The sequence below is a fragment of the Amphiura filiformis genome, chromosome 3, assembly GCF_039555335.1.
Source record: "Amphiura filiformis chromosome 3, Afil_fr2py, whole genome shotgun sequence".
NCBI classification, from domain to species: domain Eukaryota; kingdom Metazoa; phylum Echinodermata; class Ophiuroidea; order Amphilepidida; family Amphiuridae; genus Amphiura; species Amphiura filiformis.
The window spans coordinates 36,628,621-36,830,771 of NC_092630.1; the positions used below are offsets into that span (position 1 = coordinate 36,628,621).

The 202,151-nt window shown below is 37.1% G+C and overlaps 4 protein-coding genes across 4 annotated transcripts; 2 read left to right on the forward strand and 2 right to left on the reverse strand.

The window, feature by feature from the left end:
* Nucleotides 1–59,286: 59,286 nt before the first annotated feature.
* On the forward strand, nucleotides 59,287–59,739 carry LOC140147230 (uncharacterized). The gene has a single exon (XM_072169010.1). It carries the CDS (start codon nucleotides 59,287–59,289, stop codon nucleotides 59,737–59,739), a length of 453 nt encoding a protein of 150 aa, XP_072025111.1.
* A 2,384-nt stretch (nucleotides 59,740–62,123) lies between these two features.
* Nucleotides 62,124–94,875, reverse strand: LOC140147231 (uncharacterized). Its single transcript, XM_072169011.1, has 6 exons — nucleotides 87,738–94,875; nucleotides 85,824–87,522; nucleotides 80,740–81,022; nucleotides 77,648–77,759; nucleotides 66,740–66,948; nucleotides 62,124–66,181 (listed from the first exon to the last, which is right to left on the reverse strand). The coding sequence occupies exons 1-6, from the start codon at nucleotides 94,124–94,126 to the stop codon at nucleotides 65,991–65,993; spliced, it is 8,883 nt and encodes a 2,960-aa protein (XP_072025112.1). The 5' UTR covers nucleotides 94,127–94,875; the 3' UTR covers nucleotides 62,124–65,990.
* Nucleotides 94,876–99,539: 4,664 nt separating this feature from the next.
* On the reverse strand, nucleotides 99,540–170,826 carry LOC140147232 (uncharacterized). Its single transcript, XM_072169012.1, has 26 exons — nucleotides 170,036–170,826; nucleotides 162,018–162,166; nucleotides 155,836–155,931; nucleotides 147,416–147,488; nucleotides 147,145–147,236; nucleotides 145,661–145,795; nucleotides 144,992–145,104; nucleotides 144,569–144,765; nucleotides 143,945–144,071; nucleotides 143,437–143,546; nucleotides 142,791–142,924; nucleotides 140,747–140,897; nucleotides 138,897–139,631; nucleotides 137,821–137,997; nucleotides 133,421–133,671; nucleotides 132,464–132,886; nucleotides 130,971–131,946; nucleotides 130,449–130,604; nucleotides 127,741–127,945; nucleotides 127,306–127,423; nucleotides 126,371–126,560; nucleotides 110,826–118,906; nucleotides 110,325–110,395; nucleotides 101,559–101,592; nucleotides 100,640–100,891; nucleotides 99,540–99,660 (listed from the first exon to the last, which is right to left on the reverse strand). Exons 1-25 carry the CDS (start codon nucleotides 170,691–170,693, stop codon nucleotides 100,667–100,669), a joined length of 13,677 nt encoding a protein of 4,558 aa, XP_072025113.1. The 5' UTR covers nucleotides 170,694–170,826; the 3' UTR covers nucleotides 99,540–99,660; nucleotides 100,640–100,666.
* Nucleotides 170,827–171,245: 419 nt separating this feature from the next.
* LOC140148445 (ankyrin repeat and SOCS box protein 13-like) lies at nucleotides 171,246–188,840 on the forward strand. The gene is made up of 7 exons (XM_072170392.1): nucleotides 171,246–171,286; nucleotides 181,061–181,144; nucleotides 182,403–182,590; nucleotides 183,604–183,754; nucleotides 185,061–185,195; nucleotides 186,427–186,618; nucleotides 187,613–188,840. The coding sequence occupies exons 2-7, from the start codon at nucleotides 181,114–181,116 to the stop codon at nucleotides 187,741–187,743; spliced, it is 828 nt and encodes a 275-aa protein (XP_072026493.1). The 5' UTR covers nucleotides 171,246–171,286; nucleotides 181,061–181,113; the 3' UTR covers nucleotides 187,744–188,840.
* The last annotated feature ends 13,311 nt before the right edge of the window (nucleotides 188,841–202,151 follow it).

Genomic DNA, 202,151 nt, shown 5'->3' on the forward strand with positions numbered 1-202,151 from the left:
TCGCGAGTTTATGCATGATTATGTGTATTACACTGCTCCATAGACAATGCGTTGTAATTGTAATTTCGTTACGGTGCACCAGAACGAAATTCAAATTTCACGATATCTTTGCTAAACGAATTAATCTGCAAGAAATATTTTGTACATAAACATTATGTAGCCAGAGGTTTCCAGTGATATAAAAATCTCAACTTTGTTTGAGAAAAGTGGGGGGATGAGGCTGTGGATCACGAAATGCCCTTTTAATAAAAAGAATAGTTTGCCATAACAACAACAACAACAACAAACCCGCATTTTTATAGCGCCTTACGCATACACCTCAAGGCGCTGAACAAAAGTAAGACAAAACCAATACATTACTAAAAACCCCTTAATACCTTAATCGTACAGATTACACAAAAATATATATGAAAATACATACTGGCATTAATTAAAAGTACACAAGATAATATGTTAAAAACCTGCAGCGGAATATATACAAAGCAGGCTCCAATGCACAAAGTCAATGTTCAAATGATGCAGATTGCACAAAAGATAAATTAAAATAAATCATTGTCGAACAGAAATGTCTTCAGAGCCGATTTGAACTGAGATATCAAGTCTATTGCACGGATGTGAGTGGGCAGCTGATTCCATAATTTTGGTGCTGAAACCGAAAAGGCACGATTGCCATATGTATATGTGCGTACGGAAGCAAGTGGAGGTGGTTTTAGTAGACGTTGACTTGAAGAACGTAGTGAGCGCGTCGGTGTGTAGATGGTAACCAGATCAGTAAGATAAAGAGGTGCAAGTCCGTGGATGATCTTGAATGTCAGAAGAAGAGTTTTAAACATGATCCGTTTGCGTACCGGCAACCAATGGAGTTGGCGAAGAATGGGACTCATGTGGACGCGACCCCTAACACAGGTGACTAGCCGAGCTGCGGCGTTTTGGATTCTCTGTAACCTATCAAGTTCGAATTGAGGAAGTCCGTATAACAAGCTGTAGACTGTCCCACAGTCTCGGTTCGGTCCGGCCTGGATAATGGAACGATACATGATTACATAATAGCCTACCAAAATATGACATAGTCCTTCACCCCCCCGATTCTAAATACACAGCCCAAAACAAATTCCTCTTTCTACACAAATTGATGCCACTACACTGATCACACCTCCTATATTGAACGCTAAAATCCAGTGACCGCTCCCTCCTATATTGAACGCTAAAATCCAGTGACCGCTCCCCACGCCGAGACTGTTCCATAGTGTTAGAGATTTCACTTGCAAATAATCGTTCAACTAAGCACGTGATTCTGGTGTCAATTATGATAGCCCCGCCCCAGTTTCAATTCAAATATGGTAGCACAAAGCTATGCCGCGTGATGTGACGCGCTGCCCTGGAGATCGAGCTTGGGACACTTGTAAACAACTGAACGGTATTGAGCTCATCTGGCACGCGCGGTCTGGGTACATGGTATGCGCAAGCACAGTGGCGCAAGGCAACAATAAGTTCACTTTATAAATAAATCCTATTCATGATGATTTTATTTAGCAAGTTGAAAATAAGATTTTAAGGTTGTATTTAAAAGACTGCAAAGAAACTGTGAACATGGTGAAGGTCTTGTTTGCACGCTTGCTCTTCTCATAGTTCTACAGTTTCTCATAGGGCTAGGGCTATTATGAACTTGATTAATATCTGTCATGAAAAGGCCGTGAGCTAGTGTTAAAAAATCCGAGAAAAATTAACTCTAAGTTTCATGAACATTATACATAAATACACTAAGTATGGTAACACATAAAGTTTTGATCTATTGTGACGATCAGCATTTCTATTTTACTTCAGCCAATTTAACCAATTTCAGGATGCTCACAGTACTAAAACGATTTAATGCAGTCGTATATAGAACACAGATCTGTGTCTAGAACAACCTCCTTACTTCAGGGACTGTGCAATAATTATGAGCCTTTGCACAGCCCCTCACAGTCACAACGGTATACGGTATAAATCAGGTAAAATGGCGTCTTCTCGGGATGGTGTAATCCCTAAAACCACTCCAATCAAACCCGTTCTTCCCTCTCGGTGGTGTATGATTTGTGGGCAATCGTTGCTTACCATAAGAAATTACACCAACCTCCTGTCTATTAGAACAGTCGGAAAGGAGAAGAGAGAAACTTTGAACCAATTACTTCAAAGTATCATTTCTGATTATACATCCGCCTCTACGGAAGCGTCGGGATACATTTGTTATAAATGTACGAACCGCGCCAACGAAATAAAACGCAAAAGAGAAAGTGGACGCAACGATGAAGCAGAATTTCTCAGAAATAACTTTGTTTCTCAATTTTACGGTGTCATTGAATGCCACGGAAAAGTTCAGCACCATCATCACAAGACAACAGCGGCAGCGACATCAAGCCAGTGGTGTCCACTGGTCGACACAAGAGGATGGCAAAGTCTCCTAGAGATCCAGTAAGTTGCTTCTTTGTTTAATGATAAATGATGACGAGCGGGTCAAGGCTTATGCCTAGTATTACCACATGATTACCATGATTACAGCCAGGGATTATAGCCTGAGTAAAATATAATTAGGCCTACTCGTCTTATAAATAAATATATCGACAGTTTAGAACCAGAAAGCCTTAAAGCCTTAATGTACGATTTCCTTCAAATTTTAAATTTGTCATTTACTCAAAAACTCAAACACAACAAATTTGGCTGATTCCATTTAGGTGCAAGTTGTGACATATGTAAACATTACAAATATGCCAAAAAATCAGGTTTGAAAAAAATTAACCAAATTCATATTATAAGATCGTACATTATGACTTTAAATCAGAAAGGAATCCTTTTTGAGTTAAGGCTTTCTGGCTCTCAACCTTCGATGTTCTACGAGCATGACGTTCGATGATTATCACAAGACCGTGCATATAGGAATTTAACTGTCCACGCCGGTTGCGAATATTTCACTCTGAGCTTCATGCATAGAATTGATTTTTTGACACCATTTTGAACACTGAATTATGAAATTAAACAAGTTCAATATTGTTATCATCAAAAAAAGTAATCGAAAAGGAAGAAGAAAGGCAAAATGAACTATAAATAAACAAACAAAAGGTCTTTTGCTTAGGGTTACAATTATTATAGTACGTCTGACAATTTGAACTAAAATTGAGTCAAACTTAAATTCCATCTCTGATGTTTATTACAATATGGTTAGAGTTGCCATAATATTGTACAATTTGATATTTATATAATATATATTATTGTAAAAGTATATTGTGTAATTGTTTAGTCACTAAATGCATTAACACCGGTTACCCATTTACTATAATACTAGTTTAGGCCTCCGTATATAAATATGACGCGGACACAATATTCAAATGCATAGTAAAGACGAGTGTCAAATATATGACATGCCTTCGATCAATAATTAAAATAAAGATTACACTACGGCAAATTTTACTGCATTTATATAGCGATTCATAAATTTGCATTTAAATAATGACAGAGAATACATTTTGATTGCCTTCATCTATTGAATCTCACAAGTTAATTTAATCTCAATATGATCAATCACTATTTTCCATCACAGAAACCAAAGAGATCAATCAGATTTGAAAGTCACGTACAAGAAACAGTTCAAGAGCCAGATATGAGAATGATCGAGGTTAGTATAACATGTATAATGTATATTGCCATTAGTTATGATTACTTTGTTCAAATTGAACAAAAGTAGGCATAACCTATTTTTGTTGCGTTTAACTTTTTTATGAGCTAACGTTATTAAGGGCTGGGGTATGAACGTTTGGACAGTATTTATTTTGGGACATTAGAGCACATCAGACATATCGAATTCCATTCTGAATACGAAGAATGTCATTCTGATATCAAATAATTTTGATTTTTTGAAATTCGCAATTTAATACACATTTTATGGCAAATCATTAAAAATTGATATTTTTGATATTTAACAGTACTTGAAGTGAAATTTATAAATCTGATGATTTATACTTAAAGTGTATGTAGGTGGGATGAAAAGCCGACGATCAATTGAAAATTTTGACCTTTCGTATTGAAGATATGGATTTTTTTCCCAAAACACCAAAAAAATTAGTTTTTTGGGAAAAAAATCCATATCTTCAATATGAAAGGTCAAAATTTTCAATTGACCGTCGGCTTTTCCTCCCCCTGCTACATACACTTTAAGAATATATCATTAGATTTACATAATTTACTTCGAGGACTGTTAGGCCTATATATCAAAAATTTGAAAAATATCAAATTTTTATAATTTGTCATAAAATTTGTATTATATTGTGATTTTTAAAAATGAAAATTATTTGATATCAGAAAGACATGCTTCGTATTCAGAATGCAATTCGATAGGTCTGAGGTGCTCTCATGTCCCACAAAAAATACTGTCGAAACGCAATAAACGCTCATTTTGGATCCCTTAAGGTGGCAGTAAAATTATACCCATTATGTCCAAAATTAATAGCAATGCTCGTCAAAAAACAAAACAAAAGCGAGGAAAGGAGACGGAAAAGGAAAACGGGGAAAGAGAGGAGAATATTGAAGACCAAGTAGAAGAAATAATAATGCAATATGATACACCCGTTGGAGGTTAGGGATTTTGACAAGAGAAATAGTTCGGCCATATCAGTTTCTAAGCTTTCAAACAGCATTTCGTTCAGTTCCCAAGCCCCCAATTTCTACCAAAATGATTAATTTGAATGCACCCTCTTTGGGTGCGATAACATTCTGCACTCTCTCTCTCTCACTCTCTTTGTTATTTTACATCAGTCACAGAGTAGGCCTACAAGTAAAACAGAGATGGAATTAAATGCTTCCATGAATGATCTCTGTATCGACCAGAGTGATGATGACTTAAACCCAGTAGGTGACGAAGATGACAATTTAAGTTTTCCTGGCGAAATCTTTTATGCAGATCACCATGATCAGGTAGGCCTATACTAGTATATCGTTATTATTATCATGTAAAGACGAACTCTACACTCGATATGGTTTTGTTATGGTGCCTATTTATGCCTAATTGCATGTACAGGGTGTATCAAAATGATTGGTACCCATCAATATCCAGTGAACAGACTGTCACATCAAAATACATCATAACAGCCACCTTATTTGTAGATTCATGCCATAAAAGATAAATTAATAATAACTTGCAGTCATTTCAAGAGGATCTATTTTAGAATGTGGAAGAAGCATGCGTTTTATTAGACAAGAAAACCGATGGGTACCAATCATTTTGATACAACCTGTACATGTAGACCATGTTAGATAACATCATAGCTATTTAACAAGTGTATCATGGGGTAGGTATAGCACCAAACGTTATGTTCAATATTAATAGTAGGTTTGCACGAATACTTTGGTATTCACAAAGCCTGTGTACTTTGTTAAACCTGTGTTAAACCTGATTTTTTGGCATATTTGTAATGTAATACACATGTGCCAACTTACACCTAAATGAAATAAGACAAATGTGTTGTGTTTGTAGGTCAACACCGTGTTATTTAAATGGACTGAAAGCCGTCCCAGTAATTATAACTAATATTATTTCAGCATTTTGGGTAAAGAATAACACAATTAAAATTTGGCGGAAATCGTACATTATGATTATGTTCTCTGCAATTCAAGTTTTCATATCATCGATTAAAATACTGAGAAATTTGGTTTCATTCACTATCGACAAGTAGGCCTATCGTCTAAAATGATATTCAGATCTTTGTAGTTCGAAGGTTTCCCATGATCATCAAATTGGTTTATTTACTGTAATTGTAGTCTAAAATGTATACCTCCTATTTATTATATTTATACTTTTATACAACAGGATGCAGGTTATGAAGACGCTGCCGCAGTCTTCAGCGAACAGGTTGAACACGGCACAAAAGTAGGAAAGGACAGGGAAAAGGCTCGTGTACAGGTAAGTTCGTAATCAGATGACATAAATGATGCATTTTAAACCATTGCTAATGAGTAGCAACCGTTGAAAATGAATATATCAAATTTCAAAGGCTATTACACAATTTTTTCGTTGCAAATGCTGAACCACCATAAATCCCTATTTGAACAACGTATAGGTACAATATATTTACGGAATATTAATTGACCAATTTCGTATTTTCTATGTAACCTGCTTTTCTATGAAACGTTAACACTACGGACTTCATTTATAGTTTCAATAGACATAAATTATCTGACTTAATTTTTCCTTGCCGCCAATGAAAGTCATTGATCATCTGAACATAGGCCTATAATATTAATATTGTGCTATCGTGAAAGGTAATGCTGCATACGCAGATATGTCATTAAGTCTCACATAGGGGAATAGGCATGGGAACAGGCTTCGTCATCATGGTCATACTCTTGATAAACGAGATTCAGTCAAAAATTACAGTATAAAATAATAGAGGTTATCCGTGTTCTATAAGCTGCATATCCTACCAGCGACTCCTATACCTTGTTTAGGACTTTCAAAAGAAGTACCTGCATGTGCAACCATGACTATTTCAAAATAGCCCGCCAAAGTCATGCATGTAACTCCGAGGTCGTGCATTGAATTAGTTTGAATGAGGAATACTACGGGAACCAGTGCCTTTTGTTAGAAGTCACGCATGAGTAAAGTGGATAGCCTCTATAATAAAATAATGCATGCATAAAATTCTCCCCATCAACGTATAGAACATGGCTCGATCTTAACTTCCTTTGTATAGATTTGATCAAAAAGTTACACGCCCGACAGAAATTTTACAAGCCAGATTTTTCCGGAAATAATGTTACAACAAATGCAACAAAGTAGACAATAGATGATAGTAGGAATCGGATAGCAAGGTTTGCACAGTATTTTTGTGGGACCTGAGAGCACATCAGACATCGAATTACATTCTGAATACGAAGTATATCCTTCTGATAACAAATAATTTTGATTTTTTTTTAAATTTCGCGATAAGAAACTTCATGACGAATTATTAAAATTTTATAGTTTTTAAAATATTTTTTATATTTAACAGTCCTCGAAGTAATCTTTATAAATCTAATGATAATTATGCACTTAGAGTGTATTTAGTTGGGATGGAAAGCCGATAAATTGGAATAATTGACCTTTCATATTGAAGATATACATTTTTCCCACCCCAAAAAGCCCCACTTTTTTGTGTTTGGGGAAAACATCTATATCTTCAATACGATAGGTCAACATTTTCATAATTATGATGGACGGCTTTTCATCCCAGCTACGCACACTTTAAGTACATTTGATATCAGAAGGACATTCCTCGTATTCAAAATACAATATCTGATGTGCTCTCGTGCCCCACAAAAAATACGTGAATACGTCGCTATGCGAGCACTTAAGTGTCTTTGTTAACCAATAGATGTGCGCTCTGCTCGTGACTTGTTCTTTATTAACAGTGGCGTAGATTTCCTAATGACATTAGGGGTGGGGTGGGGTTGAAAAAACATCTTAATTAAGTGTAGTGAATCCAGCACCTTTTCACAACAGAATAAGTTTATTGTACAGATGCGCGAAAAGCGCGCAAACATTTTTGTCATATATATTGAAGGTAATTTGCAGAATCGATGCTGAACTGCTCAATTCGGCGCCCTTCTAAGGGTGGCGCCCAGTGCCCCGCCCCCTCCGTCGCTACCTCCCGTCGCTATGCCACAGCTATTATAGGCCTACATGCAGGCTGACATGCACATAACCTGTTTCAGATGCCGATTAACATACTTAATACTGGAGATATTTGCAGTTTAGGCGACGAAAAAAAGAAACCCTGTTCTACGGGCGGGCGGATCTTAGGGTCGGTCGGTCGACCCTTTTTTTTTCTTTTTCTTTTTAAATGACACAAAAATATCACCCAAATCTCTAAATAATTTGCAATATGAGAAAATAAAAATAAAAATTGTTCCTGGAATTTCCGAAATTTGGGTCGGCATTCATTTGTACAGGAAAATTTGTTTCCCAATTTGATCAAAATCTGGGTCGGTCGGGCCCGTAGAACAGGGTTTTCTTTTTCGTCGCCTTAACGAAATAATCATATATCTGTATCTGTGCTCGTTATACTCCATAGATCACCATCTACTATCCATCAAAGGTGAAATCTAAATGGATCGAAAAACCATGGGACAGCATTCTCAGATCGGTTTATGAGGCAGATTTCACTGCGGCAATAAAGAAAGTTCTGAAGATTCATGAAGGACAAGTCCAATCTAACCTTCAAGTCATATCAAAGATTGAAAAGGAATGTGAGCAGCTTTGTAGTTTTAATAGATATAAATACAATCAGACACTTTCAGAAGAAGCAGATACGGCACCTACTCAGGATGCTAGTCTAAGTGACGGCGATGAACACGGAGATGAACAGAGTTTTTCTGCATTTCGAGACAGTTCCCAAGCTGCACTGGATGCATGGTCGTACGACAACCAGCACAAGGAATTGGAAGAAAAAGCACCTGTGCTTCTTACAATGCTCCACGCAGCTGCTACCAACAAGACAAACGTTTTGCGAAATAAATTAAAGACGGAAGAATCACTTATTCCAGGAATTATTACATCAGCATCGGTACTTCTGTTCAGTCGGTCGCGGGAAATGAATGCACATCAAGTAATGACAGGTATGCCCTTTTTTTTAAATATACGAATGCGAATAAATTATACGTACGCCTATTTATAATAAGGCAAGAAATTGTGTGTAAGATTCAGTAGCAACTTGGCTGTATGGCAGTTTCCTTAAGGAATCAGGCTGAAGCCCAAGGAGGCTGCTTAGAAATAGGGAGGACACACGTGGCTCAGTGCTTACGGCCTTGGAATCATAATCTGAGAGCTTGCTCGACGTGCGTGGGCTCGAGTCCCTGTCCCACCACCGTGTTGCGCCCTTGGGCAAGGCACTTTGCCTTGCTTGTCTCACCCCACCCATGCGCGCAATGGGAAGCAGTTGTTGTACTGATGAACCCTGCACCATTTGTAGGCAGCAAACATGGTTCCGACATATTCTAATGTAAAGCGCTTTGAGGCTGTTTACGGCATAAAAGCGCTATATAATTATCTGTACATATATTTTTATTTATTTATCCGCCGTCGAATTGGAATGTCGTCACTGAGGACAAACTAGAACACTTGTATGCCTATGTATAGGAAAAGAAAGGAAGGAAGGCTATATGGAGTTCAACCGGTTCTACATAAGATGTCGTGATTTTAAATCTAAATAGGACTATAAAATTAATGTTAAATATACAATAAATGGAAATTTCTTTGAATTGAGTTTCACAGGACTTCAACTTAAGAGGGGTGGAGCTGACAAGAACACTTTTAGACGTCTCCATTCGCGAGGAATATGCTGTTCATACACCCATCTACTGGAGGTCCAAGTTATGTATGGAAAGAACCATGACAAAACTGTCAAAGATTGGGCTGCACAAATCCATTTGGAAGATGTCAAAGAACGTGAATTAAAGGCAGAGATTAAGGAAATGGAAGGTATCTCGTAGAATCTTCATTGTATTTAAATATTTAGGCAAACTTTATGCTTATATAAGGCATGAACAAGCACATATTTAATATCGGGTTATAGGCTAAAATTAGGCTACTTGTGCATTTCAGAATCGTATAAAACAATGACTTACGAAAAACGGGAACATTGAAATACGATGAATGAGAATTAGGTATTTAGTAGGAGATAATAATTACACATCCTCACCACACCGCTCACCTTCACCCCTCTCACACCCTTGTCAGTACCCGGAAACAAGCATGAACTTCATAGGTATCCTATTCTTTTTGTTGTTTCTTTCTTCATATCATATACTTCAGAGACAGAATTTCATTCACCTGAGCATCTCGAAAGCCTTAAGGAAGATTTGAAACAACATAACGCTACAAGACACAGTGGGTTTTGCATCACCGGGGACAACATAGACCTTACAATAACACCGAGACAAGTCACTCGACAAAATCAGAAAAAGAGCTTGCATTACTTTAATCACATGGCGGTTAAGAATCGGGTGTCTTCAATGCATCTACCAGCTGATGCACCACTTGGAGAGGCGAGCTCATTCCCCGTGACGGAAATTCTACCCAACCATGATGATAATATGCAGCTGAGAACAGAGATGAGCATATTAGCTGGTCGAGTCATAGCAGAACATTTGCCACGGCTTAGTTGGATCAAAGATCATCTACCATCACTTGATCACCAGTACATGAAGGAAATGAAGAAGAAGTCGGACATCGTAAGTATTTTGTTAGAGATGAAATAAAAACTCGAGCGGTGGTTGACCGCCGTTCCGTCCGGTTTCCATTGTTTAGGAAAAGGAAATCGAAGGAACCGGCGGTCAACCGTCGGTTGATTTTGATTTCATCCCTAGTACTTTTTAAACATGTTAAGTGAGGAACTTTACCATATTCAAATATTTTATATTATTAACCATTGTTGCAGTGGCACGGTAGCCGGGGGGGGGGGCAATTAATTGCTCCGCACTCAAATTGTCAATGATGAAAATGGGGACGGCAAAGAGTAAAGTGACAAAAATTACAAAAATAGGACAAAAATTAACAAATGGCGACGAAAATTTGACTTTGTCCACTCACACTAAAAAGTTGGCTACGCTGCTTGCTGAGCATGTTGCAAGAATTTCCCAGGCAGATAATGCAATTTTTGTTAATGATAGTTTATGCTTTACGTTACCTTGTTTTTTAATGAAGTTATTTAATTGTGTAAACTCCACTTATACGGCTGCATATAATTTATGAATAACTTGTGGACTAAGGGCAGTCTTATGATAATGACATCAGTGACATGGGGCACAGGTAAACAAAAGTATATATTCCAGTGAAGATATAGATACGGGGAAAAGGAGTTTTCACTATGCCAGTAATCTTATTAAATATATTATGAAGTAATAGATGTAACTTAATTTCCAACATTTCCAAATTTGGACTAGCTGCATAGGCCGTAGTTCCCAGTGGGATGAATACCCCAATATTGTGAAAGGGGGGTGGGGTGGTCCATAAAACCAAAGGGTGCTGGAAGACATTTTTCAACCCCATCCTCCATGTCAAAAGAGAAATCTACGCCACAGGCTGGCTAGGTAGATCAGATTATGATGTGACATGACCAGTTAAAAGAATCGTTTATATTTTTGTGATTGTGTAGGTGCACCTAGGTATTCTTATGAAAAATGAGAACAGTTCCGACGGGATTAGGGATATCATGGAACATTTACATGAAGAGTATGTTCCTGGCCATGGTACTTTACACCCAGTGCCTACCGTAAGCAGTGGAGATTTACTAACTATTGAGCGGGAAAGTAACATGCAAGCAGAACGACGAGATGAGGATGACAAATCCCCAAGCGCCCGCTTTGATGGGTTGATCCCAACCATTGATGACTTTCATTTTTTAGCCAATGGATATCAAGTAAGTTTCAATTCGAAATTTTTTATATTGATTGTATATCTTGACAACTCGAAATATGTCATTGAATATTTCCACTTTGTAGACATATACGCGGATGTAAAATATCAAACACAAGCTGCATGATCTTCTCTATCCCATGCCAGCTTGTGATCCTTCGCCAATCGTCACTAAACAACCCGTCTGGACTGAGTCGAGCTCTAAGTTGCATCTTTTTTGATATGATTGCGATAGACAACCCAATTATCAACCGGGTTTAGCCTAATTAGTACATCAAAAAGGTACCCAAAGTAATGTGCCACGGTTTGGAGCTAGTGTACATTTTCAGTGATTTTGGTATATCGGAAGGGTGGGTTTACAGTGTGAGACCGATGCCCCAATTGGGCATATTTAGCAAAAGCGACCTTAAAAGCGCCCAACTAGGGCAAATTTGGGTGCTTTTCAGGTGTGTTTTGTGTGTGTGACAAAATGGTATAGGACTATAAGTGATGGGTGGCTAAAACATGTAAAACAGCAAAAAGTAGGTATAGGGAAGTTCATCGAACGCCATGTGTTGTCTCGAAAAGACACAAACTGATTAATTTAAACAAATTAAAAGGTGATGCCCGCAATTAATGTGTAGTGATAAAAGAGACAAATCATAGTGTATAGGCTTCTGTCATTATAACGTTTTATTATCTATCATCCTTCTCACTTTCCAGGCATTTTACAAAATGATGTAGGATTCGGGCTCCGCAGGAGCCATTGGAACATTGTACTCTGCACGAACAATCCTGGAAGCTGACAACGTGACAAAGAACCCCATGAATGACATAAGCGCTGCTCGAGAATTCTTGGATAAATATACTGACGCTTTGATTCTAGCAGCAGCAATGACTTACTTTGGGTTAGACACGGTAGAATCGGCTCCGACAAAGAACATACCACAAGAAGATGGTGACAACAGGGTAATGGATGTGTTGGGAGGGTTTGTCGACGCCTATGCCATAGCATCTGAAGAGGACTTTGAGAAGGCCAGAAAGGAACAATTAAAATGTCCATATTGCGGGAAGAATTATGTCATAAAGGGCACCGGGCTTAAAAGTCTTCGAGACCACGTGGACGCCAAACACTCTAAAGTTGCAGTTGATGACGCGGTACAAGGCAGAGGAAACACGCAATATATCAACGAGGAAGATAGTGTCTTCAAATATGCATGTTCGACTTTGGGACAGTGCCTGCTCGCTAGAAACTTCGAGGATGCGAGGAAATTCGGCGATGGGGGCCGTATTGTGAGATTGTACAAGTTTTTTATGCTTGAATTTAAGGCCGCCGACAAGTACAAATACGCGCTTCACACTCTGAGACAGTTGGCTCAGGTCAAATGTCTTCTGCCTCCTAGATTAGCACACGACATAACCTGGAACCGGTTCACAAATACCAAGGGTTATCAGGATTCAAATGTCGAAAGAGACAGGACACAAGAACATGCCAATCTGGAGGATAAGGCGCAACTTAAGGGATTTCGTGGCACTATATCTGAGGCAGCAATCAATCGGGTGAGCCGATCCTCACAGGCAATTAAGAAAACGCTGAAACGATTTGACAAGCAATCAAATGTAAAGAAGAAGTCGGGTCAGCACAAACGCGTGGATCGGTCGCAAGACATATTAGCGCTTACAGAACAAATGCATCTCGATAAATGCTTCGAGATAATTCCTGGAAGGCATCATCACAGATTTCCTGATTATCCCCGCACCACCCTTGCGTCTTTGGACCCTGACGACACCAATAAATGGATCAGAAGCACCATTAAAAAAATTGGAAACATGAAGGTCTACAAGCAGTTCAACAAAACATAAATAATACTAAGTTCAAACTTCAGGTACATGCACATGGAAGCGTGGATATCAAAAACTCGCTATAGCAGGATACTAAAAACGTGACGCGTGGCTGTAATTTGGATGAGTGTTTGGTGAAGAAGGGAATGATACAAGGCAACGAAAAAGCCCTGTTCAACAGGCGGACGGACCTTTCAAGTATGGTGTTTTTTGCACAAGACCCAAATCTAAATATTTTGCAAATTGCAAGAAAAAAATTGTTCCTAATATTTTCAATATTTGGATCGGCATTTTGTACAGAAAAAAAAATTGTTTCAAAATTCATTGGGTCTGCCGGACCCGTAGAACAGTTTTTTTTTCGTCGCCTAATTGCGGTTTACTACAAGAACGGATACAAGTTTGAAAGCAAAAACACATGTCATTATTCATTGAACACAGCAATCATGATAATACACGTAATAGAATTGGTCAGCATGTCCATCATTTTATTTGATAAGTCAAAATGCTCACGCAGCTCGCAGTCCCAACAAGAGATTTCTTTAACATGTTTAAGGTTATACGATGTATTGTTGGTCGAAGCAGCAGAAACAAAAGTACGGTAGTTCACAGCATCTTGCGAATGGTAGTGAGCTTTAGCAAAATTGCATTGCTCAATTCATAGCGAGCGTGTAGAAGAATTCAAATATCACATATACTTTTGTAGGTCCTGTGGTTCTTGAGTTATGTTGTAAAGAGGGCTGAAACAACAACACTAAAACGTACAAAACTCATTAACAACAATAAATTACGCACGTTTTCAAAGTATATGATTTGTAGAATGAACTTAAATTGCAAAACACCAAAGTGTTATTTTTTCAATAATATATTTATTCAGATAATGAAAATCGGTATTTTTGGCTGCTTCGACCAACAATACCTCATATACCCTAAGTTTTCCAAGAAGGCACACTTGCTTTATATGTGGAATTACTCAACTGCTTGTCTTAGCCATGCAATTGAAAGTTATTTTGATCAGTTATCACGGATATGAATACTTATCATGCTTATTGCATAATTGAAAAACTAAAACCAAACCATAACCTATTTCGGAAACCAAAATTTACTGTTTATAATCAGCTATTGTTGTAGATTTTACCATGTTCGCGTGGACGTGATCTGAATTCTAGATGATACAACAAATTTTGAGTACTTTGATTGTTTATATTCTCCTATGCAAATTTGGGAAACTCTGGCTATATATGTACAAAAATATAGGCAAAATTGTCTCCTCATTACAAAAAGAAATGATTATTTTAACCTAACTAACATGTAAATAGTCAGTAGTTCTTGGAATAATTTTACAAGAGCGAAATGAAAATCATTGATTCTACTGTAGAAACCAATGGGTACCCTGGGTACAAAATAACAGATGTGGAAATAGGAGTATACAGTAGATACTGGTTATAGTCCTACTAATTCATGGCATATTGGATAGGGAAAGTTAGCCCATATATTTGCAAGACTATCCTTGCCTTGAAGGTGAAAGAAACCTACTCATGTTACCCTCTGGCCATGGTCTGGCCTGCTGTCAGATCTTTCCCATCAAAGATGACATTCCAATATTCCCCTTTAAGGAAACCGGTACCGGTATATTTAGTGGGCATGCCGTGGTAATCAGCCTATAACTTAAAGCCATATAGTGTACGATCTTAATATGAAGTGTTTTCTTTTTTCAAACCTGACTTTTATGCATTTTACGCATGTCCAAACTGACACCAAAATGGAATAAACCAAATTTGTTGTGTTTGTCAGGTGAATAGAACATTGACATACGATATTACCCCCCCCCAAACTCAAATAGCCAGTGAGCCTCGGGGTTTCTTTCACTTTACCTTGTTATTTCGGCTTATTACTACTTATATTATTTAAATTAAATATGAGTAAAAATAATAACAAACATAAAATTCCGCACATTATGGCTTTACAAAGGGTAAACTCCAGATGAAATTTACTACCAACTTAGAGATGTGTTGGATTTAAGAGTTTGCAACATGGAGGAGATAAATTTGATTATTTAATTATACTATAACTGGGCACCATATACACTCCGAGAAATTCAGTGTCAAAGTTTACACAGGGTTTAAACTAAAAATATCCGATTTGATTAAAACCTATTCCAAAATATTCCTCAGGGCACAAGGATTCAGAAAATACATAGTTTGACATACATACGACTAATCAGTCTGGAGTTATTGGCGAAAATAGGGGTCAAACACAAAAATTAATATTGTCCAATTTTGATGAAAATGATCCACAGAATTAGAGAAGGAGAAGCGAGAATCTAATTCTGTGAAATGATCTAAACATATTCGTCTTGTTATAATAATTAAGAAATAAATAGTTTGCACTACCTGCGATGTTCCCGGGACACTGTTTCGTTACCATACTAACACGCCAGAAGGAGTTACTGACCGCTCGAGACCAATTGATTTCGCCGCATTTTCCAGCGCGAGGTAACGACCCGGCCACCCGGGGTAACGATTGTCGCACATAGTGAAAACTATTATTATTTTTCTGAATTTTTATAGCATGGAGACCAATATTTTACACCATTGTTAAACCCAGTGAAACGAATGTTGCTCGTCTCTGTTTGATATACGGACATCTCTCACATGTCCGTATATAACTATATACTGGATCTGGATCTGGACGTTATCCTCTGAATAACCGGGTACCAGCATCACATCAGAGTTATACGAAGTGAGCAGCAATTTTTGTGCAGGACACTTTGTTAATGTAAACACATATTACACTTGCTGTTACGGGTTCGACGTTTTCACGTATTTTTTGTGTGAACCTGAGAGCCCATCAGATTGCATTTTGAATATGAGGAATGTCCTTCTGATATCAAATAATTTCGCGATACAATACAAATTTTATGGCAAATGATTAAAAATTGATATTTTTGAAATTTAACAGCCCGCGAAGTAAATTGTATAAATCTAATAATATTTACTTAAAATGTATGTAGCTGGGACGAAAAGCCGGCCATCAAAAATGTTGACCTGTCGTATTGAAAAAATCTATATCTTCAATATGAAAGGTCACAATTTTCAATTGATGGTCGGCTTTTCTTCCCAGCTACATATAATCTTTAAGTACACATATCATTAGATTTATAAAGTTTCCTTCGAGGACTGTTAAATATCCAAAAAAATTAAAAATATCAAGGTTTAAAAATTGCCATAAAATTTGTATTATATCGCGAATTTAAAAAAAAGGAAAGGACAAAAAAAAAATCACAATTATTTGATATCAGGACATTCCTTGTATATTCAGAATGCAATTCGATATGTCTGATGTGCTCTCAGGTCCAGAAAATACTCTGCAAACGTTGATATCCGACACCTTAGCGTTCATTTACTGGTTAGATAATCATGATAACGGTACAGATATGTAAATGACCAAGGTGTGCTTGATAAAACCATACTGAGATTTTACCTACTATAATAAACCATTAACAAATAACGTGAAAACAATTTGTGTTGCCTTTTATCTGTTTCAACATCGTCACATACATACTTTTCATATTTGTTGCTTGATGTAAACTGAAATATTAGTCAGTTAGTTGCAGGCGTATAATCACTTAAAGTGGAAGCCCCACTTTTGGTTCAAGTTCCTTAGGGAATTAGTCAAGGTTGAAATGTATCCATGTAAAATCTGTTCTGTCTGTCATCAAAGTAACAGGTGTAAGTCAGTTCTTCTGTGGAGAACTGGCCAAGCGGGGCTTCCTGTTTAAGCATATATGAGGTGTATAGAATAAGAATATAACAGGTTCCTATCACCCTTTGGACTTCCGATATATCAATGGTCAAAGTGAATACACGGGATAAAGTTCAAAATTGTTACACAAAATTGCAATACCTAAGACATTGTAAGATGTTGTAGTGTCATTGACTTATGGTCACTTGATTCCTCAAGATGAACTTGCAGAACTTATGGAACCTTCGTCTGAAGAATCATGGATGTACATCTTGTCAAAATTGTCGTCAAACTCTTCATCCGAATCCCAGAATTCATCCCGAGTTACAGTTACATCTGCGATATTTGTACTCAAAGATGGTTGTATAGGACAATGTCCCAATTCCTGTTGTAATATGTCCCATACGTCCTTGGCATATTTATCTGATGCAAATCCATACCTGGCTTTAAACTCTTCGTAATTATACACTCTTTCGCATTCATTGGTTACATAGTGGACTGTATTTATGGTGAATCCTGTGGCCAAGTCTCTACCACAATAGACATGGGGCTGGGATTGCATTGACCATGTCGACACGTTTGTATCTGACGTTTTCAATGTTGATTCTAGCAACGAGTCGCGATAAGACACAAGTTTTTGACGCAGGCGCTCCCGGTCGTTCTCCAAAACCTTGCGATGTGGAAGGAATCTGCTGATGTAACATTGACATTGTCTGATTTTGTCACTTCCTTCTCATAAAATGTCTCGTAGCATTCTCCACATGTACACTTTGAAGTGCAAACATCACAGCATTGATGCAACTTGCCATCACTAACCCGCTTCTTTCTATTAAATGCTTCAAGGATCATCGATCGCCTACATAACCTTTGCTCATTACGCAAATAAGTCTTCATAATATCCTGGCAAGGTTGCTTGCGCATTTCTTGGCTCCCTACATAATTGACCAATATTGATATGCTGAGTGAACCGTCCCGCCCGGCTCTTCCGCTTGTTTGAAGATATTCTTCCATTTTAGATGGGGCGCCATAGTGAACTATTGTATTGACACCCTTAACATCAACCCCAAGTCCAAATGCAATAGTTGCGATTAGCACACGAATTGAACCATCTCGTGTGCTCATATCTGCAGTGACTTTATTTTTAACGGCTGCTGATGTATTTTTATGATACATCGCAAAATGCGATGAATCATCTAATTCTTCATCAAAAAAACCATATAAAATATGGCATTGTTTTCGGGAACGGACATAAATTATTACGCGCTCTGTTTGGTTTTCTTTTACTTTAAGTTCTTCGACAAGAAACTTAAATGTTTCCGTGTACGGTTTCTTTGTCGGTATCACCACATACTTAATGTTATCTTTTTCCGGAGATTCTTCGATACAGACTACATCCCTTAATCCCAGGCTCCTGTGGATTTTCCGACGTGCATCCTCAGTTATCGTCGCTGTCAAACCAACCATTGGTAGTTTTGATGGTACCATTGCCCGAAGCTCTCCCAATCGACAATACTGCTCTCGAAAAGCTTCTTGACCATCCTTACCTTCGCCCCTGAAAGAAAACAAGAAAGTGTTTTATAAAAGTATTGGGGATATAGGCTTGCAACCCGATATAGCCTCTATCACACAGACGTTATGCAAAATTAAGAGTAGAGTAGAGCTCTACATGCAAGTGAACGATTTTCAGATTGATCTCTTTTATGAAAAAGATTTAAGCTAAAAACCGTAGGCTTTAATATATGTCCATAAACTATTGCAGTTTAAGATATACAGCCAGGTAGATTATGAAAATGAAGAACCATTTGTCATATTTGAATACACAAAAGCGCAATAAAAGTTATTTTTCAGAGCTTGATGCGGTCTTCAACATATTTAAGACAACAAATATGACATAATAAATAGCATATGATGTCTTACTAGATCATGCCAGAGTGGTCTTCGCAAAACTCCTTTCTTTAGGCGGAGGAACCAAATATTTTACATTATTCAGTTGTATGAGGGAACAATGATAAGAAAATTACAAAAATCCATGTGGGCCTCATTTTAGTCTTGTGTTACCGCAACACTTGCCATCGCGAAGCGCCTACAAGTTTTCAATTGTAGCGTCACTATATTACCCTAAAATAAAAGTGATTTTGTGATTACCGGGCCAATTGTACACTGTGTGATGAATTTTTTAAAGGGGGGATTTGGTGGTGTTGAAAACACTCTAATTTCACACTATTCAATTTTCTAAAGTAAAATCCCTGCTCATTTATTTTTCCTTAAAAATTCGTTTTGATGAGATATATTGCTCATTTTGATTAGGTTTCAAACCGACAATCTTCCAATCTTGGAATCGACAATAAGTTTCCGCTTATTTTAAAGCCATAATATGTGATTTGTTTCGCAACAACGCTCCCAATATTTCTCGGATTTCTTCTTTTTGCATGATTATAATGCCCAGTGGTGTAAAATTTAAGTGGTTTTTTTTTATATAGATCCGGAGATCTCCCGTTTTATTCAGAGTTCATTGATAGAGTGTTTGGTGATATGTCTCGTGAATGTCAGCTCATGTGTAATTGAATCAGCGACTTATAAATTGTGTGCATATCGCTATTCGTTGTACGTCTTATAGGCCAATGTACGTCCCCGGATGTTCCGCGCCAAAATACACGTAATGTGATCGGCGAGCTATACACAGATTGTGAAATAGCAATTTTCTTTATTTACCTCATTTGTTTGGCTCAAAATTAAAAGGGGATAATGTCATGAATGTGAGTAGTGGAAACTAACATTTAATTAGGAATCTATTCTTATGCAAGCCCGGGTGCAAGCCATGTATTGTCTTTAACAAGTACGATAAGCAGGGCTCGAATTAGGAATTTTGAGGGTACCCATTTCAAGGCCATCAAAAACCCTTTGCAAAGGCACCATCTGACGATAACTATTTAAATTGAAAAGATCTCCAACTCATTATTTGACAAGATTATCCATTTCAATTTTAAAAGGTTCTGTTATATATCCCCCTCAGAGGAGACAAACTATTCAAAATTAATTATTTGGTCATTTTGATCAGAACCAGTTCATTTTCAAAAATGACAAGGCAATCTTATCAAATTGATGAGTTTCTTGTAATTTTGACGAGAAAATCGATTCATTTTGAAGAGAAATATGTTAATTTTGAAGACAAATATGTTATTAGGCCTATGTCCCCCTCCGAGTAGTTATATTTATCAAATTTGAACATGTTGAATAGATTCTTTTCGTATTTGTCTTTGTCTTTAGAGTATAATAGCAACCAAAATCATTGGGGGGGGGGGTTAACTCCCTACCCCGCCAACCCTTCCCCACCCCCGTGGGCACTCCCATATATTGACATACGTCATGTGCCCATGAAATGACCCCGTTATTTTTGGCAAATCCTACACCCAATGACCCCGTGTTTTTTTCAGTAGCCTACACTGAATGACCCCCTTTTTTGATCAATTTGTCCTCAAAATTGAAATTTCGGCGCGCTTCGCGCGCATTTTGAAAAAAAAAAAAAGTTTTGTCTATTTTGTACTGTAAAATTGGGTAAAAGCTATTTTTGATTGTTAATGATGTACCCAAATAGACCCCTAGTTTCGTACGCTGGTGGGCACAGGTACGTCATTTTCATATTCGTGTGCCCCCCCGGTCCCACCCAAAGATCACACTGGTTCATGCAATATCCTTCACTAATACAGCAGAAGGATGTGACGTGTTTTAGGTTTTATTTCGTAAATGACTACTACTTTTCCCTAAAAACTAAGAAATTTTGCATTCATATAATTTATATACCTAATACACTTACGAGAGACGCATGACAAATTCTTCGAAAGAAACTCATGGTCAAATGTAGACTTTCCATGTACTGGATGTCCACACAAAAATTAAATTATATAATATAGAAAATCATTATCATTATTAATATTATTACATCACAAAATATTTATATTCTAGTAATCTTTTTTACTTAGCTCATAGTGGTATACATTTGTCATATATATAGGCTAGGTGTGGCAGTTGAATTACAGATCTGATAAGTAGCAAAACTTGAACTTACCAATCTGTTATGCAGTGACATTCATCAATGAAGATACCACGAAGTCGTTGTCTGTACGTCGGAGTACGTAACATTGCTCTATTTTCATTTGTTGCAATAGACTCTGGACTGCAGAAGACTATGGAGAATTCTCCCTTTTCGATTCTACACCTCATCCCTTCACTCTTATCAGATAAGAATGTTGCTGCAACACCAAGTTCGTTCAGTTTCTTAACTTGGTCTTCAACTAAGGCAACTAATGGCGCGACAACCAAAACGATGCTTTCATGAGAAATATTGTCACCGGGATCATCCTGTTCATCCTGGCTTACATAATTCAAATAATCCCAACAATACGGAGCAGCTTGGAAGACGAATGACTTTCCCATTCCAGTTGGGAGGACTACAAAAACATCATGTCCTCGTAGAAACGATATCAGAGCCTTCTCTTGTTCAGGTCTTACAGTCTTAACTCCTAACTTCTTTGCTGCGTAGGTAATGCTATCCTTCAGTTTCTTCTCTGAAAACGGAGGCATTGCCGCAGCCATGGTGGTGATCGAATTATGGAAACTACGCAGATTTTAACTGCACTTATAATTGGTCATAAAACGTGGCCGTTTATTCTAGATATTAAGAAGATACGGGATCGCGGAAGTTCCAAATAAATTTTGCATTCAATTCCCAATGTTTACCGACTGCGAGACATAACCCAAAGCCGACACGGGAATCCCCAAATACTGGCAATCATTATTTGCATGCATGGGAATTCCCCAAATTTGTTAGTCGAATTTCACTACATTATGATTCGAAGTCACAAATGCCGGGCAGCGGGCACTAATGTTTTTGTATTTTTTTCTATCATGTCTATTTTTAATTCTTTTGCCGTCCCTTCTTCTGCCACCCCTGCTTTATTTTATCACGATACTTCTGTAGTTACTATAGAATAAAAACATAATTGATTTTATTTTACAATTTTTATTCATAGATAGAATTTTAGGAAACTCCACAAAATGAAGAATCTTGACTCCTTTTTTGTGTGCAAATTTCCTTCTTCTACGTCCCCATGAAAAGCCAAAAGTATAGCAAGCTTCACTTTGTTATAAATGAAGTAAAAGAATATTCTGATTTATGGGCATAATTTGCTTGAAATTTTATTCAAAAATGATTTTTAGATTTATAGTACGGTACCCTTTTGGGGGTGGGGGTGGGGATGGGGGTATAATTTTCCTTCACCGGAGACACACTATAACTTCATCGTCCAAAATGAATTAAAAACAAACAAATCAATTTTCATGATATTTTGGACATACTTTCTTTCAATGTTTTTTGATATTGTTTGTCAAATGTTCCAATCCCACTTCCTTCAAATCCTTCGGGAACTGATCCCAAAATTCTCAGCAGTAAAAACAGACCTACAACCCAGCCTACAATAAAATATCTTGCATTTCAATTACCCGGAAAAAATACTCAATTCTTAAAAGTTTCAAATCACTAATAAATGGTAAAGACACTGTATCACTGTCAAACCCAGTCGATCAACATTACGCGTTATGTAAATAAACCACTCGACTTGATTTAGTCCTATTGTCCATATGCGTACATGTGCGCGTGCGGTTTGCAAATGTTTGCTCATTATTTATCAAGGGAAGCTTCTTCAAATATCGCCGCGCCGCCAAGCTGCATTGATTGGTCGGTAATTTTAGTCGCTTACACCACTGCTTACACAAACGGTGAGGCAGTGAGAACACAGACGTGGTATATAGAAAGATTGCGTGACTCCAAATCCGTAAAAGTGAACTTCCAGCGTTTTGTGGGAGCTGGAAGTCAAATTGCCTACAGACTGGGAGGGTCCGTGTATCGGGTTGATTTTTAATGCTATGTAATCTACATTACCAGTCGTTCTCCACGGACCCGAGGGCGTGTATCGGGTTGATTTTTAATGCTATGTAATCTACATTACCAGTCGTTCTCCACGGACCCGAGGGAGGGTCTAAACAAGCTGTTGCAGCTATCTAAACGCGAAGTTACAAATGAGTGAACAAGCGTTTCAACAGACGCCTGATCGAGGTATTTTCTTAACTTGCCGATATTGTAGAGAGCAAAGGAGGCACTACGGCAGATGCTGCTTACATGCTGGGACAGAGTCATGTGATCATCAATGATGACGCCCAGATTCCGTGCAGTAGAAGAAGCAGGTACATTTGCATCACCCACACACACTGTGACGCTGTCGGTATCATGAATAAACCGAGAAGTGAGGTGTAAGATCTCGGTTTTGTTGTCATTAAGCATGAGCTTGTTGGTGATCATCCAACTTTTGATGTCACTAATACAACGTTCGATGCGGGCGATGCTGGTGCTTGACTCATCAGATCTGAAGGTAAGGTACACTTGCGTATCATCAGCGTACATCATGCTCTGAAGATCATGTGCTTCAATAATATCATCAATGGGGACGAATAGAACGAGAAACTCATCGGTCCTATTACTGAGCCTTGTGGTGCTCCATGAATAACTGTCCGTGGGATCGAACGCACTCCATTTACAACAATGCACTGTTTGCGTCCGGTGAAGTACGATGTTAACCAACGGAAAGCAGTTCCGTTTATACCAAATCGTTCTTTGAAGCGAGATAGAAGAACTGCATGGTCCAGCGTGTCAAATGCCGCCGATAGATCTGACAGTGCAACGACGACATGTTTATGTGAGTCCACGGCCCGCAGAATGTCGTTGGTAACACGCACAAGAGCAGTTTCAACACTATGATGTTTGCGGTAGGCCGACTGATGCTTAGCATGAAGTCCATTTTCAGCAACATAGTGTTGAAGTTGTTGGACAGCAACCCGTTCAAGAGTCTTGAATAAGAACGGTAAGTTGGAAATTGGACGATAGTTATTGAGTTCGTCTCTATCGAGGTTGGGCTTCTTCAGCAGAGGTCTAACGAGAGCTTCTTTCAGCACAGATGGAATATCACCATTACAGAGAGATGCGTTGATGATCTTCGTGATGATAGGCACAATGACATCTAAAAGTTCCGGTGAAGCAAGCACGCGAGTTGGCATAGGATCAAGAGCACAAGACGATTTCGAAGAATCCATAATGATCTTACGCACTGTCTCATTGGAGATTGGTTCAAATTCTTGAAAGCTAGCAGTACAAGAGTCTTGTAGGTCGATGGACATAGGAGGTGGTTCAGCATCATCAAGTTTTTGGCGGATCTTGTCTATCTTTGTGTCAAAGAAGTCATGGAACTGGTGGCTCAGTGACTCCAGAGAGTCATGAGATGGGAGAGCATCAGAAGTCTTAATCGTAGAAAGTTTATCTACGATGCGAAAGAGTTGCTTTTGATTAGCAGCAGCAAATTGTTCTTGATAATGCTCAGTCTTAGCTTTATCGAGAGACATTTGATATTCTGTGCATGTTGCTCGAAAAGCATCCTTGTCCACCTGCAAACCAGATTTCATCCACTTTCTTTCTGCTTGGCGCTTTTCCTCTTTTATCACGCACTCTATCAGTGTACCATGGCGCATGAGGGCGCAGAGATATCGTGCGCTCAACCTCGGGGGCGTGCTTGTCCAAAAGTTCGCGAAGGGTTTTATTATAGTTTTCGACAAGAGAAGTGACGTCACTACAATCATTCTCAGTCATATTCGAAAGATCTGAGGAAAGAATGTCTGTGCGAAGATCTTGATAATTGATGTGACGGAGCGGTCTATATGTCACAGACTGCTTGCTTAACTTTGGTCGTGATATGTCAAGTTCACATCTAACAGCTGAGTGATCTGATTTAGTCCCGTGGTTCACATAGGGATTAACAACAAGAGCTTCGGCGTCACGCGAAATTATCAGATCAAGCGTGTGACCCTTCTTGTGCGTGCTTCCCGAAATATGTTGTTTGAGGCCAGCAGATGTGAGGATGTTGAGGAAACGAGATGCGTCACGGTCGTTATAGTCGTCGACATGGAAATTAAAATCTCCTGCTATTACTAGGCGACCAGGATACACAGCTATTGTTTCAAGCAGCGAGGAAAATTCATCTAAAAACTGATTTGTAGTGAGACGATTCTCCTTTGATGGCGGTGGGCGATAAATGGAGATCAGTCTGAATTGCGAATGATCTGTTGATGTGATGAGCAAATCGACACATTCAAATGATTTGAAAGCGGGAACATCATTAGCTTTGATATCAAATTCTCTGCGGTAGATAACGCAAATGCCGCCACCTTTTCTTCCAATCCTTGGTGCAGAAAAAATATCATAGCCAGGAAGAGTAGCTTTGAAATCAGCAATAGAATGATTGTCTCTATTATCACCCGTTTGCCAACTTTCAACGACGCTTAAAACATCAAGTTTCAGCGATTTTATTAGATCGCATAGATGAGTGGTTTTATTCTTGATTGATCGTGAGTTCCAAGAAGCAAACTTTGTCCTCAGTTTATTCGATCTATTCGAGCATGATATCTTATGGAGATTGTGATGATTAACTGTTCTTAGCAACGATCGGTTGTTGGTGACGCTTTCCGTTGTTACCCGATTGGAAGTCACAACATTAATAGGTCTTTGTTTATGACGTCCACCCCTACCCAGGGGCGGATTTAGGGGGCGCAGCCGGCGCGCGCCCCCTCTATTTTTTGACTAGCGAAGGGCGCCGGTAACTTAAAAATACAAAAATTGTAAGAAATTTAAAAAAAAGGAACAAATTCGGCCATGAACAGCAAACAATGGGCCAAAACCGTTGAGTTTTCGAGGGGGTAACCCCCTTTAACACATTTTTTTCGTCGTCGACCAAAAGGCGCCCCCTTTATCAAAAATTCCTGGATCCGACCCTGCTACCCCTACAATTTTCAAGTCTTTAAGAGAGTTCCATAGTGTTTTGCTGAGTGTTTTGCTGAGTGGCTTGTTTATCACACCTTTCCATATCTCAGGTGGTTGGTTATCTTGGTAAACATGGGAAAAAAAGATCAAATTCCATTGCGCCGTGTTGACCTTGACCTATTTTGTGATGTTACCTATGTAACAAAACATCCAAAACAATGCAACTGTTATTATTTTTGCCAAAGGAACTATTTGAGACCGGTTGGATTAAAATTGGAGCATATTTCAATAATTATAAACGCTCGTGGGCTCCAACCATTGACCTTTTTGCCTATAACTCTATGTCGGAGTCTGGTCAAACTACTTTTTCTGAATCTTTATGAGGAGAGCAATTGGTATGGTTGTTAACCAGATTTGAACAATTTTGAAATTTCACCCCTGCGGCCATTTTGATTTTATGCAAATTAGGCACTGTTCCAATGGGCCTACTTGGATTTTGGAGGACTTTTGATGTGTTATTAATATGTTTTTTCTGAAATGAATGGTGATTAAATGGATTCTGGTGCAATTAGTGGTGGGTTAAGCAATAATCTATGAGAACCGTGAAAAATGTAATTCTAAAATTAAAACCATAGGCCTACCATTAGGCCTATGCAGCTCCGAAATTGGGAAACTGGGCCATCGTAATATGACTTAAAAAATAGGTCACTTTATTTGTCATGAATTAAGAGATAAATAGTAGTTTATACATGTAATATGTCACTGTATTAAGTTGGTATTCCTTATTCTGCTATGATAGAATGTCAAATTACAGTTTCTACACATTTATAGTGTGCACCATAGAGTTATAGACAGTCTATAATGGTGTCACTAAAAAGGGGGGCACGATAAGGGTTAGGAAAAGGTGATCTATTTTTTAACATTATTCTAACTAGCGGGATACCCGCGCTTTGCGCGGGTCCCCGCTAGATGAGTAAATGGGAGCGTTCACTATAACAGGAAAAATTACTGAACAGGTAGAATCATTGAAAAGGTACATTTTTATTTATCTAAATCTGTCTCTTCTAACATTTTCTTTTTTAGTTTTTCTGCTTAGCTTGTGATTTTCGGTTTCCATGTTATTTATTTATTTAACCCAGTTCCCATTATTTTCTAAATCTGTTCTTTCTTATATTTCCCTTTTAGCATCTTTTTTTTATTTGCTGCTTGTGATTTCCCGTTTCCATGTTTTTTTTATTAAATTCTGTTCTCATTATTTTAGCTTCTTTTTTTCTTACATTTCCTGAATAGTTTCTTTCCTTCTTTGTTTCGTTCCCGTTTCATTTAGTTACTTTAACCCGTTGGTCTAATTACTCGTACCTTTTTGTCCTCATTTTAATTTAATTTTTCTTTATAGTACCGCTTCATCCCGTGACCCGTCCATGTACCTTTTTGTCCTTTATTATTTTTCCTTCTTTCCCTATTATCATGTCCACTAGACCCTCCCTCGGGTCCGTGGAGAACGACTGGTAATGTAGATTACATAGCATTAAAAATCAACCCGATACACGCCCTCGGGTCCGTGGAGAACGACTGGTAATGTAGATTACATAGCATTAAAAATCAACCCGATACACGGACCCTCCCAGTCTGTAGGCAATTTGACTTCCAGCTCCCACAAAACGCTGGAAGTTCACTTTTACGGATTTGGAGTCACGCAATCTTTCTATATACCACGTCTGTGTTCTCACTGCCTCACCGTTTGTGTAAGCAGTGGTGTAAGCGACTAAAATTACCGACCAATCAATGCAGCTTGGCGGCGCGGCGATATTTGAAGAAGCTTCCCTTGATAAATAATGAGCAAACATTTGCAAACCGCACGCGCACATGTACGCATATGGACAATAGGACTAAATCAAGTCGAGTGGTTTATTTACATAACGCGTAATGTTGATCGACTGGGTTTGACAGTGATACAGTGTCTTTACCATTTATTAGTGATTTGAAACTTTTAAGAATTGAGTATTTTTTTCCGAGTAATTGAAATGCAAGATATTTTATTTTAGGCTGGGTTGTAGGTCTGTTTTTTACTGCTGAGAATTTTGGGATCAGTTCCCGAAGGATTTGAAGGAAGTGGGATTGGAACATTTGACAAACAATATCAAAAACATTGAAAGAAAGTATGTCCAAAATATCATGAAAATTGATTTGTTTGTTTTAATTCATTTTGGACGATGAAGTTATAGTGTGTCTCCGGTGAAGGAAAATTATACCCCCATCCCCACCCCCACCCCAAAAAGGGTACCGTACTATAAATCTAAAAATCATTTTTGAATAAAATTTCAAGCAAATTATGCCCATAAATCAGAATATTCTTTTACTTCATTTATAACAAAGTGAAGCTTGCTATACTTTTGGCTTTTCATGGGGACGTAGAAGAAGGAAATTTGCACACAAAAAAGGAGTCAAGATTCTTCATTTTGTGGAGTTTCCTAAAATTCTATCTATGAATAAAAATTGTAAAATAAAAATCAATTATGTTTTTATTCTATAGTAACTACAGAAGTATCGTGATAAAATAAAGCAGGGGTGGCAGAAGAAGGGACGGCAAAAGAATTAAAAATAGACATGATAGAAAAAAATACAAAAACATTTGTGCCCTGCTGCCCGGCATTTGTGACTTCGAATCATAATGTAGTGAAATTCGACTAACAAATTTGGGGAATTCCCATGCATGCAAATAATGATTGCCAGTATTTGGGGATTCCCGTGTCGGCTTTGGGTTATGTCTCGCAGTCGGTAAACATTGGGAATTGAATGCAAAATTTATTTGGAACTTCCGCGATCCCGTATCTTCTTAATATCTAGAATAAACGGCCACGTTTTATGACCAATTATAAGTGCAGTTAAAATCTGCGTAGTTTCCATAATTCGATCACCACCATGGCTGCGGCAATGCCTCCGTTTTCAGAGAAGAAACTGAAGGATAGCATTACCTACGCAGCAAAGAAGTTAGGAGTTAAGACTGTAAGACCTGAACAAGAGAAGGCTCTGATATCGTTTCTACGAGGACATGATGTTTTAGTAGTCCTCCCAACTGGAATGGGAAAGTCATTCGTCTTCCAAGCTGCTCCGTATTGTTGGGATTATTTGAATTATGTAAGCCAGGATGAACAGGATGATCCCGGTGACAATATTTCTCATGAAAGCATCGTTTTGGTTGTCGCGCCATTAGTTGCCTTAGTTGAAGACCAAGTTAAGAAACTGAACGAACTTGGTGTTGCAGCAACATTCTTATCTGATAAGAGTGAAGGGATGAGGTGTAGAATCGAAAATGGAGAATTCTCCATAGTCTTCTGCAGTCCAGAGTCTATTGCAACAAATGAAAATAGAGCAATGTTACGTACTCCGACGTACAGACAACGACTTCGTGGTATCTTCATTGATGAATGTCACTGCATAACAGATTGGTAAGTTCAAGTTTTGCTACTTATCAGATCTGTAATTCAACTGCCACACCTAGCCTATATATATGACAAATGTATACCACTATGAGCTAAGTAAAAAAGATTACTAGAATATAAATATTTTGTGATGTAATAATATTAATAATGATAATGATTTTCTATATTATATAATTTAATTTTTGTGTGGACATCCAGTACATGGAAAGTCTACATTTGACCATGAGTTTCTTTCGAAGAATTTGTCATGCGTCTCTCGTAAGTGTATTAGGTATATAAATTATATGAATGCAAAATTTCTTAGTTTTTAGGGAAAAGTAGTAGTCATTTACGAAATAAAACCTAAAACACGTCACATCCTTCTGCTGTATTAGTGAAGGATATTGCATGAACCAGTGTGATCTTTGGGGTGGGACCGGGGGGCACACGAATATGAAAATGACGTACCTGTGCCCACCAGCGTACGAAACTAGGGGTCTATTTGGGTACATCATTAACAATCAAAAATAGCTTTTTACCCAATTTTACAGTACAAAATAGACAAAACTCTTTTTTTTTTCAAAATGCGCGCGAAGCGCGCTGAAATTCAATTTTGAGGAATAATTGTTTAAAAAGGGGTCATTCAGTGTAGGCTACTGAAAAAAACACGGGGTCATTGGGTGTAGGATTTGCCAAAAATAACGGGTCATTTCATGGGCACATGACGTATGTCAATATATGGGAGTGCCCACGGGGTGGGGAAGGGTTGGCGGGGTAGGGAGTTAACCCCCCAATGATTTTGGTTGCTATTATACTCTAAAGACAAAGACAAATACGAAAAGAATCTATTCAACATGTTCAAATTTGATAAATATAACTACTCGGAGGGGACATAGGCCTAATAACATATTTGTCTTCAAAATTAACATATTTCTCTTCAAAATGAATCGATTTTCTCGTCAAAATTACAAGAAACTCATCAATTTGATAAGATTGCCTTGTCATTTTGAAAATGAACTGGTTCTGATCAAAATGACCAAATAATTAATTTTGAATAGTTTGTCTCCTCTGAGGGGATATATAACAGAACCTTTTAAAATTGAAATGGATAATCTTGTCAAATAATGAGTTGGAGATCTTTTCAATTTAAATAGTTATCGTCAGATGGTGCCTTTGCAAAGGGTTTTTGATGGCCTTGAAATGGGTACCCTCAAAATTCCTAATTCGAGCCCTGCTTATCGTACTTGTTAAAGACAATACATGGCTTGCACCCGGGCTTGCATAAGAATAGATTCCTAATTAAATGTTAGTTTCCACTACTCACATTCATGACATTATCCCCTTTTAATTTTGAGCCAAACAAATGAGGTAAATAAAGAAAATTGCTATTTCACAATCTGTGTATAGCTCGCCGATCACATTACGTGTATTTTGGCGCGGAACATCCGGGGACGTACATTGGCCTATAAGACGTACAACGAATAGCGATATGCACACAATTTATAAGTCGCTGATTCAATTACACATGAGCTGACATTCACGAGACATATCACCAAACACTCTATCAATGAACTCTGAATAAAACGGGAGATCTACGAAAAAAAAAAAAAAAAACCACTTAAATTTTACACCACTGGGCATTATAATCATGCAAAAAGAAGAAATCCGAGAAATATTGGGAGCGTTGTTGCGGAACAAATCACATATTATGGCTTTAAAATAAGCGGAAACTTATTGTCGATTCCAAGATTGGAAGATTGTCGGTTTGAAACCTAATCAAAATGAGCAATATATCTCATCAAAACGAATTTTTAAGGAAAAATAAATGAGCAGGGATTTTACTTTAGAAAATTGAATAGTGTGAAATTAGAGTGTTTTCAACACCACCAAATCCCCCCCTTTAAAAATTCATCACACAGTGTACAATTGGCCCGGTAATCACAAAATCACTTTTATTTTAGGGTAATATAGTGACGCTACAATTGAAAACTTGTAGGCGCTTCGCGATGGCAAGTGTTGCGGTAACACAAGACTAAAATGAGGCCCACATGGATTTTTGTAATTTTCTTATCATTGTTCCCTCATACAACTGAATAATGTAAAATATTTGGTTCCTCCGCCTAAAGAAAGGAGTTTTGCGAAGACCACTCTGGCATGATCTAGTAAGACATCATATGCTATTTATTATGTCATATTTGTTGTCTTAAATATGTTGAAGACCGCATCAAGCTCTGAAAAAATAACTTTTATTGCGCTTTTTGTGTATTCAAATATGACAAATGGTTCTTCATTTTCATAATCTACCTGGCTGTATATCTTAAACTGCAATAGTTTATGGACATATATTAAAGCCTACGGTTTTTAGCTTAAATCTTTTTCATACAATTTAAAAAAAGAGATCAATCTGAAAATCGTTCACTTGCATGTAGAGCTCTACTCTACTCTTAATTTTGCATAACGTCTGTGTGATAGAGGCTATATCGGGTTGCAAGCCTATATCCCCAATACTTTTATAAAACACTTTCTTGTTTTCTTTCAGGGGCGAAGGTAAGGATGGTCAAGAAGCTTTTCGAGAGCAGTATTGTCGATTGGGAGAGCTTCGGGCAATGGTACCATCAAAACTACCAATGGTTGGTTTGACAGCGACGATAACTGAGGATGCACGTCGGAAAATCCACAGGAGCCTGGGATTAAGGGATGTAGTCTGTATCGAAGAATCTCCGGAAAAAGATAACATTAAGTATGTGGTGATACCGACAAAGAAACCGTACACGGAAACATTTAAGTTTCTTGTCGAAGAACTTAAAGTAAAAGAAAACCAAACAGAGCGCGTAATAATTTATGTCCGTTCCCGAAAACAATGCCATATTTTATATGGTTTTTTTTTGAAGAATTAGATGATTCATCGCATTTTGCGATGTATCATAAAAATACATCAGCAGCCGTTAAAAATAAAGTCACTGCAGATATGAGCACACGAGATGGTTCAATTCGTGTGCTAATCGCAACTATTGCATTTGGACTTGGGGTTGATGTTAAGGGTGTCAATACAATAGTTCACTATGGCGCCCCATCTAAAATGGAAGAATATCTTCAAACAAGCGGAAGAGCCGGGCGGACGGTTCACTCAGCATATCAATATTGGTCAATTATGTAGGGAGCCAAGAAATGCGCAAGCAACCTTGCCAGGATATTATGAAGACTTATTTGCGTAATGAGCAAAGGTTATGTAGGCGATCGATGATCCTTGAAGCATTTAATAGAAAGAAGCGGGTTAGTGATGGCAAGTTGCATCAATGCTGTGATGTTTGCACTTCAAAGTGTACATGTGGAGAATGCTACGAGACATTTTATGAGAAGGAAGTGACAAAATCAGACAATGTCAATGTTACATCAGCAGATTCCTTCCACATCGCAAGGTTTTGGAGAACGACCGGGAGCGCCTGCGTCAAAAACTTGTGTCTTATCGCGACTCGTTGCTAGAATCAACATTGAAAACGTCAGATACAAACGTGTCGACATGGTCAATGCAATCCCAGCCCCATGTCTATTGTGGTAGAGACTTGGCCACAGGATTCACCATAAATACAGTCCACTATGTAACCAATGAATGCGAAAGAGTGTATAATTACGAAGAGTTTAAAGCCAGGTATGGATTTGCATCAGATAAATATGCCAAGGACGTATGGGACATATTACAACAGGAATTGGGACATTGTCCTATACAACCATCTTTGAGTACAAATATCGCAGATGTAACTGTAACTCGGGATGAATTCTGGGATTCGGATGAAGAGTTTGACGACAATTTTGACAAGATGTACATCCATGATTCTTCAGACGAAGGTTCCATAAGTTCTGCAAGTTCATCTTGAGGAATCAAGTGACCATAAGTCAATGACACTACAACATCTTACAATGTCTTAGGTATTGCAATTTTGTGTAACAATTTTGAACTTTATCCCGTGTATTCACTTTGACCATTGATATATCGGAAGTCCAAAGGGTGATAGGAACCTGTTATATTCTTATTCTATACACCTCATATATGCTTAAACAGGAAGCCCCGCTTGGCCAGTTCGCCACAGAAGAACTGACTTACACCTGTTACTTTGATGACAGACAGAACAGATTTTACATGGATACATTTCAACCTTGACTAATTCCCTAAGGAACTTGAACCAAAAGTGGGGCTTCCACTTTAAGTGATTATACGCCTGCAACTAACTGACTAATATTTCAGTTTACATCAAGCAACAAATATGAAAAGTATGTATGTGACGATGTTGAAACAGATAAAAGGCAACACAAATTGTTTTCACGTTATTTGTTAATGGTTTATTATAGTAGGTAAAATCTCAGTATGGTTTTATCAAGCACACCTTGGTCATTTACATATCTGTACCGTTATCATGATTATCTAACCAGTAAATGAACGCTAAGGTGTCGGATATCAACGTTTGCAGAGTATTTTCTGGACCTGAGAGCACATCAGACATATCGAATTGCATTCTGAATATACAAGGAATGTCCTGATATCAAATAATTGTGATTTTTTTTTTTGTCCTTTCCTTTTTTTTAAATTCGCGATATAATACAAATTTTATGGCAATTTTTTAAACCTTGATATTTTTAATTTTTTTGGATATTTAACAGTCCTCGAAGGAAACTTTATAAATCTAATGATATGTGTACTTAAAGATTATATGTAGCTGGGAAGAAAAGCCGACCATCAATTGAAAATTGTGACCTTTCATATTGAAGATATAGATTTTTCAATACGACAGGTCAACATTTTTGATAGCCGGCTTTTCGTCCCAACTACATACATTTTAAGTAAATATTATTAGATTTATACAATTTACTTCGCGGGCTGTTAAATTTCAAAAATATCAATTTTTAATCATTTGCCATAAAATTTGTATTGTATCGCGAAATTATTTGATATCAGAAGGACATTCCTCATATTCAAAATGCAATCTGATGGGCTCTCAGGTTCACACAAAAATACGTGAAAACGTCGAACCCGTAACAGCAAGTGTAATATGTGTTTACATTAACAAAGTGTCCTGCACAAAAATTGCTGCTCACTTCGTATAACTCTGATGTGATGCAGGTACCCGGTTATTCAGAGGATAACGTCCAGATCCAGATCCAGTATATAGTTATATACGGACATGTGAGAGATGTCCGTATATCAAACAGAGACGAGCAACATTCGTTTCACTGGGTTTAACAATGGTGTAAAATATTGGTCTCCATGCTATAAAAATTCAGAAAAATAATAATAGTTTTCACTATGTGCGACAATCGTTGCCCCCGGGTGGCCGGGTCGTTACCTCGCGCTGGAAAATGCGTCGAAATCAATTGGACTCGAGCGGTCAGTAACTCCTTCTGGCGTGTTAGTATGGTAACGAAACAGTGTCCCGGAACATCGCAGGTAGTGCAAACTATTTATTTCTTAATTATTATAACAAGACGAATATGTTTAGATCATTTCACAGAATTAGATTCTCGCTTCTCCTTCTCTAATTCTGTGGATCATTTTCATCAAAATTGGACAATATTAATTTTTGTGTTTGACCCTATTTTCGCCAATAACTCCAGACTGATTAGTCGTATGTATGTCAAACTATGTATTTTCTGAATCCTTGTGCCCTGAGGAATATTTTGGAATAGGTTTTAATCAAATCGGATATTTTTAGTTTAAACCCTGTGTAAACTTTGACACTGAATTTCTCGGAGTGTATATGGTGCCCAGTTATAGTATAATTAAATAATCAAATTTATCTCCTCCATGTTGCAAACTCTTAAATCCAACACATCTCTAAGTTGGTAGTAAATTTCATCTGGAGTTTACCCTTTGTAAAGCCATAATGTGCGGAATTTTATGTTTGTTATTATTTTTACTCATATTTAATTTAAATAATATAAGTAGTAATAAGCCGAAATAACAAGGTAAAGTGAAAGAAACCCCGAGGCTCACTGGCTATTTGAGTTTGGGGGGGGTAATATCGTATGTCAATGTTCTATTCACCTGACAAACACAACAAATTTGGTTTATTCCATTTTGGTGTCAGTTTGGACATGCGTAAAATGCATAAAAGTCAGGTTTGAAAAAAAGAAAACACTTCATATTAAGATCGTACACTATATGGCTTTAAGTTATAGGCTGATTACCACGGCATGCCCACTAAATATACCGGTACCGGTTTCCTTAAAGGGGAATATTGGAATGTCATCTTTGATGGGAAAGATCTGACAGCAGGCCAGACCATGGCCAGAGGGTAACATGAGTAGGTTTCTTTCACCTTCAAGGCAAGGATAGTCTTGCAAATATATGGGCTAACTTTCCCTATCCAATATGCCATGAATTAGTAGGACTATAACCAGTATCTACTGTATACTCCTATTTCCACATCTGTTATTTTGTACCCAGGGTACCCATTGGTTTCTACAGTAGAATCAATGATTTTCATTTCGCTCTTGTAAAATTATTCCAAGAACTACTGACTATTTACATGTTAGTTAGGTTAAAATAATCATTTCTTTTTGTAATGAGGAGACAATTTTGCCTATATTTTTGTACATATATAGCCAGAGTTTCCCAAATTTGCATAGGAGAATATAAACAATCAAAGTACTCAAAATTTGTTGTATCATCTAGAATTCAGATCACGTCCACGCGAACATGGTAAAATCTACAACAATAGCTGATTATAAACAGTAAATTTTGGTTTCCGAAATAGGTTATGGTTTGGTTTTAGTTTTTCAATTATGCAATAAGCATGATAAGTATTCATATCCGTGATAACTGATCAAAATAACTTTCAATTGCATGGCTAAGACAAGCAGTTGAGTAATTCCACATATAAAGCAAGTGTGCCTTCTTGGAAAACTTAAGGGTATATGAGGTATTGTTGGTCGAAGCAGCCAAAAATACCGATTTTCATTATCTGAATAAATATATTATTGAAAAAATAACACTTTGGTGTTTTGCAATTTAAGTTCATTCTACAAATCATATACTTTGAAAACGTGCGTAATTTATTGTTGTTAATGAGTTTTGTACGTTTTAGTGTTGTTGTTTCAGCCCTCTTTACAACATAACTCAAGAACCACAGGACCTACAAAAGTATATGTGATATTTGAATTCTTCTACACGCTCGCTATGAATTGAGCAATGCAATTTTGCTAAAGCTCACTACCATTCGCAAGATGCTGTGAACTACCGTACTTTTGTTTCTGCTGCTTCGACCAACAATACATCGTATAACCTTAAACATGTTAAAGAAATCTCTTGTTGGGACTGCGAGCTGCGTGAGCATTTTGACTTATCAAATAAAATGATGGACATGCTGACCAATTCTATTACGTGTATTATCATGATTGCTGTGTTCAATGAATAATGACATGTGTTTTTGCTTTCAAACTTGTATCCGTTCTTGTAGTAAACCGCAATTAGGCGACGAAAAAAAACTGTTCTACGGGTCCGGCAGACCCAATGAATTTTGAAACAATTTTTTTTTTCTGTACAAAATGCCGATCCAAATATTGAAAATATTAGGAACAATTTTTTTCTTGCAATTTGCAAAATATTTAGATTTGGGTCTTGTGCAAAAAACACCATACTTGAAAGGTCCGTCCGCCTGTTGAACAGGGCTTTTTTTCGTTGCCTTGTATCATTCCCTTCTTCACCAAACACTCATCCAAATTACAGCCACGCGTCACGTTTTAGTATCCTGCTATAGCGAGTTTTTGATATCCACGCTTCCATGTGCATGTACCTGAAGTTTGAACTTAGTATTATTTATGTTTTGTTGAACTGCTTGTAGACCTTCATGTTTCCAATTTTTTTAATGGTGCTTCTGATCCATTTATTGGTGTCGTCAGGGTCCAAAGACGCAAGGGTGGTGCGGGGATAATCAGGAAATCTGTGATGATGCCTTCCAGGAATTATCTCGAAGCATTTATCGAGATGCATTTGTTCTGTAAGCGCTAATATGTCTTGCGACCGATCCACGCGTTTGTGCTGACCCGACTTCTTCTTTACATTTGATTGCTTGTCAAATCGTTTCAGCGTTTTCTTAATTGCCTGTGAGGATCGGCTCACCCGATTGATTGCTGCCTCAGATATAGTGCCACGAAATCCCTTAAGTTGCGCCTTATCCTCCAGATTGGCATGTTCTTGTGTCCTGTCTCTTTCGACATTTGAATCCTGATAACCCTTGGTATTTGTGAACCGGTTCCAGGTTATGTCGTGTGCTAATCTAGGAGGCAGAAGACATTTGACCTGAGCCAACTGTCTCAGAGTGTGAAGCGCGTATTTGTACTTGTCGGCGGCCTTAAATTCAAGCATAAAAACTTGTACAATCTCACAATACGGCCCCCATCGCCGAATTTCCTCGCATCCTCGAAGTTTCTAGCGAGCAGGCACTGTCCCAAAGTCGAACATGCATATTTGAAGACACTATCTTCCTCGTTGATATATTGCGTGTTTCCTCTGCCTTGTACCGCGTCATCAACTGCAACTTTAGAGTGTTTGGCGTCCACGTGGTCTCGAAGACTTTTAAGCCCGGTGCCCTTTATGACATAATTCTTCCCGCAATATGGACATTTTAATTGTTCCTTTCTGGCCTTCTCAAAGTCCTCTTCAGATGCTATGGCATAGGCGTCGACAAACCCTCCCAACACATCCATTACCCTGTTGTCACCATCTTCTTGTGGTATGTTCTTTGTCGGAGCCGATTCTACCGTGTCTAACCCAAAGTAAGTCATTGCTGCTGCTAGAATCAAAGCGTCAGTATATTTATCCAAGAATTCTTGAGCAGCGTTTATGTCATTCATGGGGTTCTTTGTCACGTTGTTAGCTTCCAGGATTGTTCTTGCAGAGTACAATGTTCCAATGTCTCCTGCGGAGCCCGAATCATACATCATTTTGTAAAATGCCTGGAAAGTGAGAAGGATGATAGATAATAAAAACGTTATAATGACAGAAGCCTATACACTATGATTTGTCTCTTTTTATCACTACACATTAATTGCGGGCATCACCTTTTAATTTGTTTAAATTAATCAGTTTGTGTCTTTTCGAGACAACACATGGCGTTCGATGAACTTCCCTATACCTACTTTTTTGCTGTTTTACATGTTTTAGCCACCCATCACTTATAGTCCTATACCATTTTGTCACACACAAAACACACCTGAAAAGCACCCAAATTTGCCCTAGTTGGGCGCTTTTAAGGTCGCTTTTACTAAATATGCCCAATTGGGGCATCGGTCTCCACACTGTAAACCCACCCTTCCGATATACCAAAATCACTGAAAATGTACACAAGCTCCAAACCGTGACACATTACGTTGGGTACATTTTTGATATACTAATTAGGCTAAACCCGGTTGATAATTGGGTTGTCTATCGCAATCATATCAAAAAAGATGCAACTTAGAGCTCGACTCAGTCCAGACGGGTTGTTTAGTGACGATTGGCGAAGGATCACAAGCTGGCATGGGATAGAGAAGATCATGCAGCTTGTGTTTGATATTTTACATCCGCGTATATGTCTACAAAGTGGAAATATTCAATGACATATTTCGAGTTGTCAAGATATACAATCAATATAAAAAAATTTCGAATTGAAACTTACTTGATATCCATTGGCTAAAAAATGAAAGTCATCAATGGTTGGGATCAACCCATCAAAGCGGGCGCTTGGGGATTTGTCATCCTCATCTCGTCGTTCTGCTTGCATGTTACTTTCCCGCTCAATAGTTAGTAAATCTCCACTGCTTACGGTAGGCACTGGGTGTAAAGTACCATGGCCAGGAACATACTCTTCATGTAAATGTTCCATGATATCCCTAATCCCGTCGGAACTGTTCTCATTTTTCATAAGAATACCTAGGTGCACCTACACAATCACAAAAATATAAACGATTCTTTTAACTGGTCATGTCACATCATAATCTGATCTACCTAGCCAGCCTGTGGCGTAGATTTCTCTTTTGACATGGAGGATGGGGTTGAAAAATGTCTTCCAGCACCCTTTGGTTTTATGGACCACCCCACCCCCCTTTCAAAATATTGGGGTATTCATCCCACTGGGAACTACGGCCTATGCAGCTAGTCCAAATTTGGAAATGTTGGAAATTAAGTTACATCTATTACTTCATAATATATTTAATAAGATTACTGGCATAGTGAAAACTCCTTTTCCCCGTATCTATATCTTCACTGGAATATATACTTTTGTTTACCTGTGCCCCATGTCACTGATGTCATTATCATAAGACTGCCCTTAGTCCACAAGTTATTCATAAATTATATGCAGCCGTATAAGTGGAGTTTACACAATTAAATAACTTCATTAAAAAACAAGGTAACGTAAAGCATAAACTATCATTAACAAAAATTGCATTATCTGCCTGGGAAATTCTTGCAACATGCTCAGCAAGCAGCGTAGCCAACTTTTTAGTGTGAGTGGACAAAGTCAAATTTTCGTCGCCATTTGTTAATTTTTGTCCTATTTTTTGTAATTTTTTGTCACTTTACTCTTTGCCGTCCCCATTTTCATCATTGACAATTTGAGTGCGGAGCAATTAATTGCCCCCCGGCTACCGTGCCACTGCAACAATGGTTAATAATATAAAATATTTGAATATGGTAAAGTTCCTCACTTAACATGTTTAACAAAGTACTAGGGATGAAATCAAAAATCAACCGACGGTTGACCGCCGGTTCCTTCGATTTCCTTTTTCCTAAACAATGGAAACCGGACGGAACGGCGGTCAACCACCGCTCGAGTTTTTATTTCATCCCTAACAAAATACTCTTACGATGTCCGACTTCTTCTTCATTTCCTTCATGTACTGGTGATCAAGTGATGGTAGATGATCTTTGATCCAACTAAGCCGTGGCAAATGTTCTGCTATGACTCGACCAGCTAATATGCTCATCTCTGTTCTCAGCTGCATATTATCATCATGGTTGGGTAGAATTTCCGTCACGGGGAATGAGCTCGCCTCTCCAAGTGGTGCATCAGCTGGTAGATGCATTGAAGACACCCGATTCTTAACCGCCATGTGATTAAAGTAATGCAAGCTCTTTTTCTGATTTTGTCGAGTGACTTGTCTCGGTGTTATTGTAAGGTCTATGTTGTCCCCGGTGATGCAAAACCCACTGTGTCTTGTAGCGTTATGTTGTTTCAAATCTTCCTTAAGGCTTTCGAGATGCTCAGGTGAATGAAATTCTGTCTCTGAAGTATATGATATGAAGAAAGAAACAACAAAAAAGAATAGGATACCTATGAAGTTCATGCTTGTTTCCCGGGTACTGACAAGGGTGTGAGAGGGGTGAAGGTGAGCGGTGTGGTGAGGATGTGTAATTATTATCTCCTACTAAATACCTAATTCTCATTCATCGTATTTCAATGTTCCCGTTTTTCGTAAGTCATTGTTTTATACGATTCTGAAATGCACAAGTAGCCTAATTTTAGCCTATAACCCGATATTAAATATGTGCTTGTTCATGCCTTATATAAGCATAAAGTTTGCCTAAATATTTAAATACAATGAAGATTCTACGAGATACCTTCCATTTCCTTAATCTCTGCCTTTAATTCACGTTCTTTGACATCTTCCAAATGGATTTGTGCAGCCCAATCTTTGACAGTTTTGTCATGGTTCTTTCCATACATAACTTGGACCTCCAGTAGATGGGTGTATGAACAGCATATTCCTCGCGAATGGAGACGTCTAAAAGTGTTCTTGTCAGCTCCACCCTCTTAAGTTGAAGTCCTGTGAAACTCAATTCAAAGAAATTTCCATTTATTGTATATTTAACATTAATTTTATAGTCCTATTTAGATTTAAAATCACGACATCTTATGTAGAACCGGTTGAACTCCATATAGCCTTCCTTCCTTTCTTTTCCTATACATAGGCATACAAGTGTTCTAGTTTGTCCTCAGTGACGACATTCCAATTCGACGGCGGATAAATAAATAAAAATATATGTACAGATAATTATATAGCGCTTTATGCCGTAAACAGCCTCAAAGCGCTTTACATTAGAATATGTCGGAACCATGTTTGCTGCCTACAAATGGTGCAGGGTTCATCAGTACAACAACTGCTTCCCATTGCGCGCATGGGTGGGGTGAGACAAGCAAGGCAAAGTGCCTTGCCCAAGGGCGCAACACGGTGGTGGGACAGGGACTCGAGCCCACGCACGTCGAGCAAGCTCTCAGATTATGATTCCAAGGCCGTAAGCACTGAGCCACGTGTGTCCTCCCTATTTCTAAGCAGCCTCCTTGGGCTTCAGCCTGATTCCTTAAGGAAACTGCCATACAGCCAAGTTGCTACTGAATCTTACACACAATTTCTTGCCTTATTATAAATAGGCGTACGTATAATTTATTCGCATTCGTATATTTAAAAAAAAAGGGCATACCTGTCATTACTTGATGTGCATTCATTTCCCGCGACCGACTGAACAGAAGTACCGATGCTGATGTAATAATTCCTGGAATAAGTGATTCTTCCGTCTTTAATTTATTTCGCAAAACGTTTGTCTTGTTGGTAGCAGCTGCGTGGAGCATTGTAAGAAGCACGGGTGCTTTTTCTTCCAATTCCTTGTGCTGGTTGTCGTACGACCATGCATCCAGTGCAGCTTGGGAACTGTCTCGAAATGCAGAAAAACTCTGTTCATCTCCGTGTTCATCGCCGTCACTTAGACTAGCATCCTGAGTAGGTGCCGTATCTGCTTCTTCTGAAAGTGTCTGATTGTATTTATATCTATTAAAACTACAAAGCTGCTCACATTCCTTTTCAATCTTTGATATGACTTGAAGGTTAGATTGGACTTGTCCTTCATGAATCTTCAGAACTTTCTTTATTGCCGCAGTGAAATCTGCCTCATAAACCGATCTGAGAATGCTGTCCCATGGTTTTTCGATCCATTTAGATTTCACCTTTGATGGATAGTAGATGGTGATCTATGGAGTATAACGAGCACAGATACAGATATATGATTATTTCGTTAAGGCGACGAAAAAGAAAACCCTGTTCTACGGGCCCGACCGACCCAGATTTTGATCAAATTGGGAAACAAATTTTTCCTGTACAAATGAATGCCGACCCAAATTTCGGAAATTCCAGGAACAATTTTTATTTTTATTTTCTCATATTGCAAATTATTTAGAGATTTGGGTGATATTTTTGTGTCATTTAAAAAAGAAAAAAGAAAAGAAAAAAAGGGTCGACCGACCGACCCTAAGATCCGCCCGCCCGTAGAACAGGGTTTCTTTTTTTCGTCGCCTAAACTGCAAATATCTCCAGTATTAAGTATGTTAATCGGCATCTGAAACAGGTTATGTGCATGTCAGCCTGCATGTAGGCCTATAATAGCTGTGGCATAGCGCCGGGAGGGAGCGACGGAGGGGGCGGGGCACTGGGCGCCACCCTTAGAAGGGCGCCGAATTGAGCAGTTCAGCATCGATTCTGCAAATTACCTTCAATATATATGACAAAAATGTTTGCGCGCTTTTCGCGCATCTGTACAATAAACTTATTCTGTTGTGAAAAGGTGCTGGATTCACTACACTTAATTAAGATGTTTTTTTCAACCCCACCCCACCCCCTAATGTCATTAGGAAATCTACGCCACTGTTAATAAAGAACAAGTCACGAGCAGAGCGCACATCTATTGGTTAACAAAGACACTTAAGTGCTCGCATAGCGACGTATTCACGTATTTTTTGTGGGGCACGAGAGCACATCAGATATTGTATTTTGAATACGAGGAATGTCCTTCTGATATCAAATGTACTTAAAGTGTGCGTAGCTGGGATGAAAAGCCGTCCATCATAATTATGAAAATGTTGACCTATCGTATTGAAGATATAGATGTTTTCCCCAAACACAAAAAAGTGGGGCTTTTTGGGGTGGGAAAAATGTATATCTTCAATATGAAAGGTCAATTATTCCAATTTATCGTCTTTCCATCCCAACTAAATACACTCTAAGTGCATAATTATCATTAGATTTATAAAGATTACTTCGAGGACTGTTAAATATAAAAAATTTTAAAAATATAAAATTTTAATAATTCGTCATGAAGTTTCTTATCGCGAAATTTAAAAAAAATCAAAATTATTTGTTATCAGAAGGATATACTTCGTATTCAGAATGTAATTCGATGTCTGATGTGCTCTCAGGTCCCACAAAAATACTGTGCAAACCTTGCTATCCGATTCCTACTATCATCTATTGTCTACTTTGTTGCATTTGTTGTAACATTATTTCCGGAAAAATCTGGCTTGTAAAATTTCTGTCGGGCGTGTAACTTTTTGATCAAATCTATACAAAGGAAGTTAAGATCGAGCCATGTTCTATACGTTGATGGGGAGAATTTTATGCATGCATTATTTTATTATAGAGGCTATCCACTTTACTCATGCGTGACTTCTAACAAAAGGCACTGGTTCCCGTAGTATTCCTCATTCAAACTAATTCAATGCACGACCTCGGAGTTACATGCATGACTTTGGCGGGCTATTTTGAAATAGTCATGGTTGCACATGCAGGTACTTCTTTTGAAAGTCCTAAACAAGGTATAGGAGTCGCTGGTAGGATATGCAGCTTATAGAACACGGATAACCTCTATTATTTTATACTGTAATTGTTGACTGAATCTCGTTTATCAAGAGTATGACCATGATGACGAAGCCTGTTCCCATGCCTATTCCCCTATGTGAGACTTAATGACATATCTGCGTATGCAGCATTACCTTTCACGATAGCACAATATTAATATTATAGGCCTATGTTCAGATGATCAATGACTTTCATTGGCGGCAAGGAAAAATTAAGTCAGATAATTTATGTCTATTGAAACTATAAATGAAGTCCGTAGTGTTAACGTTTCATAGAAAAGCAGGTTACATAGAAAATACGAAATTGGTCAATTAATATTCCGTAAATATATTGTACCTATACGTTGTTCAAATAGGGATTTATGGTGGTTCAGCATTTGCAACGAAAAAATTGTGTAATAGCCTTTGAAATTTGATATATTCATTTTCAACGGTTGCTACTCATTAGCAATGGTTTAAAATGCATCATTTATGTCATCTGATTACGAACTTACCTGTACACGAGCCTTTTCCCTGTCCTTTCCTACTTTTGTGCCGTGTTCAACCTGTTCGCTGAAGACTGCGGCAGCGTCTTCATAACCTGCATCCTGTTGTATAAAAGTATAAATATAATAAATAGGAGGTATACATTTTAGACTACAATTACAGTAAATAAACCAATTTGATGATCATGGGAAACCTTCGAACTACAAAGATCTGAATATCATTTTAGACGATAGGCCTACTTGTCGATAGTGAATGAAACCAAATTTCTCAGTATTTTAATCGATGATATGAAAACTTGAATTGCAGAGAACATAATCATAATGTACGATTTCCGCCAAATTTTAATTGTGTTATTTTTACCCAAAATGCTGAAATAATATTAGTTATAATTACTGGGACGGCTTTCAGTCCATTTAAATAACACGGTGTTGACCTACAAACACAACACATTTGTCTTATTTCATTTAGGTGTAAGTTGGCACATGTGTATTACATTACAAATATGCCAAAAAATCAGGTTTAACACAGGTTTAACAAAGTACACAGGCTTTGTGAATACCAAAGTATTCGTGCAAACCTACTATTAATATTGAACATAACGTTTGGTGCTATACCTACCCCATGATACACTTGTTAAATAGCTATGATGTTATCTAACATGGTCTACATGTACAGGTTGTATCAAAATGATTGGTACCCATCGGTTTTCTTGTCTAATAAAACGCATGCTTCTTCCACATTCTAAAATAGATCCTCTTGAAATGACTGCAAGTTATTATTAATTTATCTTTTATGGCATGAATCTACAAATAAGGTGGCTGTTATGATGTATTTTGATGTGACAGTCTGTTCACTGGATATTGATGGGTACCAATCATTTTGATACACCCTGTACATGCAATTAGGCATAAATAGGCACCATAACAAAACCATATCGAGTGTAGAGTTCGTCTTTACATGATAATAATAACGATATACTAGTATAGGCCTACCTGATCATGGTGATCTGCATAAAAGATTTCGCCAGGAAAACTTAAATTGTCATCTTCGTCACCTACTGGGTTTAAGTCATCATCACTCTGGTCGATACAGAGATCATTCATGGAAGCATTTAATTCCATCTCTGTTTTACTTGTAGGCCTACTCTGTGACTGATGTAAAATAACAAAGAGAGTGAGAGAGAGAGAGTGCAGAATGTTATCGCACCCAAAGAGGGTGCATTCAAATTAATCATTTTGGTAGAAATTGGGGGCTTGGGAACTGAACGAAATGCTGTTTGAAAGCTTAGAAACTGATATGGCCGAACTATTTCTCTTGTCAAAATCCCTAACCTCCAACGGGTGTATCATATTGCATTATTATTTCTTCTACTTGGTCTTCAATATTCTCCTCTCTTTCCCCGTTTTCCTTTTCCGTCTCCTTTCCTCGCTTTTGTTTTGTTTTTTGACGAGCATTGCTATTAATTTTGGACATAATGGGTATAATTTTACTGCCACCTTAAGGGATCCAAAATGAGCGTTTATTGCGTTTCGACAGTATTTTTTGTGGGACATGAGAGCACCTCAGACCTATCGAATTGCATTCTGAATACGAAGCATGTCTTTCTGATATCAAATAATTTTCATTTTTAAAAATCACAATATAATACAAATTTTATGACAAATTATAAAAATTTGATATTTTCAAATTTTTGATATATAACAGTCCTCGAAGTAAATTATGTAAATCTAATGATATATTCTTAAAGTGTATGTAGCAGGGAGGAAAAGCCGACGGTCAATTGAAAATTTTGACCTTTCATATTGAAGATATGGATTTTTTCCCAAAAAAACTAATTTTTTTTGGTGTTTTGGGAAAAAAATCCATATCTTCAATACGAAAGGTCAAAATTTTCAATTGATCGTCGGCTTTTCATCCCACCTACATACACTTTAAGTATAAATCATCAGATTTATAAATTTCACTTCAAGTACTGTTAAATATCAAAAATATCAATTTTTAATGATTTGCCATAAAATGTGTATTAAATTGCGAATTTCAAAAAATCAAAATTATTTGATATCAGAATGACATTCTTCGTATTCAGAATGGAATTCGATATGTCTGATGTGCTCTAATGTCCCAAAATAAATACTGTCCAAACGTTCATACCCCAGCCCTTAATAACGTTAGCTCATAAAAAAGTTAAACGCAACAAAAATAGGTTATGCCTACTTTTGTTCAATTTGAACAAAGTAATCATAACTAATGGCAATATACATTATACATGTTATACTAACCTCGATCATTCTCATATCTGGCTCTTGAACTGTTTCTTGTACGTGACTTTCAAATCTGATTGATCTCTTTGGTTTCTGTGATGGAAAATAGTGATTGATCATATTGAGATTAAATTAACTTGTGAGATTCAATAGATGAAGGCAATCAAAATGTATTCTCTGTCATTATTTAAATGCAAATTTATGAATCGCTATATAAATGCAGTAAAATTTGCCGTAGTGTAATCTTTATTTTAATTATTGATCGAAGGCATGTCATATATTTGACACTCGTCTTTACTATGCATTTGAATATTGTGTCCGCGTCATATTTATATACGGAGGCCTAAACTAGTATTATAGTAAATGGGTAACCGGTGTTAATGCATTTAGTGACTAAACAATTACACAATATACTTTTACAATAATATATATTATATAAATATCAAATTGTACAATATTATGGCAACTCTAACCATATTGTAATAAACATCAGAGATGGAATTTAAGTTTGACTCAATTTTAGTTCAAATTGTCAGACGTACTATAATAATTGTAACCCTAAGCAAAAGACCTTTTGTTTGTTTATTTATAGTTCATTTTGCCTTTCTTCTTCCTTTTCGATTACTTTTTTTGATGATAACAATATTGAACTTGTTTAATTTCATAATTCAGTGTTCAAAATGGTGTCAAAAAATCAATTCTATGCATGAAGCTCAGAGTGAAATATTCGCAACCGGCGTGGACAGTTAAATTCCTATATGCACGGTCTTGTGATAATCATCGAACGTCATGCTCGTAGAACATCGAAGGTTGAGAGCCAGAAAGCCTTAACTCAAAAAGGATTCCTTTCTGATTTAAAGTCATAATGTACGATCTTATAATATGAATTTGGTTAATTTTTTTCAAACCTGATTTTTTGGCATATTTGTAATGTTTACATATGTCACAACTTGCACCTAAATGGAATCAGCCAAATTTGTTGTGTTTGAGTTTTTGAGTAAATGACAAATTTAAAATTTGAAGGAAATCGTACATTAAGGCTTTAAGGCTTTCTGGTTCTAAACTGTCGATATATTTATTTATAAGACGAGTAGGCCTAATTATATTTTACTCAGGCTATAATCCCTGGCTGTAATCATGGTAATCATGTGGTAATACTAGGCATAAGCCTTGACCCGCTCGTCATCATTTATCATTAAACAAAGAAGCAACTTACTGGATCTCTAGGAGACTTTGCCATCCTCTTGTGTCGACCAGTGGACACCACTGGGCTTGATGTCGCTGCCGCTGTTGTCTTGTGATGATGGTGCTGAACTTTTCCGTGGCATTCAATGACACCGTAAAATTGAGAAACAAAGTTATTTCTGAGAAATTCTGCTTCATCGTTGCGTCCACTTTCTCTTTTGCGTTTTATTTCGTTGGCGCGGTTCGTACATTTATAACAAATGTATCCCGACGCTTCCGTAGAGGCGGATGTATAATCAGAAATGATACTTTGAAGTAATTGGTTCAAAGTTTCTCTCTTCTCCTTTCCGACTGTTCTAATAGACAGGAGGTTGGTGTAATTTCTTATGGTAAGCAACGATTGCCCACAAATCATACACCACCGAGAGGGAAGAACGGGTTTGATTGGAGTGGTTTTAGGGATTACACCATCCCGAGAAGACGCCATTTTACCTGATTTATACCGTATACCGTTGTGACTGTGAGGGGCTGTGCAAAGGCTCATAATTATTGCACAGTCCCTGAAGTAAGGAGGTTGTTCTAGACACAGATCTGTGTTCTATATACGACTGCATTAAATCGTTTTAGTACTGTGAGCATCCTGAAATTGGTTAAATTGGCTGAAGTAAAATAGAAATGCTGATCGTCACAATAGATCAAAACTTTATGTGTTACCATACTTAGTGTATTTATGTATAATGTTCATGAAACTTAGAGTTAATTTTTCTCGGATTTTTTAACACTAGCTCACGGCCTTTTCATGACAGATATTAATCAAGTTCATAATAGCCCTAGCCCTATGAGAAACTGTAGAACTATGAGAAGAGCAAGCGTGCAAACAAGACCTTCACCATGTTCACAGTTTCTTTGCAGTCTTTTTTAAATACAACCTTAAAATCTTATTTTCAACTTGCTAAATAAAATCATCATGAATAGGATTTATTTATAAAGTGAACTTATTGTTGCCTTGCGCCACTGTGCTTGCGCATACCATGTACCCAGACCGCGCGTGCCAGATGAGCTCAATACCGTTCAGTTGTTTACAAGTGTCCCAAGCTCGATCTCCAGGGCAGCGCGTCACATCACGCGGCATAGCTTTGTGCTACCATATTTGAATTGAAACTGGGGCGGGGCTATCATAATTGACACCAGAATCACGTGCTTAGTTGAACGATTATTTGCAAGTGAAATCTCTAACACTATGGAACAGTCTCGGCGTGGGGAGCGGTCACTGGATTTTAGCGTTCAATATAGGAGGGAGCGGTCACTGGATTTTAGCGTTCAATATAGGAGGTGTGATCAGTGTAGTGGCATCAATTTGTGTAGAAAGAGGAATTTGTTTTGGGCTGTGTATTTAGAATCGGGGGGTGAAGGACTATGTCATATTTTGGTAGGCTATTATGTAATCATGTATCGTTCCATTATCCAGGCCGGACCGAACCGAGACTGTGGGACAGTCTACATGTCCACTGGTCTCTGGCTCGCAAATCGTGTGGCTCTGCGCCGTTTACGCGCGCATTGGCGTAATGCGCATTACGCACGCGACGCCGACGCGCTGCCGGCCAGCTGCAGTGACGCGTAGGCTGGTGACCGATTTTCATAACAAAAACCCCGTTTTTACCCATATTTTCACTGTTTTTGCAGCCAATTCTTGACCGTTTTCAACCAAATAAAGTTTAAACACGTCCCCGTATATTCCTCGATATCCCGTATGAATTTGGCGACATTTGGATCGAAACTGACGGAGCCTTTATAGGCATACATAGATAGATACATAGATACATAGATACATACAACATTCCCCTATTTATAGTAAGATAAGAAAGTAGCTCACATTATTGCCATCACATCTTCAACTATACATGCACCAAGCATACAGCAGTACGAACTACAACACATCACTAAATTATCCCGGTAAATTATTGTTCCCGGTTTACTTACTTGCCATTGATGTAAACTATCATCAGGACAATATTATTGTGTATTTGCTCAGTGTCATCACAAGGTAAATCACAATTTAATAATAATACTGGTATATGTAGTCTGTCTGTGATTCTACCTGTCCGCCCTTATTCTCTTCAATGGCCCGCGGAAGCGGGGGGCAGAGGGGGGGGGGCATTTGCACCCACACACACTTTTTAGCAAAGAGAATAAGAAGAAGGGGGGAAAGAAGAGGAAACAAGAGAAGAGAAGAGAAGAGAAAGGGGAAAAAGGAGAAGAAGAGAAAGGAAAAGGGAGAAAAGGAGGAGAGAAAAAGTTAAATAATGCACGTAATTGAGTAGGCCCATGCCTAAAAACCCGCACAGTCGAGTCGATCGGAAGTAGGTCCTATAATATATAGGCCTGAGATGTTACTTGAAGGCGGGTCCTCGTTCGAAAGCCTATGAAAATTACTGTGGGCCCACCGATATACAGGGCCACGTCGTCACATTTTGTCACCAAACTCAGTATTAAACATGTTAAACCAACTTCAACATACATGCTTTAGTCTTGCAAAGTGTCAATGGACTTGTGTAACATTTAAACTTTTCGATTAGTTGGTTTTTAGCGGGTTCGCCGTCGGACAAGTTTACTGTCAAGCTATATAATAATCATTAAAAAATCATTAAACATTAAAAATAATAATGTTCCAAAAAACATTGCCTAACAGATGATGATTCAGTACGCAAAATGTTAGGATTCAGTACGCAAAATCCCGGGGCAAAACGGCTATAATTGGCCGCGCGCTTAGGAAAAAATAGACAATAATAGGCCGAATGCAAAGCTATAAAGAATTAAAAGAAATGTTCAAATGAAGAAGCTGACCAAAAATTTAAAATGGCACTTATTTAGCAGAGATTATCAAGAACATGCTGGAAAAAATTAAGAAACAAAACAAAAACTAAAACAAAACAACAACAACAACAACAACAAAAAGTGATTCAGTACGCAAGAAATTACATTTCTTCCGTAATTGCTATCTTCGGGAGATAGTTAAGGGGGTACTACACCCCTGCCCAATTTTGTGCATATTTTTGCATTTTTCTCAAAAATTATAGCGCATTGGTGAGAAGTAAGATATAAATAACATTGCACCCAACGTTTTAATAACATTTAAATGTCGGGTTATATAAAGGTCGTGAAAACATTTTAAAAACGTTATTGTAAATATTTTGGGCAAACATTTTTTGCAAAATATTTTTCAACCCCAAAATAACATTCTGTTTAGAATGATTTGTACCAAGTTTTCAAAAATGTTTTTGGAATGTTATTAAAACGTTTTTATACCCTTTATATAACCCGACATTTAAATGTTTTCTGTAAAACATTTGTGTTTGCTGTGCAGTAAATTACCAACAAATGTTATTTAAGGTTATGGAAACGTTTTATACCATTAAAGTACCCTTTATATAACCCGACATTTAAACGTTTTCTGACAACCTTTTATAACCTTTTGCGAATGATGTCGAAAACGTTTTGTGTTTGCTGGGTCGGCATTAAAAAAAAATTAGACACATTTTAAGCGGTAAATTGCGTATGATAAAGGCTTTGGAACTTTTTTTTTTTTTTTAATTGAATTTTGTTTTTAATTTTTTTAAAAGAAAAGTAAAAAGTCTAGGGTCGGGCCTATTTTAGGGCGGTCGGGTTACGCCAATCAAACAATTTTCTTTTTTAGGCCTAATAATGTTCCAAACAACATTGCCTGACACGCGTTCTAGATGATGATTCAGTACGCAAAATCTGAGGATTCAGTACGCAAAATCCCGGGGCAAAACGGCTATAATTGGCCGCGCACTTATAAAGAAAAATAGCCAATAGGTCGAATGCAAAGCTATAAAGAAATGTTAAAATGAAGAAGCTGACCAAAATTTAAAACGGCACTTATTTAGCAGAGATTATCAAGAACATGCTGGAAAAAATTAAGAAACAAAACAAAAACTAAAACAAAACAACAACAACAACAACAACAAAAAGTGATTCAGTACGCAAGAAATTACATTTCTTCCGTAATTGCTATCTTCGGGAGATAGTTAAGGGGTACTACACCCCTGCCCAATTTTAATGCATATTTTTGCATTTTTCTCAAAAATTATAGCGCATTGGTGAGAAGTAAGATATAAATAACATTGCACCCAGCAAACAGAGAAATGTTCTTAAAATGTTTTTTACAAAACGTTTTAATAACATTTAAATGTCGGGTTATATAAAGGTCGTGAAAACATTTTAAAAACGTTATTGTAAATATTTTGGGCAAACATTTTTTGCAAAATATTTTTTCAACTAAAATAACATTCTGTTTAGAATGATTTGTACCAAGTTTTCAAAAATGTTTTTGGAATGTTATTAAAACGTTTTTATACCCTTTATATAACCCGACATTTAAATGTTTTCTGTAAAACATTTGTGTTTGCTGTGCAGTAAATTACCAACAAATGTTATTTAAGGTTATGGAAACGTTTTATACCATTAAAGTACCCTTTATATAACCCGACATTTAAACGTTTTCTGACAACCTTTTATAACCTTTTGCGAATGATGTCGAAAACGTTTTGTGTTTGCTGGGTCGGCATTAAAAAAAAATTAGACACATTTTAAGCGGTAAATTGCGTATGATATAGGCCTTGGAACTTTTTTTTTTTTTTTTAATTGAATTTTGTTTTTAATTTTTTTAAAAGAAAAGTAAAAAGTCTAGGGTCGGGCCTATTTTAGGGCGGTCGGGTTACGCCAATCAAACAATTTTCTTTTTTAGGCCTAATAATGTTCCAAACAACATTGCCTGACACGCGTTCTAGATGATGATTCAGTACGCAAAATCTGAGGATTCAGTACGCAAAATCCCGGGCAAAACGGCTATAATTGGCCGCGCACTTATAAAGAAAAATAGCCAATAGGTCGAATGCAAAGCTATATAAGAAATGTTAAAATGAAGAAGCTGACCAAAATTTAAAACGGCACTTATTTAGCAGAGATTATCAAGAACATGCTGGAAAAAATTAAGAAACAAAACAAAAACTAAAACAAAACAACAACAACAACAACAACAAAAAAGTGATTCAGTACGCAAGAAATTACATTTCTTCCGTAATTGCTATCTTCGGGAGATAGTTAAGGGGGTACTACACCCCTGCCCAATTTTGTGCATATTTTTGCATTTTTCTCAAAAATTATAGCGCATTGGTGAGAAGTAAGATATAAATAACATTGCACCCAGCAAACAGAGAAATGTTCTTAAAATGTTTTTTACAAAACGTTTTAATAACATTTAAATGTCGGGTTATATAAAGGTCGTGAAAACATTTTAAAAACGTTATTGTAAATATTTTGGGCAAACATTTTTTTGCAAAATATTTTTCAACCCCAAAAATAACATTCTGTTTAGAATGATTTGTACCAAGTTTTCAAAAATGTTTTTGGAATGTTATTAAAACGTTTTTATACCCTTTATATAACCCGACATTTAAATGTTTTCTGTAAAACATTTGTGTTTGCTGTGCAGTAAATTACCAACAAATGTTATTTAAGGTTATGGAAACGTTTTATACCATTAATGTACCCTTTATATAACCCGACATTTAAACGTTTTCTGACAACCTTTTATAACCTTTTGCGAATGATGTCGAAAACGTTTTGTGTTTGCTGGGTCGGCATTAAAAAAAAAATTAGACACATTTTAAGCGGTAAATTGCGTATGATAAAGGCCTTGGAACTTTTTTTTTTTTTTTTTAATTGAATTTTGTTTTAATTTTTAAAAAGAAAAGTAAAAAGTCTAGGGTCGGGCCTATTTTAGGGCGGTCGGGTTACGCCAATCAAACAATTTTCTTTTTTAGGCCTAATAATGTTCCAAACAACATTGCCTGACACGCGTTCTAGATGATGATTCAGTACGCAAAATCTGAGGATTCAGTACGCAAAATCCCGGGCAAAACGGCTATAATTGGCCGCGCACTTATAAAGAAAAATAGCCAATAGGTCGAATGCAAAGCTATAAAGAAATGTTAAAATGAAGAAGCTGACCAAAATTTAAAACGGCACTTATATAGCAGAGATTATCAAGAACACGAAGGGAAAAAATAAGAAACAAAACAAAAAAGCAAAAGCAAAAACAAAACAAAAAACAAAACAAACAAAAAACAATGATGATTCAGTACGCAAGAAATTAACTTTTTGTCTTATACGAACCCGTCGTAATTGCTATTTTCGGTAGATGGTCAAAATAATAATCATTAAAAAAAATCATTAAACATAAAGAAAAAATAGAGGTATTAATTATTTTCTCTGTAGGCCCTACTAAATGCTATCTACAGAAGATAGCAAGCAAAGCAAAAACATTCAAAATAATAATATTCTAAAAAACATTGCCTAACACGTGTTCTAGATGACGAGTTATAGTACGCAAAATCTGAGGATTCTGTACGCAAAATTTTGGTTCATTCAAAACGGCTATAATTGGCCGCGAGCTTAGAAAAAAAAGCCAATATAGGCCAAATGCAAAGCTATAAGGAAACTGTTAAAATGAAGAAGTTGACCAAAATTTAAAACTGCACTTATATAGCAGAGATTATCAAAAACATGAACGGAACAAAAAACAATGATGATTCAGAACGCAAGAAATTACCTTTTGTCTTATACAAACCCGCCATAATTGCTATCTTCGGTAGATAGTCAAAATAATAATCATTAAAACATCATTAAACAAAAAAAAAATAGAGGTAATTATTTTCTTTGTAGGCCCTACTAAATGCTATCTACAGACGATAGCAAGCAAAACATTCAAAATAATAATGTTCTAAAAACATTGCCGAACACGCGTTCTACATGATGACAGGGAATAAACAGAAATGTTAAAATCATAGAAGCTGACCAAAATTTAAAACGGCGCTTAAATAGCAGAGATTATCAAGAACATCATTGAAGTGAAAAAATAATCATCATTAAAAAAATCATTAAACATAAAGAAAAAAAAAATAGAGGTATTAATTACTTTCTCTGTAGGCCCTAAATGCTATCTACAGGAGATAGCAAGCAACGCAAAAAAAACAAACATTCAAAATAACAATCACTGAATAGATTCATCAGGTTTGTAGATAATACAGATTAAAATAAATTTCGTTTGCACAAAACCAGAAATTTACTCACGATTGACGGTTTAGTCTATCATGGGCGACAGAGGATGATTTAAGCACTTCCCAGCAAGTCTTGCGGTTAGCACAGCTGTGTGAGTGAACATGACACCACTGCCCGCCCACTGCACACACACGTGCATGGTTAAATTTGAATTTGGACAGATATATTTACAATAAAAACTCCTTCTAAAACTTGGTCGATTTCACATTTTATGGTACTATACAGAAGGTGTGAATTATCCTTCATGCACACATCACTTTAGATCTGAAATCGACCAAGTAATAATGACACACGGGCAATTCTAAAACAACATCTTTTGCACAGAGTCCCGCACAGAGTTCAATGGGATTTGAGAAGTAAAGTGGCAGTTGAAACTCTAGTGATAACACTTTTACAGTGCATGATGGGGCTTCCTTAAATCATCCTGCATGGGCGATAGACATCTTCAGAATGATGATGGTATGGTAGATCCTCACCACTTCCGGTTTGCCGGATCCCGACCGTAGATGGTGTATCAGCCAGGAGGAGAGGATCATTCGCCACTTGCACGGTTCCGCCATTATGCACTATATGCGGGGAGAGCCTCGAACTGGCAGCATCCATGAAAGGAAGAATTACGTAACCTTACACAGAATGTTATATGACTGGTTCACTTCCCCTTCATGTATGCTGCCAGTTCGACGCCCCCCCCGCACATCGTGCAGAATGGCGGAACCGTGCAAGTGGCGAATAAACGTGACTTAAGAAGTGAAAATGGCGGAGGTCATGATTGAAGCTGATTGAGGAAGGAGAGATATTGAACTCACATGACGTTGTGTCATTGTTTACTAACACGCCTATTGAGAAATCTTTGGAAGTGATTATATCTCGGTTGGAAGCGGATAAAACCTTGAAAAAGAGAACCCTACTGTCACTTACGGATGTGTTGAACCTACTACGGTTTGTCCTCAATACAACGTATTTCATATCGTGGTAATATTTACAAACAACGGTTGGAGCGGCCATGGTGAGCCCGGTCTCACCTGTAGTAGCAAATCTGTAGGCCTACATGGAATTCCTTGAGCAACATGCGCTAGCTTCAGCCCCGTTAGATTGCAAGCCAAGACTATGGAAAAGATATGTCGATGATATTTTAGAGGTGGTTAGTAAGGAAGACCAGGTCGACAATCTTACGAACCATATCAACCAAAGCGATCCCACACAGGCAATATAAGGTTTACGTATGAAAAAGAGCAAGAGGGCACCATCCCGTTTCTGGACACGCTTATCATAGTAAGGAAAGCGGATGGCTCAGTTAAGCTACTCGTTTACAGAAAGGTCACACATACAGACCAATATCTTAATTTCCAGTCCCACCACCCGATACACCACAAATTAGGTGTAGTCCGCACTCTCCTTGACAGGATGAACAGTATTGTTACGGAAGAGGGAGACAAGAAACAGGAAGAGGAGAAGATCCAATAAGCGTTAAGCCGGTGTGGCTACCCCCGTTGGTCCTTTAAACAGGTTAAAGAAAAAATGGCAAACAAACAGGTTAAGCCGAAGACCAAGAAGGACAGTAATAACAAGTCAAAATGTCTCGTGGTAGTCCCGTACGTAGAGGGCCTGTCACAGAAAGCTAACAGGATTTTCCGCAAACACGGCATAGCCACGGCAATGAAACCCAACAATACTCTTCGCAAGATACTTGTGCACAAAAGACAAAATCGACCCCCGTAGCACTAGTGATTGTGTCTATGAAATTCCGTGCACCAACTGTAATCATTCATATATAGGTGAAACCGGTCGCAAATTCGAAACTCGGCTCAATGAACACCAGAAAGAAACAACTAGGGTGTCCAAGACAAAGCAAAACTTTACTCGTCAAACTCGTAAACAGTCGAGTAGTGAACAGTCAAAATCGGCCATAGCAGATCATGCCGTGCAACAAAACCACATCATTAACTGGGACAATGCGAAAATCCTTTGCAAAGAGTGTGAGTGTGACCCCAACTCAAGACGCATAAAGGAATCCATCTGGATCAGGAAAAGGGGAGCCAGCGTCATGAATAGAGACGAGGGCGCCCACTTCTTAAGTCACGTCTATGATCCTCTCCTGGCTGATACACCATCTACGGTCGGGATCCAGCAAACCGGAAGTGGCGAGGATCTACCATCATCATTCTGAAGATGTCTATCGCCCATGATAGACGAAACCGTCAATCGTGAGTAAATTGCTGGTTTTGTGCAAACGAAATTTATTTTAATCAAAATAACAATGTTGGTGGCGGTGACTTTTGTCACAGGGGTAGGTGATGCGTCTAGTGCACATAGTTGAAGTTGTAGATGTAGTTTGCTGCTGTTTCCCTATCCTTCATTCTTAGCTTTCTACCCTTCTAACATTCTCCTAGCTTCTCTTCTATCATTCTTCTCGCTTCTCTTTTTTTTCTTGCTTGAAACGCTTCTATACTGCGGACGAACCCAACTAGCCGCTGGCTAGCCGAAAGGCGAAAAGGGAAGCAAATTATGTTAGCCTTCTCCTGCCAGTACATAGCCTCTCCTTACTCAAGACTCCTCATGGCCTCCCAGCGGTCACTACCGGGCAACTGGCATCTTGCGATACCAGGCAGACATGAGGGGATCTGGGAGCAGCAAAGGGCCCCAAAGGTGTGGTACGCAGGCCCACCGGCGTGTGGACACGCCCTGGTTACACACCAACCTTTGCCCCAACTATGGGTCAAATAGTCTTTTTTAAGCCTCTTTTGAAGTCGACTATACCCGATGACCCCCTTTTTTTAAAAGCCATACCTGATGACCCCCCTTTTTTTTAGTTGCGGCTACCCCCTTTTTTCTAGAATAGCATCATCAAAATGCAACAAAAAATGCAAAAACTGTCAAATTTTGCTCAATTTTTTCAAAATTATGCCGAAATTTTCTACCCGATGACCCTTTTTTAAAAATCTTATACTCGATGACCCCCTTTTTCAAAATATTGTACCCAATGACCCCCTTTTTTATTTTGTTTGTACCCAATGACCCCCTTTTTTAAAATAACGCTTTGTACCCGATAGGCCCCTACTTCGCGACTCCGGTAGGCACATACCCGTCACTTCCAAAGTTGAGTGCCCCCTTGGGGGTAGTTCACTACCTCAGGCGGGCAGTCTCGAGTACCCGGTATTGTTTCGGCAGAAGGGCGCCATGGATTACATTCATATCGCGACCAGTGAACACAAACAGGGAGTCCTGGGACCTGTACTACTTGCCATATCTGTTTGGAGACGGGATGGTAAGAGTGAAGGGCGATGTGGATCAGATAGTTTCTCTTTTGCTTCGGCCACTGGACAGCTGTGAGAAGGTAAACTCCAATGTCAAACCATTCTGTAGGAGTTGCGACCATCAAATGACGACTTTTCCTCAAAGCCTTATGGAAGGGACAAGTCTGATAAGAGCGTTTGTAACAGGAAAACCCTAATGAACTGCAAGAAAATCATCAACATCTCCACAATGAATGTGAGAACCATCCGAGAGAACAGATGTAGAGAAGAGCTGAGAGGTATGAAAGATTCATAAAAGCCAACAGGGAAGCAGCAGAAAAGGTTATTCCAGTCAAAAAGAAGAATAGGAAGGTACGGCTTTCAAGCGATATCAGTGGTGAGAGCAAGAGATGACATCAGAGAAACCTATGATGCGTACCAGTTGGATGCAACTGAGAGAAACAGACACATGCAGATATGGAAGCCAAGGCGAACTTAGAGGACGCATATAATACTGCTACGGAAGAAGATCTAAGTAAAAGGCTAAGAGCGGTTGAGGAAGCGCATGACAAAGCATGGACAAAGCTGGAAGCTAATTAATGAAATAACTGGAAGGAAAGCATCAGTGAAAGGTCAGCTGAAGGGAGACACACAGAATGAAAGGATTAACAACTGGTTCACCCACTTCAAAGATCTCCTAGGTAGCCCTCCAGAAATAGTGGAGAAGATGAGGATATTGTACCGGTGGCCAAGGATCTAAACATCAATGTGGCACCATTTAGTCAGGAGGAATATGCAAAGGCAAAGACTGCACTGGTAGAAGGGAAGAGTGCGGAGAGGATGGTATACCACCAGAGGTACTGAAAAGATGCGATCTGGATGGCATATTTTTGGAGTTTTGCAATCATGCACTGATTAAAGGAAGCAAGCCTGACCAGTGGTCTATTCTCAACATCGTACCGGGCATCGTACCAATTCCTAAGTCAGGAGATCTTAGTCAAGCAGGGAACTATCGAGGGATTAGCTTAAGCTCAGTTGTTGCCAAGATATTCAACTAAATGATACTCAACAGGATCAGGCCTGAAGTAGATAAAGTTCTTAGGATCAACCAGAATGGTTTCAGAGTTGGCCGAACAACAGTAAGCCACATACTGGCCCTAAGGAGGATCATAGAAGGAGTGAAGGCTAAAAACCTGCCTGCAATAATAACCTTCATAGACTTCAGGAAAGCCTTTGATACCATTCATAGAGGAAAGATGCTGCAAATTCTCAAGGCCTATGGAATCCCTAATCAACTTGTGGAAGGCATAGCAAGGATGTATGAAAATACCAAGGCAAAAGTAGTTTCACCAGATGGAGAAACTGAACCGTTTGATATTCTTGCTGGTGTACTGCAAGGAGACACCCTTGCCCCATACCTCTTTGTGGTGGTATTGGACTATGCATTGAGGGAGGCAGTTGAAGGCAAAAGAAGAGCAGCTTGGATTCCAGCTGGAGAAGAGAAGAAGTAGACGGATCGGACCTGAAGTGCTAACAGATTTAGACTTTGCAGACGACATAGCCCTATTGTCTGAGGAAATCCACCAAGCACAAGAGCTACTGCAAAGGGTTGAATCATCTGTTGGAAAAGTAGGCCTCAAAATGAACGCTTCAAAAACTAAGTTCATGTCTTTCAACCACAATCAACAGATATCTATACAGACAAACAACGGCACCAAACTAGAAGAGGTGAGCGACTTCAAGTATCTGGGTGCATGGATGGCTAGTACGGAAAAAGATGTAAAAACACGCAAAGCAGCTGCATGGAGAGCATGTAACAGCCTCAACAAAATCTGTAGGTCAACTCTCCCAAAGAAATTCAAGAGCCGTATATTTGCTGCTACCGTCGAATCGTCTAACCTATGGATGTGAAGCGTGGACTATGTCTCTCAGACTTTGTAAAGAACTTGATGGTTGCTACACAAGAATGCTTGTCAGTATACATCAATTGGAAGCAGCACATCACGAACAAAGAGCTATATGGTGACCTACCGAAACTTTCACAGAAGATCAGAGAGAGGAGGACACGTTTCGCTGGGCACGCAAAAGCAAAAATGAACCTGTAGCTAAGCTGATCCATTGGACACCAAAACATGGAAACAGAAAACCTGGTAGACCCCCTCTAACATAGGTGGATGTACTGAAACAGGACACTGGACTGGATGTTATGGATTTGGGAACGGCCATGCAGGAGTGACAGAAGGGTTTGGCGTGCTGTTGTAGTTCGAGGACACCGCTCATCTTAAGCAAAGTAAGCAAAAAACATTGTCTATAAACACGCGTTCTAGATGATGATTCAGTACGGCAAATCGGAGGATTCAGTACGCAAAACATGCAAAATCCCGGGGCAAAACGGCTATAATTGGCCGCGCGCAGAAAAAAAAGCCAATAGGGCGAATGCAAAGCTATAAAGAAATGTTAAAATGAAGAAGCTAACCAATATTTAAAACTGCACTTATATATAGAAGAGATTTTCAAAAACATGAAGGGAAAAAATAAGAAACAAAACAAAAAAGCAAAACAAAAATAAAACAACAAAAATCAATGATAATTCAGTACGAAATTACCCTTTGTCTTAGCAATATCGAAGCAATATTTTTCGAACATTATTATTTTGTATGTTTTTTGCTCTGCTTGCTATCTTCTGTAGATATCATTTAGTAGGGCCTGCAAAGAAAATAATTAATACCTCTATTTTTTTTCTTTATGTGTAATGATATTTAATGATTATTATTTTTAGCAATTACTATACGACGGGTTTAAAATATAATTTCTTGCGTACTGAATCATCATTGTTTTTTGGTGTTTTGTTTTGTTTAGTTTTTGTTTTGCTTTTGTTTATTTTTTCCTTCATGTTCCTGATAATCTCTGCTATATAAGTGCCGTTTTAGATATTGGTCAGCTTCTTCATTTTAACATTTTTTTATAGCTTTGCATTCGGCCTATTGGCTTTTTTTTTTTTTTTGCGCGCGGCCAATTATAGCCGTTTTGCCCCGGGATTTTGCGTACTGGATCTAGAACGCGTGTTAGGCAATGTTTATTAGAACATTATTATTTTGAATGTTTTTTGCTTTGCTTGCTATCGTCTGTAGATAGTATTTAGCAGGACCTGCAAAGAAAACAATGATTTTTTAATGATTATTATTTTGACTATCTACCAAAGATAGCAATTACGGCGGGTTTGTTCAAGAGAAAAGGTAATATCTTGCGTACTGAATCATCGTTTTTTGTTTTTGTATTGTTTTGGTTTGCTTTTTTAAAATTAAGTTTTCACTGTATTTAACCTGGTTTCAGCATTTGCTCGAGCTTGGTCCCATCGGGACCCAAGCGCGTCTCCGCACTTACCAAACACACACAGGTTGGCTTCATTAGCAGTCATTAAGGGGACTTTGTCACTAATATAAAAATCCGTCTTTTTTCAGCGACGGGAAGAACAACCGATTTCAACCGAAAATCGTTATCATCTAATCTAATATAAAATATATATTTTGACCATGCATGGTCATGATGGTGAAAAGATGGAAGTGTTGATTAAACTCGGTTAATCAAAGTAAGAAATTACAAAACATATGCCAATTGGTCTTTCCTTCAATTATGCAACAAAAACACCTGGGCTCCTACTGCCCATAACCCAAGGATCTCCACTGAACATGCTGAAATTAGCTTTGGACATGTTATGTGTTTCGGTTGATTGTTCCAGCAAACAAAATTACCGTTCGGTCCCTTTTTCTTCAAACAAGAGCACCAATTAAATTGTGCATTATCCATCTAAATGCCCTTCATACCTTTTAAATTCTTACCTGTAATCGTCATATTGAAGTGCCCTGTTGATTTAGACAAATTCAGCACACAAGAATTGAAATTTAAAGGTAAAATACCTGCTTTATTCAAACCATCTTCACATGTGCAACAAAAACCCGTAGAAAAATAAATTTTAGTTCACTATGATAACACAGAACACAAACTAATACAATCTTAATACACATTATGTGCAAATGACACACAAAATCACTTCTTAAAATCTTAATATATGAAAGTACTTATTTCCTTTACAGATCATCTTTACATTGCATTTTGTGGAATGATTTCAAGCTGCTTCTTTCAGTAATCTCAAGGCAAGCTATGGTACATGTTCATGAAAGTAGTATGCTTATCGCCGACGACTACAGGATCTACAATTAATAAACCTTGAGCTTCCTAAGAATTTGAACAGTCGTCCATTTCTAATCTGAAAGCTACAGGTAAATGGTTTCATTATAATATAATTATTACGTTTCTACGTGACCCCCTATTTGCGACTTTTATTATTTATAAAGTACTACTGCTAGTACTTCAAGTGGATTTTAATGTAGTTTTGGATACTATATATAGCAAAGGGTAGGGCCTAATTTAACTCTGGAAATTAACCAATCACTAGTTAATTTCACTTATTGCGTGGCCTGACTTGTTTTCTCGATGCTGAACACCAGCATGTCTATCAAACTTTGGATGCAAAGTGCTCAATAAACGTGGAATTCAGTTCACGGAATGGAACAGAACAAAAGTGATAAAATAATACCCATGTGGTACAAAAAGAAATGTTAAAGAAATCAAATGTTTAAAGTGCATATGCCACTACAAAATCTGGCAAGTTTACATTGACCACAAGCTGTAAAAAACATCATATTCTTACTTTAATACTCATTGTGCCTCGTGTTCTTCACTTTATACAATAAAATTTATTCTTAATAAGTCCTGAACTTGGTCAGAATAATAAAGCCCTTGCAAATACCACTTGGTTTTCAGATGACTGTGTAGAATTAGAATGGGAAAAAGACAAGGCACTGATCGCAAATATTTACATACATACACGTATTATAATAAACATTTAAATCATGTCAGATGTCCCTTTCCAAATGGAACGGACCGTAATCTCCGTTCATTTGACTGCAAAATGTATCAAATAAATGAAAATAATAAATAAAATGACCAATAGTTCCACATTCATAAGCATTTCTGCAAACTACAAAGTAAACAAATTTGCAATCACCACAACGGAATAAAGTAGACAAGTTAAACTACGGAAAAAAAACTTGGATCTTACTACACTTGTAGAGCGACTAAACTAAATAGAAATGAGTACAAATTAGTAAATTCTACATATCAAACTGATTATTTCTATAGAGGAAAATAAGCTATTACAAATATATATAAAAAGTTATTAAAAAAGGTAGTACTTGCATCTCTTTCAAAGGTAATCCCGTTGAAAAATTACCTATAATATCGCACTAAAGCCGTTACATGTGCAATTTAATAGAATTAATTCCGAATGGAATCTTACTTTAAAATCTATAATATTTCAGCCAAGACTGGGTTGTGTGCAGGGGCAAGTCCGTACACTACATCAGTCCTTACACTATTATAGAAGACTTGCTTTGTTTAGATGATTTTCTCTTTTGTTCTATACCCACAACATTAAAGACATCGTTACTCTTTAAAACTTTGTATTCAGAGCTAACGTTGAATAGACAAAATTCTGACCGTTTACTTGCTACCAGAACGATGCTTTTACTCATGCCCACTCATACAAAAATGGTATACGCATCTCATATCAACATGGTTAAATATTCCAAATATAAAAAATGTGTGGCACCATAAAGGGAACAGACTGAAAGACAGAGGCGGCTCTATATGAAACGCAGCTAGTTTCGTCACAAGGTTGACCCATCTCCCTAGTAAAAGATGAGTAAAACGTGATCTATTGTAACCCTTCCTCCTTCACGAAAAATTAATTTCATTCATACAGCTTCATCTATCTATTAGTTTGTTCCCTAATAAGCCTTCACCTGATAACTTGTTTTATCAAAAATCAGAATAATAATAATAAAGTAGGCGCCTAGATAGTGTACTTGAATACTGAAGAATACACAAATAAATTGAAAATCATGATACACGATTTGTGAAAAATGAAGATCCGATTATTAACCTATTTGTTTAACAAAGGTTTACTGTACACTGTCGAGTATAGGCCTACACAAACTCTTGTAACATAAACCATAACCCGTTATCAGAGCTTTAACGTATTGCTTTTTATGACCTCAAACAAGTCTTTTATTAATGTACCCAATCCTTCTACTATATATAAAACCGGATCCAAAAACTAAATCTATGCTACGTGAACAAGAGTTGCTTGCAAATAGAAGCCTATAGGCATGCGTATATATAATAAAGCAGAAACAACACCCATTACATGTTTAACGTAATGCCGTGATACGTATGCATGTTTCTTTTTAGTGTCGACGCATACGCATAATTCTTACTTTCTAGTATATACTAATAGCTACTTTTTATGATACGTGTGCATGTTTCTTTGTCTTAATTCTCTAGTATATACTAGAGAATAAAATGTCGACGCATTTTATTCTCTAGTATATACTAGAGAATAAAATGCGTCGGCAAAGAAATATACACAGATGTCATGAAATGTAGTGCAGCACAGAACCCGATTCGTTTGCAACAGAAGCCTTGCTTATAGTTTTTGTATGTGCATCCATTTTATATAAACTCCTCAATAAGTTCTTTCAAACATCTATATCTAAGATTATTTGTGACATAAAATTGTATATTCAAGATTGACATGTTGCATATCAATGGACAGCTAATTTATTCCCTTTCACAATGACACCACATTTGAAACAATCACCTTTTTCACGGCTGAGTAAACGTTTTGTGAATGTAGTGGGGTCTCAAACAGAATGTGCCAAATTGACCATTATTCTGTCGTCCAGCAAGCTGACAAGATATCCTATTGATATGCAACATGATATGAACATGTCGCAAATAAACAGAGAAACAAGGTTCGTTCAATCCGAGATATAGATGCTTGAAAAAAAACCCCAAACTTCTTTTGAGGACTTTATTATGCAAACTTATTTTTCGTGCATAATGAACATTCCATGCGAGTTTAACAATTAGAAAAATAGAACACGCCCTAGTATTTTTAGAATATTTTACGCAAACGGAACAAGACAACACTATTTAGAATGGCACCATTCCCCATTATTCCGTATCTTGATTTACAACTTAAATCCTTAACGAATATTCACAACGAAAAACGTGCAATTTTACCCAACCAAATTTAAACATCCTATTCAACTAATCAAATTTCGTGCGAGTTACGTGAGTTGAAAGTGGGCAACTATGACGAAAACAAAATTTATGATGCAATTACTACTAACAGATGTGGTGAATGTTCTGAAGTTTTTTTGAATAAGGTTCTTAACAGAGCTCTTAAACGTGATCCCATTTTGACCAACCATCGAAAAACATTCCACCATATTTAATAAAATAGGCAACGGTTGTGTTAAGTTCCAACAAACATGAGAAAGGGCTAAGCTTCTAGTTATTGCATAATAAATATTGAGTTTCCTGTAATTTCAAGTCAAATTTTTGCGCTTGTCGTCAAGACATGTCATTTGACAATCGCCGTTTCTAGAGTGGGAAACTAGATTGCAGTGTTGGTATATATAAATATAAAAACTTGCCACTTTACCGATATGCAAAACAAGGCACTACATAATACTATAATAATAATCTTAACAAGGATTCAAACACTCATAGTACTGAAAATCAATCATTTCTAGCCAAATCAAGGTCATTAATCAAAGTCTTTATAAAAAATAATACTGAGTTGCAAAGAATCATGGAGGTGAAAGCATTTCCAGATGCAACAACCCTAAGCAAATCACTTTAACCTATACTGTCCATGTTGGGAAAGTGTTCTCATCGGTGAAGACCTGCCTGTCTGTTGTTCAGCACTTGTACCAGGTTTTGACGTACTACGACCACGATACTTGACAAGGAATGCTGGCAAACTACAAACCTCTACACCAATGTTGCTGAATCTTCTGGCGATGTCCGAATTGGGATCAATGGCTACAAATACGACAGTACAAATAAAGATGTTATATTATTGCTAGTATAATTATACTATTACTATATAGCAAATAAACGTGTGTATTTTATTCTTGATGTCATTGGTATAACTTGGGTGTAACTGCAGTACACGACCATGAAATAAATAGGCATACGTTTGCGAAGGCTGTGGCTTAACTACAGATACAACTAAGACCTATGAGAACGTTTACTGGTCAAATGAGCAGACCATCCTAAGTAAATATTTAGCACAGCATTTAGACCCACCCAGAATTGTCATCAATTACAACCAAATGGAAGGCACAAAGAACTAGAACAGAAGAGCATATAAATGGTGCTAATCGTGAAACAAATGAATAACCAAAATAATAATAGTTGGTAACGAAATATGAAAAAGAAATAACATTGATTTTACAAAATACTAAGGGTATAGACGAAAATAGAGAAAAAAAATCAGTAACGATTGCGCAAATTTTTTGATAGCCTAGAAGAATTGGTCATCGTAAGAAAGAAAGTTACAATAATGATCAACTCAAACATGTTACGCATAGTACTTACACGATAAGAATACACATCGTCTTTTCTCTAGCGCATGCATAGCTTGCAGTCCTATGGTGCAATTCAAATAATCTCCAGCTTGCGAAGCCTGGGTGTCACAGGCGTGGCTTTGCAACAGAGTTACCACGTTGTTCTTGCGTTGTAGATTTAGGGTTTGAAGACGGGCATACGCATTTTCATACTCTACCGATGTGGAAGGCTTGGTTTTCCTGTAAACGTGAAAAAGAAACTGATAGTTCACTGGTAATATCATTTGGGCCTATATCTTTATGTTGATGATGATGTATTTGATTTATGTAATTGTTATTTTTGATTCACAACTATCTTGTCATGCGTATTCATGCGCAGTTTTACCATCCGTTGATTACCGGTACCATAACCATGATAACGACCTGGCCTGTAAACCATGATCAAGGAACTTTGCCACATTCGTGCATAGTGTCTACAGTCTGCTTGGCACCTTCCTATTCATTCCTTTAACTTGTGATTTTTAAAAACGCTCTAATTATTTTGCCAATTTTCGTTAATGGATCCCTAGGGCGTTTTTCAATAGTCGCTCAAATTTCAGAGAACAATTGACGAGGCTCGCTCAAGAAAGGTCTACTTCCCAACTCACAACTATTGCTTTCGTAAATGGTAGCCCAACGATACTGTTCCTAGCCTTGGTTTCAATACGTTTCCAACATGAAACTTATATAGAGTGCATTTGAAACGGACCGAAATGTACGGTACACTCTATTTGGCGGGCTTTTGAAATGAAGACATGCTCTCATTTCATAGAATATCAGAAACAAAAGCTCTATTCATGATGTTAATTCACGGTTGTTTGATAGCATGTAAACTACATCATTTTTAAGAAAAGGTGAACACTGATGGCGCTATTTATCTTAAATCGTGCTTTTATCTTTACAACGAGTAGACACTGGTATAATGGCATTAAAATATCAGAAAGAGTGACAAATAACGAAATATACAATAAAGTTTTTTATCATGAAATATTAGGAATAACTTATATGGCTAAATTAAATTTAACATATATGTAAATAGCGCCCTCAATTTGCACATAAATATACAGTTTATATATTTACATTATAAAAATATACACAGTATAAAAAATACCACAAAAAAAAAAAGCAGAAAAAGATGAATCTACGTCAAGTCTAGAATGGAACATTATATATTTTGTTAGAAAATTTAATAAATTTATCACATGAATTGAGTAGGCCTAGTATTTTCAGGTAAAGATATCTTTGTACCGTACATTTCGGTCCGTTTCCAACGCAATCTGAAGTCTGCACAAAAAGTAACTCAGCTGTTATAAATACGCCTATAGATTCAGAACTAATAATTGTTTTCACAATAGTTCAACATAGCGAGAAGGATGATTTATTTACGCGAATTTTGATACCCCACTTGTCCAATTTTGTTCAATATTGACAATACAGCAGTGTTTTGAAAGAAAAATGCCCCAATTTAAAAGTTGCAGTTATTTGTATTGATTTCAAGTAAGCGCGAAGATAATGGCGGGTTTACGTGTTTACAGTGCTGGCATTATAACCATTGATCGCTGTAAACTGCAGCTTTTAAATTCGGGTATTTTTCTGTAAAAGCACTACTGTGTTGTTAATTTTGAACGACATTTGACGAATGGGGTATCAAAATGCGTGTAAATAAATCATCCTTCTCGCTATGTTAAAATATTGTGAAAACAATTATTAGTTCTGAATCTATAGGCGTATTTATAACAGCCGAGTTACTTTTTGTGCAGACTTTATATTAGTTTCGTGTTGGAACGTATTGAAGCCAAATCAGTGGCGTCGCCTTTGTTGAAAGTGGGGTTGGGGGGGGGTGGGGCAGGTTGTTCAGTTCCCCGAATGGAGTCTGATTAGGAGCAAATTTTGATGTTTTTCCCCCGAATTACCAACAAAAGTGGGGGGGGCATGGCCCCTGCCCCCCCCCCCCCTTTGCGCACGCCACTGAGCCAAATACTAGGAACAGTATCGTAGGGCTGCCATTTACAAAAGCAATAGTTGAGGGAGGAGGTAGACCATTTTTGAGTGACCCTCCTTTATCGTTTACTCTGAAATTTGGGCAAGTATTGTAAAAACACCCTAGGGATTCATTAACGATAATTGGCAAATTAGAGCGTTTTTAACAACCATAAGTGAAAGGAAGGAATAGGAATAGGAAGGTATTGAACTGGTGCCAAGCAGACTTAAAGTGGTTCCCGAAATGTCTTTGTTAATTAAATATAAATTGGAAGTTGTGTGATTTATTAAAGGATATTCATTGAGCTTAGGTTTTTTGGAAAAAATGTGTGATCACCGAGATTTTAAAGCAGCAATCAGAGAGAGAGAGAGAGAGAGTTAAATCAAAGACGAGACTCGGCTGGTCAGAATTATACCCCATATGGAAGGGAAACTGCATCCGCAAACAGCCGATTTTTATCCTTTCCTTCCAAATTTTACCTACAAGTATTATTTTTCTTTCGAGCAGTCTGCTATAGTGCTAAGCTACAGATAATTTCAGATGACCCATTTGAAATACTAATGTAACTGTCATTTGCGATATAGCGTTTGATTTCGGGCATTCCATCACGGGCCCTTGTCTTCGTCACCCGTTCGTCACGCTTACAAGGACAAAGGGTACATGCCACAAAATAGCTTTCCGTGCAAAATAGGGGTCACGTTTTAGGCTATAAGTCGAGTTACGTCTTACTTTGAAATATATATTTGATATCATCTGAATCAGAACAAAATTCTGCATAACATATCTGAAAATGACACCATATTTTAGGTCTACTTTTTGAGAAAAATACCGTGTTTACGTCCGACTGCTAACCGCGTTTTGACCTCGTGTGTTCATGCGCTCATCATCGTAAACATCACTCAATTTTCGCGTTTTCTGTTCAAATTAGTAGAGATCACATTCACAAGTTCTAGCAAAACACGATTTGCAACACTAAAATTGTTAATATTGTACCGATTTTGCACAATTTTTATGCAAAGTTGGGACTATAGTCGTGAAAAACTTTTACCGGAAACCGCTTCACAGGCGGATTTAGTGGTATGAACCCTAAAAGGTGCTGGCACATGCGGTGCAAAAGTATGTAAATATCCCGGGGTAAATATACATCATGGTGGGTGGGTCAAGGCCCAATATAGTTCGTCAAGGGATGTCATGGCGGGTCAAACGGTTTTATGGTGGGTAAATGGTGTCATGTTTGAGCCCAGGGTGGTGTCAAATGAAAACAAATAGGGCATACATGTACAATAAAAAATCTGGGGTCATACATCTAGTAGTTTTAAAGTTACCAAAAAAATTTTGGGTCCCCAATTCAGGGTTGCCCATTTCTCCTGTGCTTTATACGACAATTTTAAATAGATTTTCGTTTCTATAGCAAATTATTCATTTTTTCTGCTTTTTTGTGGCAATTTTTATTATATAAACTATATTTGTGCAAATTGAGGCCGCTATTTACATTAGCTATATAATATGACCTATTTCTTACATTTCATGATAAAAAGTTTTTTGAAACTTTTCTTGTCATTTGTTAGTATTTATTCTGATATTCTAATACCATTATACAAGTGTCTACCCCTGGTAAAGATGTAAACAAGATTTAAGATAAATAGCGCCATCATTGTTCAAGTTGGCTTAAAAATATGACAGTTTTACATTACAACCGGGCAGAAGGATGGGAACATGTTAAAATCTTGGACAGAGAAAGCAGGGAGGAGTTAAAGAACAATTTACGTGAAACGTGAGGAGCCTTCACTGAATAGGGGAGGTGGCCTACGTCATAACTTGGCCGGGGCCTACAGTTCAGCGATCAGGAAGATACCTCTCAGGTTGAACTCGAAGGTGACCTGTGATACAACAACATCCGCTTCACAGGTCAATGAACTTTTACCGCCAGAAGATCAGTCGGGCTGATGATGCGTTCAGGATCGAACGTGAAAATTTCCCACTCAAAGTTGACTAGATTATAGTTCAAAATATCTATATAATAAATACGCATCGTCTGTATATCTGTGTGTCTGTCCGCCTATTTTCTCGGAGACTAGGGGTCACACGTTCCTCAAACTTGGTGGGTGGGTGCAGCTCGACTCCACACAGAACAACTTTGTATTGGTTAATGGTTAGTGGGTCAAGGTCACCCGAGGTCATCCAGGGGTCAAATTAGTAAAAACTGTTTTTCTCAGAGACTGGGGGTCGCACGTTCCTCAAACTTGACGGGTGGTGCGTCTTGACCCGGGATAGAACAAGTTTGTATTGGTTAGTGGGTCAAGGTCACCAGAGGTCATCTAGGGGTCAAATGAGTAAAAACTGTCATACTGGCATGCAACTTGGTGGCTAGGTGCATCTTGACCTAAGACGGAACAAGTTTATTTTGGTTAGTGGGTCAAGGTCACCCAGGGGTCATCTGAGGTCAAATTAGTAAAAACTGTTTTCCGCCTATTTTCTCAGAGACTAGAGGTCGCACGTTCCTCAAACTTGGTGGGTGGGTGCATCTGGACCTCAGACAGAACAAGTTTGTTTCGGTAAGTGGGCCAAGATCACCCGAGGTCATCCAGGGGTCATATAAGGTCAAATTAGTAAAAACTGTCGTATGGGCATGAAACTTGGTGGGTACAGGCAACTTTTAGAGTCAAATTTTTGGACGGTCATTTTGGGGTCATCCAAGGTCAAATTACTAAAAACTGTTGTATGGGCATGAAATGTGGTAGGTACAGTCAACATTTAGAGCCAAATTTTGGAAGGTCATTTCGAGGTCACAAGGGGTCATCTGAGGTCAAATGAGTGAAAACTGTCCTATGGGCATAAAACTTGGTGGGTACAGTCACCATCATAAAGGTAATCACGACAGCCGAGAACCGCCAAATACGGGTAACCGCCTAGTCTATATAATAATATGCAACGTCTGTGTGTGTCTATCTGTCTGTCCGCCTATTTTCTCGTAGACTAGTCATACTGGCATGCAACTGTCATACTGGCATGCAACTTGGTGGCTAGGTGCATCTTGACCTAAGACTGAACAAGTTTATTTTGGTTAGTGGGTCAAGGTCACCCAAGGTCATCTAGGGGTCAAATTAGTAAAACTGTTTTTCTCAGAGACTGGGGGTCGCACGTTCCTCAAACTTGACGGGTGGGTGCGTCTTGACCTGCGACAGAACAAGTTTGTATTGGTTAGTGGGTCAAGGTCACCAGAGGTCAAATTAGTAAAAACTGTCATATGGGCATGCAACTTGGTGGGTATGTGCATCTTGACCTAAGACGGAACAAGTTAGTATTGGTTAGTGGGTCACCCAGGGGTCATATTAGTAAAAACTGTTTTCCGCCTATTTTCTCGGAGACTAGGGGTCGCACGTTCCTCAAACTTGGTGGGTGGGTGCATCTGGACCTCAGACAGAACAAGTTTGTTTCGGTTTAGTGGGCCAAGATCACCCAAGGTCATCTGAAGTCAAATTAGTAAAAACTGTCGTATGGGCATGAAACTTGGTGGGTACAGTCAACGTTTAGAGTCAAATTTTTGGACGGTCATTTTGGGGTCATCCAGTGGTCAAATTAGTAAAAATGTGTGGGCATGAAACTTGGTGGGTACAATCAACTTTTAGAGTCAAATGTTTGGATGGTCATTTTGGGGTCATATTACTAAAAACTGTTGTATGGTCATGAAACGTAGTGGGTACAGTCAACGTTTCGAGCCAAATTTTGGAAAGTCATTTCGAGGTCACAAGGGTCATCTGAGGTCAAATTGGTAAAAACTGTCCTATGGGCATAAAACTTGGTGAGTAGTCACCATCAGCCAGGTAATCGCGATAGCCGAAAAACCACCAAATACGGGTAACCGCCTAGTCCTACTATAATTAACCAGAATCTGTACGTCTGTCCGCCTCTTTTCTCGGAGACCGGAGGTCGCACGTTCCTCAAACTTGGTGGGTGGGTGCAGCTTGGCGCCAGGCAGAACCAGTTTGTATTGGTTAGTGGCTCAAGGTCACCGAAGGTCATCCAGGGGTCATCTGAACTCAAATTAGCAAAGACTGTCGAATGGGCATGAAACTTGGTGAATAGTCAACATTTAGAGCCAATTTTTCAGAAGGTCATGGGGTCATATTAGCAAACACTGTCGTATGGGCATGAAACTTGGTGGGTACAGTCAACATTTAGAGCCAAATTGTTGGAAGGTCATTTTGGGGTCATCTGGGATCACCCAGGGGTCATCTGTGGTCAAATTACTAAAAATTGTCGTATGGGCATGAAACTTGGTGGGTACAGTCAACATTTAGAGCCGAATTTTTGGAAGGTCATTTTGAGGTCACAAGGGGTCATCTGAGGTCAAATTAGTAAAAACTGTCCTATGGGCATAAAACTTGGTGAGTACAGTCACCATCAGCCAGATAATCACAACAGCCGAGAACCGCCAAATATGGGTAACCACCTAGTCTATATAATAATACACATTGTCTAAGTATGTGTCTGTCTGCCTATTTTCTCGGAGACTGGGGGTCGCACGTTCCTCAAACTTGGTGGGTGGGTGCATCTTGAGTCTTGACCCCATACAGAACAAGTTCGTATTGGTTAGTGGGTCAAGGTCACCCGAGGTCAAATTAGCAAAAACTGTCGTATGGGTATGAAACTTGGTGGGTACGGTCAACATTTGGAGACAAAATTTTTAAGGTCATTTTGGGGTCATCTGAGGTCAAATAACTTAAATGACCCGGTGTTATCACTTAACATTGACTATGTGTACGCATGATCGTTCCCAATTTCGAGAAAAAAGGGGTTATGTTTAAACTATGTTCGCATTTAAGAGTCAAACATTTTTGGAAGGTCATTTTGGGGTCATCTGAGGTCAAATTACTAAAAACTGTCATATGGGCATGAAACTTGGTGGGTACAGTCAACATTTAGAGCCAAATTTTTGGAAGGTCATTTCGGGGTCATCCAGGGGTCAGTTGAGGTCAAATTAGTAAAAACTGTCGTATGGGCATGAAACTTGGTGGATACAGTCAACATTTTGGGAAGGTAATTTCGGGGTCACCTGAGGTCAATTTAGTAAACAATGTCGAATGGGCATGAAACTTGGTAAAAATAAAAATTGTTGGATGGGCATGAAACTTGGTGTGTAGTCACCATCTGCCAGGTAATCGTGCCCAGCCGAGAACCGCTAAATACGGGTTACCATCTAGTATATAACAATACTGACAACTATATAAAGCCGAGATAAAAATGGGTCCAAGTTTGGTAGTGTTTATTATTGAGACTTCCTGTATAAATCACTCAGTGAACGATTTTGTAGAATTTCACTTGTGTGCCTGTTACCCTATCTTTTATAAGATAATATTTAAAAAAATTGTATGATGTATATTTTGTTTTGCATCAGGATTCATGGGAGACTAAATTACTGAATTGACTTTCTATGAATAAATCAAGTTTTACTACTACTTTAAGGGCTGGGGTGTGAACGTTTGGACAATATATTTTGTGGGACATGAGAGCACATCAGACATATGGAAATGCATTATGAATATGAAGAACGTCCTTCTGATATCAAGTAATTTTGATTTTTTGAAATTTGCGATATAATACACATTTGGCAAATGAATAAAAATATTTTTGATATTTAACAGTCCTCGAAGTAAACTTTATAAATCTATGATAATTATGTACTTTAAGTGTATGTAGCTGGGATGAAAACCTGACAATCAATTGAATATATGAATACAAAACCCACCTAAGTCCATACTTCGGCCAAATTGAGTTAAGCATGGGAAATTGTTGCTATACATAGGCCTGTCATATGTATGAAAGAACAACTCAAATTCATCCTGTGTCTATTGAGCATGTCAAAAATAGCTTGTATGAAAGAACCACCCAAGTCCATGATTTGAGTCTTGTAACACATTGATTGAAATCCAGTATGTCCAAAAGTCCACTTGTAACATATTCATGGCTAGAGAGTGACTTTTGAAAAAAATGGGTTTAAACAAGGAAAGTGTGTGGTTTATATTACATGGCAGAAAGCTTATCAACATTATACATACATGTGTGCTTTATTTTGTATTATCTTACTAGTGGTAATCTCATTCCAACATTGTTGTCTTTGTATATGTGACCGTTCACGGCGAATGAGCCGTAAATTCCTCCCCCGGTCAATTTTGTTTTATTTCATGTTTAACAAATATACATCATAAGCTTTAAAATGGTATATCATTTGACTTCAAACGATACCCAGAAGCAGGGTTATAGTTTGTTAAACTTTGCTCCTTCAACGACATTGAATACGACATTCGTACACATTTTACGCTGTAACTCAGAATACAATTTACGGAATTTACGGCTCATTCGTGCTGTACGGTCACATATGATTAAAAAAAACACCCAAGTCCAGCATTTAAAATGAACCCCACATTCATTCATTTCATTCGGCTGCGAAGCAGGCGACTACAAAGTTTCTCCATGTACTACGATCTGAAGCCAAAGTGGCAATGGCATCTGGCAGTAGAAAGTTGTCGAAATCCCCCAACAGTCCCTGAAAAGCTAATTGTCATACCTAATACAGTTTAACCCACTCATTTGCACTTACCATATTGACCAGGTAAATCTAACCGAAGGAATTAAACTGATACACTGGTTTTTTCTCAAAATCACTTCCCATGGACTTGGGTGGGTTTTAAATTCATGTATTCAATTGAAAATTGGGACCTTTGGTATTGAAGATATAGATTTTTTCGGGAAAAAATGTATATCTTCAATATGAAAGGTCAAAATTTCAATTGATCGTCAGCTTTTCATCCTAGCTACATACACTTTAAGTACATATCATTAGATTTATAAAGTTTACTTCAAGAACTGTTAAATATCAAAAATATAAATTTAAAAAAATTTGCCATAAAATGTGTATTAAATTGCAAAAAAAAAAAAAAATCAAAATTATTTGATATCAGGAACATGTTCCATAGTACCTTCTGGTAGCACTCTCAAAGTGGAGTTATTTATTGAACTTTTAACATACATTTGTACATTAAACATGTTCTCAGAAAAATGGTCACAACGCGAAACAATTGGTTTGTAAAATTCTGTTTGGCAGATGTTATAAATGATCGACAGTAGTGTCTGGAAAAGTGGTTACAATAATTATTATATTGGTGTATATAATCCTATTACATGTATTATGCAACTGTTCAATCATGTATTGCATGAACTTATATTAACACCTTTGACCTCAATGCAGTGATTATAATCTTTTGGCCTCTGCAATTTGTGCAGTTATTTTGCTGGAAAATAATATCAGTTATGTGATAATCAGTACTTGTGAATGTAACTTTTGACCTTCAAGTTTTAACTTGTAGAAGGAAATTTTGATCTGATGGTGTGTTTTTTGTATGCATGGCATGTAAGTTGTAATTATGATGTGGGTAACCTTTGACAATTTGTAATTCTGTAATGTTTGATTGTTTTACATCGTAGTGTCAGTTATTTAGTCCTTGTTATTGCTGTAGGTATGTGTCAGTCATTTACTGTAGTATTATTGATGTGTACATACAGTCATACATTATCTCTTGAATTGTCAATTTAGATATGGATATTTTTATGAACACCTTTGACCGTACGAGTATTAAAATTATTCTCAACACTGTGGTGTCTGCCATCAGCAAAGTTGCTTTCGAAGTTGGAGACCTTTATGAACTACCTAATAACTGAGACTTGCAAATGTAACCTTTGACCTAAATGTTTTGATGTGTAGAAGTAAAATGTTTTAAAGGTTTGATCCAATATATTGAATGTTCCGCATGTTCCAGTGCGAGCATGTTATGCGAGTTGTAATTAATATGACATAACCTTCTACCTCTGGGAAGTTTCTTTCTTTTTCACATCATGGTTTTGGATGTACTCTTAAAAGTAAACTCCTTAACATAAGTTTGGAAAGTTTTTTCAAGCATCTATATCTCAGATTATTTGTGACATGTTCATATCGTGTTGCATATTAATGAATAGCTACTTTATACCTCTTTACAATGACACATTTGAACAATCACCTTTTTCATGGCTGTGTACACGTCTTGTGAATGCAGTGCGGTATCAAAGAGAATGTACCTAATTGACCATTATTCTTTGCTCGAACAACACTAGTCACTAACCTCAGTAGCGGTTGGAAAAACCATACACAGCCACAAAACCAGGCACCTCCTCCTCATGCTGTTCACCAGCCTGGTCACACGTTGCTGTGGGATGGCATTCCATTTTTTCAACCAGAATTTGTCGCAGGTCATTTAATGTCGTTGCATTGGCTACTCTGGCACGCACAGCACGACCAAGCTAGTCCCACAAGTGTTCAATCAGGTTGAGGTCTCTGGGCTGATGGCTAATCCATTATCTCTACTCCCATATTCTACAGGTATTCGTTGACTACCCTGGCTCTGTGGGGGCTAGCGTTGTCATCTTGGAAGATTGCATTAGGTCTCAAATTGTGAAGATATGGGATTGCAGCCTGCAGCACAGAATAATGGTCAATTTGGCACATTCTGTTTGAGACCCCACTACATTCACAAGATGTGTACTCAGCCGTGAAAAAGGTGATTGTTTCAAATGGGGTGTCATTGTAAAGGGGAATAAAGTAGCTATTCATTGATATGCAACATGATATGAGCATGTCAAAAATATTTTGAGATATAGATGCTTGAAAAAAACTTTCAAAACTTTTGTTGAGGAGTTTATTATTGCAGTGTTAAGATTATATGTTTTGCTGCAGTCACCTGCATGTGTCGTTAATGTCATGTCATATTGATGCAAAAGTGATATGGTAATTTAGTGTGAAGTATGATAATCCTTTGACCATTGATATTTTAAGTCACTGTGTTTCTTGGCTTTCAGTTTGTTCCTACCATGTCATCACCTCATTACCTTAGATTATCCAATTGAACCACCATTTGCGAGTGCACCATTATCGTCCATTGGTCATCAGCATTGGTGCGCGACCAGCTCCCCAAGAGATTACACAAAGCCTCAAGCTCTCCTGTGAACAAACCATACATACCACTACATTAAAATCATTGGTGTATCAAGAAGTAACATTTTATACGTAGTGTGTCATGCAGTTTCTGCTACTAAAATGTCTGTGTGTGTGAAGCCAAGTAATGAAATCATTATGTGAAGGGTATATGACGATCAATCCGATTACACATTACCTTCTTACCACCTTTACACCTATAATCTGCAGTCATCCTGATAACCCAATCAATCAAGCATATGGGGGACCTGCTGAATGAAGCTAGCTCAGGTGATGATGTTGCAGGTATGCTTAGCTGCATAACACAGGGTCGGTACCAACAAGAAAAGCTTTAATAGAGCATTATAAGAGTTAAATTGCTTTGCTGAAAATAATGGATTTAAGATGGGAAAAAGCAATACAGAATAAATCAAAATAATACCGATCTGTTCTACTAATCTACAACTTAAAGCTACTTTAACCGACACGAATGTAGTATATATAGTTCATGAATGCGTATTATAAGACCCAAGTATTGCTCCAGGGGCAATTTATATTATATGAAGTGTAAGCATTGTGTGATGCGTTTGGTTGGTGTAATCATGAAATAAAACCTTACCTGAACTCGTGGACTATAAAACCATATCAATGTAATGAAAACCAACTTTCACTGGTTAAAAATGAAAAAATGAATAACTGCATTTCAAGTAACATCAAATTTATAAATTCGAATTTAAAAAATGTGCACAGGTGGCTAGACCAGGTGGTTCTGGACACCACCAGAAGACAACCAATTAGGTGATATACCATGTATGCATAAATATCAAAATTTTCTAAAAAATTGCATTTAAGTTACCAACTTATTAAAACACATCACAAGAGAAACTACATATTTATTTTGAAGCCATTCACTTTATATAGTCAAGTAAAAAAGGCTAAACATTGCAAATCATCGTAAAGTGTACGAGTACTGGGATTTTTGCCTCGCCAAAGTTAATCGTCTCGCAGGTGGTCTAAGACTATGTAATCACTTTTCCGTATGGATGCATGCATGTATTTGTGCACTTACCAGAGTGACGTTATGGGCATAAATTCAAGTACAAAATGATGTTATGAGCTTTTTTTAATGTGTGGGGTGTGTGTGTGTCGGGGGGGGGGGGTGTATGTGGTATATGACAAATTGGTTCAAGTTTTGATTTAATGCTCTCAGGTTCTGAAAACATAAATGATATATGGTCTCGCTATGAGTTTAAAAATATTAGACTCTACTACATCTCGTTCAATGTTTTAATACTCAAAGCCCGACCAATAAATTTGTGTATTGGGTTCAACCCTTCCTATTATATATCTAACTTGGACCATAGTTGGTCCATGGAAACTCTCATGTAATGGTGTTGTTCAATTCTGATAGTGTCTGAGGGGGAATGTCCCCCAGTCAATTCCCTAGGGGATATTCAGAGTGCACGGGTTGTCTCCAAAGTTAATCTTCACAGTTATGTATGTATTAGAATAATTAGACCATCAGACCTGACCAAAAAGTGAGATTAGACTTTTTGCCAACTGGCAACAACTCTGCTAAAGGTCATGGAATTGTGAACAGGGGTCAAACTTGTTGCCACTGTGTTAAAATTATACCTTTGTATTCCTCTAGTCTTCAGGAATCATAAAATGTATAGATTGACCTATCTATGATGCACCATTAGAGTAAAAGGTCAACTTTTTGGGCCTTTAGAGGTACATGTAAAACATTTGAAAATGCACAGATTTTAACAAGAGGTGTCAAACTGTTTATTTTGATATAACAATTCAAATATAGTTTTCACAACTATGTTTCATTTACAAAGGTAACAGCAAAATAGGTCAAAATCAATAGGTTGACCTATTTGCCGAGTTACCTAGGTAAAAAAACCATTCATGTGCTAACTATGCTTCATTTTAATCGTTATATCAAAACGGAACATTTTTACACCTCCTTTGTCAAAATCAGAGAATTTTCATGCTTTTCACCTCTATGGGGCCAGAAGTTTGACCTTTGTGGTATTAATTCTACCGTAGTGCATCCTAGAGAGGTCAAACTATACATTTTCTGATTTCTTATGACTAGGGAATATGTTGGTATATTAATTTTTAACACAATATGAGTTCGAAGTTTTACCACTGTACAATGTTTAATGACCTCAGGGTTGTTGTCAAGTTATGCAAAGTCTAAACCACGTTTTGGCCAGGGCTCGTGGTCTAAATCATAACCATGCAGACTAACTTAAGGGTCAATCCATGCCACCTGGATTTCCTTCTGGAAATGGACGAGCTGAAAAATAATTTGTTCAAAATGTTGAATAGAATATATTGGCATATTGCAGTGAGGTGGAAATTTTCTTTTTTTTTTTTTGGTGGGGGGTATTCTTTTTGGAGTTGTCCACCACACAGAGTTGTCTGAGGGGATGTACCCCCCTCAGAAATTAACAAATGTGACCGATTATCATACTCTTCCTCTCTCCCTTCTTTTCCTCCTCCTTCTCTCTTCTTCCTTTCTTTTTCTGGACCATGGGGCTTCAACCCTCAAAGCTCCTCCAGACATGCTGTGCAATATGCAACCTTTTCTTTTAAAAGGATCAATCATGACAACAAATGTGGTACCAAAATGTGCAGAATGTAATCAGGCTTCTTTACTTTTTGCTATTTCAGTTTGAACATTTTATGCCATCTATAAAGGTTAGTTACATTTTATGATGTGTTTAGCTAGTTTCTAGATGCTTGCAAATTGTAATAAAGAGCTAAATTTAGGAAATGTAGTGAAAAAAGGTTAAATTCGCATACTTGAAAGTTGCAAAGTCTGGTCTCCATTCAAAAGCCACTTAACCAGACTTCTTTTACAAGCAGAAATGGCAGCTTCTGTACCAGTATCAATACATTTTAAAATTCGAATTTATAAACTCCATGTTACTGACTGGTATGTTTTTACTTTATACCCCAAACCAGATATTATTGTTTGGACATTGCGGCCTACCTGGTTGACATGACAGGATTGTCTGCTCATCTGGAATCACTAGTCCACCGCCAAGAAACATTTCTTCGTACTTGCCAATCTTCAGTTCCGCTGAACCCTTGTAAGCAGCGAATTTAACACAGTTTAGTAGCTTCATCTGTAACAAATTTGGTATGTTGTGCAGGTCTGGAAGGTCGCCATGATGTACCAATACCCAGGCATCATCCCCACTGCTTTGTAAATTGTGAATAGTTGATTTGTGTTTGGGGTTGAACTCATGACCTCCTGTGCTCCTCAGAAACTCCTACGAAAAAAAGGGCACATGGTTTACTTGCTGTTACGACAATGCCAACCTTGGTACAATAATTGGGGGATATAAATAGTGAATGACCTAACTATACAAGTTTTGAATGCCTTATACACAGACAAATGTGTACTGATGCTTGTTTCAATAATGAGCAGAGCACCAAATTGGGAACTTATGTAAACAAAACATGTATGCTGATTATGAACTGGTAATTATTGCATTAGTACCCTTTCCCATTTTGACATATTTCCACAACATCGCTTCAATTTGCAACACGCCTCATTGATAATAACAAAATAGTATGATATAACAATATTTTTCTTTCCTTTACTAAATTATTCTGAAACATAATGGAAGTTTGACCTGTATGCTTACATGCATGCTTTTGAAATTGGCTTTAGATTAGACACCAAAAGTTTGTTAGTGTTGTGGTAACAAAAACAATTTTGTCATATCTGCTCATGTTGTGGTATTACAATGAATACTAAGAAATTAATTTGAAACACTAATAAGTCTATGTACAATACCAACATGTAACAAAAGTTTTATGGACCACCTGTTAAAGCTACAGCTGAACAAAATTATGAAGCTACAACGGATCTAGCACTCACAAAGTGAAAATAGGCCTTAAACCCGCCAGTCTTGATTGAGAGTCTATACTGCACTAGTCAGTGTCAGTAAAATATTGAAATAATGTTTTTTTTAAATAAAAAAAGGCAGTTTTGCTAGATGAAACAGTTCACTTGTAATCCTTTAGTTTGACCTAACTGGGAATAAAAGTTTAAATTCCATATTTTGATAAATCTTTACAAAAAATCTTGAAACTGTTATTTCGCATGTTTTCTTACAATAACACTGCAGGCAGTAAATTCACAAGTGCGAGTATTAAATACAAGATTTCAAGAATATGAGCAATTTTGTAAAAAACTTTGCACAAAGTGGAAATTATTCGCCTTTTGTACAAAAAACACCCTAAAACGCATGTTTTAACCTTTTTTTATACACACTTATGGGAACACGGAATTTAAACATTTATTTCCAGTTAGGATTGATCCGTTTCACCTGGCCAAACAGAATGATACTTTTATTATTCAATTATTATAGAATCAGAAGTAGATACAATACCCGCTACCATTCTATTACTGAGCATCTCTGAAAGAACTGTACTGTTGCAAAATTTAATATTTAATTGTGAAATACGAAACAGAATGGAATACTCTGTTATTGAGTAATAAACCGGCTATCACTTTTTTTGAAAACAAAAATGGACTCATTCTTGGATTATAACAATTTGAAAATTGCACCTTGTCAAAATAATATAAGTTAACATACACCATGTTTCATTATATTTTTTGATGAATCCAACCAAGTGTGTGAAAATATTGAGTCCAAAACATAATAATGATGAAATTGGATGCCACACCCAATATTTATTCTTCTCGCTATGAGTTTCATAATATTGGACTCGACTACATTACAACTCCCAATGGTATAGTTCTTTAAGAGACACCCTGTCCATCATGCAATATGTTACTTAGACATTTCTATGTAAAGACCGCACAAAAAGTAACACAGCCATTATAAATACGCTTTCAGCTTCAGAACTAATAATTGTTTCCACAATATTTCAGCATAGAAAGGATGATTTATTTGCGCGCATCTCGATACCCCATTTGTCCAGTGTCGTTTAATATTAACAACACGGTACTGCATTTAAAGAAAAATAACCAAATTTAAAAGTTGCAGTTTACAACGATCAATGGTTATTCCGCAAGCATTGTGGCACGTAAGAACCACCATTATCTTTGCGCTGACTTGAAATCAATACAAATAGCTTTAACTTTTAAATCTGAGTATTTTTCTTCAAAAACATATCGAAAGAAATTGGACGAATGGGGTATCAATATACACCTAAATAAATCATCCTTCTTTCTATGTTGAAATATTGTGAAAACAATTATTAGTTATAGTTAACAGGGCCAAATAAGCAGAGAATCTTCCCGAGCTAGGCCTACTGAATGGAATCATTCATAAATGTAACAAGTGCCACTAGAAAAAAGAGCTAATCAAAGTAATGTCTATGAATTATTTTAGAGGCATTGTTTCATCCATTATCAAGTATGAATTATGAGCTAACAATCTGATTTAATGGACTCACTTTTTTTTAGCGTAAATATTTCAGATCCTACCCTGGATGATTCATCAGGCCAACTGATTTTCTAGCAGCAATCTCAAAATCTATAGTTATTACTACTTGTATCAATTGTGTGTTTTTTTCGCTGGGTTCATCACATCATTACCTTGAGATTTAATTTTTTTTGCACAAAATACAGTAGCACGATAATCTTCAGTCGTATTATCAACCAAAGAATACTGTTACTTTACAAATACATCCTACATAACCATTCTTCACTCAAAGAGTACTATAGGGGTGACCATGGCACTCCACTGACCAGTGGAAGTTCTTGTTCTCCAAAAACAGCTCTACGAAATGTCTTGTAGAGTGATGCAAGCTTCTTTGTGGCTACCGTGCAAATAAAGATGTACTGATTTGGTATTGTAGGCCTAACTTGCCACCACCGACTATTATTCATATTGACACAACTTGGGGGTAACTATGCTAACTATGACAAGTTGACAACTATCATATGGTCCACAACTTATAACTTCCCCCCCCCTAATACTTTTTAAAAATATTTTACGAAATGTAAAAAGGTATTTATAGCCCTGTTTGTTTTACACATATGGACCAAATTATAGCGTCACACGTCATTGCGTTCAGTCACAATGTTTTTTTATGTAAAAAAAGAGACTGTTTTAAAGAGTGTTAAAAGTTGCATCTGAGCCCATAGGAATCAGCCCTCAAACAATACAGTAGGACAGGTCTATTCATGTGTTTGTTAAAGAAACCTGACTGCTATGGACTCGGGTGCAACTTTTAAAAACGGCCTCTTTTCTTACACAATTAGCCATTGTGACTGAACGCAATGACGTGTGACGATATAAATTGGTCCACATGTGTAAAACAAACAGGGCTATAAATACCTTTTTACATTTCGTAAAATATTTTTGGACTATTTTAAAAAATATTAGGGGGGAACTTATCCTATATTATGAACCATTCATTATTTTATAATTAGGGTATCCTGCAAGAAATAGTAGCTAGTGATTATTTTGACATGTCAACCTTACATAATGCAACAAAAAATTGTGCTTGCTGTTGTTTTTGTGCTTGCCAAATTTCAAAACTGGTTGAATTGATTAACCTTATTTAGTTTGCATTTTCAGGTCCTTTGTATGTAACTCCCCTTCCCAACAGGACTCAAAGGTGACTACGCCCCACCACTGGTGAGCATCAAATTATTGCAGAAATTTTTGGATTAATAATGCACCACTGCCTTCAGCTTTAGTGGGACTTGTTAAAACATATCCTAAAATTTGAAGAAAAAATAGAATACATGCAAATATGCAAGTGTCAGTGCTCAATTACCTCATGCTGTTCATGGAAAATACATTATAGCTGAAATAAGAGAGCTCTAGAAAGTGTATTAAGTTTGGAATCGCAGGTGGAAAGCAAACAATGAATGGGAAACTTACAGGTTGATGACATCCTATTCAGAGGGAGTGAAATGTTTTATAAAAACTACTATAAAATATCCGTCTCATGATTTCACATCACAAGTTATTCATTTCAAACCGTGATTTTGAAAACTAATTTACTGCTAAATATGGACCTACATTTTAAATACTTAGGATACCATTTCAGAAGCAGTTAGGAAACCACAATTCCTTGATGTTTTGGTTTACACCCTCATGACACAAGTACACTAACATGCTAATTACACTCAGTGTTGCCAAACATTTTCAGTGCCAAGTAGCCCAATTTTTAAGATTCCCAAAAAGCGCCCAATACCAAATAATGGGCGGTTTTACCCAAATTAAGAAAGTAAATAACACAATTGGGCGGTAAAGAACTTGAATTAAAAGCTTCCGGTGCTTAATGGAAAGTTACTGACCGATCAATAAATGGTCATAAACCCATTGTTATTGCAAATTTGAGCTTCAAAGACTTAAAATAATTAGAATTCAGCTAAATTGAAAAGAAAATAAGTCAAATGTTTTTTCTGAGTATAGCAGCAGGTGATCATAAGGTAGCCCAATTGTGCACCTAAGGCACAGCGTTGGCATCACTGATTACATTATGTTGTAGGCAACACTACCTCATCTTTATTTTGTCAACCAGATCAAAATGCTGTACTGTGCAGGTCAGCAACCAATCGTGTTGTGCCTTTGCCCGCATACCAGTCTTTTTAATTCGGTCCTCAATTATAGTTGGTCTTTGACTTTATACGGGTCAGAAATAGCCCATTTTTTCCTGATAATTTTTGTACCAAAATGGAGATGATGAAGTGATGATCTTTGAAGTTTGAATTGCTAATTTGAAAAGGATATCATGTTTCCAAGATATTATGAAAGAATAGCTTTTTATATCACAGGTTCATATTTATCAAAATCAATTCAATTTTGGATCGATATTCAGAAGAAGTTCCACTATGCCTAGCACCTGTTGTGGTTTTAAACACGGTTCTGAACCAAGACTTTAACAGCTGAAAAAAGGCTGAAATTTAATGCAAGTGACATTAAAAATGTTTTCTTGCTGTTGAAAATGGGATCATAGGATATTAACATTTTCTTCAAGAACTATAGTTTTTAACTGATAATTATTTACATGAAAATACAACACAACATGCTTAATCATGCATGACTAACTGATATGTCTGTACTTGAAAACAATTACCTTGACCGCCTCCTTATCATCATCATCTTTGGTGGTGGTACTTCTATGCACATAGAATAGATGTTGAGGCGATTGCTCCAATTTACTTGCACCTCCCAAAGCGGCTCTCTTTGCAGGTGGTGGTGGTGTTGAGCTGTGAATTGAAGGGAGGTGGGATGGGGCTATGGGATTTGGGTTCTGTGGGCTACTCTCTGAAAGTTTTACAACCTCAACAGTAGTTTTTCTTTTGGCAACTTGCCGATGATCAGCAGTTTCTTGGATAAGTGGTTCTTTGCTCTGGCTTGGATCCAAAGTTTTTCTTGAAGTGGAACTTTTCTCCATAGATGATGTAGTTCTTGCTTTGGCACTACTGCTTTTTGTTTGCACTGCTGTGGTGGTTTCTGGAGTTTTAGATTGTGAGCCTAATACATTTTGACTGTCACTATCCATGTCTTTAGCACTTTTTAAATCATGAGAAACACTTTTTGGTTCTTTTTTGTCCTTTTCCCGTTTAGTTACATCAGATTGTTTTGGTTTCCCTCCACTGTCAGACTGGCTCTCATGAGACTGAGTTCTTCTTTTCTTCCATCCCTGATGTCTTGGTAAACCACTCTGAGGATTTTGCTCCTTTTCACTTTCACTTTCATCAGTTCCAAAGGCTGCACTAACTGTGGGACTCTGGATTTTGGCAAGTTTGAGCTTTCTCTCTTGTCGGAATGCCATGGCTAGGACATTACCACGTCTGGCTAGTTTCAACTTGGATTTAATGGGCTTAGATGTTTGAGAGGATGTGGTGGGTGTTTGGGGAATTGCTGCTGGTGCGGATGAAGGTTTAGGTTTAGGAGATAGTTCTGGCAGTTGGGGTTTTGGTAAGCTTTCTTGATTAGAGTCTTGTTCATTATTCTTTTCACGCGGTACCAAAGATGTTGGTTGTTTTGACATAAACTCTGCTACTGCTTGCGATAGAGGTGACAACGGCCGTTTTACACCACCAGTTTGGGCATTTTTGTCTGTGGATGAATCTTTGGTAAGGCTTTGGGAATTATCACTGACACTACTACATGCCTGAGTTGAACTAATTGCAGCAACTTCACTATCAGGAACAGCACTGACACTAGGTTGGTCTTGTTTTCCAACGATCAACATACGGCTCAATGGTGCTGACATTATGGGTTGCATTTCAGATTGAGTTACTTCACTCGACACATTGCTCTGAGTGGGTGCTGGATGGTCAGTGACAGTGGTAGTTAGTGCTTCCGACTTATCAGTGTTACTTTGGTCCAATGGTGGAGTGCTTTGTGTTGCTTGTTCCGGTTCTGGTGGTTGAGTTGGTTGTACAGGTTCTTGGCAAGAATGAGCTGGTTGCACAGGTTCTTGGTAGGAAGGGTGGGTTGGTTGTACAGGTCCTTGGTAAGATGACTGAGGTGTTTGTACAGGTGCTTGGTAAGAATGAGCTGGTTGCACATGTTCTTGGTGAGCTGGTTGTACAAGTTCTTGGTAAGAATGAGCTGGTTGTACAGGTGCTTGGTAAGAATGAGCTGGTTGCACAGGTTCTTGATAAGAATGAGGTGGTTGCACAGGTCCTTGGTAGGAAGGATGGGTTGGTTGTACAGGTCCTTGGTAAGATGACTGAGATGTTTGTACAGTTCCTGAGTAAGGAGATTGAGTTGATTCAACGCTTTTCTGAATGCTGAAGTAGGATATGGTGGTTGTGCTGACCCTGATTGAGGAGGAGGAGGAGGTATAAGAGGATATATAGGTCGCATTGGCATTGGTGCTCTACCTGGTCCATTGTAAGGGGCTGGTCTATAGTTGAAATCTGAATAAGGTTGTCTTGATGCAGTTGATGCAGGAGGCCATTGGTTTGGAGGCCATTGGTTTGGATATTGTGCACTGTGGGATGCAGGTTGCCATGCAGATGCAGGAGAGGGATACATTCTTGGATTATTGGAGTTCCATTGGCCATGCTGAGGGGGACCATGCATTAGAGGATAAGGGCTCTCACGGCCATAGGACTGCTGCCATGCATTCATAGGATGGAATGGTATTTGTGCAGGGTGGTAAGGGTCAGACCATTGATATTGAGAACCACTTTGCATTTGATTGTACTGATCCGTGGTATAAACTTGTGCTTCATGCTGGTCGTGAGAATCACCTGCAGATACAGAACTAGAGGTCTCCATTTGCTCTTCAGAAGCAGCTGACACAACAGGGCGTTCTATTACTGGATCTTCCGACACTCCCGGTGGTGGAGGTTCATCTTGTTCTTCATCGGCAGCAGCCTCTATTTGTCCTGCTTGTGTGTCTATGATATCTCCTTGTTTGAGTGCTGCCAGTAGATGTGCAATAGATCTCTTTGCAATGACAGATTCCTTGCATTCGATCACTGGATTAGGTGATTCATCTTCTTTATCATCTGCAGGTTTATTGGTAACAGGAACATCAGGAGTATCTTTTAGGCTATGCTCAGCTTTTTGTTTTGACTGGGAGAGACGATCTTTTGTTTCTGATATCGTACCACTTATTGCAACATTTGATGTTGTGCCTGTAACAGTGTCATTATTGCCAAAGTCATCAGCAGTTGGGGCATCATCAAGGTCCCCAAATGCAGGAGCTTCATTTGAATCCTCATTGCTCTCCAATTCCAAATCCACTTTACATAAAAGGTTGCCTGCATCAGCAACACTGATTTCCTCTTTGGTGCTTGCAGTCTCTGCTTTATCTAGTGCTGTAGTCTTTACACCCTCCTCTGGGATTGATACCACATCAGGCTTACTGGAAATCACTTCAGGACCATATTCACCAATAACAATATCTTGACTTGTTGTTGAAATGCCACCTTCCTTTTGGATATTTGCAATCTGTGCTTCATTTGGCTCATCTGTGCTTTCATCTATCGGTTCTGAGACTGTTAAAAGCTTGCTCGGAACAGCAACTGGGCCGTATTCTCCAATTGCAATTTCTGCATCAGCAGTTCCAGTCATAACTTTCTCTTGGCTGCTTGTATTCTGTGCTTTAATCTGATCCCCTTGTGCTGGTATATTAATAGGCGTCTTCATGATGGGACCATATTCCCCGATTTCAATTTCTGCACCAGTTCTCACAGCCACCTGTTCCTCTTGGGTGCCTGCATTATCTTCATCTTTCAGCTCTAGTGTAGTTACAGGGCCATATTCACCAAGTACAACTTCAGTACCTGATTTGGGAGTAATGCTTTCTTGTTCTTGGGTGCTCATACTTGGCTCACCAGTTATTCCATCTGCTTTCAATTCTGATGTAATTTTTGACTTGTCAGATGTAATGACTGGACCATATTCACCAATAACAACATCATCATCTGTTTTTGGAGTACCACTTTCCTGTTCATGCGTGCTTGTTGTTTGTTCTTTTCTTGGCTCACCACTACTCTCTTCTGCCCTTGATTCCGGTGCAATTGTAAACTTACTAGACACAGGAACTGGACCATATTCACCAATCACAACTTCAGCACTTGTTCTTGGAATAACGTTTTCTTGCTCCAGAGTGCTTGTAGTTTGTGCTTGATCAAGCTCACTCATGTTCTCAACTGCTTTGGATTCTGATGCAATTGCAGACTTGCTAGGTTTAGCAGCAGGGCCATATTCACCAATCACAACATCAGCACCTGTTTTTGGAGGAACATCTTCCTGCTCTTGTGTACTAGTAGTTTGTACTTTACTTGGTGCATCACTACTCCCATCCACATTTGTTTCTGATGTAATTATAGATTTGCTAGGAATCACGACAGGTCCATATTCACCAATAACAACATCAGCACCTGTTTTTGGAGTAACAGTTGGTTTTTTACTTGGCTCACTACCAGTTCCTTCTGTCTTTGATTCTGATGCAATTTTAGACTCACCAGATACAGGGACTGTTTTGGGAGTTACACTTTCCTGCTCCTGCGTGCTTGCAGTTTGTGTTTTGGTTAACTCAATTGCAGATTTGCTAGGTTTAGCGACCGGGCCATATTCACCAATAACAACTTCAGCACCAGTTTGTGGGGAAACACTTTCCAGTTTTTGTGTGCTTGTACTTTTATTTGGCTCAACACCAACTCGAACTGCTTTTGATTTAGTTTCACTTCCTTTTCCCTGTACATGGGTGCTTGTTATTTGTTCTTTACTGGACTCCCCACTACTCTCTTCTACTTTTGATTCCGACACAATTTGGGCACCTGCTTTGATAGTTACACTTTCCTGTTCCTGTGTACTTGCAGTTTGTGGCTTGGTTAGCTCAATTGCAGACCTGCTTGGTATAGCGACAGGGCCATATTCACCAACAACTTCAGTACTGATTTTTGGAGTAACATTTACCTGATCTTGTGGGCTAGTAGTTTTACTATTACTTTGCTCCCCACTAGCTCCATCTGCTTTAGATTCTGATGCAATTGCAGATGCACCAATTTTGACTTCAGCAGTAGTTTCTGGAGTACCACTTCCCTGTTCATGTGTGCTTGTTGTTGGTTCTTTACTTGGCTCACCACTACTCATTTCTGCCTTTGATTCCGATGCAAGTGTAGACTCTCCAGAAACAGGAACCTGACTATCACCAATCACAACTTCAGCACCTGTTTTTGGAGTAACATTTTCCTGCTCCTGAGTGCTTGTAGTTTGTGTTTTAATCCTGTTCCCATCTGCTTTGGATTCTGATACAATTGCAGACTTACTAGGTATAGCGACTGGGCCATATTCACCAATCACAACATCAGCACCAGTCTTTGGAGTAACATCTTCCTGCTCTTGTGTACTAGTAGTTTCTTCTTTACTTGGTGCATCACTACTCCCATCCACATTTGATTCTGAAGTAATTACAGGTGTGCTAGGAATCACGACAGGTCCATATTCACCAATAATAACTTCCTCGCCTGTTTTTGGTTCTTTATTTGGCTCACCACTAGGTCCTTCTGCCTTTGATTCTGATGCAATTTTAGTCTCACCAGATACAGGAACTGCTTTGGGAGTTATGCTTTCCTGCTCTTGTGTGCTTGCTGTTTGTGTTTTGGGTAGCTCAATTGCAGACTCGCTAGGTCTAGCGACAGGGCCATATTTGCCAAAAACAACTTCAGCACCGGTTTTTGGAGTAAAACCTTCCAGTTCTGGTGTGCTTGTACTTGTATTTGGCTCACCACCACCAGTTCCAACTGCTTTTGATTTTGTTTCTGGAGTTATACTTCCCTGTTCCTGTGTACTCATTGTTTGTTCTGTACTGGGCTCCCCACGACTCTCTTCTACTTTTGATTCCGACACAATTTGGGCACCTGCTTTGATAGTTACACTTTCCTGTTCCTGTGTGCTTGCAGTTTGTGGCTTGGTTAGCTCAATTGTAGACCTGCTTGGTATAGAGACAGGACCATATTCACCAACAACTTCAGTATCAATTTTTTGAGTAACATTTTCCTCATCTTGTGTGTTTGTGGTTTGAGTTATACTTTGCCCTCCACTAGTTCCAGTAACTGGATCATGTTCACTAATTTTGATTTCAGCAGTAGTTTCTGGAGTTTTAGGAGTACCACTTTCCCCTTCATGTGTGCTTGTTCTTGGTTCTTTACTTGGCTCACCACTACTCTCTTCTGCCTTTGATTCTGATGCAAGTGTAGACTCTCCAGATACAGGAACCTGAATGCTTGTAGTTTGTGCTTTACTACTTTTCCCATCTGCTTTTGATTCTGATACAATTGCAGACTTGCTAGGTATTGCAACAGGGCCATATTCACCAACTACAACTTCAGCACCAGTTTTTGGAGTAACATTTTCCTGCTCCTGAGTGCTTGTAGTTTGTGCTTTACTACTGTTCACATCTGCTTTGGACTCCGATGCAATTGCAGATTTGCTAGGTATTACAACAGGGCCATATTCACCAATTACAACTTCAGCACCTGTTTTTGGAATAACATTTTCCTGTTCTTTACCTGCTGCAACACTACTCTCATCCACCTTTGATTCTGTTGTAATTATAGCCTGGCTAGGAATCACGACAGGGCCATATTCACCAATTACAACATCAGCACCTGTTTTTGGAGGAACATCTTCCTGCTCTTGTGTACTAGTAGTTTGTTCTTTACTTGGTGCATCACTACTCCCATCCACATTTGATTCTGATGTAATTATAGATTTGCTAGGAATCATGACAGGTCCATATTCACCAATAACAACATCAGCACCTGCTTTTGGAGTAACAGTTGGTTCTTTACTTAGCTCACCACTACTCTCTTCTGTCTTTGATTCTGAGGTATCTGTAGACTCACCAGGTACAGGAACTGGGCCATATTCACCAATCACAATTTGGACACTTGTTTTGGGAGTTACACTTTCCTGATTCTGAGTGCCTGTAGTTTGTGCTTTTGTTAGCTCAATTCCAGACTTGCTAGGTATAGCGACAGGGCCATATTCACCAATGACAATTTCACCACTGGTTTTTGGAGTAACAGCTTCCTGTTCATTTGTACTTGTGCTTTGAGTTTGCTGTTGCTTGCCACTAGCTCCATCTGCTTTAGATCCTGCTGCAATTGTAGACTCACCAACTACAGAAACTGGACCATATTCACCAATTTTGACTTCAGCAGTAGTTTCTGGAGTACCACTTCCCTGTTCATGTGTGCTTCTTGTTTGTTCTTTACATGGCTCACCACTAATTCTTTCTGCATTTGATTCCGATGCAATTGACTCATCAGATACAGGGGTTGGGCCATATTCACCAATCACAATTTGGGCACCTGTTTTTGGAGTTATGCTTTCCTGCTCCTGTGTGCCTGTAGTTTGCACTTTGGTTAGCTCAACTGCAGATTTGCTAGGTTTAGCAACAGGACCATATTCACCAATCATAACTTCAGTACCTGTTTTTGGAATATCATTTTCCTGCTCCTGAGTGCTTGTAGTTTGTGCTTTACTACTGTTCCCATCTGCTTTGGATTCTGATGCAATTGCAGACTTGCTAGGTATTGCAGCTGGGCCATATTCACCAATAACAACTTCAGCACCTGTTTTTGGAGTAACATCTTCCTGTTCTTGAGTGCTTTTAGTTTGTACTTTACTTGGCTCGCCACTACCATCTGGTTTCAATTCCGATGCAATTTTAGATTTGCCTGATACGCTCACTGGGCCATATTCACCAATCACAACATCAGGACCTGTTTCTGGAATAACATTTTCCTGCTCCTGAGTGCTTGTAGATTGTGCTTTACTAAGCCCACCGATGTTCTTATCTGCCTTGGATTCTGATGCAATTGCAGATTTGCTAGGAATAGCAACAGGGCCATATTCACCAATATCAACTTCAGCACCTGTTTTGGGAATAGAATTATCCTGCTCTGGAATGCTTGTTGTTTGTGCTTCATTTAGCTCACCAATGTTCCCATCTGTTTTTGATTTTGATGGCTTACTCTGTATAGCAACAGGGCCATATTCACCAACTACAGCTTCAGCACCAGTTGTAAGAGTAACTCTTTCCTGCTCTTGTGTGCTCGTACTTGGCTCAATAGTGATACCATCTGCTTTTAATTGTAATATAACTGTAGGCACGCTAGGAATAGCAACAGGTCCACATTCACCAATTACACCTTCATCACCAGTTTTATTAGCCTCTGATTTTGATTCTGACACAGTTGTCGACTTGCTAGGTACAATGGCAGGCCCGTATTCACCAATTAAAGAGTTTCCACTAGCTGTTTCAATGGCATCCTTCTCTTGGGTGCTTGGTTGTGCTTTATTTAGGACCATACTACCATCACCCTCATTTAGATTTGATGTCATTACAGGATCAGGAATGAAGACTGGGCCATATTCACCCACTGCTACTTGTTTTGGAGGTTCATTACTTGCACCTAGTTTACTGGATCCATCACTACCAGATTCTCCCTTCTCCACCACGCTTGGTGTTGCACTGCTGGTAACAATGCTTTCCTTTTCCACAGTGACATTACTGGCTACAGCACCTGTACTTGTTGCTGCAATGCCAATCATAGTACTAGTATGTTGACTAGTTGTTAAATCTTCCGTCTGTGGTAGATTGATACCACCAGTTTTTGGTTCAACGATTGCACTTACAGTTGATGTATTTACAGATGAAGTTGGAAGTTGAATCTTCTGACCTGTGGACTTCAACTGACTTTTAGTTAAACCAGCAAAGCCTGTCTGACCCACCTGCAGTGTCCTGAACAGGCGTCCTTGTGTTTTTTCTTTATCTTTTCGTTTACCAATCAAGACAGCAAATTTCCTTGGTTTCATCAATGGTACGCTGCTGCTTTCAGGTTGTTCTTGATTAGAATTTTCATCTTTTGAAGCAGCGTTTGCTGCAGGTAGTTGCATTGGTCTAAATCCTATCTTGAAAGGTGTTACTGTCTTGGAACCAAACACACCAGATGCTGTACCTGCTGTAGGTGATTTTAGAACTGTATCAGCAGATGTATTACTAGACTCCGACTTTTCTGAGGAACTTATGTTGGAAGTACTTGTTGTAGTTGATGCAACAGTATTTGTTACAGTACTTGTTGCAGAGCTGGAAGCAGTTGTAGTTATTTTGCTTGGTTGAGATTTAGAAGTTATGGGATCTTCCACTTCACTATCTTTACTTAATGGTCTACTTGTTTTATCAACCAGAATATCAGATCTACTTTCAGGTTCCTTGTCTTCGCCAGCGCTAGGTTGACTTATATCAGACTTTGTTGTATCTTTGCGGATTCATCACCACCCTTCCTATCTGATTGCGAAGTTTCTTCTAATTCACTTTGTTCACTAGTGGTCCTTAATCTGCTTCTAGAATTATCATTCATCTCTTCTGAGTGTCTTTTCTGGAACTGTTCTTCATCAATCCTTGATCTTGATACCCTTCTCGAGGAACTACTTCCATGACTACGGTATGAACGAGCATGACTTTCAGATGAACTTTCTTTGGCAGGCGATCTTGATTCTCGCCTACTCTCACGAAAGTGGAATGTCGCTTATCTTTGCTTGAGCTGTGCTTTCTCCTATGTGATCTATAATCTGACCTATCATCCGAATTACTACGAAGTTCTGTGCTCTTTATCTCGCCTACTTCTTTTAGGTCTTTTTTTCAGGCTGGTATTGTTTGGGTAGCTCCACTGGTTGATTTGATGACTCCTGAACATGCCGCTTTCCGTTGCACCAAGAGACTTTCAATCAGCTCACTTTTCTTATCAATGTCATCACACAGACTTATTATAAGACTGTCAAATTCTTGTGGATTTCTTAGATTTCTACTCTCCACACTCCCCGTTTTAATGACAGGATTAATACCAAACTTGGATAAAATTTGGAGATGCTGCCTTGGTGGCTCAGTTCTGCTGGTATCTACTCCAATTCCAGCCATTTGTACACCATCACTAATGGCTCTGGTCAGATTATTACAAATTTCAGAGACCGCATTCTGTAGAGATACATTGGGTGATTTAGTTGATGGTGAATCTTTTGGTTTACTGGTATCGCTTGAAAACAGCCTTGATTGATATTCTTTATTGAGGGTCAGGTGTTTGGACCTTGTTTCCAACGCTTCATACTGTGGCTCCTTAAAGGTTTTCAGTTCCGTATAAAATGGACCAAAAGTAGTCTCTTGTGATATGCCAAGTCTCGACTTTGACATTGGTGAAAGTTGGTTCAAGTGACTCCCTTTTGGTAGTAAGACTACTTTTCTTTCTGGGGTCTTTCTGTTTACTATATAACATTGTCTTAACTTTTCTGCTGTAATTGTCTTCACAGCCTCTTCCAACTCTTTTGTAAGTTCGTTTACAGCTGATCTAGGTATAACAGGTGGTGAACGTAATTTTTGGAGATGCTGGAAAGTAGACCCTGTGGAACGACTGTCAACTGAAGCTACAGAAGCTCTATCATGTTCAGTTTCAGGCAGATCTGTTTTCTCCTTGTACACAATTTCAACTCTTCTACTTGGTGGTGCTGCAGCTTTTTGTGCTTCTGTGCCAATTCTTAGAGGGGCTAAATGTCTTGCAGTGTCAGGCAAAGTAACAATGGTAACTTTTCTGCTGCCCTCTGGCAATTGTTCAGGTTGGGGGTGTGTTAATTTAGGTTGCTCTGAAGTAAACCTCAATGGAGCCAAATGCCTTTGAGGTTGATCTATAGGCGGCTGTATTGGCTGTGACAATTGAGCCAAATGCTTCAGTGGCTGATCTTCAGAAGGCTGTATTGGTGGTTTCACTTCAGAATCTGTAGCTTGGTGCACCAGACCAGACCTATCTCTCTCTTCTCTAGAGACTGTGTCTGCTATACCTTCTCTATTTGCATCATACGGCAATGTTAATCTTGGCTGCTCTGTGGTAAATCTTAAAGGCATGAAATGTGTAGTCTGACTTGTTGTGGGCACATGTGGTTGATTTGAGACAGGGACAGTGGTTTGAGGCAACTGTTGTATAGTATTACCCCTCTCAAGCATTTGTCCTGTGGCTCCTCCTACATTAGCATCTGAAGGTATTTGGCCTAACTGGGGATGTGCCAATCTTGGTTCTGTACTAATGATCCTCAGTGGTGCAAAGTGTCCCACAGATTGGTTGGATGGAGGTGTCTCCAAAGGAATGAAACTGGTTCCTTTATTTTGGTTTGAAGTTATTTGGATTGAGTGAGGATGTGTCAATCTTGGTTGTTCTGTACTGATGATCCTCAGTGGTACCAAATGTGCTGCAGGTTGGGTGGACGGTGGTGGCTCAGATTGAGTAAAACTGTCATCTTTGTTTTGGTTTGAAGTTGTAAAGTGAGGATGTGTTAATCTTGATTGGTCTATTTGATTGATCCTCAGTGGTGCCAAGTGTCCCAGAGGTTGGGTGGGTGGTGGTGGTGATGGTAGAGACTGAGCGACACTGGTATCTTTGTTTTGGTTTGAAGTTATGAAAGGAGGATGCGTCAATCTTGGTTGTTCTGTACTAATGATCCTCAGTGGTGCCAAGTGTCCCACAGGTTGGGTGGATGGTGGTGGTAGAGACTGAGCGACACTGGTATCTTTGTTTTGGTTTGAAGTTATGAAAGGAGGATGCGTCAATCTTGGTTGTTCTGCACTGATGATCCTCAGTGGTGCCAAGTGTCCCACAGGTTGGGTGGATGGTGGTGGTAGAGACTGAGCGACACTGGTATCTTTGTTTTGGTTTGAAGTTATGAAAGGAGGATGCGTCAATCTTTGCTGTTCTGTACTGATGATCCTCAGTGGTGCCAAGTGTCCCACAGGTTGAGTGGATGGTGGTGATACAGATGGAATGAAACTGCTACCTTTTTCAACTTCACTGGATATTGTTTGAGATGGTGGTGGATGAGGTTGTTCTGTGTGCACCTGGAGTGGAACCAACTGTTCAGTTGTTTGAGTGGATTGCTGAGGTTGGGATTGAATCAACTGGGTTGATGGTGCCGCTATTTGGTTTGAAATAGATCTCTCTGTAGTAGCAGCAGCTAAAGGCACAAAATGAGAGCTAGACTGTGTTGATGGATGTTGCTGACCAGTATCGGAAATAAATGGAATGAAGTGGGAACTGGGGATTTCCTGTGATTGAACACTTGCTTGTGGCATAGTTTGGACTAAATGCTCATGGCTCAGCTGAACAGATGGATCATTTGATGTTCCTTGACTTGATACTTGTTCTGTATTCGTTTCTTGCACTTGATTTACTGCCTGCTGGGAAGTCGGTACATCATCAACTTTCTTGGGTTCTTCTTCCTTTTCAAGTTTATTCTGGTCTTTCTGAGACCCACCACCTGCGATATAGTCTTTATTTGCAATGATTTTCCTGATTTCCTCCTCGTCTGCTTTGCTATGCTTCTTCATGGACTGCAAAAATGCTTCCATTTCTTGAAAATCAGACTCAATATTGGCACCTGAAGGTTTGTCCGTTTTAGTTGCTAACTGTGCTTCTATGCTTGTCGTCCTTTGTACCGGTGGAGGTAAAGGCATATTCAACCTCTGTTCAAATTCCAATTCATCAGTAGATGCAGGCCACTTTGCAGGTTCACTCTTTTCATCACTAAATGCGGGCAAGGAATCATCAGTATTATCACTTTCTGTCAATGAATTTTGTTTGGGCAACTTCTTATCTTTGTAATCGGATATTGATATTCTAATTTTCTTTTTAGGAGTTTCTTTCTCCACTGGTACTGGTTGCTGGGCAGTACCTCCTTCACCAGGTTGGGTTTCTGGTTGTGCTCTCTCATTTACAATGGTTCTACTTAATATACCTTTCATGCTGTCTGTCGTTAAAGGAACAATTGTCCATGGGGTTTCCTTAGGGCCGTTGTCTTCCTCCATTGAGGTGGGTGAAGATGAGGTGCTTGATTCCATTTGGCTAGCCAATCGAGGATCTCGAGATGCATCAATTGAAGACTCCAACAATCTGGAGTCTGAAAAAGAACAAAAATACACAAGGAGTTGTATTACTAAGTTGGTCTGTTAGTTTCATGCCTCACCTAACTTACATGTAATAAAGTCTTTCACACATGGTATGTGATCATGGAAAATGAGTCACTTGTATCATGCAAAGCAATTCACCCTAGATAGCCTTTAACCCTTACACCTGCACACCCCCAAAGGGTTCCTATATCCAAGTTGCATCAAAATCTGTCAGTGAAACCTTTCAAACATGACCTAGTACCAAAAATGTAGAAATTGTAAAAACATGCAAAATGTCGCTCATTAGCAAATTAGCGAAAATATTGGCGTATACAGTAGGCATAAAGAGATGAGTTCAAGCTTCATAGGTCATACATCAAACTTAACATATGGTTAATGTGACCAACATTAACATTGTGTTATTTCAATTTTATTTATAGGTCTCAGGAAATGGAGCCTATTTGAAGCCTGTTTGATCATATTTAAACACTCCACAAAAAGAAAGTCCACACTTCATTGAGAAGTCATAATTCTTAACTTCATTGATAAATAACATTCAAATTGTTATGGACATGAGAAGAATTTTGTTAGCTGCAGTTCAATGCCTCACTTGTGTAAAATTTATTCCTGATCACACCCATTTTAATGATTTGGTGAAAATTGGTGCGATTTGGAAAGTGACAAATTCAATCAGATCACATGGTGTAAAATTGCTTTGCCTGAAATGTGTTACTCACCTGAAGTCAGTGGCCATTTATCAGTAAAAACATCCATTGACTGTTCAATTTAGTGAGCATTGTGCATGCCTGATACCCATTAAAGTGTATCTTTCCATACTGTAATCGATATTGCAACCAAATTGCACATATTTTCACAAAATCAGGATATTGAATTCCTTTAGCACAAATGAGGTATCAAACTGCAGCTAACTAAATTTGGTTTGAAATAGATCTAACTAAATTCTCCTCATGTTCATATCAATTTTAATGTTCTTAATCAATCATGTTATGAATTATGACCACTCGAACAAGAGTGTATAGTGCAATATTTATATATGATTTGAAGATTATAAAAAGTTATTTTAAAATTTGTTTTTGACTGGCATATACTTTTCACTACACTACATGTTGAGATCAATTTTGAGATACAGCAAATATATAAGCATGTCAGTTCTTTTTCTCATTTAAGGTACACTCTACATCTGTTTATATTTAATTTTCACATGGGTTTTAGAAATGTACTTTTGTAGACTAGAAGTTCAAATTAATTAATTATGCAGATTAGCTCAAATTGAAAATGCATAAAATTGCACTCATTTTGCATACATAATTATCATGTCCATCAAATGATACACATCATCTTACCTTTACTTGACGAATCCTTGCTCTTTGTCTTCCTTGGTAGCAATGGCGGCCAAACACCTACATCTTGAACCACTTGTCCAATATCAATGGGGATATTTGTCTCTGCATAGGCTAATTGTGCTGCGGATTGGTCACTTGTACCCCTATTGAAAAAGCAATGTTAGTAACACAATTAATATCCTGGCATGATTCACTGTACTAGAACTAGAACTCAACTGAAGGCACTAATGCACTGAAGTGGTTTATAAAACAGCTGCTGTTTAAAATACACATTACATGAACATGCTGATACCATATGCTACTAAAACAGAAAATTGCAATTTCAGCATAGTTCAGACATGAGTGTCATATATGTTTCAGACATATAAGCACATACATGTAATACATCTTGTCCTATAAATGTATAGCATACTATTTTGGAAGTGTTAATGATATATTTCTTTTTGTGTGTATTTCTAGTACAGATTTTTGTGAAACATTAATTTTATGAGTTGATCTAATCAAAAATATTAGTCATATGGGCCAAAAATAGTTACACGCTTTACATATGTCCTTGAGAAAAAAAGCACACATAAAAACCGACCACACAAATGTTTCCCTCCATACAGTATAGGGCTATCCAATAGACATTAAGAACACCTGTTGTGTGCTCTGAAAATAGTAGCTATATGGGTGGATGTAGTTTGTTCAGCTAGTAGTTTTTTCAGCTCGTAATCTGCAGGAAATGTTGGGCTTTTATCGCTTCCCCGAAAATTAGACCCAAATTTATTAGTGATACAGTTGACCTGTCTGGTCCATAATAATAATACACACATATTTATTAAGCGCTTACAACAGGAATGTGTTTGTTAAAGTAAAGAGACAAAGTATAGGACTTTCATTAATGATTTGTGATGCTTCTGGCTAGATGTCAATCCATAATGTTACACGACCCACCAATTACGAGCTGATCAACCTATATAAGTCATATGATTATTCTGCAAATGCTCATGTCTTTTGACAAAAAATGCCTAAAAGGTGTACAAATATTGCCTTCAAACTAGCCAAAGGTATTTTTTAATATATTTGGATAACTTTAAGTAAAGCAGGATTAACCTCACTGGTAAGAATTTTGAGACTTACCCCCCTCCCTGTGATTCTTGTGTTTGGTTATAATCCGGACCTCCAGTGGCCTGCTGGAGGTGGCCCTCCACCATTCCCCCACCACTGGGATCTGTTGAAAGCCTGGTTGATATTTTGCTGGAAGCATTGCTGCATTTGCTGCATTCTGTTGAGCTGGTTGAGTTGCTGCTGCTGTTGCATAAGCTGCATGTTGTCTTGTTGCAGTTGCATTGCTTGGTCGTGCTCTCGCTGTTGCACTTGCTGCATACGAATCTGGGAATCAGTAAAAACTTGCAATTAAAAACCATGAGCTGCCAGTTTATCTGAAACATGCTGACAGGTGAGCAGACCCAGCAAATGGAGACAATTTGTAAAATGGTAATCATTTCCAGAAAATGTAACACAGTAATCTTTTCTAGTAAACTTTTGATGAGTGTATTTTAAATGTACATGGAGTAATTACTGTGCTGAAAAGTAGTTGTCTCTAAATTGGCTGCTGAGGCAATCTTCTGTTGCCGAGTGGATACTTATGAATGAACTTTGTGCCGTACCGTATGCATTGTTAGCTCCAACTTTGCAACATCATGGTAGAATGAGCTCATCAAAGGTTTACATATTACAAGTGTTTGTATTAAAGGATGCTTTCAAATTCTTGTGCTTTGTTGTTTACTACTATATATCACTCTGCACCATGAAAGTATCAAAGTTTCCAAAATAAAGAGTGTCTTTGTCTTTATTAATCAGGTTACATTTTATGTGACAATTCCATCAATTTGCGAGTCTTATACCAAATTCTTTTTTCTTCTTTTTTTTAAATAGACCCGGATAAATAATAATAGAAATAATAGTAATAATTATAATAATAAAATTGAATAACTCCAGAATGAAGCCAAAACATATTTCATTAAAATTGTTTTTGTTTTTAAATTCATACACTGACCTGGTATTGGTGTTCCTGTTCATCAATTTGTTCTCTGAAAGAGAGAAAAAAACCACCACAATTAATATTTAATTGCCCAAATCTACATCAAATAGTACAGGTTATTAGTTAAAATGTGAACAAACAAGGTGATGTTAAAATAATGAATGTAAATATCATGAATATAATAAACATAATGATCATACTTGTGAACAAACAAATGGCATGAAATTGTTATGAGTAAAAATGACTATAAATATTAAAATTGAAAATGTATGACTAAAAAAGGTAACACAAGTAAATGAAAAGAGAAATGATTCAAGTGAAAATGAATACAAGAAAGAAATGTATTTTTTCCTTCATAAGCTGTGGCTATTGACAATAGCTTAATACAAGAACTTAATAATTTACATTAAATTTAACCTGCCCAACCTTTACTCACTTTTCGGACAATGTCCATATTTTGTCACTGGTAATGTTATAGCTTTGTTTCTATGTCACTTGTTATATTATATCTTTGTCACTTGTAGTGTTATATCTTTGTTACTTTGTCACTAGCAATGTTATATCGTTTTTACTTTGTCACTTGTAATGTCACTTGTAATGTTACATTGTTACTTAATTACTTGTAATGTTATGTTAGTTACTTTGTCACTGGTAATGTTATTTCTATGTTACTTTGTCACTTTTTATGTTGTTTGTTACTTTGTCGCTTGTAATGTTATATCTTTGTTATCGTGTCACTTGTAATGTTATGCTTGTTACTTTACTTACACTACTTTGTAGTGCTATACCTTTGTTACATTGCCACTAGTAATGTTATATATTTGTTACTTTGCCACTAGTAATGTTATATCTTTGTAACTTTCTCATTTGTAATGTTATTTGTTACTTTTGTTTCATTTACTGTGTCACTTATGCTGTCTTTGTTGCTTTGTCACGTGTAATGTTATATCTTTGTTATCGTGTCACTTGTAATGTTATGCTTGTTACTTTACTTACACTACTTTGTAGTGCTATACCTTTGTTACATTGTCACTTGTAATGTTATATATTTGTTACTTTGCCACTAGTAATGTTATATCTTTGTAACTTCTCATTTGTAATGTTATTTGTTACTTTTGTTTCATTTACTGTGTCACTTATGCTGTCTTTGTTGCTTTGTCACTTGTAATGTTATATATTTGTCACATGTAATATGATGTTATATCTTTGTTACCATGTCACTTGTAATGTTATACCTGTGTTACTTTGTCACTTGTTATGTTGCAGTGTTACTTTGTCGCTTGTAATGTTATACCTTTGTTCCTCTGCCACTAGTGATGTTATATATTTGTTACCGTGTCACTTGTAATGTTATATCTTTGTTACTTTGTCACTTGTAATGTTATATATTTGTTACTTTGCCACTTGTAATGTTATACCTTTTACTTTGTCACTTGCAATGTTACATCTTTTGTTATTTTGTCACTAGTAATGTTATGTCTTTATTTTGTCACCCAAGTGTAATGTTATAATGTTGATACACTGTCACTTGTAATGTAATATCTTTGTTACTTGTAATATGTTACTTTTCACTTGTAATGTTATATCTTTGTTACTTGCAATGTTTGTTATCTATATTAGTTTATCATCTTTTGTAATGTTATACCTTTTATTTTGTCACTTGTGGTGCCTTTGTCACTTGTGAAGTTATATCTTTGCTACTTGTAATGTTATATCTTTGTTACTCGTAATGTTATATCATTGTTACTCATAATGTTATATCTTTGTTACTTTCTCACTTGTAATGTTGTATCTTTCTTACTTTGTCATTTGTAATGTCATATCAATGTTACCATGTAACTTGTTATATTATATTATATTCATGTTACTTTGTCACTTGTAATGCTATCTTTGTTACTTTGTCACTTGTAATGTTATATCTGTTACATTCTCACTTACTTTGTTGCTAGTAATGTTATATCTATGCTATCATGTCACATCTTTGTTACTTTCCAATGTTATCTTTTTGTTACTGTGTCACTTGTAATGTTATATCTTTGTTACTTTGCCACTTGTAATGTTACATCTTTGTTACTGTGTCACCTATGCTATATCTTTGTTACTTTGTCACTTGTAATGTTACATCTTTGTTACTGTGTCACCTATGCTATATCTTTGTTACTTTGTCACTTGTAATGTTATATCTTTGTTACTTTGTCACTTGTAATGTTATATCTTTGTTACTTTGTCACTTGTAATATTATATCTTTGTTACTTTGTCACTTGTAATGTTATATCTTTGTCACTTAAATTATTATATCTTTGTTACTTTGTCACTTGTAATGTTATATCTTTGTTACTTTGCCACTTGCCATGCGATATCTTTGTTACTTTGTCACTTGTGATGTAATATATTTGTTACTTTGTCACTTGTAATGTTATATCTTTGCTACTTTGTCACTTGTAATGTTATATTATATGTCACTTATAATCTTTATTACTGTGTCACTTGCCATGCAATATCTTTGTTACTTTGTCACTTGTAATGTTATATCTTAATTACTTTGTCACTTGTAGTGTTATCTCTTTGTTATTTTGTCATTTGTAATGTTATATCTTTGTTACTTTGTCACCTGTAATGTTATATATTTGTTACTTTGCCACTTGTAATGTTATACCTTTTACTTTGTCACTTGCAATGTTACATCTTTTGTTATTTTGTCACTAGTAATGTTATGTCTTTATTTTGTCACCCAAGTGTAATGTTATAATGTTGATACACTGTCACTTGTAATGTAATATCTTTGTTACTTGTAATATGTTACTTTTCACTTGTAATGTTATATCTTTGTTACTTGCAATGTTTGTTATCTATATTAGTTTATCATCTTTTGTAATATTATACCTTTTATTTTGTCACTTGTAGTGCCTTTGTCACTTGTGAAGTTATATCTTTGCTACTTGTAATGTTATATCTTTGCTACTTGTAATGATATATCTTTGTTACTTGTAATGTTATATCTTTGTTACTTTCTCACTTCTAATGTTGTATCTTTCTTACTTTGTCATTTGAAATGTCATATCAATGTTACCATGTAACTTGTAATATTATATTCATGTTACTTTGTCACTTGTAATGCTATCTTTGTTACTTTGTCACTTGTAATGTGATATCTGTTACACTGTCACTTGTGATGTTATATCTTTGTTACTTTGTTGCTAGTAATGTTATATATATGCTACCATGTCACATCTTTGTTATTTGGCAATGTTATCTCTTTGTTACTTTGTCACTTGTAATGCTATATCTTTGTTACTTTGTCACCTGTAATGCTATATCTTTGTTACTTTGTCACTTGTAATGTTATATCTTTGTTACTTTGTCACCTGTAATGCTATATCTTTGTTACTTTGTCACTTGTAATGTTATATCTTTATTACTGTGTCACTTGTAATGTTATATCTTTGTTACTTTGTCACTTGTAATGCTATATCTTTGTTACTTTGTCACTTGTTATGTTATGTTTGTTAAAGTGTTACTTTGTCACTTGTAATGTTATATCTTTGTTACTTTGTCACTTGTAATGTTACATCTTTGTTACTTTGTCACCTGTAATGCTATATCTTTGTTACTTTGTCACTTGTAATGTTATATCTTTGTTACTTTGTCACCTGTAATGCTATATCTTTGTTACTTTGTCACTTGTAATGTTATATCTTTATTACTGTGTCACTTGTAATGCTATATCTTTGTTACTGTGTCACTTGTAATGTTATATCTTTGTTACTTTGTCACCTGTAATGCTATATCTTTGTTACTTTGTCACTTGTAATGTTATATCTTTATTACTGTGTCACTTGTAATGCTATATCTTTGTTACTTTGTCACTTGTAATGTTATGTTTGTTAAAGTGTTACTTTGTCACTTGTAATGCTATATCTTTGTTACTTTGTCACTTGTAATGTTATGTTTGTTACTTCTTTACTTGTAATGTTATATCTTTGTTAAAGCCTTAATGTACAATCTTTTTAAATTTTTCTTTTTTTCTTCTAAAATGATAATATGCAATCATTATGAAAGTTCCCAATACATTTAGACGAAAAAAACATTGGGAATTTGCAAAGAAACAACATCATAAACTTCACCTCTATCACTCAAACATCTCGCACTATTTGGATTAGGACAGCGAGTGCGGCCTCAGAGTTAGTCTCCTACGTGGCCAGTTTGGTTACGCTCCCTGTGGAGGGAGCGTAACCAAGCCTTTTTTTTACGAGACTATGGTTTGCGATCGTGGCCGACATAAAGTCATAATCTAAAAAATTATGACTTTATGTCGGACCAACAGAAAATTGTCCCGTTTTACTACAAATAGGACTAATTTGACAGTTTGCTCATAGATTTAAGTTAGAACATGTGTAAGTATTACAAATATGCCAAAAAATCGGTTTTGAAAAAAAATAAAGGTAAATTCTGAAAAAAGATCGTACATTATGACTTTAATATCATGTCACTTGCAAATGCAATGCTATATCTTTGTTACTTTGCCACTTGCCATGCTATATCTTTGTTACTTTGTCACTTGTAATGTTATATCTTTGTTACTGTGTCACTGGTAATGTTATATCTTTGTTACTATGTCACTTGTAATGCTATATCTTTGTTACTGTGTCACTGGTAATGTTATATCTTTGTTACTTTGCCACTTGCCATGCTATATCTTTGTTACTTTGTCACTTGTAATGTTATATCTTTGTTAATATCATGTCACTTCCAAATGCAATGCTATATCTTTGTTACTTTGTCACTGGTAATGTTATATCTTTGTTACTTTGCCCCTTGCCATGCTATATCTTTGTTACTTTGTCACTTGTAATGTTATATCTTTGTTAATATCATGTCACTTCCAAATGCAATGCTATATCTTTGTTACTTTGTCACTGGTAATGTTATATCTTTGTTACTTTGTCACTTGTAATGTTATATCTTTGTTACTGTGTCACTGGTAATGTAATATCTTTGTTACTTTGTCACTTGTAATGTTATATCTTTGTTACTTTGTCATTTGCAATGTTATAGCTTTTTTACTTTACCACTTGTAATGTTTGCACTAGTGGAAAGCAGTTATTTGTTCACTGATCTGGGCTACTCTCTATTATGTAAATATATACATGTAATAAAACAACAAAATTTTGCCCTTTTTTATTTGTGGGTTTGATTTTCTGATAAAAGGAATAATGGAATAAATGGCTTTCCCTACTGATTATGGTTAGGGCGGATTTTGATTGTTACAGTAAGATATGAGATCAGGTTTAGGGATGGCCATGTATTCCATGATTAATTTTAATATTTTATTACATCTAAATTGAACTTGCTGAAATATTCTGGAGCTTAATTCAAAATGTTTTGCAAAATCCTTCTTACAAATTAAGCGCACTAAAAATGATTAACATTACGCACATACTACATGCCGACTACGATTAAAAAGGGTTTGGCAAAATATGTAACAACATGTAATTAAAGCAATTGACATATACATCTTTGAAAACAATCTAATTAACACTCTCTTTTGGAAAATGTGAGAGAATGAGAGAGAATATGGTACACATTTTCGTGATTTTAAAAATGTTGTCACTGTTAACATAATAATCAGTCCAGAAATTTGTCATCACATATGCCTGCTCCTGAAACCCACCCACCACTTCACATGCTTCATTTAAATGCCAGCAAATTTGTCATTATATGGTTGGCCTTTGTAATAACCTAAAGAGAATGACTTAACAAATAGAGATAATGAGACTGCATAAATAAAAGAAATGGCACACTTAATATTTTATCAAAATCTTTCTGAATTGGATTAAGGCAATGAACATCCTTCCTCCACCTGGTTGCACCATCATATATCTAGAGATACCATGTCCAGAAGCTTTGGTAACACAACGGCATGTGGACAGAAGGATGATGGACAAACAGAAACAATATTGCAGAATCATTGTCCGACAAGGTAAAAAGAATAAATGCAACAAAACTATAACACATTTTCCCACAGTTCAACACTATGCAGTCTCTTGTATGTTATTTGATGAGAAAATGAAATGAAATGAGATCATTAATACTTTGTCAACTTTAAAGATGATAAAACTTTGAAGATGATAATTACTGGAAAAAGAATGAATATGAGGTCAGTAACAGTTGTTAGCAGTTTATTGAGCATGTAAAGATGAGTACATTTAACTCAAAATGCAAATTGTTAATTATTATATTGTATTATTTCAAAAGGTTAGTATAAAACAATGATGTTATCAGCATAAAATATGGTTAACCTGCAAAACGAAATGTCAGGAAACGATGTGTATAATAATTATCACTGAAAGTGCACCAAATCATGGCGGTGCACTTACTGTCACATATTAATTTGTCTCAGATTATGATTACAAAATAATATAGTTATTACAATACTGACATACAAATATAAACACATAACAATCACGATTGAACAGATTCATCAGGATCGGTACAGTAAACTGGTTAACAAAGTTCTTTGTATCTGATCCAGAATGTTCACTTACTTGTGTACGTTTCAACAACACCTGTTGTCTTAATCAACACCTGATAGGTAGTGACTGCAACTATCTCACATTTTTGATGACTTTCTGAAACAGGGATCTGACAAATCCCTTGGAGGAAAATCAACTGGCAACTCCAAGATCAACGCTGGAATTACTTCTAGCGTCGGTTGTCAGTAGCAGTCACTACCCATCAAGTGTTGATAAAGACAACAGGTGTTGAAACGTACACAAGTAAGTGAACATTCTGGATCAGATACAAAGAACTGTGTTAACCAACATAACAATCACGTTTACTATTAATTCTTAACATTGTTATATAAACATTAAAGCATGCAATATTATCAACATCACATTTTGCACAAATACGATGTTATATTAAAATAAACAAGAATTACAAAGTCAGAAAATCTACGTAATCTGCTGCTGATTTAGTAAAATTATTTTATTTGATGTAGGAGGGTAGACACACTCTCCAGTGTGCAAATTGATGGTATGTACAACAATGTGTTGTAATAAATGTTCTGGTATTTGATTAAAAAATTGGCAGACAACACAGGGGTACGACGAATGGAATGTTTATTCAAACAATTTGGGGTACTAACATTCATGTCTTCATTTCTATAGCTCTAGTCAAGCTATAATTGACAAGGAAACGATAAATAATAAAAGCAGATTTCCTGATCAACATTCTATGAACATACTTCCACATACAACACAGCAACATCACACATAAACTGGGTACACTCCATGTACAATTTGTTCATATCTAAACTATCACACACACTACATATGGTCATGTTTTTTATACTGGGCACCTAAAAAGGGTGGCTCTGTTGCATTCTTACTCATCAAGACATGTTAACATGCATGTCGTGTATTTATTTGATGTTTATTATGAGCTTGTCTAGTACTATTTTGTTCCTTAGACATTGGCCTTTCAATTTCTGAAACAAAAATTTATGATTTTCATTTGTACTAATTACTGCAACTCGTTAAGTCTAATTAGTCAGGGGTGGCTCATGTGATGGAGGATCATGTGGTGGAGGATCACAATGCTGTACAATGGTGATCCTCCGCCACATGATCTTCAATAAACATTATTGATGGATTTCTATTTTCTACTTGTTTCTGTACTTGATCTCGGCTAAATGATATCATGTTTAGCATTCATTGCCTCAGTATTTGTTAATTAGACAATTAAAATTTACTAATTATTTGTTGCTACACTAATAAAGTTCATTGACCTCTTTGCATTTGAATAGGGATTTAATGTAGGGAACATTCAAAAGGGTGCTACGGGCAAACCAAACATGATAAAAGGCTCAAATTTCTTAAGCAGACCTTGGTTGTGATCCTCTTTACTTTAGTAAACTAAAACTAGTAAAACATAGAAGGTTTAAACAAATCTAAAAGAGCGCCTCACACTCAATTTTGGTCCAAAAGTCAATTTTACAAAAAACGCTTTGTCGAATTCTCTTTTAACTTTCAAAACTGGATTGTTGAGCTTAGTTTACATCTAGTTACATCCCTCAATCATGAAAATTTGCATTTCCAGTGCCAAATAAGGTGTGTTTTGAAGAAATTTATATAAATATAGATATATTGTTGACAACCCTGTATCAACATTTTGAATTACTTGACCGCCATAAGTTCCATATGACTGGGTGGGCAATTAAGTTAGCTATTTTAAACATTTGTCAAATTTTTACATTATCGATGTAATCGTCGGGGTGACACCCCTAACTGAATTAATATTTTCATCCTTATTTTGCTTGTTACACCCTGTATATTTTATGGGCCACCCTGTATAATGACTCCCATTGTTTCGTTTCTGAAATCATCCGAGTATATGCTCTCAGAATATATACTTTAATTGGGTTCTAATGTAAACTTTTGAAGTTATAGTACCAAACCTGTAAAAACATGTGATTCGCTTGAAAAATACACATGCAACGCAATTGGTGCCCAACATAAAAAACATGACCTTATGTGCTTATTTTACAAAGGCTCCAAATAAAGACAGTACAATGTGTGTTTTATAAATAATAAAAACAACCACATTCTCTGCACTGTTTTAATCACCCTTTGAATAATTCTTGGATTCTTTTAGAAACTTTGTAATATGAGTCAAGTACAATGGAGTGTGGACCAAGTTATCCATGTAGTTGCAGTTAACAACAAATTCTTTATTAACACAAATACACATAAACAGAATTCAATCAAAGACTAGCATGCCTAAAGTGGTCCCCAATATCTGATAAGAGACGACTTCTTGACCTCTGGGGTCCTCTGCTGCCTCCAGGGCCCTGTATAGGACAGCAATGGGAGGGGATTTTAGCTGGGGCAGCATGCAAATTGGGGGACATCTTTGGGTGAATTAAGGAGGGGTACAGATGAAAGAAAAATGTGCATAGAGAAAAGGGAAAACAAAATGGTCAAACATTTGAGTGCATCTAAATAGCCTTATTATATGTTACATTACACATTTGTATCAATTTATTTTGCTTAAGCTGGCAAGGAATTCCATGTCATCACTACAACATTACATCACTAGAATTTCTTATGAATTTCAAGTTCAGCAATCTTTCGAAGTTTGAATTTCATTTCCAATTTAAAATTAGATACACAAGAAAACACTGGAAGTGCTTGGGCCTGAATTGATTCCAAGAAGCAGAAACATTTTGAAAATCAACAAAGAACTGAAAAAAAAAGTTCATGGACCTGACATCGACTCACCTGCCCATAGAACTCAGAGTCCATGTTGTATTCACTAGAACTAACAGTCCTCCTCTCCGGGATTCTGTTCAGTCTCTCTTCAAGAGCTTCCACACGAGATTTTCTTCTACTGGCAGTATCTCTGTGCACATTTGTGTTGTACTTCTTCTCATTTAACTTGATGGCGACACCACTGCATATTGTTTCTCCCATATCTTTGAATCGTCCAGGTTCTTTAGCAGCTTCATCGAAAAAATTCTCTTTTGGCATTGTTAGTCTATCTTGTCTACGAGCGATGTAAGATGCAGAGGTGAAATTCTGCATGAGTTCATGAAGTTCAGGTACAATTAAATGCTGATTGAAAGTTGGTCCATTGGATTTCTTTGGTCGTTCATATGGATGGTGCCGTTGCCTGGCAACCACAGCTTTACCAGCCCCTTTTGATATTTCTCTGTTATTTCCTTTACTGGTGGTTGTTGCCTGTGTCGAGTTTATTGTGGCTGTATCTTTGGCAGCACTTACAGTGCTTGGCTTTTTATCTTTTGCACTTGTTGTACTTGCTTTAGTAGCTTCCTTTTTAGCATCGGTTGATGTTGTACTTGCTTTACTAGCTTCCTTTTTAGCACCGGTTGATGTTGTACTTGCTTTAATAGCTTCCTTTTTAGCACCGGTTGATGTTGTACTTGCTTTACTAGCTTCCTTTTTAGCACCGGTTGATGTTATTTTCTTACTTGTAGCAGCACTTGTCATTACTTTCTTGGTTCCAGCATCAGTACTTTTGTTGACAACTGTTACTTTCCTTACTACTACTTCCTTCTGTTCCTTTAACAGTGTTGCTTTACTAGCTTCCGTTGATGTTGTTTTCTTACTTGTAGCAGCACTTGTAATTCCTTTCTTGGTTCCAGCATCAGCACTTTTGTTGACCACTGTTACTTTCCTTACTACTACTTCCTTCTGTTCTTGTGATGTACCTTTAACCATTGGTTTTGAATCACCTTGACTGGACGTCGTAGAATTGCTACCAACTTTATGTTTTCCTGTTTTACTTCCACTTGATGTAACTGGTGTTGTTTTCTTGACACTTTGATGGCTAGTTTTTGTTGTTTTAGTTCCCAAAGAACTCTTGCTGTCTACTGCCTTCTTCACTGAAGCTATTTTCGCAACAGCTGATGTTTTCGAGACCACTTGAACTTTCCTGACACCACTTGCCTCTGTTACCAATTTTTTTGATCGGATGCCTTTTGTGACTTTACACATAACTGCGGTAACTGCATCAGCAATTGTTTTTGACATTGCACTGATACCCTTTCCAATTTGCCCTTTGGTATCACTGCCAATTTTCTTCTGTTCTCCATCATTACTTTCCTTGACTTCAGAATCTTTAACACTTGTGATCACCACTCTTCTTTGCGATAATTCTGTCAAGTCAAGTGTTGTCTTCTTACTAGGTAAACTGCTATCCACTTTTTCTACAGCACCTTCAATGTCAGCTAGCTCATCCCCATCTGGTAATGTTTCCAACCACTCTATGTTTGATACATCTGAACATTTATTCTCTGATTCGGGATTTGAGTCTTCTCCAGCTGTGTCAGCACAATCTAGTACGAGCTTGAAAGGTTTTGGCAATTTCTTATTGATGGCCTTCTCCACTTGTGACTCTCCTTTTGTTCTGCTATTCACATCAACCTCTGAATCCGCTTCAGATATACTCTCAACAATAACCCATTCGTCATTATGACAAAAACTACCATCACTATTTCTCTTAGTTGCCGACAGCCTTCCACTTTCTGTCACCATACCAACATCTTTAATTTCCACCATCGCCCCAATTTCTGCTGCCAAACTACAATTTGAATTCTCACTTCCCCTTGTTGGTGTGCTATGTTTGATTTCATCCACAAGTACAAATTCTGAATCGCTGTCCAGAATACTACTTGATACACTCACAGAATCTATGATACTCCCTGATGCATTTAGACTGATGGTATCTAATTTAGGACTATTTGTCGCAACTGACTTGACACCTGCCATTGTTTTTGTGGCTGCAACACTTAATGACTGCTGCTCAAAATCTGATGATCTCTTTACAAGTGCTTTTGTGGATGAAATGCTTGATGCAGCTTTACTTTCAGCAACACTTTGTTTGTCAACATCTGGTGGATTTTCGTCTGCATCAAAACCTATCATCTCCTGCCACTTCTTGAATGTAGTTCCCAGAGAACCCGTAACTAAATCATTTTTAACATGCTTGAGAGGGGCATCTTTGTGTGAAATACCAGTCTTAACTGCTTTTGAGTCATCAGTAGTTTGGGAATCTACCTTCGTTTGTCTTGTTTCCACAATGTCTGCTTGTGCTTGTTTTTGTGGGATTGTAATATCTACCTTCTTTGTTATAGTGGAACTCACAGTAGCTTTACACTGATATGTAACTTTGTTCTTTTTAGGTACAAGAGACTTGATTTTTGCATTTTTCCCTTGATAAGTATCTTTTAATGCTTTGTATTTTCCCATCCCTTTGTTAACATCAGCCCCTTCTTTACTAGGTGCTTCTTGAGTTTTTGATGCTGGGTCAGGTGTGTTATTCTTCAATAGACTAGAACTAGTTTCTGGTTTCTCTCGATTAGTGTCTATATCAATAGCTTTCTTAGCTATGCTCATACTTTCCCTGGCAACAGAACTCTCTTGTAGTAATATCTTAGAAACATTTGGTGTCTGAGGTTTATCCATGATCTTTTCTAGCGCTGAATAATTAGTTTCCACAAGATCAGTATCTTCTTTGATATCGTTGGCTGCACCTTTCTTCTTCTTACTATCATTTGAAACGGACCCTTCAGTACAACACGTATCATCACTCTTTCTTGTCTGTTGTAGAAAATTGGAACAGATCTTATCAAGTATGACAGACATCGTTTCCTCACATACCAACTTATCACTGTCTCTTGCGCTATCATCGACTGGATTAACTTTCACATGTGTATCTTGGTCTATACAGAGATCATCCCCAAGTTGCTGCACCTGTGGCACATGCTCAGAGGTTGCCACTGTTTTGAATGCGGCTGGTATTTCAGAGTGTCTAGTAGGTGTTTTGTCTCCTTCCTGAGACACAGGATCTGAAAGTTTCACTTGATCAAGCTGCTCATTTGGCATGTCTTTCCTATTAATCTTAGGTGGTGATTTAAAAGTCTTGGGTGGCGATTTAAAAAACATCATCTTGATACCATCGGTCTTTAATTTGCAAGTGTAAGTGTCATTATGCTGACCCGTTTCTATGATTTTGGAAGACGTTTCATTCTTGGCAACTACTTTGGTTTTACATGATTCACTAGTCTCCTTTGCTTTAGATGGAAGATTTTCCAAAGGACTCATAACTGCTTCTATTTCAGCTGCACTTGATGATGCTGATAATTTACCATTCCCTGTGCTTCTTGGTGTGAATTTCATATGCATATTGGCTACAGCGGCCAAAGTTGAAATGATTTCACTGCAAACAGTTGACTTAACAGGCAAATCTGCAAATGGCTGAGATGGTATATCAGAAGTAGATTGGGGTACTGATTCAACTTTTGATACTTCATCATGAGATTTAGAAGTATCTACAGTATTACTTTGAGTATTCATGGGTACAGCAGACTTGGTCATGTCTGAACTTTCAAGTGAAGGTTTTCCTGGTAAAGCTGTTTTTTCATCTGCCATGTTTAGATGTTTGCTGTCATCAAGGAAAGAAGGCCAAACACTGCCAGATTTGGAAATACTTGAAGCATGTTGAGTGCTAATTTGTACTGAGCTACTCTCCGATTTAATCTTGTTTGACGATCCTGTTGAAAATATACCACATTCCTCTGGTCTATCAATTAACATGCTCTGACTGTTACTATCATCAAGGAATGAAGGCCACGCATGGGCTCTGCCAGTTTCCACTGGAAGTGCTGATAACTGATCAGATGTACTTTGGATTAGAGTTGGCCCTGTGTGGCCTGGAGAGGATCCAAGTGAAATATTACTATCAGGTGTAGTTATGAAAGGTGAACTCATTGGTGTTTCATATAGAGGGGTGATGGATGCATCAACTACTGATGATTTTGTTGATGTTGGATACTTGTCCTCCCATGGACGGTGAGTGGCTTCAAAAGTCTTCTTTGCAGTCTTTTTGGTATTGTACAGTACAACTGGTTTAGGTGAATCAAATGGAGATTTTGTCTTGAGTTTTGAATCTGCAGATGGCTTTTCTGGGAATCCAAAACCTGAGGACAGTATGGGTTGCGAATCTGCAGAAGGCTTTTCTTGAAATGCTGGACCTGAAGAAGTTACGGGTTGCAGAACTGCAGATGATTTTTCTTGAAATGTAAGTTCTGAAGTAGATAGGTGTTGCAGATCTGCAGATAGCTTATCTTTCAATGCCAGACCTAAAGAATTTTTAGGTTGGAGATCTGCAGTTGGCTTTTCATGGCATGCCAGTCCTGAAGAGGACATGTCTTTCAGGTCTTTAGATGGCTTTTCTTGCCATGTAAGTCCTGGAGAGGACACATCTTTTAGATCTGAAGATGGCTTTTCTTGGAATGCCAGACCTGCAGGAGACATGTGTTGCAGATCTGCAGATGACTTTTCATGGTTTGCCAGGCTGGAAGACCCGAGTTGGAGATCTACAGAATGATTTGCTTGGAATGCCAGACCTGAAGTATTTATGGGTTGTAGAACTGCAGATGGCTTATTTTGAAATGCTATATCTGGAGAAGACATAAGCTGGAGATCTGCAGATGGTTTTTCTTGAACTGCCAGACTTGACATGGGTGTGTCCTCTGCAGAACTACTACTAGAGGGCTTCAGTATCCTGGGCAAAGTATTCATGCCAAAACTAGCTTTCACAGCAGTTTTGAAAAGTGAAAGTGATGATCTACTTTCAGAAGTCTCACCTGGTTTTTTAATAGGAGTAACAATAGAAGGAGACTGATAGGAAGTATGTGCAGATAGACTTTCAGTCCTACATACTCCAGATGGTGTTGGTTGCATTGCTGTGATGGGTGTGAAATGTTCTTGACCTTTGAACAATGGAGAGAATTTTTCACTAGCTTTAGCTGCTGTCTGGAACAGTGACACCGCATCAACAGGACGTGGCTTTGTCTTTTCATTGTCAGAGGTAATATCATCTGGAGCAGGAGAGCCCGGTGTTGATGGACTAAGTGGCATAATATCAGAGAATGAAAATGAAAATGGACTGGCCTGATCAATAGGTGAGAATACCGATGCCATATTCTGACTTGCTTTTGTAGCTGTTTTGAAAAGATTTGCTACATCTGGAACAGGTGTTGCTGCTGCAAGGTCATCGGTGGTGTTTTGACTTAAGGGAGTGGCTGGAGCCTGGTGCTCATTCTTTGAAGAAATAGACTTGTTGGGTGTGGCTGCCTCTGCACCTGTTACATCAATGCAAACCTCCATTTGCTCCTCTACTGTATCTGTCCTTCCTTCTCCAGGCAGAGTGGAGGAAAGCTTTGACCGGTCAGACACACCATCTTGATCCGACACCCAATTTGTTGTAGACACCCACTTTGTTGTTTTCTCAGTGTCAAGATCACTTGGCGGTAATGTCTTTGGAATGGTTTGGCTACTTTCATTGAGAGTCACTTCTGTTTTTGTGGATTTAGTCACAATGCTGTCAGTGGTCATGGTCACTGGCTCAGTTGTATCTTTGTCTTGTCCCAAATGGTCAAGAATGGCAATAGGTAGTGTTGACGGTAGTGTTGATACTGTCTGTATGGACGGCTGAAGAGCCTGGTCTGTCAATTCACAAGTTGGTGAAATGTCAGAGGTCAATGTCAATGATTGGAGGGGGTTGTCAATGTTAGTAGCTTTGTCTTGTGCAGCTGCTTCAGAAACAAGTTGTAAAATCTTTGAATAATTGTCCTCAGTTTCAAGTTGCTTTGGAATTTGTCCCGAAACATTTGCTGAAGTAGTCAAGTTTTGACTTGAATATGAAAGAGATGACTTTAGGTTCTCCGCTTCTTCTCTACTAGCTTGGGTCATTTTTGAAGTGATTGATACATCTCCAGATGCTTCTGTTGCAAGTAGCTCCCGCTCACTTGTTATAGTTACTGGTAGCTCCACCTTTTCAGTTTTGACCAGTGATTCTCTTTCCTCTTCACTGCCAACTATAGATAATTCAACTTTACTTGCATCAATTAGTAATTCCTCTTGTGTTGCTAGTTCCGATTCCTGTGTCGCAAATAAGGAAACTTCTTTTGCATCAGCTAATTTATGATCTGCATTTGGGGTTTCTTGCGTATCAGATATGGATACTTCCTCTGCTTCCGTTTTACTTTCAATTATATCCACTTCTTTTATGTCAGATTTTGGTGCATCATCTGTCCCATTAGCGTCTGGTTGTTCTGCATCACTTGCACTTTCAATGCCAAGATCATGCCAAAGATCAATTTGGTCTTGATCTGGTTTTGAAGTACTAGTGTCTTCGGAAGCTGATACAGCAGGTTTGTAACCTTTTGCCTCGAAGTTATCTGCATGGATTTTATCAGATATCTCCTTCAAACTCTCCCCTGAAATACCTTTCAGTTCTGACAGTTTTGCACCTTCTGTCAGTTTTTTGAGAGCCCTGTTAACCTCTATTTGGTGATCCAAGTTCTTTATTGCATCCTTTAGCTCCTTGATCTTTGCTGCTTTGATACGGTCTTCCGAGGCTTCCTCTGTTGTGGGAGATTTTTCACTTCCATTAGGCTTAGAAGTAGGTAGACTTGCATCTTGATTTTTAGGCTTAGAAGTAGGTAGACTTGCATCTTGATTTTTAGGCTTAGAAGTATTGAGACATGCATCTTGATTTTTAGGCTTAGAAGTTGGGAGACATGCATCTTGATTTATGCTGTCACTTGTGTCAAGAGTATGTACATCTGTATTTTTGACAGAGAGTTTTGGAATTTTGAATTGCTTAAGAGGACTCTCATGTGTTGATTCACAATCTGAAGGTGAACTGGGAGGTAGGACTTCAAATTTTGCTTTTTTGGCAGGTGATGAATACAGGATGTCAGTTTTATTGACCTGAGCAGACCTCTTTGGAATTTTGAAGCTTTTTAATGAATCATATTGCCTGGTGATTTCTTTCTTAGGACTTTCATCCACTTTGCTCCATTGTCCGGCACCTGTGTCTGTTGCACCACCAGTTGTTTTGCCAGTGAGTTGAGAAGACTTCTTTGGTATTCTGAAACTTTTCAGAGAATCATATCGTCTTGTAGAGTCATCTTTGGGAGGTTTCCACTGGATCTGTTGGATGTCACATATTTGTGATAACTTGGATTTATTCAATTTTTTCCTTTTTTCCTTCTTACTTTCTGTGACAGCCGACATTATCTGGCTTTTGCCATCTTCAACATTGGTGCGTTTTCTCTTAGCATCTTTAATTCCTGTATCTGATGTAAGACTTTTGGATCTGGATTTAGATTTGGCATCTTTCTTAAGTTTCTTTGGTGGTGATGCAGTAAAGATCTGGTTGCAGAAGTCAAAAGCTTTTGAGGTTTCTTCAATCTTGTTTTTGGCAGAATTTGCAGTTGGGCTTTCTTCAGTCTTGTTTCTGGATAATTTTGAAGATGGGCTTTCGTCAGACTGATTTCTGGAATATTTTGCAGATGGGCTTTCTTCAGTCTTGTTTTTGGATGCTTTTGCAGATGGGCTTTCTTCAATCTTGTTTCTGGAAGCTTTTGCAGATGGGCTTTCTTCAATTTTGTTTCTGAAAGCTTTTGCAGATGGACTTTCTTCAATCTTGTTTCTGGAAGCTTTTGCAGAGGGGCTTTCTTCAATCTTGTTTTTGGATGCTTTTGCAGATGGGCTTTCTTCAATCTTGTTTCTGGAAGTTTTTGCAGATGGGCTTTCTTCAATCTTGTTTTTGGATGCTTTTGCAGATGGGCTTTCTTCAGTCTTGTTTTTGGAAGTCTTTGTAGTGGGGCTTTTTCCAATCCTGTTTTTGGAAGCTTTTGCAGGTGTACAAATTTGACTATTAACTATAGTTATCTTGAGAGACGTTTCAAACCCTACACTTTCTGACTTTGAAGGAGTCCTGCCTTTATCTGGTTTCTTCATTCTTTCAGGAGTCTTGACTTTGTGTCCTGAAGAAGGAATGAGTTAAAAACATGCATACGCTTGACAATAATAGGTTTCATAATCACAATGCAATTGAAGAAGTGTGCAATTCATGCATTGCAAAAAAGAAAACAAAACATTCTCTCACTTATCTAAACTTTGGATTAAGCTGCCACTATAAATGCCTATATTAATATTAAACCACAAAAGCTACTAATTATGATGCTCAAGTTCATTCTACTTTTATGGAACTTCTAAAACCTGTTGAAATACATCAATATTAGTTCATGTAGAACACTAGCAAATTGGTGAACCTTCTATGATAAATGAATTATATGTACTGTTTGTGGAAACAGAGACTGCATAATGTTGTCAATGTCATCATAATATGCAATAAAATGGTGAACTATTTATTACGTCAATCAGTACATGATGACAGACAAAGTAACACAACAAAAGAAAACTACTGCTTTGAAGAAATGTTGTTATTGATAAAAGTGGAATGAAGCATAGCATTCATGGTACCTTTTGAAACTTAACTGCATTTCATATTAAATCCTAATCAAGTAAATAATATAGCAATTTCAATTTTTAAGAAATACTGTTGTCCATTTCACAGGCAACAATAATATGCTGAAATTTGAATTGAAATTGGATGGCTCTTCAGATTATTTGAGCAATATCCTGCATTAAGTTGATCAGGGTAAACTACAAAATACAAATTACAAAATAGAGAGCTCCCTACTCTAAAAATCCCAACAAGAATTTTTGTTTTTTTGCTGGTGGGATTTTTATGGGAGGATACTTTTAGTTTGTGTCTAAAATTCAAGTGATGTCAAGGGAGCCCATAGCGCCATTAGACGAACGTTAACGGTATATCCCAAATGCATTTTGACTTTGGGCTATGAAAATGGGTTGAAATTGGTGAAAAAATTGTCATAGGGAAATTGCTAGAACTAATTAATTAGCACTAGGGAAAGAAATGAAGGGATTTTCCTATCAAATATAAAGAGCAATCATTGTCGACACAAAGTACCGATTGTTTAATGGCAACTAACAGCATGATAAGCAGTATTAAAATTTACAAATATCATGCAAATAAATGGGCTAATGGGGGTCTGAAAGGTTTATAAGGTTTTTCTTGAGTCAAAGTGATCAGTTACTTTCTGTATTAAGGGCAATCATTTTATGGTTTTGTACTATACAAATCCAGTTTTTTACCTGACCTGACAGTATGTTTACATTTATAACAGAATATTGTAAATCATCCTCTGCTTGCTCTAGCTCATTTTAGGGCAAGTCAACTCCACTGATATCCATTCACTGCTGACAAATACATACTCTTAGCAATCTAATGAAGGCATTCTTGCAATGTACATAACAAATTGGGATTCTAACAAGATACACTATTTGACAAAACAAAATAGAGGAAGTATGTCTCATGATATCTGTAAATTTGTGCTTTAAAAACAGAATGGGATGGATGCTCATAGATGATTATCCATTCATAACCTCGTTACTAAACGCGATGCGTGCGATCCAATCATATTTTGTCATTTGTGAAAACGCGAACGCAAATCTAGGTCATTAATATCTCACAACTGACCACAAAATGCGTAATTGTTCCAATGTCGCACACAATTGACCTCCGTGTGCGCCGTATTGTGCGTCCAACAAACTGCACACGCTCTGGCTACCGTATTTGGATTGCGCGCCATATTTGTACAGATTCTGATACGCACTTTTGTTATTGGTCGTCTTGTTTTAGCCTGATCGATTTTGGGAATGGGAAGATGTAAAAATTGTTTATTTTTACAAACTTTTGAGGAAAATTTTGTGTTATTTTGTTAAAGTGACGGTTATGAATGAGGTTAATAACTTTGCATCGGTAATATGTCGGGCATTGGGAAAATCTAAACATTTTGCTTTGGACCTCAGAATATCCCTCGGGGCATCGGGATATTCCTCGGTTCCAAAGGCAAAATGTTTAGATTTTTCACAATGCCCTCCAAATAACCGATGCAGTTATTAACCTCTAATCATTTCCATGAATAAAAGTGATAAGACAATCCATCCAGTCATAAGTCTGTCACCAATAATACCTGCTGAGAAGTGGATGAAACACGGAGTTACCCTTAGGTATGGGGCAGGTAAGTAGTAAGGGGCCTGTAAAACTGAATTTCATAGTGTATTTAAACAGTTGAAGGCAGCCTTTTTTTTTTAACCCAGTGGACCAGAAATATTTAATGAAAATTTTGCAGACCACAGATTTAAATAATGAAGTTCAGAAATTCAAGTTTTAGCCAGGGTCTGATGAAGGGCCATGAAGATTTTGCATTTTAAAATGATCGTAGGCCATTTCCAGCAAAACTTTTTAAATTGTTTTATTGTGAATTGATAAATACCGTATATACTCTATTAAACACCCTACGGGAGTTGCATTTTCAAAAGGGATCATTAGATGTCATTTTTACAACGATAAAGCCCACCCAAGGAAAACGAACCAAAGGACGTCCCAAGAAGACCTATGTGGACCTGCTTCAACAAGACACAGGATACACAGTTGCAGAAATGGAGACCAGCATGCAGGACAGGCGGTTATGGCGAGCCATCATTGATGCCCGACAGCAAGAGTCGACGGAGTAAGAGTAAGTAAGAGTAAACCCCCCAAATAAGCTTAAAAAATAAAGGCAACATGAGGATCAATGACTTCTGGTTGAACCAGTTCACTTCCGGGTATGGCGATGTCATTTTCGAATAGTACCTATCGCACATGGAACATGGTATAAGCTTATTTACACAAGATAACATGGAAATTTCAGCATTTTTTAAACATTGAACAAAAACGGTGGAGCTGTTTTACAGAAGAGGACGACTAATAGAGTAAATGCGGTAGTTGCTCTTTAACCACCCGGGTATAAGCCCACCTTCAGGTATAAGCCCACCCCCTATTTTTCAAAACATTCTGGGAACAAGGGTGCACTCGGCTATAAGCCCAGTACTAAATGTTGGCCAAGTTTTTAAATCAAATCAATGCTTTTCTCTCACATTCAAGAACAAATATAAAAAATATCAGTGGATAATTAACATTCCACACTTAGAATTTTTAGAAATTGACATAAATGATAAAAATTATTGGTACATTTGGGCATATACAAATGGGTATGATTTTTCTTATTTCTTGGAGTGATATTGAATTTTAAAACTGGGAAAAGTGGTCTTAAAATCATTACTTTTTTCTTTGCTGGGTCTTGTGGGCCACACAAAATTCACCAGCTTTGTTGCCCAACCCTGATTTAAAACTTCCACATTAAAGGGACTGGAAATTGCAAGTTCTATTACTACCCCCCATAAGTACAGGATCACATTACACAGAAGTGGGCCTTCTAGTGATGTTGAATTAATCTTATTCTTGAGCAATTTTGAAAGCATACTTATTTTGCTCTTCTGTACAACAACAGGGTAATGATTTGAACTACACATTCATTGGTATTCATTTCTCAGTTTAATGATAACATGCTGTCCTGCATATTTTGAACTGAACTTTGAACATAGGTGATAATTAACATAAATAAAAATATAACTCAATGTACAACATCATTTGCTTTGATTAGATCAGAATACAAACAGGTTCATTATATACATTACAATCATGTTAATGCTGTCAATGTTACAGAATCATTGATAAGCTTATCAAAAACAGAAGGCGTCTGGTCAGGCACTTCAAACATTTTTAAAGTGCATTTCACCAATTTCAGTTTTATTAAAAAAAAAAAATTATAAAAAATTGAAAAAATATCATATCAAAAATAGTTTCCAATTTGAAGTGCATTATGCTGGTTTCTCATTCCTATTCTGCTTGTACAATTGAATGAATATAAAGAATTAAAAAAATGCCCACACTTCGTTAAACATCTCATTGGAATTTAACAGCTGCATTCGAATACTGAAAGCAATAGGCCAGTCAACTCCAGCATCAACATAATTTGTCAGCTTTATTCCATAGTAAGAGGATTTTTATTGGCACATGTTTTTAATGATGTTCTCTTTCATTTTGCTATGGAATGAAGCTGACAAATTGATGTTGAAACATCCAATTATCACAGGACAATTGTATTTTTCTGATCAGGCATGTGAACCAGAGTGTTCATTCATTCTTTCTGTGTTTTCCTCTACAAATGATTTAGACTTGATGTTGGGTACTGTGAAATGACCTGTTCTAATAATAGATTTTTTAATATCTTATTGGGCATACATGCTAAATGCATTGTTTACGAGTCATTATAATTATGTAGTGATTTAAGGTTGGTCTGAACCCTGGAATTATGGAAACTTTCGGGCCTCATTTTAACCAACTTCACCAAAAATATTTTAAATTTGGGGCGAAAATCTGGCTTTTTTTAAATTCAGCATTTTTGGTGCAAATTTCCCGAAGTTGGTCGAAATAAAAAAAAATGAAAAAACGGCTCCTAGATATTTTTATCTAGTTTTTAAAAATTAATAAAAAAATTTTTGGCCAAAGAATTTTTTTTTTACGTTGCACCAAAAAAAAGTGGGCCAAAAAACCTTTTTTGGGGATTTTGGGCCAAAAATTAGCATTTTGGCCCAAATTTGACCTCACAGATGAACTTATCAAGTCTTTGCCATTCTAAATATGTATACTTTTATATACTTTAGACCAACAATTTAGCAGTTATGAGGCCGAAAGTTTCCATAATTCCAGGGTTCAGACCAACCTTAATAACTTCATATGAATAAATGCTCAGTGTTGAAAAGATTTGGTAAGTGTTGCAATTTTAACCCTTTTCTACATATTACATGTATTTGTATTCATCATGTATAGGTTTACACCTTTACAAAAGAACATGTTATTCCTGACTCTTCAGAACTGTTTTAAGAATGGTTAAATACTTGCTCCATATGTATTAATGGAAAGAGAGTGTTTGCTCTCCAAGGCAGTTTACATGTTATTATTAGCGGTCCTGGCACTGGATTATATGTAGACTTATTATACGTTCATATACACATTGATACATTAAAGCATTTACACCACTACCCCACAAGCAAAATGTTAATTACATTTCCTCTTGTTTTGAACTGTTTTATCAATTTAAGGAAGGTTGTAAATAGTTGAACTTCAAAGCGAGGTGTAATAAATAATGCATGTTCACAGTTTAGGGATTAACTTGTGTTGTATTTGATCAACAATTTAATGAATGCCTACTTCACTGATGTGTGCAAAACAATTGTCAAATTCCATCTTCAGAACATGTCTTGTTTTTTTACCAAGGAAGAATATCGAAACTTGTACTGAAATGTGTTTATCATGTAGTACCGTGGAGAATACTGTTACTGGCGACTACACTTAGATTCACCTCAAATTTGGTAGTGACGTTGGTGCCTTTATGCGGCCAACCTGCAAACGTGCTGCAGGATTAGTGCATATTTAGCATGCAAGATTCGATATTGTGACTACCAAAATACACTCTTATGTCATTAGCAAACATGAGGTAAAACCAAGTATACTTGGCTATATAAATTTACTGTTATATGCTCATCATCACTTTTCCAATTAAATCATTGATAGTCTCTTCTAATCATGTCCACCTTTACTCAAGAACCATTGGCTCCACTGAAGCTGGATAACACTGTACAATTGGATCCTTCAGGAAGACTTTAATAGCACACTCTAAATGATCAACGAATATATCCTCCCCTGCTTTTGATAAATACACACCACCAAAGGCATACAGAGTTCTATTCTGCCACTTAATCTGAGGATATTTTATAATAGCGCCACCAAGACTGTTCAAGCAGAGACGACGGCAGAATCGATTTAGGAGTATTCTTGCCCTATCGACTTCTTCAAAAGCTGTGCTTCCGGGATAATGCTGCTGTGGTAATATATCAGACCAAATAAGTCTACAGTATGGCATATCCTCAATTACAGTTGAAATTAAACTCTTAATAGCCTGCCTTATTTCATGAACAGGTTGATCGTTCAAAGAAAATGGCCCCAGATGGAATACAATAATGGAAGGTGGAGAGTCCTCAGCAAGATGTTTCCTTACTTTAACCACACAATCTTGAATTTTTTCACTAGTTATTCCTAACCAATGAACTTCAGCCTTCGGTGTTAGACCCAAAGAGGTGCCCCCTGGTCGATTTGCAAAGGCGGATGCAGCTCGGGTGATAACGGACGACCCCACAAACCAGATACGGTCTGGGTCTGCAGCAAAGAAACAAGAAAAAAAGGCCCCAGAGGACAATTAGATCTTCTAGTCTACCAATGAGTTAAACATGACAGAATCAATCTACAAGTCACAGCAAACCACTTCAATGTTATTTATTTTAACCTATCACTTCAATCGTTCACCCATAAAAATCTACAAAAAGATCCTAGCAAAATAGAACTAAGTGATCATATTACAAAATATGAGTTTCAAATGCATTGTCCAGAAGACTATATCAAAAGCCAAGAAGTAAAGAAGAAATTAAACAAGTCATCAACTACCCAGCAAGCTTGGTAAAACAGGCTAGTCAACTTGTCGATGACCCAACATGAAAATTCAACTGATGCCAACAAACTTCCATCACTGTTAAGAACTACTTATTAAGACAGTCGACTTCCATTCCCGACATCATCGTTAACATTTCATGGCTTGTATACAGTCTGTTTTGTGTTGTGGTTCCCTGCTACAATTTTCAGCACAAATGATCAGCTTTGTAAATTAGAGCTTTGTTCTTCTTGACATTTTGTCACTGCAGCAAAGGGTAAAAAATGCTCAGCATAGTGTAGAAACAGCTAAACAAAATTTTGCCATACCATTTGTTGTCGAGACAAAATGCAAGAAAAACATTGAATGTAGGTTTGTATAATAATAATTATACTTAAATAGTAAATAAATTAATGTATAATAATGAAATTCAGAATTATCACAATCAGTGTGTTACATTGCATAATAGTTTTTGGGAGGGATTTGGATTTGCTGCCCACTGTTGTTCTTCACCATTCAGTTTCACTTTTCTTGTGATGCTCACTTTCAAGCACAATGCTTAGTTGCCCAGTATCCCACTCGTTTTGACAAGGTAAAGAGGATAATGGAAATATGAGGAACCTAAATCAAGCACTCATTTATAAGTCTAAAACTTTTTGTAAACAAAATTACATCAATGAGACTGTGACATACTTCCTTTATAATATGTAAATTGTGATCAAACAACATGTAGGACTATTATTATACTAGTCACCAACAATTTATCAAACATGCTACAATATGCAGTATATCACTCCTTACAATATACAATATTAACATTGTAAATCATTTCAGAAGTTCATCAGCTGCATTTACTGAAATGTGAAACACAACTGAATCAAGTACACACAAAATTTGACCTAAATAACAAAATGACAGAAATAAACTTGACCGACAGTTTCTGAAATAAAGCTCAAGAGTGAAGAACACAACATAAATTGATGACAGACTTACCTTTTTGCACAGCTGCATCCTCTCCATCTTCTGTCAATTTAATGCTGACCCCCTGAGCATCGTCCAAATCAGCAAACATATTAATACCAGCAGCAGGCTCTCCGTCATCTTCTTCTTCACCCGATTCCAAGCTCATTCTCTCCTCAGATTGCTGCTTCCTTCTTTCCAACTTCACGGCTGTTTCAACAACCTAGAATTAAAAATTCAAAACTTGTAGTTGGCTCTGATATTGACTGAAATTATCTTGAGCGATTTTTAAAACTATTTTTGGCATACAGGGTAACCCAATAAAACTGGCTCCAGAATGTTATGTATCCAGACAGCTATGTACATTTTACCTCCACTTTTTTTTTTTTTTTCCTATTGTTTCTGAACTAAAATTTTCACTCTAGATACTATACATGATATGGGTTGCGAGGTAAAAATTCTTTGCTGAAGATGCAGTCATCAAGTGCTATAATTTACTGGGAATATTCAAAAGCATTCTTTATGTTAGGACTCGTAAAATGTTCATCGTTTAGTAAGTTCAGTCTTTGAAGGAAGTGCTGCTATCAAATGGAGCATTTTTAAAAGCTATAGTGTGTCTTGTCTCAAGCTGATGGTAATGCAATATTGGATTTCGCAGCGGCAGATTAAAATCAATGCATTTATTTCGCCAGCATACGTTACGGACAAATCGCTCATCTACATAATGTATACTCCCCGTGGTATTAGGTTAGCATGTGCAAGACAAATCAGCAACTACGAAATCAAATGTGGCATTACTCTCAACTTGAGATGATAAACACTTTAGAATATTGCAGCAATCAACACCTGTTGTGACTGGTTATTCCTGGGTAATAGTGTACATCTACAATCAAAGTAAGATATAATACACTAAATCTGTAGATACTAATAGTATTTAAGTTGTCACACACAAAGAAACCCAGCTGTACCTTTCGTTGCCTCTCTTTGTTGCAACCTGATTCTTGCAGAGTCACCAAGCTATGAACAGACTCCAGTACACTGTCTACAAAGTTCCTGTCATCTGTGTTCTCAGATTCTTTGCTCTCACTGAAACAAAACATTGAAAAAGATATTCAATGGAATCTTGAAAATGAGATTCAAACATAAAAACCAAACTTGGGGTTAAAGAAGTTGTTTGAAGTTAAATCACAATAATTATTTCTGAATGCTGTGATGTTCATTTCCATATGCCAATCACTTCTAGCTGCACTTAGTACATTTCCCACTAAAATTATGAATTTTCTACACTGGGGAAATAATGCTGCTCCGTATTGCTATTTTAATTCCAGACATACGTATAATTATCCATATCTCCATTCATCAACTACTAGATTTAAACAAGTAACTAGCAATTGAGTACATACACATGAAATCTCCGATGCATCATGTACATCACACAACTCTCAGCACTGCCATCTAGTCCATCCTTTTTTCGTTTCACATCCTTCGCATTCACAGACACCTCCACAGCCATTTTCTTGCCATCGATGGATATCCGAACTTTACGTTTGTCTTCCGTCTGCGCTTCCAGTGAGGTAAGATTGAGCTTGGAGCGGTTGGAGCCAGGACCTGAATTTGAACAAAACACTGAGTGTAATAACCAAAAGCATACATAGTTGTACAATACAATTACCACCTCACCCATTTATAATCATTAAGAGCACATAAATGTCGATTATACGAGTAAATATCACCTGTCCAATAAAGACAGATCCAAATATTGAGCCACTCGTCTTATCAGTATAGAACACACATAAAACCCTTATTTTGTAGCTTATAAGCTGTATACAACCATAGACCGTGAAGACATGGACGGTCATCTGCAGCATATCCTTTGAAGCTATGATCGTCTCGCCTGAACACAAAGACAAGATAGTCTTCATACCTGCCATCGAATTGATTTACCGTACAAAAGGTCAATAACTTAACTCTCGTCCACTCAATTGCATTATCAGTAGCAAACCAATGGAATGTTGTGCTCTGAGCATCCGCGTAAGCATGACGTTGAGACCAAGGCTTATATAACGCAAATTAAAACTCATTCAATGCCAGAGTAACAGGTAGTGTTAGATAAATCGAAACGGTGAATACATGTATTTATTTAATTAACTTGAAACTGCAGCAAATAACCGTTTTTCACCGTTTCATTTCTTGTAACTATAATTGTTTTGTGACAACAGAGTTTACATTGCAGTCGTAACTGTGTCAGAGACAATGTATGTACTTCGATTGAATGCCGCTTCTTTCAAACACGCTAATCCAACAGGTGCGGGCGAGACGTACATGGTCTCAGCATAATGTGAAATTTCTATAGAATTACGATCCAGACGACCATCCATCTCTTCACGGTCTATGATACAACACAACTCTGTATGCAGTTTTTTTAAACCAAGTAAGTAGCAATTTTACTTTGCCGTACTCGTTTACAAACACAGAGCAAGAAATATTCCTGCTCATACATTAAAACTGGTCAATTTTAGACTTCTTATGAATACTGTGGCATCCATAAACCTTTAACAGGCCATACACTTCTAGTGCCCGTTTCTATTCATCGTTATGTATTCTTCTCCCGTGCATTATTTTCGCGAACTACCCTTCACAGCCCAAATTATATAAACCTGCACGCTAAACAATGCATTATCTAAAACCTGCACGCTAAACAATAGATTCTAGATAATACGTGCACGCTCAAATACTAGAAATACTACTTTCACATAACCATAAAGTAGAGTTAGGTGGCGCTTTAGACACAGAGATCACATAACTATATAATTGTCTGTTCGATATATATACCAACAAAAAAGTACGAATATACATTCTGTGGTGTTAAAATGGTATAGTTACAAACGGTGTTCTATAATAGTGTACAATTACCGAATAAGGTGCAACTTGCTAGACTTGAGTCCAGTCCTCGTTTACGGAGTTTAGGATTAGGGTTTAGGGTTGGGATAGGGCAGTCTTGTAATAAGACTAGTAGAGTTGCACCCTTGCAAATATCATTGTCATAAATTATGATTAATGACCTCAAATAAATCAAACATCAAATGAGAATAATCGAGCTTCTATTAATTAAAAAGGGCCAAAAACAGGTGGATCATAATTATACAAGATGACACCATTGCAAAATATTCAGCATTTTACAAATGAAATACATGTAGGCCTATATCTAAAATAACATAGCCGACACGGAAACACACACTAGCGCATAATATCATGATCATGCTTTATATATACCATAGGCCTTCAAACACATGTGTTTGAAGGCCTATGATAATACTGAACAAATTGTTAAATCCCAATGTCGTGTGTTTTAATATAAGTAGTTCAAATTATAGAGCTATAAAGTCCAGTTGATATTCACCGTAGTACTAGTCTGACATCTAAATCGATCGTTTCCAACTGGTTCAGTGCTCTCTGTGTTCAAACCACGATATTAAATGATCACAACATAAAGTCAAGTCAATTAAACCATGCGTGAATAAGTTACCTAAGTATGACGTATGGCGTAATCGATACCATTGATTACAGGGATTGATTTTCTTTACCAGTTAAATGCTACGTAGCTGGTCAATGTCCTGACGGTGTTTTTAAAATGTAAGATATTTTCCATAATATTAAAACTAATATAATGAATGCAGCAATTAATATTGCCTATTGTTTTAATAGGCCTACACTCAAAGTGTATGACGGATAATGTACTATTCGTGCAAATGCATTCGTCAAGATAATTGCACTTGCCATGGAGTTATTGCATTTAGCTTTCGAGCCTATCGGCTCTCAAGCTAAATGCAATAACTCCATGGCAAGTGCAATTATCTTGACGAATGCATTGCACTCAGTTCATTATCCTTATCAAAAGGCCCGTCTCTTGCAGACATAATATTTTCCTCAAAGGACATATTTAGCCAGCACAGATTTCCTCCATAATTGCCCAGAATGGTGCCATGGATAGGCCCTGCATTCCATTTCCAATGTCTGGTTAATGGTGCTTCACCACAAACAGGATCTCTGGTACTGGGCTTCTTACCAGCCTGGGCATATTAACCAGCAGCAAGTTCCTCCCCACTCTTACCTAGAATGATGCCATGGACAGGTCCTGCATTCCTTCCCCAATGTCTGGTTAACGGTGCTTCACCACAAACAGGATCTCTTGGACTGGGCTTCTTTCCAGGCTGGGTGTTCTCTTTACCATCATCTGTTGATGCCTTCACTTTGCTCTTTGGTTTAACTGGAATGGTGAACAGTTGTGTTTAGGCTATATTTCAACATCATGTAATATGACATGGAAAAACAGTGGCATGATCGACAGGAATTAAATAAAATAAACATAATTTTTTCACCAGGTCCGCCATTGCAAATAATAAAGGAGACAAGTAGAAGCAGCGTCCTGCTTGGGAATCGAACCCACAACCTCGGGCATAGGTCTCGTAAACCTGAGGTCAACTATAGCATTTTGATCAAATACCTCATACTTTTTAATCTAGTGACGTTTTTTCAAATTCTCAAACTGTATACTTTATTTTGATTCATCCTGTATTGAAAAAAAAACCTGATTCAATCATGCAAATTTGACAGAACAAGTATCAACACTTACCAGGTGTAGTTTTCTTCTTTTGTTTCTTCTGTTCTTCTTCCTTCAGCTTAGCATTTTTCAGTTTATGTAGCTTCATAATCAAGGCATCTATTTCCTCAATGGTTTGTGGGTCATCATCTTCCTTTCCTTTTGTGGTTTTCTTTTTCTTGTTCCTTTCTTTCTTTTCTTTCTCCAACTCCTGCAGCTGTTTGTTCAGATAGCTGCTCATGTCTTTGGCACTTTTGATTTTCTTTTGTGCAGCAGCCGATGGCTTTTCTGCTGTAGCTTTAGGCTTTTCTGATGTAGTTTTAGTCTTTTCTGGTACAGGTTTAGTCTTTTGTGATGTAGTTTTAGTCTTTTCTGATGTCGTTTTGGTCTTTTCTGTTGCAGGTTTAGTCTTTTCTGTTGCAGTTTTAGTCTTTTCTGTTATAGTTTTAGTCTTTACTGCTGCAGTTTTAGTCTTCCCTGCTACAATTGTCTTTCCTGCTGCAGTATTTCCTTTAACGGAAACTGCTGGGCTTGCACTGTCATCAGATGACACTACCCTTGCTGGCGTTTCTACAGCACTATTCAAAAAGTTTTTCATCTCATCAGCTTCTCGTATGGGTGACACAGGACTCTCCTGTGCCTGAGCTACGATATTCTTGACGGTTTCATTGGTTGGAGTAGTTGGCGTCGGGTTTGATGGATCGTACATATCATCACTAGCATCTGTCATAGACTCGTCCAGGTGTGCTTTCTCCCATAACATTTCAACAGCACTCTTCTGGTGTGAGGTTGGAGTAGTAGCCTTTGCTGCATCTTTTGTTTTGTCACCAGATGGTGTTCTCTTCTTCTTGGTCTTTTCTGGATGAGATTTGGTCACTGTGGTGTCCACTAGCGCAGTGGCAAAATCTTTGGGAGGTGCGACTGGTCGAGCTGTAGTTGGCTTTTCAAATGGGATGATTTTAGTCTGGCCTTGTAATCCTGCTGCTGCTGCTTTGTTGAAATCTGCCATCTGTACAAACAAATCCAATATTCATTTAAAATAGGTAAATAAAACCATATGCTTAGTAATAGTATGGTGATATAATACAGTTAACATTACTGTCTTTGTGGTGGATTGAAACTGTGACACTATTCAAAGAGTCATTATGTTCTTGGCTTCCGTATAATGGTTTCACCATTTCATATGTTTTTTGGTTTTGCTTTAATCTCCTGTAGCCCTAAAAAGATTTCTCCAATATGCCTCATGTCAAATAAGAAATGAAGGTGAAAAATATTTTAATTACCTTGTGCAAAAAGTGTTACCATCCCAATTGAAAGATTTTCTTTTGACACTTACATTTTGTACTACTTGATATACTGGTGGGTGCCAGTAGTGGTCAATGTTTAAATTGACCAATACTGGCAGCCACCAGTATAACCTACGCTCACTAATTTTGTGAAGTTGCAAATTTATTTCTGCCTTTATTCTTTTGCTCAAGTCAATGCATTTCTTTAAAAATATAACATATAATCTATTGACTACAAACCTGTTCTTCAGGATCTGGAGATTCTATTTCCATGACAACTTCATATGGAGCACTGGATATCACCTCCACTACCCTACTAGCATCTGGCTCAGAGGTCTGTGATGCATCTGATATTTGTCTAAGTAACACAGGCTTGTCTACAGGAGCCTTTCTTGGATCACCTGGAGCAAACTGTCTTGGGATAGATGATGGGAGGCTAGCTCTTGGATCTGATGTTGGGACAGTTCTTCTTGGATCTGATGCGACTTTTCTAGGATCTCCAGGTGGCCTTTTTCTTGGATCTGAAGGAGCAACTTTCCTTGGGTCTGCCATTCTTCGATCAGATGATACAGGTGGAATCTCTCCGAGGCTTTGTACTTGAGTTAGCAGATCACTGACTTTGGCACTCTGACTAGCAGCTTGGTGTGGTTGGTCTATACTTGGCTATAATATGGAGGTGAAATATAATGATTGACATGTTAGAAACACTAATAATAACATTAAAAGGTTGGAAGGTTTAAATATAATTTTTTTTTAAAATATTAAAACCAAAGTCTACAATAATACAAGGGTCATATAATTGGAAAATTGGAAAAATCTTTGACAGTGGACTTTTGACAAATGGTAATTAAAAATATATAATGCCTACAGTACAAAACTCTTTGGGCTCCGATTATGTGGCCAAGACAGAAAAAACAAGATTACGCAGGAAGCGAAAACACACTCCTCACAAATAATATATGGAAAATATTAATGCACGGCACACAAAGCAACAGAAAGTTAAGGAGTGGTTAGAGTTTATTCTATTATAAAAGGTTTTAAATATTTCATCAAGAAATGTTTGCTACATAGTTTAGACAATTTTGGTGACCAATCTTCTTGTTTCTGCCATCTTACTCTAGCATATTTTGAATCTTGTTTTATCATTGGCAATGCTTGACTTATTAATGCTATCACAAATATGGAAGAGCTAATCACCTGAGAACTAGCAAGCTTTTGTCTCTGCTGCAACAAACTCTGCAGCGTCTTTTGCAACTCGCCAATCTTGGACTGATACGCCGATTCCAAATCGGTGGGGTTACCCTTGATCAGGCCTTCTGCACTGATGCTACCGTGTCTCCGTAGCTGCTTCATTTCTTTCTGGAGTTCTAAGACCTGCTGTTGTTGTTTCATCATGCCATGGAACTCGCGTAATTGAGACGTGCCTTGCAGACCAGGATTGTTGACATCTGTAAAGAAACAAGGTAAACAAAAGTTACTACCTAGATCAAAGATTGACAAAGAGCAGAGCAGACTGGGATTCTGGTCTGCTTGACAAGACTTTCAGGTGGAAACAAACACATAAAAAACAAAAATTGCTTAACTTCTGGTCAAATTTGTGTATTGCAATTGGAATGATAAAATACATAGAACAGTGTATTAGTGTACAAAAAAAACATGCAATCTCTCGCACTTAACTTAGTTCAGAAACTTTAAAAAACTTGTCCCCCTTTTTGGCGCGTGTTACCTTATTTCCCCTCTTTTTTTAAGATAAATTTTACTTGTTATCTCATACCAAACAATCCTATAGCACTCTTTCATGAAACATTTGCCGGAATATTAGTGAAACATGTGATAATTGTAATGAATGTGACATTTTCCAACATATAATAATGAGTGTTTGCTGTGAATACAACACAGATTAAAATACTGAATGATCAACAACATGATGAAATGCATAGCAATGGTATTGCAGTATTTATTGTGATGAAGTCAAGCAAAACGAGTCAGATATTGTAAAAATTCAATTTTCAGAAGCACAAATCTATTACCGTATTCGTACGAGTATAGTTCTTCCCCCCATTTTTCGAAAAATTCCAGAAATTGTAAAAAAAAAAAAAAAATTGTAAAGTTTTTTTTTTCGGTTTTGGAGTGTCCCTGGACCTAGACCTAGATGCTAGGATCATTAATGGTTGATGTTTTGTATTTTTAATATGAAAATTGATAATTTGTATTCATGTCATACTCTATTAATGATTTCAAAATGCATTCAAATTCAATGCATTTTGAAATCATTAAGATTTTTTTTTTATAATTCAAGTATAATCCCACCCCAATTGTGAAAAATTTTCACCTAAAAAATGGGTGGGACTATACTCGGACCAATACGGTATATATAATTTGTTCTTTTTTTAATTTGAATCTAGTCCGAATTAATTCCTTTTACTTGAGCACATCACAGTAAAACATATACAACTGTGTAAATACTCAGATAAAACAATGCATGGTCAACAACTGCTGCATTAATAATAGTGTTAATCTATGAAAAGCATTCAATGTTTAGGTACTTACAAGAAAAACATAACAATTCCTGAAAACAAACTGAAAACACCACAAAGACTAGGCGTGGGATTTTTTTCCCCAAAGTCAAATACAGGCATGAAAACTGGTCTTTGAAAAAAACACTGAAAACCATGTTTTTTTTACCATTTTCTGTGAATATGATTCAAAAATAGGCTGAAAAACACTGAAAACAATAACAAAAAACGCTGAAATCAGCAAAAACGCTGAAAATTTTCATGCCTGCAAATAACCATTTTCCTGATTTTGTTGCAAAACACAGACTGTTTACAGAGCATCAGCTGGGTATAATCTCATGGAAATTCAATATTATGATTATTTGACTAGAATTTGGAATCTTTGATGAACCTGCTGCCAATATCAATATGTACACATGGGTGGGGACTTATAATATCACCATTGTATAATTTATGCTCATGAGGGACCTTTGTCACACTGTAAACTGATGCAGCTGAGCTCCCAGATTGTTACTCATAAGTTTTGTTATTGTATATCAACAAACTTCCATGTTCATAATGGTTAATTTACCTCTTGCTAATCAACATGATAAAATTATTGTTGAGACATCAACATGATTAAATTATTGCCTTCAGATGAGTTATCATCAAGATGATCAAATTATTGTCTTCGGTTCAGCAATCAATATGGTCAAATTACTGTCTTGCCTCCGACTCCAACCACAAGTGCTTGAAATAGATTGTCTCTCATACCTAGTTGCCTTAAAATCACTGCAAGCTCATACCATAATAAGTGATAATGGACCGTAAAATTCCAGACTCTCAAGAACAGTAACTGCATACAATAATTGACAGGAATCATACAATTCTAATAGCATAATAATTGACAAGGGCCCATAGAATAAAAATTTCACATCATGATACATGTAACTGACAAGGGACCATAGAATTCTTGACTCTGAAGCCCAACTGGTTCTTAAACATGTTGGCATTTCGAGCATTAGTGACCATAACAACCACATTGATTTAAATGATTAGTCACATTTCAACTTAGCAAAAAATGAACTTGGCATGCTCAAACCATAATGGTCTGCTTGATGAGAAAATGTAAAGATGTTTATTTTTACCAAATCTAATTTAAAACATTAGTGAATCAATACTTTATTACAGAAATGGTTAGTAGAACAAAGCAAAAAATAAAACAGAAAAAAAAAATGCAATAATTGTGTTAAGTAGTGAGCTGCAATTACCAGTATAAAGTGCATTAATTATAATAAGTTGAATCCTCTGACTGAAATTTCAAAATTGAATATGATTATTAAAATGTGCACTTGATGTGTGATAGTGCTGTAAAACAAAATACACATATTGTGACTGGTACTTCTGTAGCATTCATTCTTTATAGATCTGCATGAAGCTATGTGATGAAAACGACACAAATGTGAACTTCTCTGCAATTCTCTTTGTGTAACTTGGAACACCATGAAAACGTGCACACTTTGTGCAGCAACATTATATAATGCGAAAATGTTTTTTACATTTTGGAACAATGATTTGAAAAATAAATAGAAGTTTAAAAAATTCAGGTGTTTAAAGTATGGAGTATATCAGTTTGATGGGAATGCATACTATCAAATCCATTTTTGGTGACATACCTTGTTACAGTTTCATACTGCTACACAGCACTTCATCAGACTGACAACCTTGCTTCTTCTTCTTTCCTAAAGTTGCTACTGTTGGGAGTGCTATTTTTTGTAAGAAATAGTTGCCCTCATTTCTATTCATGGTGTTATGCTCTTGTCGTCTGATCTAAATTGCCTCCCTGATATTTTTGACCAGCTTCTAAGAAACCTAACGGTAGCAACTTCAGATAAGAAAAAGAAGCAAGGTTGCCAGTCTGCTAAAGTGCTGCATGGTAGCATGACCCTATAACAGATATGTTGCCAAAAAATGATTTCATTATGAATTCCGATCAAATAGTTTTAATTGGCAATGCAGATGAACCTACAACGTATGGAGCATATCATTTGCATTGATGAAACCATTTCGACCTTATAACATGTACTATTTTTCCAAAATCACTGTGCATGCATTTTTCTTATGCCACTGTTGCAGTTTGCTATAAGATACACAATATTGCACACCACACACCATATACGCCATGATACTACTCCATACTTCAAAGATATAGAGTGTAATGGGTCAGTGTTCATACAACAGAATTAAAACCAGAGAACCAAAACTTGTCCGCCATCTTGATACATGCATGGAGCAAAAATTTTGGGGTATTTGGTTTCGCTCGTAATGCACTCAAGGCAATCGTTGTCATGTTAGCTCGACAAATGCATACTAGATGCATTTGTGAAATACACTTGATGTAACCTGCATGCGATACCTAAACGTTTCAGGTGAGACTCTAAATACCACTCATTTTCCCCCCATAGCTGATAGAGCTATTGTACATGGCGGAATAGGGAATCACGGTTCTCTGGTGTTAATTCTGTGGTTCACACAGAAAGGCGATTATCAGAAAGAGCAACAAAGCTGGTATTGATCAGTGTATCTGCTATGACCTGTGCTAGAAGCTGTGAAACAGAACCATACAATTCCTCTCTTCTTCCCTCATGCACGTACCACAATATTCTAATTATGCTTATGAATCATTCCATAACTAAAACAGAACTCCAAGTTTGCTTCAGAGTACGACATGCCCGTGCCATAATTTGTGTTCGCCGCATCAGGATTTCACAATCTTTATCGGATGGTGATATCCATGTTGGCCAAAGAAAGCTACATGCCCCATAACCGACACTAGCTTTAAGTTAAGCAACCACCACAATGTCCACACACAAATTAAACCTCTACCATGACATCAAATAAAGACACTTTCACACTAAACTAGCACAATTTGCAAGTTTTATATGCATGGATATGTTCTAAAAGCAACAGAGTATATAATATAACAGAAATATGTGGCTTGGGCATCAGGTACATGCATGAAAACACAGGAAGAGGAGAGAAATTGTATCATTAATCCTGTCTGTAATGTCAATGCACTGTTGGCGAAGCCCTGAGTAGCACCTGTCTTAAGTTGCTGCAGCGTTTTCTGAGTCAACTGTAATAGAACTTGTTCTCTGTAGTCTGGCTCTGAAATGTGTCGCTGCCTTTTGGAAGAATGCTTGGCAACTCCTCTGTCTATGTCCCTTTCTGATCCCCTTCGTTTCTTTTCTCCTTGGTGCTTTTGATATCTATGACCATCTGCAGGGGAATAACACATGTTACATGTACTACACCTAGGAGGATAGCTATGTTGGCAAATACTGGTTTCAATGTATTCAAATTGGAGGAGGTGAATTTTTCACCTGGGGTCCATTTCACTAGAGTAGTAATTTTCATTTCACTGAACTTACTTACGCACGGTACCCTTTAAGGATTTACTACAGCAACCCTTAGTATTGGGTATTTGTAACATTACGAATAGTTACTTGAGTTACAAAGGGTTTAGTGAAATGGACCCCAGGGGATCTAAACAGTGTACCTCTGACATTAAGCATGTTATCAGCAAAATTACATGCAGGATGCAAAGAAAAAACAAACAATTTTCCCCTCTATGTGGGACATGCAAAGATGACAGAATCCTGTCTAGAGCCTTCAATTCAATTTAGGGGGGAGGGGTGCTTACATACCAAATTAAGAGAGAAAATTAAAAATCTAATTCTACAGAGGTACCAAAATATAAAACAATTTCACTTAAGCATTTAACTCAAAAACTACAACCTACTACAAAATACATCAATTTCTTGCCTAACTAAGAGGCTTCAATAAGAGTATAAAGAAAATAAGATTGACTTCTTTATTGCATGCAAATTTAGTTTTAGTACTCTCCAAATGCACACACATTTACATCATGCAAATAAGTAAATAAATATTGATAAGCTATATGTATATATATGTATTTACTGAGGTTACATTATACTGAAAGCTGTGCAGCAAATCTTATTTTAATTAAAGCTACATGTAATTCATGGATGAGACTTTACTTGAAATGGTTTATCACAACTTATTTTACAAATATCCTACATGCACATTATACCTTGAATCCTGACAGAACTGTAATAAATGGGACATATTTATAAAAATTGTCCTTGATTTCTCACCTTTCTTTTGTGATTCAATGCCTTTGCGCTGTGCATATTCTACAGCGCTATCCTGCAACTCTAGATATCTCCTTGGTATCTCTTTTGGCTCGCCACTGGCCGTCTGACCTTGTTCCAGACGAGGGTCCGTCACAGGTGCCTTAGCCATCTGCTGTTGCACCAAGGGATGCGAAGGCACTTTTGCTCCCATACTCCTCGCCAGACGAGGATCCATCTGAGATGTGCTCGAGTACGCCATGGCCGCCAAACGTGGGTCACGCGGGTCACCCACCCTTTTGGCTGGATATGCCATCAAGCGAGGGTCCGTTAATGCGTGTGGAGACTCTGGTTCATATAAGGGAGATGTAGAATGTTGACTACTTCCACTTTCACTTTGAGCTGGAGACATTGGTATGGTCAGATTTCCAGGGTGAAACGGTCTAGGATAGCCCCCTTGCATGTGAGCTTGGTCTTGTGGACCAGAGGGCACTCGAGTTCTTACAGCTGGGGTTGGTAGCAAACCAGCACCAGCAGTGCCCGTGTAGTTAGCCAAATACACAGACTGAGAAGTGCGATATTCTGGTGCCATTTCTACTCGGCAAGTTTTCTGGCTTTCACCCATTGCGATTGTCTTTTGATCTGAGAAGAACCCAAGCATAGTGCGTCTCATGTCTCTCAGTCTGTTTGGATGGTCTTGTGCAGTCTTATTGCTGGCAGTTTCCATTCGGAAGTCTTTGGGTAAATGAATCCCTTTACCTGCAAAAGGAAAAGAAAAAATGTTACATTTTTTTTCAGTCATTGAGGCATTATGGCCCAATTTGAGAGACTTCAGTATCACTTTAGTTAAGGGGGTACTACACCCCTGGTCAATTTTGTGCCTATTTTGGCATTTTTCTCAAAAATTATAGCGCATTGGTGACAAGTTAGATATGTATATTATAGGGGCAAGGACTACAACTATTGCACTGAAAATTCAGCAACTCAAGGCAAGTAGTTATTGATCAAACATTGAGTTTCCCTCATTTTTGACTGTAACTCCACAACTGCTGTCTGTGCTGAAATAAAATTTCCAGTGCAGTAGCTGTAGTCCTTGCCCCTATAATATACATATATTACTTGTCACCAATGCGCTATAATTTTTGAGAAAAACGCAAAAATAGGCACAAAATTGGCCAGGGGTGTAGTACCCCCTTAAGCAGTTTGATTTTGTTTAGGTGTATAATTATTAGTCGCGAAGTGTACTTATGTCCTGGAGATATACTTAATGCATTTTTTTGTATATTCAAATATTTTGTATTTGATTAGGGGCAAGGCATGCCAATTAGGGACAATGCATTATCAATTAGGGACAATGCATATCAGTCAGGGACAAGGCATATCAAATCACAGCAAATAATACTGGATGTTTTCTTTTTCCTAGTGAAGTAATGTACTTTGTGGCTTCTGAGATGTTCAACAATAATGCTGTGGCTTCTGATGTTCAACAATAATGCTCTGATAAAAAATTCCATAACACAGGCACAAACCTGTTTACAGAACTTACTTGTACATAATATCATTATACATATTTACTACCTGAATAGAAGAAGAAAACAATTTCCTTGATACAATATTTGATTTTAGTAGTTTAAATTTGCAACAAAAACATAAATAACAAAACCACTGTTAGACCATAACATATTTAAAAGAGGAATCGAAACCGGAATCATGAATGTAGATACTTGTATTGTGTGGTTTGAGTAGATATATCTATTGAACTCTGTTTTGACCCCAAACTTTAAAGAAGCAGCCATACAAATACAGAGCGACCCCTTTTCATGCTTACTCAAGCAGAAATACCTAGTACACTAAAATAGAACCACAATACATACTTGTGACTTGAGTCATTGTAGGTACCCTGGATACAGAGAGAACGTGTAGCACGCTGGGATAACCAGGGGCCGTTATGCCAAGCTCATCGGTGAATTTAGACGTAGGTAGCAGGTAGAGAGTCAAATTCTTATCTAGCTGGATCTTCAGGGCCTGTGAATAAAATATAGAATATAACGGAAGATATGTAAGCATTCTCTGAATGTAAATTACTTATAAATTCAGGAATGCATATTTTATCCAACAATGTCATTATATTATGTGTTATGTTAAAGTCAAGTTGGAAATATTAGGTATGTAAGTTCAAAACATAATGGTTCATGCATATGCTATACTTTGAAATAAAGACAAAATTCATAGTTCTAGTCTAAACGCTGGATCAAAGAGGCAGTGACAATCAGGCAGCAAGGCACCACCATGAACAGAGACGAGGGGTAATACTATCTCACTCTGAAGAAGAAACCAACTGGCAACCATGTTGCTGAGCAACAAGTGGTACACTTTACAATATTTTGGAATCATTATGATTCACCTTTCCTTAAAAGTTCTTCTATATTGATTTTAGAATATGATTACACCTTATGAAACTTCAAACTTGTTATATTTGTTTTCTTCTTTTTAACTTGCAGGACAGTAAAATGATATCGAAAAATTTTAAAATTTATTTTCAATGTCCAACAAGCATAATCCAACAAGGACAAGATATACAAGCAGCAGTATGATGTCCAAGAATCTAAATACAAGTTACAATGCTATCCATTTTCCATGCTTGAATGAGTTACTTTGGCCGAAACTGGATCTGAACTTAATAATACTACAAGGTATAATAAGTTCAGTTAAGATCACTGAACAAGAAATGTTATGGGTCAAAACTTGTAACTATCAGTTATAACTTCCATACAATTGCACTGAATATACAACTTTTTTCATGACCAAGTTACCATAAGTGACCTCATTTGCTGTGGGTACCTTAACTTAATACAGATTTGCCCACCTATATTTAACCTCACAAATATTAACCAAGCTACAAAATTCTACAAGGGGATAGTGAATTTACATATGTGACCAGCTCCTACAAAACCCGGAACAAGTCGCCAGGCATGTTTTTGAGTTATAGGCCTTTAAGGTTATTAATAATTTTAAACTGTTGTGATTTGGTAGTTCACAGCATCTTACGGAAGGCAGTAAGCTTTGGCAAAAACTGCATTGTTCAATTCATAGCGAACGTGTAGAAGAATTAAAATAACACAGATATACTTTTATAGGTGCTGCGGTTCTTGAGTTACGTTGTAAAGAGGACTGAAACAACAACACTTTTGTAAAACGTACATAACTCATTATCAACAATAAATTAAGCAAGTTTGCAAAGTATACGATTTGTAGGATGAACTTTTGCAAAACATCAAGGTGTTAATTTTCACTAATATATTGATCTAGATAATGAAAATCGATTTTTAGGTTGCTTCGACCAACAATACCTCGTCTACCCTTAAGGATGACATTCCCATAAATAAAAGAATAAAATTTTGGCATTTTTGACCTTGGGACTGAGTGGACTTTCAAATCCTTGAAAGTACTTATTGAAAAGAGGATTATTTAATCAATAATTGACAGTTGAACTATGATAATCCCTATTCAATCCTGCGTAAAGCAGGAAACTAATTAGCTTATTTCTCAGAATAGCTAGCAGGTCGGCAAAAATATCAAGGTATCATTTACAAAATTATCCATATCTTGAAAGGTACTGATGCTATGTATATAATTTTGGTATCATTTTGAAGCTTAATGTCCCGTGCTGACTTGTTCCTGGTTTTGTCAGAACGGGTCACATATGTACTGCTATGGACTGCCTTTATATCTACTTCGAGGATTTCTATAAGAACTGGATAAGAATTTGTACTCTCAAGGTTTATCAAACAATCCTAACAGTTATAAATATAATTTACCATCTGTCAAAGAGAGCAAAACCTCCTCCATAACAGGTGGACATATGTGTGGCCAAATTAAAAACTGTTTGCCACAACAATTTTTGGATATGCTACTCACCACACTATTCTGCAGCATGTACTTCATAAGGCTGTCAATGGATCTTTTCTTTGCCTTATCTTCATTCTCTTCTGCCTCCTTATCTCGGATTTGCTTCATCTCGCTGTACAGATAATGCTTGCCATCTAACACAACTGAAACAACATCCAAAATCAATAACAACTTAAGATACACTTCAACTCTAGTACAGGTGCATTGACAGGACCTTGTGAATCTGGTGTAACAGCCAAGCTTGAGCAGGGGATAAGCAGGTTTATACAGTTTCTAAGTAAAGACTTGAATGCCCCCTGTTCAAGTTTTATTTCACGCAATAATGTACTTTTTATTTCATAGTTAGAATTATTTCATAGTTAGAAATACCATTAAAGTGGCATTAAGGGTATCAAAAAATTCTTGATGCAATATTACAAAAAGAGGAACACATAATAATTTCCCACGCACACAATAATTCACCTCTGTCACAAAATGAATGCATTCTTGTTATCATATCTCAAGTGTAGTTTCGATTCCTTGTGGGTTTTTCACTACTTTCACTTTTGAAATGGCCTTTATTCATAAACACTACTACATGTTGCTTGCTTTGTGAATGCAACTTGTCTGTATGCAATATGAAGATATGTATTTGTGTGTCATGTTGTCAGCTTACCTTCTTTCTGTCTGGTGATAATGGGCAAGGCTGGCTTGAAGATGGGTGTTGGCAGAGTGCTCTTCAGTTTGTTCACAGAAACCTCTGCTCTCAGATTCAACTTCTCTGGTCTATAAAACAAAAATTACACAGATATATGTACCTCCTAATTATATCAGTCAAGTTAGATCAATATGTTACTCTGGTGCCAGATGGACAACGTATAAGTTTGAGTTCATGAGGCATCAGTTTAAAAGACCCTATGTTATTAGTAAGGAATTCAAGCTTTGAAACTATCCTACTGTAAAATAAATTCACCATTTTGTCAAATGCTCCTTTCTCATGCATATGTGTTCTAGAGGTTCTTAATAATTGAGAATTGCTTATCTACCTGACCAGAATCTAGAGGCATGCTGCCTGTGTACCTTGCAATATTGCACAAATTGCTTGTTATTCTTGCTCCTGATTTGAGTTGGAGCTTTAATATTTTCCACTCTACTTTAGTGCTAAGAATAGTTTGAATACTTACATTTTCTGAGGCACAATAGGTGAAGCATAGGATACCATGAGGCCTGTGAATGCTTTCTGACCTTTGCATTCAAGATTGCCTTTCCAAAGTCTGTAGGAATGTTTGCTATATGCTTTGTAGTCTTTGGCTGCAAAAAAAAGAAGATTATTCAGGCTGGTAACTAGAATCAGTTCTTTGTAGTCAGTAAGTATTGAGGAGCAATGCATTCTTTTGGAACCTCTTTGTTATGGGATCTCCTTTTCTTAAAAAATTGTTGTAAATTGTGCTCTACAAGTGCATAGTCAATTGGCATTCAGAGCATGAATCTATAAGCCATGCAAAGTTATGCTATAATCAAATAGTAAATGAAGAGAAAGTGTTCTTATGCAACTATGCCAATTAGGATGGCACATTTACGAAAGATATACAATTAAGTTGTAAACTTTACTAAAGATCAGTAAAAATTATACATGCACTTTTTTATTTCCTCATGATTTAAATCTCAGTTTACTACCTTATGAATTGTACTTATTTAGTGACAAAACAATGAAATTATGATCAACCAAATCTTGAAATGGTATCCAAATCAAACACAAAATTACCAGAGTTCAGAGATAGCTTTTATAATTTTAGCCTATAACTTACCATCAAGTGTTGCTTTGGTTGTTTCTATGACAGGTGAAGCAGTAGTAGCTATAGGTTGTCTTGATGGGGTTGTTGCTGGCGAAGGTCTAGATGGGGTTGTTGCTGGCGAAGGTCTTGATGGGGTCGTTACAGGGGAAGGAGTCAATGTCGGCAATGGGGATCGCTGAGGTATTGTTCCCATTGATGCAAGTGGCTCTCTGGAAAATCAAAGAAATCAAAAGAAATGTAAGATACGATGCCATAAGTACCATAACATATGTTCAAGTCTAAAAAGGTCAGATTATGCCAATAAGTCTTCTAGGAATGAATGACTGAAACATATTTTAAAGAATCAAGCTCTCCCTCCACATTATTGTAATTTATGCAGTCTATTGAAATCCTGGAGTAACATACTGTAAATAACACATTATTATACAGGCCTACCTTTCAACTTGCTTCTTGTGTGGGTCTTTGTAGACAAACTGAATGAGTGCATATGGGCTGATCTGCTTTGGTCTTTTTTCTAGATCCAACTCCCCATACTCATAAATGTAGATCTGGTAAAGAACATAAACATCAAGATTCTTTGCAAAAACAGCAATAAGACTACTGAATATTTACAGGAAAAGCAAACAAAAACAAAATTACATCAAGAACTTTCTCTATATAATGCAATTATTGTCACAAGTTTTAGGACACAGTATACAAGTAATGCAATACACTGCTTCCTATCAACCAATGTTTACTCAAAGCTGTATATGGTATCTATTGGTCTATGATGTAGAATTAAGGATATGGCAATGACTCTCGCCTTACATAGTAGACTAAAACAAATTCTTAGTCAGTGGCTGCGGTTTAGCTTGTAAACACTGAATTTCATTGGTTTCTGCATTGCTGTCTATCACAATAGATAGCCGTGTCGTTGTGGAACACGCTTGTTGAGGCGCAAGTATGTAGCATGTTCTATATGCAAATGAGATTGCAGTAAGTGCAACTAAGACAGCAAACAAATTGCTGGTTACTATCAAAAGGATTGACACCCATGCTGTCATCTATCACACAGTTGACGATAGTAAATTAATATTGTTTATGCTGCAAGTAAATGTAACCAACCTGTGTTTGATCAAATGCCCTAACTGGTCCAAGCTTGAGAACATCGATGTCTGAGTCCTTAGCTACGTGGCAGTCATAATTAGGTGTTGGCTCAATTACAGATGTGTAGTTGAGAGGCATCGCCTTCACTTTGCCCTGTGAAATAAGATAGCAAGTATTAAAACATATGTACATGTAATTTGCTCTCTACCTTACCTTACTTTACTATCATTAATCTCTTTATAAAGAATAAGTAATGTCTTTGATTCACTTCAGCTTCCTACTTTCTTGCAATGTTAAAGTGACAAAAAGTTACAGCCAATGGAAAAGTGGCAAAAAGAGTTCTTTCTCTATGGAAATTGTAGTTAAACAAGCTCTGTGACAAAGTATAATATTCAAGTTTTGTGGCAAGTTCTGCAAAACTGGCTATTGTACACACATATTAGTAGTGGTGGGTTAAGGAATCTTGATGCTTCAAATGCTTAGGGAACAGGCTTATTTAATGCAGTATGATCTCCTGAGCATTTTGACACCATTTTCATCCAAATCGGCCAAAAAATGAGTTGGTGCCGGCCAAAACAAGTATTTGGACAGGGGGGGGGTCTGTGGGGGTCTGAAAATCAATATTTTTGACAATAATCATTATTATATGCCTAATTCTGTTAAAGTTGATGCTGATTTGTATGTAATTGATGTCTAGAATTCCATTTATGAAAGTTTCATCAAAATTGGAGTTGTCGTTTTCTTAAAATGGCTGTTTTACGTCCAAATATGGATGTGAGGGCGCTTTGCATAAAACATGCAAACGATCTTTCAAACGGAAATTTAAATGATGTATGTATGAAGATAATCATAGTTAGTACCTGCTCAAGAAATTTGAGCGGTTTACATAGTACGGTTTGATTTTGGCAGCCATTTGAACATTTCATAGAATGCTCCCATTGAACTGTACAGGGGTCAATGCACTTTAAAACGTGTACGTTTCAATGGAAGGCTTCCTGAGAATACGAAAAATGGTACCACGGTCAAACGAAAAGCAATACAATGCCCAAATTTCTTGAGGATATGCCACATGTGTTTATCTTCAAACTGGCATCATTAAAATTTCTTGTGAAAAGAACGTTAAAGCGTGTTTTATGCAAAGCGCCTCACATCCATATTTGGACGAAAACAGCCATTTTAAGAAAACGACAACTCCAATTTTTATGCAACTTTCATAAATGGAATTCTAGACATCAATTACATACAAATCAGCACCAACTTTAACAGAATTAGGCATATAATAATGATTATTGTTGAAAATATTGATTTTCAGACCCCCACAGACCCCCCTGTCCAAATATTTATTTTGGCCGGCACCAACTCATTTTTTGGTCTTTTTGGATGAAAATGGTGTCAAAATGCTCAGGAGATCATACTGCATCAAATAAGCCTGTTCCCTAAGAAATATGAAACATCACCCTTTTTAAAAGGCTGTTTAACCTACCCCTAATATTAGTACTTACTTTCATGATTTTGAAGACAATGAGGAATCCTTGTTGACCATTCACCATTGGTCCCCTTTGGATGATGTCAGAATGACGACTTAGGTATACCCCTATAAACAATGCAGATGATTAAAACATTATTATAAGGCATGACTCTTTGGCTTTGAATCAATTAATCTCAATCAATCAATCAATCAATCTATTTCAATTAAGCAATCAAGGACATGTAAAACAAACTTGATTGTTAATTTAATCCATAGCTCAACCTTGTAAAAGCAAGAATTCTTACCCATATCTGAGTTGCCAAGGCAATGCGTTGGGCCTCCCTTAGCAAAGATCCCATTCTGGCAGATGTCATTTGCCTGAGAAATAAAACAAATGCAGGAATCATAATTAGCATATATGAAACAGTTCAAATCATTTCCTTATAGTTGCGCACAAAAGATTTTATAATAATAACAATAAGTAATTAGTTCCTTATAAGGGCATTTCATGATCCGCAGCATCATCCCCCCACTTTTCTCAAAAAAAGTTGAGATTTTTATATCACTGGAAAGCTCTGGTTACATAATGTTTATGTACAAATAATTTATTGCAGATTAATTCGTTTAGCAAAGATATCGGGAAATTTGAATTTCATTCTGGTATACAACACATTGTCTATGGAGCAGTGCAATACACATAATCATGCATAACTCGCAAACGCAAAATCGGAATCAACTGAAATCTTGGGAATAAGCTTTTTTCATCAATATCTACTGGAAAATGTCATAAAAAGAGGATGCTAGGATCACAAAATACTCCTTTAAAAGGTGGATGGCCTGATTGAGAGCCTCATTTTTTACCAAAATGCAGATGCGGGTGAAAGCTCAATTTTGCTTCTCAACTCCAGTGAAAATTTAGGCCTGAAATATGTCTTAATAGAGGCCGTCAGCCTTTCGCCATCTTGTGGGTACAACTGATCTGTGTGTTCATGCGTCGGACACTACGCGCAGGGCGCAGCTAGCCACGCAGCTGTTATCGCGCATCAAACGCAGTGATTTTACTGTTCACGTATGGAGATCGAACGACCATCACAGCGTGTACCCACAAGATGGCGGCATATGACGTCACGCTGACGGCCTCTATTGTTTAGGTGGAACTAACAAAAACATGGCTTTAACTTGGTGGTATTTGCTTCTAGAATCCAAACTGCCGGATCTCTCTTACTCAATACTTTAAATAAGAATGTTTGAGCAATGGGAATCCAATGTGAGGTAGAAAACATGATGATTGTGTTACAAATGAACCACCCACCTTTCAATTCCATGCATTATTTCATTCCAAGTGCTTAAAATTATATTACTTTAACCTTGTCTCCGACATAATAAAAAAAATAATATGACCAAAGATTTTAATTTTATAGCATAATTTATTACATGGTGATCTTAACAAATTACTGTCTATTTTCAGCTTTAAAATAAGTGAAATTGATTTGATTTGTGTAACCCCATGACTCAGCCAATATTAATATTGGCAAGAGCATATACCAGTGCTTGCTACAACAATAATGCCAGGTCTCTTTTGTTATTTACTGCACGTTATTTTCCATGAAATAATAATATAATATTACTTTACATCAGCCCATCTGGATGATGCTATTAACGAGCAGTAATGTCTGGTTATGAATTAAGGCTTGGTGTATCCATTAGCTTTTAGACTGAATTGATGTGCATGCAAGCCAAGGAATTTACTTGAATATTTTGTCAATCACTTTGTCTCTACACAACAAATAAGTCACAGCGAACATGTCAGAATAACTGTGGAATAACATGCAGTGTCGGGTGGCACGAAAATCAATTTTAAGACACGTCCAAACCAATTAGGGTACTTTCAATGCTTTGTTCCAGCTACCTGTACTTTAAGCTATATTAAAAATAGAATTTTCATTATCTAAGTATAAAAACAATTCCATTTTAATGGCACTTACAGAAAATGTAGCATTTGCAATTAATATTTTGCACATAAAATTCAGAATCGAATGGCTGATATCACATCTAGTTTTGCTTGGATGCATCAAAAATTACATGTATGTAATCAGACACACCTGGGTTTTAAAAATAATTAAAATATAGTACTTCATGTATATGTACAGTTAAAATTAGCTTGCAATGTAGAAAATAGCAATTAAATTCTGGGCTATATTCACTATTTTCAATATTGAATTGTGCAAAAATATGATAATTGTTTTTAATCTTACTATCTGTACCTTGGTGGTGAAGTGTAATTTATAAACAAATATATTTAAATCTGATAACCAGTCACAGTTTTTACAGGCATTCAATATATGCATTCATACATGAACTGAAAGGCATGACAAATTTAACACTGAACTTGGCAATGGCATTGATTTCCATCATTCCTTCAACCTGTTAATATTATTGCTAAGTTCAAAGATACAGTAGTATGGTTGTTATTGACACTTGTCTTACATGTATTCATATAAGTAAAGATTTAATTTGGTGACTCTGAGACAGCGACCTTGGTACATATTGATCACATTATTGCATGGCTGAATGAACTCTTTCATTCTAGCTATTCTTAACAAACCTTGTGGCTACATACATGTGGGTATCTTGTATGCACATCATGAAAATATTGTTAGTTTTGCATGTACACCACATTTCGCCATAATGCATTCTAGAAACGCCTGCTGTTAGAATATTAAGAAAAATTTTAATGCTAATTTATTGCACATTCTAGGGAAGCGTGGTTACCTTTTTAAAATAACCGAGTGAGAGGGTTTTCAAGAAAATATTTTTCCTGTCAAAACTGAAGCATCCTCTGTATAGAAGAAAGTATGAATATTAACTGCACATCATATATAACGATTCGTGATACCCAATTGTGGCACATTTGATGTCGTTCATGAGGCAGAGAATTTTATTTCAATTATATACACGCCAAAATATTTTTTTTTTTTTTGAGCGAGAATGGCGATAGAAAAAACGTTGAAAATTTCATGTATAAATGACATTAGACCCAACAAATGATTACTGTTTCGTTTTTATGGTAATCTAATCTTTTATTTCCTGAAATAAAATTATGGGTCTAATGTGGGTTAATTGTATAATTGATGAAAACATCGACGTGTATAAAAGAAGCTACAAGAAAAATGGTAGGCCACGCCACATTGATAATCTATGCTTTTAGTATACGGCGAGTTTGTAGCGCACGTGTGAATCAAAATCGATATTGTCCCGACTATTATGCGTGTATAGCCTCATTTATACACGTAGTTATCAACAATTGAGCGCTATTAATACACATTAATGTTTTTAAACAAATAAAATTCCAAAATATGTTACGTTTTCTGTTTTTGCTTGTCACTTGGTATGTTGAAGTAATGAAGTTGCGATTATATTCTTAAATTTTCATCATGACACCATCAAGCCTGATAGCCGAGCGGTCTAAGGCGCTGGTGTTATGTCAATATCGTATAGGAGTACATTATAGCGGCTGAGTGCAGCGTGGGTTCGAGCCCCGCTGGCGCCTCTGACAAAATAAATTTCATTATTTTTTTTAAATTTCATATTATGTTAGGGAAATGTGGCTGGGAGAATGTATGTATGGCGAAGAGTGGTGTGTTTTGCATGATAAGTGAATGTAGTTGATAACATACAAGAAAGCCATTTCCTGTTTCAGAACCATACCCAAACAAGAACTCAAAATAAGGAAGTTGCTATAAGTAGGTATAAATGTATAAAAGAAAAGTATGTAAAGGGTGATGAAAAAGCTTTAAAAACCTGTAGGCCCTAAAAACCTGCAGGCCCTATGCAATTAAAAACAGCCATTTTTTGGCCCAGTGTATTTAAAAGAAAATTCACATGTAAACTAGCACAAAATGTTCAGATATTTTTTCTTCAGATTCATCAAGATTTCTGTAAGGGGCGGTCACAAGGAATATGTGGTGCAAAAATTATGAGCCCTGTGGGGGGTAAAATTGGGTGGGAGGAAAGAATTTTTTTGGCCAGCTGCAATGGAAGTAGGCAAGCAATTTTTAGCACACATTCATGGGGGGGGGGCACCTTTTAAATAAAATGCTCTAAAAAGGCTTCGGAAAACAGTACGGAAATGCTTATGCAAGTTTCCTGCTCTTACATACCTGAAACTATCATTTATTTAAAAAAAAAAACGGTCTAAAAGCTGTTCTAAAAATGTGACTGTTTGCACAGCATATAAAATTATCATAGTGTCTACAATTACATGTTCAAAGTCTTCTTTGCACTGCACTATGCCTTAAGTTTGTTCGGCTATAAATAGGTGAAAATATAACTCATAACACTGTGTAATGATATATGGCCTACACGCAATTGGGCACACTAGTTTAGTTCAAGACGGTCTCAATATACTATGGCCAGTTTTATCTTCATGATTTTACAAACCACGATCTGGTCTGCGCACCAGACCGTCTTGTATTAACTTGTGTAGGTCATTATAATGTTTGTATTTAAATACCCAATGCACTGACGAAATACGCTGTTTTCATTGGTGATTGTACGATGATCAGACCACCCATTTGCTGTCCATCTTGCGGTTGAGAATGTTGGTGTTTTTCCAATACGATACAGCTGTGCTGGACATTTACGTTCATGCACCACTGGCGCCCGGGGTGGTACTCAAGTTTGGTTTTGGTAGGGACGTGCTGCTGAGAATTTGAAAGTGGACCCATAAATATACCAATTTTTCAAGAAATTTGGACCCATTGATATACCAAAAGTCAAAATTTTCGGCTGAATTTAACCCAAATTGCAGAGGTGTGCGAGGTAACGATCTTTTTTTTGCTCTTTTTATGACTAATTATTATTTTTTTTTTTTATATTTCCGGATTTTTGTTTGTTTTGGCCACATTTCGAATTCGGGAATTTCCGGAAGACTTACACCTCTGAAACTGTCTTAGTTTTTACAAATTTTCCCAAAATTTTGGGAAAATTATGGCTCGATTAAGGAAAAATTGGGCTATTTTCCGAAAAAATTAAAGAACATTTTGAAAAAAGGACCCATTCATATACCAAAATAGGCTTTGAAAAAGGGGTCATTGATATACCAAGAGGCCGAAAATGCTACCCATATTTGCGGCACGTCCCCGTATGGTCATTTGTACTGAGTACCCCCCCTGGGACTGGCGCGAGTGCTTACATTTTAAACAATAACGCATTGCGCGATGAAATTGAAATGTACATTTTAACTTCATCGTGCAATGCTGTGCTGTTTCAAAAGCATCGCATCGTGCTGCAATGTGGAGTCAGGATCGGGCCTAAAGGGGCAAGTGGGGGGGGGGGGGGTCACAAAATGTTTTGAGCACAAAATTTGAGAAATACCACCACCCTACCAAAGTATGAACACTCCCTCACAGCTAAATAATATACCACATGCAGCCATGTGTATCTTCAGGTATTAAAGAATCACTCAACAAGCGTGGCACCTGACCTAACTTGACTGTGAATAACCTTGCAAGTCTATTGGGTAGGAATTGTTGAAGTATTGTAGTAATATTCAAACAAGGTCCTATGCTTGGAAGTATGTGTGTACAATGTAGAGGGGATAAAAAGTTAAAATTTGTGTTCATGTTTCTACCGCATTTCGTCAAATAGTCGCCCCCCCCCTCAAATAAACGCCCCCACCATTTTTTTCAACCAAGATGTTTCAAAAATGCCGATATTTCCATGCTATCTTGTGTAGTAAGCTTACCAAGTTGCGCACATGGTCGATAATAGTGTCAAGAATTGGCAAAAATCTGGATCAGAAACCCGGAAGTGAGCCAGAAGTCAGTGTTTCTAGTTCATAGTTCGTCATTTTAGCGTGTGTTTTTACTTTACCTAATGATTTTAACGGAATTATCGTTCTAAAATTGACCTTGAATAAACACCCCTTGGGAAAATGTAACGCCCTGGGGGCGTTTATTTGACTAAATACTGGGTATATTGATTTCAAAATGCACTGAATTTGTATCCATTTTGAAATAACTTTGTATATTAAAGGAGTAGGCCTATTTCACGATCCTTTTAGCATCCTCTTTTTATGACATTTTTTCAGTAGATATCAACAAAAAAGCTTAATACCAAAATTTCAGTTGATTGCGATTTTGTGTTTGCGAGTTTAAATGCATGATAATGTTTATGACACTGCTCCATAGGCCAGTGTTGTAATTTCTTTATGGGGTACCAGAACATAATTCAAATTTGAGAATATTTTTGCTAATTATCTACAAGAAATTTTTGGTACATAAACCATTTAGGCCAAGTAGCTTGAAGTTTCCAGTAGTATAAAAATCTAAATTTTTTGAGAAAAGTGAGGGGATGAGGCCGTGGATCACAAATGCCCTTTAAAAAAAAACACCTTATCTTTTTCATTGTTTTTAAAAAGAAAACCATGATCCTAGCATTTTTAATAGCTCTAGGTCCAGGGACACTCCAAAAATAACTTTTTAATATTGGGGGTTTGACTTTACTTGAAGGTGGGACTATACTGGTATCAGTACAGTACACTAAATTGAATTGTTTCCTAAAACTAGTAGCACCATACAGTATATTACAGGCCTTGACCCACATCACTATGCCCAGATGTCCATGACCAGTTTTTATTCAATTTGACAGAATTGAATAAATTTTCTAAATTTTTATAGAATTCAAATGGGCATTTAATGAATGGTTCCACTGTCTAAAGATCAGGGGATCACAAATGGTTGCTGGAGAGTTCCTGGGAAACTCATTGTCATGATAATGAAGGGCCAGTACTACTGTTTTGGTTTATGAGCAACAAGTGATAAAATGGGACTAAGTGATGATGAGATTTGTATATTTTGACAGCTAACACAACTACATGGGCCTACTATGCTGTAGACATGTAGACAAGAAACTCTCTTCTTGAAGGTACTACTGAGAATTTAAGCATTTTGGCATGGGAGGGGGAGGCAATTTTAGTGGAAACTATTGTAGCACCTTTTGAAACTAATTATGTACACAGCCTAAAAGGAAACCACAGGCATGAAACAGGAAAGCACAAAATGTCCCCCTCAAAAAAATAAAATTTGGTATTGGCCTACATCTGTGACTGACTGAAAAAGGAAGCCCAAAAGTGTTTTTCCCCACATGTTGTGTTTAAAGGGTCAGTTGCAGGTGCTAAGATTTTTTGGCAAGCCAAGGTAGGGGGACATAAGCGATTTTTGGAAGACCATTTGGAATTCAAATCCAGATTTCAATTAATTATTGTCCTCAAAGGAATAGTGAAATCTCAAAGTGATCTGCCAAAAATCACTTGTCCCCCCCCCTTCAAAATGTCAAAAATTCTTTGCCATCCTTTCGACATGCCAAAAAACCTTTGACCTTTTGGAGAACTCCTAACATGTTTCTATACCTTTTTATGGCATAATACAGAATTAACAACATTAGATATTCAGAAACCCTATTCAAAGTTTGTAGCTGGCGCAGTGAGCAGAGCTCTTGTGGGTCACGGCCGGGGGACAAGAGGGCCGCTTAAGGGCCTCTGGCACTAAGACTGGTCCACTTCGAAGCTCCTGGCAAGCAAAATACCCCAACTTGCACAACTGAAATGTCTGGTCTACATACCCGGTCTATATACTGTGCACAGCACTTTAGTATTGTTCACATTTTGAGTTATAGCCTACCCAGTGCAAACTTACGCTAACATTGACAAAAAGTCCACACATTTTTTCCTTTATACTCCTACTGAGGGTCCACACCTAGCCTACTCCTAGCACTATGCCGACCAGTTCCACCATGGTTGTTCCCACGAATTTCATGAACCTGCAACAATGGTGATTTGACCTCGGATGACCCCAAATGACCTCACGATTATGCATATTTTGTGCTAAAAAGTAAATCCGGTCAAGAACCTCAGGCTGTGCTACTCTCTGCTAAGTTTTATCACTGTAACTCGTACAGATCTCCAGATAATCTGTGCACAAGGTTATTTTGCTTGATATGCATAAATTATGTAAATTACGTACTTAATTACCATATTTTGCAACAAAAACCAGCTAAAATTTGGAGACCACCAATTGCCACCCTTCCACCAAATTGCATCACTATACGCCTTACCAGTTCCGAGAAATTGCACTCGCAAGCTTGGACGGATAGATGGACGGACGGACGGACAGACAACCAGGAACCATAATACCTCAGGTGGAGGCATAAAAAAAAAGGTCAAACTTACACCGGCTGCCAGGCGTAGCAGCATTCACATTGCAACTTACACCAGGCAGGTGGGCAGAGATGACACCCAGCTCGCTACTTCTGACTTTTGTCAGGAGTAAATTGTTGGATGTACACCTGGCGGAACTTAGGCCGACCATCGTTCACACTGCCACTACTCCTGGCAGCGCCTACCGTTTCTCCTAGCAATTTACGCCAACCAAGTTTCTGCTGGGAGTATGTCCAACAATGTGAACAGTAACTGAACACAGCTATTATAAGTATCCCTTTGATGTTCTTATCCATCTTGATTCATCCAAAATTGCCGGCGAAATTATTCGAAACTATTGCTTTTTGGCGACATCGTACTACTTTGGCAAGCCTGCATATTCAAAATGGTGCCAAAATATCTGTGCCAAAAATCGTTCACCCCCCAACTCTTTTGGCTTGCCAAAAAATCTGTAATTCACTGCCCCAGAGGTACACATAATAATTGTACCACCCTTAATATACATACCTCATTTTCTGAATCTACACAGTAGAAAGCAAAATGCTCTATTAAATCCTTGTCATTCCTTCCTTCCTCCTTCAAGGCTTTCTTTCGTTCTAGGAACTGTAATTTATAAAGCATCAAAAAATAACACAGTATGAACATGATGAAACAGGGGGTGTACCAGTACATCCAGTGGGTCAAGTGTAAGACTGAATGACATTGCTGTGAATGGGCAAGCATATAGACCACTTGACATCACTGTTTATCAACAAAGGCGAGGGACTCATCTATCGATATGCTTCAACGAGCCGCTACACTGTTCAATGGCTTTCTTGTACTAAATGAAATGTGGCGGGCGATTTAAAATGCATGTACCCTTAGCAAACTACGATGCGTACGCATACTGCCGGGCAATGACGTCACATACCAAGTGGTCTATAGGCCTACTTGTTTTCAAGGGTCAAAGTTGAACTAAGTTTCAACATTTCATTAAAATAATTTTTTTTAATGCTGGCTGGATGCAAATGCAAGACCTGTGTTTACTGAAAAATAAATAGATTGGGCCAGGGCCTATACAGTCCCACTTATTTAAGCTGGCCATTATCATTATGGGACCAAGCATTTGCTAGATTTAAGTGAAAATGCAGATGAGACAAGTGAATTACTGGGTGGTTTAGGTGTGTAATTCTACAATGAATGTCTGTTGAGACAACAAAAGATGGGGCAATAACAATGAAAAATCTATGGCATGCAATATACATGTAGATCCTTTTAATGCTTCAGAGCATGGTGCAAAGAATGGAAAATAGAGATTTGTATACTGTGGATAAAGGAGGTTGGATTAAAATTATCTGTATCATGGGGAATATCAACCACACGGAACAATAGTAGAATACAAAGAGTCTTTAGAAATGAACATCTTTTTCACCCATGAATAAGAATACAAAGAACTCATTTTATTCTGCTTGAAAACATCTCTAAGTGTGTTGAATTCACTTTCCCAGTCATAGGGATTTATAGGTGGACAACTGGACATACACTGCACTGAAATGATGAGACCGTATTAAGGTGGTATATGAGGATATTTTTGGAATTCAGGAAATGCTCTGCTCATCAAGCATGTTTTCAACAAATTAATTGAGAAGGGCAAAATACATGGATTCATATGCCTTTTGTTTGCAGTATGCAAAATAAAAGTGCCCCGAACATTTATGCACAAATTTTTACCAAAATATTGGCAAAAATTACATACATTGTATATAATTATAAATGAGCTTCTCCAGTCATTTTAGCTCATTCACTTTTTAAAATGATGATTATTGATAAAAACAATAAGACACAAAGAAAATATAAATTGATATATTTTGAAAACCGAATGTCCGATTTGCTTCAAACAAAAGGCATATAACGCCTCAAATACCACCTACAATGTTTTGTAATGGTGCAGACATCCTGCAATTAAAAGATCAAACAAGTCCTGATTGTTAAAGCAAATCAATATAAAGCTCAGAATGTACAAGACAAATAAAATGTTTAATTTGCATCATTTGCTCTGCTCAGGAGTCTATTAAATTTATGAAATGAATACTTGTATTCTTTGGTGGCATATTGGTTTGAAATTTATTTACAAAGCTTTACAAGATGTACACTGCATCACCCTCAAACAAAATAAACCATTTTATATTAATTACAATGAACCTGGGACATTTAACAATGTATGAAAATTTTATTTTTTCAAGCAATTTTCCACTTGAATTCATCTAAATTGTGATGTGATGAAGCACAATGAATTGGATGCCTGGGAAATCGATTCCCTGTAAACTATCATAAAAATAAGCATGCAGTTTCTTTTGTTTGTATGGACAACTGCAAATTGTGTATGCACATACATTCTATACAAAATACAATTCTGGCCAGGCCTCCAAAAACCGCGGGAACGCGGGAACGGCGTTCCCAGAAAGGTCACAGAGGTCACAGAAAAAAATTGCAAAAAAAAAAAAAAAAAAAAAAAAAAAAAAAAAAAAAAAAAAAAAAAAAAAAAAAAAAAAAAATTTAAAAAAAAAAAAAAAAAAAAATGTTAAATTTAAAAAAAAAAAAAAAAAAAGAACGAAAAAATTACTGTTTGTTATCCTGTATATGCAAACCATTAACTAATGTTTATTTCTTCATCTATCACATATTATAGATGCATTGGTTTTCCATGCATTTATAATATGTGATAGATGAAGAGGTAAACACAAGTTAATGGTTTGCATATTAAGGGATCTAAAATGAGCGTTTATTGCGTTTCAACAGTATTTTTTGTGGGACATGAGAGCACCTCAGACCTATCGAATTGCATTCTGAATACGAAGCATGTCTTTCTGATATCAAATAATTTACATTTTTTGAAAATCACAATAGAATACAAATTTTATGACAAATTATAAAAATTTGATGTTTTTCAAATTTTGATATATAACAGTCCTCGAAGTAAATTATATAAATCTAATGATATATTCTTAAAGTGTATGTAGCAGGGAGGAAAAGCCGACGGTCAATTGAAAATTTTGACCTTTCATATTGAAGATATGGATTTTTTCCCAAAAAGACCTAATTTTTGTTGGTGTTTTTGGAAAAAAATCCATATCTTCAATATGAAAGGTCAAAATTTTCAATTGATCGTCGGTTTTTCATCCCACCTACATACACTTTAAGTATAAATCATCAGATTTATAAAGTTTACTTCAAGTACTGTTAAATATCAAAAATATCAATTTTAATGATTTGCCATAAAATGTGTATTAATTGCGAATTTCAAAAAATCAAATTTATTTGATATCAGAATGACATTCTTCGTATTCAGAATGCAATTCGATATGTCTGATGTGCTCTAATGTCCCAAAATAAATACTGTCTAAACGTTCATACCCCAGCCCTTAAGGATAACAAACTGTAATTTTTTCGTAATTTTTTTTCCTTTTTTTCTCCAAATTATCTGTGAATAATCCTAACACTTCTTTAGTATCCTAAATACAGTAATACTTTGAAATTTTAAGTTGTGTTTTTTTGTGAAAAAGGATGTAAATTTTTATAGAAAACTGTTCCAAAATAAGGCTCAGATTGCACGAGAGAGCATCTAAACCCTGACAGCTTCCAGGGCCCTTAAGCGGGCCCTGGACCCCGGCTGTTAGGATTTCGCGCTCAAGCGCTCGTGATGTCCGCTTCTGCGCATACATAGGCCTATTTCAGTTATTTCACAGAAAATTTTCAGCACTTGTCATTAAGGGCTGGGGTATGAACGTTTGGACAGTATTTATTTTGGGACATTAGAGCACATCAGACATATCGAATTGCATTCTGAATACTGAAGAATGTCATTCTGATATCAAATAATTTTGATTTTTGAAATTACTGCAATTTAATACACATTTTATGGCAAATCATTAAAATTGATATTTTTGATATTTAACAGTACTTGAAGTAAACTTTATAAATCTGATGATTTATACTTAAAGTGTATGTAGGTGGGATGAAAAGCCGACGATCAATTGAAAATTTTGACCTTTTCGTATTGAAGATATGGATTTTTTCCCCAAAACACCAAAAAAAAAAAAAAGTCTTTTGGGGAAAAAAATCCATATCTTCAATATGAAAGGTCAAAATTTTCAATTGACCGTCAAACTTTTCCTCCCTGCTACATACACTTTAAGAATATATCATTAGATTTATATAATTTACTTCGAGGACTGTTATATATCAAAAATTTGAAAAATATCAAATTTTTATAATTTGTCATAAAATTTGTATTATATTGTGATTTAAAAAATGAAAATTATTTGATATCAGAAAGACATGCTTCAGTATTCAGAATGCAATTCGATAGGTCTGAGTTGCTCTCATGTCCCACAAAAAATACTGTCGAAACGCAATAAACGCTCATTTTGGATCCCTTAAGTTCCCAGACGGCAGAAAATTTTCTGGAGGCCTGATTCTGGCCAGTAAAATCATGAATGAACATGCACCGGAAGCTCAGGAAGTGTGGATCTAATCAACAACAGCAACACATAGTGTTTTGGAATAACAATCTGGATTGTTGAAATACATATAAATCTATTGGTCAACATCTGAGATGCACTTTGATTTATGATTTAACATTGATCACATTTAGGCCACCAAAAAAACAAAACAAAAAACCATCACCAAATACTATAGAAAAATTATTAAATTTGTATACATTGTGGCCATTCGTGGAACATTCAACTACGCTTGTTACTCCGCGACTAATCATGCTAATACACAAGCGCACAGCACTACTCTACGACGTCTACGTGTCCATATTGCAAGGTTATCTGCGTACAACAGCTTACTACGCACAGCCAAGCAAAGAGTATGTTCCACGATGTACATGAATTAAGTAATTTTTCTATAGCGCGAATTACGCTTTAACGACTTATTTTGCGCATTAGAGAATTCTTTATTTCACTTACTAAGAAAAAAGCAACAACCCCAAAACGGAAAAATCACAAAAAATAATATGAAACACTTGTCCTGGAGTAAACATTTACACATTACACAACAAACGATAGTGAAAAACTACTGGAGAAACATCACACATTTTTAAATTCTTTTTTAATCTGCACTATTCTGCAGATTGAAAGGAGATCATAAATATTCTTGAATATGAAGAAATGTGACTTTTTTTTGTGTCGGCGAGACCCAAGTTCCCATCCCAATTTGCAGCAAAAAGGGTTTTTTTTTCATTTGAAGACATGAATTAAAAAAATAAAAATGCATTTCGCATTTGACATTTTTGACCTGCTACAGTTTCACATGGTTTTTTTTGCCTTATTCATTTGTTTTTAAAAAGTTAAAATTGTCTGAATTTATGACACTGACATTTTTCACAATCTCATAATAATGAATTCTAAAACAGCAGTCATGATATTGGCCATCAGGATGTGTTTAGTTAATGCATTTTTAAACTAGGCCTAAAAATGGAAAATGGAATAAAACATTTGGATCTCAGGTGTTTTTATTAGGGTTGTGCAGGGCTTGAAAAAATATTAATTTCCCAGGAAGCAGCTAAATTTCCCACAATTTATAGCATGTTTTTATATACAACACTAGAGCGATAACCGTAACCGCACCATAGCTGAACCATGTGGCTTCGGCAGTATATTGTGGTAGGCCTATACCACTGTCACCCGGAGTCTGTAATGGACATACCGTAATCTCGAAATGCTACGAAGGTATGGCCGCCCGAGTGGTCTTAATGAAAGAGGAAAAGTAAAGAATATAAAATAAACTAGATCAACTGTGCCCTTTGCAAGGGCACGAGGTAAGTTAGGTGGATGACTGTGACGATCTGTTCAAGCAGCAATACTGTGCAGGATAGTATTAATTTTGATAAGACCGTTTCATTAAAATTTGCCGTTTTAATATACCTTGATCGTGAGAAGCTGGCATTTTGAAAACTTGAATTTTGACCTTTGTATGACCCCCTTAATGACCTTAAATGAATTTTAAAATATTTAAAACATGTTAAGAATGTCATAAGGATCATTGCATTTAAATTTCAGCTCAATTGAAGCATTTTGAAAACTTGACCTTTGACCCCTTTATTGCCCCTTAATGTCCTTAAATGAATTTTAAAATATTTTCAACATGTTTAGAATGTCATAAGGATCATTGCGTTTAAATTTCAGCTCAATCGGAGCATTTTGGAAAACTTGACCTTTGACCACTTTATGACCCCTTAATTACCTTAAATAAATTTTAAATGTTTTAAACATGTTGAGAATGTCATAAGGATCATTGCATTTAAATTTAAGCTCAATCGGAGCATTTTCGGTTAAAATGACCTTTTTTGACCCTTGTGACCCCTGGATGACCTCCGACGTTTAGAAATATTTTTATTATATTCTTTATGTTTTCCTCTTTCATATGACACCACTCATGGGGTCATACCTTCGTAACATTTAGAGATATGTCCATTTCAGACCAAATGGTTAGTCAGTTAGTAAGCTAGTAAGCTAGTAAGTACCATTCACTCTTATAGGCTGATACCATTTCATGGTTCAGCAAAAAGACAAAATTTCTCTCCTAATACCAAAATTTCCCTCCAAACACCAACATTTCCTGGGAAGGAGCTCTCCAAATTCTTTTTCGAGCCACGGGGTTGTGTTTGTCAGGTTACCCAATCAAATTTTCCAGACCAAACCTACCTCTCTGGCTAGATCTTCATTGTGTACAAGCTTTGCTTTGGTAAATAGAAACCTTCCCCTGGATACTATCTCTCTGTATTGCTTCATCACCAATGGCTGGATGTCTTTCAAGTATTCTCTGGAGTCAAGAGGCACCTCTTGGAACAGACCTGTCAAGTAATGGAAAAGAGAAGTTGTATGATTATCAGCAATGAAGTTCTTACTTTGGATAATTTTTTTTGCTGCCTTTGACAGCAAAATATTTTCATTTAGGACAGCGTTAAAGGAGGATTTCGTCATCCTAGCATCCTCTTTTTATGACATTTTTCAGTAGATATCCACGAAAAAAGGTTATTTCCAAAATTTCAGTTGATTCCGATTTTGCGTTTGCGAGTTATGCATGATTAAATGTGTATTACACTGCTCCATAGACAATACGTTGTAATTTCGTTCTGGTGCACCAGAACGCAATTCAAATTTCACGATATCTTTGCAAAACGAATTAATCTGCAAGAAATATTTTGTACATAAACATTATGTAGCCAGAGGTATCCAGTGGTGTAAAAATCTCAACTTTTTTTTTTTTTTTAAAGTGGGGGATGAGGCTGTGGATCACGAAATGCCCCTTTAAGGGTGTGAGGGAGTCCCGGGAATTCGAGTCCCGCCCGATAATCCTATTACCGGGCAGGAAATTCCCTGCCGGTACCCAAATTAAAAAAAAAAAAAGTTTTTTTCGGTTTTGTAGTGTCTCTGGACCTGCATTGAATTTGAATGCATTTTGATATCATTAAGGGGGTACTACACCCATTGATTTTTTTTTGCATTTTTTTGCATTTTGTGAAGAAATTACAAACAAAAATTGGACAAAGTGGTATGCAAAATGAAGGGGCAAATCTTCTCGTTTTATTGGTGGTATCGGTATCAATGTAGCTTACATGCTTTTACAGATAGAAGCCAAAAGGAGGTACATCACTGATGATTTAAATTCACTTCATTTTGGAAAGCTTACTATCAACGGATTTCGTTAAAATTTTGGATATGTGTTGCTAACACATTAGGGAAATAAAGTTGATATGTAAAATGGGAATAAGTGGTTCCTGATTTCTTTTATGACTTCATGAACTTGGTGCTCCACAACTATCAAAAAAGGAACTGGTTAAAATGCTTCTATTTTCAATGTTGAGCTATATTTTGTATTTTTAACTTGCGACATTATTGCACTGAAACTTAATTAAGCCATAGGTAACAGGTTACAACAACCATACTACAGCAATGATGAAAAAATTGTATTTCTTGTCACCTATACAACCATATTGGGTAGTTTTCCGTAAGCTTACCTTTTGTGATTTTGGTAACTATTTTATATTTATTTGTGAAATCCGTCTCAACTAGGCATTCTAAATTGTACTCACCATTTACATCCCAAGGTATATTAGTATATCCACCATGCACTTCTCGATATATATCCAGTTAAAGACAGAATATCAAAATTATGTCTCATATGATATCACAGACTCTCACATGTGTATTCAAAATTGATGCTTAAATTTGACCTGAACCAATTGACCTATAACCTGACATACGGTGACCTAATAGCCTTTTCTTCTCCTAACAACTAATGACTATACATCCATTGTATAAGTGTTTATTTAATTTATTCAGTGTTATATCATGGTAGGTATTTTGCATGCACCACTATAGATTTTCTATAGAGAGTATAACAAAGGATTTAATGTATTCTATTCATGTACCCTACTTGAACATTTTGTAAAGAATAAATTATGGTTTGTTATGAAACACAGATCTGAGTTACTAGGTTACAGTAAACAAAAAATATATAGGGTTAAAATGACTTACTAAAATGGTTGAAAGTCACTTTATATGTAGATATATTTTATAAGTTAAGGACATGAGGTGATAAACATATATATGTACTTAATAAATTTGCAAGAAAAAAAAGCAGAGGGGTACTGATGAAAATCGGGGTATTATATCGCCTTAAGGGATCTAGAATGAGCGTTTATTGCGTTTCGACAGTATTTTTTGAGGGACATGAGAGCACCTCAGACCTATCGAATTGCATTCTGAATACGAAGCATGTCTTTCTGATATCAAATAATTTTCATTTTTGAAAATCACAATAATACAAATTTTATGACAAATGATAAAAATTTAATATTTTTGATATATAACCAGAGGATGATTTAAGCACTTCCCAGCAAGTCTTGCGGTTAGCATAGCTGTGTGAGTGAACATGCCACCACTGCCCGCCCACTGCGTACACACGTGCATGGTTAAATTTGAATTAGGACAGATATATTTACAATAAAAACACCTTCTAAAAGTTGGTCGATTTCACATTTTATGTTACCTACAGAAGGTGTGAATTATCCTTCATGCATACAAAATGTACATCACTTTAGATCTGAAATCGACCAAGAAATAATGACACACACACAATTCTAAAACAACATCTTTTGCACAGAATTCAATGGGATTTGAAAAGTAAAGTGGCGGTTGAGACTCTTGTGATAACACTTTCGCCGTGCATGATGGCGCTTCCTTAAATCATCCTCTGATATATAACAGTCCTCGAAGTAAATTTTAAATCTAATGATATATTCAGTGTGGAGGAAAAGCCGGCGATCAATTGAAAATTTTGACCTTTCATATTGAAGACCTTTTTTTTTTTTTGCGTTTTGGGAAGAAAATCCATATCTCCAATACGAAAGGTCAAAATTTTCAATTGATCGTCGGTTTTTCATCCCACCTACATACACTTTAAGTATAAATCATCAGATTTGTAAAGTTTACTTCGAGTAGGCCTACTGTTAACTATCAAAAATATCAATTTTAATGATTTGCCATAAAATGTGTATTAAATTGCAATTTCAAAAAATCAAAATTATTTGATATCAGAAGGACATTCTTCAGTATTCAGAATGCAATTCGATATGTCTGATGTGCTCTAATGTCCCAAAATAAATACTGTCCAAATGTTCATACCCCAGCCCTTAGAGTATGACATGAAAACTATGTATCAATTTTCAGATTAAAAAAAACCACAAAAAATGTGCAAAATTCAATTTTTTTTTTTAGTTCAACCATGAATGATCCTAGCATTTAGATTTAGGTCCAGAGACACTACAAAAGCAAAAAAAACTTTAAAAAAAAAAAATAAAGAAAATAATAATTATTATTATTTTTTTGCAATTTCGGATACCCGTTACCCGCCATAAAATGCTTGGTACCCGGGCACAAAGTTACCAAAAATCACACCCCTAGACAGCGTTCAAGGTCTTGGCACCATTTGGGGCCAAAATGGTTTGAACATTAAGTTATATTATGGGGTGAAATTTTATGCAGATTATGAATCAGTAAGATGCAAAATCTGCCTTTTATTTATTTTTTATATATCTATAGATACCAATATTATAAATTAGGATTGGAAAAAATTCAAAACTCGATAGTCATGATAGTACCATTCAAGCAAAATTGAAGATTAAATAGGCACAAGTTTACATTTTTATCTCAAAAGCTTTTGAGTTTTGATGTTTGCCAAATACCAATACTTTTTACATGCCTACAAAAATTAGCTGACTCACTGATTATCTAACATTAACAAGGCGGTTCTCGAACCACCAGTCTCGCCCGCTTTCGCGACCGCATCCTTTCGCAATTATTTTTGGTAGAAGTAAATGAACCTGCAACAGCACATGGTGATTTGCCCGTTAAATTTGAGCTTGATTGGACCAATATTGAAATTTGACCTTTGACCCCTAAATTTTGGTGGTTCTCGGCTGGGCACGATTACCTGGCTGATGGTGACTGTACCCACCAAGTTTCATGTCCATCCAACAGTTTTTACTAATTATTTGACCTCAGATGACCCCTGGTGACCCTGAAATAACCATCCAAAAATTTGGCTCTAAAATGTTGACTGTAATCATCATACTACAGTTTTAAGTAACTTGATCCCTGAGTGACCTCGGATGACCTTGAAATTACCGTCCAAAATTAAATGATGACTGTACCCCCAAATTTCATGCCCATGCGACAGATTTTAGTAATTTGACCTAAGATGACCACTGGGTGACCTTGGATGACCCCAAAATGACCTTCTAAAAATTTGACTCTATATATGTTTAGGTGCCCACCAAGTGTCATGCCCATACAACAGTTTTTAGTAATTTTGACCTCAGATGACCCTGGGTGACCTTCCAAAAATTTGAATCTAAATGTTTTTGTTTTTTTATCTTCATGTATTTTTATGATCAAAACAAAGAAATCACAGAGAAATCACAAGAAATCACATGGAAAAAACAAAAAAAGTGCTCAGCATACAAAAATAGATTACAGTGGTACAACTAAAACATTATACTTAGTGAAAAACTAGAGAGTTACAATTCAAATCTCCATTTTTTTAAATGCACAGATAATTTACCTTTCCTCTTAGCAATATAATATTCGGTATCTTTATGAACATTCAGAAAAGTTGTAAATGAAACGAAAGTACCGGTAGGTTTTTTGTCTTGAAATTTACACAGATTATATGATATTTCAAACATAAGCAAATGTAAGCGATATATTTACTGTAAAAAAGTTTAATTTCGCGGGTACTTTATTTTGCGAATTGGCGATGATTTCGCGAGTGTTTAATTTTGCGAATTTACAATTTTGTTATAAGCTTAAAATGATGATGAAATGATGACTTTGGCCTATCTAATTACACCTGTCCCACCTTCAGGGGTAGCGCTAGAACTAAATACTCCAGTGTCCGCAGGGACCCCCGAACTTGCAGAAAATTAAAAGGTAGGGGGTCCGGAGTAGAGTTTGGTGAGTCCGAGTTGCACAAATGCAGCATAAACAGTATGTTTGAAATAGCGTTAGATTGAAAAACTGGGGGTCTGCAGGGACCCCTGATCTTGCAGAAAATTTAAAAACAGGGGGTCCGAACTCTATTTTGGTGGGTCCGGGACCCCAAAAAGCAACCTAGCGCTACCCCTGCCCACCTTAAAGGGGCAAGGAATCCAGTGACTATATGTACATATGTAGGGCCTACTCTGGAATTTCAGTGACTCTAACTTCTAAGACTCAACTCAAGGCAAGTAGTTATTGATTTTATGATCAAATATTGGTTTTCCCCAATATTTTTGACTGTAACTCCACAACTGCTGTCTGTGCTGAAATAAAATTTCCAGTGCAGTAGCTGTAGGCCTAGTCCTTGCCCCTATAATATAGGGGCCTAAATATGGTCATTTTCACGGTAAAGGGTGTAACTTTTGATTTTTAGGGTCAAAATTTCAAACCACTTAAATATGTTTCTGTTTACTGAAATCATGCATAGAAGCAACTTAAATTCCAGTAAAATAATGTTTCAAGGCTTAAACCTTTTGATTTCTAATAAAAATTTGACATTTGCATAACATTTTGGTTAAAATCTAAGAAAAAATGAATTTTACATAACCTCAGAAAATTTTGACATGAAAGCTGGAATACATGTGAAATTCCATTCCAAAGTAAGTCAACAGATATAAGTTAAATTTTATACCATGTTTTGCTATGTTTGTAATTGCAGTTTTGAAAATTTTTAACATCAAGTGTCATTTACAATGGAAATTTCCAAACCTTTACATATTTTTAAGTTTTAATTGGGTTCCTAAAATAATTTGAATGTCTAACTTCATGTACAAATACTACTTGATGAAAGGAACCTCCCAGCCAAGTTTCACAGAAATTGGAGTTATTTTTAGAATTGGCAATTCAAGCGATTTGTGTTTCGGAGGCTTCAGTTAACAACACAGGTGATCATAAAAGTACAATATTTAGCTAACTACTACAAGTTGACATAAAAAATAGGTAAAAATATCACAATTACCAATTTTCATGCTTTGCTTCTAAGTATTGAATTTCAGTTGTGACAAAAATTAAATTATCACAGCAAGTCATTTTTTTGTTTCGGAGGCTTCATGTTAACAATTGTTAAACATTGCAGAAGTAGTTTTTTTGAAAACAACAGTGTTGGGATCATCTAAGCTGTTATTTTCTTGTGTGTATTGAATCAATGATTCTATCGGCAGATATTGTAGATTTATCACACATTATAATTTTTTCACCCATTTGTTAAGTATGGTGTTTTTTGCATGTGAAGCCTCCGAAACAGGCTTTTTAAGGTACGGTATCAGTATATTTTTCAAACATTAACCATAATGTCAATTTTTTTTTAAATTTATGACATTCTGCACATATCAAGTAATAATTACAATGCAGATATCAGTATGAAACACACCAATTTAGATATGCATAGATGATAATTAAGTTTATTGTTGTTTCGGAGGCTTCATTTGTTTCGGAGGCTTCAATTGTTAACGGAAAGTTTGTATTGGGTCCCATTTTCAAGCGGTGATATATATCTCCACGATTTAAAAACATGTGACTTGAGGATCTACTTTGCTACATTTTGATAAATAGATTGGATGAGCTCTTTTATTTATATTTGCACAAGCTTGCTGAACAGTTTGTTTCGGAGGCTTCAAAAAGTTAACGGAAAAAGCGGCTATTTGAAGTCAAGATTTTATAAAAATTTTAAAAGCTTGCAAATCGGCTAATTTTTGTTACCCATTTCAAGTTAAGATAACAACTGTTATGAATCAAGAAGAAGTGAAGAAATAACCAAGAATTATGAACCAAAGCTACACCCACAAAGTTTGTTAACAATTGTTAACGGAAAATGAAGCCTCGAAACGACAAATATCGAAGTCCGGTTCTCAAAAATACAGGGCCGTTCACAATTAAATCTAATGTGGCAGTGTTTACTTCACATATGACTGTACTTTCAGGATAAGAAAAATTATCCATGAACTAACTGAAGAAAACACAGGGTTTTACAAAAATGTTACTGTTTTTTATAGTTTTTCAAAATGGCAATATTAAGTACATTTAAGCCTGCTAAAACTGAACGCAGTAACTCCCAAAGCTGATTATGCTACCCAAGGTAGCTGCTAACTAGATGACTTATGTGGCCAAAAATCATGGAATTCTGTGGCTTTATTAGAACCCTACGGATTAAAATGTTAAAAATCCAAAGTTACACCCTTTACCGTGAAAATTACCATATCTTACTTGTCACCAATGTGCTATAATTTTTGAGAAAAATGCAAAAATACATGTAGGCACAAAATTGGCCAGGGGTGTAGTAGTACCACCTTAAGGGGGTACTACACCCCTGCACAATTTTGTGCCTATTTTGCATTTTCTCAAAAATTATAGCGCATTGAGGACAAGTAAGATATGTATATTAAAAGGGAAAGTTGGAATACAACTACTGCACTGGATATTTTATTTCAGCACAGACAACAGTTGTGGAGTTACAGTAAAAATGAGGGAAAACCAATATTTGATCAATAAATCAATAACTACTTGCTTTGAGTTGCTGAATTTTCAGTACAGTAGTTGTAGTCCTTGCCCTAGTATAATATACATATCTTACTTGTCACCAATGTGCTATAATATTTGAGAAAAATGCAAAAATAGGCACAAAATTGGCCAGGGGTGTAGTACTCCCTTAATTTTCTATTTCTTTCATTGTATTAAAATCGCCTGATTATTCCTACGTCAGTGTACTTTTCATAGAATAACACGATCGCGCGACCGAACCTTGACCTTGCATAGGAACAACCGTGTGATTGGTCAATTATCAAAAGCTGTGTTTGTGCCGTAAGCGCAGGTATTTGCGTAGTACGTTTGATGCAAATAAATATGCGTACCCAAGTTAGATTTCATGATCGAGAATTAAATATTTTGGCTACAAAATGTGTAACTATAGTGTGTGCAAATTCAAAGCTAGAGTACATGAGTAGTAAGTTAGAGTTCCATGAAATGTTTGAAAAAAACCCTGAAAAGGCATGTGAAATTAGGCTAAAAAGCAAGTACGGACTACGGTACAGGAATTTTGAAACAAAAAAAAAACACCCTGAATTCAGGTTTAAACTTGAAAATTCTCATTTCTGTACATTATCATGGACATAAGTTAAACTTACCAACATCTTTGCTCATCTTTCGACGGGGAATCACAAACGGTTTCGTAAGTGGTTCAAATGCTGGCCGGGCATCAACAGGTTTCAAAGGTTTAGATTTTTTTCGCCTTGGTTCCTCCTCCTCAGGTGGGCGCAGAGCAGATGACTTATGTTTCTTTTTCTTTTCAGTCTTTGCAACTTTTTTGGGAGGTGCTGAAGGCGAATCGGAGGTGATTTTGGTTTTCATTTTTTTACTTGGTGCTTTAGTTGCACTACTGCTAGTGCCAGTTTCAGTTCCACTTGCATGACTGACACTGCTGCCAATGCTGGATTTTTTAAGTTTTGGAGCACCAGGCCTATCCTTCGGTTTTGCAACAGTCTTTTTAGGAATTACTTTGTCTGTACTTGGTCGATCTGGTACAGTAACTGACTCCTCCGCTCCATGTTTTGCTTGAGATTCAGACTGACCGTGCTGACGGGAATCCTCGGATCCGGATGTCAAACATGTGGTTCCTGCATTTTCCCCTGCATTGCCTGCAGTAGACATTGCCGAAGTTGCGCTTGCTGGAGTTGCGGTGTTGCTGTCGCTGCTGCTTTCATTTTCTGATTTTGCCGAGCTAACTGCAGCACTTAAACCACCGGTGCCTACAGCAAGTCTCAGCTTATCAAACAAATTAGCCATTGCTTATTTAAACCACGATTCTTTAAGGTAAAATCATCCGAAACTATCCATAAAATACACCATAATTTTATCTTGATCTTTTCACGTCTTTCATGCTTCTGTTGAGAAGTCGACCATGTTGTTTTCTGCAAATCCCGTGATGTGATTAAAGGTCAATTTTTAGACCAATAGAAAAAGGCAACGTGTATTTTGTGATAAAATCATCCAGGTACGTCTTATAACGTGTGCGCTGATTGGTTCAAATTATCATCAAAATTGATTGATTGACCGAAGCCCGGAAGTAAATAAAAACAGGGGGCAGCATTTATCATGCGGATGCAGAAACCAAAACACCAGGCACTGCAAAACACAGCTGTTCTTGCACATGTTGCAGAAGTATCTGAAGTGACAGGCACTTTCTGTTAAATTTTTAATACAGTCAGTGCACTGTGAGTACCCAGGCTGAGCACACGGCTGGCTTAAAAACTTTCTGATAATATGCACCATTTGGTGTGTGAGCTGAATCCTGATTTAGAATGATTCGCATGGCAATTTTGGCATGCATGGACCATGGGTGATGACGTTGACTTGAAAAGTTGAAGTTGATTTTGAAGGTCAGTCACTCGATAGGCTGTGCAATATTAATTATGACTCTGAGCCCTGGGGAGGGTAAAATGGTTGGGGGGTGCAAGAAATATTTAGGGAGGAGAGCGTGGCCTAGCGGTTAAGGCATAGGACTGTGAACCCATGGGTCTAGGGTTCGAATCCCAGGTCCGGCTCTTTGTGTCCTTGAGCAAGACACTTCACTCTACTTGCTTAGGCGTCGAGAAGCAGTTGTCTTCGTTGAATCCAGCTAAAGCTTGTGGTCCGGACGAACTGCCCCCACGTCTTCTGAAGTCTGTTGCCCATGAAATTGCACCTGCGCTTACATTTTTGTTCCAACAATCATACGACCAAGGCTTTGTGCCCATGCAGTGGAAGCAGGCGTTGGTGGCGGTATCTACAAAAAGGACCCAAATCTGATCCTTCCAATTATCGTCCCATATCTTTGACATGCATCAATTGTAAAATCATGGAACACATTGTTCTTAGCCATATTGCTAAACACATGAGTGCAAATAATATCTTGCTGGACTCGCAACATGGGTTTCGTGAACACCTCTCCACCATCACTCAGTTAATAACAGCTACTCATGATTGGGCTTCTACGCTTCAACATCGAGGTCAGACAGATGTCATCTTGCTAGACTTTAGCAAAGCGTTTGACAGAGTGCCACATCTTCGTCTGTCAGCCAAACTGGATCATTATGGAATCAGAGGTCATACCCTGTCTTGGATTCGTTCATTCCTGCTTTAACACAGGCTGTATCCGTCAATGGAACACACTCATCATGGGGAGAAGTATCATCTGGCGTCCCCCAAGGTTCGGTCTTGGGACCTCTTTTATATTAATGATATTCAAGACCATATCCAATCCAAAATGAGACTCTTTGCCGATGATAGTATCCTTTATAGAGAGATTGCCAATCCAGAAGATCATGCCATTCTTCAAAAAGATCTTGAAGTTCTCACCGAATGGTCATCTACCTGGCTGATGTCTTTTAACATCAAGAAGTGTGCTGTCCTAACAATAACGAGGAAGCGTAACATCAGCCAACACCTTTATAACATCTCTGGTGAACCCCTTGAGAGGGTAGATCATCATGACTACCTCGGTGTGACCATTTCGCATGACCTCCGCTGGGACGACCACTGTCACAAGATCAGACAGAAGGCTAGCCGTACGCTTGGACTACTTCGCCGCACACTACGCCCTGTAAACAACAAGTGAAGGCCAAGGCGTACCAAGCCCTTGTTCGTCCGCAGTTGGAATATGCCTCTGAGACGTGGAACCCATACACCAAAACAGGAGTGGACCAACTTGAGCAAGTACAAAGAGTAGGTAACCTAGGCAAACCTTAGTTAACACATTTACTAGTCAGCGAATTCGCCGAGACCGGGGCCCCAACACAATGCATATTTACATAGAAATTTGAATTTTTTTCGAGAATAGGTGGGTGAAGGAAACCTACATAAATATGTTTTCTATACTTCACTTGACCCAACTATATGATTTTTTATGGTGATAATCAAGTCGCACATGGAATTTTAGAGGATTTTGATAGCAGTTCCATTAAAAAAGCTGCCATCGCCATGAGACTAAGATCTAGAAACACCCCGAAATGCCGTTTTGGGGAATTTTGCTAGCTGAATCTTTTGATGAAAGTCAATCTTTGACAAGATGTAACTTTGCTACGGAAAGTGCTATGAAAAAAAAGGTTTTCAGTTTTGGCTTAGTTTACTCAAGGGCTTTAATTTGATATATAAAACGATGCAATTTGATGGCAAATTTGAATTCACCTAGGATACCTACAAATTAAGAGCTGCAGCCCGTTTTGTGTTTGGAGATTACCGAAGAACAACATCGGTCACCCCCCTTATTACCACCTTGGGGTGGGATCCTCTCCACACCAGACGCCTTCTTTCTCAAGCTACAATATTCTACAAAATCCACTACCAACTCATAAACATCAGATTCCCACCAGGCATTCATCCTGCATCATTCATTGGACGGCATGACCACCAGCTAAAGTACTCCTTGCCTGCGGCAACTATAGACCCCTACAAATTCGCATACTATCCACGCACAGTTAAGATCTGGAACCAGCTACCAGCAGCTGCTGTACTCTCTTCTACCACCATAGCCTTCAAGGAAGCCGCCCTGCCTGCCATCAAAGGGATGCGGGTACCTGTGGGTTCCAGTCTGCTGTAGTCACCATACCAGGCTTTTTAACGCACCCTCGGTTTCGTCTTGCTTTGTCAACTTTGCTTAGTTCTTCACCTTATTCTTCACCTGCACCTTTATGGCTCTGACGCTGCACCTGCACCAATCCCAGTATAGCTTCATCTAGCTGCAAAGGGATCACCGCACTGAAGACTGAAGACTTAGTGCTTCGGAGGGCACTTTAAGCTGTCGGTCCCGTGTACATGCATATTTTCTCACATTAATGTAGTGTGCACGTTAAAGAACGTCACAAGCTATTCGAAAAGAGCAGGGGATCATCCCGGTCATGTTGACTGTACTTCAAAATACACTCATCTACTCTAGGTTCCAGAGTAAAAAATAAGTACAGCTTGTCTGTACGCAGTGCGACAATACTCATACATATGAGGGAGGCACTTATAAGGAAGAAGAAGAGTATTAATGTTCTGAGTGCACGTTCTGCGTGCACGTACTGTGTAATGTCGCAAGTTTTAAGTGGAATTACATGATAGCGCAATCGATTGTGCACGCACAGGAAATACAGCGCAAAGCGTGTACGTGGTAGTCGTTGTATGCTTGACGCAATTGTCATTGCGTGCCAACACACAGATTTATTAGGGTTTCTCTACTGGAAGTCAATTTGTGCCGAAATTCCTTCCCACAATGCAATATGCGTATTGCATAACAAGGTAAGCGCTGATTTCCAATGCCCGGAAGCAGGTATGAATAATTAATTTTCTGACGTCATCACGAGTTTTCAGAGATTATAGAGGCTTGTCAAGCACTACGTATGATCAGATCAGAGAAGATCTTCTCTGGTATGATCATTATTTATTTATTTATTTATTTATTTATTTATTTATTTATTTATTTATTTATTTATTTATTTATTTATTTATTTATTCATTCATTTTTATTTATTTATTTATTTATTTATTTAATCAATTAATTGACTATTTGCTTATTTATGTATTTTATTTATTAATCAATAAATTATTTTATTTATTTATTTATTGTTCTTAATGATTCAGTTTATTTATATTTATTTCTTCAATTTATTTATTCGTTTTCCTTTAATAAATAAATTGATAACCACTGTTTATTTATTTATTTATTTATTTATTCATTTATCAAATTAATTATTTTATCTATTTTTTACTTCTTTATTAATTAATAAATAAATTAATTAATTAATATTAAATAATTTATTTTTTATTTATTTATTTACTTAAAGGAGTATTTCGTGATCCTAGCATCCTCTTTTTATGACATTTTTCAGTACATATCCACGAAAAAAGCCTATTCCCAAACTATCAGTTGATTCCGATTTTGCGTTTGTGAGTTATGCATGATTATGTGTATCTACTGCTCCATAGACAATACGTTGTAATTTCGTTCTGGTGCACCAGAACGAAATTCAAATTTCACGATATCTTTGCAAAACGAATTAATCTGCAAGAAATATTTTGTACATAAACATTATGTAGCCAGAGGTTTCCAGTGATATAAAAATCTCAACTTTTTTGAGAAAAGTGGGGGATGAGGCTGTGGATCACGAAATGCCCTTTAATTTAAAGGGCCTATATAGACCTATATTCACTAAGAAGTAGAAGTATCACAGACAGCTATACAGTGCTCGATACCAATAAATGGTAGAGCTATTTTAAAATATAAACAGAGATATTATTACATTTCACAACTACGCCAAAGCGATCTTCAGGTGAAAGAAGATCGCTTTGGCGTTGTGAAATGTAATAATATCTGTGTTTATATTTTAGTCCTATATTTATGTATCTATTAAAGGAAAATGATTAAATAAAGAAATAAATATAAATAAAATGAATCATTAAGATCAATAAATTAATAAATAAAATAATTCATTGATTGATAAATAAAATACATAAATAAGCAAATAATCAATTGATTATTGATAAATAAATAAATCAATCAATCAAACAATATAAACAATAAAACAATAAATAAATAAAACAATAAATAAATAAATAAATAAATAAATAAATAGTAAGAAATTATAGTGAAACCATCACTAGATACAGTGCTCAACTATAAAATATAGGAGCGAAATATATTATTATTAGTGAAATTACCACATCGCAATACAAATTTGTTTCGTATGGAAGGTTTGACCCATCCACACTCGTCCAGTTGCAATGTGTAAAATGACAAAGAATATGTCTTGAGTTTTGATCTTGCACAAAGAGGAATTAACGCAACCACGTATCTTAAAGTTGCGCCCAACACAATACGGCGTCTTAAGTGCGTATCCATGTCTGGGCCTACTTATTGCTAAACATGCCTATTGCTAAACATGTCTGGGCCTACTTATTGCCATCAAATTTGCCTCTACCTACGTTAGCATTACACAAGAGGATAAGAATATCATCCTTCATGCTAAAGAATCACTACTGTATGACGACAAAATCCCTTGGTGCAAACGAAGTAACACTAAATTCGATGTTACAATGGGTAGCTTCGATGGTGCAGAAACATGTGAGCTAGTAGGATTATACATCTTATCCCAACTGCAACATCTTGATATCGAAGTCGGACTATATAGAGACGATGGCCTAGCAACCTGCTCAAAAACATCCCGACAGGTTGAACTAATCAAGAAAGAGATATGCAAAATCTTTGCAAACAATGGCCTTAAAATCACCATCGAAGCTAACAAGAAATCTGTTGACTTTTTAGATATCACAATGGACCTAAGAACAAGTACCTACAAACCTTATATGAAACCTAACAACACCATCTTATACGTCCACAAAGAAAGTAATCACCCACCTTCTGTAATAAGGAATATCCCGAAAGCATCAGCAAAAGATTGTCAAATATATCGTCCACCGAAGATATCTTTAATGCCGCAACTCCACCATACCAGGAAGCCTTAAAGAAGAGTGGATACAATTACGAACTGAAATACAACCCTGCTGGCCAAAATAGGAATCAGCAAACAAATAAACACAGACGTAAACGGAACATTACATGGTTCAATCCGCCGTACAGCGATACCGTTTCTACCAATGTTGGAAAGAAGTTTCTCAGCCTACTAGATAAATGTTTCCTCCAGATCACCAGCTCAACAAGATTCTAAATAGAAACACCGTAAAGATAAGTTATAGTTGCATGCCCAACATGCAGCAACTTATATCAGGACACAACAAATATGTGCTGCAATCTGCGAAAACATCTTTGGCTTCGACACAAAACACCACTAATTGCAACTGCAAAAACAAATTGTGCCCTCTTGATGGAAATTGCCTGACATCGGGAGTAATATATCAGCGACGGTCACAAGGGCAGACAACCGCAAGGAAGAGACATATGTTGGACTTACAGAAGGCCCATTTAAAACAAGATTCAATGTCCATAACAGTACCTTCAAAATGTAAATCAAAGATACGCCACCGCTCTGAGCAACTACATCTGGAACCTTAATGATAAGAAAGTATCATATTCCATCAAATGGAGAATTATTGCTCAAAGTAAATCGTACTCTACCAGCAGCAAAAAATGCAATCTATGCATTACTGAGAAATACTTTATTATAACTAAACCACAAATGTCAACCTTGAACCACAGAAACGAACTAGCAAGTGGCTGCAGGCATAGAAAAAACATTTACTGTGTAACTATAAATAAGTCGCTCTTTTAGCATGTTTAGCAATAAGTAGGCCCAGACATGGATACGCACTTAAGACGCCAGCGTGTTGTGTTGCGCAACTTTAAGATACGCGATTGCGTTAATTCCTCTTCTTGTGCGCATCAAAACTCAAGACATATTCTTTGTCATTTTACACATTGCAACTGACGAGTGTGGATGGGTCAAACCATCCATACGAAACAAATTTGTATTGCGATGTGGTAATTTCACTAATAATAATAATTAATCAATCAATCAATCAATCAATCAATCAATCAATCAATCAATCAATCAATCAATCAATCAATCAATCAATCAATCATACCAGAGAAGATCTTCTCTGATCTGATCATACGTAGTGCTTGACAACCCATATCGAAAAAAAACACAACTTTGCGGATACCTATCCGCTACTCACCGGGTAAGCACCGGCTGAAATGACATGCAAATTAGGTAGATACCGGGTAAGCACCCGATACCTTTTAGTGGATGCCTCCATGGTATCTGGTCACTTGTGAATAGCCATCGGGTAAGTACCAGATAAGTATCGGTGCCTATCGGGTGCCTACATGGTATTGTGAATAGCCATCTGGTAAGTACCGGATAAGTACCGGGTGCCTATCGGGTGCCTCCATGGTATTGTGAATAGCAATGGGATAAGTACCGGGTGCTTTTCAGGTGCCTTTTGTGGAAAACTTTTGAGAACCGTTAGTGTACGCTTCCCGGATAACTATCCCCCCCCCCCCCCCCGCATGCCAAATTTTTGGGATCCCAATTTACAAACCTTAAATGGTCTAGATACATGTTGCGAGCAGGAAAATTTGCATATTTAAGCGTTTCTGTACTGTTTTCCTAAGCCTTTTTAGAGCGTTTTCTTTAAAAGGTGCCCGTGAATGGTGCCCTCCCCGGATGGCAAAAATTGCTTGCCCCCCTTTCTTGGCCCCCACAATTTTACCCTCCCCAGGGCTCATAATTGTATTGCACAGCCCTTAGGCAACATTCTTGTGGAAGTTCATGTAAATGAGGCAATACATTGATTGAGTATAACATGGATACAACAAACCGTCGAACATGTGAGCTTTATTATCGCGGTGCAGTTTTTACTGTAATACGGTACATTGGAATTTACTTTTTACACAAAATCTGTAAAACACAATGATTTCCTGAACACTAAATGATTTTGAGTCCCAAGCATAAATTGTACATAATGACATGATAACACAAAGTAAAATGCAAAACTAAAATCCAATTAGGCCTGGACAATTTTGTTAAACAAGGTTTCAGATTCCTATAAGTGCCAACCCGGGCCCAGAGGTACACCACCCGGGGGGGGCATTCAACACAAATGACCATATGGGTATGCTCCCTGGAAAGACCCCCTTTTGGGTTTCGCAGTCTCAAATACCCCTATATTTGACCAAAATAAAGCTCCGAAAGACCCTTGATTTTGATAATTTCAGCTCTAAAAGACCCAAAAATTGCTTATTCTTCATATTTCTTGTTTTTTCAAGCGATTTTCAACCAAAAAGCCAAGAAATACCCTTGATTTTGACTTTTCGCAGCTCCTTAAGACCCCATTTTACTTGTTCACTGCCCGGTTCGCAGCTCTGAAAGACCCCCTTTTACTGGTGCGCCGTCAGCACCCAAAGACCCACCTCAAAATTCGGGAGAACATACCAACCAAAATTTTTGATGTGCCCCCGGTACACCACATGCTATACTTTGCGGCATTGTACAATTATACCTCCGATCTCCAACCTTTTAGACATGTATCAGTAATTGCCAATGATATGAATCCAATTTGCAGTGGCTAGAAGCAAGGTTATCACAGAAAACTAATTTTGGATACTTGCAAGTGCATACTGCAAAATTCAGCAGCCTTTGCACACATTATGTACATGCAGTTGATAAGCTTATAACATTTACTGCTTGAAATGCAACTCTGCAAATCTTTAATTTACCTGTGCATCTACATGTGCATATATATAGTCATTGTAGTCATCTGTAGTATAAAATTCTCCATAAAGAATGAATGATTTGTGTGAAGAGACCAAAACACCACCATCAAGAGAACAGCTAGCTTGTTGCATGAATCCAACAGCAAATTTGAAATGGCAGTTGGTGATCATGTGACCTTAGTGGATACCTTTTGGATGCCTCCTTTTATTGACTAAGTTAGTGGATACCTTTTGGATGCCTCCTTTTATTGACTAAGTTAGTGGATACCTTTCGGATGCCTCCTTTTTCTTGACTAAGTTAGCGGGTGCCCTTTCGGATGCCTCCTTTTATTGACTAAGTTAGCGGGTGCCTTTTTGGATAACTTGTTAAGGCACCGGATACCTACCCGGTAGCTCCCAACTCTGACTTTGAGGCATCCGAAAACTAATCCGCTAGCGGGTGCCATCGGATGTCTTTAAAAATGACATCCACAAGGTATCGGATACCTTGCGGATCAGCACCGGGTAGGCATCCGCTACCTTATTTTTTTGATATGGGAAGCCTCTATAAGCTCTGAAAACTCGTGATGACGTCAGAAAATTAATTATTCATACCTGCTTCCGGCCATTGGAAATCAGCGCTTACCGCATAACAAAGAATATTGATTAACCTCTGAGAAACCCTAATCCGTGTTTTGAGCTCTCATGATTGAGAAACTATTATTTTAACTATAGGAAAATGAAAACAGTACGGAAACGCTTTATATGCTGCTGGGTTTCAGAGAAGAACAGCAGTCCGTTGTTCAGATTGACTTGAACGCCCTGTTAATGAGCGACATACGCAGAGCTTTGTGTTCAATCAGATTATCGGTCTGTTGCTATGATTGTCAAATCAGATTATTGATTCAGCCAATCAGAACCCCACTTCTGTGACTGGTATACGCTCGAGTCTGCACGCTCTCAAAATGTAAACAAGTGCTGTTCTTCTCTGACAAAAACTTTACATTTCCTGCTCGCTGCGCTCACAACAGACCATTTAAAGGTTTGCAAATTGGGATCCCAACGCGATAGAGCTTTGTTTGTCTTAGTAGAATTGTAATCTCAGTTCTCACTTGTTGTGCATGATGATTGACAGCTGCATATCGGCAGTATAAAAAAGTGATAAATAGACCTTTATTACGAAGAGGGTAGTGCACAGCCACTGTCCCCCGACCCTGTCGCCTGCACTGTTTGTCACATAAGACAGACCGTGACCTGACGGCTGTGTACAAAGCAGGGGAACGCGACTGTTACACAGGTCTTGTCCTCAGAATCAGTATACATGTAGGCAATTTGTACAGAGTACCGCTAATCCTGGTTTACTTCAACTATAATATTTTGCATTTAACCTTTGAAGAATGCGTACTACCGCGATGTTGCAAAGTTGGAGGAAACAAGGCATACGGCGCTAAGTTCATTCATAAATTTCCACTCTGCAACAGCAGATCGCCTCAGCCAATCAGAGACAAGTGCGTTTCAGCATGCAATATTGCGATGTACGCTTAGAACGCCTTATGAGGCATCTACCGGTTTACTGCAAAATATATCATCTTGCAGTGGCATTTGCAAGGGAGGGGTGGCTGCATGGGGGAAATCTCTCGAATAAGCCAAATGGAGTAGACCATTTGAGGTTTGCAAAATTCTCTCAAATTCTGCAAATACAAAGGTGTGGCAAGGATATTTTGGCAGGCCTAGAGAGGAGGGCAAGGTATTTTTGGCAGGCTGAGAGAGAAGGCAAGCTAGGTTTTTTGGCATTGCTGAGAGGGGGCAAACATTTTTTGGTAAGCCATTTTGAAATGTAGCTAAATATGTCCACCCTTGAGGAGGGGCAGTTTAATCATTAGCTTTAATTATTGCACAGCCCCTAATGTGACCACTGGCAAGTGTTTAATTATCGTATGTTTGGTCATAAGTTAAAAGGAAAATTATGTTATTTCCCATGCAGGTGAACATATGAATCTTGCGCAACTGACATCCATCTAAAGGAAGCTTACAGTGATGGCTGCCAACTACAATGGATATATTGGAGGTACTGTTGGTGCATGGTGGTGGTATTGTATTTTTGTCTTGCCTGAAAGGTAGAGACTATGTAATCACTTTATGTATAATGTGTGACACTTTGGGTTAAGGTGCTCCCAAACTTAGGACATATGGGGGTCTTCACATTTATGGCGTTGTCACATAATTTGGAAGTCACTTCAAGGTCTCAGGAGGTCATCCATGGTCAAATTAAAATAAAATCCTCTCAGGTGAACAGTTACATCTTTTTGCATGCAAACTTCAACTTGGGAAGGGTGAGGGTAAGAATTAGGGGATATGGAGGGGTATGGTAATAGGATTGGGGCAAGGGATAGGGGTGGGCATGGTATAAGAGTGGTGGTTGGAATAGGGGTAGGGTCAAGGTGAGGCTGTGATGTGGTAAGGGTAAGAGTAAGGTAGGTCATTCCATGGTCATAATTAACAGGAGTAATCTAAGCCTAAGGTCAAATTAGTAAAGATTGTTGAATATTCATGACTTGAACTTGGTGTTTTTACTAAGGTCAAATTAGTCAAGATTGGATTTTCATGAAACTTGGTGCTTCTACATGTGCTTATACATGTAAAAATATGGAAATAATAACCACATTATTCTCGGTATACAATGCAAATCTCAGATTGAGCTATAGATATAGACTTCATGGAAGTCCATTGAGGTAGACACAACATCATACTTAAATAGACGTCTACTTGTAGCTGCATTATTTTGTACTTTCAAATCCAAATTATCCATACAAGCATCCATGGGAATTTCCGGGTCTGAGTTTAAAGGAGTATTTTGTGAATCTCTCCTTTTGTGATATTTTTCAGAAGATACTACAAAAAAAAGCTTATTCCCCAAATTTAGGTTGATTCCGATTTTCCGTTTGCAAGTTATGTATGATTATGTGTATTACACTGCTTTACAGAACACTGTATTGTAATTTTGTCCTGTTAACCAGATTATAATTCAAATTTAACTATATTTTGATAAACTAATTTTCAAGAAATTTCTTGTACATAAACATTATGCAGCCAGAGGTTTCCATTGGTATAAAAATTTCAACTTTTTTGAGAGAAAAGTGGGGAATGAGGCTGTAGATCACAAAATGGCCCTTTAAATTACAGGGTTTATCATAATTTCTGTAACCAGATAATGTTTCACACTTTCTCTGATTGACTGCTCGCATGATCTGCTTATCCACTGGTTTAAATTATTTGTGATAACCTGGATGATAAGACTTTATATAATGTTACCCTAATTATTTCAGATTTTGGCGAAGACAGAACAGCAGTTCATTTGGCAGCCTTTCATGCACAGTACAAGATTCTTTATGAGTTGATTGAGATGGGTGCTAGTGTGAACACCCCTACTATTGATGGAATAACCCCATTACATGAGGCTTGTAGTCAGGGCAATCATAGATGTGCTAGACTACTGATCCAAGCGGGTGCTCAGGTGAGTTGCTATGAACATCCCTTTTTGACTAACATGGTGGGTTTTAATTGTGTGAACATATCTGCTGTTGATGATGTAATAGCCTTATTATTAAAATAAAGCTTTTAAAGCGTCTATATATCTACCTTGAGTCACCGGCACTAGCTTTGAAATTCAGCGTGTTCTGTGTTAACTTAGCGTTACTTGGTGCGTTTATATACTTATAGTTATATACATGCGAAGAAACCTATTCTAGGCCAACGCAGCACACGCTGAACATCAAAGCTAGTGCCGTTGCTGGAGGTAGATATAGTCTGTCCACATAGAAGTACAAAGTAAATAGACCTCGGAAAATCGAGGTATGAGAATAATTATTTCAGTGCAATGCTTCTTTGGCGCGCCAATTTCTGCGCAATTTGTACTTGCCGAGCGCACTGCGCTCTTTACGCGTCACGTCGCGTTCGCGTGTGACGCAAAGCATTGACCCCCCGATGCCACAGATTTGGTTTGTACTTCTATGTATACAGACTATAGTCAGGGCAATTATGGATGAACTAGTGATCTGATCAGGTGCTCAGATGAGTCGTGCAAACACCCTGAGCCTAATCAAATGTGGGGTAGTATAAACATATTCGCTGATGATGGACTAACACTTGGGGGGTTTTATCTGCAAATATTCAATGGATACAGGGAGTCAGCAGGGGGTGGGGAACAAGCAATTTTCAGCAATTCTGGCAAACAACCAAACTATACTTCACTGGCTATAATTTTAACACATTTCTTTATGTTTTTGTATGATAATAAAACATGAAGTAAAGCTTTATGGAGTGGTTTTTGTTTTATGAAAATTTTGCATCTGAAGAGACATAAATTAGGCGAATGCTGCTTTCTCTGTGGGAAATTTGATTTATGTTCTCACACGTCACGAAATAAACAATTTCCCTGTCCAAATTATTGTCATTGTAGTTGTACAAGCAATGAGTTTTCCTGAGATTGAGAATTATTTTTGTACCTGAATGCTTCTGTTTGTCTAGATTAATGCCAGGAATATTGATGGTTCTACACCATTATGTGATGCTGCAAGCAGCGGTAGCATAGAGTGTATCAACCTGCTCTTGAATGCTGGTGCTGAACTTAATCCGTATCAGAACCTGTCCACGGCACTGCATGAAGCTGTCTTGAGAGGTAAGGTTACGATAAAGAAGTTTGAAGTTTTAAGATTATTTCAGTGGGCTTTTCCCGGGGGGCTTTTTCTTTTTGCAGAAGGTTATGAAATTCAAAGCATTGCGGGGATTATAATCTACAACTACTATAAATTGTCATAATGTACCCTAACCACTCGGGTATAAGCCCACCTTTGTCTATAAGCCTACCCCCTATCTTTCAAACTATTCTGGGAACAAGGGTGCACTTGGGTATAAGCCCAGTTAGTAATTTTGGCTAAGTTCTTTGAAAATCATTTAAATGCTTTTCTTTCACATTTAAGAACAAATAAAAAAAAATAAAAAAATTCCATACTTATAATTTTAAAAAAATGACATAGATGATAGAAATTACTGGTACATGGGCATATACAAATGGGGAAGATTGTTCTTATGTTTAAATTCAACTACTAGCCCCTCCCCGGTTATAAGCCCACCCCCATCTTTAAAGTGAAATTGGCCATCTAGAGGGGTGGGCATTCCAGAGTGGTTACTATAATACCACTTGTAATATTGATAAGCTGAATTTATGCTTGGTCACTGAGACTAGTGTGTAGTTTCTAAAGCAGCAAAATGGTCTTACATAGCTAATCCATCACTCAGTGGCAGAGTGAATTTCGTCTTAGTGGCTAGAATTTTCACCATGTGAACCATGATTCTTCAAAGACAAATTCAATCATTTTTCAAAAATGGGGGTAAAGAAAATAGGCTTCATGAATATTCATGGCCCACTTCCAAACCCAATCAATAATTGTAAAACATTAAGGGGGTACTACACCCCTGTGGTAAATTTGTGACTATTTTTGCATTTTTCTCAAAAAATAATAACACACTGGTAACAAAAGTTACGTATATTATTGGGGCAAGGAATCCAATTACTACACTGAAATTTCAGTGACCCAAGACAAGCGGTTAAGTATATATGATAGGAAATGAGGTACATCTTAGCGGTACCTTTTATTTCTTATCATAAATAACGAACTAACCGCTTTGTCTTGGGTCACTGAAATTCCAGTGTAGTAATTGGATTCCTTTGCCCTATATTATATATAACTTTTGCTACCAGTGTGTTATTAGTGTTTGAGAAAAATGCAAAAATAGACACAAATTTATCGAGGGGTGTAGTACCCCTTAAGGAGTCCAAATGATATTATCATGATTGTTTGCATTACAGATAAGCACAATTTTTCTTACCATTTCTTTTTTTTAAAGAGACAAGATTAATATTTTGCATGGTCATGAAAGTAAATAGCCAATATTTACAAATTTTACATACTCTCTTCTTGCAGACAATGTTGAAGTAACAGAGATCTTGGTGAAAGCAGGTTGTCGTTTAGAGGCCATGGATTGTCATTATGGGACACCATTACATGCATCAAGCTTCAAAGGTCATGTCGGCTGTACTAAGATACTACTAGATGGAGGTAATTAATACAGGGAATTAAAGGAGGATTTCGTGATCCTAGCATCTTCTTTTTATGACATTTTTCAGTAGATATCCACGAAAAAAGCTTATTCCTAAAATTGATTCTGATTTTGCGTTTGAGAGTTATGTATGATTATGTGTATTACACTGCTCCATAGGCAACTGATGAAATTCAAATTGGGCGATATTTTTGCTAAACGAATTAATCTGCAAGAAATTTTTAGTACATAAACATTATGTAGCCATACGAGGGGGTATCAAAAAGTTTTAGAAATCGCCCAGAAATGAAAGAGCTATATCAATGAACTTTTGTCAGTGTAATCACTGGTCCTTATGTACATTATGGTCCAAAAATGGTCTCATAGGTATGTTTACTTTTTTTACAGGTGACACTAGATGCCAATAACCTGCTGCATGATTACTGCGCATAAACTGCAAGATTGAGAAAATTGAGGCAAGCAGCATTATTGAGATCCTGCTTTTGAAGGGTTGCAGTGCCTAGAAAATTGATGATGAAATGAAAGTTATCTTCGGTGGTGATTGTGATATGTCACTGTCACCTTTTGGAAAAGGAATTTTTATTTCATCACAGATTGTCTGGGCACTGTAACCCTTAAAATGGAACTTAATCATGATGCATGCCTCAATTTTCTCCATTTTGCTGGTTATGCGATTACATAGGCAGGTAGTGACATCTAGCTCCTGTAAAAAAAAGTAAACATACTTATGAGACCATTTTTGCACCATAGTGTACATAAGGACCAGTGATTGCACTGACAAAATTTCATTGATATAGCTCTTTCACTTCTGGGCAATTTCTAAAACATTTTGATACCCCCTCATAGGTTTCCAGTGGTAAAAAAATCTCTTTTTTTGAGAAAAGTGGGGGATGCGGTTGTGGATCACGAAATGCCCTTTTAATACAATTTTACAGTAAATTGTTCAGAAATTTGACAAAGCTGGTTTTAGTATATACTATAGCACCACCAAACAGATTAAGATTTGAAGTGTCCAGGCTCGTATATATAATCGGATCGGTTATCATATCGGTATTGGATTTGATTTAAGTTTTAAAAAATTAGTTTATACCTTAGTTTACCTTTTCATCTGTCACATATTATAAATGCATGGATTGCTAAAAAAAATGAGTGCAATTTAAATTGTAATGAGCGCAATGGACGTTGATGTGTAGTACACATAAAACTCATTGTAAAGTTTTCTTTTGTTAGGTGCTAATGTTAATGCCATCAAACTGCACGAGTCACCTCTGCATTATGCTGCTATCAGTCAGAATCCAGAACTAGTCATTCTCTTACTCAATTATGGTGCCAATCTACATTCAACTGACATGCAGGGTAGAAGGCCTCTAGAACGTGTTCAGAGAAATAGTCCATGCGGAAGAGTGCTACAGTTCTATGAAGGTAGGTTGATGATAAGTTGAATGCCTGATATTCCGAAGGTCTGCTTTTTAGGATAATTCAATTTGTTCTGAATAGCCATGACCTTTATTCAGTTTTTGGAATAATGGTCTTCAGTTTAGGAAAAGTGTATGTGTTCAGAATACCAGGCATTTGGAATAGTGTATCTTCGAATAAACACACATTTGGAATACTGGGTGTAACTGATGATAATGCATTGGGATTTTACTATATGTCGTTACAATTATAGTCTATATATCTACCTTGAGTCACCGGCACTAGCTTTGAAGTTCATCGTGTTCTGCGTTAACTTAGCGTCACTTGGTGTGTTTACATACTTTTACGCATGTGAAGAAACTACGCTAGGCCAACATTTTAGATATGCAAAGCTTCATAAAATTTAGTGAAATGGACCCCAGGTATCTTTGATTAGAATTACTATATTTTCATTTTGAAGCCAACAACAGCATGCAAAAGAAGTTCAACTCATGTTCTAGCGCTTTGAGTAAATGCCTGCGATTTGAACCTGGGCCCAATGTAAAGCGGACTTACGTCGCTGCCATGATATAAATCCGGACCCCTTCATGTTTGTGTCGTTCATGGAGTAATGTACCTCTGGATTATTCCGCCATGTACCCTGCAAAGTTCAATATAAAGAGAGAGCTTGTTTGCATTACGATACTGGTGTGGGGGATGATGGGGGTGTGCCAATAAAAAACACTAAGCATTAAGGGCTCATGTGTTAAAATTGACGTGCAACTTCTTTAGTTTGATACAAATACATTATTAGACTTTGTCGCTTTGAATGGAGTTGATTCTGACTTGCTTACTTTTAAGAACCACATCATTTATAGAAAAATTAATGTGCCAAGAGTCTCTTATATCAAGCTCCATTGCTTGTTAGGTTTACAATGATTAGGCTTTAAGAAAGAAGATAACATTGTACAAAAATGTATGATAAAATTGATGAGCATGTTTTGCTTGATTTACCCTGCAGAAAATCCAATGCTACTCTCCCAGTTGTGCCGACTTCAAATTCGTCAGAGTCTAGGGTTTCATGGATCCAGCGGTGTGAGTCAACTTGGTTTACCAAGGACGCTTCAGTCCTATGTTATTGACATGAGGTAGCTTAAGGGTTTGTAAACTGATGTAAAATAATATGTACCATTATTTGTAAATCAAAAATATATTTATTCATTATATGTATATATACATAACCCTTAATATATTTGAGATGCAGCTGTATAAAAAATTAGTCTTGTCGGTATTCTTAAAAGTGGAACAACTTCAGTTTTGGACTAAAATGAAAATGCGTGCATGGGTGCCAATCTATAGCCTGAGACTATTTCGACTGTGGAATGCAAGAAGGGTGCAAGTGTAATCTAAGGCCAAATTAAAAAGACTAGTTTTGTCTGAAAACAGGGCAAAGGTGTGCCGTGATTTGTTGCTGACCTGCGACATATTTGGTCAGGTTGACAGGATGTCTTATGCATCCTAGTCTTTTTAATTTGGTCTCAAATTATACTATTCATTTACAACCTTGCAATCAACCAACAATTCAAAGTCCTATATTTATGACATCTTGCAGTTTCTCAGGTCTGGAATTAGTCTCACACAGTTAAAAAGGAAATAAAGGTCCATGATTGAAGTGAGTTCCACTTTATGATTGTTGGATACTGAGGCACCAGAAACAATTTTGTTTCTTTGGATTGACCGTTGATGCTGCTTCGATGCTTGTTATTAATGAACTATCAACTAATTAATCAGAATTAATGCTAAATACAGGCAAAAATTACTGTTATCACAATTAGCAATAGTAAATCAATTGATTTCATAAATATTAAGGATCGACCAAGCATCGATGGTCGATCGCAAGATCAAACTAATTTGTTTGTGGTGCCTTAGATTAAAATAATTGCAATAATTATAGTTTGAAATTATAACAAGTATTATTTTTCAGGTGACTAACTTTGGAATTAAAAGTGCTCAAACCCATTACAAGTGAGCGTAGAAACAAATTTGAAATTATGATATTTTTGCACATATATAAATTTAATGCACATATAGTGTATGCAAATATGCAACTAGATATATGCGATTGGAAGGGGGTTGCCACACATTTGTAATAATGTGTACATGAACACAGTCCTAGAAATGAAGAATTTCTAACCTTATCATAATGCATGTATCATTTGGATGTTGACTGAGCTATCAACCAAGCATCGATGGTTACTACCATCGCATTTGCGATGCGTTGCTTTGCGATGTGGTGCGTTGTCGCACTGCATCGTACTGCAAACTACTGTATTGAGTTGCGTTAAGTTGCGGCCAAAAGGATTCGATATATCGGCAACACACCGCACCACAAAGCAATACGTATGTACGGACCTTTATATTAAAATAATTGCAATAATAGTTTGAAATTATGATCTTTTTGCACAGAGATAAATTTAATGCGCATATAGTGTATGCAAATATGCAACTGGATACATGCCATTGGAAGTGGGTTGCCACACATTTGTAATAATGTGTACATGTACACAGTCCTAGAAATGAAGAATTTCTAACCCTATCATAATGCATGTATCATTTGGATGTTGTCTGAGCTTATTCCCAAGTCCTAGGACCTCCTAGTAATATGACAGGTATACATTGCAAACTTGGCCTAAGTTTATCAGTATTATACAGTGAACATTGGTTTGGAAAAATAGTATGTATAAAAGTATTTGCTTTGCAACTTTTGTGGAGTGAAAAAGATCACTTCAAAAACCAAATCAAAATTGTATTTATCTTGATTGAATAACTTTGACCCATGTACCCTATCTCAGAAGTTTCACGCTAGTAACTCATTCTTGTTTACTTCGATATCCATGGATATGGAGTCGTAGATCTCTTGCTTTACCTAGATGGTTAGAGTTTCATGAACTGCTTTGGTGACCTCTGCAACCAATAACGAAAATACTGCAGGTGACTTCAGGAGCATCCACAATATTGTTGACCAGTGGTGCCGATATTGATACTTTGTTTGAAAGAGTATCACAGACGATCTCCTTAATGTCGCTCTCGCCGCCGTTGGTATATTTGGTGTCACTGTTGGTATCCAAGGGTGCAGAATTCTGCTCCCTGCAGTCCTCAATCTCCGATGTTTTACGATCGGGTTTGGTCTTGGATTTAACAGATTTGCTGGATTTCGGAGGCATTTTGAGACCAAAACGTGTGACGGCAACAAAATGGCTGGATTAAACTCAGTTATTGAGGTGAACAAATAATGAATATGAAGAAAATTGATGTGGTTTTACGGAGCGCTGAATAGACACGTCACATCATATAGTTATTGGTGTATCAGCTCGAACATTACATTTTAAAGCATGATTGGAGCATTCCACAAACAAGTTTATCATTCTCATCTTCGGTTGTTAAGGATTTCAAAATATCATCTTCAATGAGGTTTGGTGAGAAAGGGTAATAATCCCCTCTTATAAATTTAATCAGGTTGTTGGTGTTTCCTTCTCTAGCCCAACTTAAGTTATGTTGGTTCATGTCTAACACATGTCCTTTCTGCTCTGTTAATCGCCAAAAGGGCATCATAATAAGTTTCTGTAGCAGCCCAAGAACTTTGCAACCAGCTAAATTGAGTTGATTCTTTATTAAGCTAATACACACTGTCACAAGTTGTTGTTTTTTGGCTATGGGACCTCATTTAGGCATTTTAGAATCTTTGTGTAAATAAAATGTGTTTCCTACTAACAGAAAAATAAGCAGTCAAGTTAAGGCGTTCGACTATGGTGCGAGGGATTGCGGGTTCTAACCCTGCCGGTGTCTAGTATGCTCTCGTGGAAATTTGAGTTAGCTTGAAATTCCCCTGGACAAGGAACTTACTGCTAATTGTCTTGTTGTAACCCATACGAAACTCGGGGAGCTGATCCTGATTGGTTATTAAATGGTTTATGGAATGATGTGGGGGCCGTAGTGGTCAGCGACAACCTGTAAAGTGTGCAGAGGCTTGTGGATCAACGTCTATGCGTTGTGCCTGTGCGTAGCGCACTATATATCACTGCGCTTTTCTTTTTCTTTTTCTTTTAATGTTGAAATGGTTCCCTTTGAATGTCTGTAGCATTCAGGGTGGTTGATTGGATACGCCGCTCTTGATGTTTTCCATTTATCGGATCTTCTGCTCTGGCTAGGGCTATGCAGGTTGTGCACATGCATCTTACAATGACTGACTGACTCTGTTGTCATTGTCTTCCCTACCGTTTCTGCATCCGTTTCTTCTCATCTTCTCTGATCCTCTTCATCATTTTCTGTGGTACATGTATGTAGCATCTCAAATTTGGCAAGTGTTGCATTGATAGTGTCAGCTATGCCTATCATAAGGTGCAGACCACAGAACAAAATTATATAATGTGCCAAGTTTTAAATATAGTGGTCAATGAAAAGAAAACGTCATGTAATATTTGTCATAATTTCTCAGGACGATATGACAACAAACACTACTACACTAGTTAGTATTTCATTTGTATTAATTATTTTATTGAAATTATATATATATGGTCAATTCCAGCGAAAGTGGGACAAAATTCTCTCTATGTTAACTTTCCACTTTAAAATGTCATTAATAAAGGAAATCACGTTATTGATGGAGCATATCATGTCATGTCCAATGTGCTCTCTTTGTACATATAGGCCTTTACTAGCAAGTCATACCAGGGGACAAGTTATGATAGCTTAAATGAATTGGTGTTACCCACGAATTCAATGATAAAGCATCATATATGTCATTGAATGTCCTTCAATCAAAATGAAATTATTACCGTTAGAAAGACGTTTGCATGATCTCTCATCATGTGTAAAACGATTGAATTCCACCAAAGTTTGTGGACTCTAGAGGCCATTAAGTCAATTTGGCTAATAATTTTGTTACCCGCAGATCAAAAATAAAATGATCGTTCTGAAAAATGTTAAGGGAATATGCCATAAATGACTATATCATGAAACGAAGTTTCGTTCTATAATTCTGAGGTCCAAGTGATTATTTTATGCAAATACGTTTTACCCATAAAATTCCATAAAATCAAATTTGACGTTACCCACGTATCAACTGTTACCCACGAGTCCAGCAAATATAATTGCCATAACTTAAATTAACATTTAATGACTTTGGACACTGAATTTAGTTTGACAAGCGCTTAAAATTGTAAATCGTAACAATACATTCACCGCTTTAAAAAAGAATCTACGGCGGTTTAAACTTTTGTTACCCACGAATCCCGAATAGATGCTAACCTTGAAAAATAAGGAGATTGTTTATTTTAAGTTTAAATCAGCACATATTCAAGCCATGGGTATGCTATAATTTTGACAGTACTTACAGTTTATACACCTAAGAAACGCAAACCCCAAACGGTACTATAGTACTTATAGCTTTACCCACGAATTCTGCGTTACTCACGAATCCAAGGATTTACTCGTAAATTATATGTTTCTTATGCATCTTAACATTTTGAAAACATGCGAAATAGGTTCCAAAACAGTCCTGTTTAATAGCGTCCTCTTGAAGGTATACTGAAGCTGCATCATGAAGTTTTGATTGATTATCCTAAATTACCATTTTTTGGGTAAATGCAATTGGTTAGAGAAACAGGAATCATTGAAACACATTGGAGGAATAACCGCATGATGGTTTCCAACCTTCTGTAATATTTTCTATTTTGCCGCTTACCAATACATACCTTCAAATATGTGTTACCCACGAACATTTTGGTTACCCACGAATCCCTACTTAAATTATAGTTAACAATGTATTGATAGTGTTTTTAGTTCATAGGAACTGTCAAACACGAGTTAATAGAATATTGCTGCATGAAAATATGGAATGATTTTACTAAAATAATAATATAAAACTGTTTGCTCTGTCTATTTTATTTTGGCAACTTCATTATTCTCAAAATTTTTATACCCAAAATGCCATAATGATCCATTCTAAATATTCCATGTAGTCTGTATTTTGATTAAAATTCATTTTACTGCCATTGCAGCCTGAATTATTGACATACGGAAAAGTATTTTTTATTTTTATTTAAAAAAAATTAATAGGAATTGCTATTTTCCAGACGCTGTTACCCACGAATCCATCCGAGATCCTCATCCTGCTACGAGATACAAAATCTAACTTTATATTTATATGAAGCATTTATTCTAATCTTTCAAATAATACAGTAATGTTAAATGACAGCCACTTTGGAAAGAGTTCAAGAATTGACACAATCTTAACTGTACACCTGGTTCTTTCTTAAAATTTGTAATAACCAAAATATTTCTTTGTAGATATATGTAATAAAATTCTATTTTACGCTCAAAGTCTTCACCGATTTCTAGTGTATATGAGTCACACATAAAATATTGAAAGATATTAAAGAAAGTGAAATTTTATGGCGTACAACAGGTGAAAAATGCTTGAATTCGTGGGTAACATCCTTATGCGCATTTAACACTTTATTTGGTCTAGCAAGAAAAGTTATTTTTCAATCCGATGGCACTTCCACCTGATGATTCACTAGACATGATCGTCTCATTTGATAAGTCTAGAATTGAAAAGGAAAACATTTTCAAAATGGCCCCCAGAGAGAATTTTGGCCCGCTTTGGCTGGAATTGACCATATATATAAGGGTATTTATAAAAAGGATAACATTGTCCATATTTCTTGTAGAACTTAAGAGGGCCACATGCAAAAGGCATTTTGGATCATGGAGGCTAGTATAACAAGATCAAAAACCCATCATACATGCGGCTGCTCATGCTCGGGTTTGGTTCTTCGCTTGTTCTTCTCTTCGGGGAATTGTGGTGGCTAACTTGACGTTCTAGGCTATTTGGTTACCATCCTCTCCAGGTCAAGGTTTGCTGTAAATGTTGGCCAAATTTTGGGACTAGGTTGCGTTTGCCGTCTCATCAGCACAAGCGTAGCGGCATTTAAAATCCTTACCCACTCCTACTCCCTGATGCTTCTTTTTGCTGCAGGTGAATAGCCTTGAATCGCGATATTTCTGCGTAAATTCCTTTACCCTCTCTCTGTATTTTTTTTCTTAGCGATATCTCTCTTCCCGTGAGGGTGGTGCTGGCCTACCAGAAATAGGGCACTGATGCCGTGTTGGAACGACCCGTTCATCTGTGATATACGGACCAGTTGCTGGTCAGTATAATTCCCATGAATTGCACGCAAACTGCCTGTGTATTGAACAACATATTGAATTGTTTTATTTATAGGCTTATACCACCAAATTACACCATTTATATAAATTTTTTAATATTTCAGATTTAACCTAGCCCATGTCTTTAATTAAAACATTTCCCTCACCTTGGAATCCGTGATTCTCCTAATCCATGGTGTATTTGGCGGTGCAGTTCCACACCATATTGTGCTGCAATCTGGTAGGAAGCCATATCCGTTTACACCTATATCGTAATAGAGCAACATGAAACAAATTTAAGTTCTGTGTCATGTCATGTCACTCTCTTAATTTGTTGTTCATGGAAATCTTTGTCTTTACAATTGAATTGAATTTGAAACTGTAAACATGTCCAAAATATATTGCAAGCAATCAATATACTTCTGTGGAAAGTGCATTCATGGGTTTATTTCTGAATTGGGTTGCATTGTTATAAATAACAAAAGAGTTAAATTGAGTTGATTCTTCATGAAGCTAATACACACCGTCGCAAGTTTTTTTTGGCTATGGGACCTCATTTAGGCATTTTAAAATCTCTGTAAATGCGTTTCTTCCTAACAGAAAAATAATGTTGAAATGGCTCCCTTTGAATGTCTGTAGCATTCAGGGTGGTTGATATGCCACTCTTCTCTTCTGGGAATTGTGGTGGCTAACTTGACGTTCTAGGCTACTTGGTTACCATCCTCTCCAGGTCAAGGTTTGCTACGTGGGAGTTGTACCTGTTCGCCAAAATTTGGGACTAGGTTGCGTTTGCCTTCTCATCAGCACAAGCGTAGCGGCATTTAAAATCCTTACCCACTCCAACTCCCTGACGCTTCTTTTTGCTGCAGGTGAATAGCCTTGCATCGCGATATTTCACCATAAATTCCTTTACCCTCTCTCTGTATTTTTCTTTCTTTTGAATGGCTTACCAGAAATAGGGCACCGATGCCATGTTGGAAGGAGCCGTTCATCTGTGATATACGGGCCAGTTGCTGGTCAGTATAATTGCCATGAATTGCACGCAAGCTGCCTGTGTATTGAACAAGATATTGAATTACATGCGGTTGCTCATGCTCGGGTTTGGTTCTTCTCTTCTGGGAATTGTGGTGGCTAACTTGACGTTCTAGGCTACTTGGTTACCATTCCCTCCAGGTCAAGGTTTGCTGCTTGGGAGTTGTACCTGTTGGGCAAATTTTGGGACCAGGTTGCTTTTGCCGTCTCATCAGCAAAAGCGTAGCGGCATTTAAACTCCTTACCCACTCCAACTCCCTGACGCTTCTTTTTGCTGCAGGTGAATAGCCTGGACTCACGGTATTTCTGGGTAAATTCTTTGACCCACTCTCTATACTTTTCTTTCCTTCGAATGTCTCTCTTCCCGTGAGGGTGGTGCTGGCCTACCAGAAATAGGGCACCAATGCCGTGTTGGAACGACCCGTTCATCTGTGATATATGAGCCAGTTGCTGGTCAGTATAATTGCCATGAATTGCATTCAAGCCACCTGTGTATTGAACAACATATTGAATTGTTTTATTTATAGGCCTACCACCAAATAGTGCCATTTATATAAATTTTATTATTTCAGATTTAACCTAGCCCATGCCTTTTAATTAAAACATTTCCCTCACCTTGGAATCCATGATTCTCCTTCTCCATGGTGTAGTCTTTAAGGACATCTGCCACCGGTTATGTTGGCAGTGCGGTTCCACACCATATTGTGCTGCAATCTGGTTGGAAGCCATCCGTTTACACCTATATCGTAAATAAAGTAACATGAAACAAGTTCTTTATTCGTCGTTCATGGAAATCTTTGTCTTTACAATTGAATTGAATTTTAAACTGTAAACATGCCCAAAATATATTGCAAGCAATCAATATCCTTCTGTGGAAAGTGTGTTCATGGGTTCATTTGTGAATTGGGTTGCCTTAATATTTATAACGAAAGAGTCAAGTGCGAGTTCAATTTCAACATAACTTTGTCAACAATTCCATGTCAAAACGGCAAGACTATAAAGTTTATAAAGTTTTTAGTTATACAGTCTATAAAGTTTTTAGTTATACAGCAAGGTGTGTCTCCTTACAATAGACTACAACCCAGGAAATTAATAGTTGGCACACCTGCACTAAACAATGGAAATGCGTGCCCTATTAAAATTGGGGAGGCGAGGGAAACATGCATGCAATATATGTGAAGTACAGACTCCCCTATATCAAGATTTCTTCCCCACTCCCCATCATTCAATGTTGGAGGGTCTCACGGACCTGTTGACAACATGGCTTGGTCCAACATTGAATTGGGGAGCGGGGCAGAAATATACCAAAAGACAGGCAAACTGTGCCAACCTTTTTTTCCTGGATTGTCCGAGTCAAATCCTAAATATTGCATCTGTTTTCCGTTTTTACTCAATAACTTTGCAACGGAATGTTGTATTATCTTCATATTTCACACAAACACATATAAGTGATAGGGCTTTACGATAAATAAATAAAATAGAAAAAATGTATTTGTTTATTTAGGGGGTGGTCATTAAAACATCGCTAATGCCTGGTTTTGCGTCTTGGCTTGGGTCTGAATTACGCGAAAACTCTTTGACAAAAAAAGAAAGAATGATTTTTAAATGCAGTATTACATCGAATTGCTTCTAATTCAAATGATAAATAAAAAGAACTGAATGAGCAATTTTCAATCAGCTATTATCAAATTAATGTAATTGCACCCAGTATCATAGATAGGGCAATTTTACGTATGTTTATATAAAAACATCATCAGTGCGGAAATTACGATGATATTTGTACAGTGCCGTAAAATATAGGTAGACATACAGAAAAAAGACCGACATTGGCTTATGACAAATATAATATGATGAAGAATATTGTAAAATAAAAATGAAAAAGAAATCTAAATACATTCAGGGCTCGAACCCGTGTTCCACTCGCCTGAGGCAGATGCCGTATCAATTGCGCCACAGAGCTGTGTAACTTCGACAAGATTAAAATATAATATATTGCTATTCAAGATGCATGTATATAAATATACGCTCTACAAGCGGTATACAGTCCAAAAATTACTCTCTTCGGCATTTGTTTCATTAACTGAATATTTATCATATAGCAGGTGTTGGCTGACATTGTGCTTCACATTTAGTTCAGTTTTTGTCCGGGATAAATGACTACGGGACAAAATCGGACGGTATACACGTCTTTAAAGAGTAAAGAATTTTAATATAATATTACTTTCTTTTTAATTTATACAAGCGTGTATATCGCTCGTTTTGTCCCAAAGTCATTTTATCCCGCCCAAAACTGAAATAAATGTGGAGCACAATGTCAGCCAACACCTGCTATATGATAAATATTCAGTTAATGAAACAAATGCCGTAAAAGTGTGATTTGTTTGACTGTATACCGTGTGTAGAGCGTATATTTATATACATGCATCTTGAATAGCATTATATTATAGTTTAAGCATGTTGAAGTAACACAGCTCTGTGGTTCAATGGATACGGCATCTGCCACAGGCGCATTGGAACACGGGTTCGAGCCCCTGAATATATTTAGATTTCTTTTTCTTTTCTTTTTTGTTATTATTTTACAATATCCTTCATCATATTATATTCATCATTATATTAATTTTTGCCAATGTCCGTCCTTCTTTTTTTCTGTATTTCTACCTTTATTTTACGGCACTGTACAAATATCACCATAATTGCCGCACCGAGTTGTTTGTCAAAATGGAAACTCGGATGGCTTTCAAAACAGAGCATCACGTGTCCACGGCCATGATGATTGAACTGAAAAAAGTTTGAAATTGCCAATCACAATGCCTAATATGGCCATTATATACCATGAGAGATTTTTCAATTCAGAAAAAAATATTTGAACCGTTTTTTATGAAAAATGTGAATTTTAAGGTGTTACAATCCAAACCGGAAACAAGTTTCGTTCATTCAGGTTGCATGACATATGATGTGCATATAAATGGTAAAAAATGATGCTTTTATAGCACTTAGGAGAAAGTCATATTTTCAAATTACTGCAGATATACAGCTTTGTTGGTTGCGTAGGCCTATACAATTTTAACATTGAATATTGAAAAAGGATTTATTGATTATCGATAATCGATAATAATTGATTATCGATATTATTTTTGATTAATTTTAATTTTTGCATATTGAAACGAATATGGGGATTAATCCATGAAAATTTAGTGGCCATATGCTTAATGCTTTATATTTTATAAGCCTAAATATGAAATTAGATGCATTTTTGGAAGAATTATCATAGCTTTAAACTACGAAAATAATCGGCAATCATATAATATTCTTTTGACTTATCCCTTATTTCACAATATTTTTTATCAATATGAAATTTACATATTGATATGAATGTGAGGATTACTCCCTTGTAAATTTGGTGGTCATACCTTTTATGGTTTTTAGTTTATAAACCAAAATATGAAGTTAGATGCATATTTTGGACGAGTTATCATAGCTTTAAACTTGAAAATAATCGGCAATTATATAACATTCTTTTGACTTATACCTTATTTCACAATATTTTTTGTTAATATTAATTTTATATATTGATATGCATGTGAGGATTATTTCCTGAAAATTTGGTGGCCATACCTTTAACGGTTTCTATTTTACAAGCCAAAATATGAAATTAGATGCATATTTTTGGAATTGATTCGGACAACCCAGGAAATTAATAGTTGGCACACCTGCACTAAACAATGGAAATGCGTGCCCTATTAAAATTGGGGAGGCGAGAGAAACATGCATGCAATATATGTGAAGTACAGACTCCCCCTATATCGCACCTTCCCCACTCCCCATCATTCAATGTTGGAGGGTCTCACGGACCTGTTGACAACATGGCTTGGTCCAACATTGAATTGGGGGAGCGGGGGCAGAGATATACCAAAAGACAGGCAAACTGTGCCAACCTTTTTTAGTTATACAGTCTATAAAGTTTTTAGTTATACAGCAAGGTGTGTCTCCTTACAATAGACTAGGTACAAGACTTGTACAGTAGCCACTGATACTTTTTAAATTTATGCGGGAAAAAACCAATGATAATATTAAAGATATTGAAATCATTACTTTCATTATTAAATGTTCCTATATCCTATAAATGGATTTAAAATGTTTCATTTATTAGATATTCATGTTAATAGTGTGCATATACCTGCTAATAATCGATGAGCTAGGGTGAAGTAGTTGGTGTTATTGTTATTTACAAACCCAATTTGACCAATTTTCCAAATGTTTAACAATGCAGGGCCGTCGTTCTGCCTTTCCGCGTCTTGATGACATAATATTAGCAACCCAAGCCATATGTGGTGAATCTGCAGTATTCTTGTACTGTGTCAGTGTTGGTCCGTCCATAGTGCCTTTCACACTGTGGTGAGCAAAACCATTTGCTTGATGGTTCTATTTAAGAAAGTGCCATTAACAAATGTGTTATTTAATGGTGACACTATTAATTTGTATACCACCTCATCACTACTCACTCTCCAAGAGAAGAGGTTAACAAAATGGTTGCATTTGTGAAACACCTAGTATCTCTTTATTCATGTTTCTGATGGTTGTTTTACTAGGCAGTTTGTGTATTTTTGCTTGCGCCAGATCTAGCAGACTTTTGATTACATTTGACACCTTTTCTTGTGCCACATGGCAACCTAACAGCTCATAGATGCATTTCCTCGAATTGTTAGTGAATGGGCCTTTCTCCAAAAGAGATTTTGATTTTGTTTGTCAGCTAATTTTGTTCTCCATAACAGAGCAGCATCCACCAAAATAGCATTTGAAGAAGTGCTTCTTTTAAGTCTTTAATCTTTTGTTCTGCACTAACAATTTCATCCCCGATTCCGACAATGAATGTGTCCTTTTCAATTGTTTTTTGTTCCTCAAGGTGTGAATTCTTTGGCACAGCATTGTTGAAAATGAATCGGATGACAGCTTTCTATATCTTTGCTTTTCTCATTTGATTTTATCTTGTTGAGTTTCTTAGATTGGATCTGAGCAGAACGTTTGAAACTCTTTATTTTAATGTGTTTTTGCTGTTCATGTCTTTTTTGCTTTGCTTGTGAATGGGGAGATTGATGTTGTTGCAATGTTTCAATCTGGAGTTTGAGAGTGTCAATTTCTTTCTCCAAATCTTCATTTCCTATTTTGGGCTCTGAGACATTCCAGTTCAAGTTGAGAAATACTTGCCGTATATGTTGCATCTTCCCATGAATCAAACTGTTCCTCGCCCTCCTTACTTTTATTTTTGTCGCCGTTTTGTACTAAGACTTTTCCAGTTATCTAATTTATTATTTCTCACGCCTTTTGATGACAGGCTGAGGCCAACAGCTTGGTAGTTATCCAGTATCTGAGGGTAGAAACATGCAACAACAGAAAACCAACAAAAATCATCATAAATTTACTTTACTATACTGTAGGCCTGTATTCCCAATAAGTTTCATTACGTTCTGGTACTGGTACACCACAACGAAATTACAGTGGCCATATGGAGCGTATAATACAATTGTGCTTAAGGAATCGGATATTAAGGTTTGCACACTATTTTTGTGGGCCCTGAGAGTACACCAAACATATGGAATTGCATTCTCAATATTCTGATAAGAAATAATATAGATTTGTTTTTTAAATTCGGGATATAATACAAATTGTATGAAACATTAAAATTTAATATTTTTAGAATATTGTTAATATTTTTAAATATTAAAAGACTCCTCCAAATTCACTTAATGTATACTTAAAGACTTGTATGTAGCTGGGATGAAAAGCATAATCACCTCTTGGCTGCATCCGCCTCGGTACAAATACGTCCCTAAGATTGCTGGGACCAGTTGCAGCCTCTGATTCTTTAAGTGCATAAACATGGCTATAATGATGCCTGCGGCTGTTATTTTGTTGCTTTCGCACCTATAGAAAGAAAGTTTTATTATTCTTTTGTTTTGTACATTTTTTCATATTTTGAAATAAATTAGTGAAATTGATGGCAGCTATTGCTTATACTGTGCGCATATTAAAGAAACTCTTTGCATATTTATTCGTCATTGCATTTCTTGGTCGAAAACAATGATCAATAAATTGTTCATAAAAGTTTATTCAGGTATAGTGTTTGGGGCAAATATTAATAGTCTTCATATTTATGTCGCAAATATTAATAGTCTTCATATTTATGTCGCACGTTCTGCGATTCCAGGTTGTTATGTCAACTTACAAGTTAAAGGTTTTCCTTTGTGCGTATTGGCTCAATGCCCCGCGGATGAGGTACATGAGCAGGGGCATGTTCCTCTCAGCCTCCTTGATCACTTCTGTCCACTCAAACTGGTTAACTTTTTGTACCGTCATTGGGCCTCTCAAGGTTGCTGATAGTTTGCTATTTGTGTTTGTTTCTCTGCAGACGGTTGCTTGCACATACGACTCTATAACCTTTTTCCCCTTTTTTGATTTTGAAATGGTCTCTAGTGTCTGAAAATACGAACCCCTGAGAATTAAGGCCGAGGCCTTTTTTCTCGACCCCATACAGGTTATCTGTCAAATATAATAAGAAATAAGGTAAACCAATAACACATCATCGCACATAGTTATTAATATTGGGAATAAAAAGGGGATCATTGGGTAGCAGCAAATAGAAATCATGTCCCGTCACATACCGGTAATTAAAGAATGATGACTGAAAATTCTATTAATGAGCAATGACAATAAGTGTTACATTGTAACACGAACTTTGAAAAAAGGACAACCAAACAGTGTCATTGCCCCGATATCTTCATGGCAGAAATCGCCATGGTAGGTTGAATCCACCGCCACGCATGGCCATTTTGTAACGACCTGTTTGATAGTTTTGAGTCGCATAATGGGCCGAAGGACATCTGACTAAGGCTACTGACAATAGCCCCGATTAGGCCGGTGACTGACCATGCCGAGTCGAGCATGGTACATGTACGCCATAGGTCATATGCTTTTAGACTACCTTCACGATTGGCCTACACTGCGCTATATAATTCGGCACATATAAATCTGAATTGTCAGTTTTTGACTCAAGACGCAAGCTTCTATCTCAAGACGCAAGCTAACGACTATCATATCTGTTCAAAATATTTATTCAAGTGCAAGGAACCATATCTGGTTTCTTTATACGAAATCATTTACGGGAGATATTCATCATTTTCTACCCCGTATCCAAAGATTTTCGTCTCATATCAAACTCATGTATAGGACATTCACGTGTATCGATCCCGGGTATTGATTTTAGTATCTCTGCAGAGAAAGTAATTATTAGCCAGGCGATGTCGGTGTGAACCATGCATGAG

Excerpts from the sequence above, each read along its gene's own strand:
- LOC140147232 (XM_072169012.1), bottom strand. The coding sequence starts at position 170,693 with ATGGCTAATTTGTTTGATAAGCTGAGACTTGCTGTAGGCACCGGTGGT. Across the intron at positions 132,887-133,420 it reads AAAAGCTTGCTAGTTCTCAG|CCAAGTATAGACCAACCACA; the intron begins GTGATTAGCTCT and ends TCCATATTATAG. Across the intron at positions 127,946-130,448 it reads TGTCCATGGCATCATTCTAG|GTCCTGGCTCCAACCGCTCC; the intron begins GTAAGAGTGGGG and ends GTTCAAATTCAG.
- LOC140147231 (XM_072169011.1), bottom strand. The coding sequence starts at position 94,126 with ATGCAACTACCTGCAGCAAACGCTGCTTCAAAAGATGAAAATTCTAAT. Across the intron at positions 66,949-77,647 it reads GTTCAATTGGATAATCTAAG|GAAAACCAAGCCTTCCACAT; the intron begins GTAATGAGGTGA and ends TCACGTTTACAG. Across the intron at positions 66,182-66,739 it reads ACGATGTGTATTCTTATCGT|CCATTGATCCCAATTCGGAC; the intron begins GTAAGTACTATG and ends TCGTATTTGTAG.
- LOC140148445 (XM_072170392.1), top strand. The coding sequence starts at position 181,114 with ATGGCTGCCAACTACAATGGATATATTGGAG. Across the intron at positions 183,755-185,060 it reads GCATGAAGCTGTCTTGAGAG|ACAATGTTGAAGTAACAGAG; the intron begins GTAAGGTTACGA and ends CTCTTCTTGCAG. Across the intron at positions 185,196-186,426 it reads TAAGATACTACTAGATGGAG|GTGCTAATGTTAATGCCATC; the intron begins GTAATTAATACA and ends TTCTTTTGTTAG.
- LOC140147230 (XM_072169010.1), top strand. The coding sequence starts at position 59,287 with ATGATACTCAACAGGATCAGGCCTGAAGTAGATAAAGTTCTTAGGATC.